The sequence below is a fragment of the Mercenaria mercenaria genome, chromosome 5 (assembly GCF_021730395.1).
Source record: "Mercenaria mercenaria strain notata chromosome 5, MADL_Memer_1, whole genome shotgun sequence".
In the NCBI taxonomy this organism is placed as follows: Eukaryota; Metazoa; Mollusca; class Bivalvia; order Venerida; family Veneridae; genus Mercenaria; species Mercenaria mercenaria.
This window is the reverse complement of record NC_069365.1, coordinates 62,176,984-62,465,341: the sequence shown is the minus strand read 5'-3', so window position 1 is coordinate 62,465,341 and position 288,358 is coordinate 62,176,984. Positions and strand designations below refer to the sequence as shown.

General features: G+C 36.0%; 1 protein-coding gene and 1 long non-coding RNA gene across 4 annotated transcripts; both read right to left on the bottom strand.

Annotated features, from left to right (window-relative positions):
* Positions 1-28,022: 28,022 nt before the first annotated feature.
* On the bottom strand, positions 28,023-31,311 carry LOC123559079 (uncharacterized). Its single transcript, XR_006687877.2, has 3 exons — positions 30,921-31,311; positions 30,355-30,572; positions 28,023-29,933 (listed from the first exon to the last, which is right to left on the bottom strand). It is a non-coding gene; the product is annotated as an uncharacterized LOC123559079 (long non-coding RNA).
* A 21,725-nt stretch (positions 31,312-53,036) lies between these two features.
* On the bottom strand, positions 53,037-177,159 carry LOC123557400 (uncharacterized). 3 transcript variants are annotated; one of them, XM_045348846.2, is made up of 19 exons: positions 177,051-177,159; positions 174,561-174,839; positions 161,984-162,054; positions 153,742-153,928; positions 142,115-142,189; positions 141,450-141,541; positions 140,325-140,398; positions 133,078-133,139; positions 114,047-114,130; positions 104,361-104,425; positions 98,597-98,674; positions 84,452-84,512; positions 82,092-82,236; positions 64,957-65,253; positions 63,487-63,568; positions 62,610-62,697; positions 62,334-62,384; positions 59,800-59,889; positions 53,037-59,506 (listed from the first exon to the last, which is right to left on the bottom strand). In XM_045348846.2, exons 2-19 carry the CDS (start codon positions 174,675-174,677, stop codon positions 59,384-59,386), a joined length of 1,842 nt encoding a protein of 613 aa, XP_045204781.2. In that variant the 5' UTR covers positions 174,678-174,839; positions 177,051-177,159; the 3' UTR covers positions 53,037-59,383. The 3 variants fall into 3 exon arrangements, with proteins under 3 accessions (XP_045204781.2, XP_045204782.2, XP_045204783.2); XM_045348847.2 differs by having other exon boundaries at positions 174,561-174,683; positions 177,051-177,108; XM_045348848.2 differs by lacking the exons at positions 98,597-98,674; positions 177,051-177,159 and having other exon boundaries at positions 174,561-175,584.
* Between the last annotated feature and the right edge of the window lie 111,199 nt (positions 177,160-288,358).

Sequence of the window (288,358 nt, the reverse complement as noted above, 5' to 3'; positions counted from 1 at the left end):
ACAGCGTGATCACAATAGCTCACCATGAGCATTGCTCAGGTGAGCTGAAAAAACAACCTTGGTAGATGATCACACAAGGACCATTTGTGTGAATTTATTTCAAAATCAGACCAGCAGTTTCATACAGGAAGATTTTTAAAGTATTCACTACATACATATAGGGAAAAGTGACATACCCCCTGGCGGCCATGTTTTTTTAAAAAACTGTCACAATTTGAACAACCTAGACAGAGGGTTACATAAGGACCATTTGTGTGAAATCATTTTGAAATTGAACCAGTGGTTAAACAGATGTTGTTAGATTTTTCTATTTTTAGCTCTGGCAGCTCCTATGTGCAACCAAGTGGAAATGTTTGAAAAACATTGAAAGAGGACACCCCAAGGAACATCCAGGCCAAGTTTCAATTTCCATCCAATGGTTTCAGAGAAGATGTTGTTTGAAGAAAAGTGTGGATAGACACTGAAAGGACTGACATACGCCACAGAATAGCTCACCCTGAGCACTTTGTAAAGAAATTAAGCAAATACCAAAATCAAACTGTAGTCAATATATAATCATTCATAATTTTTGTCAAAACATGCCATTATCTGTTTAGTTATAGTACTCAATAACTTTTTTGAAATAAAATATTCTAAATAAAAAAAAATATTTTCCCTACCTACCTACCCAACCCTCACTGGCATTGGTCACGGGAGGGGAAACAAAGATATTTTTAAGGCTGGCCCAGTCTGGACAAACAAAAAATCAAACTAGAAGATGCTTTTGTAGAAAAGCGCATGTCTCCCCCAATGCATAGTCATACAGGCAAGAAGTCAATAGGGGACTGGCGCAAAAGTCAAAGAGACACTGATGGTTGGCTGCAATAGGGATCATTTACTTGGCATGTCCAATCATCCTACTAGGTTTCAAAATTCTAGGCCTAAAGGTTCTCAAGTTATGAATTGGAAACGGTTTTCCATTTTCAGCCCCCTGTGACCTTGACCTTTGATGGTGCGACCCCAAAAACAATAGGGGTCATCTACTCTGTAAGTCCTATCACCCTATGAAATTTGAAGATTCTAGGTCAACTGGTTCTCAAGTTATTGACTGGAAATGGATTTCCATGTTCTGTTCACTGTGACCTTGACCTTTAATGGAGGGACCCAAAAACAATTGGGGTCATCTACTTGGTAAGTCCCATCAACCTATGAAGTTTCAACATTCTGGGTCAAGTGGTTCTCAAGTTACTGACTGGAAATGGATTTCCATGTTCTGTTCACTGCGACTTTGACCTTAAAAAGAGTGACCTCAAAATCAATATGGGTCATCTACCCTGCATGTCCAATCATTCTATGAAGTTTCAACATTCTGGGTCAAGTGGTTCTCAAGTTATTGATTGGAAATTTTTTTCCGTGTTCAGGCCCCTGTGACCTTGACCTTCAATAGTGACCCCAAAATCAATAAGGGTCATTCACTCTGCATGTCCAATCATCCTATGAAGTTTCAACATTCTGGGTCAAGTGGTTCTCAAGTTAGTGATTGGAAATGTTTTCCATGTTCAGGCCCCTGTGACCTTGTCCCTTATTAGAGTGACCCCAAAATCAATAGGGGTTATCTACTCTGCATGACCAATCATCCTATGAAGTTTCAACATTTTGGGTTAAGTGGTTCTCAAGTTATTGATCGGAAATGGTTTTCAATGTTCAGGCCCCTGTGACCATGTCCTTAAATAGGGTGACCCCAAAATCAATAGGGGTCATCTACTCTGCATGATCAATCATCTTATGAAGTTTCAACATTCTGGTTCAAATGGTTCTCAAGTAATTGATCGGAAATGGTTTTCCATGTTCAGGCCCTGTGACCTTGACCATTAACTCCCTGAGGCCGATATCATAATATACATGCTGCGGTGAGATAAGAATTACCACCTGACGTCAAAGAACATTATCTGATCTTATCATAATCACACTCGTGAGCAGTCAATTGAAATCATGCATGGAAATATTATTAACATTGGTGTAAATCAAACTATACTTATAAAATATTCAAAGTTTAAACAAATATTTATATATATCCACTTTTATCCGTAACTTATATCCAAAAAAAATAATAATTTCACTTCGAAACATTCACCATTTTTACAAACCTATTGCGTTTAATAAATATTTGAACATTTCCTATTTCATTACATTTTTCACATGTAAACACGTTTGATTCCAATAAATAGAAATACATTATTAACACAGAGTATTTACATCAGCATTACTCAAAATTAACACCCATTTTTGAGAGAATATCGATGGTTTATTTTGATGTAAATTATTTCTAAACATGTACACAAACATTGTGTGACACGCACTGAGACAGTTAAGTTGTAATATTCACACCCATCTTTGAAGAATTATTAAATTTACAAAAAGCGTTTATGCACATTTTTATGTATGAAACATATTTTGCTGTGTTATTTTTATCCATTTGAATTTAATGCTATGTAAGTGTACGAATATTTCAGCTTTCTAAAACTTAAAATTTTCTGACCATTTATTTCTCTGATATTGAAATTTTATCGTCGGAATCATCATCCAACGGAACTGATACGTCAAAATCAGCATGATAAGGACATTATTTTAATCTTTTGAAATACAGTATGAACGAAACACAGCGGAGTTCGTCTTTTTTTATTTCGTTTACCGCATATTTACAATTATTTTAACAAGGAAACTAATTATTAGCATAATTAATAATTATAACATCTAAGAAATAATAACTGGTATGCAAAATAATTTTGCTTTTATCAGGATTATCAAAAATTAACAAGTATGTGACGCAATCAGCATGATCTCGGTGCCGCGACTATACTCGTCAATCGCCGTCCTGGGGAGTCCTGATAACGCGCATATAGTCGGATATCGATGCTACGGGGGTAGAAAATATAGCGCCTTTAGTCACATTTCGGCCCCAAGGAGTTAACAGAGTGACCCCAAAATCAATAGGAGTCATCTACTCTGCATGTTCAATCATCCTATGAAGTTTCAACATTCTGGGTCAAGTGGTTCTGAGGTTATTGATCGGAAATGGTTTTCCATATTCAGGCCCCTGTGACCTTGACCTTTACCAGGGTGATCCCAAGATCAATACGGATCATCTACTCTGAATGACCAATCATCCTATGAAGTTTCAACATTCTGGGTCAAGTTGTTCTCAAGTTATTGATTGGAAATGGGTTTCCATGTTCAGGCCACTGTGACCTTGACCTTTGATGGACTGACCCCAAAAACAATAGGGGTCGTCTACTCCATAAGGCCTGCCACCCTATGAAGTTTCTATGTCAAATGGTTCTCCAGTTATTGATCAGAAATGAAGTGTGACGGATGAATGGAAGAACGGACAGGACAAAAACAGTCGGGGGGGGGGGGGGGGGGGGGAGACATAATAAGAATCGCTCACCTGAGTAATATGAGCCACATGTTTAAAATGGCAAACTGATGCTAAAATATTAGAAAGTAGGTCAAAAGGTCATATTCATGGTCAATGAAAGTCAGTTTTACGATCAGTGTGCAAAACTGTACATGTCATCCAAATTTCAAGGCTGTATTTTAAACAAGAGGGCCATGATTGCCCTATATCGCTCACCTGTTATCATTGCACTTGAGGACAAGAAGGTCCTCAGAAAAATTATCTAAGTCCAAAGGACCGTAACAACAAAGGAAAGAAATTTAACCAAAAAGAAAAAAAAATTCTTACAAGGTACAGATATGTCAAAATACACCTAAAAATTGGAGGTACCATCCATGTTGTACCACAGAAAAGTGGTCTCGGTTTTTCCCTACGGCCAATAATAAAAAAGTTACTAAATATAAGCTATTTATAGTAACATAAAAGGAAAGTAATTAAAAAAAAAATTATTGTAAGTGAACAAAAGAAGGATCTGCCAAATAAATCTGTTGACATAAATGAAATTTCAGATCAGTATTTTCATTAGTTACGGAGATATACCCATTTTAATTTGAAAAAAAGGGAGGTAATTTGACATAAAATCAGTCCATAGTTATCTACCCTGATTGGCTCAGTCCAACTAATGACAATAATGAAATTTCAAATAAGTCCTATAAGAACTTACTGAAAAAATCCATTTTGATTACAATCAGGGGAGGTAATCAGATATAAAATAACTCTGAACCTACGCTTGGATCTGATTTGTCACAGAATCCAAGAATTATTGTTGTTGAAGTTATTTTGGAAGTTTGTATCAAATAAAACCATAAATGAAGTCTCTATATGGCTGCAAAAGCCAAAATAGCCAATTTTGGACCTTTAAGGGGCCATAACTCTGGAACCCATGATGAAATCTGGCCAGTTCAAGAAAGGAACCAAGATCTTGTGGTGATACAAGTTGTGTGCAAGTTTGGTTAAAATCGAATCATAAATGAAGCTGCTATTGTGCAGACAAGGTCAAAATAGCTAATTTTGGCCCTTTCAGGAGCCATAACTCTGGAACCCATTAAGGGATCTGGCCGGTTCAACTAAGGAATCAAGATCTTATGGTGACACAAGTTTTGTGCAAGTTTGATTAAATTCAAATCATAAATGAAGCTGCTATTGTGCAGACAAGGTCAAAATAGCTAATTCTGGCCCTTTCAGGGGCCATAACTCTGGAACCCATAATGGAATCTCGCCAGTTCAAGAAAGGAACCAAGATCTTATTGTGATACAAGTTGTGTGCAAGTTTGGTTAAAATCAAATCATAAATGAAGCTGCTATTGTGCAGACAAGGTCAAAATAGCTAATTTTGGCTCTTTCAAGGGCCATAACTCTGGAACCCGTAATGGAATCTGGCCAGTTCAAGAAAGGAACCAAGATCTTATGGTGATACAAGTTGTGTGCCAGTTTGGTAAAAATCAAATCATAAACTAGAGATGCTCTTGAGAAAAGCGCATGTCTCCCACAACTGCCCCTTAGATGATGAAAAATGTTAGTTTCTCTTGATGTTTTAGACGAGTGGATCCAATTAGATGGTCTGGATGAGTGGATCCAATCAGTAATTCAAGGGCCATAAATGAAAAGTGCCTGGGCGGATTTGGCTAGTTGTCGAACTTGGGTAAGGTCTTATGGCCAAACACATTTTGTTCAAGTTTGGTGAAGATCGGATGAGAAATGTTCGACTTAGAGAGCGGACAAGAGTAAACAGACGGATTTTTTTCAGTAATTCAAGGGCCGTAACTCTAAAATGCCTAGACCGATTTAACTAGTTATCGAACTTGGCCGAAGTCTCATGGTCAAACACATTTTGTTCAAGTTTGGTGAAGATCGGATGAGAAATGTTCGACTTAGAGTGCAGACAAGAGTAAAACGGCCGATTTTTCGATAATTCAAGGGCCGTAACTCCAAAATGCCTAGACCGATTTGGCTAGTTATCAATCTTGGCCAATGTCTCATGGTCAAACATATTTTGTTCAAGTTTGGTGAAGTTCGGATGAGAAATATTCGATTAAGAGTGCAGACATGAGTAACAAGAGGACCATGATGGTCCTGAATCGCTCACCTATCCCCACATGACCCAGTGTTGAACTGAGTATGACCTAGTTATTTCTATTATTTGACATAGTGACCTACTTTTTGAGCACATGTGACCTAGATATCATCAAGATAAAAAATTCTGACCAATTTTCATGAAGATCCATTGAAAAATATGACCTCTAGAGAGGTCACAAGGTTTTCCTATTATTTGACATAATGACCTAGTTTTTGAAGGCATGTGACCCACCTTTAAACTTTTGAACTTAACCTAGATATCATCAAGGTGAACATTCACACCAATTTTCATGAAGATCTCGTGAAAAATATGGCCTCTAGAGAGGTCACAAGGTTTTTCTATTTTTCGACCTACTGACCTAGTTTTGACCGCACATGACCCAGTTACGAACTTGACCTAGATATCATCAAGCTGAACATTCTCACCAATTTTCATGAAGATCCATTGAGAAATATGGCCTCTAGAGACATCACAAGATTTTTCTATTTTTAGACCTACTGACCTAGTTTTTGACCGCACATAACCCAGTTTCGAACTTAACCTAGATATCATCAAGGTCAACATTCTGACCAATTTTCATGAAGATCTCTTGAAAAATATGGCCTCTAAAGAGGTCACAAGGTTTTTCTATTTTTAGATCTACTGACCTAGTTATTGACCGCACATGACCCAGTTTCGGACTTGACCTAGATATCATCAAGATGAACGTTCTGACCAATTTTCATAAAGATCCCATGAAAAATATGGCCTCTAGAGAGGTCACAAAGTTTTTCTATTTTCAGACCTACTGACCTAGCTTTTGACCGTACGTGACCCAGTTTCAAACTTGACCTAGATATCATCAAGGTGAACATTCTGACCAATATTCATGAAGATCTCATGAAAAATATGGTCTCTAGAGAGGTCACAAGGTTTTTCTATTTTAGACCTACTGACCTAGTTTTTGACCCCACGTGACCCAGTTTCGAACTGACTTAGGTATCATCAAGGTGAACATTCTCACTAATTTTCATGAAGATCTCATGAAAATAGGCCTCTAGAGAGTCACAAGGTTTTTCTATTTTAGACCTACTGACCTATTTTTGACCCCACGTGACCCAGTTTCGAACTTGACCTAGATATCATCAAGGTGAACATTCTGACTAATTTCATGAAGATCTCATGAAAAATTGGCCTCTAGGAGGTCACAAGGTTTTTTCTATTTTTAGATCTATGACCTATTTTTGACCGCACCTGACCGGTTTCGAACTTGACCAGATATCATCAAGATGAACATTCTGACCAACTTCATAAAGATCCCATGAAAAATGTGACCTCTAGAGTGGTCACAAGCAAAAGTTTACGGACGGACGGACGACGGACGCCACGCGATCACAAAAGCTCACCTTGTCACTTCGTGTAAAACTTGGGACCCCCGGGGCGGGGCCTCTTTTCATCCCAGGGGCATAATTTGATCAATCTTCATGGAGGACCATTAGATGATGTCACATGCCAAATATCAAGGCTCTATGCCTTGCGGTTTTGGACAAGAAGATTTTTAAAGTTTTTCCCTTTCGGTTGCCATGGCAACCAGAGTTCTGCATGGAATTCAATTCTTTTAACAATTTTGAAAGGGGACAACCCAAGGATCATTCCTGTGAAGTTTGATGTAATTCTGTCCAGTGGTTTTCAAGAAGAAGATTTTTTTAGAAAATGTTGACGGACGCACGACACAGACAGACATTGAGCAGTGACAAAAGCTCACCATGAACCTTTGGCTCAGGTGAGCTATTAAAAACACTAGTATGTACTCTATATATATATATATATATATTTTTATATATGACTGCAAAGGGCCATAAATCTTGTCTTCCACAACCAATCTGAATGAAACTTGCAGAGCCACAATTCCTATAGCAGTAAATATTTCTACTATGTTTTCTTAAAATCCTTCCAAACATGTCTTGAGGTATGACTCTGTACAGAATGGAAAATGGAATAAAACACCGTATATGTAACATATATACATGTACAAGGGCAATAAATCTAGTCTTAAACTTGCAGGGTGGCATTTCCATACAGCTGTTAACATTTCTACCATGTTTTATTTAAATAACCCACATCAAGTCATAGATATGGCTTTGGTCAGATGGACAGAATGACAAGACAGATGGTTCGATTGATGGATGGAAAGACGCCAAAATTATATCCATCTGCTTTCAGATAATAATTGAAAAGTTAAAAACTATTATACTAACCAATTCTATATCAGCTACTGTAATTGGTTGAGATGCCAGAACTATCTGTGGTGCCGTAACTCCATTTGGTAATGGCACTTTGTATTGTCTACCTCGGCCAGAACTTGACAGAACCATATTTACCCTATTGCTGAAACAGAAAATTGTCTGCATAAACAATTATTTATAGGATGTGTTTACTTCAAACTTAATTAAATGTCTTTTAAATTGCCATGCAAAACAAAGTCCCCTACGAAGACACCTAATTTTCTCTACTGCAGTATAACATAATGAACTGATATCTGTCAATGATGTATAAACAGGCCTTCCAGCATGGCCTTGCCAAAAAGTAGGTGAAAAGTAGGAGGTGACCCTACACCAAAAAGTAGGAAAAGTAGGAGGATATTAATAAAATTTGCAATGCTTACCTTAATAGCTGTCAATACTACACCTACACCAGGCCTAGACCCAGAAATTTTTGACTTGGGGGATGGGGGGGGCAGCGGTCTAGAATGAATGTCACTATCAAGGCGCTGAGAGTGGGTAGGTGTTGGAGGGGTGCCTTTGCCAATGTTAGGGGGGTCAGGGGTCTTCCCCGGAAAATTTTTGAAATACAGGCAAGTAATGGTGGCCTCTGGTGCATTTTTAGGTCTAAATTTTGAGGTAATGGAGGGGTTGCTCCTATCTTGATGGGGGGAGTCAGGGGGCTGTCCCCCTGGAAAATTTTGAAATACAGGTTAAAATGGTGGCCTCTGGTGCGTTTCTCGGTCTAAATTTTGAGAGAAACAAGAGCTCGTCGAACATGAAATGCCCCCCTTGATGCATTCAGTAATTGCACAAGGAACAGAAATTATATGCTCACTGTAAACAGAAGTTCTACTGTTCTGGTTCAATGCGACCTTGACCTTATACCTATTGACCTCAAAATCAGCAGGGGTCATCTGCTGGTCATGATCAACCTCCCTGTTAAGTTTCGTGATCCTAGGCCCAAGCGTTCTCAAGGTATCATCCGGAAAGCGTTTAACTGTTCAGGGTCAAAATCTATAGGGGTCATCTACAAGTCATGACCAACCTCCCTATCAAGTTTCATGATCCTACGCCCAAGCGTTCTCAAGTAACTGTCTGGAAACGGTTTAAATGTTCCGGGTCACTGTAACCTTGAACTTTGACCTAAAGACCTCAAAATCAATAGGGGTCATCTGCTGGTCATGATCAATCTCCTATCAATTTTCCTGAACCTAGGCCCAAGCCTTCTTATTGCCCAGAAACCATTTTACTGTTCCTGGTCACTGTGACCTTGACCTTTGACATACTGATCTCAAAATTAATAGGTGTCATCTACTGGTGATGATCAACCTCCCTATCTTCTTTCATGATCCTAGGCCTAAGCAATCTTGAGTTATCATCCGGAAACCGTTTAACTGTTCCAGGTCACTGTGACCTTGATCTTTGACATACTGATCTCAAAATTAATAGGTGTCATCTGCTGGTGATGATCAACCTCCCTATCTTCTTTCATGATCCTAGGCCTAAGCAATCTTGAGTTATCATCCGGAAACCGTTTAACTGTTCCAGGTCACTGTGACCTTGATCTTTGACATACTGACCTCAAAACCAATAGGGGTCATCTACAGGTTATGACCAACTTCCCTATCAACTCTCATGATCCTAGGCCCAAGCGTTCTTGAGTTATCATCCGGAAACCGTTTAACTATTCAGGGTCACTCTGACCTTGACCTTTGACAAACTGACCTCAAAATCGATAGGGGTCACCTGCTGGTCATGACCAACCTCCCTATCAAGTTTCATGATCCTAGGCCCAAGCGTTCTTGAGTTATCATCCGGAAACCGTTTAACTGTTCACTGTGACCTTGACCTTTGACATACAGATCTCAAAATTAATAGGGGTCATCTGCTGGTGATGACCAACCTTCTATCGACTTTCATGATCCTAGGCCCAAGGATTCTTGAGTTATCATCCAGAAAACGGATTGGTCTACATTCCGACCGACATCTGCAAAACAATATACCCCTTCTTCTTCGAAAGGGGGCATAAAAATACTCCTATGCCAAAATAGTAGGGTGCATCTTTGATAAGTATAGGTCACTTTTCAGCCAACTTGGAGGGCATGATCCCCCTTGGCACAGCCCTGGAACAGGGCCTGAACACTGGCAACTGAATGATGACCCCCAGATGTCTTGACTGGCAGTTTCTGTGCTTGAATCAGTGTGCCCATATGGTTTGGTAAGATTATAGGCCTTGATATGAGGCAATGTATTGCAGGAGGCGCCAAATGGCTCCAGAAACTGCCAGCAACACATCAAGAGTCCATCATCTGCAAATATAACTACTGGTAAAGCTGTTTTTGTTTTTTTTCCTTTTTTTTGCCAAACAAAAAAGTAGAAGCAGGAGGTTTTCATCAAAAAGCAGGAAAAAGTAGGAGGCATTTAAAAAAGTTGGAAAAAGTAGGAAAATGTAGGAAAAAGTAGGAACGCTGGAAGGCCTGTATAAACAATATTGAACTAGATATACATTATGTTATAACAAAACACTTGGATTAAAATTTGCATATATAAAAACCTACAGTTGTTTTCATATGACTTTTTTTTCTGCCGATTATAAAAATGTTATCATATATGTGTGTGTGTGTTCGGGTTTAACATCTTTTTCAACAATTTTCAGTCATATAAACGACGGTGTCTACTTGTAGCAGTGAGCACAATGCTCAATTTTATAGTGCTGCCTCACTGGAATATCACGCCATAGACACGTGGCATGATACCCCACCCAGTCACATTATACTGACACCGGGCTGACCAGTCCTAGCACTATCCCCTTAATGCTGAGCGCCAAGGGAGGAAGCTACTAATACCATTTTTTACGTCTTTGGTATGACGCGGCCGGGGATCGAACCCTTGACCTCCCGCACTCGAAGCGGACGTTCTACCACTAGGCTACCGAGGCGGTCCAGTTATCATATAAGTTATTTATAGTAACAATAAAGGGAAATTAATCCTTAAACAAGAGTGCCAGAATGTCACAATATACGCCCGTCACAGCAAATTTCTTTACTCTAGCACCTGTATTTGCAGATGTAATTTTAATTTTATGGTTGTTTAGTAATCATTGTAATTCTTTTGTTTTTCTAAGTCCACAAAAAAACTCCTTACCAGGTAGAGATACCTTAAAATACACCTAAAATTAGAAAGTAACAACTATGTTGTACCACAGAAAAGTGGTCTTGGTTTTTCCCTACGGTCAATTATAAAAAAGTTACAATATAAGTTATTTATAGTAACAATTAAGGGAAGTTAATCTTTAAAAAAAAAAAAAAAAAAAAAACAAATACAAAAAAATTGCAAGTCCACACAAAAATCCTTACCAGGTAGAGATTGGTCAAAATACACCTCAAAATTGGATGTAACATGCATGTTGTACTACAGAAAAGTGGTCTTGATTTTTCCCTACGTCTAGTAATGAAAAAGTTAAAATATAAGCTATTTATAGTAACAACAAAGGGAAGTAATTCTAAAGAAGGGAACTGCGCATGACACTTCGTCTCATGATGGTGTATAATTGTGCCAAGTTACATTAAAATCACTCTATGCATGAAGAAGAAATGCTTCGGACAGTCATTCTTGTATCTGACCTTTGGCCTCTAAGTGTGACCTTGACCTTAGACCTAGGGACCTGGTTCTTGCGCATGACACTCCGTCTTCTGGTGGTGAACATTTGTGCCAAGTTATATCAAAATCCCTCCATGCATGAAGAAGAAATGCTCCGGACAAAGTTTTCATTCTTGTATCCTTTGACCTCTAAGTGTGACCTTGATCTTAGACCTAGGGACCTGGTTCTTGCGCATGACACTCCGTCTCATGATGATGAACAATTGTGCCAACTTTCATCAAAATCCCTCTATGCATGAAGAAGATATGCTCCGGACAAAGTTTTCATTCTTGTATCCTTTGACCTCTAAGTGTGACCTTGACCTTAGACCTAGGGACCTGGTTCTTGCGCAGGACACTCCGTCTCATGATGATAAACAATTGTGCCAACTTTCATCAAAATCCCTCTATGCATGAAGAAGATATGCTCCGGACAAAGTCATACTTGAATTTGACCTTTGACCTCTAAGTGTGACCTTGACCTTAGACCTAGGGACCTGGTTCTTGCGCATGACACTCCGTCTCATGATGGTGAACAACTGTGCCAAGTTTCATCAAAATCCCTCCATGCATGTAGAAGATATGCTCCGGACAAGGTCTGTGGACGAGTCCAATAGCTATACTATTCTATGAATAGTCGAGCTAAAACAAGAGCTGTCTCCATAGGATGACACATGCCCCCGATGGCACTTTAAATGAATAGTTATGGCCGATGTTAGAGTTTAGGACCTTTGACCTACAGAGCTGGGTCTTGCGCGCGACACGTCATCTTACTGTGTCACACATTTATGCGTAGTTATTTTAAAACCCATGCATGAATGACAAAGATATGGACCGGACACGCCCATCAATGCACTATCATGAAAAAAGACCTTTAACATCTAAGTGTGACCTTGACCTTTGAGCTAAGGACCTGGGTCTTGCGCATGACACGTCATCTTACTGTGGTACACATTCATGCCAAGCTATTTGAAAATCCAACCATCGATGACAAAGATATGGACCGGACACGCCCATTAATGCACTATCCCTTAATGTCTAAGTGTGACCTTGACCTTTGAGATACGGACCTGGGTCTTGCGCGCGACACGTCATCTTACTGTGGTACACATTCATGCCAAGTTATTTGAAAATCCATCTATCGATGACAAAGATATGGACCGGACACGCCCATCAATGCACTATCCCTTAATGTCTAAGTGTGACCTTGACCTTTGAGGTACGGACCTGGGTCTTGCGCGCGACACGTCGTCTTACTGTGGTACACATTCATGCCAGGTTATTTGAAAATCCATCCATCGATGACAAAGATATGGACCGGACACGCCCATCAATGCAATAACCTTTAATGTCTAAGTGTGACCTTGACCTTTGAGCTACGGACCTGGGTCTTGCGCGCGACATGTCGTCTTACTGTGGTACACATTCATGCCAAGTTATTTGAAAATCCATCCATCGATGACAAAGATATGGACCGGACACGCCCATCAATGCAATAACCTTTAATGTCTAAGTGTGACCTTGACCTATGAGCTACGGACCTGGGTCTTGCGCGCGACACATCGTCTTACTGTGGTACACATTCATGCCAAGTTATTTGAAAATCCATCCATCGATGACAAAGATATGGACCGGACACGAAAAATGCGGACAGACTGACAGACCGACAGACTGACAAACCGACAGACCGACAGACCGACGGTTCAAAAACTATATGCCTCCCTTCGGGGGCATAAAAATAAATAAATAAAACAAGAGCTGTCTCCATAGGATGACACATGCCCCTGATGGCACTTTGAATGAATAGTTATGGCCGATGTTAGAGTTTAGGACCTTTGACCTACGGACCTGGGTCTTGCGCGCGACACGTCGTCTCACTGTGGTACACATTCATGCCCAATAATTTTAAAATCCATGCATGAATGACAAAGATATGGACCGGACACGAATGCACTATCATGAACAAGGCAGTCTGAAAGACAGCTAAATCCCCCGCCACTGCTATGGATAGTGAAAGGGTAAACCTTTGATTTTAGCTGTGACCTTGACCTTGAACTGACATGGCTGACTCATGAATTCTGCACAACGTCTTGATGAGGTGATCATTTGACCAAAGTTTCATGAAAATCCTTCAAGGGGTTTAGGAGATACAGAGCTGAAACCTTTGACCTTCAGTTGTGACCTTGACCTTGAGTTGACATGGCTGACTCATGACTTCTTGATGAGGTGATCATTTGACGCAAGTTTGATGAAAATCCTTCAAGGGGTTAAGGAGATACAGAGTGGATACCAAATGGAGGCTCAAACCTTCGACCCTTAGTTGTGACCTTGACCTTGAGCTGGCATGGTTGACTCATAATTTCTGCACATCGTTCTGATGAGGTAATCATTTGACCCAAGTTTTATAAAATTCCTTGAAGGGGTTTAGGAGATATAGAGTGGACACGAAATGGAAGGCTCAAACCTTTGACCTTCAGTTGTGACCTTGACCTTGAGCCGACATGGCTTACTCATAAGTTCTGCACATCGCCTTGATGAGGTGATCGTTTGACCCAAGTTTGATGAAAATCCTTCAAGGGGTTTAGGAGATATAGAGCGGACACAAAATGGAAGGCTCAAACCTTTGACCCTAAGTTGTGACCTTGACCTTGAGCTGGCATGACTGACTCATGGGTTCTGCACATCATCTTGATGAGGTGATCATTTGACCCAAGTTTTATAAAATTCCTTCAAGGGGTTTAAGAGATATAGAGCTCACACAAAATGGAAGGTTCAAACCTTTGACCTTGAGTTGTGACCTTGACCTTGAGCCAGGCATGGCTGACTCATGGGTTCTGCATATCGTCTTGATGAGGTAATCATTTGACCCAAGTTTTATAAAATTCCTTCAAGGGGTTAAGGAGATATAGAGCGGACACAAAATGGCAGGCTCAAACCTTTGACCTTGAGTTGTGACATACATGCCATAATTTTTCCGGACCTTTCCGGGATTCTGAGTTAAAATTTCCGGGATTTTTACCCTTTGTCCGGGACATACACCGTGACATTAGTATTCGTCTGTTTCATGCATAAATATAAAATTATATGCAGTTTCCGGAGATAAACATTGTTCCCTCACTTAGGAATAATTTGTTGCAAATGTCGTCTAGCTTTCTAAGGGAGGTAAATAGGGTAATTTACGTCTATAGTTCAGCACGTGAATTGGTTGCGTTCCCGAGGTGAACTGAACTGGGAGACTTGCTATATACGAAGAATTAACCTGGTCATCGTGATTAAGAATCCAGCTTTTTTTGGTATCATTTTAAAGCTTAAAAGTTTACCTAATCATGAATAAAATGGAATCCTCAAAGGAATGAAATAAATCTTGTAGATAAAATCGATATAAAATCAGGTTGGGTCAATTTTCAAGGATCGGCAGGCAAAGGCATTCAATAGTCAAAAGTTTAATTTAGAATATGTGTGACAATCAATCTACATTTTGAAAGATTACAACCTTTTAAAATAATTATCGTTTAATTGACCGTTACCAGCCATTTCTTCCAATCAAGGCTACATGTAGCTTCACCGCCTACGTGCTAACAACAACGAGATTTTCGGCTATTGTTCCTAATAATAAATTATCATAAAACTGTTACTGATTGCATAATTTTGTCAATTCATAATCAGGGTCATCAAAATAGCTGACTGTAAATTAATCTGGGTCATCAAAAGATCGCAGTGCGCAATATGAGTGGTGATCGGAGCTAGCTTAATATTAATCAACACGTGTCCCGCTCGAGGGCAAGAAACTGATTATCGGATAATTTGGAATAAACAATGTGACACCGGTGACTGTTTATTGTGTTTTATTCATGTAAAATTCAACAATTTATAGGCCAAAAAAACTAGTTTTCTGGGGGGTTATTTTTGTTTTTCTGTATTTTTAATTTTCCGGGAAATTTCAACACTGTCCGGGACACCGGGACGAGTATGTGATTTTCGGGACAATCCCGGACAATCCGGGACGTATGACATGTATGGTTGTGACCTTAACCTTGAACCAACAAGGCTGACTCATGGGTTCTCCACATCATCTTGATGAGGTGATCATTTGACACAAGTTTCATGAAAATCCTTCAAGGGGTTTAGGAGATATGGATCGGACAAGATTTTGTTACGGACGGACGGACGAAAGGATGGACGGACGGACGAAAGGATGGATGGACGGACGGAAGGACGAACGCAGACCATTCCTATAATCCCTCCGCCATGGCGGAGGATTAAAAATGACCTTTAACGTCTAAGTGTGACCTTGACCTTTGAGCTACGGACCTGGGTCTTGCGCCTGACACATTGTCTTACTGTGGTACACATTCATGCCAAGTTATTTGAAAATCCCTCCATGGATGACAAAGATATGGACCGGACACGAATGCACTATCATGAAAAATGACCTTTAACGTCTAAGTGTGACCTTGACCTTTGAGCTACGGACCTGGGTCTTGCACATGACATGTCGTCTTACTGTGGTACACACTCATGCTAAGTTATTTGAAAATCCATCCATGGATGACAAAGATATGGACCGGACACGAAAATTGCGGACAGACCGACAGACTGACAGACGGTTCAAAAACTATATGCCTCCCTTTGGGGGAATAAAAATAAATATAATATAAGTACACATGAAACTCTTTACCAGGTAGAGATAGGTCAAAATACACCTAAAAATTGGATGTAACATGCATGTTGTGCCACAGAAAAGTGGTCTCGATTTTTCCCTATGGCCAGTAATAAAAATGTTGCAATATAATCTATCTATAGTAATAACAAAAAGAGGTATTTCTAAAATCAAGGCTGCCTCATGGTGGTGAACATTTGTGCCAAGTTACATAAAAATTCCTCCATGCAGGAAGAAGAAATGCCCTGGACAAAGTCATTCTTGAATTTGACCTTTGACCTCTGAGTGTGACCTTGACCTTAGACCTTGTTCTTACACATGACACTCCAACTCATGGTGGTGAACATTTGTGCCAACTAATATTAGAATCCCTTTAAGGATTGCTGAGTTATAGACTGGACAGGAAAAAATCCCTTCTGGCCTTAGACTTCCAAGTGTGACCTTGACCTTGCAGCTAAGGGCCCAAGTTTTGCATAAGACATGTTGTCTCATCCAGGGGAATATTTGTGCAAACTGATATTTAAATCCTGTTTTGCATGACAAAGTAATAGACCAAACAGGAAAAAAATTCTACTGACGTTTGATCTCCAAGTGTGACCTTGACCTTTGCGCATGACATGTCGTCTCATCATAGGGAACATTTATGCCAAGTAATATTGTAATCCCTTGATGCATGACAGAGTTCTGGACCGGACAGGAAAAAAACCATATTGACCTTTGACCTCCAATTGTGACCTTGATCTTTGAGCTAGGGGTCAGAGTTTTGCGCATGACACGTCGTCTCATCATGGGGAACATTTGTGCTAAGTAATATTAAAATCTCTTCATGGATAGCAGAGTTATGGACCTGACAGGAAACAAGAGGACCATGATGGTCCTGAATCGCTCACCTCTTCCCACATGATCCAGTTTTGAGTATGACGTCGTTTTTCATTATTTGACCTATGACCTATTTTTGAAGCCATGTGACCATTTAAACTTGACCTAAATATTATCAAGATAAAATCCCGACCAATTTTCTGGAGATCCATTAAAATTGGCCCCTAGAGAGGTCACAAGTTTTTCTATTATTTGACCTATTGACCTAGTTTTTGAGTCATGTGACCAGTTTGAACTTGACCTAGATATCATCAAGATGAAAATTCTGACCAATTTTCATGAAGATCCATTGAAAATATGGTCTCTAGAGAGGTCACAAGGTTTTTCTATTATTTGACCTATTGACCTAGTTTTTGATGGCACGTGACCCACTTTCAAACATGACCTAGATATCATCAAGATGAACTTTTAGACCAACTTTCATACAGATCCCATGGAAAATATGGCCTCTAGAGAGGTCACAAGGTTTTTCTATTATTTGACCTACTGACCTAGTTTTTGATGGCACATGACCCACTTTCGAACTTGACTTAGATATCATCAAGGTGAACATTCTGACCAATTTTCATGAAGATTTCATGAAATATATGGCCTCTAGAGAGGTCACAAGGTTTTTCTATTTTTAGACCTACTGACCTAGTTTTTGACCGCACGTGACCCAGTTTCGAACTTGACCTAGATATCATCAAGATGAACATTCAGACCAACTTTCATACAGATCCCATAAAAAATATGGCCTCTAGAGAGGTCACAAGGTTTTTCTATTATTTGACCTACTGACCTAGTTTTTGATGGCACGTGACCAAGTTTCGAACTTGACCTAGATATCATCAAGATGAACGTTCTGACCAACTTTCATGAAGATCTTGTGAAATATATGGCCTCTAGAGAGGTCACAAGGTTTTTCTATTTTTAGACCTACTGACCTAGTTTTTGAAGGCACGTGACCCAGTTTTGAACTTGACCTAGATATCATCAAGGTTAACATTCTGACTAATTTTCATGAAGATCCCATTGAAAATTATGGCCTTTAGAGAGGTCACAAGGTTTTTCTATTAGAGATAGGTCAAAATACACCTTAAAATTGGATGTAACATGCATGTTTTACTACAGGAAAGTGGTCTCGATTTTTCCCTACGACTAGTAATGAAAAAGTTACAATATAAGCTATATATAGTAACAACAAAGGGATGTAATTCTAAAGAAGGGACCTGCGCATGACACTCCGTCTCATGATGGTGTACAATTGTGCCAAGTTACATTAAAATCCCTCCATGCATTAAGAAGAAATGCTCCAGACAAAGTCATTCTTGTATCTGACTTTTGGCCTCTAAGTGTGACCTTGATCTTAGACCTAGAGACCTGGTTCTTGCGCATGACACTCCGTCTCATGGTGGAGAACATTTGTGCCAAGTTATTTCAAAATCCCTCCATGCATGAAGAAGAAATGCTCCGGACAAAGTTTTCATTCTTGTATCCTTTGACCTCTTAAGTGTGACCTTGACCTTAGGCCTAGGGACCTGGTTCTTGCGCAAGACATTCCGTCTCATGATGGTGAACAATTGTGCCAAGTTACATCAAAACCACTCCATGCATGAAGAAGATATGCTCCAGACAAAGTCATTCTTGAATTTGATCTTTGACCTCTAAGTGTGACCTTGACCTTAGACCTAGGGACCTGGTTCTTGTGCATGACACTCCGTCTCATGATGGTGAACAATTGTGCCAAGTTTCATCAAAATCCCTCCATGCATGAAGAAGATACGCTCCGGACAAAGTCTGTGGACGCTGCCCGCCCAACTGCCCACCAGGGGCGTTCCCATTTTTCAAACGGAACGGGCGTATAAAAAAAAGCATTTCTGTTTTTAACTCTAGCGACCCCTTCAACAAAATTGGGAGAGGACCATATAATAATGCTACAGACCAAGTTTGATAAAGATTCATCCAGTAGTTTATAAGAAGTTGTTTATAAGTTTTTTTAAAATTTTAGTTTTAATGGCAAAATGCCCCAAATTCTACAAAGTTGGCAGAGGCATTAAAATGATGCTAAAAAGAAGTTTGATGAAGATCTATGCAGTGGTTCATGAAAAGAAGTCATTCAAAGGTATTTCAATTTTTAGCTCTAGTGGCCATAAAAGGGGCCAAGTGCTTCCATTTGAACAAATTTGGTAGAGGACCTTATAATGATGCTACAGACCAAGTTTGATGAAGATCCATCCAGGGGAAGAATGTTTAAAGGTATTTCTATTTTTAGCTCTAGCGCCTGTATGAAAGTTGGTCTGAATGTTCATCTTGTTGATATCTAGGTAAAGTTCGAAACAGGGTCATGTGCGGTCAAAAACTAGGTCAGTAGGTCTAAAAATTGAAAAACCTTGTGACATCTCTAAGGCCATACTTGTGAATGGATCTCCATAAAAAGTGGTCAGAATGTTCATCTTGATGATATCTAGGTCAAATTCGAAAGTGGGCCACGTGCCGTCAAAAAGTAGGTCAGTAGGTCAAAGAATGAAAAAACGTTGTGACCTCTCTAGAGGCCATATTTTTCATGGGATCTGTATGAAAGTTGGTCTGAATGTTTATCTTGATGATATATGGGTCAAGTTTGAAACTGGGTCAACTGCGATCAAAAACTAGGTCAGTAGGTCTTGAACTAGAAAAACCTTGTGACCTCTCTAGAGGCCATACCCTTAAATGGATCTTCATGAAAATTGGTCAGAATGTTCACCTTGGTGATATCTAGGGCAAGTTTGAAACTGGGTCATGTGCGGTCAAAAACTAGGTCAGTACGTCTAAAAATAGAAAAAACTTTGTGACATCTCTAGAGGCCATACTTGTGAATGGATCTCCAAAAAAATTGGTCAGAATGTTCATCTTGATAATATCTAGGTCAAATTCGAAAGTGGGTCATGTGCCTTAAAAAACTAGGTCAGTAGGTCAAATAATAAAAAAAACCTTGTGACCTCTCTAGAGGCCATACTTTTCAAGGGATCTGTATGAAAGTTGGTCTGAATGTTCATCTTGATGATATCTAGATCAAGTTTGAAACTGGATCAACTGCGGTCAAAAACTAGGTCAGTAGGTCTAAAATTATTAAAATCTTTTGACCTCTCTAGAGGCCATATTTTTCAATGGATCTTCATGAAAATTGATCTGAATGTTCACCTTGATGATATCTAGGTCAAGTTCGAAACTGGGTCATGTGCGGTCAAAAAATAGGCCAGTAGGTATAAAAATAGAAAAACCTTGTGACCTCTCTAAAGGCCATATTTTTCATGAGATCTTCATGAAAATTAGTGAGAATGTTCACCTTGATGATATCTAAAAGTTCAAAACAGGGTCACATACCTTCGAAAACTAGGTCAATAGGTCAAATAATAGAAAAACCTTGTGACCTCTCTAGAGACTATATTTTTCAATGGATCTTTATGAAAATTGGTCAGAATTTTTATCTTGATAATATCTAGGTCAAGTTCAAAAATGGGTCACATGAGCTCAAAAACTAGGTCACTATGTCAAATAATAGAAAGAACGACGTCATACTCAAAACTGGGTCATGTGAGAAGAGGTGAGCGATTCAGGACCATCATGGTCCTCTTGTTATATTTTTACAATCAGCCCAACATCCATGACGATTATTTTGAGGACAACCACCCATAATAATGATTTTCTGATGGACCCCACTGCCCATAATATTTTCTGATGGACCCCACTGCCCATAATAATGATTTTCCAATGGACCTCCAAAATATTATTGCCGTCCGATCCCCCCCACCCCCCCCCACCCCCCACCCCACCCCATATAGTTAATTCTGGAATCGCACTAATGTACTGTGTTACCAGTTACCAGTGTATAAGGTTATAGCTGGTAAAAGTTCCGATTAGTTGTCATTAAGTTGCCGTTTTGAAGTGTTTTTTTTTGTTAATATTTTAGATTCTATAATAACCTCTCCCTCAGATTTGAGGCATATTGAATATAAAATTTAAAGATTTGAATGATATTTGGACACAATAACCCTTGGGGAAAGACCTTCACATTGATCTACTTAAAGTTGATTCCTTTATTGGCAAACACTGTCAGTATTAACATCTGCCCTCATTAGGCAATGCTCTTATTTAAATGTATATATTAGGGCTATTCTAGAATTAACTATATGGGGTCGGTGTATCAAGATTTGGTTGGCAGAGGGGGCAGAGGCAATTTCTGATATACAGACAGAGTGAAATTTTTAATACACAAATGTAATGAAATTGAATTGAAACTGGCTGACTTATTGCCGGTTAAATGATTGTATGTGAAAAGCCAATAACCTTACATAAGTTCATGGATATTAATTATAGTCCATCCACCCACCTCCCCTGGGTCACTTGATATGTAAAACATCTCCAACTATGGGGATTTTGACAAATTGCCATTGCTCCAGGATGGGGATTTAGACTTCAAAAAAGGAAAAATGTCAAATTCCCCTAGGTCAGCCCGCTGCCCCCTCCCTGGGGCAAAATATTGATAGGTGCATTAGAGATGATCAGAGAGTTTGAATGTTTGTGAAGGGAATACTTTTTGCATATTTCCTTGCATGGAACTGCGTGTTATAAAATTTGATTCTCCTGCTTTTTTTAGCTCACCTGAGCAAAGTGAGTTTTTCTGATCACTCGATGTCTGGCGGCGTCGTCTGTCTGTCGTCTGTCAACATTTAGCTTGTGTATGCGATAGAGGCTGTATTTTTCAACTGATCTTCATGAAATTTAGTCAGAATGATCACCTTGATGAAATCTAGGTCAGATTCGAAAATGGGTCATCTGGGGTCAAAAACTAGGTCACTAGGTCAAATCAAATAAAAACCTTGTGTATGCGATAGAGGCTGTATTTTTCAATTGATCTTCGTGAATTTTGGTCAGAATGATTATCTTGATGAAATCTAGGCTGAGTTCGAAAATGGGTCATCTGGGGTCAAAAACTAGGTCACTAGGTCAAATCAAAGAAAAACCTTGTGTATGCGATAGAGGCTGTATTTTTCAATTAATCTTCATGAATTTGGTCAGAATGATTGCCTTGATCAAATATAGGCCAAGATCGAATGTGGGTCACCTGGGGTCAAAAAGTAGGTCACTAGGTCAAACCAAAGGAAAAGCTTGTATATGGGATAGAGGCTGTATTTTTCACTTGATCTTCCTGAAATTAAGTCAAAATGATAACCTTAATGAAATCTAGGCCAAGTTTGAAAATGGGTCATCTAGGGTCAAAAATTAGGTCACTAGGTCAAATCAAAGAAAAACATTGTGTATGCAATAGAGGCTATATTTTCCAATTGATCTTCCTGAAATTAAGTCAGAATGATTGCCTTGATGAAATCTAGGTCAAATTTGAATATGGGTCATCTAGATTCAAAAAGTAGGTCACTAGGTCAAATCAAAGAAAAACCTTGTGTATGCGATAGAGGCTGTATTTTTCAATTGATCTTCATGAAATTTGGTCAGAATGATTGCCTTGATAAAATCTACGTTAAGTTTGAATATGGGTCATCTTGGATCAAAAAGTAGGTCACTAAGTCAAATCAAAGAATTCTCTTTAACCCTTCTGTATGCAATGGAACTGTATTTTTCAATTGATCTTTATGAAATTTAGTCAGAATGATTGCCTTGATGAAATCTAGGTCAAGTTCGAATATGGGTCATCTGGGTCAAAAAGTAGATAACTAGGTCAAATCAAAGAAAAACCTTGTATATGCGATAGAGGCTAAATTTTTTCAACTGATTTTCATGAAATTTTGTCAGAATGGTTGCCTTGATGAAATCTAGGTCAGGTTCGAATATTGGTAGTCTGGACTCAAAAACTAGGTCACTAGGTCAAATCAAAGAAAAACCTTGTGTATGCAATAGAGGCTGTATTTTTCAATTGATATTCATGAAATTTGGTCAGAATAATAGCCTTGATGAAATCTAGGTCAAGTTTGAATATGGGTCATCTGGGGTCAAAAACTAGGTCACAAGATCAAATCAAAGAAAATACTTATATATACTCAAGATTTTTGCTGCAATTTTAATGATAATTGGTCAGAATATTTTTTTCCATGAAATCACTAGGTCAAACATGTTTACACTGTTATGGTGTGTTTCTCAGGTGAGTGACCTAGGGCCATCTTGGCCCTCTTGTTTTAAATTTGTAGTTGTCAGCATCTTTAATTACATAATACATACCAAATAAGCCTTTCCTCTCTCGTTTCGTTCCGTTTCGCAAAGTACCAATACCTGTTTGGTGAGTATGCGATTATTTCATTGGTAACGAATAGATTTGGAAATGACATATAGTCTAAAGTGCGCATGTGTCTCTAGTTTATCACTGCATTTTTCAAGAAAGTCTTCCGTTTAAGAGAACATTCTAGCACAATGCAATTTATGGAAACACTTCCCCATCCATCACACCATATTTTATCGCATAAAAACAGTTTTCATGCATTTCTAACGACTCAAAGCCTGGATGGGTGTTCTCTTGTGGCAACCAGACGTCAGTGATACCCAGATTAATTATCGGAATCTATACTTTCCAAGAAATCAGTAAACTTTCGCTGGCCATAGTTTCCCTAGAAACGGTGGTTCCAACGCTGCGGCGGTGGAGGATTCGTCGTAGAAGCGGTGGAGAAATATGGCCGGCTGACTACATTTATGCTGTCATCGGTAAGTTTTCTAAGGAGTTTTTCACGTTTGACTGAAAACAACCAGTGAGACAGGAGCCCACATGTGTACTCTTCCAGCCACAAACATTTGCTCAGTGCAGTTCTTTGTCATTAATGTAAACACTTCTGTACAGCTTGGCGAGGGACTGCCGTTTTTGTAGAATTCCCATAAAAAATGGTAAAATGTACAAAGGGACCCCTGAGCATGTTTGCATCAAATGGTAAGTACGGCACTGTCGAGCAACAACTATTTCTTCGTAATTGGTGAATTTTCATTACAGGCATTTGAAATAATCGACCAAAAATGATTCCAACGCAGTGGAATAATAATAGTGGATAATAATCATTATTATATAGAAAATATATTTAAAGCAATTTTCAAAATGGCTGACTTATGATGTCTCAAACGTATCTGCAGACGTCGAATTACGGCACAAAATTTACGCATGGGGGTGGGGAAATAAAATCACATGTACAGAAAAAATAAGTCGGTGACCCCCCTCCCCCCCACTCCCTGCACCAACTACCGCCAGTTTTATTTGTCATTTGGACTCGGTATACATTTTAAACGTTTATTGAAAAACAAACACTTTAATTCAGTGATTTTGTATGCTGATTTAAAGCCGAAAAATGTTGCGAAACTGAATGTCAATTTTTAGTCAAAAACGGTGATTTTCTTTCCTTTATGAAAATATTTGTCGGTGAAAAACAATGATTTTAAATCGCCCATAAAGGAAAAAATAATTCTCGTCGAATAATGTATAATTTAAGAAAATTTGTTGGCTGGTGCCATTGCAGTTCCCGTAACAGTTGCCAAGGATACGCGGCAACGTCAGTTTCAAAAACGGGCTTTTGTGGTCAACTTTGACGTCTCGTGTACAAAAACTGATTGGCTCTATTAGTATAAAATAAACTGCATCTTGTTTAAAATATAGTCAACTTTACACATGCAAAATTTCAAGACGCTACTCGAAAGTTTGCAAAGTGTCGTGTTCTATCTTAAAGAAACAAGATACACCGTAATGCGTTGCAATTGTACCCACCTCACACTGTAGTTGCGTTGGAATAATTTTTGGTATGATTTGATGCAAACGTGCTCAGAGGTCGTCTTGTACAAGATTTTACCATTTTTGATGGAAATTTTACAAAAACGGCAGTCCCTCGTCAAACTGTACAGAAGTGTTTACATTAATGACAAAGAATTGCACTGAACAAGTGTTTGTGGCTGAAAAGTACACATGTGGGCTCCTGTCTCACTGGTTGTTAAATTTCAGTCAAACATGAAAAACTCATTAGAAAAAGTACCGATGACAGCGTAAATGTAGTCAGCCGGCCATATTTCTCCACCGCTTCTGCGACGAATCCTCCACCGTCGCGGCTTTGGAACCACCGCTTCTGCGAAAGCTATGGCCGGTGTGATAATTGTACTTTAGAGTAACCTTTCAATTTATTCAAATGCATGGTACTTCAGTTGCCATACTAGTAATAGCTATGATCGTTTATGTCAGTGTACAGTGCTCGATGAAAACATATCATTTACATTGCAAGGGCTATATCTATAACACATTTACTCTTTCTTTTTCAGATCACAACGGAAACACCTGATGTATTCCGTAATAGCTGTTTATCAGTATAAAATTATGAAGCCAAACACTTTGGGTTCAGTAGTGTGATATCCGTGGACAGATGAACAAAAACTGCATATAATATGCATTCCTCAGGAACGAACTAGAAAATGTCAGAAATGAAGACCAAACACGTAGTCGTTGTTTGAGATTCACCTAAAAGTATGTGGCTATGTTGACACGTTTAAAAAAGCTCACGTTACGTGTGCCCACTACTTTAGATTTTAGCCAGGAACGCTTTTGTAGACAAAATAAATTTGTTTTGCGTGCTATATCCCCTTAAAAACAATTGCGATGTTTTAGGGAAAGCATTTTTGCCTCGTTTCTGTGTTGAAGTAAGAGTTTGTCAGTGCCTCCCCTGTTTCAAAATATATTTGACAGTTTTGGATGAATGTAACGCAGTAAAAACTTTGTTGAAGTGTAGTTAGGACTATTATTCGACAATGAAAAATTGTTGAAAACTGAGATGTCGTAAAACGGAGAAATGCGGGGGTAAAAAAGAAATAATAATTATAAAAAATGTATCCCCGAATAAATTTAAATATCAATGACACTCAAAAACTTGCCCCAACAGTGCACTAGAAAAAAATATAAAATTTTGGGGGTAAGTATTTGGCCCCGTAAGTCTTTATATTACAATATATATTTTTAATCAAGGATATGTCAGTTTAAATGAGCGAGCTTTGTTTTTTAAGAAAACGCGTTAAAACTATGTTACACGAATCACACGTGCACGTTTTTTAAAAAACGTGTCCCCGTTTTTTTCATAACGAAAAAAAGGGATTGTCCCCTTAGTTTTCCCTTTTGTGAGTCTTTGATTTCTAATCTAAAAAAAAACATATTTTTTATAACATCCACTGCCCCGATCTTTCTGATCATTAACGTCATCACAATTACAAAAATAAAACCAACGTGTCATAAAAATTCATTTACAGGGGTTTCTTGGACTCAGGCCTACAAACTTTAAAATTTGAAATCAGCGCCAACCAAAAAATATGAAACATCGGTACTTTTTCAAAGACATGTTTTTTTTCCCTAAAAAAATTTTTATTTTTAAACCCTTCAAAAAACCGATTGTATCACAGAAATAACCGAAACATTTATGCAATATGGGCTTTAGTAAAATTTTTTGATTACTTTTTCCAGCCCAACAAAACAGTATATGTCACAAACCCGGCCTTCCCGAAACAGTGTCAAAGGTTACAAACAAAAATACAATAAATAAACCCCGCTTACTATGTTTTGTAAGTCCTGTAAGAAAACGGCTCGTTTTAAAATTATATTTTTCCCGTACGGGAACATTGACAATCCAAGTCGTCCTTACCACAAACTGAAAACGTTATTTATGCCTTTTTTTTTAATTTCAAAAGAAATTTAAAAAAAAAAAAATAAAGTCTTTTCACAAAACGTTCAAGAAAATAAATTTCTGTTTTGACCCGAGGGTGTGTAAACTTCTGTATTTAAAATTTGGGTGTATTCGGAAAAACCTTTTGTAACTTCCCGACGTGGTAAATGTCTTGTCAGTTTTTTTACAAAATTTAATTGATATTTATGTTTTTATTGCAAAAAAAAAATTGAGGGTCATGGTCGTGGTTTCGTTTCCCGCCCATCACGACGTGGGATAAAAAACCCCACTTGAGGTAAGGACCATCCAATGAGGTTAGGTCTCGATTAGGTACTAGTCTGAGCCTCAAAAAATTCTGGAGGACCCCTGGAGCTTTCACCACACAAAACCTTGGAAAAGTTCCATTGTGTCGTTTCGGTGTTTACTCACAATACAAAATAAACATTGTTCCGTTTTGTTTTTAGTTTTAAATAATGAATATGCAAAAGGGTTTGTTTCAGTGTGTAACGTCATAAATAATAATATACCAATAAATATCAACAGTGAACGCCACATGCATTATTTGGTTCACGAGGGATTATGTTTAAACTTACAGGTTAAAACAATTATATTCCTATTGTATAAAAAGGTAAAGAAAATATATATGTATATGTGTCAGGTGTATGTGGAATTAGATGTTAAGTGTTGAAGAAGAGTTATTTCCAGTTTCAAATATCATGCCATGCTAAATTAATCGTACAACTTTATGTTTGCTTTCTCACTGTCTAATGTTCGAAATGATTTATTCTGAGTTTTTTATCATAGATCTAGTTTATTTTCACCTTTAATTATAAGCAAAACTGTTTCAATAAATTTTAAACACAAACTCTGACAGTTTACTAGGATTGTAGCATTCTCTACGTCAATGGTATTTTATTACATTCTGTAGTCGGTCATTTATCTATTGTGAATTAAAAAAAAACTCTTGTTTAACCAGTGGAAAAAGGTAATTCAGTACTGAAAATGCAGCTTTCTAAAGTTAGCATTCTCGGATGTCATTTGTCAGACATACATTGTAAATAAATATATTATTACAAATTAATACTGCATTTCTTTGTTGCACTTTGCGGACTTATGATAAAGTTATTTATGTGCATCTGTTCATCAACGATAGCACTGACCCTGCAGGACATATGTATGTGTAAATATAATCAGTGAACAATTGACTGAAAATGCGCAATTATTTATTTTGCCGAACAATTACCTTCAAAATATATATTTCACATATCTGGGCGAAAAATACGCTTAACAAATATATATTGTTCACATATCTGGCTAAACATACCGCCATGCAAAACAAACATTAAAAATATTTAATTTTCACATGTTCTGAGGCAGAAAATACCTTAACAAATTTATATGTTTCATCATATCTGGCTGAAACATACCGTTCTTAACATTTGATATGTTCTCAAATCTGAATGGAGTTACAGTCCAATACCATAACAAATATATATATTCACATATTAGGGCGGATATAACCACCGAAAGCATATCAAGAAATGTAGATGAATTTGCATATTAAGAGAAATCTTTCAAAATTAGAAAATTGTCACTTGAAAGAGGAGGCGGAATGGCATGTGGTGGTAAAATAAAACCAGAAATTAGCCAAAATAAAATTAAAGAAAGAAGCCTGCTATTCACTCTTGAATGCTGACGAAGAAGGAAGATGCCATTTCACGATTGGTTCAACGGTATAAAAGGAATTCATTGATTGGCTTTTACCGTAGTATATAAATTAACATATTTCAGAATAGGACCGATTTGCTCCAAATGTACAATGACATAAATAATTTTATCTACCTATAAAATTCATATATATATATGAGCAGTACAATTCCTGTAAATGAGCACTACGTAAGCGCTCAGGCCCCTCTCGCACACCATACTTATAGTTCGGACTTCTTTAATGTGTAAAGGCATGTGCACAAAAATGACAAATTTTGCCAACACCTGGTAAATTGTAATGTGTTTTTTTAGAAAAGTAATAAACGGAAATAGAAAAATAGCTCTCAACTCATTTACACGGATAGTTTAGCTTTATTATGTATGTTATATTTTTTCGCAGTTATGCACGATGACATAGAATACTTACCCCGAAAATTGTGACACGAACATACTGATAACTTTTCCCACTTTACTTTTTAAATTAAAGTAAGAGTTCAGCACTTCATGGTTTTGATGTATTGTCACATTGGAATAACGTTTGTTTTACAGTAACTTCGAAATTAATCAGAAATAATATCATGTACCCCACCCACCTAATTCATAATTTCAAAGTAGCATAGGCCTTAACAGCACATGCTTCTAACGGATAATACAAACTTTAATAGATTATACTAAGACATTGAAACTGTATCAATCTTTTGTCAGATTGTAATGAAATTTCGGAGTTATAAGAAGTGTAGCTGTGCAAAGCCTCAATATTTTCCAGTTCTATGATTTCCAGAGAGTTATTATGTTATGATTTTTGTTAATTTTGAAGCATAGACGGTACATCTCCTCTTCAACCGCTTTATCATTTTCATCATACAAAAAGATGTATATCTTTGACATTTTTTTCCGCACAAAGCTGTCATCCATTCAGAATCTAAATATTGCCAATTGTTGAGAATGCGACGTATAGATGTACACTTCTTCTTGATCAAAGAAAATTAGGGCATACAATATGTAGCGCGTTTTGTCAGTTATGCGATCTTAAATGTAATTTATAAAGACTTACGTCCAGAGTTCATGAAACGTTATTATTATACTCATCCAAGAATGTATATTTTTTAGAATTACTACAATCAATAGATCTGCTTTCATTGATTTGTGTAAATATATAACATTAGCTGATAACAAGAGAAATGAGTAATTGCTATGTCTTTGAAGTGTATGTGCAAATGTTTGTGTCACAATGGCTTCAACTGTGTAAGGGTTTGAATAAAAAAATTAGTAAAATTACCAAATTTACATAATCTTTTACACAGCAACATTATCAACAACTTAACAGTTTTAGAGAACTAAAATAATTTACATTGCAAGTAAAATTGTTCTACTACTGTTCAAGTCCACAAAGAGTTCTAATATGTAAGTGGATGCACTAAGATTTGCCAGCAAAATCTGAACATTAGTCGTTACCAAATCCTGAACCTTTTTCAATTCAGTAGTGTAGATTCAATCGACGTCCCTTTCTACTGGGTGGTAATTAAAATTAAGCTGCATTCACTCTTGTTCTTTCCCAGCGCACATCTAAAGCTCCTTTAATCAGAACATTTCGTTGACGCGATTCAGTCATTTCTCATTTTTCCAGAGTAGTTATGATGAACACGTGTCCCTGAAACAGTTTTTTAATGCTTTCAAAACAAAAATAAACAGTATCGTTTCATTAAACACTATACTGCATTGGTGCGACTTAATACCTTTCAACAATTAAAAGGTTGGGCCTTTAAAAAAACACATGATAATAATTCAACAACAAAATTTGCTTTACTTAGAAAATGCATGTTCTTATTTGTTTCATCATGTCTTGCCTTGAACTCAACTTCATGCAGAAACAACACCATTATTTTCGGTGACACGCCATATATATCTATCATTAAAAATAATTAGAGTAGCAAGTAAACTAAAGGTTACCAAACTACTATCAAAAATTTCTATTTAGTGTGGAAACTAAATGTTATAATGTGTTTAAGTCCCTATTTAACATTTTTCATCTGTAAAACTATTGGAATTAAATCAGTTATTTATATCCATACCTTCAAATAGCAACCGACAATAGTCGTGTTTGGTACGGAAGCCTAGTTTAGCCTGTGGTAATTCCGTTAGAGGATGTTCTTTACTTCTCGTACTACAGCTTTTCGAATATAATAGGGCTACGTCAATTACTAGTATGTCATTCGCCAGTCATTTTAACATATATTTTCAATTCCATTGATGTTGATTTTTTTTACTCTTTTTTTCATCTTTCATACACCTAAAATAACAAATATAAGGACAAGTGGAGAATATATATCATAGATATGCACGTTAGTAGTTTACAATGTACAACAAATGTTGAAGATGTGCCTCGTTCTTTCAATAATGTCTTAAAATGCTTAAATGAAGTTTACGGAACATCTAGTGCAAGCCCTGTTATAATTTGTTTCTCACTCCAATTAATAGAATGTTCAGACAAGCATGATCACATTTATATTTTACTCATACTGGAAATAGGTGAATCAGGAAGTGCATCAATTCAGCTGGTGAACCAGGAAGGCAAAACTTTAGTTTACTGATTTCTTGGAAAGTATAGATTCCGCTAGTTAATCTGGGTATCACCGACCTCTGTTCGTCATAAAAGAACACCCGTCAAGCCTTTGATTTGTCAGAAATTGCATCCCTGAGCCGACTTCAGAGGATAACAAAAATCATCGTCTTTGCGGTTTATGGTACAACCATGGGACGAAAGCTCTGCGCTGGGAAAATCACATCCAGGCGAGTGAAGACAAGTGAACCTCGGGTATTGTACTTCCGGGTTGTGACATCATCACCAGGTAAAAGTCGTCTGGCGGAAGAAGCTAAAATATATAACATATGGTAAGCACCATAGCAAAACAAATAAGTCAGGGCATAAAACTGCTCCTTTTGGTACACCATACCTCCGTAGGCTCCCATAAATAACACGTGCTACTTTTACAAAATATATGTGCTACTAAGTTCATACGTCACATGATAAAAATACGCCACGTATTACTTCCATTATTACAAAAAAATAATTACTTAAAAGTCTAAAGTTGAAGTATGAAAAAGATATGAAAAGTTTATGATGAAAAATTATAGATACGGAAATGATACTGCAGCTATTATTTACAACTACAAATTAAAATTCAATGCAAATCAAACGTTATACTATAGTTGGTATCAATATAACATCAAATGCCATACACCAAAACGGACGCTGTTTAGATGTGCTATAGACTGGCACACAATTAATTTCAAATTACAATAACATATTACATACATGGTACTAGACTTGCCATATAGATTTATACATTACAGTGCAATGCAGTATTGGCGTTCCATAACAACGAAATGTTTGACATGTGTTTTTGAAACAGTACTATACAATTATCATGTTACACAAATTTCAGTACAAATCTTAGAGCTTATAGAAACGTAACATTTTAGACTCCTCTTTCGAAATAATTTACAAAAGTATGAAAAATTAAATAAATCATCCCGATATACCGAAACTAGCCAAAATCACATGCCGAAAAGTAAATATTGCAAAATTATGCAGAATGAACAAAAATTTACTAAATAAAAATCGTAATTCAAAAATTATACAAAAATCTAACAAACTTCTTACCTCGATCGAGCATAAATTTCTAGCAAGAAAAATCAATTTGACATAGATTCGTCTAATGTCGAAAGGTGGTGTGCGCTAGGCATATCTAGTCCAGTCTATCTGTAGGGTAATGTCCCGCCAAATACTAAATTTCATGGGACTCACGGCTAATTCGTGTACTCTAACTATTTGCTTTTCCACGGGAATCATGATATAGCCGGGAAATCTGACTACTTTGGCGCGGATTGAAATTGACAATTTGAGGCCCGTTATAGTGGTTTTGGGGATAAAAACATGAATTACTGAAGTTCATAAAATATCAACTTTCTTATTACTGAACCGAATTTAATAAAATTTACATGGAAATTTAAGTTATGAAATACAGAAAAAACATGAGAGGTATTTTATGCGTAAAATTAGACATTTACCTCAATAACTCAAAAATTTACAAAAAGATGATGCAATACCTGCATTTACACTACAGATACAATGAGGCACGTGTGTCAGTTTGTGACACACGTCCCCCTTAAAAAGAAAATTTATAATTTTCTTAAATGGAAACAAAATGACATACTGAAAATAACAAACACAAAAAAAACACTGTCACTATCTGTACACCATATAATATAGCCACCTGTCTACACTCTGCTCAAATAATCTGCACCTACATTTTCTCTACCAGGAATTGCTCTAATACTGATCCTATATGGCTGCAAAGCCAATGCCCATCTCATCAGCCTGGAATTGCTAAGTTTCGCTTTATTCAGATAAGTGAGCAGCTGATGATCTGTCTCTAATACAAAGTCTTTACCGAACAAATACCGGTGAAACTTAGCTACTGCCCATACTATCGCTAAATACTCCTTCTCTATCACTGAGTAATTTTGCTCCCTATGTAGCAATTTCCTACTAGCATACGCTACAGGTAATTTCTCTCCATCACTTTCCTGAAGCAATACTGAGCCTAAACCTACATCTGAAGCATCTACTCTCAATATAAAAGTCTGATCTAAATCTGGCAACTTCAATATAGGCGGACCCATTAAGCTAGCCTTCAAAGTATGGAAAGCCTTTTCTTGACTTTCACCCAATTTTCAAGTTTTGGCTGACCCGTTTTCGTCAAATCTGTGAGGGGAACTGCAATGGGGGCAAATTTGGGGGAAATAAACTTTTGTAAAATCCATACCCCAAAGAATAAACGTTTTGCCCTTTTTGATTTTGGTTTCGGCATTCTGTAGGGCCTGTACCTTATTTGGAACTGGTTCAAGGGTCGGACATCTATCGGGCCCCTAAATTCAACTTCTGAAACCTTTAAACATTAGTGGGTTTTTGCTGTTAACTTACCTTCTTGGGTCTGGTTAAAAATCAGTAAAAGTATTACTGTTTGGCCTGTATTGTTACCCGGGGATATCTCAATGAAGCATCGAGACCCCAAGGCCCTTTCAAAACCTTTTTGTCAGTCTACAAAACTTTTCAGGTGCTTTAACAATCAAGGGCATCTTACGAATTGAAAAAAACCTTTCGGGGTTTTCAAAAACAGTCATGGTTTTGCCTTTTCAGAAAAAAGGAAAACCCTCCCGAAAACCTTGCTAAAGATTTTTAGAAAATATCATAATTATGAAAACATTCCTCCTTTTTGGCAAGGTTCAGCACGAAAACCGTCGTTTGTTGACCTGGCGAAATCATACAAACCTGTACTTTTTATTTTTTTTCCTTTGAGGAAAATGGGGGAGGAAAATGGGCTTTTGTGGTTCGATTTCTCCCAACTAACTTTTTATCTATTCGCTTTCATACTGGCTGCAATGAAAAGGAATGGATAACCCCTTTACCTTTCGGATCTTAGTTAAATGAATATCATGTTCAACTAAGTTGATTCCCGGAATATCTGTAAAGTACTCTAAAAATTTTTCTAACAAATTACTACTTCCCTGCTTACTTTTAGGGAAACTCTGGATTTATCTCTACATCTTTTTTCTTTTCTGTACCCTGTTTATGGGGAATAAAATTACCCTTTTTACTCTACTCAAAACTATCACTACTTTCATTGGGATCAAATTTGTCATAATCTCCTGTTTCCCTCTAAATATGCCCCAACCTATTAATATGCCTTTCTGGATAGACTTCTGTCTCCTTACTTTATGTATGTTTCGCATGTTTGCGTAAAAAAGTTTTAACTTTCCGTTACATCTATCCGATCTGTCTATTTACTACCCTACTATACGTGGCCCCTTCCCAAATGAACAAAAACTTATTAGTTTTTTGGGAAACAATACAAAAACCTTACTACCCCTTAAACCCCCCTCTCTCTGCCTTCCTATTGTATACTTTTGTACCCAGACTACTTTTCGCTAACTGTTGTGGTACTTGCACGTACCCCATTTTCTTGAAAATCCAAAATTTAGGGGTAGTGGTTTTAACTCATCATTCTCCGTCTTACCAGCCCAAAACTCTCTTAGACGTTATCGGTCAACGGATTGTTTTACCGTAAAGTAATAAAAGGGAAAAAACCCCCCAATTTCTGGGAACTTCACGGTAAGCAAAAAATAGCATTTTAAATACCTACCCAAATTTAGGTCTTTCATACACATACGCTTCAAAATTTTTCTTCAAACTACCGTTAAACTTCCTACTAAAAACCCTTACCAAAGGGTGTACGGTGTTGTGTTAACTGCCTTTGACAAAAAACCTACTAACTTTGCTATAAGGTTAGTAAACTGCGATCCAAGTCTTAAGCATTTCCCCTGGAACTCCCTTTTTAAATGTAAAATCTACTAAAGCCTCGCTACCTCTCAGTTTCAATACTAGGTAGTGCTTGGGTTCCGGGTATCTAGTGAAAATCTACCATAGTCAAAATATCCGTTTTTCCCATCATCATAGGTTCGATGGGCAACAATGTGACAGCAAATCTCTTAAACGGGGTTCAAAAAACATTTTTCCCAAGGAAAATTTCTTACTTACCCTTGCTATTTACGTCAAATACTACGTGACATACCTCCCACCTCTCCTTACTCTGGGGCCCGTAAATTCACCCAATACCCCATCACTGTTTTCCCTTTCAAAATAAATGGCCTACGTAACGAACTGTGCAAATTTTATCATTTTTTTTAGACTTTAGGGCAATCAACTGTTATTTTGTCTAAATTCTGGGCGGTATATCTCTATATAACATTTATTCTAACTCAAACCTAACTGAACCCCCTTTCCTTCCTGTTAAAACGTACCTTCCCCCAGCCTTTTTCTACACAAATCTAAGTCTATCTTTTTTGTTGTTTTCTAAGTTTCCTCTTTGATTACTAAAATCTGGACGGAAATTTAAGCTTTACTAGCTTCTTAACTTTGGTTGCGCCCTAGTTTCTACTGCTGACGCTAAACTACTAAACGAGGTTTACTGCTCCCCCTACATTACCAATATAACATCAGTGGTGGATTACTCACCCAAAGCCTCTAATGTACCCCTTTAAAACGGGCAATCAAATTTATTCTAGCTACATCTAGCCCATGTTCCTCCCATCTTTACTTATATTTCGGTTTTTCTCTACAAACTGACTTGCTTTTTACTAAGTCCCCTTTCACTATCAACTGTACAAACCCGTATCTGCATAGCGATTTACATCCCTACCATTACAAGTACCGGGTTTTGTAGGACTTACTTACCTAAAAGCATCCTAATCCTCAAATCACTGAGTTCTATAATCTATTTCCTCTCTGACCTATTGATTTACTCCCATCTTTTCTTATTTCTTCCTTACCTCTACTCCTAAATCGGTCCGGCCCTACCTCTTTTTATTTTTCCCTTCAATTTTTTTTCTCCCCTTTACACTTTTCCCGTTCCTGCTCCCCTATTCTGTTTTGCATTTGCACTATTTCCCCTACTTTCCACTCTACAGTAATATGGCTATGCCCCATTCGCCAAATTTGTACCCCAAAGGGTTGATAACCTCTACCTCTATTTCAACATTGCTACTACCTTATTTTAGTGCCTACATTTCGATACTAGGAACTGTCTCTGAGGTATTTTATATGGGTTTATGGGTTCGGTCCTTTTTGGTTCGTTACGAATCTTGGAAACCCCCACGAGTCTTTGCAAAAAAAAATCTGCTCTTTTGCTACATCCCCAGCTTTAAATAACTCTTACTCTCAATTTGATAGTTCTTGTTAATACATTAAAAATTGATCCCCAAATATAAAATTTTAACAATCCCTTTTAAGTTTCTTACCCTTCTCAACTAACCAAAATCAAAATATCTACTATTCTGGCAAAAAACATACAAAGGTCTATTATCACGGGGCCCTTTCATTTCTAAAACTTTTTCTTATAGCCATTCAGTGAGTTCAACTGACAAGCAAAGGGGTTTTCGTTTACATAGCCTTAGGGTTTCCAAGAGAATTTATCAAAAACCTTTTCCCGTCCCTTTGAAGGAACGGTTTTTTTAGTGACCATATTTTTTACCCAATCCTGCCAACGCGTACGTTTCTACACATACAAGTACGCATCCGGGAATCAATTTTCCATAAAAGGGAGACATCTTAACTTTACCTTTTTTACTCATTTTTTTAAAATCTCTCAAACTTAGCTCTTTTTCTAATTTCCTACTTTCTGCTTCTTTTTTTTTCCCCAAACCCCTAGAAACTTTTACTTCTGCTTTTCATTTTAACTTACCCTTTTCTAATGTCACCTAACTTAAGTTCAAATTCCATTTTTTCCTTCTGAAACCCTGTTTCAACTCTAATTTTTCCTCTCGGGCTTCTAAGCTCTTTGTCGTTAAAAATTCTATTTTTTCCTTCTGAAACCCCTTTTTTAAATTTAATTTTTCCTTCTCTCCTCTAAACTACTTTGTCGTTCATATTCTTCTTTTTTTCTGAAAAACCTAGCTTTTTAATTCTAACCTATCTTTCTCTGCTTCTACCGTAATTTTTTTCCCTTTAATCTATCTTTTCTCTGCTTAAAATTACTATGTTTTTCCCCTCATTTCCCCTCCTGCTCTTCCTTAACAAAGGTACGTAACTCCTTCCTTATAACCAAAACCTGTCTCCCTTTCGTTAACTCTATACACTAGTCGGTTAAAATTTAATTACATACGTTAACCTATAAAATACAGTAAACAGCTATATAAAAACCTGAGACACTAGTTAAAACAATCGTGAGGGAATCTAGACTAAAAATTTACAAAAGGCTTATAACAGTTACCATGGAGAAAACCCAAAAAAACTATACGTATATACTCCCAAAAAAGTCCTCCCTAAAATAATAAACACCAATTTGGCACATTTACTATGTGTCAATCACGGTTGCATAGGCAAAACAACAATGTACAGTGACAGTAGGCTGTAAAAAACCCCAACCCTTATCAAATAAAAATCAACTGTAACTAGTTTAAACCCTTTAGTGTAACAAAAAACAAAAAATAAACAAAAGTGTTATCCTAAGATAAAGAAGGAAACAAAACTGTTTAGCACTAAAACTTAAAAGTAGGTAAAAAGTTATGAAAGAAAAAACAAGCTTGCAAAAACCACACAATTAAATACTGTATCTGTATGTATACGTGCACTAGTACATAATTAACTTTGTCGTTTAAAGTTGATGGGACAATGAATTTTAAATGTGCTTAAATCCTGGGGTTTTCTCAAGAATATTGTTTTTAATTCATGTTACAGTACCATTTTGTTCATGACAGAACGTCATTAAAGTATTATTTTAAAAAACGAATGAAACTAAAATCTTGGTTATGTTCTATGTTTGAAGGAAGAAATTTTTGGGGGACAATTTAATTGAATGTTAGTAAAGGAATTTTCTCATAAGACATTAGAAGAGTTATTTTAAAAACCAAACAGAAAAAAGTTTTTTTTTATAAAGACTTCCAAAATTACATAATTGAAAAGATTTTTTTTTAAACAAATAGAAATTTCTACAAAAGTTCCATCAACTATGTTTCCCATTTATTTGATATTTGTTTTTTGCCTTCGTCAATGCCCTTTTGTCGCTTCTATAACCTGATTACTTCTCAAATCCCTGCTGGATTAAAACGGAACTTCACAGAAATGATATTATAAGCCTTGTTGTACGTACCTCGTTTTTTTTTTGTGGAGTTAGGGTCACTTAAAATAGTTTTTGAATGAAAATTTTTTCCAAAACTTCTATTAATTATAATTAGCAGGATTTGAAAAAAATTTTATAGGAGACCCGTTAAATTTCTAGCTAAAGTGAAATTACGAGGTTCTTAAATAAAATGTCTTGGTACGGGTAATACCCCTTTTGATTATCCTACAAAAATCTTTGAAAGATTTTTTCGTAATTCACTAAAATTCATTAAAGCCAAGGGGATTTATTGAATAAGATGTGCATATCGTTGGTAAACTGCTCGAAATTTTTTTTTCGGATTTATGTCCATTATTCTTTTTACGGAAAAAAATATTCGGACTTCTTCTCCGTTCGTATTTGGGCTTTGACTAAAACGTTTAGGAATGATTTTGAGGTCTATTTTATTCTAAGGTAGGGTTTGATTTTAAACGATTTGACAAATTTAATTTGTACCTCATTATTGGAAAAAAAAATTATGTAACAGATCCTTTTTCATCTTTTTGGGAACCCCATCAACACCAGTGGAATTAGGAAAATGCTCTAGAAAATTGTTTTTTTTTGAAAAAATTTGCAAAAAAAAAAAAATCTGTGAAAAAGATAGTTTTGTGTAAAATATTAATGTCTGCATTTTGTAACCCCCCCACTGGTTGCATAGTTTGAAAAAGTCACATTTTTTTCAACTCGGTTTTTTTTAAAGGTTTAAAACAGAAAAAAACCCCTATACTAATGTCATCCAGGTATAAATACATCAGTTTTAAAATATATTTTCCCGGTCAAATTTTTAATTTAATTTTTATTTTTAAATCCAAAAGTTCTAAAACAAATAGTCTTTAAAAATTCCACTTTTTTTTTAAACCCCGCTCTTAAACCCGGCCCAAAAATCAACTAACCGAGTGATCTAAACCCCGTCCGAAGCCTTTATCCGATCCCATTTTTTAAAACTTTCTAACTTCCGTTTTTTAAAACTAGTCCTCTTTTTTTTTGCTCACCCCTCCCTCCCCTCTTCCTACTTCTCTTAATTCTTGAGTATTTAACCTTTTTTACGAATAAAAGCAATAAATTTTTTACAAGTATTTAAAAAATATTAAAAGCAATTAAAAACATGTCATCAAACCCATATTTCATATAATAGTAAAAAAACAGATGTAAAATAATCACCAATGTGTATTTTCGTAAAAAAAATGCTGTTACAAAAACCAAAATTTTTGGGGCAAATTTAATAGATAAAACATTCAACAGTGATTCATTTTGTATAAATTGTAAACAAAACATATGCTGAACGGGGAACAAAGTAATTAACATTTCTGGAAAATTTAATGAAAATTCCATCGAAAACAAAAAAAAAGTAATTAAGGTGCCCAAACAATTTCATTTGAAAATTTTCGTAATATTTGATCGGTAAAATAGTAAAAAAATCTTTTTGGCCCAAAAGTAAGGAAAAAAAACACCCCGATGTTACGAAATTTGTTGGTATAAATCCCAAACAAGACCTACGCATGAAAACAGAATTCTTTCATTTGTAAAAATATCAGGTTATTCCAAAAATCAAAAAAGAAAAAATAAATAAAATGTGAATTAACAAAAAAACTGACCTGCGAGCCTATCATTGGTTCTCCCATCCTAATCAATCGGAATTTTCATATAATAAAGATTCCAGTGTTATCAAACTTTTGTTTCCCCTATTTAGAAAAATTTTTGAAAAAATATATTATGGGGCTCAAAGTAAACTATAAAGCTTTTACTCAGACACTGTTTTCAGTTTTATAAAACGCCCATATTTATGAAAACTTTACTTAGCCCCTATATTCAAAGATACTGCCTTTTTAACAATTTTTTTAACCCAAAGGGAAAAAAATTTAAACCCGTTTCTTGTTTACCTCCTTACATTTTGCAAAGCAAATGTTTTAATATTTTTTTTCTCTTATACTTTTTCAAAACATTTAAAAAAACCCGCATGACAAAATATTTTTTACGGGGAATATTTTTTTTTTTGTCCCTTCCATTTTTTATCCGGCTGCATTTTTCAAATTCCCTTTTTTACGTTTCATGTCACTGTTTCTATTGAGTTTTTATTTTGCTAAAGCTATACAACAAAACAAAACATAAAATTTTCCCCCCCGCTTACTCAGTGGGGGACGTTTGGGCTACGGGCACGGGGTCGCGAGTTCGATCCCGGGGGGGGGTATGTTCTCCTGACGATTTGATAAAAGACATTGTGTCTAAATCATTCGTCCTCCCCTCGATAATTCAGTTGGGGGGGTTTGGGAGTTTCTTGCGGAGAAAGGTTTTTATGGTCAGAATCCCCGGGGGAAAAATGGAAAGGGTTTAACTGCCCCCCCGTTACATGAAATAAAAAATGTTAAAAAAGGCGTTAAACCCAAAAAAAAAACAAAAAAAAAACCCCCCAAAAATTGAGGATTCCGTCTGTAAAAGGGAAAGTTTTTGTAAAAAAATACAGTCTATTAAAAGGGCCCCAATGAGAAAAAAACACACGTTATAAGGGAAAAAACCCTTTTATAAAAAAAAAAACAATACACTACAAAAAAAAAACACTCTCTAGAAAATTCCTTTAAAAATGAACAAATCAGTATTTTTTCCCAAGAAAATTTAAAATAGATATTTTATTTGTTTCGGATGACGTTTGTTTTTTCCTGTGATGATTTCTATTTTTGTTTACGCTGGTACAATGTTATCTATCCGTTTTGTAATCATATAAACTTTATATGATTTTCTTCAAATTTTTTTTTTTTTTTTTTTTTTTTGGCTTTAAAAAATGTTTTACCATACATCTTGCTGCTAAAAGTTGCATCGTTTTATTTTTTAGGGCTGTTCAAATCTCGCAAACCACTGGTAACGTTCGGAATATTATCTTTTTTAAATTCAAATTTTTTATAGTCCCGCCTTGAAAAATTTTTCTATGAAATATCTTCAGAATCTAAACATAGTTATCATTTTTTATTTTTTCCCTAAAAAAATAAGGTTTTGTGAAATTAAAAAAGTCCCGTTTAAAAATTGCCCCAATCTTTAAAAGTAAATCAATTTATTGTTCTTGTACATTATCCCCCAAAATTCAGGCAAAGAGCCCCTCAAACCCCCTGACTCAAAGAACAAAATCCCCCTTTCTTTATTTTTTCAACAATCGCATTACTGGGTAATTCCCAATAGTTGGCATTTTCCTTGCTCCGAAAAACGTTAACCCCCGTCATATTTCCCCATAAATTTTATATGCACGTTATCCACGCTTTAAGATTTTACATCTTAATATTTATATATATGCGTTACTCAGCTCTAAGACATATTTTCCGTCTCATATAATCTACAGTATATTTTAATGCCCCATGCCATGTATGAACCCCGTTTTTAAAATCACCCACATTTAACAGAATTATACAACATTCTTTGAGCTAAGAGTATACATCTACATTCCTGCCCTAATTAAAAATAGGCCCGCCAAAGATAATTTCACAAAGATAATTTATCTATAAATTTCTTTATTTTTCGGTTATTCGAATTTTTATAAAAAGATGAGCTGATTTTTCATTTTTAGATTTCCCAAAAAAAAAAAACACAACAAAAAAAAACAAAAAAACTTTGTGATTGGTTTCCATGTAAAAAAAGTTTATTGTCAAAAATCTCGTTCTATAACTTTTAAAAACTAAAAAAAATCTTTTAAAATTCCGAGCCTCCTATTTAATTCAACTTTCCCTGTCAAAAAAAATAGAATATTTTACTAATTTTACTTTCGTGTCTTAACTTTATTTTGAAAAAAAATTTTTTCTACCTTATTTCCAAGAAAAGAGTTTTAAATTTCTTTTTCCGAAACTTAATTACAACGTTCGAGAATTTTTACGATTTTGAACAGCCCCGTTATGGTTAGAGGTAAATTTGACAGCACTAAAATCATTTTATTATGGGGTTTCATCTTCTTTCCTTCCTTAGATATTTTCTTTTAATGAATTCCTGGAAACTATATATCTCCTTCCCCCTTAGAAACATTTTCTTGGTTCCTGCAGTCGCATTTTTGTGACGGCCCGTTGAAATCTTTTTTAAAAGACATGTTTTCTTTCGCGATTCTTTGTCCCGCTCCGACGTAGTACCGATTTTTTATAAAAGTCCTTTCCCTTTTTCATATAGTTTTTTTTTTCTATTTTTAGCATTTGCGCTTCCGAACTTTAAATTCAAGAGATGCAAAAAAATTTTCGCCATGTAATGAATACCAGTTCGTTTTTCTTAGGTTTTTCGTTTTTTTACCGTCATGATTACTAATAAAATTTTCCCAAATAAAACAGTTAAAATTTTTTTTCTAAATTTTTTATGAATTTTTGTTTGAGTTTTTATGTTTCAATACTTTCCCAAAAATTTGTTTTCAAGCGTATTCCCTTTTTAAATATTCCCTTGTGATATTTCGACCAAATTTTTTTGTTCGTTCAAAATGTTCTGTTTAAATCCTGGGACTGGCAAAAAACGACATGTAACACCACCCCTGGTTGCATAGATTTAGGAAAGTCAGCAGTTTTCAACTCGGTTTTTTTACAAGGTTTACGAAAAACAACTTACTAATAGTCGATCCAGTATAAATACTCGCTTTAAAAAGAATTTTTCCCCCGTCAAACTTTTTAAATTTTTTTTTATTCTTAAGTCCAAAAATTTTATAACAAATGTCATTCTAAAAAATCCCATTATTTTTAACCCGCTCTTAAAACCCCAGCCCAAAAAAGAAAAAACCATGATTGAAAAGATCCCAAATGCCAATTTTCCGATCCCCTTTTTGTAAAACATTTCTAAAATTCCTGTTTTAATCAGTCCTCTCTTTTTTTTGACTCAGTCTCCTCTCCCCTTTTCCTTTTTTCTCTTAATTCTCTGAGTATTTAACCTTTTTTACGAATACAAAGCAATAAAATGTTTACAAAATTTCAAAATATTTAAACAAATTTTAGAAAATTAAAAAAAAACGCCCATTATGACTCAATAAAAGTAAAAAACAATGTAAAAACAATCACCAATGTGTATTTGTAAAAAAGACTGTTACAGAAACAAAAAAAATAAATTTGGGTCAAATTTAATAGTAAAACTTTTAAAAGTGATTCATTTTTTATAAATTGTAAACAACAAAAATATGCTGAAAAAGGTAAAAAAAGTAATTAACATTTTGGCCAAATTTAAGAAATTCCACGAAAAAAAAAAATAAAGTAATTAAGCGACCAAATCAATTTCATTTAGAATTTCGTTTTTTTTGATCGGTAATAATAGTAAAAAAAAGCATTTAGGCCCAAAAAGTAATGGATAAAACATCGATGTTACGAAATTTGCTTTAGATAAAAACCAACAATGCCTCGCATGTAAAAAATTCGTATCATTGTAAGAAAACAGGGGTTTTTTACCAAAACAAAAAAAATAAAAAAAAACAATGATGAATTACTGAAAACTGACCTGCGAGCAGCTATCATTGTGTTACATCTCAGAATTGTTCAACATTCTTAAAACGATCGATTCATTTTCCCCATTTAAAAAAAGAAGCAGAAGTAAGAAACTAGGTCACCAGGTCAAATTTAAGGTAAGGCTTGTTAACACTCTAGAGGCCACATTTATGACTATATCTTAATGAAACTTGGTCAGAATGTTAATCTTGATGATCTTTAGGTCAAGTTCAAATCTGGGTCAGATGGGGTCAAAAACTAGGTCACCAGGTCAAATCAAAGGAAAATCTTGTTAACACTCTAGAGGCCACATTTATGACTGTATCTTCATGAAACTTGGTCAGAATGTTAACTTTGATGATCTTTAGGTCAAGTTCGAATCTTGGTCATGTGGAATGTGACCTACTGACCTACTGTTTTGTTTTTTAAGATACATTGAAATTTGGATGACATGTACAGTTTTGTACACCGATCTTAAAACTGACTTCAGTGACCATGAATGTGACCTACTGACCTACTTTCTTCATGTGAGTGATACAGGGCCTTCAGGGCCCTCTTGTTTACTAATAGAATGTAATGCACGTTTGTTCTGTCTCAGTTATTACTATATAACTTCAATTCAAACTGAAATTAATTGTTCCACACTATTAGCTACATGATATGACACATGGTATATTACTTTGCCGATTTTTTCAATGAATTATGGCCCTTTAATTATGCTCCCTGAAGGGCGAACATATAGTTGCCACTTTGTCCATCCTTCCGTCCGTCACACTTTTGTCTGAAGTACAACTTGAAAAGTATTAATGATTGAAACTTCACATAATCATAGAGGCCATCAAAGAATCATAACTCTACCTTACCTAGTTTTTTAATTATCACCCTTCATTGTACAAAATAAGGCTTGTCCGGAGCATTACTTGAAAAGTATTAATGGCATTTCATTGAAACTTCACAAAATGATGGAGGCCATTGACAGGAAGTGCAGTGTCAAAGAACCATAACTCTACTTTACCTAATTTTTTAGCTCGACTATGCGAGCACTTTGGTTAAAGTTTTGATGCACTTTTTCTTTATCTCTGTAATTACTTGATGGATTTATTTCAAACTTAAAATATATAGTTATTCCTCATCATCACCCTCATCAAATGACACAAGGGCCATAACTCTGGAACCAATTTTCCATGAATTATGCCCCTTTTTGACTTAGAATTTAAGGTTAAAGTTTTGGTGCATTTTCGCTCTATCACTGTTATTACATAAATGGATTTTATTTAAACTTAAAATAGTTGTTCCACATCATCACTCACATCATATAACACAAGGACCATAACTCTTGCACCAATATTTCATGAATTATCCCCCTTTTTACTTAGAATTTCAATTTAAAGTTTTGGTGTAGTTTCGCTCTATCTCAGTTATTACTAAATGGATTTGATTCAAACTTAAAACAGTTATTCCATCTTATCACCCACATCATATGATACAAGGTCCATAATTCTGGCACAAATTTTTCATGAATAATGTCCCCTTTTACTTAGAATTTAAGGTTAATTTTGATGCATTTTTACTATATCTTTTATTATAGAGAGGATTTGATCCAAACTTAAAATATTTGTTCGGCATCATCATTCACGTCATATAACACAAGGACCATAACTCTAGCACCAGTATTTCTTGAATTATCCCCCCTTTTGACATAGAATTTCTGGTTAAAGTTTTGGTGCACTTTTAATCTCAGTTATTACGAAATGGATTTGATTCAATTTTAAAGTAGTTGTTACACATCATCACCCATTCATCCACATCATGTCACACAAGGTGCATCACTCTTGCACCAATATTTCATGAATTATGCCCCCTTTTTGCTTAGAATTATACTTATTTAATGTTTCGATAACTTTATCTTTATCTCTCTTATTACTTAATTCTTTTGACACAAACATAAATTATTGTCCAATACCTTCATCCACATTGGAGTCATTAAACATTCCAGTGACTGCTCCAGCTTCCTCAGATGTGCCGGTTTTCACTATCCAGCATCGAAATAGTCGAGCTCGCTGTCTCCTGTGACAGCTCTTGTTTGATTATCTCCCTTTATTATACAAAATAAGGCTTGTCCGGAGCATTACTTGAAAAGTAATAATGGCATTTCATTGAAACTTCACAAAATGATAGAAGCCATTGAAGAGAAGTGCATTATCAAAGAACCATAACTCTACTTTACCGAGTTTTTGAATTATCTCCCTTTATGATACACAATAAGGCTTGTCTGGAGTATAACTTGAAATGTATTAATGGCATTTGAATGGAACTTCACATAGTCATAGAGGCCATTGAGAGAAAGTGCAGTGTCAAATAATCATAACTCTACCTTACCTAGTTTTTTGAATTACATGTATCTCCCTTTATTATACAAAAAAAGGCTTTTGAAAAGTATTAATGGAATTTCATAGAAACTTCACAAAATGATAGAGGCCATTGATGGGAAGTGCTGTGTCAAAGAACCATAACTCTATTTCTTTTCAATGAAATGCCATTAATGCTTTCAAAGTAATGCTCCTGACAAGTCTTATTTTGTATAATAAAGGGAGATATTTCAAAAACTAGGTAAACCATAACTAAACTTTATCCAGTTTTTAGCAACACTCTGTGTCCGTGGTCCGTCGTCCTGATGTTAACAATTTCTCGTGATCGCATCTCCTCAGAAACTACTGGAGGGGATTTTGACCAAACTTTGTCAGAATGATGTATTGGTACCCTTGTTGTGTCCCCCTGAAAATCAGACTGGTTCAACAATTTTTGAGTGAGTTATGGCCCTTTGTTTATTTTTATAATTTACATAGATTTATATAGGGAAAAACTTATATTTGGTATGTAGCATCATCTAGTGGTCCTCTACCAAGATTGTTCAAATTGTTTCCATGGAGTCAAATACGGCCCCGCCCAGGGGGTCACATGGTTTATATAGACTTATATAGGGAAAAACTTTGAAAAACCTCTTGTCCAAAACCAGAGGGCCTAGGGCTTTGATATTTTGTATGTGACATCATCTAGTGGTCCTCTACTAAGATTGTTCATATTATACCCCTCGGGTCAAATATGGCCCTGCCCTTGGGGTCACATGGTTTACATAGACCTGTATAGGGAAAAACTTTGAAAATCTTCTTGTCCAAACCACAAAGCCTAAAGCTTTGATATTTGTAATGTAGCATCATCTAGTGGTTCTCTACCAAGTTTGTTCAATTTACCCCCTAGGGTCAAATATGGCCCCGTCCCAGGGGTCACATGATTCATATAGACTTATATAAGGGAAAAGCTTAATATCTTCTTGTTCATAAGCTACAGCATTCAAATTTGGACCACACGTATAGTTTTGAGTGGCAAGATGAACCTTGACATGAGTTGACCTTGATCTTGACCTAGTGACCTACTTTCACATTTCTGTAGCTGCAGCCTTCAAACTTAGACCACATGCATAGGTTTATGTACTGAAATTATCTTTGACCTTGACATTGACCTAGTGACCTACTTTCACATTTTTGAAGGTACATGCTTCAAATTTGGACCACATGCATAGTTTTGTGTTCCAAAATGAAATTTGACATTGATTTTGACCTAGTGACCTACTTTCACATTTTTCAAGCTACAACCTTCAAATTTGGACCACATGCACAGTTTTGTGTACCAAAATGAACTCTGACCTTGAGATTGACCCTATGAGCTACTTTCACATTTTTGAAGTTACATGCTTCAAATTTGGACCCCATGCATAGTTTTGTGTTCCGAAATGAAATTTGACATTGATTTTGACCTAGTGACCTACTTTCACATTTCTGAAGGTACAGGCTTCAAATTTGGACCACATGCATAGTTTTGTGTTCTTAATTGTAATTTGACATTAATTTTTACCTAGTGACCTACTTTCACATTTCTCAAGCTACAGCCTTCAGATTTGAAGCAGATGCATAGTTTTGTGTACCGAAATGAACTTTGACCTTGAAATTGATCTAGTGACCTACTTCCACATTTCTCAAGCCAAAGCTTTCAAATTTAGACCACATGCATGGACCACATGCACAGTGTTGTGTACCGAAATGAAATTTGACCTTGATTTTGACCTTAAGCTAGTCTTGAAATTTGGAACATTCAAAAATGGCTCATTGGTGGGTGCCAAGATCACTCTGTGATCTCTTGTTGAATTATCTCCCTTTAATATACAAAATAAAGCTTGTCCAGAGCATTACTTGAAAAGTAATTTAATGATTATAGAGATGGTATCTAAAAAATTCAAATTCATCTTTACAGATTTTTTTCAGAGTGAAATGATAGCTAAGTGCACCAATTTACTAAATATATTTATGGTTTTCCTCCTCTCCATGTTAAAATAGAAATATTTGATATTTAAAAAATAACTTTCTTAAAATATCTTAAGCAAAATGGACAACTCTTGTATTGACTGTTTTTCAATGATTTTAGGATTTCCTCAATTATAGTCTATATCAAAAGTCTCCACAGCTAAATAAATTCAACAGAATATAGTGCAAATTTAGTCTACTTTCAACACTTGGAAAGAGCCTATACTGAACTTCCTTTTATCTTTTAATAAAGTCAAAATCCAAGACTAGCAAAGAGTCTAGAACTCATGAAAAAAAATCTGAGTGAAAGAGAATGACATGCTCTTTATTATAACCATACCAAAATTATTAAAGATTTTATGATGTAAAAAAAACTACACCATTTTACCATCAATATTTTCCACTCAAGAATGCACTCAATTCAGGTGATAATTGTTGATATAATTGTAAATGAGAGGCCCCAACAAAAATCTTTTTGTTGTGTAAACAGTTTTAAGTTGTAAATTAATGTTGATATCTGAAGTACACCTTATAGTTCATTTAAAGGCAGTTGACCTGTAACAAAAATCTTCAAATAAAGTAATCCCCATATGCTTTTTCAGCATTTATTCGTTTTTCATGGAAAGCAATGATCATGACGTTTCTTAATGTTGTAAAATTATGTCTCCCCCATACTGTTTTTGCCTTGTCCGTCCGTCCTTCTGTCCGTCACACTTCATTTCCGATCAATAACTGGAGAGCCATTTGACCAAGAACCTTCAGACTTCATAGGTTTGCAGGGCTTATAGAGAAGACGACCCCTATTGTTTTTGGGGTCACTGCATCAAAGGTCAAGGTCACAGGGGCCAGAACATGGAAAAACATTTCCGATCAATAACTTGAGAATCACTTGACCTAGAATATTGAAGCTTCATAGGATGATTGGTCATGCAGAGCAGATGATCCCTATTGATTTTGGGGTCACTCTCTTGAAGGTCAAGGTCACAGGGGCCTGAACTTTGAAACCAATTTCCGATCAATAACCTGAGAACCACTTGACCCAGAATGTTGAAACTTCTTAGGATGATTGGACATGCAGAGTAGATGATCACTATTGATTTTGGGGTCACTCTGTTAAAGGTCAAGGTCACCGGGGCCAGAACATGGAAAACCATTTCCGATCAATAACTTGAGAACCACTTGACCCAGAACTTTCAAACTTCATAGGGTAAAATGACTTACAGAGAGATGACCCCTAACATTTTTGGGGTCACTCCATCAAAGGTCAAGGTCACAGGGGGCTGAACATAGAAAACTCTTTCCAATCTATTACATGGGAACCACTTGACCAGAATGTTGAAACTAATTATTACGATGATTGGACATGCAGAGTAGATGACCCGTTCTGATTTTTGGGTCACTTGATCAAAGGTCAAGGCCAGAGGGGCCTGAACATGGAAAACCGTTTCCAATTCATAACAAGAACCGCTAGGCCCAAAATGTTGAAACTTAGCAGGGTGGATTACCCCTATTGATTTTGGGGTCACTCTGTTTAAGGTCAAGGTCACAGTGGACAGAACATAAAAATTCATTTCCAGTCAATAACTTGAGAACCATTTGACCTAGAACCTTCAGACTTCAAAGGGTAGCAGGGCTTATGAAGTAGATGACCCCTATTGTTTTGGGGGGTCACTCCATCAAAGGTCAAGGTTACAGGGGCCTGAACATTGAAAAAAATTCTGATCAATAACTTGAGAACCACTTGACCCAGAATGTTGAAACTTCATAGGATGATTAGACATGCAGAGTAGATGACCCCTATTGATTTTGGGCTCACTCTATTAAAGGTCAAGGTCACAGTTGACAGAACATTGAAATCCATTTCCAGTCAATAACTTGAGAACCATTTGACCTAGAACCTTCAAACTTCATAGGGTGAAAGGACTTACAGAGCAGATGACCCATAACGCTTTTGGGGTCACTCCATCAAAGGGCAAGGTCATAGGGGGCTGAACATAGAAAACTCTTTCCAATCTATAACTTGGGAACCACTTGACCAGAATGTTGAAACTAATTATTAGGATGATTGGACATGCAGAGTAGATGACCCATTCTGATTTTTTGGTCACTTGATCAAAGGTAAGGCCAGAGGGGCCTGAACATGGAAAACCGTTTCCAATTCATAACGAAAACCGCTAGGCCCCAAATGTTGAAACTTAGTGGGAAGATTGGACATGCCAGCTATTGCAGCCAACTATCAGTGTCTCTTTGACTTTTGCTCCTGTCCCCTATTGACTTCTTGCCTATACGACTATGCAGTGGGGGAGACATGCACATTTTAGCTCACCCGAGTACGATGTGATCAAAGGTGAGCTTTTGTGATCGCCCTGTGTCCGTCGTCAGTCGTCAACAATTTGACTGTTAACACTCTAGAGGTCACAATTTTGGCCCAATCTTAACGAAATATGGTCAGAATGTTACCCTCCGTAAAATCTTGGACGAGCTCGATATTGGGCCATCTGTGGTCAAAAACTAGGTCACCAAGTCAAATCAAAGGAAAAGTTTGTTAACACTCCAGAGGCGACATTTATGACTGTATCTTCATGAAACTTTGTCAGAATGTTGATCTTGATGAGCTATAGGTCAAGTTTGAATCTTGGTTAGGTGGGTTCAAAAAATAGGTCACCAGGTCAAATCAAAGGAAAAGCTTGTTAACATTCTAGAGGCCACATTTATGACTGTATCTTCATGAAACTTGGTCAGAATGTTAATTTTGATGATCTTTAGGTCCAGTTAAAATCTAGGTCAAGTGGAGTCAGAAACTAGGTCACCAGGTTAAATCAAAGGTAAGGCTTGTTAACACTCGAGGCCACATTTATGACCATACCATAATGAAACTTGGTCATACTGTTAATCTTGATGATCTTTAGGTCAATTTCAAATCTGGGTCAGGTGGAGTCAAAAACTAGATCACCAGGTCAGGTCAAAGGAAAAGCTAGTTAACACTCTAGAGGCCACATTCTTGACCATATCTTTGAGAAACTTGGTCAGAATGTTAACCTTGATTATCTTTAGGTCAGGTTCAGATCTTGGTCAAGTGCAGTCAGAAACTAGGTCACCAGGTCAAATCAAAGGGAAAGGCCACATTTATGAATGTTTCTTCATGAAACTTGGTCAGAATGTTAATCTTGATGATCTTTAGATCAGGATCAAATCTGGGTCAGGTGGGTTCAAAAACTAGGTCAACAGGTCAAATCAAATGTAAAGCTTGTTAACACTCTAGATGCAACATTTATGATAATATCTCTATGAAACTTGGTCAGAATGTTTATCTTGATGATCTTTAGGTCAAGTTCAAATCTAGGTCAAGTGGAATCAGAAACTAGGTCACCAGGTCAAATCAAAAGAAAAGCTTGTTAACACTCTAGAGGCCACATTTATGACCATACCTTAGTGAAACTTGGTCAGAATGTTAATCTTGATGATCTTTTAGGTAAAGTTCAAATCTGGATCAGATGGGGTCAAAATGTAGGTCACCAGGTCAAATCAAAGGAAAAACTTGTTAACACTAGAGGCCACATTTATGACTGTATCTTCATGAAACTTGGTCAGAATGTTAACCTTGATTACTTTTAAGTCAGTTTGAATCTGGGTCATGTGGAATGTGACCTACTGACCTCCTTTTTTGTTTTTTTAAGATACAGCCTTGAAATTTGGACGACATGTACAGTTTTGCACATTGATCTTAGAACTGACCTCAGTGACCATGATTGTGACCTACTGACCTACTTTCTTCAGGTGAGGAATACAGAGCCTTCAGAGCCCTCTTGTCTACAAAAGCATCTACTAGTTTCTTTAGGAATTTATGCATTATTTTACTATATGTACTTTCTATCAGGGCCTCACTACAATTTATTAAATAACTGTTAGTGTAAGCAATGAGAAAAGTGTGCATGTTGTATACTGAATACAAAGAGATTTAAACAAATGTAGGTCATATTTTGTCTATCTGATCAGTTGTTGGGAAACGGACCTATTTGATTTTTCTTTCACTTTTGACCAATGTTGTTCGTTGACTTCAGTTTATTGGTCATATTCAGGGTTGTTCCCCTTATATTTTGAGTAGGTTCCATCTCATATTAATGGCATTTCATTGAAACTTCACAAAATGATAGAGGCCATTGATGGGATGTGCAGTGTCAAAGAACTCTGAGTACCTTACCTAGTTTTTTAATTATCTCCCTTTATTATGTCTCCCACCACACAGTTGTGTGGGAGAAATATAGATTTACTCCAGTCTGTGTGTGTGTGTGTGTCCGTCCGTCTGTCACAAAGCTTGTCCACACTCTAAGTCAAACATTTCTCATCCGATCTTCACCAAATTTGAATAAAATGTGTTTGACCATAAGACCTCAGCCAAGTTCGATAACTAGCCAAATCGGTCAAGGCATATTGGAGTTACGGCCCTTGCATTACCAACAATCGGCCTTTTTACTCTTGTCTGCACTCTAAGTCAAAGATTTCTCATCCGATCTTCACCAAACTTGAACAAAATGTGTTTGACCATGAGACCTCGGCCAGGTTCGATAACTAGCCAGATCGGTCCAGGCATTTTGGAGTTACTGCCCTTGAATTACCGAAATATCAGCCTTTTTACTCTTGTCTGCACTCTAAGTGGAACATTTCTCATCTGATCTTCACCAAACTTGAACAAAATGTGTTTGACCATAAGACCTTGGCCAAGTTCGATAACTAGCCAAAGTGGTTCAGGCATTTTGGAGTTACGGCCCTTGAACTACCGAAAAATCGGCATTTTTGCTCTTGTCCGCACTCTAAGTCGAACATTTCTCATCCGATCTTCAAATTTGAACAAAATGTGTTTGACCATAAGACCGGACAAGTTCGATAATGAGTCAAATCAGTCCAGGCATTTTGGAGTTCTGGCCCTTGAATTGTAGTGAGTAAACAGTATATAAAGACTGACTTGCTAGATGATTAGGCAGTTGTGGGAGACATTCGCTTTTCTCAAATGCAGCTCTAGTTCAATTTTCTTTTTATTATCTCCATTTTGGGGGGTGGGGGGGGGGGGTGGAGGGGGAGTTCTAATACGTTATTCACCATATTGGGACAAACACATGCATCAGATGCGCCTAATTTCACTATCCAGCATCGAAATAGTCAAGCGTGCTGTCTCTTGTGACAGCTCTTGTTGAAATATAGCATTCTGTGAGAACAAAGTGTTGTTTATTTAACACATTGTAATTCCAAACATATCAAATTGTGTAAAGATACAATTTTATTCATTTTACTAACACTCGACAAAAAGAAGTCAACAAAAATACACATAAAGGTTATTTTTAGAAAAAGAACACTCATTTATAAAAATACAGAGGTATGAAAAAACAACTATTTTTCACTAGAATATGGTTACATATCACACATGTATCAAATGCTGCTTTGAGATAGGGCTTGCCAGTGACATTATTTGTTTTTGTTAACATTTTCTTCCCACTTAACATTTTTCGCTAGTTTGTAAACTTTAGACATTTTAGTTTATTTTTATGACTTAAAAATGGAATGAAGTTGTATAATGAAAAACATTGATATGACAGCATAGTTTGATTTTGTTAAAAAAAATTGTTTTGTCTTTAACAGCATATAGTTCTGAGGGTATCTTACATGTCAAAAGTACTTTAATGTAATTTCTAAAAATCAACAAATGGAGGGTTAACTGTTTTATTCAGTATATTTCTTCATTATTAATTTCATGTGTTGTAGGGATTATACACGTTTTTCTTTATGTATTAACGTCTGCAGAAGCTCTCAGTAATGTTTGTGACCGAGACAGAAGGTCGAGGTCACAAACATATCCCAGGGGCTTCTGCAGACGTTAATACTCAAAACAAACGTGTATTGTCACTATTCTTGCATAAAAACATAACACAACCACTAAATATATGGTTTCATGTGATGACTTTACGGTTCTGGTACATTTTTAGCACACCATCATCAGATGGTGGGCTATTCAAATCACTCTGCGTCTGTGGTCTGTCCTTCCGTCCGTTTACAATTTCTCGTTATCGCATCTCCTCAGAAACTACTGGGAGGATTTTGACCAAACTTTGTCAGAATGATGTATTGGTACCCTTGTTGTGTCCCCCTGAAAATCAGACTGGTTCAACAATTTTTGAGTGAGTTATGGCCTGTTGTTTATTTTGATTTCTAATATAATTTTACACCCAGTGGCCCTCCAATTAGTTATATATATATAATTGTTTTTTTATGGCCTTACCTGTAGAAGGGTCATAAAGTCTGCAGACACTAATGAGATAATGATTCAAGTTCTTTCTTATTTTCCTATTACACCTCAGCAGTGGATGAACTACCCTAGTAGACTGAGGATTAATTTGTTCAGTACTCAAATTTCTAGGTTTAATTATTAGTTATAATATAAGTAATTATATGTGCATTCTTTGTTTCCATAATAAAAAAAATATTAATTGCATATAACTCATTAATGGTGTCATCTCTCTTGTTTAGGGTATGGGTTTAATTATTAGTTATAATATAAGTAATTATATGTGCATTCTCTGTTTCCATAATAAGAAAAAAATAATTGCATATAACTCATTAATGGTGTCGTCTCTCTTGTTTAGGGACAAGGTCATTTATTTTGATCTAGTGACCTACCTTTTTGTTTTTAACATACAACATTCAAATTTGGACCACATGTATAGTTTTGAGTGGCTAGATGAACCTTGACACGAGTCGACCTTGATCTTGACCTAGTGACCTACTTTCACATTTCTGTAGCTACAATGTACAGCCTTCAAATTTGGACCACATGCATAGGTTTTTGTACCAAATTAAACTTAGACCTTGACATTGACCTACTTTCACATTTTTGAAGGTACAGACTTCAAATTTGGACCACATGCATAGTTTTGTGTTCAGTAATGAAATTTGACCTTGATTTTGACCAAGTGACCTACTTTCACATTTCTCAAGCTACAACTTTCAAATTTGGACCACATATATCATTTTGTGCACCAAAATGAACTATGACCTCGAGATTGACCTGGTGACCTACTTTCACATTTCTCAAGCTACAGGCTTCAAATTTGGACCACATGCATAGGTTTGTGTACCAAAATAAACTTTGGCCTTGACATTGACCTAGTGACCTACTTTCACATTTTTGAAGGTACAGGCTTCAAATTTGGACCACATGCATAGTTTTGTGTTCCGAAATGAAATTTGATCTTGGTTTTGACCTAGTGACCTACTTTCACATTTCTCAAGCTACAACTTTCAAATTTGGACCACATATACAGTTTTGTGTACCAAAATGAACTATGACCTCGAGATTGACCTGGTGACCTAATTTCACATTTCTCAAGCTACAGCTTTCAAATTTGGACCACATGCAGTTTTGTGTACCAAAAGGAACTTTGACCTTGATTTTGAGATAGTCTTGAAATTTGGAACATTCAAAAATGGCTCAATGGTGGGCGCCAAGATCACTCTGTGATCTCTTGTTTAATTACCATTTATTTGTTCTTTGAAATGGTAAAGATGTTTTAAATATCCATAACCAGGGCACAGAAATCAACAACACTATAAAAAAAACTTGTAATGAAGGTCTTTAAACAATTTTTTTATCTCTCTTTATTACAAACATGACATTTACAATATAATTTTCAGATTACTTAAAAATTTGCTAAACAGGACACAATTTCAAGAATAATAACTTTATATTAGAGTCATTTTGAGTATGAACACACTTTGAGTACGGATGAGTATGAACATAGTCACAAGCTTTCAAGCTTTTTATATAAATTCTTCGATAAATTAACCCTTGACCTTTGAGATAGGAACCTGTGGTTTGACATGACACTCCGTCTCACTGAGGTTAACATTCATGCCAAATATAAACAAGATTGCTCCATGCATGTCAAAGTTATGGTCCGGACAAACAAATCCGGACGGACGGACGCACGCACGGGCTCCCATACGATTCATGTATTATGTGGTCGACAAAAATATGCATAATAAGGGCTCAGAGTTTGTGTTGCATGTTTTTCAACAAGTATTTGACCTAGGATTATGAAACATTACATGAATATTATCCAGCATTTGAAGTTGTTCACCTGGGTTTTCTTAGAGATTTCATTCAGCAAGACCAGAGTTATGACTTAGCCAAAAATACACATAAAAGGACATAAAAGTTTGTGTAGCACATAATTATCTAAGAAGTATTTGACCTAAGGTCATGAAACATAACAGAAGCATATATCTTAAAAATATTAAACAAATAGTCATGAAAGATTACACAGAGATTATTCAGCACGTTAGTTTATCAACTGAGTTTCTTTTTGGATTTTCCTCATCAGACCAGAGTTACGGCCCTTGAATAAGCCAAAGATATGCATTAAGGGCACAAGAGTTTGTGTCCCATGTATCACCAAATATACTTGACTTGAGTCATAAAACATTAAAAGATTGTTATAGAGCATGTGAAGTTCTGCACCAGGTGTTCGCTTTGAGAATTCTCTTGGGTAGACCAGAGATATGGTCGTTGACTTAGTGAAAAATACACATAAAGTGCTTAAAATTCTGAGTTGAAGCACGAGTGGTGGGGGCATATAGATTTGGTCTTGTCCGTGCATCCGTCCGTCCGTGCGTGCATCCGTCCGTCCGAAGATCGTGACACGCCTAGCTCGAAAAGTATTTGATATAGATTCATGAAATCTTGTATGAGTCTTAATCATGATATGAACTTGCGCACCTCCTATTTTTCATCTGGCTCTGCCCCCCTAGTTTCAGAGTTATGGCCCCTGAAATAGTCAAAAATGCACATTTTCACCTTGTGACACGCCTAGCTCAAAAAGTATTTGATATAGATTCATGAAACCTTGCATGAGTCTTAATCATGATATGAACTTGTGCACCTCCTATTTTTCATTTGGGTCCGTCCCATATTTTCAGAGTTATGGCCCCTGAAATAGTCAAAAATGCACATTTTCACCTTGTGACATGCATAGCTCAAAAAGTATTTGATATAGATTCATGAAACCTTGCATGAATCTTAATCATGATATGAACTTTCGCACCTCCTATTTTTCATTTGGGTCCGCCCTCTATTTTTAGAGTTATGGCCCCTGAAATAGTCAAAAATGTACATTTTCACCTTGTGACGCACCTAGCTCAAAAAGTATTTAATATAAATGGTTGAAAACTTGCATAAGTCTTTATCATGATATAAACTTGCACACTTCTAATTTTTTGGCTGGTTCCACCCCCTATTTTTAAAGGTATGGCCCATGAAATAGTAAAAAAATGCACTTTTTCACCTAATTATGTGCCTAGCTCTAAAGTATTAGATGTAAATTCAGGAAACCTTGCTGGAGTCTTTATCATGATGTGGCCTTGCACACTTGGCATTCTTCTTGAGAATCTTACTCTTATTACAGAGTTATGGCCTTTGAAATAGCCAAAATAGTATATTTTTTGTTTGTGATGCTCATAGCTCAAAAGTATAGGGCCTAGAATAATGTACCCTTTTCATAAAATGTTTGTTGAGGCTATACCCCATTAAGAATAATTGCCCGTTATTTGTGACAAATGTACCAGTGGGGGGCACACCCCGTGTCCTACAGACACATTCTAGTTTTATTGTCAGATGTTGCAGTTTCAGAAGCAATTTGATAAATACTTTGTTTATGAACACTATTTTTACACAAATATGGGTCATCTGGGGTCAAAAATTAGGTCACATGGTCAAATCAAAGAAAAACCTTGTGTAAGCATTAGGGGCTCCACTTTACACTGGATATTCATAAAATTTACTCAGAATTGTTGCCTTGATGAAATCTAGGTCAAGTTCGAATATGGATAATCAGAGGTCAAAAACTAGGTCGCTAGCTCAAATAAAAAAACCCCTTGTGTATGCAATAGAGACTGCATTTTACAACGGATCTTCAGGAAATTTGACCAGAATGTTTGTCTGGATGAAATCTAGGTCAACTTTGAATATGGGTCATCTGGAGTCAAAATCTAGGTCACCCGGTCAAATCAAAGAAAAACCTTGCATATGTTATAGAGGCTGTATTTTTCATTTGATCTTCATGAAATTTTGTCAGAATGATTGCCTTGATGAAATTCAAGTCAAGTTTGAATATGGGTCATCTGGAATCAAAAACAAGGTCACTAGATCAAATCAAAGAAAAACCTTGTGTATGCAATAGAGACTGCATTTTACACCGGATCTTCGTGAAATTTGATCAGAATGTTTGTCTGGATGAAATTTAGGTCAAATTCAAATATGGGTCATCTTGGTTCAAAAACTAGGTCATGCGGTCAAATCAAAGAAAAACCTTGTGTACACAATAGGGGCTGCATTTTACACTGGATATTCTTAAAATATAGTCAGAATGGTTGTCTTGATGAAATCTAGGTCGAGTACAAATAGGGGTCATCTGGGACCAAAAACTAGGTCACCCAGTAAAATCAAAGAAAAACTTTGTGAATGCAATACGGGCTACATTTCCGGCAGGATGTTCATGAAATTTGATGAAAATGTTTGCTTTGATAAAATTTAGGTCAAGTTCAAATATGGGTCATGTTGGATCAAAAACTAGGTCACCTGGTCAAATCAAAGAATAACCTTGCCTTCGCAAAAGGGGTCGCATTTTAAGCAGGATATTCATTTAAATTTGATCAAGCTGTTCTCAGGTGAGCGACCTAGGACCATCTGGTCCTCTTGTTTTAAATAAGCTATAATGTATTCAGAGTTAACTTACCTAGTTGTGCAATATATATTAAAGTTTTGATGTGCATTGTAGAATGCCATGTTAGGAAGTAATGTGTGACTTCTTCAGAAATATTTTTTTCTCATTTACAAATAGTTTATGAATTATGAATTTACTTTAAATTATTTGAAAATGACTTGTGGCAAATATAGTGTTACTATAAGTTCATACCAAGTGTTTGCTTGTCAGACAATGTAACATGTACATGGAGTTCTTTCTGTAACTCCTAAGTAGCTTTCCGAAATCAATACTTTAATATTTTACTGTTTGAGTTTGTAAGTATATTATTACTGGTATATTATATTAAATACTGTTTATTATTTTAAAATAAAATTATCCACACTGCATTTGGCTTATTGTTTTATCATAAAAACATAACAGAATTATGCTGTTAAAACTGTACAGTGATGCAGTTAGAAGCAATTGTAATACAGTATAGCCTACAACAAACATGTTCATCCTTGAATCATTCACAAAAATATTCACTGTCGACATTGTTAGTGTGCTAATAGGAGATAAACGAATAGTATTCTAAATTACTGATTCTGAGATACCCAGTTCCAAAATGTCCCTAAATTTTGACTTATTTATAGAAATGTTTTGAACACTACCATTTCAATGATAGTATTCGTAAACGAACAGGATCCACTCTGATAATTTAAAGATTCTTGATTAGACAAGAATATGGTCTGGTAGAATTTCTACGGTTTCCGTACATAAGCTGAAGATCTAAATAGAGTGGCCAACAAAAAATCTTGGGCCTTTATGAACTCTGTAGACGTCGTTGCAGTGATCATGTGTTTCATTTTTAACATTATCTAGATACACGTACTCTATGACGGAGGAAGTCCTTCAACGTTTCTTGTTTGAATTCCTCCCACTGCATGTTAGCATCCAATCTGTCAACCAATTCAGTCTGTGATGGGAATGGCTTTGCCTTAAAATATAATAAATACACAGATGGAAGAAACTGCAATTTACATATGCATTTGCTTGCATGTTATCAGTATTGCCCAAACAATTGCCATTCGAATCATTTGCTGCAGTTTTATTTAAATGGCACAAATTGATTAATCTATTTTTTAAATTGTGTTATCTTTCATCAGAATATGGTATATTTTTGTGGGTATATGAGCCCAGTAAAACAACATGTGTTCTGTCTTGGTTACGTTCTGGACTAACATCTGCAGAGGTCTGATATGTGTTTCTGGGTCATAATGGTGGACTTACCTTGAGTTTAATCAAGCTTATAAGAGCATCATCACAATGCTTCATGAAGAATTTCTTGTTGATGGCAAGAACTTCACAGTCACCACTGACCTAAACACAAATGTAAAACATGACAAGAGGGCCATGATGACCCTATATTGCTCACCTGAGTTTAGTTGCTTGCTTGAACAGTTAAAAGGTTCAACTAAATAAATACAGGCAGGTAATGTGTATGTGTGTTTTTATGCCCCCGAAAGGAGGCATATTACTTTTCAACTGTCCATCCGTTCGTTAGTTCATTCGTTCGACACAACGTTAACTTTTTGCATGAAGGCACTTTACTCGCGAACCACTGCATCCAGGACCTTCAAACTTCACATGCTGATAGTACTTACTGAGTACACGACCCCTACTGACTTTGGGGTCACCAGGTCAAAGGTCAGGGTCACAGGGGCCAATGTTAACTTTTTGCATGAAGGCACTTTACTCGCGAACCACTGCACCCAGGACCTTCAAACTTCACTTGCTGATAGTACTTATTGAGTACACGACCCCTACTGACTTTGGGGTCACCAGGTCAAAGGTCAAGGTCACAGGGGCCAATATTAACTTTTTGCTTGAAGGCACTTTCTCGTGAACCACTGCATCCAGGACCTTCAAACTTCACATGCTGTTAGTACTTATTGAGTACACGACCCCTACTGAGTCAAGGCGCTGCGGGGGCATTTGTCACCATTAGTGACAGCTCTTATTTGTTTTATGGGATTTTTATGTTTGTTTTTGTGTGTGTGTGGGTTGGGGGTGTGGGGGGTGGCTGTGGAGGAGGGATAAGACATTTGGGAAATGATGTGATACGACAATATTAAACATGAAGATTTTTTAAGTTTCCACTACATAAATAAGGGGTAAATGGACTGCACCCCCTGGTGGCAGTGCTTTTTGATGGAACAGAATAATTTCTACAATCTTCTTAAAGGGTCACCCTAGAAACATTTGTATATTATTTTAAAATTGGGCCTGCTGTTTCTGACATGAATATTTTTCAAGTTTCCAATAAATACATACAGGGAAAAAGTTGCCACACCTGGAGGCCATGCTTTTGAGAAACAAAATAATTTGAACACTCTTGGTAGAGGCAGGAGGGTCACACAAGGACCATTTGTGTGAAATTATTTCAAAATCAGGCCAGCAGTTTCATACACGATTTTTAAAGTTTCTACTGTATACATATAGGGAAAAGAGACCACGACCCCTGATGGCAATAGTTTTTTTTTTTTTTGAGGAATCGGAATAATTTGGACAGTCTTGGTAGATGATCTCAAAAGGACCATTTTTGTGAATTTATTTCAAAATCGGACCAGCAGTTTCATACAAGAAGATTATTAAAGTTTCCACTATATCCATATACAATGTAGGTAAAAGTGACCACGCCCCCTGGCAGCCATGTCTTTTTAGAAATCGGGGTAATTTGACCAATCTTAGTAATGGATCACACAAGGACCATTTGTGTGAAATTATTTAAAAATCAGCCAGCAGTTTCATACAAGAGGATTTTTGAAGTTTCCACCATATACATATCTGGAAAATAGACCACGCCCTCTGGCGGCCATGTTCTCTGAGAAATCGGAATAATTTGAACAACCTTGGTAGATGATCACACAAGGACCATTTGTGTGAATTTAGTTCAAAATCAGATGAGCAGTTTCATGCAAAAAGATTTTTTAAAGTTTCCACTATGTACATATAGGGAAAAGAGTCCATGCCTCCTGGCGGCCATGTTTTTTGACAAATTGGAATCATTTGAATAATCTTGGCAGATGATTACACAAGGACCATTTGTGTGAATTTATTTTAAAATCAGACCAGCGATACAAGAAGATTTTACATACATATAGGGAAAAGTGACCATGTCCCCTGGCGGCCAAGCTTTTTGACGAATCATTATAAGTTAAACAACCTTGACAAATGGTTACATAAGGACCATTTGTGTGAAATTATTTAGAAATCTGACCTGCTGTTTACTACATACCAGATATCAAAGCGCTAGGCCCTGTGGTTTTGGACAAGAGGATTTTAAAAAGTTTTCCTTTTGGTTACCATGTCAACCAGAGTTCTCTATGAAATTCGATTCTTTGAGCACTTATTAAAGAAGATCATCCAAGGAACATCCCTGTGAAGTTTCCTCAAAATTGGCCTGGTGTTTTAGGAGGAGATGTTGTTTACAGGAAAATGTTGACCGATGTCTGACGACGGACGATCACTGGCCACAATAGCTCAACCTTGAGCACTTCGTGCTCAGGTGAGCTAATGAGTTACATACAATTTCTGAACATGCATTATAAAAATAATGCATTTTAAAAATGAGTACTATTAAACATTAAATGTTTCAAAAATATACGCATGATATTCTTTGTTACAACACGCAAACACCATTTGACCCCAGTATCACGGATACATCAAAATGATTTGTAACATATACTTTTCTGAATGTGTATTTTCTGAATGTGATATTGATCTCAGTTGTAGAAAAAGTAAATATATCACTATTTACTTACCAAACTAACTGAAGGACCTCTTTCATCATGTTCTAAACACGAACGCAGACCCTGCAAACACATATCATAACTTTACAACAAACATTTATTCACTTAACCTTCCATAGTAAAATTATTTGACCAAGTAAATACTGATAACTATAGATAACCAGTGTTATCCAAAAAAGCATGCTCATGTTTCACTAAAAAACCTATTAAAGACACCTACTTCTTTACCGCCAGTTTTATTTAGATGTTAGTTTTACAGTCAACAAAAATCTAGATTTTGGTACATACAAATGTGTGTCCCGGATGTAACGTTTCTACTTGAACAAATGGAGGTAGAGCCATCCCTTCTTCTTCAGTCTTCTTTCCCCTCCATCCTCTGAAAAATATACAGATTAGTTTAACTAGTAAAATACTCAGAGTAACTTACTACTTAAAACTGTGTTTCTTCACAACTTTCTAAAACAATACAGTTTTCGACATGTAAATAATATTAATAGATCTATATATTTTTCAGAACAAAATCTTAACATATTCGTTTTATGAACGTAACAACTCCTCTGGTATCTGTCCAGAGAAAATCTCTAATAAAATTCGAGAAATTCTGGCATGGTGAAAATATCTGATTTTACTATTTTATTTCTATATTATTCCGGTGCAACATTAAATACTGCAATAATGTTACACCGGAAGGGCCACACTTCTGGATAGTTCAGCGCCTTTAAAAACTCACCACTTATAAAAAGCTGTTACATGTCTTCGTTTTGATGCATTCGCAACAATGTACCAGTGTTTAAACTTAACATAACTAGTTTACATTTATTTCTTTATAAATGGCATTCGTCTTTAAAGGGGGACAACTCCTTTAGAATATTTCAAGTATCCAATTCTATGGGATAGAATAGTAAAACATTTCCGCATTGAGTGTACGCACGCATTGAATGTACACTATTAAACCTATGTTAAACCTAACCCTAACCTTTAGTCAGTATATAATTGTATACTCAATACGTGCGTACATCCAATAGGGACGAAAACATGTACTGGACAGATATGTAGTCAAGATGTTGTTCATTAAAGTTAATACTAATAATTTCTGTTGTTTTGTGATATACTGCTAAACCTTAAATGAATAAATGAAACATCCTGTGTATGAAAGGGTAAGTACCTGTTCCTTGAGTAACTTGATCTCCGGTCACTGTCAATCACAACCTCATGGTCAGACTTGTCCGTGGAGAGCAGATCTTCATCTGAAAATATTCCACATGTATATTGTCAGACCATTAGACTAGCATGATATTCCATAGACTGCATTATATTTGTGGTGGTTTTATTTTCTCAGATATGAACGTCATGAAGCTGTAATCATACACAGAATGAAGCTATATCCAGCTTCAGTATGAAGCTGTAATCAGCTGCAGTATGAGGTGTAATCAGCTGCAGTATGAAGCTGTAATCAGCTTCAGTATGAAGGTGTAATCAGCTGGCTGCAGTATGAAGCTGTAATCAGCTGCAGTATAAAGGTGTAATCAGCTGCAGTATGAAGCTGTAATCGGCTGCAGTATGAAACTGTAATCAGCTGCATTACGAAGCTGTAATCAGGTGCAGTATGAAACTGTAATCAGCTGCATTATGAAGCTGTAATCAGCTGCAGTATAAAGGTGTAATCAGCTGCAGTATGAAGCTGTAATCAGCTGCAGTATGAAGCCATAATCAGCTGTGGTATAAAGCTATAACCAGCTGCATTAAGAAGCTATAATCAACTGCAATATGAAGCTGTTACCAGTTGTGGTATGAAGCTGAAATCATCTGCAGTATGAAGCTATAACCAGTTGCATTAAGAAGCTATAATCAACTGCAATATGAAGCTGTAACCAGTTGTGGTATGAAGCTGAAATAATCTGCAGTATGAAGCTATAACCAGTTGCAGTATGAAGCAGTAACCAGCTGCAGTATGAAGCTATAAACAGCTGTGGTATAAAGCTGTAATCAGCTGTGGTATGAATCTGTAATCAGCTGCATTATGAAGCTATATATAAGCAGCTGTAGTATGAAGCTGTAATCAGGTTTAGTATAAAACTATAACCAGCTTCAGTATGAAGCTAAAATCAGCTGCAGTATGAAGCTGTAATCAGTTGCAGTATGAAACTGCATCAAACTGTAGTAGGAAGTTGTATCCAGCTGCAGTATGAAGCTGTAACCAGCTGCAGTATGAAGCTGTATCCAGCTGCAGTACGATTCTGTATCCAGATGCAGCATGAAGCTATAATCAGCTGCAGTTTGAAGCCATAATCAGCTGCAGTATAAAGCTATAACCAGCTACACTATGAAGCTATAATCAGCTAAATTATGAGGCTGTAATCAGCTGCATTATGAAGCTGTAATCAGCTGCAGTATGAAGCTGTAACAAGCTGCAGTATTAAGCTATAATCAGCTGCAATATGAAGCTATAACCAGCTTCAGTATGAAGCTGTAACCAGTTGCAGTGTGAAGCCATAATCAGCCTTGGTACAGTTGCAGTATGAAGCTATAACCGGTTGTGAAGCATGAAATATGTTGGCACAAATTATTAAAACCATGGCAAAACTGCATGTTCTCTTACTACTTGCTCTTATGTATGAAATCAATACAATAATACCTTCATCATTTACAGTAAAAACTATATTGACATCTTTATTCTCCTTATCTTCTCCATCTTTGGCATCACTGTCATCTTCAACATGCCGTGTTGCGTTAACTGTCATTGGTCGATTCTGCCTCCTCCCATGAGGTGTTGAGCTTGTGAAATTACGTGTCGGGACTGCAGACTGGCTGCGTATTCGAAGGTCAGCATTATGGTCAGTATGGCCATTTCTGTGCAGAGATGGGTCGGCAGCAATTGTGCCGCGTCGCAGAGAACTTGGTCTGTAGTTGGATGGTGCATAACACGATTTTCCTGCAAGAATATTGTGTAGGCAATGTTAGAGGATACTAGTGATACATCTCTGAAGAACACCAAACTGCCTTACACGTTGTTCGAAACCAAGAGTGGTACACATCACAGGCCTCTGAGCAGTCCAGGTGCATAGCATACCTGGGCATACCCATACTTCAAACTGTTTAATTGAGAAATAAAAAAGTTTTTAAAAAAATACAATAAAATATAACGCCTATTAAAGAGGGGTTACGCAACTTAAATGCTTCATTCCAACAGTATTATATGAGTTTCGTCAATTAATTTTTGTATGGTTGTGTATTTCTTGTAATTTCTGTGTATACAAATCGTAACTACATAATGTTTGTCTAATGCAGCTTTAGGCAGGTGTATTTTCTCATAGATGAAACATGTCAGTCATTTTCTAGCACCATATTTGTCTGCCAGCATGATTTTCAAACTTAGATAACATAGTGATCCTGAAGCATAAAGGTGAGCCTCAGATTTTTAATACGGTCACATTGATGTTGATCACACCTCGTCTAACTAATAGTCCAGTAAAAATCAAGTGAACATACTTCGGAAAATGGGAAAAGCACAAAACTTGGTACATAACTACTTTAAAGCAAAACAAAAAACAAGAGGGTCAGTGATGACCCTATATCGCTCATCTGTTAAATTTAGCCTTGTAATCATCAAGATAAACATTTTGACCAAGTTTCTTGAAGATCGGATCATAAATGTGGCTTTTACAGTGTAAACGAGCTTTTCCTTTGATTTGAGTGGTGACCTAGCTTTTGACCCCACATGACCCAGTTTCGAACTTGGCCTAGGAATCATCAAGATAAACATTCTTACCAAGTTTCATGAAGACAGGTTCATAAATATGGCCTCTAGAGTGTTAACAAGCTTTTCGATTGATTTTAGCTGGTGACCTAGTTTTTGACCCCACATGATCCAGTTTCAAAATTGGCCTAGAAATTATCAAGATAAACATTCTCACCAAGTTTCGTGAAGATAGGGTCATAAATGTGGCCTCAACAGTGTTAACAAGCTATTCCTTTCATTTGACTGGATGACATAGTTTTTGACCCCATATGACCCAGTTTTGAACTTGGCCTAGAGATCATCAAGATAAACATTCTGTGCAAGTTTGTATGAAATCAAAGCATAAATGAAACCTCTATAATGGCTGAAAGGGTCAACATAGAAAATTTTACCCTTTCAGGGGCAGTATCTCTAGAACTCATGATGAAATCTAGGAACCGATATCTTACTGTGACTTAAGTGTTGTTAAAATCGAATGTAAAGTGTCACTTTTATCGTGTTCACAAGGTAAAAATTAACACATTTTGGCTCTTTCAGGGGTCAATCAGGGTAACTCCGAAATCTATGATTGGATCTGGCGGATTCATCATGAAATCCAAGATCTATTGTTGTTAAAGATATTTTGCAAGTTTGTATCAAACAAGCCATAAATGAAGTTTCTATATGGCTACAAAAGCCAAAATAGCAAATTTTGGCCCTTGAAGGGGCCATATACTCTGGAACCCACGGTGGGAACTGGCCAGTTTTCGAAAGGAACCGAGATATTATGCCAATACAAGTGTGCAAGTTTGATTAAAGTTCATTGCAAACTGTGGTCTCTATTGTGTTCATAAGCCCAAAACAGCTCATTTTGGCCCTTAAGGGGCAATAACTCTGGAACCCATGATGGGATCTACCTCTTGCCAGTTTTCGAAAGAAACCGAGATAATATGCCAATACAGTTGTTTGTAAGTATGATCAAAATTGATTGCAAAATGTGATCGCTATCGTGTTCACAAGAAAACGGACGGACGAAGGGCGATCACAAAAACTCACCTTGTCACTTCTTGACAGGTGAGCTAAAAATTACCTAATATTATCTATAATACTTATATTTATAAAACACTTACAGTCACCACTATAATTAGTTGAAATATGTTAGCAAAACAACATATGTTATATTAGTTATTTTTTTCAAAGATATTGTATCATCAAAAGTACTAGCTATACTTCCAAGAAAAGTGAAAAAGGTGTCTCCCCTCGGATACAAATTTCCTATGAAGCAGAAGAATAATCAGAATGCATTTATGTGAGCCAGAATTAAGAAAACAATGATAACTGACATATCAAAAATGTTTGAAATAGCAACAGTCCTTGGTAGAACTTTACAACAATTATAAAATATGTTAATAGTGTGTATTAGTGAATAAATGTTTGTCATTAGTTTTCGCGACTCAGTATTTTGTTAGTATTGCTGTGTTGATTTAAATAGTTTTGACAATTGATCAAACCTAGGACAGATATATAATTATGTATGTGCGATAGATCATGTGACTGCTACTTCGTACATGTGAACATCCCCATCAGACAATATTTCTTTGGGAAAAAGTCATTTCCGTTTAATCAGCATAATCAAATCTATATTTGCATGTACCTGCAATATTCTGTTTTTGTCAAATTAAAGCACATTGTCATAACAATAGTTTCATAGTTTAATGTCATCAGCATATAATAAACAATCACCAAGATAGAAGCAGAATCCAATCCATCAGTTCTACCAAGAAAAGTGCTCTAATATCTATTTCTGGACATTTTTGCTGAAATTAAAATATATGATAGATGTAGACATGTTGAATGTGAGTACTTAAACTACAGTTTTCAGACCATGGGCATTATTAATTACCATTTGTAAGGCTATGTCTGTACCGATTAAGCGGTCCAATGTAAGAATGATGCCGTCTTGTCAAACAAAACCAGTACAACTCATGATTACCGGTTAATTAAGGTTTTAAATGCATTTTTAGCTCTTCTGATTTTTTGAAAAACAAAGATGAGTTCTTGTCATCATTTGAACGGCGTCGGCGTTGGCGTTGCCTGGTTAAGTTTTATGTTTAGGTCAGCTTTTCTCCTAAACTATCAAAGCTATTGCTTTAAAACTTGCAACACTTGTTCATCATCAATAGCTGACTCTGTACAGCAAGAAACATAACCCCATCATGCTTTTTGTAAGAATTATGGCCCCTTTTCGACTTAGAAAATATCAGATTTCTTGTTTAAGTTTTTCGTTTAGGTCAACTTTTCTCCTCAACGGTCAAAGCTATTGCTTTAAAACTTGAAGCAGTTATTCGCCATTAAAAGCTGACTCTGCACAGCAAGTACCGTAATTCTACATTGCTTTTTGCAAGTTCTTGGTTAAGTTTTGTGTTTAGGTCAGTTTTTCTCCTAAACTATCAAAGCTGCACAGCAAGTACCGTAACTCTACATTGCTTTTTGCAAGAATTATGGCCCATTTTGGACTTAGAAAATCATGGGTAAGACAATATTACAGAGACAAAAAAAAATCTGACGAGTGTCTGCACCCGCAAGGCGGTGCTCTTGTCTACACCTTCCTACAAACAGATTAAAACTGTTCATGTAATATGACTGAGGTATTATCAAGGAGAGCTTTAACTTTCAAAATATGAACGTCATTGTTTTCTGGTGATTGAACTGCAAGCCATCAATGATACTCTACCGGTCGCTTTTTTTGCACGTGGCTACGTTTACAGTATTTACAAGAAAGAGGTTTGCTTGTGCTCATCGAATACAGTATGTAATATCTTGGAATAATTTTTCTAGGAATTGGTTAATCTGTTCGTACACAATATTCCTTTCTCCCAATTTGTTATAAAATGAATTTTAAATAATTTTATACGGATTGAAAATTAAAAAATGATAATAGAACAGCAGATGTCGGTTTGGTTGCAAGTTTAAGTATCATAAACTTATTGCAAAAAACTATTTGTTTGCAGACTATTGTTTTAGTAGTTGGGGCAAATGATATGGGCGATAAGACTTTCGATGTAATAGTTGAGGAGATCCTGTGCGTTTGTGAGCAGATACACTACAATTCACCCAGGTATAGCACATACTACATGTTTCATATAATAGTCAAAATAATTATATGGTCCGATTGTTTTATACTTGTGACAGGAAATATGTGGGGATATTGCCCATATAAAAATTGACTCAGACAGGTTATTCTAAACAAAAATGCATAGCTGAACGACCGAGTCATGAACCATGTTCAAAAGCTACTTTAATCTTTATAGGCCTAGAGCTAGAAGGTGAAACCCTCCCCCCTTCTAGGGATTTTTGTAGACCCCATTATTTTTGAAGCCCCTTGTATGTAAATCATATTTCTGAACTCTGCCATCTGGCAAGCGGGTTCTTTATAAATTACAGCCTGTTATTTACGTTACCTTAACAATTATTTAATAAATGATATAACTGGAATGTGGTGATTGATATGGTAGAAAGAACCAAAATCATTAGCAAGTGGGTTTAGTAATATTCAGAATATGCTGTTGCCGCTTAGTTTTGTTCTCTAAATCGATCAATCCAATTTGTAATTTACGTTACCATTATGTTTTATAAAAATACTCATATCAATTAATTCAATAGGTTTAATTGTCAGAAAATATCAGATAATGTCTAAAGTATTGTATTTTCAGATACACATTACACTAGCATTTAAGAATTTATCGTTCAACAGTTTTAAGAACAAATACGTTACCATTATTATATACGTTACTAAAATTCATTATATAAAATTTTCATTTCTCCATCAATAGATTGTTTATGTAATCCTTATAATGATGTTGAAACTTAGATAATGCAAGTATCTTATCAAGTTCGAACTAGTTTTATATAAAAATGCACAACACTGACATTGTAACCTACGTTACGATACGTTACTGAATGTGTATTTTAGTAACTGAAAAATACACGCTTACAACCGCTTCTCTGTTTAACCAAACAAATTCACAAAAATCAAAATTGATAAAAATTAAGTTGCGGGGTTCAGTCACCTAAGTCGTCATAATCACTGTCATCTCTACTTCTTCATAGTCATCATAAGAGTCATCAAAGTCACATGTGCTGATGTGTCATAAATAATTTCAGCTTGTTCTTGAAGTACTATATCATCCGACCACCAGTCATATTCCGACAAACTTTCTGATCCAGATTTCTATCCACCTTCATATACTTTTGGTAGAATTGGGTAAATTGATAGTTCACATTTGTTATGTGCATTTTAGATGACAATTGGCACAGTGCAAATAGACCCATGTTCATACCATTATATGTTGATACTTTGCAAGAAACATGTCATATATAAGTTTGTTGATGTTATTGTATTCTTTAATCCATAGATTGCACAGACAATATTTTCGATGCAGTTAAAGAGGTCATCAGATCAGTGATTTGTATGAACTACTTCTGCTAAAGTTGCAACATACACCTGGTTTTTCTCTACTAATTTGAGCGGTGTTACTTTCCCTGTGCAAACAAAAGCACTGGTTGTGTCAACCAGTCAGACAGTGTATTGCAGGCAAAATTGAGCAGATTCTTTCTCCTTTGCTTATAAATGTATTGTGAGCATTGAAATGGCATCTCTTATTGCCTGTTCCAGTGTAAAATAAAACAGTATTTCATGTTTTTGAACATATCACCAACAACACAAACGCGTCTGTTTCTGGGGAACTAACTGTGGTTTTCGCCTTTCTTGTAGTGCTAGTAGTACTGATATCTATGCAATGAATATTATTCTTGTGTCTGCTTCTTCCTTTGTATAGAAACATTGGTATATAAGGTCGAGCTTGAACTTTGTTCCCATCTTCATTTGTGAGTAAATAACACTTTTCACCATTGACAAAATACAGTTGTATTCTCTTCATCTTTGGTGCATAGGAATCACATTTTCATTGTTCGAAAATTAGATTGATCAACTGTGTTTTGTTTTCACTATTTGACATGAATGCTTTTCAGTCACGTGGTACTTTGGTTTTCACTCCTGACAAGTAAGAATTTTGGAGAAGATCCACGTCTTCCACGCTGATATGATTTGATTGACTGAGGACTGTAAGTATCAGTTACAAAATCAACACGAGCTGTCTTAGGTAGTTGACTGAACACAGCTTTGGCTACATCTTGAAATGTTGTAGGGATGGTTACTAAGCTTTGCAGCATTGCGTTACGTTAAGTAGTTTTGACTTGTCTGTTTTCATTGGCATTCCAGTCGCAGAAGCTATAACGGTCAGGTGACAGGTCCTAGAGGAAAAGAAAGTGTCAATTCTAGATCTTGTGCTGAACAGCCAAAAGTACCAACTGTTCATACACGTTACATTCTGCTCTCATCTGTAGCATTTTGTTTTGAGAATTTGTTACTTTCCTTTTAACTTCAGCTGTGGCAAATGTTTTAAGTTTTCTTCTCTTAATGTGGTCTTGGAAAGGAACTGATTTTTCAATAAATCTTCTTTTGATAATCAATCCATTGTCTTTTCACCTATTTCAGTTGCCTTTAGGTCACGGGCGACTTCTGCTTTCGCAGGAATACCAGACGACACAGTAAATTTCATCTTTGTTGTTTTGTTCAGCCTGTAATGGGTTTGTTAATGATTCTATACCATCATAACCCATAACTTCTTCTTCACTGATGCCTATCTGAGCAGGTTATACTTCTTTGTGGTCGAACATGTCTTCTCTATTTATGTCTGCCTTCGGAAGTGTTGCTTCAGCATACCTGGCTCTGCAATGACGGGTCATGCACAAGTGGAAATATGCAGCATAGTTTCTATTGAAACAAAGTATGCCAACCTCAGACTTTGCATGTCTGTTAATTGTCTGCTCTGTAGTAATATCTACAGCGTTTCTCAATGCCGGTACAGAAGACGTAGATGCACTAAAATCATTTCTTCGGAGTAGCTCTTCTGCATCTACATACATTTACCAAAATTAAGCAGTTTTGCGACTTTCACCCTTTCTGATTTCTGATTTGAACCGCTCATGTCTGTTGAAATACTCTTCAGCAGAGTTATTATTTCAAACACTTTTTCTTTGCACGGACTTTCAGTTCGTTACTGTAATATTAGTGTCTCTTGAAATGCTTTCCTTGCGGGGTTCTGTCTCTTCATACTTGCATAGAAGCAAAAGCTCAAGAGCTTCTGTTACAGTCCTGTGTACATTTAGGGTATGGTTGTAGCGTTTACCTGGTAATACTTTATCAAGTGAACCACTAGAACAAATTCCTGATTCTATTACAAGTTCTGCAAGACCATTGCCCTTCATTAATTTTCTTACAGGCCCAAATATAGAGCAGATTGTGTGAAGACACCTATTCTAACAATTATTACCAAGTCCATCTCTAGACTGCAGAACCAAAGAATATGCCTTCTTAACAACAGCCGAGTCACATGTCACTATAGTATATTTCTGGCTAACTTCATTTCTTGCATCTACTGACGTTTTTAACATATGCTGGACTGTAGCATTATCATTGATTGAATAATTCAAAGGTGCCATATATATGAAGCAAGTTTGAGCACTCACTCTCTGCAAATCATTTCACACTTTTATTTATTTATTTATTTATTTAATTTATTTATTTACTTATTTATTTATTTATTTCATTTTATTTTATTTCATTTCATTTTCCACTCAATGTAATCAGTTTCATTTCACATGAAAAATGATCCTTTGGTAATCTTGATTGTAAATTGAGTTTGAAGAAAACTATCTATAATTTATTTAATTAGTAATTTTGTTACATAGATTTTTAATTTGTGATATATTTATATGTTTTAAAATATATAATACATATTTATGGAATTTGTACATGTTACATATCTGTTTAAACAAAATATTTTACCATATCCCAAATATTTTTAGACTTTTTAAAAAAATAATCATTATAAATTTGAAACTCATATTGTCAACATTATATTATTTTATCTCTATACATTATCGCTTATTTTTTCGTAATAATTAGAAATATTTTACAACCGATATAATTATGTCAAGCTCTTATCTCTTATAACTAAAACCTCATTTTATAATACTTTTGACATAGACACTTCAAATAAAATATAAAATCACATAGTTATATTTTCTATTTTCGTTACAATTTTTGGTAACGTACATTTGATAACGTAAAGCACATGCCTATAAGTGTCAATTTTACCTGCAAAATATAAATCTGTATATTCTGTCTTTATATATTGACATATTGTGTAGGTAGTAAACCATTTATGGCTTACAGTAATGCCAGTCAGTATTTTCTGGAAATTATTAATGGTAACGTATGAAGTAGGCTGTAACGTAAAAAGAACCCGACTGCCAGATGGCAGAATTTCTGGAATGATAGCTCACATTATATGCTTTAAGAAAATCATAACATAGAAATATCCCTAGAGGGGGGATGGGGGTTATTGTCAGCTCAAGGTCTATTAGGCCCAGCTAATGGTTTACAGGACACTTTATTTGCCCCGCATTTTGATGACAGCAAACAAGAATGGGTTATAAATGAACATTTCAAGAAACAAAATGCTTCAAGTGGCCAGCTTCATTTTAATGGCAACATTCATTTGGTATCTTTGTTTTAAAGGACATCTAATGGACCAGGCTTTATCCTGGAAAGTTTGAAATCAAATAGGTCTTTAAATGCTAACCTGACTATCCAAATTTCTCAAATTTACAATAGTGGTAACAAGTTACTAACAACAATAATAACGGTGTTCAGCGACAAAATAATTCTTCAAATTGAGGTGTATCTGCTATTGCTTTTCTGACAGAACTTGTTCTAAACAATTTTGATGTTGATATATCTAGAATTCGATTTACTGCTACGTCTTTTAAAATGTATTGAAAATAATGAGATGGAATTGTTCCCTAAAATTAGAAAAATGCCTAAAATGCCTTGTATTGAATCAAGAAACGTTAAAAATTAGACTTTACTGTACGCGTAAAATGCCACACATTATCGATGACATGATTCAGTGTGATAATAAATCATGTGGAAAATGGTACCATAAAAAATGTGTTTCGAACATATCGTACAGTTGGCTGTGCAGTGTATGCTGTCACGTGACCTGGTGTACGGCAAGAAAAAAAACAAGATGGCAGGCATGGATCTTTAGGAAAGGTAGGCTCCTAATTTGTTCATTGATTTCTCTGTGAGGGGGAGACTTTTTTGTCGTATAACACGGCTTTCATCGGCTGAATACCATTACCTCAGACGACGGCTCGATTTTCTAGATTTTGCCCTAGAATGCAAAAAAAAAAACAAAAAAACAACGGAAAATAAATTTAAGCGAGGAGAGACACAATTTTTCGATTTTTTCATCCCTGTCCTGCGTTATATTTGCCGTTTAATGGAGCAAGTATAGACTATGTACACGGATGAAGCGTGTGCATCAGGCAGATCCCTGAAAACCGCAAATTTCTCAAAAATATTTGTTTAAAAATTTGCCCAGTGTATGGACAGAAGGCCGAGGTTCTTCTGTCAGTGTAAGGACAGACGTCGGCCAAATGTGTATGGTAAAAAAAAACAGAAATTCAAAGATTATCGTACGAAATGATGTCTGGAAAGAACACAATCACCAATTGCCTTAGAACTTAGAAGGATTAATCTGCCAATTTTCAATTTTTTTTTTCAAATCTTTAGTCTTTCTAAACCGTACAGAATTCTAAAGATTATTGAAAGAATAGAATGAACTGGTTTCTGTTTTTAGCTCATTTGAATCAGAATCGTTCTGGTTGTTATATATTTGCATAAATAGATCTATTCTTTCATACGCTTGCTTTAGACGACCTTAATTTGTTGGGAAGGAAAGTATGTGTACTTGAGAAGGCATTCACCTTTATTTTTGTCCCTTTGTTCTGTTCGCCATGAATTTCACGATTTATATACAGGCTCACCCAAGGCATACTTGCTAGTTAGAGGACCACTAGATGATGCTACATACCAAATATCAAAGCCCTAAGGCCTTGTGGTTTTGGACAGGAAGATTTTTAAAGTTTTTCCTTTCGGTTGCCGTGGCAGAGTACATAATTCAATTCTTTGAACATTTTTTAAAGACCATCCAAGGATCATCCCTGTGATGTTTTATCAAAATTGGCCGGGTGGTTTAGGAGGAGATGTTGTTTAAAGGAAAATGTGGACGGACCATGCCGTGAGTTTCCAGTCCAATACTACCACTTTATATTTCCCGCAGTAGCGTACTGTGACAAGTCTATATCCGCATGTAGTTCTCGTGTGGCTATCAGTGTGTAACATTATCGCATTCGCATTAACCGTTAATAAATAGGCTATAGTATTTATTTTTAACTATCTACTTGAAGTATTAAAGACCCACCACGACCTAGTGACCTACTTTTTCGTCCCAAATGAACTTGGTGCAAATAATTCTGGTAATACTGGCATAATACAGTTTTTCTACAAGATGACAGGCGGACAATTTAGGCCCTGTTTTCACAACTTCATATGCAAAGGTATTTAGTCATTCTCTTCTAAGTATAGTTGTATAAACATAGAATAATAACTATCTTACACTGTAGAAACAAAGTGTGGTCTAAACTCAACATAATACATATAGTACCGTGCATACTAATACATTAATTTAATAATATATTTAGACATTAAACACATTGTCTTAGCCTTATATATGTCACTGTCAATTTGTTACTAGATAATTGTTATTTCTCATTTTCTCCATACAAAAAAGGTATGATTACCATCATGGAAAAACAAAAGAATACAGTTGTTTTGTGGTGCATCTTTAAGATAACTTGACAAACTGCCACTACTGACCTTGACATTTTATAGGGAAAAATACAGGTATATATAACTTTCAAAATATACTAAGTATTTAAAATTGAACCTCAAACAAGAGCTGTCACTGTTAGTGACAAACGCCCCCGAAGTGTGCCAAAGAATGCTTAGTTGTCTGCGCAAAATATGCCAGAATAGTTTAGGTATGAATCATTTTGTGACCAGATAAAAAATGTTCTCCAAAGGTAACCTTGCTCTTGGAGCTAGGGGTCTGGTTCTTGAGCATGACACACCAACTCATTATAGGGAACAATTGTGACAAGTAATTTTAACATCCCTAGATGGATGACAGAGTTATTGACCGGACAAGAAACGTACAATGTTAACTTTTGACTTCTAAGTGTGAAGCTATGGGTCTTGGTCTTGCGTCTGACACATCATCTCAATACTAGGAACATTTATGCCAAGTGATTTTAAAATCTTTCCATCGCTGGAAGAGTTATGGAACGGACATGTTAATCTTTAACCTCTAAATGTGACCTTGACCTTTGAGGTATGGGGCCTGGTTGTTGTGCATGACAGGTTTTTTCTCATTATGGGGAATATTTATGCCTAGTAACTTCGAAATCCCTTGATGAATGGCAGAGTTACGAACCGGACATGAAACAGACCCTGTTAACCTTTGACTTGACTTCTAAGTGTGACCTTGACCTTGGAGCTAGGGGTCTGGGTCTTGCGCGTGACACATTGTCTCGTTATGGTAAACATTTATGCCAAGTTGTTTCAAAATCCCTTCATGCATGACAGAGTTTATATACCAGACACAAAAAAGATCCTATTAACCTTTGATTTCTAAGTATGACCTTGACCTTGGAGCTAGGGTTTGGGTTTAGCTCCCGACACATTTTCTGATTATGATTAACATGTATGCCAAGATATTTCAAAATCCCTTCATGGATGGCAGAGTTAATGACTGGAAATAAAAACAGACCCTGTTAACATTTGACATCTAAGTGTGACCTTAACCTTGGAGCTAGGGGTCTGGGTCTCAAGCATGAAACGTCGTCTCTATAGGTAAATATTTATGCCAAGCTATTTCAAAATCCCTTCATGGATGGCAGAGTTAATGACCGGAAATAAAAACAGACCCTGTTAACATTTGACCTCTAAGTGTGACCTTAACCTTGGAGCTAGGGGTCTGGGTCTTACGCATGAAACGTCGTCTCATTAAGGTAAATATTTATGCCAAGCTTTTTCAAAATCCCTTCATGGATGGCAAAGTTACAGCCCAGACAAGAATTTACGAAGTAACGGTCGGATGGATGGACGAACAGTGCGATTTTAATATGCCCACCTTCGGGGGCATAAAAATCAAAGAACTTACTGTAGTGTAAATAAAACGTTATTTGCTGAAACATCGTTGAAAGATGTAAGGAAGTTATTAATTAATAAATAAAAACCTAAAATTATCAAATGTTTTTGTTAAAATTCACGAAATAGATATCTGCTTAATAACTTAATAATAACATAATTTACACAACTGTTCTATTGTTCTCTGCAGGTTAATAACCAAAATGAATACCTACATACCATACCTGCGCACGTGCACAGGTATCATACCATACCTGCGCTCGTGCACAGGTATTATACCATACCTGAGCACGTGAAAAGAATGTTAGATGAGTTAAAAATGTAATGTTTATTTAATGTCATTTTATTGTCCGTAAGTAATGACCTGACACTCAAGAATATTCCGTATATTTTCCGTAATTAATTTTCCGTGTCTGAAGTTAAATAGCGATATAAATATTGCATATATATTTCTTTACTGTATAATTTTCACAATGTTACGTGTGCAAATAGCTGTGTGGACAAAACGTTTAGCTGCTGAACTGTATTTATGGTTCAACTCCTGCGTACGTACCCCAAATTTTATCGGTAGAAATATTGCCATACTTATCTGATCAAATCGTATGGTCTATTTATAAACGTTATGGAAAATAAAACATATTTAAAAGTATCTTAGATAGAAAGACAGAGTATTTCTCACCAGAGTTTCCTGAAAATGAATACTAGATCTACAAGAGAAAACAATCAGATTTCGTGAAATATGTTACGCAGATATTGTAAGAGTAAAAGTAACATTGATAACAACAGTTCATTGAATTAAAAAAAAATGGTCTGAGGTGATTTTGCGTGGCAGTCAGACAGCTACCACTTTGCCACCGTGCCATTGGTTATTTATATTTATATTGGATATTTTAGGATACAAATATTTCGTAAAATAATGGAACCCCCGATAAAACTGGCGAAGATAAATGAGTGCAAGGTCGGTACTTACAGACAATAGACAATACCTTCGTCAATTAGCATTTACAAATGTATACTTATTATTTTAAATATTGTATATTTTGACCTTTGAAATACGATCGTCATGTTTTCATATTCAAGATACATTCACGACACAGTACTTAATAGGGAGGAGTAGAATAAGATAATCATTAATCATTTTACATTATTAGATGATGATGATGATGATGATGATGATGATGACCACGACGAAACTGTAAATGTAGAGCCCGAAACTAGGTTTATCATGAACTAGAATGTGTCTGTAGGACACAGGGTGTGCTCCCCACTGGTACATTTGTCACAAATAAGGGGCAATAATTCAAATGTTTACAGTCTTAATGGGGTATAGCCTCAACAAACATTTTATAAAAAGGATTCATTATAATTCTAGGCCCTATACTTTTTGAGCTATGAGCATCACAAACAAAAAATCCACTATTTTGGCTATTTCAAGGGCCAAAACTCTGTAATAAGAGCTAAGATTGGAGAAAAAGTGCATTTTTTACTATTTCAGGGGCCATAACTTTAAAACAGGGGTGGAGCCAGCCATAAAATTAGAGGTGTCCAAGTTTATATCATGATAAAGACTTATGCAAGTTTTCAACCATTTATATTAAATACTTTTTGAGCTAAGTGCATCACAAGGTGAAAATGTACATTTTTGACTATTTCAGGGGCCATAACTCTAAAAATAAGGGGCGGACCCAAATGAAAAATAGGAGATGCGCAAGTTCATATCATGATTAAGATTCATGCAAGGTTTCATGAATCTATATCAAATAATGTTTGAGCTAGGCATGTCACAAGGTGAAAATGTGCATTTTCGACTATTTCAGGGGCCTTAACTCTAAAAATAGGGGGCGGAGCCAGATGAAAGGTAAGAGGTGCGCAAGTTTATATTATGATTAAGACTGATGCAAGGTTTCATGAATCTATATCAAATACTTTTTAAGCTAGGCGTGTTACAAGGTAAAAATATGCATTTTTGACTATTTCAGGGGCCATAACTCTAATAATAGGGGGCGGAGCCAGATGAAAAATAGGAGGTGCGCAAGTTCATATCATGATTAAGTCTCAAGCAAGGTTTCATGAATCTATATCAAATACTTTTTGAGCTAGGCGTGTCACAAGGTAAAAATGTGCATTTTTGCTATTTCAGGGGCCATAACTAGGGGGCGATGCCAGACGAAAATTAGGAGGTGCGCAAGTTCATATCATGATAAAGACTCATGCAAGGTTTCATCAATTTATATCAAATACTTTCCGAGCTAGGCGCGTCACGAACTTTTGACGGACGGACGGACTCACTGACGGACTGACGGATGCACGGACAAGACCAAATCTATATGCCCCCACCACTCATGGGGGGGGGGGGGGGGCACAAAAATGTTTTATAAACATGCAACGAAGTGTGAAGTTGTGCATTAAAAGATAAAAAGAAAACATCATCAAAAAAAACAACAATGAAACAAATTGCGGACTTTCCATTCAGTTTAAAAGATAAACAGACGATACCATTTTCGGATACATAATTTTTAAATATCACTTCATGAGAATGTTAACTTCAGAAAGTGAAATATTGATGTTAAAGAGACCATACTGGTGCGTTGTTTGTTTTTCTGTAAAATGAAACGAAGAAAAACTCGAAACAAATAATCTGCCAACAAAAATGCATTTACATTGGCGAATTAGCAGAACTTTCATAAACGCTTTCTAATATAATTTTACGTATCTAAATTTACCTGCTGTTTTTAAAGTAATTCCCACAATAATTTTTTTTCTGACTGGGAGAAGGAAAGACTTATAAATAAATTAATTAAAGGTGCAAAATAAAGACAAATGAATAGACATAAATCTTAAAAAAAGACTACACATTTTGAAATATAGTACTAAACATTACGATAGCCGTGCAATATTCCCTTGAAATCAACACATGTACAGAGAAACAAATGATTGTTTCTGTATTTTCTTAGACTGGCATGGGGGTCATTTTGTCCTACTTTCGTGTTTATCGCTTTTCCGTAATCGGTCGGAAATTCTTCGGGATCACGTGATTTTAAAATTGTTTCAAACGAATATCCATTTAAGACGCGCAACAAAATAACTATATTTTCATGATGGTAATTAAGCACGACTTGCACGAAAAATATGAGATGTACAAAATTTAAATTTAAAATTGACAGTGACATATATTAGGCCAAGACAATGTGTTTAATGTCTAAAATCTTATTAAATTAATGTAGCCATGTGTACATAAATAAGGGTATTTAGGTAAATTTCAATCATACTTTGTTTCTGCATTGTAAGATAGTTACTTAAAATTATACTGAAAAGAGATTAACTGAAAAAGTTTACAGACGAAGTTGTAAAAACACTTTTATTCGGGAAGGGCCTGAATTGTCCTTATGAAAACTTGTAGTATAGCTGTATATTACCTGTATTATAAGAATGATTTTCATGAAGTTTTTTTGAGTTACAAAATTGTTGAATTCTATGTGCTAAGTTTGTAAAAATCACGTTATCGTTTGGGCATATGATGTATTTTGCATCTATTTATAAATTATAGCCTCGTTTCGGAGGGTTCTTCCGAAAAAGTCCGAAGATTCTCGACGGGTTCGTAAGCAGTCGGAAAGGATACTTTCGGTTTGACATAGGCAACAGTTTTTGTTTATTTGTTAGTTATTCTTGAACATATTCATGACTATTTGGTCAGAACCGATGCAGTGGGCCATATTTTCAGTAAATAGGAAGTCTCAGCTTCAAACTCTGGTTTTCATATAATACTCGTTCGGGTTTTAGTAATGGACCTTTAATAAAAACTAACAAATTAATATGACGTTGTGTAAGTCAGTTACTTACCTCTTAGATCGGTGTTCATGAATTGAAAATACCCGCGCTCGAGCGGTAACACCTCGAGCGCTACGCGCTCTCGGTGTCACGATTCGCACGAGCGCGGGTATTTTCAATTCATGAACACCTCCTACTCGGTTAGTAACCTACACATATTAAGCTGCATTAGCTCTAGTGGATTTAATTTTTGCACTAGTCAGTAGTGTACATGTATTTACAATACATGTATTTACAACATGCTTTGCACGGAATGTCACGGATCAGAGGAGTAGGTAGACTGTCTGTTAATAAACTGTAGGGAATCTAAAGTGGTAGTATATTCATGGCATGCGGACGACGGACGGACGGACGCCAGACGGTGAGCGATCACAATAGCTCATCCCGAGAACTTTGTGCTCAGGTGAGCTAATAAAATGAGTATCTATTCGAAATGTTTTTTAGTTTTCGTTTGTATACCTGATTTTTTTCTTATATATGCTAATTGTGTAGGTCCCAAAACCATTTCTTCGGATAATGAAATTGTTGTGACGGCATTTGTTTCATAAACGGTCACATTTTCTGACTCTTTGAATACGTTTATTGTGAGTTAAGTATACATCAAAGCCCCCCATTTAGCTTTAACTACTGCAAATTTTCCCAGGAGAGGTTACTCCCACCAACAGGAGAGGGATAACCTCTTCTGCACCCCGCTTTGCGTAGGCTGAAAATCAATCCAGGAACAACCCTTTAGCCTGATATATATTTCTAACTGATTGTTTTCTTCTTCCTCAAAAAATTACTTTACCATAAAATTTCATATTCGCGCATGAAATGTTACAAAAAAAACACAGACGCAAGTACCGGACCTAGGATGAGAAAAATATGACCAGACAGATAAAAAAGCACTGTTTTCATCCTAAGTCAGTCCAAAATGAAAAATATGTGGTGAAATATGAGCTCCTTTTAAATGATATATACCATCAAAACAAGGTGTGGATAGTACATATCATTTGAAATGGGCTCATATTTCGTGCCTGTGTAAAAAACAAACCCCACTTACTTCCATTTCCATCTGCAATGAAGTCCAGGATTTTCTTTTTCTTATGATAAATAGATTGTTCCTCCATCTGCTGTTGTATTTTCTTCCTCCTAGCTTTCACGTCCACCCTCCCTGGTTCCAGATGCTTCAGAACCCGTGCCTCGCCCTGTAACAATTCATGTGAACAGATATTGATCTCATGCTGTCTCACACTTTTTTATGTTTTTGTGTTTAATATGACGTACAGTTAGGGTCAAAAATGCTGATTTAGCTTTTAAGACAATTCGATTTAGTATGACCCTGGGTCGGATATAATCTATATAGTATGACCCTGGTTGGGAATTAGCTCTAAACTTTTCATTTGGGTCAGACATATTCTATTAGACTAAGTATGATCTTAGGATCATACTAAATCGAATTAGTACGACCCATTTGACAAAGTGCCACATAAACACCGTATACATTGAAATACAATGGAATAACTTTTAACGCTCTCAACTGGATTTCTGATTTTCTAGAGTACAGAACCCAGACAGTAGTCCTGGATGGTGAAATGTCAAAGAAGATGTCTGTAACCTCTGGTGTACCCCATGGCACAGTTCTGAGTCCTGTCCTCTTCTTAATCTACATGAATGATTTTCCGACTATAATATTATAAAACACAGCACTTTAAGACTTTTTGTAGATGATAGCATAGTTTATATGTTAAAACTTTAAATGACTCTAAACTTCTTGCAGTCTGATTTGGAAGCTGTTGGTAAACGGGAATCATTTCCGTCCTGATTTATAAATGTAATATCCTTAGTACATTTATTACACAGAAAAAGATCCCCGTCCAGTTTTAATTATTACTCTAGAAAAAGTTCAGTCATCAAAGTATCTAGGTGTAACACTTAAAATCAACTTGAAATGGCACATGAACTCAATAACAAAGCAAATCAGTATCTTGGTTTTCTGCGTAGAAATTTAAAAATTAACTCTTCTAAAGTGAAAGAACATGCATATATTTAAAAGCTATAGTAAGACCAAAGTTAGAATATTCATTTACCATTTGGGGCCACATAATAGATCAAATTGAAAAAAAAAATCTTGGATGGGCTGCTAGATTTATCACTAATTGATATCATAATGCAAGCATAGTTCAAATTTAAATTGGTCATCATTAGAGATAAGAGGAACTAGAGCTCTTTTAATTAATAATGTTCTTTAAGATTGTCCATCATGTAGTAGCTATATATATACCCGGCAAAGAATTGATTCAAGAACAAGGCATGGACATGGTAACATATACAGCTTCAGACACTCTGGCACATCCAAACATTCCTACAAATATTTATTTTTTCCTAGAACAGTAGGTCAGTGGATCATATTGCCCATTGTAGCACACATAGCAGCCACAGATGACTCCTTCAAAGCTATTGTCAATGTACCTGTTCTAATATCTGCCCTCAGTCTTTAAACAGCTACCAGTGTACAAAGTTTTAATAATGTAAAATTTGGAAAGTTTTATTGATTGGCAAATGTACAAATCTGATATGTAAAAACAATAAAATTTTATTCTTCAAAGTTATGAAGGTGTAGTAACTAGTAGAAGAAGAAGAAGAAGAAGAAGACCCTGTATTAAGATAAATCCATATTCGAATTAGTACGACCCATGATCGGACATATTCCAATTATTATGGCCCAGGGTTGGATATTTCCAATTAGCTTTAAGACAATTCCGAATACAACAGCCATCTTTAGTCCGATCCTGGGTCAAATTAATATGACCGGCTTGGTCGGACATATTCCAATTAGTATGACCCTGGGTCGGACATATTCCAATAGTCTTACTAAATGAAATAGCTTAAAGCTAATTCTCAACCAGGGTCATACTAAATAGAATATTTCCGACCCAGGGTTGTACTAAATGAAATTGTCTAAAGCTAAATCAGCATATTCGGCCTTAGCGGTACGTCATAGTTTAAAAATTAACCAACAATAGTTTGTGTTAATCTATTATTAACGCAAATATTATAAGACTGGGATATTTTATTTTGACCTCTCGATAGTAATCAACATGTCCACTTTGCTTTTTGATCCCACTGAAATTTGCGCAGATATTGAGTTTCAGAGCATAGGCATTTGGCACATTTGTTTGGTCAATAATGATAAAAACATCAGTAGACAGTCCAGAAACCAAAAATAAATCCAGCACCCATTTATATACAGTCCAGGACCCAAAATAAATCCAGCACCCATTAACGGTTTTTGGGTCCTGGACTGTCTGTTGATGTTTTATCATATATAGCATCATTATTGACTAAACAAATGTGCCGAATGCCTAAGTGACTGGAAAATTAACAAAACCATAACTATTTTTCTTGGTTTTTATTACTTACCGATTTTATCACATATATCCATTCTATATCATTGCTGTCTTTCACAATAAGTCTACCATATCTATGGAAAGATAAATGAGGTCCTCGTCAGACATAAGAAACATACGAGAGTCATATCGGAAAACAAGAGGGCCATGACGGCCCTAAATCGCTCACCCGAGTGTCAGAGCTTAAACTGGATAGAAAGAAACATAATATACTCAGTTGCTGACAGTTTTAGAGGCAGTAAATGTGGATTACATAAATTAGTGTGAAAGATGATCGGCTCAAACACTTTCTGCTTATTGGGTGGAATAATAAACAACACAGTATTGCATTACTGTGCTTACTAGGTATTTGAGATTACAAGACATAGACGCGCAAAGGAGCATATTTTACAGCGATATCATTTTGAGGAGAGAAACCCCGCTGCTTATTCGAGTGTTAAGAAGATGTTTCATCCGGGAATATTTACATTCATTTACATAAAGCAAGGACGTAAATATCTATTCACGTATACATTGCATAAAGCAGTGGCTAAATGGTGAAGTTAGTTATTCAGAGTATTTGAATTATTTAGGGCCCAACTGTAGACATTAGAAGAACCGTGAATCAACTTGTAACCAAACTTTTTATGAAAGGTTTTAACAGCTTACAAAACATTAGTCTAGTGATCTACTATGAAAACAGAACCTAAATGCGTCTAATACAGGCTAATATAAATTCAAGATGATCGTAGATTGTTAATTTGAGCTTCATTTTTAGTAGTTTGTATCAATTTACCAGCTAGATATAACTGAATTCTGTAACGATTCAACAGAGAAAAAAAATGGTTACATTAACGCCTAAGGCTCGGACCTGCGTCTGGACAACAGATGTATAGAACGTACTACTCTAAGATACTTTTTGTTTTTAATTCTATTTTTCCACGCTGGTCGAATTTAGTTGGTCTATAATACGTAAAGTGAAAATGTTTGATGCTTTTGCAAGAAAAACTTACATGATAAAAAGCATATTACATTTGTGTCTTTCCACGTTGAAATAATTAATGTCGTTGAATGAAATTGATAAAACGCTCGGTAGAGCCTTGCCTTTTATTATTTTATTCAAAAAGTTAAATAAATTTAATATGAAAAGACACTCCTGAGAAAAACTTATAATGACACATATAATGACCCCTATAGTCTAACATTATATGAAATAAACTATTTAAAAAAATCATACATTTTTTGCCTTGCTAACAGAAATCAAATGAGAGAGAGAGTGAGAGAGAGAGAGAGAGAGAGAGAGAGAGAGAGCAACATAATTATTTTTTCTTTGTAAAACGTATGAATAGGGAATATTACATGAGTTTCTTTTCATATTGAATGAAATAAAAGTGAGGGCTCTGCCGAGCATTTTATCAATTTTTTTCAACGAGTTTAATGAATTCAATGAAGCAAGACACAACTTTAATATTCCTTTTATCACACGTAAGCTTTTCCTGCTAAAACATTTTTTTTTCTTCTTTCTTTACCTTTAATTAATAGACCAACTATTAAAATTAAAACGACGTCAAAGCTTTATTACACTAGTGTAATACCAAAATTAATAAATAGCTCTATTTCATTCCCTCAACATCAAACATGTGATAAATCAAAGTTATTTAAAAATCAGCGTGTGATCATAAATCAATAATTTATGATATTTTTCAATACACCTGAAACAACTATAGGCCGGTTATATTACAAGACAAAATGTCCGAACCTTAAATTAATTCCAACATGAAGTTTTATTGCTGATTTTATAATACAGGAAAAAACGTCCTCAAAAGAAATCCAAGCCAAACATGCCATCAATATACTACCACTTAAGATTCCCTACAGTTTGTTAACTCAGTCGGGTTATAGTGATGAATACAGCCAGTCTATCTACCCCTCTGATCCGTGACATTCCAAAGCATAGTTAGTTTATACATAATTTATTTTAGGTCGATTGTGAAGGAAGTTCTACAACTTATATTAGAGAGTTTTGAGATTTCAACCTTCGCCTTCGCCTTCAACGTCTCTCATATATATTTGGGGTAAAACGTCACCGATATGCGTATATTTTATTTATATCAGACGTTGCTACTAAAGTTTTCCATGTAATATCAAGTAAGCCTAAGACTTCTCTTTATTACTAAGTGAGATAAAAAGCTTACTTTCAAGATTTCTGCTTATTATGTTATTCGATTATCCATATGTGTAATTAGACTAAATTTGATGCGAAACACTATCAATAAGTATAAGAATAATGAAGTTTTGTATGGCTAATAATTTTAACTAAATACATTGAATTGAACCTGGACGTATGAAGTTATCAACTGATTTTGAGAAACTTTGAGATTTTGTTCAAACTTTAACTTCTACGGCATATTTGTGTCCCCAGGCGGTATCGATTATACTAGATGGGCCTTTTTGACGTATGAAATGAAGTTTGAACGTCCGAAGATGTGATATCACGAAAGTCAAAACTTCAGTCTTTTTACATCTACTCTGTCCACATACTTGGCATCAAAGACTGAAATCTGGATGGAGGCACATGGCATGACAGTCATTTTACTTGAAAGATGAATAATAACGCGCGATTATCATTTGGTGGAATATTTTATTTTCACTTCAAAAATAAAATCAATCCATTTCTGTCGGACACTTAATACGACAATTGCGTTTTAATTATAAACATAAAATGGTACTAGAAAGACGGAAATTCTTTGAAGTATCAGACAATTTCAGATCTATGATAATTATCATGATGCGAGAAGTTTCCTGTTAGCCGTATGGGATAACTCCACTCTTTACATGCACGGACCAAGAGCCTGGCAGCGGGGCATTGTGGGTCAATCCCCCTTTTGATTCTTACATTTTACAAAGAAAATCGGGTCTTGAAACTCAGTGTGACCCCCCCCCCCCCCCACCCCACCTCACACACACACACACACCTTTAAATGGGTGACCCCCTCTTTAAGTGTGGTGTCCCTCTAACCAAAATTCCTGGATCTGCACATGCTTTACTTAGGAAATAGTATATTCAAACAAATACTTGTATATGCCCACATGTTATTTTGTGCGGCAATTTTCGTCTCCACCTAACATTTCTTGACTGTTTCGCTAGACAACTGGTGACTTGGCACGATTATATTGTGCTGTCTGAGAGTTTGGTATCATACAGAATCATTGAGTGTCATGATGCCAAAACGTATGATATCACGAGCGTATCTTACATTTGTTTCAAATCGCTTGTTAAATGTATTCATAAATTGTGTATATTGGCTCATGTTATCAACATACTCTTTTAAAAGGTTAGATTTTCATCAGGTACATTGTTTATGAGAGTCTACAAGTAAAACGCGTCTTTTTAGGAATTCGATGTACAAAGTACCAATTCAAAGTGAAAAAAAAAAACCTTTAAGAAAAACTATGAAGAATTAGTCAACAGCATGACGGATAAATATGTCCTTTATATTTTATGGGAATGCCTTTTGTGTTTGCTTTATCGCATATATTTAACTTAACTCCAAAGTATATCGAGAAATGCATTTGTAATAGTTGGTGTCTCATGTTTTTGTTTAAAAAAATATTAACTGTATTATCTTTCAAGAACACCATCAACAATAGAATACGTTGATATGATTATTAGCTCGACTTTTCGAAGAAAAAGTAGAGCTATTGCACTCGCCCCGATGTTGGCGTCGGCGTCGGCATTGGTTAAAGTTTTTGATAAAGTCAAATATCTCTGTTACTATCAAAGCTATTGACTTGAAACTTAAAATGGTCATTTACTATCAAAGTCTACACCAGGAGAAAGAATCCCCATAACTCTGATTTGAATTTTGACAGAATTATGCCCCTTTTTAACTTAAAATATTTTGTTATTTTTTTGATAAAGTCAAATACCTCTGTTTCTATTAAAACTTTTGACTTGAAACTCAAAATAGTTATTAACTATCAAAGCCTACACCAGGAGACACAATTCCCATAACTCTGATTTGAATTTTGACAGAGTTATGTCTCTTTCTAAGTTGGATTTTTTTCATTGGCAAAGCTCTAATTCAGTCAAGCACTGAGAAAAATCGAGCGCGTTGTCTTACGGACAGCTCTTGTCATTTTTATTTCCTCTCATGTATGATTTACAATCGTGCATTGTATACTGACATCATTTTACATAAAACCTAAATGTTCGGAGCAACACCAACGAGTTTTTACATTGTTCACATTGTTTCGTTTTTTATCGTAATCGCACTAATATCCATGCGATGATTATATTAATTGAAATGTTTTTATCTAATTTTTTTTAAAACCTCTTGTAAAAGTCCTGCCCTTTCGGACAATTGATATCAAAATGCACGAAAAAAACGATCATAATTACGGATAAATTGAATGGGCCGATTAAAAGAAGTAAGGTTCATCCTAAAGTTTGAAATCTCAAGGAATTTTAATCGAACTTCAACTTCATACGTGAACTTCGCAAGAGACGTTGAAGGGGAAGGCGAAGGTTGAAATCTCAAACTCTCTATTAATCACTCTCGACACCTCATTCCTGATGGTATCCATCGCCACGAGGGTATGAGAGAAGAGGCCAGTTTCCCTTTTAATGCTGAGCGCCAAGCAAGGGAGCTACTGGTACCATTTTTCACGTCTTTGGTATGACGCGGCCGGGGATCGAACCCACGACCTCCCGCACTCGAAGCGGACGCTCTACCACTAGGCTATCGAGGCGGTTAAAGCATAGTTGTAAATACATGTACACCGCAGGCACGAGTCCAGTGTATATTTTTTGTTTAATATAAAAAATCCCCTTTTTCACACAAATATACTTTTTATATGTTAGTCAAATGGAAAAAAAATCGATGACCAAAAGTCCGGTCACAGTATCATATACATTCAATGTCATGTATACATATGATACTGTGACCTATTGAATGTATATGATACTGTGACCGGATTTTTGGTCATCTATTTTTTTTCCATTTGACTAACATATAAAAAGTATATTTGTGTGAAAAAAGGGATTTTTCTATATTAAACAAAAAAAATACACTGGACACGTGCCTGTGATGTACACTACTGACTAGTGCACAAATTTGACCAACTATCTAGAGCTAATGCGGCTTAAGTTTTTACGCATATATCTATTTCAAGAATTTTACAAAAACATTTGATAATTTTAGGTTTTTATTTATTTATTATTTAAAAAATAATATATCTCATCCAGGGATTTGTCGTTGAATAAATCATTGCTTGGGGTTCAGATGCGAAGGAATTATATCACGAGGGCGTAGCCCGAGTGATATAATAATACGCATCTGAACGACAAGCAACGATTTATTCAAGAGCAAATCACTAAATGAGATATATTATTTCGATTCTAACACATTATAAAGGATTTTAAAGTACGTCCTTGATGACGTGCATTAAATATTTGCCCGTTTTCATTAGGTTTTTTTCCAGCGCGCCGCTATGCCGCTTGACGCCATGACGTAATAATTGTGACGTCAGAACAGTGATTTATTGTGTGATAATTCATTGCTTTCTTCCTTCTTTGTTTAATAGGAAAATGAATCTAATCGTGTTAGAATCTAATATGACTAACAATGCTTTAATCATCACAACGATATTATGTTGACGTCACGTCAACGTGATATTTAGCACCATGTACGCATCAAGAAATAGCGCTTCCAAATTTCATGAAATATTTTACTTAATAACGTGTTTTAAACGGAATGTCACACTGCACAAATGTGTTGATTAATTTACAAATATGTTGAGTTAGTTATTCGCTTTGCTGAATAATTCGCAATAATTTTTGCCCGACATGAACTCTGCCGCACGACGTATTACCATTTCCGGTCCTGGCGTGCATACAGACACTAAACAGAAAAATGGCGCGAAAAAAAAATGGTAGTCGCATAATGGCGGATACAAATAGTCCTCAGCTTTTTTGCTCTGTAGAGCTATTTTCCTTATTTTCTTTGCAATTTTTTGCTAAAATCACATGACAGATCTATGCTTGACATGTAGGTAGCATTTTCACAATGAAATAGCAACATGACAAAATTTTTCATGGAAACTATCATACACCACTAGTATAATTTGGGGTCTCATTTTTAGGTGATTTTGCAGGTTGTGTGTTTGACTGAAATTATTTTTCTTGCATCAAACATGACCCCCCACTTTTCTTTTGATTTTTAGTTAGCACTGACAATATTCTTCAAGAAAATGTAAGTTACAGACATATAAAATGGGTCCTGATGTGTGCTGCGGTCATTGGAAATAGGTCAATTCTATATAGAATAAAGAACAACAACTATTTAGTGTGTTATAACCTAAACAAAGACCTACTATTGGCGCCATGCTTGCGCGAAGAAATAGTTCCATCATATTTGATATAAATTTTACGATAAAGAACATATTAGAATCGAAATAATTTATAGCAAAACAGTGTTTTAACACTATTTATACACTCGGGCGGTTATACGCCGTCCGAAATTATTACGCCCGACGTATAACAGCCCATCGTGTATAAATAATGATAAAACACTGTTTTGCTATACATTATTTCTTAAATAACTTCCTTACATCTTTAAACGATGTTTCAGCAAATAACTTTATTTACAATACAGTATGTTCTTTGAATTTTATGCCCCCGAAGGTGGGCATATTAACTCCTTGAGGCCGAAATGCGACTAAAGGCGCTATATTTTCTACCCCCGTAGCGTCGATATCCGACTATACGCACGTTATCAGGACTCCCCAGGACGGCGATTGACGAGTATAGTCGCGGCACCGAGATCATGCTGATTACGTCACATACTTGTTAGTTTTTGATAATCCTGATAAAAGCAAAATTATTTTGCATACCGGCTATTATTTCTTAGATGTTACAATTATTAATTATGCTAATTAATTTATTAGTTTCCTTGTTAAAATAAATGTTTGTAAATATGCGGTAAAGGAAATAAAAAAAAACAAATTCCGCTGTATTTCGTGTATACAAAAGATTAAAATAATGTCGGCTGCCAGAGATTTTTCTTACATTGAAGAAAATATTCATTATTATGCTGATTTTGACGTATCAGTTCTGCCGGATGATGATTCCGACGATGCAATTTCATTATCAGAGAAATGAATGGTCGGAAAATGTTAAGTTTTAGAAAGCTGAAATATTCGTACACTTACATCGCATTAAATTCAAATGGATAAAAATAACACAGCAAAACATGTTTCATACATAAAAATGAGTGTAAATACACGCTTTTTGTAAATTTAATAATTCTTCAAAGATGGGTGTAAATATTACAACTTAAGTGTCTCAGTGCATGTCACACAACGTTTGTGTACATGTTTAGAAATTAATTTACATCAAAATAAACCATCGATATTCACTCAAAAACGGGTGTTAATTTTGAGTAATGCTGATGTAAATATTCTGTGTTAATAATGTATTTGTATTTATTGGAATTTAATGTGTTTACATGTGAAAAAAGTAATAAAATCGGAAATGTTCAAATATTTATTAAACGCAATAGGTGTGTAAAAATGATGAATGTTTCAAAGTGAAATTATTAATCTATTTGGATATAAGTTACGGACGATAGTGGATATATATAAATATTTGTTCAAACTTGGAAGATTTTATAACTATAGTTTGATTTACACCCATGTTAATAATATTTCAATGCATGATTTCAATTTACTGCATGCAAGTGTGATTATGATAAGATCAGATAATGTTCTTCGACGTCAGGTGGTAATTCTTATCTCGCCGGGGCAGGTATATTATGATATCGGCCTCAGGGAGTTAAAATCGTACTGTCTGTCCCTCCGTCCGTCTGTCCGTCCGAACGTAACTTTGTAAATTCCCGGGCTGTAACTCTGCCATCCATGAAAGGATTTTGAAATAGCTTGGCATAAATATTTACCTTAATGAGACGACGTTTCATGCGTAATACCCAGACCCCTAGCTACAAGGTCAAGGCCACACTTAGAAGTCAAACGTTAATAGGGTCTGTTTCGTGCCCGGTTCGTAACTTTGCCATTCATCAAGAGATTTTGAAAATACTTAGAATAAAATTTTAATGCTTATCATAATGAGACGACGTGTCATGGGCAAGATCCAGACCCTTAGCTCCAAGGTCAAGGTCATATTTAGAAGTCAAAGGTTAATAGGATCTTTTTCGTGTCCGGTATATAGCTCTGTCATCCATGAAGGGATTTTGAAATAACTTGGCATAAATGTTTACCATAATGAGACAATGTGTTAGGCGCAAGACCCAGGCCCCTAGCTCCAAGATCAAGTTCACGCTTAGAAGTCAAGTCAAAGGTTAATAGGGTCTGTTTTATGTCCGGTTCGTAACTCTGCCATTCACCAAGGGATTTCGAAATTACTTGGCCTAAATATTTCCCATAACAAGAAAACGTGTCATGCATAACAACCAGACCCCTAGCTCTAAGGTCAAGGACACATTTACAGGTTAACGGTTAACATGGTCTGTTTCTTGTCTGTTCCATAACTCTTCCTTTGATTAAGAGATTTTAAAATTACTTGGCATCAACGTTCCCTAAATTGAGATGACGTGTCAGACACAAGACCAAGACCCCAAGCTTCAATGTCAAGGTCACACTTAGAAGTCAAAGATTAACATTGTATGTTTCTTGTCCGGTAATATCTCTGTCATTAATCAAAGGATGTTAAAATTACTTGTCACAATTCTTCCCTATAATGAGTTGGTGTGTCATGCTGAAGACCCAGACCCCTAGCTCCAATGTCAATGTTACCTTCGGAGAACTTTTTTATCCGATCGCAAAATGATTCATACCTAAACTTTTCTGGCATATTTTGCGCAGACAACATTTACTTTAGCATTCTTGGGCACACTTCGGGGGCGTTTGTCACTAATCAGCTCTTGTTTGAGGTTAAATTCTAAATATTTACATTCGCCATATTTTTTCCATTGAAACTTTTAACGTTCATTTCGTATGAACAGCAAAACGAAAGCCACGAAAGTTACGTCATCGCTGCTTAGTGATAACCGACCGCTGTTTTGACGACGTCCGCGTATAGTTAGGGAGAACGTTCCTTAGATGACGTTGCAGTTGTTCCGTCTAGTGAACAGAATGGCCGGGAAGCTGATTTTAATATTAAATTCTACAAATTATATGCAATCCATGATATTATATAGTTTACAAATGGAAAGGAAATATAATGTAAATGTAAGAAATGAAACTATTTTTTTTTCGGTGTTCATGCGAAATGAACGACAGAATAGGATCGGCAAATTAAACATGAATCGCTAGCGCGATTCATGGATTTGCCGATCCTATTCTGTCGTTTATTTCGCGCGATTCATGTTTAATTTGCCGATCCTATTCTGTCGTTCATTTCGTATGAACACCGAAAAAAATCATTTCGTTTCTTAAATATTTAGTATATTTTGAGAGGAATATATACATGTACTTGTAAATTTTCCCTATAAAATGTCAAGGTCAGTAGTGGCTGCAGCTGTTTTTCAAGTTACCTTAAAGACGCAGTACAAAATAACTGTAATCTTTTGTATTTCTATGATGGTAATTATACATTTTTTGGTATGGAGAAATGAGAAATAAAAAGTGTCTAGTTACAATTTTACGATACCTACATACAAGGCTAAGACAATATTTACTGTCTAAATATATTATTAAATTAATGTAGTAGTATGCACGGTACTTCATGTATTAAGTTGAGTTTAGACCACACTTTGTTTTTACAGTGTAAGATAGTTATTATTCTATGTTCATAAAACTATACTGAGAAGAGAATGACTGAATAAATTTGCAGATGAAGTTGTGAAAACAGGATCTAAAATGTCCACCTGCCATCTTGTAGAATAACTGTATTATACCAGTATTACCAGAATTATTTGCACCAAGTTCATGTGGGAGGAAAAAGTAGACCACTAGGTCGTGGTGGGTCTTTAACACTTCTAGTAATTTCTTAAATACCGATGGTAAAAAATAAATACTATAGCCTATAATAACGGTTAATGCGAAAACGATAATGTTACACACCGATAGCCACACGAGAAGTACATGCAGATATAGACTTGCCATAGTTCGCTACTGCGGAAATACAAAGTGGAAGTATTGGACTGGGAATTCATGGCATGACTCTGAAAATTAGGTGATATTTAATTTCACAAAGTATTGCAAATTTATCTACAACAAAATCAGTTAAACAAAAGAGTATCATTTCTTATTCACTTGCATCCATTGCATAATAAAGCAACTGTTCAAGAAGCATAAATAATTGTCGGGACTGTTAATGAATTTCGAGCAAATATTGATCAGCCATCTGCAGTAACATTGTGAATACATTTTTGTTTCACGAATCCCCTACGCATGTTGTTTTTCTTGTTTCTGACTTTGAGATATACATGTTTGATGTTTAAGCCTTTTATCTCCAATGCCGCCGAGTCTGTTTTAGAAATGTGTTTGCTTAAATTTGGTTAGAAATTCTGTTCTGAATTTTGACACCCCAACGCTTTATGACAAAGATGCTAAAATACTAAAGGCAGGCTACCAGTAAGTGCTAGAGATCTTAAAATATCTATTCGAACACATTTATGCTGTAGTTTACCAGTAGAAGAACAATACAGCTTATGGTCCACAGTAAGGGCCACAATAAGTATTAGAATTCCAGATGCAATATCTCAAAAACTTGCTTTGATATTTTTGAGGACAAAAAGTTTATAATCCCAAAAGTTAAAATGACCAGCCTACTATACTTATAAGACATGCCTGACTTAACAGAGTGGAAAGCAACACTTTCGGTGTGCTCCTAAGGATATAAGAGGTTTAGTCCATAGCAAGTTATATTCTGTTATTAGTCCCCTACTGACTGAAAACCAGTTTCGGGGACCATAGGATTGAGCTTTTCCGTCTGTCCGTCCGTCATTCTGTCCATCTGTCCGCAATTTCGCGTCCGGTCGATAACTCTGTCATTCCTGAAGGGATTGTAATATTGCTTAGCACAAATGTTTCCCATGATGAGACGACGTGTCATGCACAAAACCAGGACCCCTAGCTGAAAGGTCAAGGTCATACTTGGGGGTCAAAGGTCAACAGGGCTTCTTTCCTGTCCAGTCTGTACCTCAACAATCCAAGAAGGGATTTTAATATTACTTGGCACAAATGTACCCCATAATAAGATGATGTGTCGTGTACAACTTCCAGATCTCTAGCTTAAAGGTCAAGGTCACACTTAGCAGTCGGCATGAACAGGGTCTGTTTCGTGTCCGGTCCAGAACTCTGTCATCCATCAAAGGATTATAATATTACTTGGCATAAATGTTCTTCATAATCAGGCAATGTGCCATGCACAAACCCAGAACCCTAGCTCAAAGGTCAAGGTCACACTTAGAGATAAAAGGTCAATAGGTTTTTTTCCTTTCCGGTCCATAACTTTGTCATGCAAAACAGGATTTATATATTACTTGGCACAAATATTCCCCTGGAAGAAACAACCTATTACGGGCAAAACGCGGACCCTAGCTCAAAGGTCATGGTCACACTTGGAGGTCAAATGTAGCTGCGTTTTTTTTCCAGTCCCGTCTGTAATTCAACAATCCTTAAAAGGATTTTAATATTATTTGGCACCAATGTATCTTATAATAAAAAGATATGTTATGCGCAACACCCAGACCTCTAGCTCAAAGGTCAAAGTCACACTTGGAGGTCAAAGGTTAACAGGTTTTTTTCCTGTATGATCAATAACTTGGCATAAATGTACCCAACAATGAGACAACATGTCTTACGCAACACTCTTATTCCTAACACAAAGGTCAAAGTCACAGTCAGTCGGAGGTCAAAGGTCAGTAAGTTTTTTTTCCTTTCAGGTCCATAACTCTGTCATCCATTGAAGGATTTTGATATTACTTGAAACAAATGTTCCCCATAATGAGACAATGTGTCATTTGCAATACCCAGATCCCTAGCTCAAAGGCCAGGGTCACACTTGAAAGTCGAAGTCAACACTGATCTTTTCCTGTCCAGTCTTTAAAATATTTTAACATAAGCTCATGTGTCAAATGGACCCAATTAATAAAAATTGTTGGTGTATTTTCTTCAACCTTACTTCATTTTCTGGGGCGTACCTGAAGGACTTTCAAGTATACGCACGGGGTGGGGGAGGGAGGGGAACGCCGATGGGGGTTTGAGGAAAATTTTGAAAAGATAAAAGCTAAATGGAATGATTTGACGTATATTTAGCTCATATTACAGGCCCGGCTACAGCAATATTTGATTGTGGACACCAGTTTAGAACGAAGGCATCACCGGCGAGACGCATTGCGCTGACTGGAAGTAGGTATGTGAGGGGGCCCACTGCTCGTGTGAAGGGGGTCAGGGGTCTCCCCCTGGATTTTTTTTTAAATACAGGTATAAAATGGTGGACTCTGGTGCATCTTAAGGGTCTAACTTTTAAGGAGCGGGAGAGGGTACACCCCTCTTTTTGTGGGTCAGAGGTGTCTCCCCCTGGAAAATTTTGAAAAATAAGTATAAAATGGTGGCCTCTAGTGCAGTTTTAGGTACGGGAGGGGGACTCCCCTCCTTTTAGGGGGTCAGGTGGTCTTACCCCTGGAAAGTTTTGAAATATAGGTGTATGAAATGATGGCCTTTGGTGCATTTTTGGGTCTAAATCTTAAAGAACGGGAGGGGATACTCTCCTCTTTTTAGGGCGAGAAAATATCGAAATGTAGGTTTGAAATGGTGGCGTCTGGATATTAGTTTTGAGAAAATATTATTTCTTTGCCAAAATTAATGGGTGCAATTTTGATGAGTATAGGCCACTTCTCAGACTCTGACGACCTTGAAAGGGACCAAGCTGAAACATTTGAACAATTTTGATAGAGGGTCATTCCATAATGCTGCTGAAAAGGTTTGGCGAAATTCCGATCAATAGTTCAGAGAAGTGATCTGAAGAAAAGTATGGACGGAAGGACGGGCGGCGGACATTGAGTGATCACAATAATAGCTAACCCTAAGCACTTGGTGAGCTTAAACTGAATTATATAATTATGATTATATATTGCATTCATCCATGTCGTTGAACTTAAGTTTACATTTGGTAAATGCATGCACGAATTATTTAGAACTTCAATTATTGTACGGCTTAATTCGTTTTATATTACACTAGCACGAATTTAGTTTTTATTCTAACACGACCAGCGAATAACCTACATACATGTAGAGCAAAATCTATCTCGGGTTATTCTGCAATAAACCACTCGCGTGCAATGACGTCATCCGATCCAAGTGCGTAGCACGGTCGTAAAAAGTAGTTACTATTTTTTCTAACACTGTTGATACTAGTATGTCGTGTTAGAATCAAAATAACAAGTTCCCATTTGTGATTTATCGTAGAATAACCCTAGTTTTTCGTTCTTGTGCGAAATGATATATCACTCAGGCCTACGGCCTTCGTGATATATTCTTACGTTTAAGAACTCAAAACACGAGTTATTCTACGATAAACCACTCTTGGGTACTTATTATTTCTTAATTTGAATATTCACAAAATGATTCAGCTATCTATTAAATTATGTCCTTCTTATTCTCGAACAAATAGGTAATCAGAGCTAGAAAGAAATTTTGCAAACAGCATTAAACCGGTAACCAACTATACATATAAACCAGCTACAACCCACAGGCAATAATTCTTTAAGAAATAATAAGTTCCCAAGTGTGGTAATCGTAGAATAACCCGTGTGTCGAGTTCTTTTGCGTAAGAAGATATATTGTTTCGCATAAGAACGAAAACCTAGGCTTATTCTACGATAAATCACACTTGGGAACTTGTTATTTCGATTCTAACACGACATACTAGCATCAACAGTGTTAGAAAAAATGGTAACTACCTTTTACGACAATGCTACGCACCTGGATCGGATGAGGTCATTGCACGCGAGTGGTTTATTGCAGAATAACCCGAGATAGATTTTGCTCTACATGTATGAAGATTATTCGCTGGTCGTGTTAGAATATAAGTTTGACTCGGAAATCGAATGGTATATTATTCAACCGAGAGACAGTGAGACAGGTAGATAAGCGGAGAGGGTGAAACAATTGCATAATAATCGAGTATATATGTATGTATATTGAAGAGTCCTACTTATATTTTAGAGCACTCCAAGTACCCGGATTATCCAGCAATTTTTGCATAGGAAAGTGTTGGAACACGGCATCATTTCTGAAAAAAAGTATTTCATAGTAGTCATCAGCACTTGCATAAAAAGAATGATATATATATATATATATATATTGAACTTAATTCCTGTTTAACTACATTTTTGTGTTTTTAATATACATAGTACGAGAACCATTCTAAAAATAATGACAATCGCGCGCAAGAAACTAATGTTTTACATGGACGATACATGTATGACTTCTTTATAATCCTGCAAAGTTTTATGAAAACGGAGATATTTAGTTCTGTATCAGGTATAGTCATTTACACTAAGCAAAATACATTTGTCTGAAAAGCGAACAATAATCTGAAAGTAGAGCGTACGTTGTTCTTTAGAATTACCTGCAAGGCAGATAATCAGTGGACTGCATACGTCATATGGGAAGTCTGCAGTATCAGAGAAAACTGTTTACACTGAGGTGGGTACGTAAATTTAAAAAAAGCACTGAGAGGACTGATGTGGGCAGCGGTTGACAGTTTCTGGTAATGGGCATGAACAGTTAGCTTAAGTTTGGTGATTCTAGTTAAATTTTTGATGAATAAGCATTTTCAACTTCTTTTTATCAAATCAAGGAGGAAAATCTGCTGTTACTCAGTCAAGGGGGATAAAAACAATATATAAGCAAAGCTCATGTCCTTACTGGTAAGTTTGTGAGATTTGGTTATTCTTGCTCAAAATCTTTTCTGAATTATAAGCATTTTCATTTTTCATCAAATCAATGGGAAACAATCTGTTTTTACTGGAACAAGGGGGATAACAGTAAATGTGAGCGGAGGTCAGGCACTAATTGATAATTATGTGATGTTTGGAGATCCTAGTTATAACAAGAGCTCGTAGTACACGAAATGCCCCATTAATGCATTCAGTAACTGCACAAGGAACAGCAATCATTTGGTTACTGTGCACTGGACATTTGACGTACTGACCTCAAATGATCAATAATTATGAGTCATTTACCAGTCATAAGTGACCTCCGTATCAAATGTGTTCTTAGACCAAGCATTCTCTAGTTATCTGGCAAAAAAGTTATATTGTTCCGGGTTACTGTGACCTTGACCTTTGACCTATTGATCGCAAAATCAGTAGGGGTCATCTGCTTATCATGACAAACCACCCGATCAACATTCATGATCCTAGGCCAAAGCGTTCTTGAGTTATCATCCGGAAACAGACCGACCGACAGCCATCATCAAACAATAATATTTACAATACACTTTTCCTCCTTCGAAGGGTGAGGGGTGGGGGGTGGGAGGGGGGGGGGGGGGCAATTACCGGTAATTTTCAAACTAGAAGATGCTTTTATAGAAAAGCCCTTGTCTCCCCTAATTCATAGTGGTAATAGGCTAGAAGTCAATAGGGGATAGGAGCGAAAGCCGAAGAGGCACTAATGGCTGGCTTCAATAGGGATCATCTACTCTGCATGTCCAATCATTCTATGAAGTTTCAACATTCTGGGCCAAGTGGTTCTCAAGTTATTGATCAGAAACGGTTTCCCATGGTCAGGCCCGTGTGACCTTGACGAGTGATTTTTTTTTTTATTATTTTTCAAATGAGATCTCATCTTGGTAAAAGCAGGCTATGAATATATTACACATGAATTACATAGATTAAAGACATTTCTGAATAGTTCTTAAACTAAAAGCAACGATAAAAGAATATTTACAATAAAATTAAGGTGTTTAAAATCAATTTTCAAAACAATTAAAACAACTACTAGCGTCTCCATTATCAGCATACATTAATTATGACCTTCAGGTTGCATTCAGTCATGTTTTCAGCTGTAATCATTAATTGCGCGTTTTTTTTAAAAAATGCAAATATTGAAACTGAAAATTGTCCAAATAAATTTGAATTATCTCAAATGATTTCATTGCAGTCTTCCGAAGCCCGCTATAGTATAATTATCCGGGAAGAAATCGTACACCAGTACGTGAATATTTGGGGACGAAACACCGCGAATCTACCGGTGATTAAAAGGCGAACTTGTTTAAAATAATGTTTCTTTCGTATTATTTATACCCTTTAATGATGTCAGTAATAATAAACCCCAGCTAGAATGTAAAAATTAATCAAATTGAATTGCATATGTTCGTATTTTCGGGAAACGTGCGAATTTTTCGCCCCCTCCGCTACGGCCGCAAGAATTTTCCTAAGTCGTGCAATTAAAACTTATTTACGTGAATATTATGAAAAGATCGTATCTTTCTCTATGAAAAATAAATAAAATTATACATCTACTATTGATTTAATGCAATATATGTTTCCATAAACCCATTCCTAATTCCGGATTACACGGGGTTATCACTCAGTATCGTATCGAAACAGAACGCATTTTTACTATACTCCCGTGATAGTTTCATTCGGCGACCTCTCAAGTCGTCGAATAATGATTCCCACCGAGCACTATTTCCTAAATCCCGAAACAAATTGATTTTATAGCTCTTTGCTCAAAGTTAAACAGACTTGAATTACGTAAAATTTATGGAGGATATGGAACTACTTGTTGTTCGGTTTCAGATAAGACATATCGTCTGTAATTTTGTGGTATGGTAAATCTGTGGGCATGCTTCGCTGCCCACAAAAAATAGAGAGTCCTTAAAGGGTGAGCTCGTCCTGGCACGCCAAATACAAAGGGAGACGTCAAAGACCCTTGCTGCTGTAAGATTTCTAATTGATGAAAACGCCAGGAACACGGTGTCTGAGCGTCTTTTCCTGGCATGTCAACGGGGTAAAACTCATGAGATTCTCACCAAGCACTTGGGTTTAATAAAGATTTGTGCCTCGTGGGTTCATCACGTGCTAACCGAGGAGCAAAAGACCATTAGGGTCAAATGTGCTAAAGAAACGCTAAAAGAGTTCTCAAATTTATATCATCGCACAATGTCACAGCTCTTAACAGGAAATGAGACCTGGATATACTTTTATGAGCGGCGCGTTGACAACAGACAGTGGCTGCGAAAAAAGTGACCATAGACCAGTAATTGCAGAAAGAACTAACAGTGTCAAAAAGGTTTTATATTCCATCTTCTTTAACTCAAGGGGTACTGCCGTACAAATTCCTACACCATCATAAAAGTCAGTCACGGGAAAGTTTTATAGAAACAAAGTACTGAAAGTTGTTAAACGAAAAAAAATGCGTTCAAGGACAGGTCTTTGGAGTCTCCAATTAATCCATGACAACGCCTAGCTCACAAAAGTGCCACCGTTCAAAAGTTTCTGAGATATGAAAATATGGTCAAATCAGTAATCCCGCTTATTCAACAGATCTAAGCCATTGTGACTTTTTCCTCTGAAAAGGATGCTAACTGGTCGCAAATATTTAAAGTAAAGCACTTGGGAGTGGTATTTTTAGTTACTCAAGGCAACAACACTAAGGGGAGACTACTGTTTCTTTGACATATCCGCCATTTTGCAGTGTCATGTGACTTTCTCATCGTCACGTGGTATCTAGCGAATGTAGCGGTTATTATGGGGGTAGTAGAATTGAAAAATCCACAAATCTGCGCTGATACCAGTGCGAAAAAAAATCATAAAAATCCAATTTTGAGAAATTCCAGGGAAGTGTTTTGCATATACTTAGCACTTCATTATGTGACATTTTCAGCCTGCCGATTCTGTTGTTTCTATGACAAAAATGAGTAAACCTCCGGTTTCAGGACTAAATTTTGAGGCAAAAATGGCCCAAAATGCACACCTTGCGCGACCTGTACCGTATCATCTGAAAATGACTGAACTAAAACACATGTATATTTTTAAAGCATGTGACCAGACGAAAATAATGGTGGGAAGAAAAGTGTCTCATAACCGTTTTACTTTTCCCGCAAATTTGAGCTGAATCTGGATGGATGGATGGATGACTGTTTCCATTTCGTTTGACTTCCATTACCTCAGGTAAGGTTTTAAACCCGGCCGTCTACACGGAGCTAGGAAAATCGATTCAAGCACATATTCATTTTACACAATAATTACTCGTACGCAGGAATCCTTAGTTCTATAAACATCACAAATAACCAGTTGAATATAAATGCCTTTAAAGTACATCTATCTATTTCATTTAAATAAAAAACGTACCCGGTCCAAATACGTAACTGGCCCCTGTCACTTAATGAACACAAGGGAAGGTAACAGCTAACAGCTGTGAGGAGCTTGATTTTGTTCCAGTCCTCGTGTGGATGTAAGCACCAAGCGACAACACGGAGACACAAGAATATAGCATTTTGCCGAGTTTCCGTTCTGTCGTACTGGATTAGTGGGGTATTAACCAACACTGACTTGCTTTCATTTACATTTTTATTGGAATCTGCATGTGTGTAATTAAACTGCGCATGTCATTCAGAAGGCGAAACAACGACAAACTACGGGGTGGAACAGGACCACTACAGGATAGAATGTTATTTGGTCGTATTTTTGCGTTCAACTGCAAGGTACCCCTACCAGCATTATGACACGACAAAATAGGGCACCAACACGACAGATAAAATGCGCCGTGTCGTCGCCCTGCTTTTTTCATGGGTGGTGCCATCACGATTAAATACATGTGTCGTGTTGTCGTTCCAGCGGGGGCACCAATACGACAACTAACATGGAAGAAACGAGATACCGTAGGTCTTTCGTACAAAGAATGTATGGACTGTGTCTCAATGCAGACCTGGAGCGCCGGTATAAATTACAGACTCTGGTATATACCGGATTCAAGCAATTTAAACTAAAAGTAGTTTAAATGTGTATATTTTGTAACCATGGTGATACTAACCCTAACCTTTAGTCAGTATATTATACATATTATACACTAAATGCAATAATTTGAGTATTTTTGCCGTGCGCTCCAATTGATAATCACTTCCGGACATGCGCAGCAGATCGCTCCAGCTCTGCAATGAGCAACATCGGAATGTTTTCAGTAATGTTCGTTTGCTTCTTCCAGACAATGAACGTTCGAATGCGATATCAGACACAGTAAACTTTTTTTCAGAAAATACTATAGATGAGTCCATTACGGCAAAGAACTTTATTTTTAAATCACTTAATTTACTAATTCCAGTCTAAGGTTCAATATAGGGATAATACATGTTCTGATGTTTGTGGTCACCAGCATTTCCCGTTATTCTTGCATAAAAACGTGTCACGTGACAGGAAGACTATTTAAGTCTAGTATAGTTTATGACTTGACGATTCCCGTACAATTTTTAATTATCATTCTGTTGTTCTTGGAAACGGTCAACATGTTTTGAATATCCATAACCGGGGCGCACAAATCAGCAACACTACCAAAAGCATGTTTTCAAAGTTTTAAAACGATTACGTTTGTTACTCGTTATCACAAACATGCCATTTTGCATATCACTTAATAATTCGTTGAAAGGGCATCTTGGTCTCGGTCACCAACAATCCCACCAGCTTCTGCAGCCTTTAATACACAACAAAACGTGTATTACTCCTATATTATTTCCTGCGTCCGGCCTTAATTCAAAACTGCACTCATTCATGAAAATTATTTGCTCTGCGTGCGTGCGTGCGTGCGTGCGTGCGTGCGTGTGTGTGACAAATCACTAATTCATGAAAAAAATTTCAAGTATCAATATCATGAGGTTTTATATGCTTCGGACATTTTATTTATACAGACTTATAATTGAGAATGTGGCATGTGAGCGGCGTCTGTAATAACAATCTTATCTAAATGTAACTTACCTGCATATTTCCAGGTTTTTAGGGTCATAAGAGTCGGCAGACATGTTGAATATCACACGGTAATCCTAAATTGTATTAAAAGATAAAATAAATGCACTTAGATAAAATTTAAAGTACATAATTTAAACATGAAAAGTATCAAAAACACTTGTCTCTGCATTACAATTGTTTGATTTCCTTAAATTTGTAATCAGTTGCAATCCCATGCGTAGTAGTATCACTCTGTCCTGTACTCTTTATATTACGTTATACCTTAATTAAAAGTTATTTTGACAGATATGGTTTTGTTCCCTTTTAGCTCAGCCAACAGAATATGAAATGAAATGTTTAGGTCGCTTTATTTAACGCTTCACGATTCGTTTAATATCAGGTAAAATAAAAAATTAACAAGTTAATATACCTGATGCTTAAAGCATACTTTGATCGATCTCGCCAGTCACTTCCAAATGGAAATAAAACTATTCGGTACGCTGTAATCGAGCTATATGAAATGCGAAAGCTGATTTAGACGGCTGTTAAAAGAAATCCGACTAACATAATTAAAATTCGCGTCTCGAATCAAATTAAAATCCCCTTTCAAAATGTTTTATTGTGATCATACAAATGTAAGCATTCACGAAATTTTCATTTTATTTATGCGGATTGATTACACTAGCATATGAATAAACGTATTTAGAAGAGCAGTTCAGATTTAACGTCACTCTAAGGTTTCAATAACTTTCTTTTCATAAAAGAAATGCAATTTCAAATGCAACCCCAACCCTGTGTAATAAATAGGTATTTTATTTACAAATTAGATACAATGTATATTAATATGAGAATAAATGAAATTTCAGTATTTATTCTTTTGTCACATGGGATTTGTTTTTCAACAAACGACAGAAGCTGGTCCATCTTGAATAACATGGGGTTTGATTATAAAAGGACGGCTATGTCATTGAATTCGATTTTCAAAACGATATCATCTGAGTAGCTGAACACAGGCTGAAGCAAGTACATCTGAGTAACTCAACCTAATCACAGACTGAAGCATGTGCATCTGAGTAACTTAACCTAATTACAGACTGAATCAAATACATCTGAGTAGCTTAACCTAATCACAGACTGAAGCAAGTACATCTGAGTAACTTAACCTAATCACAGACTGAAGCAAATACATCTGAGTAGCTTAAACTAATCACAGACTGATGCAAGTACATCTGAGTAACTTAACCTAATCGCAGGCTGAAGTAAGTACATCTGAGAAGCTAATATAAAAGGCTTAGTCAAACACATTCGTGTAGGCAATAAACCTTATCAAATAACAAATACATCTGAGTAGCTTAACCTAATCACAGACTAATTACAGACTAAAGCAAGTACATCTGAGTAACTTAACCTAATCACAGAGAAAAGCAAGTACATCTGAGAAGCTAATACAACAGGCTTAGTCAAACACATTCGTGTAGGCACTAAACCTTTTCACAGACTGAAGCAAATACATCTCAGTAGCTTAACCTAATCACAGACTAATCAAAGACTGAAGCAAGTACATCTGGGTAACTTAACCTAATCACAGGCTGAAGTAAGTACATCTGAGTAGCTAATATAACTGACTTAGTCAAACGCATTCGTGTAGGCACTAAACCTTATCACAGACTGAAGCAAATACATCTGAGTAGCTTAACCTAATCACAGACTAATCAAAGACTGAAGCCAGTACATCTGAGTAACTTAACCTAATCACAGGCTGAAGCAAGTACATCTGAGTAGCTAATATAACAGGCTTAGTCAAACACATTCGTGTAGACACTAACCCTTATCACAGACTGAAGCAAATACGTCTGAGTAGCTAATATCACAAACTAAAGCATACAAACATAGAGGTCACAAACATATCCCAAGGGCTTCTGCAGACGTTGATACACAAAACAAACGTGTACTGTCGCTATTCTTGCATAAAAACATTACAGGACGACTAAATGTATTGTTCATATGTGATGAATTTACGATTCCGGTATATTTTTTACTTTTTTTTATCATTCTGTTATCATGGAAACGGTAAACATGTCTTAAATATCCATAACCAAGGCCCAGAAATCAACAGCACCGCCAAATGCATATACTGGAGGTTTTTAAACGATTTTTATCTCTCGTTATTAAAAACATGATATTACAACTAATTTTTCATATTACTTAAAAATTTGGTAAACAGGAACACAATTTCAAGAATTATAACTTTATATTCGAGTTATTTTGAGGACGAACACATAGAGTACGGATGAGTACGAACGTAGTGACAAGCTTTCAATTTTTTTTTTATCAAAAGTCTTTAAGAAATTTGATACTTATCAAAATCATAAATATGATTCCTAAAAACAAACAATCGGCTTATCGACAAAAAAAAATGAATCGATGCCGACTCCGAAAAGGGGAGTAAACAAGGGGAGAAGCGAGTAGGTACATTGTTCGGGGCAGTGCATTTTCATGAAATTTTAATGAACTTTCGAGGAAAAACAATACTTTTCGCGAAAAATTAAATAAACTTTGGAGAATTTAGGAGACCGTTTCCGTGACAAGATTATCTGGTTATCGGGGCTATATGTCCAGTACTGCATAAAGATAACTCTATAAAGACAACTTCTGTTTTCATGAGAAAAAAATGAAAATTTCGCGAAAACCTTTTATTTTCTTGAAAACAAACGGTCTGTTGCCATATTTCTTCATACACTTAAGCAGATAATTTTCGCGTAAAGTTTAATTTTTTTCGCGATATTCTTTTATTTCTTGAAAGTTTATAAGATTTTCATGATATTTTCAAGAGTATCGTATCCAGAAAATATGGTGGCATATTTCTGCATACGATAGCCAGATAAGTTTCGCGAAAATATATCGAGTTTTCACGAAAAACATAATTTTTTTCGTGAAAACATAAAAGCTTTTCACGAAAAGAACTGCAAATATTTAATGGAAAAAGATTGCGTTAGTGCCCACTACTGCATAGGAAAACCAGATAAGTTTCGCAAAAATGGACTAAACTTTCACAAAAAACGGTAAAGTTTTCGTGAAAATAAAATGTTTTCGCGAAAATAATATTTTATTTTCGAGAACACTTTACCGTTTTTCATGAAAATTTGGTCCATTTTCGCGAAACTTATCTGGTTTTCTTATGCAGAAGTGGACACTTATGGTGGCATATTTCTGCATACGATAACCAGATAAGTTTCGCGAAAATGTATCGAGTTTTCAAGAAAAACGTGAAAAAATTCGCGAAAACATATAAGCTTTCCGCGAAAACATAAAAGTTTTTCTCGAAAGGAACTGCAAATATTAAGTGGATAAATTTGTGTTAGTGCCCACTTCTGCATAAGAAAACCAGATAAGTTTCGCGAAAATGGACCAAATTTTCATGAAAAACGGTAAAGTTTTCGTGAAAATAAAATATTATTTTCGCGAAAACATTTTATTTTCACGAAAACTTTACTTTGTTCATGAAAGTTTAGTCCATTTTCGCGAAACTTATCTGGTTTTCCTATGCAGTAGTGGACACTTACGCAATCTTTTTCCATTTAATATTTGCAGTTCTTTTCGTGAAAAGCTTTTATGTTTTTGCGAAAATTTTTCTGTTTTTTCGTGAAATCTCGATACATTTTCGCGAAACTTATCTGGTTATCGTATGCAGAAATATGCCACCATAGACACTAACACAAATTTATCCACTTAATATTTGCAGTTCCTTTCGAGAAAAGCTTTTATGTTTTCGCGAAAAGCTTATATGTTTTCGCGATTTTTTTTATGTTTTTCTTGAAAACTCGATACATTTTCGCGAAACTTATCTGGTTATCGTATGCAGAAATATGCCACCATAAGAAAAAACAACATTTTTTTTCTAGATAAATTAATTTTTTTTTCACGAAAACAAGCATGGTTTCGCAAAAATATCTTAATAATTTATCTATTATCACATGCAGTAGTTGGCACAATCGTGATTTTTTCACTCAGAACAAGAGTTTCTTTTCATGAAAGGTTTTTAAATTTTCACGAAAGCTATACGAATGTTCGCGAAAACTATCTGCTTAATTAAGTGGATGCCGAAATATGTCACCATATACTATGGATTAGATTGCATCTTTTATGCTAAAAGAAGAGGTTGATATGGATGAAACAAGACGCAGATACCAGATGTCAGTCTGCGCAGAAATACATATACGTCCCTGTCAAAGCATTTCAAAAATAACAAGAGGGTCATGATAACCCTGGATTGCTCACCTGAGTAATATGAGCTACATGTTTCAAATGTCAAACTGATGCTAAAATATTAAGAAAGTAAGTTAGTAGGTCACTGAAAGTCAGTTTTAAAATCAGCGTGCAATACTGTATATGTCATCCGAATTTCAAGGCTGTATCTTAAAAAACAAAAGAAGTAGGTCAGTAGGTCACAATTATGGTCACTGAAAGTCAGTTTTAAGATTGGTGTTCTAAACTGTACATGGCATAAACATTTTAAAGCTGTATCTTAAACAAGAGGGTCATGATGACCCTGGATAGCTCACCTGAGCTACATGTTCCAAATGTCAAACTGATGCTAAGATTTTAAGAAAGTAGGTCAGTAGGTCACATTCATGGTCACTGAAAGTGAGTTTTAAGTTCGGTGTGCTAAACTGTACATGTCACCCAGATTTCAAGGCTGTATCTTAAAAACCAATAAAGTAGGTGTGCAAAACTGTACATGTCATCCAAATTTCAAGGCTGTATCTTAAAAAACAAGAAAGTAGGTCAGTAGGTCATATTCATGGTCACTGAAAGTCAGTTTTAAGATTGGAGTGCAAAACTGTACATGTCATCCAAATTTCAAGGCTGTATCTAAAAAACAAGAAAGTAAGTCAGTAGGTCACATTCATGGTCACTAAAGGTCAGTTTTAAGATCGGTGTGCAAAACTGTACATGCCATCCAAATTTCAAGGCTGTGTCTTAACAAACAAGAAAGTAGGTCAGATTCATGGTCACTGAAAGTCAGTTCTAAGATCGGTGTGCAAAACTGTACATGTCATCCAAATTTCAAGGCTGTATCTTAAAAAGCAAGAAAGTAGGTCAGTAGGTCACATTCATGGTCACTGAAAGTCTGTTTTAAGATCGGTGTGCAAAACTGTACATGTCATCCAAATTTCAAGGCTGTGTCTTAAATAATTAGAAAGTAGGTCAGTAGGTCATATTCATGGTCACTGAAAGTCTGTTTTAAGATCGGAGTGCAAAACTGAACATGTCATCCAAATTTCAAGGCTGTATCTTAAAAAAAACAAGAAAGTAGGTCAGTAGGTCATATTCATGGTCACTGAAAGTCAGTTTTAAGATCGGAATGCAAAACTGTACATGTCATCCAAATTTCAAGGCTGTATCTTAAAAAACAAGAACGTAGGTCAGTAGGTCAAGGTCACAGTCGGGTGACACCTTATCACTTGGGGTCATCAGGTAATTAAAATTAAACAGTGTAGGAAATATGATCTGTAAGTATTTTTCCTATATTACTCATATAAAAAGTGACCCCCGGGGCGGGGCCTCTTTTAACCCCAAGGGCACAATTCGAACAATCTTTTTAGAGATCAAGCAGGCACTGATACATACAAAATATCAAAGGCCTAGGCCTTGAACCTTCAGACGAAGATTGTTAAAGTGTTTTCCAATATATAAGTCTATATTAAACTTGGGACCCCCAGGGCAGGGCCTCTTTTTCACCCCAAGAGCATAATTTGAACAATTCTGGTAGCAGACCACTAGGCAATGCAACATACCAAATATCAAAAGCCTAGGCCTTGCAGTTCCAGGCAAGAAGATTTTTAAAGTTTTTTCCTATATAAGTCTATGTAAAACTTGGGACCCCCTTGGGGGCTTCTTTTCAACTCAGGGGCATCATTTGAATAATCTTGGTAGAGGACCTCTAGGTAATGCAACATAGCAAATATTAAAAGCCTAGGCCTTGCAGTTTCAGACAAGAAGATTTTTAAAGTTTTTTCCTATATAAGACTATGTAAAACTAGGGACCTCCAGGGCAGGGCCTCTTTTCATCCCAGGGTAATAATTTGAACAATCTTGGTAGAGGACCACTAGATGATGCTACACACAAAATATCAAAGCCCTAGGCCCTGTGGTTTAAGACAAGAAGATTTTCAAAGTTTTTCCCTATATAAGTCTATATAAACCATGTGACCCCCAGGGCGGGGCCATATTTGACCCTTGAGGGATTATTTGAACAATCTTGGTAGAGGACCTCTAGATGATGCTACAGACTAAATATCAAAGCCCTAGGCTCTGTGGTTTTGGACAAGAAGATTTTCAAAGTTTTCCCTATATAAGTCTATGTAAACCATGTGACCCCCAGGGCGGGGCCATATTTGACCCTAAGGGAGTAATTTGAACAATCTTGGTAGAGGACCACTAGATGATGCTACATACAAACTACAAAAGCCCTAGGACCTTTGGTTTTGGACAAGAAGATTCTGCATGGATTTCAATTCTTTGGGCAATTTTAAAAAGGGCCTACCCAAGGATCATTCCTGTGAAGTCTGGTGTAAATCTGCCAAGTGGTTTTGAAGAAGAAGATTTTTTTAGAAATTGTTGACCAACGGCTCACGACGGACATCGAGCGGTCACAAAAGCTCACCTTGAGCCTTTGGCTCAGGTGAGCTAAAAACAAGAAAGTAGGTCACATTCATGGTCACTGAAAGCTAATTTTAAGATCGGTGTACTAAACTGTACATGTCATCCAAATTTTAAGGCTGCATCTTAAAAAACAAGAAAGTAGGTCAGTAGGTCAAGGTCACAGTCAAGTGATCCCTAATCGCTTGGGATCATCAGGTAATTATAATTAAACAGTCTAGGAAATATGATCTAATAATTTTTGAAGTATTATTTCCTATATTACTCATGTAACAAGTGACTCCCAGGGCAGGGCCTCTTTTCACCCCAGGGGCATAATTTGAACAAGCTTGTTAGAGATCCACTAGGCAATACTACATACCAAATATCAAAGGCCTAGGCTTTTAACTTTCAGACAAGAACATCTTTATTTTTTTCCTATACGTCTATGTAAAACTTGGGACCCCCAGGGCTGGGCCGCTTTTCACTCCAGGAGAATAATTTGAAAAATTTTGGTAGAGGACCACAAGGCAATGCTACATACCAAATATCAAAGGCCTAAGTCTTGTGGTTTTAGACAAGAAGATTTTTAAAGTGTTTTCCTATATAAGTCTATGTTAAACTTGGGACCCCGGGGCGGTGCCTCTTTTCATCCCAGGGGCACAATTTGAACAATCTTCATAGAGGACCATTAGATGATGTCACATGCCAAATATCAAGGCTCTATGCCTTGCGGTTTTGGACAAGAAGATTTTTTAAGTCTTTCCTTTCGGTTTCCATGGCAACCAGAGTTCTACATGGAATTAAATTATTTGAAAAATTTTGAAAGGGGACCATCCATGGATCATTCCTGTGAAGTTTGGTGTAATTCTGCCTAGTGGTTTTCAAGGAGAAGATTTATTTAGAAAATGTTGACGGACGGACGACGCACAACGGACGAATTGAGCGATAACAAAAGCTCACCATGAGCCTTTGGCTCACGTGAGCTAAAAATCATGTATCAACAGCACGTGAACTGCCTTGTTTGCACACGATTTATTTTCATCCTGTTAATACATGGGCGGATCCAGTGATTAAGTAGTTTTTATGCAAGAAGATACTTTCGCATTGCAAAGATCAAAGATGAAGAGGATCTTATGTTTATACTATAGGATTAAATTACTTTTTCTAGTGTTATGCATGTGTAAACCATGCTGATTTTTCATTCTCCAGTCAAAATATTCGAAAACGACTTTTTATCAATTTTTGAATCGAAACTATGATCATAGGATAGGAATTGAACTAAGAAAATGAGTGCTCTTCCTTAAATGTTTTGTTTAGAAATAAGAAAGTTATTGCTGTTTTTCGAATGTTACAGTCTGCTGTCGGTTTCGCCAATAACGCAACGCTGAAATACGCATATAAATACAACAAGAACTGTCCGTAAGACTGCCCGTTTGCTGGAGTTTTCGAATTGTTTTCCCAGAAGCAGGAATATTACCCTAAATGTTAAAACATCTATAGAGTTTCAATCCAGTATCTGCTTTAGTTTTGGAGATAGTAATTTGCATGTAAAACTTAAACCAGAAATTTTAAGTTCAAAAGGGAACATAATTTTGCTAAAAACATGTCAGATTTATGGGTCATGATGCTTTATAACCCCGAAGACATGTGAAGTTTCATATCAATATCAGCATAAGTTTTGGAGATAGTTAACTAGCATGCAAAACTTTAATCAGGATTTCCAAAAAGGGGCGTAATATGCCAAAAATACATGTCAGAGTTATGGGACTTGATCCTGTGAGGTTGGTTATTGACCTAGAAAACGAAAAAATAAATTTCAATATTATATGTTTTTAGCTGTATGTACTTGCACGCAAAACATTGACCAGGATTTTCTATATCCTAATAGCAGCATAATTTGACCAAAATGCACGTCAGAGTCATGGGACTTGATGCTATCCCCCGAAGACACATGGGAAGTTAAAATTCAATATCTGCATTAGTTTTGAACATAGTAACTTGCATGTGAAACTTTAACTCTAAGTCCAAAAGGGGACATAATTTGGCCAAAATAGATGTCAAAGTTATGAGACTTGATCCAGTAAGGTTGGTAGTTGACCTAGAAAAAAGAAAAACAAGTTTCTAAGCTATATGCCTTCAAATGACAAGATATATGTATACTTGCATGCAAAACTTTAACCAAGGTGTGACGCAGACGCCAGGGTGAGTAGAATAGCTCTACTATTCTTCGAAAAGTCGAGCTAAAACGATGAACAAGGGGTTTATCGACATGTGAACGTCTCGGCTAAACAAATCAAATTGCTTGAAAGAAAATGTCCTACAGCAAATTTTCCACAATTTCGGAGAGATCTCTAGTCAAGACTCCTACTGTCATTATTTCATTGGGTATTAATAATTTCCTTTTTAATGATTACTTCAATAAAGCATTTAACTCATTACATTGATTTTCTAGTAAATGTTTTGACCTTTATATATTTTCGGTATAATAAAAACATGTTGTATTCCTTAGAGAAATGAAAAATGTTCACCCCTCGAAACATGAATATAGACCTCAGCTAACGTCTCGGTCGATATTCATATAATTTTGATGTGAACATTTTTCATAGCACCCTCTCAAGAATGCAAAATTTATAATATAAATGGTTATTATAACAGTAGTTCGATCTGGGATGCTGTATTCGGCTAGAGTGGATTTTGCCACTGAGATCGGATCTCACGAGGCGCGCATGCGCCGGGTGTGATCCGTCCTTGCAAAATCCACGAGAGCCGAATACAAAATCCCAGATCTAGCTACTGTTGTAATGACCATTTTATTTTTTTATTTGTTTATTTGTAATCGAACGAAATCTTAAATGTTTGTTGATGTTAAAATGAAATGAGTGATGGTTTTTTTGTGCGCTATTTATATAACTGTGTCATATCATAACTGTGTCACATCATGCATATTCAATGAAAGTAGTTCGGCAACATACAATACAAAATGTACAATACGGATTTTTTTCTGCCTGGTCATAGTTACTTGTGAAATACAATCCAAAATTTTGACAGAATAATATATATGGTAAACTTACAAATCTGTGAAGGTACAGTATCTCTACCTCGTCTTTCGATAGAACGGTAGCTCTTCTTGACGAGCCGCATATAAGGTCTTCTTCCTGCAATATTGTACATATATGATACGCAGAAATGTTACTAAATATAACATTAGCATGCAGATAACGTTACGAAGTATACCATTTACATGCAGAAAAACGTTACAAAGTACAACAGGCAGAAAAACGTAACCAAGTTTAGCAGTAACATGCAGAAAATGCTAACAAGTACGAGGGCTATTTAATAAGTTCGTTTACTTAAGTCGGGCTGACTTAAGGACCAAAAATCGTAGTGATACATGGAATAGTTGTTCTTGCATACCAGACAGGGATTTCTGGTGTTTTCACCGGTGCTGGAAAACTCCGTATTACGAACTACAAATAGTAGCAGATTTATATAGTAATTTATAGTTTATTTCATACAACAGAATAAAAATCCAATACCTTGAAAGTCTCTGATTGTTCCTTATAGTATATTTCTCGATTTTTTTTAAAAAAAACGTAAGTTTAGTTAAAAAAAGATAACGTTACGTTGCAAGCGATAAAACAAAACCGGAAGTTAACATTGTTATTTGTCTTTGAAACGTCATGACGTCTTTCCTGTTTACGGACGTTGATTTTCCGCGCTTTGTTTAAATATGCTGCTGAAGGAAAATAGTTCTGAGAAGAAAGTCGTTCGTTTGATTTTATCTTTACTATTATTTCTTGAATTTGGTATGCAAGAAAAAGATTCTATCACTGGCTGTAAGTGCAGGTGGGAATATCCGGCTCTCGGGTAACTGTTTACATGGTAACTCGGCTGAGCTTCGTTACCGCCGTAAACAGTTACCCTCGAGGCCGGATATTCCCATCTGCACCTACAACCAGTCAAAGAATCTTATAATTTTACATGGAACATAGAACAATAGTACCGCACGCCGACGTCAACGTTACCGTCACCTAAACGTCAAATTGCAGAGTGCGGTTGACATTCTCGACATAGTCACCGTCTGTCGCACCCAACGAGCTGACACCTTTGACATTTTCAGCTCTTCAGTAAGAATGCAATATACTGTAGAAGGAGACAGAGACAGCTCCTCTGCCACATTTCGCACCGTAAGCCTCCTATCAGTGTTTATCAATTGTTTCACTAGTTCCGCGTTACCCGCAGTTATAGAAGATGTCGGACGACCTGGTCTTTTATCATCAAACTGAAGTTCTTCCTCTCTAAATCTCTCGTGCTACTTGTATACAAATGTCTTTCCATACGATGGTAATGTATCAGAGTTATTAATTTGTTTAAGTGTTTCCGCTGGACATAGTTTGAGTCCCACACAAAATTTCACTACGGAACGTAACTCAATTTCATTCGTTGACGTCAAGTGATTTTGTGAAGTCATGGCGATAAAACGCTGCTTGGAAGTCACCGTTCAACGCAACGTCTTTAATTCTTGCATACCAGACAGGGATTTCCGGTATTTTTACCGGTGTTGGAAAAATCCATCTTACACCCCAGGGTGTAAGATGACTCTCGTGCTTTAAATGACGTATTAAGAACTACATATACGTAGAAGATTTATACAGTTATCTATATTTTATTTCAAAAAAGGAATAAAAATCCAATACCTTGACAGTTCCACTTTTTCCTGATACTATATTTCTCGATTCAAAACACGTTATTTTATAAAAAATTCATAACGTTACGCTGCAACTGATAAAACAAAACCGGAACTAAACATTGTTATTTGCCTTTGAAACGTCATGACGTCTTTCCTGTTTACTGACGTTGCTTTCCCGCGCTTTGTTTTAATACGCTGCTATAAGAAATAGTTCTAAAAAGAAAGCCGTACGATTGGTTTTATTTTTATTATTATTTTGATATCGGTATGCAAGAAAAAGATTCTGTCACTGGTTATAGGTGCAGATGGGAATATCCGGCTCTCGGGTAACTGTTTAGGCGGTAACTCGGCTGGAGCCTCGTTGCCGCCTAAACAGTTACCCTCGAGACCGGAAATTCCCATCTGCACCTAAAACCAGTGAAAGAATCTTATAATTTGCAGGAATAGACGTCGAGACGTAACGCTAACGTCAGTTGCTTTAGCGCCAAAACTGCATAAAGTTTGACTACTCTACGGCACTTTGGGTAAGTTTAAAATGCATGAAATAATGACGTTTTTCAAGTCGCTGAATATTGGTTGCTATAGATACCTCTAATTCTTCGATGATTAAAAAAAATAGAGCTGTCACAGACAGGAGTGGCGAATTAACGATTTATATCCCCACAATACGGCCTTGTCACAGAAGTAAGCCAATGTCAAAGTCGAACCTCAAAATCAATTGTGGTCATCTGCTGGTCATGATCAACCTCACTATTAAGTTTCGTGATCCTAGGCCCAAGCGTTCTCAAGTTATCGTCCGAAAACGGTTTAACTGTTCCGGGTCAATGTGACCTTGACCTTTGATCTACTGTCCTCAAAATCAATAGAGATCATCTGCTAGTCATGACCAACCTCCACATCAATTTTCGTGATCCTAGGCCTAAGGGTTCTCAAGTTATCATCCGGACACCGTTTAACTGTTCCGGGTCATTGTGACCTTTGACCTACAGACCTCAAAATCAATAAGGGTCATCTGCTGGTCATGAAAAACCTTTCTATTAATTTTCATGATCCCAGACCCAAGCGTCCTCAAGTTATCGTCCGGAAACGGTTTAACTGTTCCGGGTCACTGTGACCTTGACCTTTGATCTACTGACCTCAAAATCAATAGAGGTCATTTGCTAGTCATGACCAACCTCCATATCAATGTTCGTAATCCTAGGCCTAAGGGTTCTCAAGTTATTATCCGGAAACCGTTTAACTGTTCCGGGTCATTGTGACCTTGACCCTTGACCTACTGACCTAAAAGTCGAACTTGACCTGTATCTTATGATGTTACACATGTGTACCAAATCTATGATCCTGTGTCCAAGCATTCTCAAGTTATCATCCAGAAACCGTTTCACTGTTCCGGGTCATTGTGTGTGAACTTGACCTTTGACCTCAAAGTCGAGCCTGACCTGTATTTTATGATGTTACACCAAAATTATCTAAATCTGTCGCGGCAAGCCTTTCATGAGTTATTGTCCGAAAACCATGAAAACCAACGCACCGACCGTCCGACAAGCCCACTCCTATATACCCCTCCCCCGCCCTCAAACTTCGTTTTGTGGGGGTATAATTAAATCCGATTTTAAAATAAAATAGGATATATGTCAAGTTACTTGTACACGTATTTTCATGTAATCTGATTGAAAATATAAAATTTTGAGAAAGAGAATTCCTCGAATTTATGAAACCGTCCTCGTATAATACTGACATGCAGAAAAACGTTACCAAGTACAGAAATTACATGCAGACGAACGTTACTAAGTACAACACAAACATGCAGAAAAACATTACCACATATACACCTATATACCTATGTAGACATTAACATATAGAAAAATGTTACCAGGTACAACATGAACAAGCACAAATCGTTATCAAGTCTAACATTAACAAGCAGAAAAACGTTTCCAAGTATCATATTAACATGCAGATAAACATTACCAAGTGTTGAAATGTATAATAACATATGCTGGAACTGCAGGACGTGCAAGGTATAACATTCCTTTAAAAACGTTATAATTGTATTGCATGCAACAATATAGAAACACCGATATGTTACAAAGAGTGGGTTTTCAACCCAAATTTGTTTTACTGAAAGAAATTTTGGTTAAGTGTCCAAATTTCATTATTAGTATTTTAGTTGAAACATGTGCTTGTCGTTCGTATCTGTGGCTCAGTGGTTACCACATGATTCAAATGCTGGAAATCGCTGGTTCGAGCCCATTAGGAAGAACATTTTTATTTTTCATTTTTGATTGTTTATATGATTTATATGATTCCGATGACAGCAGTTTCCGACACCGCGAGTGAAACTGAATGATGAATTTAGCTAGTTGTAATTTAAATGTATGAAATTTGTAATGTAGTGAAATGAACTGTCAATAAAAATAACATAAACATGTATTAAAATATGAGAAATTAAAGAAAAACGAGATAAAAATATAAAAAGTACTTGTGAAAATACAATGAAGGACACATTGCATAAAAATGTACATGTACAAAGTGTTTCTTGAAATTTGTCAAAAAAAAGAAGAAGAAAAAACACATACTCTGAACTGTTTCGATCTTCTTAAGACCTCCAGGTTTCAAGCTGTTGACGATGACCATTGAGCTATCGTAACTTGCGTACACCCATATGCACGCATTAATGCGTACATTATGCACGCATTAAATATAAACCATTTTACTGGAATACGTACTATACGGAATGTACCGAAAATCAACCGAAGATTAAAATATTCTGTGCACCGCCCATGTAATTAATATGCATTTGACAGTTCAATAAAAAAGTACAATAGCTCAATGAGACTTTTACTTGTAACGACAAACGTTTATTTGTGATGTACGTAATTATTTAGTATATTGTACTTCAATTAAAATGAAATATTCTAATTTTCAGATATTTTTACCATACTTATAATGCCTGACGAGAAAGTATCCAGGTTTTTAAAACTTATTTCCTCAACGTGTATGTTCCTACCAACACAATTTGATTACTATTTCATGTTATATATATATGGTGACTGATTTGTGCCATTTCGTTATTTCGTTTTGTCGCAGCGACAGAATGACAAACGTCGTTATGGTGCCCCGCCGAAGGTCGCACCGCCAAACGTCGCCAAGCCGAACGTCGTTATGGTGCCCCGCCGTACGTCGCCCCGCTGAATGTCGCCCCGATAAATTTCACCCCGCCGAATGTCGCTCCAAAAAAAATCGTCCCGCCGAAAGTCGCCACGACAAACATCGCCTCGCCAGACGTCGTCTTTTCGCCTTCCGGAATGACATGATACTAGTAATATGAATCAAGTAGTTTAAGACAAAAGACAATTAAAGTTTAATAGTTTGTTTGTCCCAGATGAAGCTAACCAGAATAAATTGCTCATTCATACCCGAATCCTCCATCCCCTCTCCCCCCCCCCCACCCCCACCCCCATAATTCCACTTTCAGTCCAGCAGTGCAATCATCAGTAACTAGATGTGTAACTTTAAAATTGCAAGAGTGTTTTCAGTAAAGAAAGAAAGAAAGAAAGAGAGAGAGGCAATATGTGTGCGTCCGTGCGTCCGATCGCCCACCAGACCGTACGTCTAATTCTTGTCCAAACTATAACTTTGTCATGCATTGGGTCAGTGAGATAGATTGCCGCAAGCAAACACCAGATCCCTATTTGAAAGGTCAATGTCATTCTTTGGTGAGGGGGTTGGGCGAGGCTCATGACAGATCTTTTTGAGCAGTTACTTTTGAAGAATACACTAGAAGAGAAATCTTGTTTATTTCCTACTGTGGCTGATCTTTGCCATTATCAGATAAGAAGATTGCGGTGTGTGTGTTTGGGGGGGGGGGGGGGGGGGGGGGGGGGGTGAAGAAGCTAAAGTGAGCAATTTCCTCTGATCACTTCAATAGGGACTAACAATTAAATATCAAAACTATTAAAATCTTACTACGTTTTATCACAAAGATGAATACTGTCATGTCATTTCGGAATGCGAAAAGACGACGTTTGGCGGGGCGACGTTCGGCGGGCGCCATAAGGACGTTCGGCGGGCGACGTTCGACGGGATGACGTTCGGCGGGGCGACGTTCCGCGGGGCGCCATAACGACGTTTGCCGTTCTGTCGCTACGACGGAACAAAATAACGAAATGGCACAAATCAGCCACCATATATTTATCAATAGAATAGGGACTAATTTTGACTAACATTTTGTATTTATATTTCACACAGGTTTTATAGCTATTTGAAATGTTTATGCAATATTATTCGCATGCATTTGTTAAACGTCTCTATACTAATATGTGCTGTACACAAGTGCACGACTTAAGTTGTTGACAAAGAATTTTAGCACTTACCCTAATACACTTTTGATCAGATTTCAATAAATCCGAGAAAAACTTGTTCGTATAAATAAAATGATATTCCGGTCATAACACAAACGCAAGTAGATCTAGCAGAACATTTAATTTGAAGAAATTCAGTTTAAGTACATGAAAATGTCCCCCAAACCGCGATTAATTCCAGATAAACTTTCAATATATATTCAGCGATTCATAAAATATTTCTTTACCAGAATGTTAGAATATAACGCATTTTATCTAACAAATTTAACGGAAAATTTCCTACAGATGAAACATATGTTGATCATGCTGGAAAGATCAACAAATAACAACCGGCCCCGAACCCCACCTAAAATTTCACGTTAAGATATACAGCGATATTAAACATAAGGTAGAGAAAAGGAGGGAAACAACAAAAGATCTGTCACCAAAAAATGCGAATCAAACTTTATAAAGTGGGCTGATTTAACGCCACGATAATTTTTATGACATTTTCAAATCATATTTGAATATTCAATTCAAAATTATTTTACATAAAACCAATTCCTAGACTTTAAGAAAATCATAAATACAGCTGATTTGAAATGATGAATTATTTTATGCACTTTTTATTGGACTTATAATAAAACTTGCCACATTTTGTTTCTACAGTGTAAGAAAGTTATTCATCTATATTCTTAAAACTATGCTGAAAAGAAATCGACTGAATAAGTTTGCAGATGAAGTTGTGAAAACACATTTATTCAGGAAGGGCCTAAATAGTCAACCTGAAAACTTGTAGTATAGTTGTATATTACCTGTATTATAAAAAATGATTTTCATAAAGTTTTTGTGGGTGAAAAAAGTAGGTCACTAGGTCGTGAGGGGGTCTTTAAATATTTCTTCGACAAACATAAATTATAGAAGTGTTAAAAGCATTGTGCAAATTTTAGGTTACATTGTCTCAAGGTCTTTTTCAACAAAATGCCGCAAATGTACTTTATTCTGTGAAAATATTGTTGAGCACACAATATGTAACTGCCTAAGAAATCACGATTTGTACAAGCAATTATTGTTGATTTGGTTTGAACTTTAAGACAGACAATGTACAAAACATTTGTGAATTTAAGCCATATGAACAGTGTGTTGATTTGATAACTTGATTCACATTTGCAATTTACAAATTTCACGATGCTGAAGGTACTTTGTTAAATGTTTACTGAGGCCTCATCAATTAATTTGTTGTTCATCGGATTTGCCGCACGTATTTTTTTGAAATGTAAAACAACCAAAAAATGTTTGAGGTAGCAGGGTACATTTAAGATTCGAAAATTTTGGGCACGGCCAGGCTTACATGTAGCGAGTCGCAATATTGCACTTCCCGAATGAGCACAATCAGGGTGGCCATTTTATAAACTGCGTGCATGTTTTGTGCTTTTAATTAATGGCAAGATCAGGACTCTCATACAAGAATACAGAAAGTTACCAAAACGAAAGTTTTACACATTCCATTAAAAATAGCATACCAAAATTATCAATTTTGCACTTTTTGAACAGCCTGCAATGATCCCGCTGCAGGAACAATGCCCAATTTTATTGCATTTATCAATTTAATAGTCCCTACTGAACTACAGGATATAAACGGAATGGGGGCCCATCCAGCTCGTTTTTTTTTCACAAAATAGCGGAAAAGTTCCTGAGTATCAATCAACAAGCACGGAACCCTTCCGTGATTTGAATTTCCCGCGCCAAGGTGACTCACCGATTCATACAAAGCTAGCAGCAGTTAGTTTTACAACTTACATCAGAATTTTACATGTATCGGCTGTTTAGAGTTTCTAAAGAATTAACAATCATTATCTCTCACCTTAATTTACAGACATCCAAAATCACGAAGTTCTAATTATAACAAATATTGACGGGGGCCAAAATTCGACGTGTACCCTGCTACCTTGATAGCTGTCTGTTTTGGTACTCGAAATTATCTCACTAATGAGCAACGTATTTTCGAGGGTGTGTGTGCGCTTATGTAAGATGTTAATCGCGCGATCGAGCACTTTTGAATGTATCGTTTTTGACACAAGTTACAACTGAGTCCGGTAATGATTTCCAGTCTCGGATGGTTTGGGGCACAAACGAGTTTTTGTATATGTCTGTATTACTTGTCACTTGTTTAACTGATTTAGAGTTGGATCTTACGGTTGTTGCCGTGGGTTGTATTCCAGAAGGTCATTAAGTTAAGAAATCGAGAAATTGCCATTCAAGCAAGCCCAAAAATACTTTTTCTAAGTCAAGGGTCTTGGTAATATCATTTGTGGAGAAAATTACTAATTTAAAATTATCAAGATTTATGAAAATCCTAATAAAGCTGGACCTGACCATTGAATATTAGTGGACAAAAACACGAGTTGCCAAATGTTGAACGATATAAATTACCGGTTCGTTGAGTTGGATTTTGTTTGATGTATTATTATTATTATCATTTATTATCCTCCAATAATGAAGATTACATACACAAAACATAGCACATACATATATACAGAAACATATATAAATAGAAATACACAAATATTTACACATTTCTAAAAGCTATTACAGACATTATATATCTCAATGATCTTTTGTTTCTTTCGTTCATACATATATCACTGAATGCCTAGAAAAAGTACGGTTTTACAATATTTTACCTTGATATTACTTGGTGTATACATACATTGAGAGCAACATTATCTATAATTAGTCATATATAAACCATTCAACAATATACATTAATACCCATTATGTTGTATGTATGGACTCTAGGCAATATCATCTACACCCCTTACCGAAACGAAATATGAGAGGTTTAGACTTCTTGCCATTATTTAAAGACTGGTTCTCACCTTATATCATTCACATGAGGGCATTATTTTATCAGCAGGACATGAATATAAGAAGCGACAGACTCGCCCACACTCTGAGAGACATGTTGCTTTAACCATGACGAGAATTGGCCTAGATTTAAATGATATATTAGTAAGAGCAGCCTGTCGCTTCTGACTATTGACAATAAATAACAAATACTGATTGAATGGGATAAGGCCGTGACTTTTATTTTTATAATATTATTACAGAAATTAATGAAATATCATGGCATATTGTACGAGATGGAAGTATCATAAAAATTGAAAAAGCATGAAATGATAGATTTCTAGCCAAAATGCATAGAAACAAAATAGGCAACGCTATGATGCTGAAGCTCTATTTATGATAAGCACACATATACTAGACAATGGAGGGGAAAGAATGCGGATTGTGCTAGCAAATGCAGCTACCGAAAATCCGAGGCCAAGATGTTCAACGAATTCTCAACATCATGATAATGTATTAAAACAATAACAATATGAATCCATCGCAAGTGCAAGAGAATACATTATTATAAAACTATTTTACATTGTACGCAACAGACACGGATGCAAAGGTGAGGATCGGGCAACTTGTGCCGCGCAATAGTTAACCCTCCAAGCAATCAACTGCACTAAGCGGCACTCAAGAACATAAACAGGGGGGTGATGTCTGTTTCAACATACCCAAGCGTTAGAGGTCTGTAGCAAAGTGATCCACAAATATATAAATATACAATATGTACTGACTTACAAGTACACATTTATAAACAACTTTCGACGGATCTAAGATCAATTGGCCGAAGAGTTGTAATCCCTGTTTAATATAAGATACAGTCAATTCGAGGAATTTGGTTGAACGGCCGACCATGTAGGTCAAGGCCCCCTCTAACGGTTAAGAAGCGCACGCCCTTAACACCAGTAATAAGAGAAGGCCAGTCGAACGCCAAACTTAAGCAGTTACTGTATAAATTTGAATAAAATTGCCAAAAAGATATTACTACTCCTGCACCTGTTTGTCGGACCATATTTTTGCTATGTTTATGCAGCAATATATCGGCCATGATAAGAACAAACGTCACGACTAACAATTAAAACTTAAGTCTTTAAAATGATATTTTATGGCTCTTAAGAAGATGATACTTTGCAGCAAAATAAACAAGACCGCTGCTGCCCGCGTGTTTACTTGATACTACAAAATTATCATACTTTACAAAATATAATATTTTCTTAACTGAATAAAATTGAACAGTTTCTTTTGTTACACAACCTTAAAAATTTCACAGTCTATTCCATTTAAATGACAGGGCTTTTTAAACGGGAAGTCGGGAAACTGCGAGCCGGCTGCCTAACCCCTAACTCCTATTTGTATATCTTTTTATTTTTTTTTCACCCTCATCTTTTAGTGTTTTTCTTTTTTGGACGGGGAGGGGGGAGGTAGTGATATCCAATGCTGCAAACAGAAAGGTGTCTCCACCCCCCGACTTCCTTGACCAATTACATTCGTTTTTCTGGTATTAAATGAAAAAATTGAACATTATACAGGTCGTAACATTTAGACAAATCAAATATTCAAATAAATACTAAATTAAAATGAAAATAAAAATACACAATGAGCTGCGTTCAATAAACGCTTGATGCCCCCGGTGACATCTCTGCCGATACAAAGCAACCCAAGCCCAAAACAAGGTCAAGCTCAAGGTCAAGGTCAAACCGAGGTCAGGCGACGTCTGAAGACGAGGAACGGCCACAGGCCACATCTACATTAGTATCAAGTCATTCTAGTTTGAGGTATCGATGCTAAACGAAACGGTCCCACCTGGTTAACCTCATACGGACGGACAGACGGACGAACGAACGGACGGACGGACAGGACAATCACTATATGCCTTCCGCATCAGTAGATGCTGGGGGCATAAAAACGATGAATTACGTAAATGAAACACTTTCATATCCATAAGCAAATTCTAAAACAATCCGTAATGAAGCCTTCATATACTTGGCGGCGGACTATTTACTTCTTGGAAGAATGATTGTCTCTATCCATAAAAGGCACTATACACTGGCGTGGTAGTATGTAGCATGACCTGGTGTATTGGCGCTGAAAATACATAAAACAGCAGCAGAATTTTTCTTCAAAATTGTTAGTGAGGGGTGGTATTTGTACGACTTTGACTGTTGCTATATTGGGGAATAACCGTTGAATATAATGATAAATTACACACGTGACTGCTGTGCGTGAAATTGATAACGCTGTTTATGTTGACTAGTAGAGTAATAGCAGAAATTAGCTCTGTGTACCTACTGAAATACATAGATTTATTCTCAAATTAATTCTTTATTTATCCAGAAAGATATTAAGCGACAGACTAGCCACTGAGAGAATGTTTACTGCAAATTGCCTAGTTAACATATAGTAGGCACTTCGCTCGACTATTGCATAATAACAATACGATGAATGGATAAGCGGACTTTTATATATTTATTACAGAATATGAAATCTGGCATATTGTACGAATGAAGTTCATAAATGATAAGCATGAAATGATAGATTTCTAGCCAAAATGCATAGAAAAAAATAGGCAACGCTATGATGCTGAAGCTCTATTTATGATAAGCACACATATACTAGACAATGGAGGGGAAAGAATGCGAATTGTGCTAGCAAATGCAGCTACCGAAAATCCGAGGCCAATCTGTTCAACGAATTCTCAACATCATGACAATGGATTTTGCTCTGATTGCCTAAAGTATGCTGATAGACGTGTATACAATATGCCATACCGAAAAGTACAAAGTGTGTTGAGGGCCACCAAATATTTTATGAAATAAAATTTGCCCATTAAGAGGAACATTGAATAATGTATTTAATTACTGAACAGCCACGTGCAAACATGCATTTCTTTAATAATATCAAATCTTCTGGATTATTTACTTTCAAAGATGGCATTATAAGCTATAATCAACTCTATTTGATAATATTTCTCTTGATTTTACCTAATCAACACTATATAGCAGTTACTTTTTCCTCGCAAATTTGTCGGATCTAATCCGAAATATATCAGGCGGTAATCTTTATAAGACACGTACTTTTTAATTCAGCCATTATCCAAGTATGTAATTACGTATATTTGAATAGATCAATACTTTTACTTAATAGTTGTTTTTGCTTACCCTACTAGCAAAGTTTCCATTTGTTTTCACCAGTCCAAGGTGAAAGAACTCTACCGAGGTCATGCCACCCTGCCACTCCCAGTGTATGTTTAGATTTAGCAAAGTCTCTAATTCAATCCGCCAAATGGTTCGACAAGTGCTCTCATGCTGCCCTTCTATTCTTAGTGTACTGTTTGAATCGACAGTTCTTCTTTCTTGGCTCTGGTATGATAACATATATCGACAGCACAACGCCAATGACAAGAGGATGTAGAAGCTGCATGCACAAGGAACTAAATAAAAGTAAACATAATATCAAAATTATTTTTTCTATTTTAATGGGTTTAATGTCGCCAATTAAAATCTTTAAATAACAGAAATACTATACAGGTTTTTTTGGGTTTTTTTTTAATTATTGATGAATGATTCATTATAACGATAATGACACAAAGCGTACAACCCTAGATTTGGCACTGTGAAAGAAAATAATTAGTTAGATAGCGGCAGTAAGATATCATACTGTCGCAATATTCAAGAATCATTGTTATTGCAATTTCTTACGACTAAGTCATTGGCAGTATAATACGAAATATTTTCATACGTAATACATACATGCACAAAAAGCATCTAGCACCGAATAAGCAAAGTCGCATTTCAAAAGCAAAATTTGTATGACATTTGCCGTTCAAATCAATTTGATCAACATAGACAACCTGTTTTACAAAAGCCGCAGGAAAACAGTTTAATAACAAGCATTAACATAGATATTACGGACACAAACCTATGTATAGTCTGTATCCCATACGGTAGAACAAAACGGACTAATAACAACGTTTCAATAACATCGAAATTTATCCTCTGCTTCTACAACACCCACATCAAAACAGTTTTTGATAACACGCGTTTAAATAGATAATTTGGTCACTAACCGATTTAGATGGCAGAGCAAAACAGACCAAAGACGACGGTTTAATAACATATAGCTTTTACCTGACTACTTACCTTCAGGTATTGCTACCAAGAACATATTTTAACAACTTTACCAAATAACAACATAAATCTCTATTGTCCACCTGTATGTTTTCTTTACCAATCACCCAAAATAAATTTCCTTTCAATACCTGCTTAGAAATAAAACAAAGCAAAAGATTGTACTGATGTATATACTTAATGCATGATTAATTTTTTAAACTATTTCTAGTTTCGGAAGGTCAATATAGTACTGCTGTAATTATCGCCTAATGTAAAGTAAAATGCATAGACTAATAATCATCATCATAAACACCACCACCATCATCATCATCATCACCATCATCATATTTTACTTTTGTGTTTAAAGGTATGATTAATAGCACAACGTCGCCATCAACATCCTCATCAAGAGGATACCATCAAAATTATATAAATAGAACGAAAAATAAATAACCACGATATTATATTTCTTAAACTAGAGATGCTTTTGAGAAAATCGCATGTCTCCCACAACTGTCTTATCAGATTTTCAGTGCTTTGATTATAACTGACTGCCTTATCAGACTTTCAGTGCTTTGATTATAAAAAACAAGTTTCAAGGGCCAAAATTCCAAAGTGCATGGGCCGATTTGGCAGATTATCGAACTTTGCCGAGGTCTTATGGTCGAACACATTTTGTTTAAGTTTGGTGAAGATTGTTACGCTTTCAAAGAATTCAACTGCTATTGGCAACAACCAACTGACCAAAGAAAGATGCGTTCATTCATTCCCAATATAAATATATAGATATTTAGAATAATATTGTATTCAAGAGCTTTAGTGGCCAATTATTGTAACTTTTCATTCATCTTTAATTTAATGAAATACGTTATAAATAAAAGAATACAATTTGTTCAAAGACTTATCTGCATTTTTCTTGCATCCTCCTCTTTGTGGCAACTTTACTGGAAAACGCCAGCTCTTCAAACATGTGATGAAGGTATTTTTGTACACGAACTATCGACTTGTCTGCTTAATTATTTGTGAAGGAATAAACCGGTTTGAAATATAAAATGATAAAATCGACCACACCCGTGACCTGCTCGTACGTGAAATTGATTAATCGAGGCATGTTATATTGTATGGACTAGACTAGAGTAATAGAAGCAGAAATTATAGCTCTTGTGTACCTACTGAAAAATAACATAGATTTATTTCTCAAGAGAATATAAATTCCTTTATTAACCTGTGTCATTTATAAGCTACAATCACACAATTGTAAAATTGCAAGCAGCATCATGAAAACCCTTACCGAAATGAAACATAAGAGTTTTAGAAACTAGTGCAATTTTACCACATCCTACCTATTACATAACACAGTTTATCATGTATATTAAAATACCTTTAAAATATTGTGCAACAACATTAAAATATTCCTCAAATAATTTATATTTTGAACATGCTCATTTGTTGCCAATACAGAGGTTATAGGTCGAACAACAAGATTTTGACTTGCTCTTTGGGGCTTGATACAATCAAATGAGTTTAAAAGTCTTGTCCATTCGTAAGAAAAATATACCGCCACAGCTTAAGCCTATCGCCATTATTTCCTGTACAAAAACATATCTTGTGTGTTAGCAAATCAGTGACTAGTATGTTACACTTCTGACACACTTGTAGATATTCGCGAGAATAAAACAGTTCCATAGCATTTACAACAGAAGTACAATATGGTGCTAACACCGGATTGACCTTACTTAATTTCCATTACTCACAGCTTCCTTCAATGTTCACTGTTAACTCCATCCGAACGTCAGGGTATTTTGCAGTCAAGTATAAAACCATATTCCATTTTTTTGACCAGTTACTGCCGCACGAAGATATATTTCTTCACTGATAATTACTTGGGAACATACCCGATAAACTATACTCTGTCAAAATAATCCAAAAGATTATACTTCTGCAATATCTTATATATATCTGGTACAAATCCATGCATTTGCATATCACAATTTAAACAAGAGCTGTCTCCATAGGATGACATATGCCCCCGATGGCACTTTGAATGAGTAGTTATGGCCGATGTTAGAGTTTAGGACCTTTGACCTACGGAGCTAGGTCTTGCGCGCGACACGTCGTCTTACTGAGTCACATATTCATGCGTAGTTATTTTAAAATCCATGCATGAATGACAAAGATATGGACCGGACACGCCCATCAATGCACTATCATGAAAAATGACCTTTAACGTCTAAGTGTGACCTTGACCTTTGAGCTACGGACCTGGGTCTTGCGCGCGACACGTCGTCTTACTGTGGTACACATTCATGCCAAGTTATTTGAAAATCCATCCATCGATGACAAAGATATGGACCGGACACGCCCATCAATGCACTATCCTTTAATGTCTAAGTGTGACCTTGACCTTTGAACTACGGACCTGGGTCTTGCGCGCGACACGTCGTCTTACTGTGGTACACATTCATGCCAAGTTATTTGAAAATCCATCCATCGATGACAAAGATATGGACCGGACACGCCCATCAATGCACTATCCTTTAATGTCTAAGTGTGACCTTGACCTTTGAGCTACGGACCTGGGTCTTGCGCGCGACACGTCGTCTTACTGTGGTACACATTCATGCCAAGTTATTTGAAAATCCATCCATCGATGACAAAGATATGGACCGGACACGAATATTGCGGACAGACTGACAGACCGACAGACGGACAGACGGTTCAAAAACTATATGCCTCCCTTCGGGGGCATAAAAACTGAATAGTCTCTTGTTAAATAAGTCTTTGCATTGTATTGTGTAGGAAGCCGATATAACTGTCCTAAAAATTGCAGCTTTCTGTAATCAATTCCGCAATCAATAGGATGGGAACCTATGGCCCTTAAAGCAAAATCAGTGTTTATGTTTGCGGAAAGATGTTGAACATATTTGATACAAAATCTGTGTGATAGTTCAAGCTGCAGCAGATCAGACGGAGCATAATTGTTCCAAAGTTCACATCCATACATCCCTTTCGGTATGACAATTGATCTATAGATGGAATACAACGTTGATGGATTTAACTCATCAGCATTTAAACCACAGTTAGATATACTGAGTAGGGTACCATGTAGTTTAACACCCGCATTATATATGTTACTTTTACTGGATAGTAAACTGTCTGTGTTAATACCAAGATGAACATAGGACTCAGTTTCCAGTATATGTTTGTTACCCAAAAAACCAACGCCTTGGTATATCGCTTTTACATTTGCTTTCATTAAAAACAATTATACCACATTTATCTGGATTATACTCGTACCGCCACCTACGTGAATAATTGTGGCAGATTTGCAGCATTCCATTGAGTCCAGCTTGTGAATACGACATGAGTAACATATCATCCGCAACTGTCGGTGAAGAAATATTCATATTGTATATGGAGAATCCTAAATTACTGTTCTCTAATTCTTGTATAAGCCCATTTATAAATAAAAGATATAGCAAAGGCGAACTCTTCCCGCCTTGACGCGTACCCTGTCCAACACAGAACCACTAGGACCTTAATTCGTGACTTCTGACACAGCTGGTCATGTTCGTGTACAAGCTGACAAATGAAAGAAAGGCCGTCGGGTCAATGTTTGCTTCAACCAGTTTAAAAAGAATCGCATCATGCCAGACTCTATCGAAGGCCTGCTTGGCGTCCAAGAGCCAGACTCTATCGAAGGCCTGCTTGGCGTCCAAGAAGCAAACGTACAATTTAATGTGATTCTCTTTGCTGTATAAGATACTTTCCCTTAATATAAATGAAGTCATTAAACATCCTAATTTTTCTTGAAAACCGCCTTGATTTTTACTTAATTTGTTAATAATGTCATCTTTAAAACAAGTTCGTATAATTTTAACACCATATGGTCAAAGTTACAGACTGCACAACTACAATAACGTCTGTTCAATTATTGGAGTGCCTAATAGTTTGGAACAGTATACTTGATAGGTCAAAACTGGAAATATGAAGAAAACATAAAGAAATGTATTATTTATTACCTTTTAATTTGACTTCAGTTTGGTTTCAGAAAACCAAAGAACCAGAAATAAAATATCTTGAGAATGGCAATAGTCACATGAAGACCCCTCCTATGTTTAAGGGTCCACCATTGTATTCTACATTAATTTTAGTCACACCAAACCTGATGTATTATGTAACGTTACAGCATAAGGCAATATATTACATTTTCTAGCTACCAACTTTCTATTTTTTGCGGCCTTACTATGGTACTTTGCATTTTAATACATTTTAGTGATAATTTAAGGTATATGTACTTTACATATATTCTGGTCATATCAACCCCCATCTTGTATTTTTCTTTTATTCTAACTGCCTAATTCAGTGGTCTGAACTGTTTGTCTCAGGTTTTGCTGTATATATATATAAATTTCTTCGCTCTTCGCTTGGTCGTGTTTTGTTTAAAAAAATATTTTTTTCGCTCGCCTCTTCAATTAAAAAAAAAATCAGATGAACAACTTTTCAATTTGGTGTGGCCTGAGTAATAATGTATTACAAAAAATTAGTGATGAGGCGGCATATCTTCTTTTCGGGACAGGAGCACTGGCTGGCAGGTTTTGAGGGGGAGTGGGGGCACAGGGTTACCATGTGGTCAGTTTTTGTTACGACATATGATGATTGATAAGAAAAGAAACCCATTCTTTTATTTGTACTGTTGGCAATATTCTGTTTTGTCAATTTTCTTATTTGAATTTTTGGTTTAAAATATTGTCCAGCTTAGCTTACATTTTAAGAAATATTTCTTTTTTAGAATTTAATTGCAGTCAAAAAGAATACATTTTGACTTTTTGTAGGTACAGTTTTGGTTGTTTAAATGCTATTCTTGTACTAGTTATCTTTCGTTTTGGAATTAGTCAAATATAGCTATAGACGCCATCCATAAAAAAGTTTTGCCCATTTGCACTTTCCTTCATTCAAAAAAAGTTAGTGTTGTAGTGATATTTAGTTTAATTGATGACAAAGGCTAAATTGTTCTAGTTTTTTTTTTAGGTTTCGCTACAAGACGATTTTGGATTCATGTTAATTAATTAAGCTGAATTTCTGATGATCAATAAGTCAGTGTTTCGTGTTTCAGTTGAATATGCTGATCATTCTTAAAGAATATTTAAACTGAAAGTACTTTAATTGACGTAATTGTAGTTTTATTACTTTCTCTGAACATCAGAATTTCTTCAATAACTGAGGAGTTATAATTTGCTCTTAGATTGTTATAAACTTTATAGTTTCCACAAAAAGTAAACAACTGATGGGTCTTCATGAAATTATAGATCATTATAAAGGTAAAGGTATATTTTATTTACCGCCACTTTGTGAAACAATGAACATAAGCTCTGTAGAGCTTTTGAGCGACCATTGCTGGTACCTATTTAAAGCTTGGTCAAAGAAGTATAAAATACAGTTTTTTGCTTGGTCAACTGAGGCAATCTATAGAACAGAGTTTTTCCACTAGAATTTGTAGAAAACAAGAACCAACAAACGGTTTTACGATACTTTTGTACATAACTTGTGTATATCTTGAAATGAAATATCTTCAAACTATACTCCTGTCATTCACAAAACAACTTATTTGGCAGGGGGTGTAAATTCACTGAATTTGCTTGTTCTTTCTACTTAAGAAAAATAAGAACAGATGAAAGCTGAAGTTATTTTAACATTGTTCAGTACAATATGTAAATATATATCAGCTTGTCCAATATAACTTTTCAGAATAGTACTCGTCTAAATATATCAGAGTAAAGTTTAATAGCCTAACATACTTCAACATTCTGAGCTATCATTGCCCCCATACACCTTAACGTGATTCTTTCCACTACATCAGTCAGTAGCTGATTCTCAGGTCCTTTAGACCCCTGATTTTGTCCTATCGGTCACGAGATCAATTCTTCCCCATGACTGCTGTTTTGACGTTACCAGTCATAAAACAGAACATTGAGTAGTTTCTAACACTGAAATTGTAAATGTTGCGAGTTTGACTTGACATAATAAAATTTTAAGCACCCAGAACAGTTTAGTAATTTACTTACCCCAAATTTCTGTCCAGCTTCTATTTCCTCTGGCTGTTTGCGTCCTTCTGGCTTTTCCACCACTGCAAGAAAAAGAACAATAAATCCTATCAGAGTTATTCCTAACTAGTTTAGAACGCAGCATTAAAATATCTTTATAAAAACACTGACTATAAATGTCCTTTTGTACATAATGGCTATCAATAGATATAGACAGATTTTATTGATAAGAGATAATCCAAACCTTAATATTTATATAGACGAGCCCGTTTAATTAAAAGGAGGTATTGATCCGTTTACAGGTAATTTATTTCACCGTTAATCTGTTATAAATAACTGATGACTTCTATTTATGCAGGCAAAAATAAAAGTGCGCGTTCGATAAACGGCGGTTATATTACCACAAAACAATGCGGGAAGAGACAGAATTTACCACTACAGTTTCATTTTGTTTTGTCTCATTCGTAACTTTATCTGATCTAGTTTAAAAACTGAAGAATCCATCTCCATCATATTACACCAAGAAACAGAATCTCACTCAACTCACACAGCAATACTTTGCCTGATATTTTTAAATTAACATTTGTATAAGGTATTGGGTACAAGCTTACAGACAACCCTCCAACTACTTCATCTAATGGACACACAAACACATTTTTTTGATATTTACCAGTAAAATATAACGTCGACCTAATACTTTAATACTGTCTTTTTTGGCGTTCTGAGAAAATACGTATTAAGTTCCATATTTTCCGCCTCACTTTACGTGGATTAAAACAATTGCGTAATATTTGCTAAACGCAGAAAATTTTTCGAATATAGCCACTGATACAACAGATAAGGTTTTTATATTTCTGAAGGCCAGTTACAGTAAGAAACGTTGTCATTCAAAAGTTATCTTGGTATCGATGTCAAAACATTTCTGTTGGTACTTTTGTACGATATTAAGGGGTTCATTCAATGTGATTTGTAGGTACCCTTAAGGTTATAGGTAACTGGGTATCGAGCTATTTTTAAAACAAAGAAAAAAAGACATAGGTATAAAGAACACAAACAAGAAGAAGAAACAGATGCTGGACATAAATTCGGGTAAATTGAATACCAGGTGATAAATGTATTAGAGTACTTTTAATTCTATTTTACCAATTCCGAAAGCATTCAAACTAGTGACATTTAACACTCGGTCAGTATGATGATGATAACGTGAGACACTTACATTCTCCGGACAAAAGAAAGTAAACATGCACTTACATTCACCGGAAAACAAGAAGTTAACATGGGACATTTACATTCTTCAGACAACAGGAAGTTAACATAGGACACTTACATACTCCGGACAACAGGAAGTTAACATGGGACACTTACATTCTCCGGACAACAGGAAGTAAACATGGAACATTTACATTCTTCAGACAACAGGAAGTTAACATAGGACACTTACATACTCCGGACAACAGGAAGTTAACATGGGACATTTACATTCTTCAGACAACAGGAAGTTAACATAGGACATTTACATTCTTCAGATAACAGAAAGTTAACATGGGGCATTTACATTTTTCAGATAACATAAGTTAACATGGGACATTTACATCCTTCAGACAACAGGCAGTTAACATGGGACACTTACATAATCCGGACAACAGGAAGTTAACATGGGACATTTACATTCTCCGGACAACAGGAAGTTAACATAGGACATTTACATTCTTCAGACAACAGGAAGTTAACATAAGACAGTTACATACTCCGGACAACAGGAAGTTAACATGGGACATTTATATTCTTCAGACAACAGGAAGTTAACATAGGACATTTACATTCTTCAGATAACAGAAAGTTAACATGGGACATTTACCTTCTTCAGACAACAGGAAGTTAACATAGGACACTTACATACTACGGACAACAGGAGGTTAACATGGGACATTTACATTCTCAGGACAACAGAAAGTTAACTTGGGACATTTACATTCTTCAGACAACAGGAAGTTAACATAGGACACTTACATACTCCGGACAACAGGAAGTTAAAATGGGACATTTACAATCTTCAGACAACAGGAAGTTAACAAAGGACATTTACATTTTTCAGATAACAGAAAGTTAACATGGGACATTTACATTCTTCAGATAACAGAAAGTTAACATGGGACATTTACATTCTTCAGACAACAGGAAGTTAACATAGGACACTTACATACTCCGGACAACAGGAAGTTAACACGGGACATTTACATTCTCCGGACAACAGGAAGTTAACATGGGACATTTACATTCTTCAGACAACAGTAAATTAACATAGGACACTTAAATACTCCGGACAACACTAAGTTAAAATGGGACATTTACATTCTTCAGACAACAGGAAGTTAACATGTGACATTTACATTCTTCAGGTAACAGAAAGTTAACATGGGACATTTACATTCTTCAGACAACAGGAAGTTAACATAGGACACTTTCATATTCCGGACAGCAGGAAGTTAACATGGGACATTTACATTCTCCGGACAACAGAAAGTTAACATGGGACATTTACATTCTTCAGACACCAGGAAGATAACATAGGACACTTACATACTCCGGACGACAGTAAGTAAACATGGGACATTTACATTCTCCGGACAACAGAAAGTTAACATGGGACATTTACATTCTTCAAACAACAGGAAGTTAACATAGGACTCTTACATACTCCGGACAACAGGAAGTAAACATGAGACATTTACATTCTTCAGACAACAGGAAGTTAACATAGGACACTTACATACTCCGCATGACAGGAAGTAAACATGGGACATTTACATTCTCTGGACAACAGAAAGTTAACATGGGACATTTACATTCTTCAAACAACAGGAAATTAACATGGGACATTTACATTCTCCGGACAACAGGAAGTAAACATGGGACATTTACATTCTCCGGACAACAGGAAGTTAACATGGGACATTTACATTCTTCTGACAACAGTTAATTAACATAGGACACTTAAATACTCCGGACAACACTAAGTTAAAATGGGACATTTACATTCTTCAGACAACAGGAAGTTAACATGTGACATTTACATTCTTCAGGTAACAGAAAGTTAACATGGGACATTTACATTCTTCAGACAACAGGAAGTTAACATAGGACACTTTCATATCCCGGACAGCAGGAAGTTAACATGGGACATTTACATTCTCCGGACAACAGAAAGTTAACATGGGACATTTACATTCTTCAGACACCAGGAAGATAACATAGGACACTTACATACTCCGGACGACAGGAAGTAAACATGGGACATTTACATACTCCGGACAACAGAAAGTTAACATGGGACATTTACATTCTTCAAACAACAGGAAGTTATCATAGGACTCTTACATACTCCGGACAACAGGAAGTAAACATGAGACATTTACATTCTTCAGACAACAGGAAGTTAACATAGGACACTTACATACTCCGGATGACAGGAAGTAAACATGGGACATTTACATTCTCCGGACAACAGAAAGTTAACATGGGACATTTACATTCTTCAAACAACAGGAAATTAACATGGGACATTTACATTCTCCGGACGACAGGAAGTAAACATGGGACATTTACATTCTTCAGACAACAGGAAGTTAACATGGGACAATAACATTCTCCGGACAACAGGAAGTAAACATGGGACATTTACATCCTCCGGACAACAGGAAGTAAACATGGGACATTTACATTCTCCGGACAACAGAAAGTTGACATGGGACATTTACATTCTTCAAACAACAGGAAGTTAACATAGGACACTTACATACTCCGGACAACAGGAAGTAAACATGGGACATTTACATTCTTCAGACAAATGGAAGTTAACATAGGACACTTACATACTCCGGACAACAGGAAGTAAACATGGGACATTTACATTCTTCAGACAACATGGCAGTTAACATAGGACACTTACATACTCCGGACAACAGGAAGTTAACATGGGACATTTACATTCTCCGGACAACAGGAAGTAAACATGGGATATTTACATTCTTCAGACAACAGGAAGTTAACATGGGACAATAACATTCTCCGGACAACAGGAAGTAAACATGGGACATTTACATTCTCCGGACAACAGGAAGTAAACATTGGACGTTTACATTCTCCGGACTACAGGAAGTAAACATTGGACATTTAAATTCACCTGAAAACAGGAAGATAACATAGAACATTTCCATTCTTCAGACAACAGGATGTTAACATAGGACACTTACATACACCAGAAAACAGGAAGTTAACATGGTATATTTACATTATCCGGACAACAGGAAGTAAACATGGGACATTCACATTCTCCAGACAACAGAAAGTTAACATGGGACACTAACATTCTCCGGGCAACAGGAAGTAAACATGGACACTTATATTCTCCGGACAACAGGAAGTAAACATGGGACATTTACATTCTCCGGACAATAGGAAGTTGACATGGGACATTTACATTCTCCGGACTACAGGAAGTAAAAATGGGACACTTACATTCTTCGGACAACAGGAAGTAAACATTGGACATTTAAATTCACCTGAAAACAGGAAGATCACATGGGACATTTCCATTCTTCAGACAACAGGATGTTAACATAGGACACTTACATACTCCAGACAACAGGAAGTTAACATGGTACATTTACATTATCCGGACAACAGGATATATGGGACATTCACATTCTCCAGACAACAGAAAGTTAACATGGGACACTAACATTCTCCGGGCAACAGGAAGTAAACATGGACACTTATATTCTCCGGACAACAGGAAGTAAACATGGGACATTTACATTATCCGGACAGTAGGAAGTTAACATGGGACATTTACATTCTCCGGACTACGGGAAGTAAAAATGGGACACTTACATTCTTCGGACAACAGGAAGTTAACATGGGACATTTACATTCTCCGGATTTGAGCTACAATTTACATATGAATATCATATTTTCAAAAATGTGTACGTTTACATAAAAACGTGATATTTCAAAATATATATAAAACTATAACTAAATGTGATGTTACAGCTATTAGCTAACTTGTGTCAAGATGTAAGAAATTCATGAAAAAACGTCCTAACAGGAATTTAACTAGGACATTTACATTCTCCAGACAACAGAAATAAAAAATAGGACATTTACATACACCGGACAACAAGTAGTTAACATGGGACATTTACATTTTCTGGACAACAAGAAGTAAACATGGGACATTTTCATATTCCGGACAACAGGAAGTAAACATGGGACACTTACATTTTCCGGACAACAGTAAATTAACATGGGACACTTACATTCTTCAGACAACAGTAAGTTAGCATGCACTTACATTCTCCGGACAACAGATGGGACACTTATATTCTTCAGACAACAGTATGTTAACATGCGCTTACATTCTCCGGACAACAGGACGTTAACATGGGACACTTACAATCTCAGCATAACAGAAAGTAAACATGCACTTACATTCACCCGACTACAGGAAGTAAACAAGGGACAATAACATTCTTCAGACAACAGTAAGGTAACATGCTGTTACATTTTCCGGACAACAGGAAGTTAACATGGGACACTTACATTCTTCAGACAACAGTAAGTTAAGGGGCACTTACATTCCACGGACAACAGGAAGTTAACATGGGACACTTACATTCTCCGGATAGCAGGATGTAAACACGGGACACTTACATTCTTCAGACAACAGTAAGTTAACATGTACTTACATTCTCATGACAACAGGAAGTTAACAGTGGACACTTACATTATCCGGACAACATGAAGTTAACATGCGACACTTACATTCTCCGCACAAAAGAAAGTAAACATGCACTTACTTTCACCAGACTACAGGAAGTAAACATGAGACACTTATATTTTTCAGACAACGGTAAGTTAACATGCACTTACATTCTCCGGACAACTTAAAGTAAACATGGGACATTAACATTCTTTGGACAACAGTAAGTTAACATGGAACATTTACATTTTCCGGACAACAGGAAGTAAACATGGAACATTAAGATTCTTCGGACAACAGGAAGTTAACATGGGACATTTACATTCTCTGGACTACAGGAAGTAAACATGGGACATTTATATTCTCTGGACAACAGGATGTTAACATGGGACATTTACATTCTCTGGACAACAGGAAGTTAACATGTGATATTTATATTCTCCGGGAAACAGAAAGTTAACATGGGACATTTACATTAAGTTATCATGGGACACTTACATTCACAGGACAACAGGAAGTAAACACGGACAATCTCTGGTGGACAATTGGAAGTTAACATTAGCCACTTACATTCTTCTGACGATAGGAAGTAAATGGGCGACACTTACATTCTCCGGACAACAGTTAGTAAACATGGGACACTTACATTCTCCGGATGACAGGAATTTAACATGGGACACATACATTCTTCGGACAACATTAAGTAAACATGGGACACTTGCTTTCTCCGGACAACAGTAAGTCAACATGGGACACATACATTCTTCGGACAACAGTAAGTAAATATGGGACACTTACATTCACAGGACAACAGGAAGTAAACATGGGACACTCACATTCACCGGATGACAGAAAGTAAACATGCACTTACATTCTACTGACTACAGGAAGTAAACATCTACTTGCCTTCTCCGGAAAATAGAAAGTAAACATTGGACACTTACATTCTTCGGACAACAGGAAGTAAACATGGGACACTTACATTCTCCGGATGACAGGAAGTAAACATGGGACACTTACGTTCTCTGGACAACAAGAAGTTAACACGGACACTTACATTGTTCGGACAACAGGCAGTTAACATGTGAAACTTACATTCTCCGGATGAAAGGAAGTAAACATGGGACACTTACACTCTCTGGACAACAAGAAGTTAACATGGACACTTACATTGTTCTGACAACTGGCAGTTAACATGTGACACATTCTCCGGACAACAGGCAGTTCACATGGGACACTTACATTCTCCGGACAACAGGCAGTTAACATGTGACACTTACATTCTCCGGACAACAGGCAGTTAACATGTGACACTTACATTCTCCGGACAACAGGCAGTTAACATGGGACACTTACATTCTCCGAACAACAGGCAGTTAACATGGTACACTTACATTCTCCGGACAACAGGCAGTTAACAAATGACACTTACATTTTCCGGACAAGAAGAAGTTAACATGGGCACTTACATTTTCCGGACAACAGGCAGTTAACATGGGACACTTACATTCTCCGGATAGCAGGAAGTAAATGCCGTCTGGGGCCAAACCTCTGCGGAGAATTACACGATTCCGCCGATACCTGGAATGACAATGATTACGAACTAAGCGGAGATCAAACTTATTTCGGTTTACAAGTTTTGTATAAAAACAATGATTTCCTCTGCTGTACATACTGTGCGTTTTCTTGCATGCCGGAAAGGGTTTCCCCGTGTTTTTGCCAGAGCTGGAAAAAGCCGTCGTGTAAGATTACCCACGTGCTGTAATTTATGAATGAATATAGAATAGTGCTGCATTCATTTACTTTATGTCTTCTATTAATTGATGTATAAGGCATGCAAGAAAAAAATATATCACTAGTTGAAGGCGCAGATGGAAATAACTGGCTCTCGGAAGCGCTCGGGTAACTGTTTTGTGGAAAACCCGGCAGAGCCTCGTTACCACCTAAACAGTTTCCATCCAGCCAGATATTTCCATCCACACTTTCAACCTGTGAACGATTCCTGCAATATTGTTTATTTGTAGGAAACAACTTGAGTTTTACGATCGTAGTAAATGCCTCTACAGGATGTCCATTTTTGCCGGGTGTCGAGCTGAATGTCGGCTGGCGATAAATATTATATAGAGAGATACAGGCTGGCAAACCCACGTGAATTTTGGATACCGTACACACGCAGAAAATACCAATTCAAGTAACATTTTACCTATATTTTCCTTATTACTTGTTTTCCGAACAGCGAAAAGCGTGTACGTTATCTACACAATTAGTCCACGAAAAGCAGATGGGCGAAATGTATGAGAAAAGTACTGCATGAGAATTGATGGCAGATGCTTTGTGCGGAGAAAAGTACATGTACTCATTTTGTTGTCTTCGACACACTTTATTTTATGAAAATCCATCAAATAATAAGGAAAATATAGGCAAAATGTTACCGGAATCGAAACGTTTCTCCGTGTGGACGGTATCCAAATGTCACGTGGGTTGGCCACCTTGAGATAGAGGTGGGCATATTTTTCTTAGAAAAAAAGCTAACTCATTTTAAAAAGCAGGTCAAACTTTTGGAAAAGTCCCATCAAAGACAGGAAGTAACAATTAACAATATGAATTAGTACTAAGTTCTTGTTATACGTACTGATCATAAAACGCTCTCTGACAGATCTGTTTCTGTATTGACAGTGGGTATTCATTGAACGCTTTACTTATACTTTTCATGCACCGGACGACCTAAAACATATGGCAAAAAAGTATAAATCAGTGTTTACAAAATGCTCTTCTAAGTATAACCCAAGTCTACAAATCGAGCAAAAGTATTATTCCAGAAGTGACTTTCCCCAATCGTCATAGGAAAGAACACATATGCGGGCATACAGATATACATCTCATGGGCTGAGCGCGAAACTATTGTATCTTGTTCTTCGTTTATATGCAGTTATAACAGTTTCCCGCTCAGCCCTCTCTCCGTAAACATACAATGTGTGTTGGGTTAACGTCACACCGACATAGTTATAGGTCATATGGCGACATTCCAGCTTTGATGTTGGAGGAAGACCCCAGGTGCCCCTCCGTGCATTATTTCATCACAAGCGGGCACCTGGGTAGAACCACCGTAATCCTTAAGCCAGCTGGATGGCCTCCTCATATGGATAATCAATGAACAATGACAGAACTTATATCCGTGCAATTAATTAACGGAAACAAGTAAAATCATGCTTTCCCTATTAAGACAACAAATCATGCAGATTGCTTAACCTTCGTATACTTTATACTGCATTTCTATTTAAAACAAAAATGTTATACTTCAACAATTTGGTCCTCTGATCTAGTTCCCGGCCTTTGCTTCATGATACTCCTGATTTCATCTGTCAGGTAATCCTGTCGGTAAATGAGAATAAGATTGTAATCTTACCATCTGTCAAGTATTCCCATCAGCGAATTAGACTAACATCTGTCAGTTTGTTGGAGTATAGTGTTATCATCTGTCCGGTTATCGCATCAGCAAATACGAGTAATATCATAGTGATCATCTGTCTGGTAAGGTTATCAGCAAATTTATGTAATATTATGGTATTTAATACCGTCAGCCAACTGGAATACTATTTTATAATTATCAACTGACAGCTAATCCCGACAGCAAATTACAGTAATATCACAGTGGCGTCTCCTGACAGGTATTTCTATAGTAAACTAGAGCAATATTACACTGGTGTCACATGCCAGGTAATCCTAGTAGCAAAACTGAAGTAATATAACAGTGGTGTCACCTGTCAGGTTATTCTATCAGTCTACTGGAGTAATATTACACTGGTGTCACATATCAGGTAATTAACAGCAAACTGGAATAATATTACACTGGTGTCACATGTCAGGTAATTCTATCAGCAAACTGGAGTAATATTACACTCGTGTCAGATGTCAGTTAATTTTAACAGCAAACTGGAATAATATTACATTGGTGTCACATGTCAGGTAATTCTAACAACAAACTGGAGTAATATTACACTAGTGTCCCATGTCAGGTAGTTCTATCAGCAAATTGGATATTGCAGTGGTGTCATCTATTAGATATCTCTAACAGCAAGCTGGAGTAATATAACACTGGTGTCGCATGCCAGGTAATTCTAACAGCAATCTGGAGTAATAGTACACTGGTGTCACATTTCAGGTAATTCTATCAGCAAACTGGAGTAACATTACAGTAGTGTCACCTGTCAGGTAATTCTGACAGCAAACTGGAGTGACATTACACTGTTATCTCATGTCAGGTAATTCTATCAACAAACTGGATATTACAGTGGTGTCACCTGTCAGATAATTCTATTAGCAAACTGGAGTAATATAACAGTGGTGTCACCTGCCGGGTAATTCTAACAGCAAACTGAAGTAATAGTACACTGGTGTCACATTTCAGGTAATTCTATCAGCAAACTGAAGCAATATAACAGTGGTGTCATCTGTCGGATAATTCTATCAGCAAACTGGAGTAATATAGGGGTGGTGTCACCTGTCGGGTAAATCTATCGGCAAACTTGAGTATTATCGCAGTGGTGTCAGCTGTCGGATAATGCTCTTGTAACAAATTTCGGTGGGCGCTATTATTTATCCGAGCGGTCTAGGTAAAAATACACTAATATCATAAAAAGACAAGAAAAAGTATCAGAATGCAATAACACTAAAATGAAAGTACCTTAAAACGTACTCAGAAAATAATTAAAGAAGATACTTGAAATGCCAATAACTAAAATGTATAAAATAACCAACAGAATGCCACGACCCAGGCTTCTATGACCAATAAAGACACAGAATGCCCTTATCTGTTCTTTGTAGAAATATCAGCCTAAAGTCCCGGTGCAGCTAGTATAATAAGCCACAAAAGACTCTTAAAATGCCAATAGAGTACTGCGACCCGGGCCTCCATTGCCTTTCAATATATCTAGCTAAAGAATGCCTTTCTTTTGCTTTAAAATTGTCTACTTGGCACTGTCGTCCCAAAGTATCAGCTTGACTAGTGCAACAAATAATTAATCAAATAATTAATTATTATCGATGTATCTCCTTCGAACACCAAATGCGAACTGAGAGTCATCTACAGTGAAGCAAAGTCCTTTAACTTGCTTCTTGATCTGCGCATGCGCCAACTTACTTATCCAATGGAAGTTCCTCTAGGAAATGCGTAGGACTACTAAACATAACTATGTAAAATGTCCACTGATTGGATAAAATACTTACATTCATTTCAAAGAACGCCGTCCTGACATTGACTGATTATACGTGTACATATATATATGCAAACAATAAGCGTTTATTAATACCTATTAAAACAAAGCTTTAAACAACGAAAGTGCATCATGAACAGAAGAATTATAAATGATATGAATGCAATCAATGCTTTAATTTACTTCAAATACGTACGGTAAGTGACTGAACAGCATAACAAAAGGGGAAAGAACTATGTAGCACCTATCGAAAGCAGTTTCGTTAAAATGCAGCAATTTTAAGAAACGATTTTATTAGGGGCATTTTGTCACACTACCCACTCCTCCGGGTACATGCGTCTCGCATGCCCTTATAACATTACGTTCGACTAAACAAATTAAAAGGACAAGACAAAATATCAAAGGCTTTTACTTAAAACCTGTCTCACTAAACTTCACCATACAAAAACTTTTTATAGTTATTTAACGATTGCTTTTTACAAAACGAAACATAATGTTTTAATCTGACATGACTATACATATATCATTAGGGTTTTTTTCAACAAAAAGTGCGTAACATTTAGTTATTAACGAAACATCATAAACTGTCAAAATCTCAATTTCTTGGCATCACCAAATCAAAGTTTTAACTTTAACTTCATATAAATATGTAATCCCTATGCCAGAATGGCTTATTTCTTCTCCTTTCACTACTTATATCTTTATTTTGCATTTCTTCATCATTTACCTGTATGCTAGACTCATTATTGATTATTTCTGCATCAATTGTATCTTCTTGTATTTCCTCAGATTCAATTTCATTCTCACCTCGTAAATTCTGTGTCCTTGCTTTCTGCATTCTGTCACAATGTATGACCTGCGTAACGCCTGCTCTGCCACAATTAACTTTGTAAAGAACATCAGAAATTTTTTCACTCACCTTGAATGGATCTCTCCAGAATGAGGTAAATTTTAAAGAGCAGCCTACCTTTTTTACAAGGGAAAAAAACATAAACTAAATCTTCTATCTCAAACTTCTCATATGAAACTCTAGTGTCTCTATACGATTTTTGTCTACTCATTGACCTACCAGTATTTTCCCTAACTACTTTGTGGCTATTTTCAATTGTCTCTTGTAATTCCTACACCCACTGATTTACAGGAATGGATTTCATAGTCAGGGACATTTCAAACATTAGGTCAAGTGGAGTTGTCGTTTCACGACCTAACATTAACATATTAGAGGAATAGTTGGTAGTCTCATGAACAGATGCCCAATAGGCCATCATGACATACGGGAGATGTTCATCCCAATTGGTGTGATTTTCGTCCAACAAACATGCTAAGCACCCTTGGAAGTGTTTTGTTAAATCTCTCGACCATTCCGTTGCTTTGAGGATGATACGCCGTAGTTCTGGTCTTTTGTTCAAAACTAAGCACATTTCTTTGAAAAGACCGCTCTCAAATTATTTTCCTTGGTAGAAATGAATTTTGCTGGGCACACCAAACCTGGCAATGACTTCTTCGACTAATAGTTTTGCAATTGCCGAAGCCTCCATGTTTGGCATTGGGAAACTCTCTGTCCATTTCCTATAATAGCATGAAATAACTACTATATACTTATTGCCTCTCTCAGTTACTGGTAATTCCCCATCCCTGGCAAAAATACTTGTCACGTATTCGTTCGAATGTCTTCATAATACCTAGGTGTGCTGCGGTATTAAGATCATGTGAAAACCTCAGAATTGTTCTGCGTAATTTCAACGGAATTACGACTTGACTGTACTGTGTGTTTGTTTCGTAATCTTTCCATTCACGGCTCAACAAGTTATTTTCTACTCTGAAGAAAGGGTACTGACCATAGAGGGTTTTAAGGAAGTAACTTTCGCTTGAAATGTCTGCAGCAGTTGGTTTTTGGCCATCATAACCCATTCTTTCATAACACTTATGTCCCTATTCGAGTCCTGGGATTCAACAAGCTATTCGATGTCAGGAGGGGTATGTGACTCTACAGTGACTGATCGAATATGGCCTTCTTCTAGTTCTGTTCGGCCACACTGCCCACAATGTATTCTACTAAGTCCGTCGGCATTACCATATCTTGTACCTGGACGAAGTTTTATGTCGAACTGGAATGAGGATAGGATTTCCAGCCACCGGGCAATTTGGCCTTCTGGATTTTTTTAATTCATCAGCCACCTTAGACTACCATGATCTGTTCTGGTCAAGAACTTTTTACCATGTAAATAGTGTTTAAAGAACTTTACAAAATGGACCAAAGCAAGAAGTTTTTTTTTTTCTTGTAACGCAGTATCTTCGTTCTTGTTTGGTGAGAGTTCTGCTTGCATATGCTACAACACGTTCGATTCCATCAATGTTTTGAGAAAGGACATCAGCTATGGCTTGATCACTAGCATCAGTATATAAAATAAATGGCTTAGTGAAGTCTGGATGATTGAGCACTTGAGCATCAATCAACTTTTGTTTTAAAGATAGGAATGCTTGTTTACACCTCTTTGACCATAAAAACTTTTGACCTTTTTCGGAAAGCTTGTGAAGAGGTTTTGCAAGTTCAGAAAATTTCTCAATGAACCGACGATAATAGGAACAGAAACTTAGAAATGACCGCACCTCTTTAAGAGTAGTGGGTTGAGGCCAATTTTTTACGGCTTCAATCTTTTTGGGGTCCGTCTTGATTCCTTCTTTCGAGATAATATAACCTAGATACTCAACTTCACTAGCAAAGATTTGGCATTTTCTTGGTTTTAATTTTAAACCAGGTTTTCCCAGTCGTGTGAAGACCTTATCCAAATTTTGAACCATGTCTGAAAATGTTTTTCCTGTCACTATTATGTCGTCTAAATGATGGATATCAAAGCCGTTTTCTCTCTATCTTTAGGATCTCCCTCTAGCTGCCAGTACCGCTATTCAAGTCTAAACACGAAAACCAGGTGGCCTCGGACAACTGATCTAATGAATCGTCTATGCGAAGTATCGGATACGCGTATTTTAGAGTGACATCATTTAGTTTTCCATAGTCTATGCAAAGCCTCTTGGCGCCGTCTTTCTTTTCTACCATAACAATTCCACTTATCCCAAGGACTCGAAGAAGATGGTTGAATGACATCTTGTTCTAGCATGTTTTTGAATTTGTTTACTTGCTTTCTCCTGCATGTGAACTGGCATTCTTCGTAAAGGCTTTTTGATGAGATGGGAATTTACTATATCAATATTATGTCTTATAATGCCCGTCCTACCAAGGTCAGTATCAGTCATGGAAAATGTATTAGAATGTTTTTTCAAAAGATCAGCTACTTGACGGCATTGTGTCTTTGTAAGCCCTACAGTAGCTCTTTGAAACACATCTGACAAATGTTCTGGTACTTGATTTGCGTGTGTATGACGTTGTGTCTTTGCAGTAACCGTTGATAGTTGAGACACGAGGCTTAAATTGACAATGTGTGTACATGGGTAGTATTTGTCAGTTTTCTGACTTGTATTGAGTAACCTAACAGGAACGGTATCTCCGGCATGCACAAGTGCTTTAGCTACTAAGCCCATATTGCATTAATTATAGTCATGTAATGGTTTTATAATACCAAGGTCATTTTTTGTTGAAGGTGGTACAGAAAGCATCCCAGTCACTATCATTTGTGAATTTGGGGGTATGTGACACATTTCTGAAAGCAACCTAGGTGACCAGCCTGTACCATTTCACAAGGCGTACCTTTTACAGTAATGGCGTTTGTGTGAAAGTCCAATTGGCAGTTATTAGGTTTCATGAAGTCCAGACCTATAATGCCATCAATATCTATCGCGGCAATGAGGACCTCTGTAACTACATGGATTCCATTGATATCAAAAAGAACTGATGTTTTGCCTAGAACGTTCAAAGGATCACCAGAAGCTGCAGAGATTTGTGTATTGGATTTTCCCAAAGAAGCTGTATTTCTGTCTTTTAGCAGACCCCATGTTTTTTTTGAGAAAGTACGGTCAGTGTAGCACCGGTATCGACCAGGCACTCAAGTGTAATATTATTAATGCTGCTACATTTAAGAAAGAGCCCTGCTCCAAATGATGCGACATTTTGAATATGGCCTTTTTGTTTTTGTGAGCTAAATGTTTTAGATTTCGCCTTTTGTGGACACGTATTAGCTAGGAGTTGTTCAGACCCACATGTATAGCATTTCCTGTTGTTTTGTTGGTCTTTTCTTGTACCCATGTCTGTACGAGTTGAGGGAGGTTTAGGTGACCTATCTTTCCATTCATAGAATGCCTTACTCAGGTCATTTACAGTCTTTTGAAGTTTTTCAAAATCTGGGTTATTTTCAGTGTATTGAGGTGTAGGTGATTTTGCCTGGAATATTATGAATGTGTGTTCTCTGAAATGTTTCTCATAAAGCCCTTACTATCCATTTGCTTTCTTTCGGCGCTATTAAAGGCATCTAGTTCAACTGCATGGCGCACAACGTCATTCAAATCAATAGGTCGTGTTTGATTGACACGTAGTCTCATATCTGAAGAAATCAATGCATCTTTAAACTGTTCTTTAGACATAGTCTCTCTTACGTCGGCGGGGGCTGTAGGATAGGCTAAATTAGTTAGCCTTCGAATGTCTTGTCCTAAAGCTGCTAATGTCTCGGAAGACCTTTGTCGAAGTTCTCTTAATTGCACTCTATATAGTTCAGTCTGGTTTGGAGGAGCGAAACACTCCTACAATGCATTTACCAATTGGTCATTGTCATTAGATTTCTCTAAATTACCAAACACACCCTGTGCTTGCCCCTTAAAGATACTGCCAGATACATTCCTTTTTCTGTGTAGAACCAATCATATATTGACGCACAAACCTCAAAATGTGCTTTGTAATCCAACCGTAGTACCGTCGTATGTTGCTGACTTCAAATCACTTGCCCCTCATCGATGTGGGTTCGAGCCTCACTCGGGGCGTTGAAATCTTCATGTGAGGAAGCCATCCAGCTGGCTTACGGAAGGTCGGTGGTTCTACCCAGGTGCCCGCTCGTGATGAAATAACGCACGGAGGGGCACCTGGGGTCTTCCTTCACCATTAAAGCTGGAAGGTCGTCATATGACCTATCATGTGTCGGTTCGACGTTAAATCCAACCAAAATAAAATAAATAAAACAATTTGCTGGTTTAACTTTTGTTCCTTGGTTTTTATACTGCTTTCCCGTATTACTGACGGAAAGGCATTCTGCGGAAGGAAGTGTTGTCTGTTTTTTGTGATATATCATAAAATGCTCGTCCGTATGCAGACTAGAGTCGATAAACCTTAGCTTTTTGCTATCAAGTTGATCAGGTATAGGGAATTCGTCAACTGGCAGTGTCGGTGCTTCCGCACACCTAGTTCTGGATCCCATAGCTTTTAATCCCATTGTTGGTGTCTGGGTACTTTGTGTGATGGATGGCCTAGTATTTGGTTTACGCATATCATTTTTTGGCAGTCTTTTCTGGAAACATAGTCCAGTCATGTATGTCGTGTCCTGTTTCGTCTGGGGTAATATTGGGCCATCAGGCAAGACTTTGTCTAATTTATGGAAAAATTCTGCAGTGTTCAAAGGCGAATTATGGGTCTTTTGAGGACCAAATGCCAACAGCTGCCTATCTAAAGCCTGTACTTCTAATTGAAGGCTTTCGTTATCCATCTCTAAATACTTTAACTTTTGCATTAACTCTTCCATGTCTACAACACCCGAATGACCACTCATTTTGTTTTGTTTGTATATCAATGATTAATTCGGAGGGTGCGAGCTGGCACTGGTAATTGTGCCTTTGTGAGGACTTGCCTTATAAAATTATTCACAAAATATCCCATCGCTGCCATCACTTTTGTAACAAATTTCGGTGGGTGCTATTATTTATCCGAGCGGTCTAGATAAGAAATACACTGATATCATAAAAAGACAAGAAAAAGTATCAGAATGCAATAACATTAAAATGAAAGTACCTAAAATGCTTTATAGATCTATATAATTTTCCTTATAACTACTTATCAAATTGATTTTTGTAGCGAAATGCCTATAAATTCTCAATAACTATTATATACATTTTCCTCAAGCTATCTGCTTAGTGATTTAAAAGAAATGATTCGAAAAAGATCAGCTTATATAGGTCTGTAAAAGAATCAGAAAATAATTAAAGAAGATACTTGAAATGCCAATAACTAAAATGTATAAAATAACCAACAGAATGCCACGACCCAGGCTTCTATGACCAATAAAGACACAGAATGCCCTTATCTGTTCTTTGTAGAAATATCAGCCTAAAGTCCTGGTGCAGCTAGTAAAATAAGCCACAAAAGACTCTTAAAATGCCACTAGAGTACTGCGACCCGGGCCTCCATTGCCTTTCAATATATCTAGCTAAAGAATGCCTTTCTTTTGCTTTAAAATTGTCTACTTGGCACTGTCGTCCTAAAGTCCCAGCTTGACTAGTGCAACAAATAATTAATCAAATAATTAATTATTATCGATGTGTTTCTTTTGACTCCAACTGCGAACTGAGAGTCAACTAAAGTGAAGCAAAGTCCTTTGACTTGCTTCTTGATCTGCGCATGCGCCAACTTACTTATCCAATGGAAGTTCCTCCAGGAAATGCGTAGGGCTACTGAACATAACTCTGTAAATTGTCCACTGATTGGATAAAATACTTACATTCATTTCAAAGAACGCCGTCCTGACATTGACTGATTATACGTGTACATATTATATGCAAACAATAAGCGTTTATTGATACCTATTAAAACAAAGCTTTTAACAACGAAAGTGCATCATAAACAGAAGAATTATAAATGATATGAATGCAATCAATGCTTTAATTTACTTCAAATACGTACGGTAAGAGATTGAATAGCATAATAAAGGGGAATGAACTATGTAGCAGCTATCGAAAGCATTTTTGTTAAAATGCAGCAGTTTTAAGGAACGATTTTATTAGACATCATGGGCATTTTGTCACACTCTGAGCAAACTGGAGTAACATCGCAGTGGTGTCACCTGTCGGGAAATGCTGTCAGCAAACTGGAGTAATACCGTAGTGGTGTCACCTGTCCGGTAATGCTGTCAAGAAACTGGAATAATACCACAGTGGTGTCACCTGCCGGGTAATGCTGTCAGCAAACTGGAGTAATATCGCAGTGGTGTCACCTTCCGGGTAATTCTATCAACGAACTGTAGTAATATCGCAGTGGTGTCACCTGTCTGGCAATTTTGTCAGCGGACTGGAGTAATACCGCAGTGGTGTCACCTCTCGGGTAATTCTATCAACGAACTGGAGTAATACTGCAGTGGTGTCACCTGTCGGGAATTCTGTCAACGAACTGGAGTAATACCACAGTGGTGTTACCTGTCGGGAGTTCTATCAACGAACTGGAGTAATACCGCGGTGGTGTCACCTCTCGGACAATTCTATCAACGAACTGGAGTAATATCGCAGTGGTGTCACTTGTCGGGAATTCTATCAACGAAGTGGTGTAATACCACAGTGGTGTCACCTGTCGGGTTATTCTTGCAACAAACTGGAGTAATACCACAGTGGTGTCACCTGTCGGGTAATTATATCAACGAACTGGAGTAATACCACAGTGGTGTCACCTGTCGGGTAATAATATCAACGAACAAGAGTAATACCATAGTGGTGTCACCTGTCGGGAGTTCTATCAACGAACTGGAGTAATACTGCAGTGGTGTCACCTGTCGGGAGTTCTGTCAACGAACTGGAGTAATATCACAGTGGTGTCACCTGTCATGTAATCCCGTCAGCAAATCGGGGAGATATTATGCTATTACATTATATCAGGTAATCCCGTCAACAAGTCTAATAATATTAGAATGTTATCGTCTGTTAGGTTTATTGACGTAATGTTCTGCAAAGTACTCCCATTATCTAGCAACTCAGTCAAATTTTAATTTCATCGTCTGTCAGGTAATCCAGTCAGCTTTATTGGAGTAATACTACAATCAATGATATCATAATGTGATCGCGCAGTATTAAGGCGTTTTGAAACGTAAACAAACAAAACAATAACATAGAATTAAGTCAATGCACTACGTTTCCGATGCAAATGGTGATTCCTCGTTGGCCGATAAAGGTATTCGTGTTATACTTTTTCGATTCCCAGACTCGTAAAACGATTATTTTTAAAACTGTATTTAATTTCTCCTTTTTTCAATACGATTCAACGAAGACAACAGGAGTTAGTCAATCTAGTTCTAACTTCTTCACTAACTTATATAAATTATGTTACTATTAACACGTAATTATGTATAACTAACTACACTTCGCCTTTAATATGATCTAATGTTTTCTGAAGCTTTCCTGTGATATTTTTAAAGCTCAACGGGTTAGTTTTATGAATTTTATAACAATCTTACACTTCACTTTAAATTGCATTGCCCGGTCAAAACAAAACAAAGAATTGGAAACCAGAAAAAAAACTTACACAAGGTATGTAAATTAAATGCAAACTATGATAAAAAAATATTGGACGGATGCAAGGTTCGGACCGTCAAAACTATTACTACAAAATGATTACATGTCAATCCACTCACCCTACTGCACCAACTATTGATCTTACTTCTTATATCTTTTGGTTTAAACTAGAGTGCTACTGACTGTTTATACTAAAATTAACTAGAGCTATCACTAAAGGTGATGAATGTACCCCCCGCATGCACTGACACAGTAAATTGCAATTTGACGCACACAAGATTGCATAATTATGTGGACTGTATGTATATAGACTGTATGTATACAGTATAGTAACAAAAAACAAAGTCCCATAACTATGCAGAATATTTATCTAAAAGAACGTAACATGCACCATGCACAACTAGGGTTGGTACTGATCACTTGTGTGAAGTTTCATTAAATTGTGTGCAAGGGTTCGGAAGATTAGGCGCGCACAAGATTGCATGTGCAGACTGTATTTACATAGTATGTTAACAAAAAACAAAGTCCCATAACTCTGCAATGTTTGTTGTTGAAAGAACCTAACATGCCCCATGCACATCTAATTTTGTTAATGATCACTTGTGTGAAGTTTCATTAAATTGTGTCAAGGGGATGAGGAGAGATAGTGCGCACAAGATTGTGTCTATGTATATAGTAAAGTAACAAAAACAAAGTCCCGTAACTCTGCAAAAAAAATTTCTGAAAGAACCTAACATGCCCCATGCACAACTACTATTGTTACTGATGACTTATGTGAAGTTTCATTAAATCATTAAATTATGTCAAGGGGATGAGGAGAGATGGTACGCACAAGATTGTGTCTACGGACAGACAGACGGACGGACAGACGGACGGAAGTTCTAACGAAACGGTATTTATGTGACACCCCCATTGTTCTCTCTATTGTTCTAACAGTCACATAAAAAGAAAAAGGTCACATAAACAGAACGGAATGAATGACATCAAAGAGAAAGTACCGTTATGCAGTCACTTTACCATCATTTCGCGTGCACGACAGTCAGACAGACAGACAACCTGAAACCAGTATACTCACCCCCCCCCCCCCTTACAACTTTGTTGTCGGGGGTACAAAAACGCCATAATACTGTGCGGTTCTTATAATCCCGTAATTTATTTGGAGTTATATAATATAATGTGATCATCTATGAAATACTCCCGTTATTTGTTTAGCGTATTATTAAAATGTTATCTAATGTTAAGTGGAGGGGATTTCAGAAAAAAATGATTTAAATGATTTACCTCTGCTTTCTTGTGTCTCATGTATTCGGTCACGTCGAAACTTAGCTGTTCTAGCTCTCTGTTCTCGTTCGGTACAAATGTTACAAATGCTCTCCCCTTTTTCTTATCCGAGGTAAGCGCAGCCGCCGCAGCGAGGTTGTCTACGAGGGCAAACCACGCCTCTTGAGAAACCGAATCTTCCAGCAAACTAAAATGGCATGCAAAGTTTTATATTAATCCTAGAACAAATCGGAAATACCTATTAACTTTAATCAGACATCAACACTCTTTAAAATTTCATCCAAATATATCTGATTACGCCAATTATTTTTGAAAAGATGGCGTTTTAGAAGCCTATAAAGATAGAATGGTACCACATGCATTGTTAAAAGGTAAGACTTGCGGGGTCAGTAAAGATGGAAATGTGTCATCTGACGTGTCTGAAAAAATGTAATTTCTGTAGTACGAGAAAGATGAAAGATAGAAGTGAAGGAAAGACAGGCGGGGAACCAGTAAAGGTAGAAATGTGTCACTTGTTGTGTCTGAAGGAAAGACCATTTGGGTACCATTAAAGGTGGAAAGGTGTCACTTGTCGCAGGCTGTCAAGCGTCCCTAAAATTCCTACTTTTTAGCTCACATGTCACAAAGTGACAAGGTGAGCTTTTGTGATTGCGCAGCGTCCGTCGTCCGTCCGTGCGTCCGTCCGTAAACTTTTGCTTGTGACCACTCTAGAGGTCACATTTTTCATGGGATCTTTATGAAAATTGGTCAGAATGTTCAGCTTGATGATATCTAGGCCAAATTTGAAACTGGGTCACGTGCAATCCAAAACTAGGTCAGTAGGTCTAAAAATAGAAAAACATTGTGACCTCTCTAGAGGCCATACTTTTAAATGGATCTTCATGAATGTAAGTCAGAATGTTTATCTTGATAATATCTAGGTCAAGTTCGAAACTGGGTCATGTGCCGTCCAAAACTAGGTCAGTAGGTCAAATAATACAAAAACCTTGTGACCTCTCTAGAGGCCACATTTTTCATGGGATCTGTATGAAAGTTGGTCTGAATGTTCATCCTGATTTTATCTAAGTCAAGTTTGAAACTGGATCAACTGCAATTAAAAACTAGGTCAGTAGGTCTAAAAATAGAAAAACCCTGTGACCTCTCTAGAGGCCATACCTATAAATGGATATTCATGAAAATTGGTCAGAATGTTCATCTTGATGATATCTAGGTCAAGTTTGAAACTGGGTCACATGCCTTTAAAACTAGGTCAGTAGGTTAAATAATAAGAAAACCTTGTGACCTCTCTAGAGGCCACATTTTTCATGGGATCTGTATGAAAATTGGTCTGAATGTTCATCTTGATGATGTCTAGGTCAACTTGAAACTGGGTCAACTGCGGTCAAAAACTAGGTCAAAAGGTCTAAAAATAGAAAAACATTTTTACCTCTCTAGAGACTATATTTTTCAATGGATCTTCATGAAAATTGGACTGAATGTTTATCTTGATGATATCTAGGTAAAGTTCGAACCTTGGCCAAGTGCGGTCAAAAACTAGGTCAGTAGGTATAAAAATAGATCATTAGGTCAAATAATAGAAAAACATTGTGACCTCTCTAGAGGTCATATTTTTCAATGGATCTTCATGAAAATTGGTCAGAATTTTTATCTTGATGATATCTAGGTCAAGTTCAAAACTTGGTCACATGAGCTCAAAAACTAGGTCACTATGTCAAATAATAGAAAAAACGACGTCATACTCAGTTCAAAACTGGGTCATGTGGGGACAGGTGAGCGATTCAGGACCATCATGGTCCTCTTGTTTATTTTATTTTTTCAATTTGGCTAAAATTCCTAGAAAAAAAAGAAAAATTCAAATGTTCTACTCCACCCCTAAATTCCTTCTTTTTTTAACGTAAAATTGGAGTTGTGCTAAATATGTTTGAATGTATTTTTATGGGTCTTCTTATTCAGCGCAAGCAGTTTTACCCAGTTTATAGACAACTGACCAGTGGTTCCAACGGTTTAGTGGTTATTAGCTGTGGCTGGATGGCTGAGGTGTGAATTCTGAAGGTCTACAGCCCAAAAATATCTAAGAAATTGTGAAATACTCATGTAAGCGCGGTATACCATTTAGCCAGGCTAAAAGATATAGACGTATCATTTCTGATAATACAAAGTTTGATAACATTCCACCTGAATCACGACAACATTTTATTGAGACGAACTATCTCGCTTTTATTGTTGATATTGCGTTCAGCTAAAGCCAGAATGGAAAAAAAAAACAAACAAAAAAAACAAACGAAAGTGATGTGATACCGTTCACTGTGTGTTACAACACATTACTGCCGAACACAGGCGGTATATTTGCATAAGTAGGCATACACTGTCGAACACCAGATGTGTCAAAAATTTGCATTCGTACAAACCAATTGTTGTGTTCAAACGTCCGCAGAACATAAAAGACATATTAGTGAAATCTAAATTTTCGGAACACAACGATAAAAATTTCAATTGTATTAAATGTAACAGGCGTAGATGCTCACATTGATATAATATTGTAGAAGATTCATTTATTACCAGTTCTGTTACCGGTGAGAAATTTGACTTTCGGTGTGATACTGACTGTACATATAAAAATGTTATATAACTCACTACATGCAAAAAGTGTCAGAAACAACATGTTGGTCAGATAAATCAAAAATATCGAAATATATGAATAGCCATCGCTTTGATATTAGAATCTTCTCAGATCCAAGTTCGTCTTCTTACGTTGAAGCGCATTTCAATGGTCCATCACATTCAGTTGACGATTTTTCGTTACCATTTGACATTGTTAATGACGAATTTGGTCATTTGTGTAAAGAAGCTTTTTTTATACATAAATTACAAACCGTATATCCAAAGGGACTCAGTGCAAAATTTTTATATGAAATTTAGTTCTCTAATCATTCCTTTTATTAGTATCGTTTGTTCCTATTCCTCTTTTTTTCCTAATTTTCTTAGGACTTTTTGTATCATTTTGATCCGATGCTTCTTTACTACGTTATTGCTGATTTATGTTTTGATATTTAAATTCTTTCTTACTCAAATATACTTATGCATATATGACGTTGCGTCCATTCCTTTTTTCACTGGATCCGCCCATGTATTAACGGGAGTAAAATTGTGTGCAAACAATGCAATTCACGTGCTGTTAAAGGCACTGACCTCCAGATTTGGCTAAAAATAATCTTTCTTTCAAACTGAAGTTTGGTCATATTATGAACATTAGAATATGAGTTTTTAGATATGTATTTCTCCGCAGATTGACATCTGGTATCTGCGTCTTGTTTCTTCCATAATAACCTCCTCTTTTTGTAGCATAAAAGATGCAATCTAAACCATAGAATGTTTTGCTGCTACCAACGCCAAATGCACTTCCCCCAATAATGTTCGTACTCGCTTCTTCCCTTGAATGCCCTTTTAGAACTCAGCGTCGTTTCAGTTTTTGTAGATAACCGTGAATGTTTAAGAATCGCAGAATCATATTAAAGTTTTTTGGTAGGTATCAGTCGGTTTGTTTTTATCTAATTTCTCGAAGAATTTATATAAAAAGCTTGAAAGCTTGTCACTACTTTCGTACTCATCCGTACTCGAAATGTGTCCGTACTCAAGATAACTCGAATGTAAAGTTATTATTATTGAAAATTGGCTCCTGTTTACCAAATTTTTAATTAAATATGGAAAGGTGTCACTTGTCGTGTCTGAGGAAAAGACCGTTAGGGTACCATTTAAGGTGGAAAGGTATAATTAAAGGTGGAAAGGTATCTCTTGTCGTGTAAGGAGGGAAGACGATAGAGATACAATAAAAGGTGGAAACGTCTCACTTGTCATGTCAGAAGAAAATACCGTTAGGGTACAATTAAAGGTCGAAAGGTGTCATGAAAGGTCGAAATGCGTCTCTTGTCGTGTCAGGAGGAAAAACGAGTTAGTTACCATTAAAGGTGAAAAGGTTTTACTTGTCGTGTCTGAAGGAAAGACCGTTAGGGTATGATTCAGGGTGGAAAGATGTCACTTATTCCGACTGGGTGAAGACGAGTGAGGTACCAGTAAAGGCGGAAAAGCGTCACTAGTCGTGTCTGAAGGAAATACGGTTAGAGTACCATTAAAGGTGGAAAGGTGTCACTTGTCGCGTCAGGAGGAAAGACGAGTGAAAGACGAGTGAGGCACCAGTAAAGGCGGAAAGTTATCCTAAAATTAGGACAACTTTCCGCCTTACTGGTGCTCTTAATTTTTGAAGGTGCTGGAAAGCCTGCTTGTCATCTCTTAAGAAAAAACCGTAAGTGTACCGTAAACGATGGAAATGTGTCATTAAAGGTGGAAAGGTGTCACTTGTCGTGTCAGAAGGAAAGACGAGTGAGGTACCTGTAAAGGCGGAAAGATGTCACTTGTTGTTACTAAATGAAAGACCGTTAGGGTACCATTTAAGTTCGAAATGTGTCACTTGCCGTGTCTGGAGGAAAGACCGTTAGGGTACCATTAAAGGTGGAAAGGTGTCACTTGTGGTGTCTGAAGAAAAGACCGTTAGGGTACCATTAAAGGTAGAAATGTGTCATTAAAGGTGGAATGGTGTCACTTGCGTGTCTGTAGGAAAGACCTTTAGACTACAGTAAAACCTCTCAAGAGCGGCCCTCTCTTAAGCAAAAACCTCTCTTTAACAACATCATCAAAATTTCCTAAAGCTGAAATGTACCAGAAAATTTACCTATCCAGAACAACAACCTCTACATAACAGTAAATATAAAGGGTGTTGTTCTACACAGGTTGCACTGTACCATTAAAGGTGGAAGGGTGTCACTTGTCGTGTGTGAAGGAAAGACCGTTAGGGTACCATTAAAGGTAGATAGTGTCATTTGTCTTTTCTGGAGGAAATACCGTTAGAGTACCATTAAGGGTCGAAAGGTGTCACCTGTCGTGTCTGACGGAAATACCGTTAGGGTACCATTAAATTCGAAAGGTGTCACTTGCTGTGTCAGGAGGAAAGACCGTTTGGGTAAAATTAAAGGTGGAAAGATGTCATTTGTCGTGTCAGGAAGAAAGACCGTTAGGTTAGCATTAAAGGTGAAAAGGTGTTATTTAAGGTTGAAATGTGTCACTTGTTGTGTCAGGAGGAAAAACGAGCGAGGTACCATTTAAGGTGGAAAGACGTCACTTGTCGTGTCTGAAGAAAAGATCGTTAGGGTACCATTAAAGATGGAAAATAGCCACTTGTCGTGTAAGGTGTAAAGACGAGTGAGATACAATTTAAGGTGGGAAGGTATCACTTGTCGTGACTGAAGGAAAGACCGTTAGGGTACCATTAGAGGTGGAAATATGTCGCTTGTCGTGTCTGAGGGCACCATTAAACGTCGAAACGTGTCACTTGTCGTTTCAGGAGGAAAGACAAGTGAGGTACCATTAAAGGTGAAAAGGTGTCACTTTTCGTGACTGAAGGAAAAACCGTTAGGGTACCATTAAAGGTCGAAACGTGTCATTTAAGTTCAGAAGGTGTCCCTTGTCGCGTCTGGAACGTGTCTCTGGTCGTGTCAGGAGGAAAGACAAGTGAGTGACCATTAAAGGTCGAAAGGTGTCACCTGTTGGGACTGAAGGAAAGACCGTTAGGGCACCATTAGAGGTGGAAATGTGTCGCTTGTCGTGTCTGAAGAAAAGACCGTTAGCTTACCATTGAAAGTCGAAACGTGTGACTTATCGTGTCAGGAGGAAAGACAAGTGAGGTTCCATTAAAGGTGGAAAGGTGTTTTTAAAGGTCGAAATGTGTCATTTGTCGTGTCTGGAGGAAAGACCTTTAGGGTACCATTAAAGGTCGATACGTGTCTCTTGTTGTGTCAGGAGGGAAGACAAGATAGGTACCATTAAAGATGGAAAGGTGTCACTTGTCGTGTCTGAGGAAAAACCGTTAGGATACCATTACAGGTGGAAAGGTGTCACCTGTCAAGTTTGAAGGAAAGACCGTTAGGCAACCATTAAAGATGGAAAAGTGTCATTAAAGGTCGAAAGGTGTCAATTGTCGTGTCTGAAGGAAGGACGAGTGAGATACCATTAAATGTGTCACTTGTTGTGTGTGAAGAAAAGACCGTTAGGGTACCATTAAAGGTGGAAAGGTGTCACTTGTCGTGTCTGAAGAAAAAACCGTTATGGTACCATTAAAGGTGGAAAGATATAACTAAAGGTGGAAAGGTGTCACTTGTCTTGTCAGGAGGAAAGACGAGTAAGGTACCAGTAAAGGCGGAAAGGTGTCACCAGTCGTTCTGAAAGGAAGACCGTAAGAGTACCATTAAAGGTGGAAACGTGTCACTTGTCGTGCCAGAAGGAAAGACCGTTAGAGTACCATTAAAGGTGGAAAGTAGTCACTTGTCGTGTTTGAAGAAAAGACCTTTAGAGTACCATTAAAGGCGGAAAAGTATCACTTGTCGTGTCTGGAGGAGAGACCGTTATGGTACCATTAAAGGTGGAAAGATGTCACTAAAGGTGGAAAGGTGTCACTTGTCTTGTCAGGAGGAAAGACGAGTAAGGTACCAGTAAAGGCGGAAAGGTGTGTCACTAGTCGTTCTGAAAGGAAGACCGTTAGAGTACCATTAAAGGTGGAAACGTGTCACTTGTCGTACCAGAAGGAAAGACCGTTAGAGTACCATTAAAGGTGGAAAGTAGTCACTTGTCGTGTTTGAAGAAAAGACCTTTAGAGTACCATTAAAGGCGGATAGGTATCACTTGTCGTGTCTGGAGGAGAGACCGTTAAGGTACCAGTTAAAAGGTATCAGACTATTACTTGTCTAGTCTGGAGGGTAGACCTTTAAGTTGCTGTTAAAGGTGAAAAGGTGTTATTTGTCGTAGCTGGAGGAAAGACCGTTAGAGTACCATTAAAGGTGGAAGGGTGTCACTTGTCTTGTGTGAAGGACAGATCGTTACGGTACCATTAAAGGTAGAAATGTGTCACTTCTCTTGTCTGAAGGAAAGGCCCTTAGAGTACCAGTAAAGTTGGAAAGGTGTCACTTGTTGTGTCTGATGGAAAGACCATTACGGTACCATTAAAGGTCGAAAGGTGTCATTTGACTTGTCTGGAGGAAAGACTGTTAGAGTGCCATTAAAAATCGAAAGGCGTCACCTGTCATGTCTGATGAATGACCGTAAGGGTACCAGTAAAGGTGGAAGAGTGTCACTTGTCGTGTCTGAAGGAAGGACCGTTAAATTACAATTAAAGGTCGAAAGGTGTCACTTGTCGTGTCTGGAGGAAAGACCGTTAAGGTACCAATAAATCTGGAAGGGTGTCACTTGTCGTATCTTGAGGAAACATCGTTAGCTACGGTACCATTAAAGGTCGAAAAGTGTCACTTATCGTGTCTGGAGGAAAGACCATTAGGTTACCATTAAAGGTGCAGGGGTGTCACTTGTCGTGTCTGGAGGAAAGACCCTGAAGGTTCCAGTAATGTTGGAAATGTGTCACTTGTCGTGCCTGAAGGAAAGACCGTAAGGGCACAATTAAAGGTAGAAAGATGTCACTTGTCGTGTCTGAAAGAGAGAGTGGCGGAAAGCAGTAAAGGGTGAAAGGTGTCATTAGTCGTGTCTGAAGTAAAGAGCGGTGTAGTCTTTCATGTCTGAAAGAATGACTGATGGCTTACTGATAAAATGTAGAAAGTTGCTGGTTGTCTTATCTCAAGTAAAGAGCGGCGGGGTACCAGTAAAGGTGGAAAGGTGACAATTGTTGTTAATGCAGTAAAGAGCGGCGGGACACGAATAAAGATCAAAATGTGTAGTCTTCAATGTCTGACGGAATGACCGATGGGGTACCAATAAATGTAGAAAGGTGTCGATTCTCATTTGTGAAGTAAAGAGCGACGGGGTACCAGTAAAGGTGGAAAGGTGTCACTTGTTGTGTTTGAAGTAAAGAGCGGCAGGACACGAGTAAAGACTAAAACGTGTGGTCTTCATTGTCTGAAGGCATGACCGATGGGGTACCAACAAATGTGGAAGGTGTCGCTTGCCATATCTGAAGTAAAGAGCGGCGGGGTACCAGTGTCGTCATTATTGTCTGAAGTAAAGGCCTGTTTTGTACCATTAAAGGTGCCGCTTGTTGTATCTGAAATAAAGAGCGGCGGGGTTCCAGTAAAGATTGAAATGCATCGTCTTCGTTGTCTGTAGATGCTACCTAAGATTGAAAACTATTCACTACTATATAAAACTATTTATTTAATGTTATTAAATAGAAGATGTTGTAGTGTTTTACCTTTTACAGACATGGCAGACTTGTATGAGAAGTTTGACTGCTCTTGCTACCCGCCGGAAACGTGTGAAAGGCTGCAAAAGACATAGATGCTACAGGTCAATATAGTTACAACCATACCAATACATGTACAACAATACCTGTTCTTAGATGCATAAAAATGTCATATCTTCACTATTAAAAAATGAATGGTAGATATACTTCACTTTATTATTTAGAGGTTAATACACGACAGAGCCGGGCCGGGAGGTGATAATCGGCCCCGAGGGCCATTATGAATTTCGGGCCGATTATCACCTCCCGGCCCGGCTCTGTCGTGTGTTAATGTCTTTAATACATATGTTTTGTTGCACCACTCAAGGAAGGTAGAATTACAACTCCTGTGGCTAGATTTCAACGGCTAAATAGTTTGGGGTACTCTTGTCTCAAAATTTGTGTTTGTTCGTAGCCTGAAGCAATTTGGGGTCATAAGTTAGTGTACTACAGAAAACTTATTCTTGCACATTTAGACAAATTAGATCTACAGAATGTCTTGTCGGTCAGGAGCTAAAAGTAAATTCGTAATGTATCTATCAAACTCACCAAATCGTCATTCTAAAAATGTGGAACAACACATACTTTGAGCCAGTTCATGAAAAAAAAATGCAATCTTATTAACAATAGCTAGATATCTAGATCTATGTTTATGAAAAGCAGTCATAGCATTTTCACTGAGAAGAAAACTGTTACTTCGTCGAAGTTGGTGCGAATCATGCTGTTCTACAACGCATACTCGAACACTGTTGAAACTCGGAACTCTGGCTCCAAAGTAAATATGCGCATGTCCTGTTTTATTTAACAAATAATCAAAGCCTTCGAGTTGTTTATCGTCTGATTTACCACGGTTCAGAGTTCAGATGCGTAGGAATTGAACCACGAGGGCGTTAGCCCGAGTGGTTAAATACTGAAGCATCTGAACGATGAACCGTGGTAAATTAGACGATAAATAACAAGAAGGCCTTGATTGTTTTCATTCTGACATGCTCATTGATATATTTTAATAGATATTATACTGGACTTCGTTTACGCGAAGAGTAATGTATCGAACGTCATGCGGCAATATGACGTCATAATTGACGTCATAATGCTCTCTTACCAGTCCGCGCATCAACCGTTGTTTATCGCAGAATATATAGAGCTTGATTTTCTTCCTTGCTTAACTGGAAATCAAACCGAGTCATGTTAGAATACTAATTTTAAGCCAAGCATTGTAATTCTGCGATAAACAACGGTTTAACGTGTAGACCAGTGACAGGCCATTATGACGTCTATGATGACGTTTTATGTAGCTATTTGTTTCACGCGCACGTGTTTACCGGGCGGGTTATGATTATGAGTTTTCTGCCCGGGCTGATAAGTGATAATCAGTGCGTGAAAGCAATAACCTGCTAAAAACACATTATTTTTTGTTACTTTATATAGTAACATATGTATTAATGAATCGTTAAAAGTTAATCGTTAAAAGTTTTTTTCAGTAAATAAGGCACACCAGATAAAGTGATTCAAGGTAAATCATACACAGGCGAATGCCTTTTCCACTCAATTGTGATAATTATAAACCAACAGGTATCTGTATGCTTGAACATGACCGCTGAGGCAAGAGTTGTCTTTCTTTCAGAAGTATAAAAATATTAAAACTTCAGCTATGAGGTTACATTCTACCAATTCAGTTCCTTCTTTAGTTCATATAAATAATAAAATTTTGAGACTTCATTGATACTGATTGATATTGATAATATTGATACTTTAGAGTATTTCAATAATATGAAAACCATAAATAGCCATTTAGTATGACATGTGTTCTTATCAATTGACATGTTATGTTACATATAAGAAAAATAATCTGTTCTGAAAAATATCACCCTCTGAAAATGCTCCCAAGGAATTAGCCGTTTAGCAATTACGCTTATGTAGACATTTTCTCAAAGAATAAAACTAATACCTGGAAATTCACAATGAAAATGGTCTAGATCTTTTCACAATACAATAAGCAAATAAGCAATAAAACTAAGCCAAACGTATAACTGCCACATTCTCATGTGACTCATTATATTGAGAAGGGCTGACTTCTAATGTTGTATCACTTACATTGGTTGCCGGTGAAAGCAAGAATTAAGTTCAATATACTTTCTTTCATGTATAGCTGTCACACTGGCAGAGCACCTCTGTATTTAACAGAATTGCTTACAGAATATATTCCTAGTAGACAAGGTTTGAGATCGTCTGAAAATTCTGAAAGTCGTTATGTTGTTCCATACAACAAGTGCAAAACATTCAATGACAGAAGTTTCTGTACTATTGGTCGAAACTTTGGAATGAACTGCCGTTAGAACTACGCAAAAGGTTTTACATTTCAACATTTATATTTCCAAGGTTTCTTTTATAAACGCACTTGTTGGTAAGGCTCTATGGGTAGAGTAGTACAACGCCATTGAATATATCATTGTATAAAAAATAGGCGTTTAATCAAATTATTCAGTTTCAGTTTCCAGTTTTCAGTTTCTTTGAAAATGTGAGGTTCTATCTCGGAAAGATAAGTATAAATTATACATCAGGAAACGATTCTACAGTATGTACGAGTAGTATGAACAGGTAGAATTGTGTTTTGTTGTTACTTCAGATCAAACTGCCTGATAACGTAGTTTTAACTTCAGGTTTTATAAATAGTTTTAACTGTCAAGCAATTATAAACTGCCAAACGTGCTGAAGACCACCACGTACAAAAGGTCACTATCAAGGCCACTGTTTTCCCTTCCCGTATCATTAATAGTAAAATTTACATGTGTTTAGGTACCATCTGTCAGCAAAGACCATTTTTCATTTCCCAAGATTGTTCTTAACAGACAAGTTTTACTGTATATAAAACTCACATATTGGTGGCAACATATTCTCTGAAATTTCATAATACATTCCCCCAGCGAATGTGTTACATCCGAATGTCATGATCTTTTTGTGGAAATAGAATCAATGGAAAACAAGCAAATTTAATAAATTGGTATCCCCCGCCTAAAGGGTTTGTGGTGAGGAATGGCAAAAAAATATATCCGACAACTTCACATGTATAGATAAACATTCATGGAAGGTTTGAAATGTTTTTTAAAGGAATGGAAAAAAATAAAACAAATTTGGAAGTGGGGAGGGGCGGGGGATGGGGAGGGAGTGACCGGGAGAGAGTACAAAACTTCACATCTTGATAATAAATTGATGGAAAATAAAAAATGAAAAAAATTGTTGTTGGGGGGAGGGATGCATGATCGGGGTGGTGGGGATGACTGGCCGGAAGGAGGGTACAACTTTGCATGTTGATAAATATTCATGGAAGGTTTGAAAAAAAAAATTAAAAGGATGAAAAAAAAATTACGGTGGGAATGGGGATGGGATGGGGAGGGGGAGAGGTTAGACCAGGGCGGTGGGGGTGACCGAGTATGGGTACACAACTTCACATGTTTATAAGAAATGTTCGTGGAAAAAAATGAAAGAAGTTTAATGAAATTCTACCAATTTGTTAGTTTTATGTACAAATATGTAGATTTTTAAACAATTAAAGGGCAATAACTCTGAAGTTACAAAAGAGATCCTGACGAAATTGTGCGTGCACTACCACATTATGGTGATCTAAATTCAATTTAAGTTTCATAGTTCTAGGTCAAATATGTAACAAGTTATGAAGCAGAAATTGTCATATTTATAGTATCCTATATAGTTAACACTAGAAAATTCTAAAGGCCATAACTCTGCTGTTACTTGGGCAATCTGACTGAAACTTGACGGGCCGCATTTCCCTACTGTGGTGAACATGTATATGACGTTTTATTTAAATATTCCCAACCACTTCCTAGATATGGCTCCGGAAGGACGGACGTTCCTACATATGGGTATTTATGTGGCTACTCTTTTGTTCTCTATATTGTTCTTTTAGCCACGTAAAAGAAAAATAGTCACATAAAAGCCTTACGGAATGAATGACATCAAAGAAAAAGTACAGTTACCTATTGTTCCTATAGCCACTTAAGTATGCAAATGTGGGCTACGGACGGAAGGACAGACAACGCCAAAACTATATCCCTCCGCATTCGGTGGGGGATAATAAAACAGGAGAAAGTTCTAGTTAATGATGACAATAACTGTTACCTCTATAAGACCTTTATCACGGACACGGACATGGGAATGTAAATGTAAACGTACTCTGTACTTCGTTCAAATTTGAGGTTTTTTCTCAAACATGTTTTAGGAACTTGTGAGAATATGTTTGGTTATAAATTAAAGCGCATTTTAAAAAAAAAAATGTAGAGATTAAGGTTTAACCCAGTAAAGTTGCATGTTGTGTAAGCTTACAGAAAGCTGTCAATGAAAAGTAACACAAGGAACTGAGGGTCGGTGCAGAATTGTATCGTGTATGTGTGTGTGGTGGTGGTGGTGGTGGTGGTGCGGGGAGGGGGGGGGGGGGGGCGTTAAAGGTCTGGAAGTTCTGGAGAATAAAATTCTATTTATTTTGTTGTCATGTTTTGGTGGTCTAGGTGTAAGTGTCACTGGGTTGGAGGAAAATGGATACTTAAAAACAAAATGAGCTATAACACGGCCTGTAAACACTGGCTCCATCTGCGTTTGTTAGCAAATGAGGTGAGTGGAAGAAAGAGCTAATGATACATCCGAGGTGGCACTACGTTGTAAAGACAGGCTACTTTTGTAACAATTTGTAAACGTATTTCAATTAAACGGGCAATACAAAGTTATAGTCATAAATGACTGTAACTTACATATATGTAGAGCGATTTGCATAGATTTACTGTCTTAAGTTAGCACTTTTGACTTGACAAGTTTTGAGAGTAGCGAAATAGAGCCGGTTCAAAAATGAAAGTTGAAAAAGTTTGGGAAGCATAATTCACTACAAAATAAATTAGGTAGTTTACTAATTGTTTTGACTTGTCTATATACATTTTTGAGATACGCTTGTGTAGGCGTTAAAGAGTTGGAGCCTAGGACCGTAGTTAAGCAGGTATTGAGAAGCTTGACATAAATATTTAACCAAAATTATTACAAAATATGAGGTTTGATAATTATAGGCGCAGTTGATAGTGAAGTTTAGGATGTGGCCAACTTTAACAACATCGACACCAACGTTGGTGATAACTATACAACCCTCTTTATTCGCTTAAATTGTTTGAACCACAGTACTGTAAATAAGAATGAGATATTACGATAACACTTTGTTTATAGGTAGTATATAAGATGGGAAGTCCTGGATATTTCAACTTGTTTGTTAATGATAATAGAGACAAAGGTTTTCGTCTTTTTTTTTTTTTTTTTTTTTTTTTTTTTTTTGTTTTTGATTTGGAATGACATATTTTCAAAAAACAAGCTTACAAAAACTCTAGCTTAAGATTGCATTTCAGGTTGCTTGAATTAGGGGCAATATTATTGTACCTAAACAAAGAAACAGCTACCGGCAAATGAATTTAGTTCTGATTGAGAAACATTGTAACCAAACTTGGTTATTGCTAACATATATCAGGACTAACCTTAAGAATGTATTTTCTGTCGCTAGGATGAAAAAAATCAACTGTTTAAAATTTGTTTATACTGAACATGGTATTTTTTTCGTAAGATGTAGATATATGTGTTCGTCTGTGTTCTCTTTGTAGACAAAATTTATTTCTAGCAGAGAATAACGCTTCCAAGAATTATAAAGATATGCTGTGTCTTGATAACAAGATGAAAAATTTGAATTTGATGTCTTAAAAAATAAAACGAATCCATGCGGTTATGTGTTTCAATTTTTATGTTTTGAGAAATCCCCCAGATTTTCACTATAGTACATAGTACGTCTACATTGTCCGTGTCTGTTGTAAAGGTCTATAAGGATATACAATGTAAATTATCTCTGTTAGGATACATTATCAATTACCTCTGTTAATATATACAATATCTCTATCAGTCACCCCTGTTAGGATATGCAATATGAATTACCTCTGTTAGGATATTTCTCTAGCTATTTCCTATTGCCAAGCACATGTACTAAGTCTGCTGACATTACTGCTATTGCGTTTTCCACATTATACATGAATATTGATTAGTATTTTCAGCATTTTTAAACCGTGTCCACCTAGATTCCATATTAACTGCGAAGGATCTTGCCTACATGTTTAACGTGACATACACTAAGCAAAGCCATAAATTTTCATTCACATTTCACATTTCAGTGACAGATTATTTTCATGTAAACACACAAAGTACAGGAAAAATGTTGGCATTCTCAGTTACCTCAGTTAGGATATTTCCGCTATATTCCAGCATGGTTTTGGAAGCAATTACCGATTTTAAACCTGATTTGCTAAAGCTAACTTTAATCAATGCTATAGCTGCCGTAAATTCTATTAGGATTACCATTAAAGGTAGATTGTAAGTTTTCAGTGATCAGAATAAAATGCCTAGCAGCGGACAGAATGGTATAAGTGATACAAAACACGATATTAACGTGGCACTCTCGCTTCGAGTTTTTGCGTTTCGCATTGTATTTTATCGCACTACCATCCTTTTGGATTACGGACGAAAAAAAAACGATATTACGATGCGAGGAAGCGAAAACACGATAATGCGGTAAAACACTGTGCAAAGATGCGATTATGCGATAAGACGATGCAAAGACGCGAAAACACGATAATGCGGTAAAACACTGTGCAAAGATGCGATTATGCGATAAGACGATGCAAAGACGCGAAAACACGATAATGCGGTAAAACACTGTGCAAAGGTGCGATTATGCGATAAGACGATGCAAAGACGCGAAAACACGATAATGCGGTAAAACACTGTGCAAAGGTGCGATTATGCGATAAGACGATGCAAAGACGCGAAAACACGATAATGCGGTAAAACACTGTGCAAAGATGCGATTATGCGATAAGACGATGCAAAGACGCGAAAACACGATAATGCGGTAAAACACTGTGCAAAGGTGCGATTATGCGATAAGACGATGCAAAGACGCGAAAACACGATAATGCGGTAAAACACTGTGCAAAGGTGCGATTATGCGATAAGACGATGCAAAGACGCGAAAACACGATAATGCGGTAAAACACTGTGCAAAGATGCGATTATGCGATAAGACGATGCAAAGACGCGAAAACACGATAATGCGGTAAAACACTGTGCAAAGGTGCGATTATGCGATAAGACGATGCAAAGACGCGAAAACACGATAACGCTATGCGAAGGTGCGATGCGAAAAAAGAACACGATTACGTACGGTGTTCCGTTTGGACAATCGTGACTTTTTATTTAATACTAAACCGCGATGCACGATGGTACGATGACGAAAACGCGTTGGCGCGATGGCACGATGATGAAACAACGATGGTACGATGGTGAAAACGCGATGGCACGATGATGAAATCGCGATGGTGCAATGGTACGATGGTGAAATGTCGATGTAATATCGCGTTTTCATCATCGTACCATCGCGTTTTCAACATCGTGTCAACGCGTTTTCATCATCGTACCATCGCGTTATCACCATCGTACCATCGCGTTATCACCATCGTACCATCGTGGTTTCACCATCGTACCATCGCCTTCCGGTGGTCATGCGCAGTGGTACAGTATATGTGTCAGTAAAATACAGGCTTGATATAATCTCATTTTCACATTGCACTATGTACCTTCTACATCCTAACAAGAATAAGCTGAGTTTGAATAATACCATGTGACTATTACATCCTGCTTTTTATTTACTTTCATGCATACATAAAAACAAAAGACGTAAGATTTTACAGTTTTAATGAACTGAGCACTGAACATTTTGTAAAACATTTTGCAAAACAGCATAATCTAAATGGTAAATTTATTCTCATAGTATACATTGAGATACATTCATCTATTGTTGACAAAAATACAAGTGTACAGGACTACGCATTTCTAACCGGAAGGCGATGGTACGATGGTGAAAACGCGATGGCACGATGGTGAAACCACGATGGTACGATGATGATAACGCGATGGCACGATGGCGAAAACGCGATGGTACAATGGTGAAAACGCGATGGTACGATGGTGAAACCACGATGGTACGATGATGATAACGCGATGGTACGATGGTGAAAACACGATGGTACGATAGTGAAAACGCGATGGCACGATGATGAAAACGCAATGGCACGATGGTGCGATGGTGAAAACGCGACGGTACGATGATGAAAACGCGATATTACATCGACATTTCACCATCGTACCATCGCACCATCGCGATTTCATCATCGTGCCATCGCATTTTCACCATCGTACTATCGTTGTTTCATCATCGTGCCATCGTGCCATCGCGCCATCGCGTTTTCGTCATCGTATCATCGTGCATCGCGTTTTAGTATTAACTAAAAAGTCACGATTGTCCAAACGGAACACCGTAATTACGCGATAATACGACGCAAAAACGCAAAACATGATCCGCGATAAGACCATGCGAATGTTTACAACATTGCGATAATACAATATAAATGCGTTGACACGATTCTGCGATATATTGATATCGCGTCATCACATCGTGTTTTCTCATAGTATAATTGTGTCACTGCACCGTATCTTATCGTAGTCTCCCTAACTGTTCTACTGGGCGAAGACATGAAACAACGGCGACCATAAGAGAACTACATACATTCATTTATGCTGGGAAAGACGAGTTATATCGATAAAGGCCCTTTAAAGGAGGTTCTATTGATATCATATAATGTTGACATTTTAAATTCAAAACATAAAGCTGCAACAAAGTAATAATTTATATAAGATTTTTTACTGAAATGTAAACATTAACTTACAAAGATGCTCAACAAATATCAATACTGTCAATACTGTTCATTCATGAAGTTACAAAAAGATCATGCGAGAAAAAGGGGCATTATTATGGAACTAAAAAGAATTATTGTTAAAGGAAGTCGGCGACATTGAAAATGACAAACTAAATATATAAAATATATAATCACACAAAATTTGTATAGCTGACTTTGTCTCTTTACTTTGTATTCTGTTCAGTCCTGATGTCATTTACGTATACGCTATAATTATGTTACTGTGAAAGAACATTTTCTTTTTAACAGGATTTTTTTGAAAATGCTTAGTATAATTATATGAAAAGTTGTATTAAAATTTTAGACAGCTTATTTTGACCTGAATTTGGATTGCCTTAAAACGATTATGTCGATTATTAGAAAAACTGAACTTTGCTTTGTTTATTTGGAAAATGCTAGCTTTTTGGATATGTTATATAACGAGTCTCGAGACTTGTGAAGTTAGCAAAACCGCAATCAAACTACAACCACTATTTGATTTTTATTGTAATTAAAATAGATTTGGTTTCCTTTCATTTTACCAGGGTACATGTAACTGACCGTTCACTTTACTGGCGGGATACATGTTCTTTTTTTTTTCAGGAATATATTACATTGTTACATTGCTCTTTCATTTTACCGGGATACATGTGTAACGATGTAACGGGCGGAGGAGTGTTCGAATCCCAACTATGCCGGACGTCCCTAGTGTTGACTAGGGATGTAACTCACGCACACCCACACGCACAACTACTGAACATTTACAACATTATTTAATGTATACGGAATATTTACAAAAAAGAAAACAATCAAGTAAATTAATCCATAGCTCACTAAACAAGAAAAAAGACAACAAGTGGGTGAAGCACCCCCTAAAGCACCGCCCAAGCTCCTCCCCCGGAATAACAAGAAAACCGACCATATCCTTTCCACGCCTGTAATAAAACGTATTAGCGTCTGATGGCCCTTTCACGCGTCCGTAGAATCAACATTTATTACAAGAAATTCATTTTGAAACTATTTCTGAAATGTCTAGGTCTGCAGCTCTCAAATACGGAAATAACTAACATCCAAGGCATATACTGACACTTTCAGACAACATCAAAAAGGACCTTTTGAACGATTTAACGAAGTTCCAAAATTCTCCATATACCATTGCTCCGTTACGGACCCCTGTGGGATTTGTGTTTATTCCGAGTTCAAATATGTTTTCGTAGATGAAAAGCTGACATGTCGTGCTAAAGCCCAGGTATTTTCAAATCCTTAGAAAATGCTGAAAATTGACTCCCCATTAGCCAAAAAAAAAAAGTCTACGCGCATACCTTTAGACGGGGTGACCCCTGCGCGTGATCCCTGACTATCGACCAATGCAAATGCGACTTTCGTTTTCAACCCTGTTTACTTTCACTTTCTTTACGTATGTATGGTGGCATAATTATTTCTGCATCAACTTCTGCATGCGATAATAAATGAATGATTAAGATATTTTTTGCGAAACCATGCTTGTTTTTGTGAAAAAATGAATTATCTAGAAAAAAATGTTGTTGTTTTTTTCTGCATACGATAATCTTGAAAATATCATAAAAATATTATAAACTTTCAAAAAAAAAATGAATAGCTTTATCACGAAAAAATTAAAAAGCTTTCATGATTTCATGAAAGATTGATTATTTTCACGAAAACTGTAAGACTTTACGTGAAAATGATCTGCTTACGTTTATGCAGAAATATGGCAACAAAACGTTTGTTTTCACGAAAATAAAAGGTTTTCGCGAATTTTTCTTTTTTCATGAAAGCAGAAGTCGTCTTTATAGAGTTATCTTTATGCAGTACTGGACACTATTTTGACATATAGTCTCGATAACCAGATGATATTTTCACGAAAACGTTCACCTAAATTCACGAAAGTGTATTCATTTTTTCGAAAAGTATTTTTTTTTCTCGAAAGGTCATAAAATTTTCATGAAAATTTTATGATTATCGTATGCAGAAATATGTCACCATACGTATGCCTGGCGAGATTGTATATAAATGTGCCCGTCGTCCTAAGGATGTCTAGTAACTTTTCCCGCCTAATTATCGTAGAAGAAGCACAGATGTAAAATCGTTGGTCGTTTGACGGCCTATTACAAAGTGTTACTGTCCTTTCGTTTTATTTTCAGTAATATATTTAATTGCTCTTTCAATTTGCCGGGATACATTTAACTGTCCTTTCATTTCACCGGTCCTTTCATTTTACCGAGATACGTTTATCTGTCCTTTCATTTTACCGTAGATATATGTAATTAAAATGTCTTTTCATTTTCCAGGGATAGACATATATACATACATACATGTAACTGTCCTTTCATTTAACAGAAATTCATTTAACTGTCCTTTCGTTTTACCGGCATACATGTAACTGACCTTTTATTTTGCAGGAATATATTTAATTGTCCTTTCATTGTACAGGAATATATGTCCTTTCATTTTACAGGAATATATGTAACTCTTCTTTCATTTTACAGAAATATATGTAACTGTCCTTTCATTTTACAGAAATATATGTAACTGTCCTTTTATTTTACATGAATATGGTTATGTAACTCTTCTTTCATTTTACTGGGATATATTTAATTTTCCTTTCAATTTACAGGGATACAAGTAACTGACCTTTCATTTTACCGGGATGCGTTTTACTGTCCTTTCATTTTAACGCGATACATGTAACTGTCCTTTCATTTTACCGGGATACATAAACTGTCCTTTCATTTTACCGCGATACATGTAACTGTCCTTTCATTTTACTTGGACGCATGTAACTGTTCTTTCCATTTACCAGGATATATTTAACTGTCCTTTCATTTCACTTGGATACAAGTAACTGTCTTTTCATTTTACCCGGATACATTTAACTTTCATTTCATCAGGATACATGTAACTGTCCATTCATTTCACTGGGAAACAAGTAACTGTCCTTTGATTTTACCTGGATACAAGTAACTGTATTTTTATTTTACAGGAATACATTAAGTTTGCTTTCTTTTTACCGAGATGCACGTAGTTGTACTTTCATTTTACCGGAAAAAAATCAACTGTCCTTTAATTTTACCATGATGCATTTAACTGTCCTTTCATTTTACCTGAATATATGTAACTGTCTTTCCATTTTACTTTTACCAGGATACATTTAACTGTCCTTTCATTTTACCGAGATACATGTAACTGACCTTTCATTTTACCGAGATACATGTAACTGACCTTTCATTTTACCGAGATACATGTAACTGACCTTTCATTTTACCGAGATACATGTAACTGACCTTTCATTTTACCGAGATACATGTAACTGACCTTTCATTTTACCGAGATACATGTAACTGACCTTTCATTTTACCGAGATACATGTAACTGTCCTTTCATTTTACCGAGATACATGTAACTGACCTTTCATTTTACCGAGATACATTTAACTGTCCTTTCATTTTACCGAGATACATGTAACTGACCTTTCATTTTACCGAGATACATTTAACTGACCTTTCATTTTACCGAGATACATGTAACTGTCCTTTCATTTTACCGAGATACATGTAACTGACCTTTCATTTTACCGAGATACATGTAACTGAATATTTTTTGCGAAATCAGAAACGATCTTTACCTATATTTACTTTAATATATAAAATTTCATGTAAAAACTGTGTATCAAACATTCTAAAGAAACTGTCTATCCTGCTTACCTTTTCTTCCACCGGTTCTTTAAATACTACTTCCGGTACTGATTGTACCTCAGCTTCGGCTTGGATCTCCTCTTCATCATCGAAAAATTCAATATTGCTTGTTATCCTGATAGACATGCTTTCCTTTAAGATTTAAACATTTTAGTCACTTTCTTTTCACTTTCGTTCTTCTACCAACACAGCTTCGCTCAAGCGAACTGTTTTCAAGAACGTTTATTAAAACTAAAAGCACAATTTGAAGCACATGGCTTCAGTTATATTCTCCGATATTATATTGTCCTGTTATGAAAGTGTGATAAACATTAACACGCATACGTATTCAATTTATTAAATTATTATTTATTTAAAAGTATGTGTTGAAATGTAGTAAAACCTTGACATTTGAAAGCACGAACATTTATATAAAGATGCGGCTTCGTGATTAGAATCTATATTGTTTCCGAATATCCTTTAAATTTATTAAAGCATCACGTTGGAGTTATACAGTGATAAAATTCCTAATTCGCACTTCTTGAAATACTTAAAGTACACACCCCTATAGAGTTATGTACTCAATATTACTGTACATACATCTTGATATTTCATTTTCTCCTTCATTTTATTAATGGCGGTTTTAATACAGTGTTTTCTACTATGTCTTCTGTACACATCTTTCTCCTTACATAAATATAGAAGTAAAATGGTCTAAACTCAAGAAAACAGAGACCTCTAGCTGAATTTACGCGCGTGCATTTACAAAAATTTGAACAGTTTTATGTTTTACAAGCAAATAAAAGTTACAAGCATCATGCTAGACATGATGGAATCAATCCGGCAAATCATGTAACATTTGAATGATGTTTATTCAATATTCGATAAGATCTAGTTGTATCATTCAGAATATTCAAACAAGATGTAAATAAATGTTCAGGTAGTACAGTAGTAAATAAGTATTACGTAATCCATCCCCGTCCTGTTTACAAGCAACAGAAAGGGATTAAGGTTCAGAATTGGTATCAAAAACAGTTTGCATAATGACAGCGTACTAGAAAATTCTTACTAGTTTACACACGGACTGACACATACTAATGAATTTATGAATACACACGTATGACATAGCACGTGCTTAACATACAGTTTTCTGCTTTGAAGGGCGTATTAATATCTCCAATCTGAAACCATTTATTTATCAATGCAGTTGATTAATGACTGTAATTAAAGTGACCTACACAAAATAATTTTGTTAAAAGCCACAATTATCGCACAGACCGCGGATTATTTAATGAGCTCAACCCAAATATTATGCTCCTCAAGTAAGATTTTGCCTTAAAATTTCACTTTTCTTTTGTTACACTATAGTATACCATAGTGTAACAATTGTTATACTGGAATTAATCTTGTACTTGAACGGCATTATAAAGGAGTTTTATCCAAGTTTATTAGATTGAAAAACATTTGTCCTTTTCGGATTAGCACACTGCAAAAGCTTAATCTTTCTTCAAAGAGTTGTCTCAATTCAGGCCAAATGTGTAATTGTAGATTTGTATTTATATTTATTTATTTCTTATAGTCTCATCAATGTACATTGCAGATCTATATGTCTCTTAATTTGAAACAGAATATTGCAAACGTTCTTTTTTGTCACACAATAATTCAAAACGTTGATGTATGCAACCCTATAAATGATTTGGTCTATGTTTTTGTAAGTTTGCATTTGAGTATGAATAGAATATAAATGTTTAGATTTGTCAGTATAAGTGAATTTTTTTTGTATTTTTCTGATACGGGCTTGTTTTATATTATGTATGAATATATCTATATTTGTTTACGAGCTGAACGTTTAATAATGCATTTGATTTATATGTGTTGAAATGACTGGAAGTTTGCATTTTTGTACTATTTCTTTCTCTTGTTTTTATATTTATTACTGTATGCAATCTTCACATTGTGCATGATAATAAGTAAAATGAATAATAATAATAACTTATTTACAGAGAAATGTATACTGTCTTACTTCTCTTGAATTATAGCTGAGGAACCTTTTTATAAACAAGCAAAATGAATGTGTGTTGTTTTTTTCATTTTCCTTTTACATTTTTAAAATAACAAATTATTACACGAAATGCGTCTGATATTTTTATCAGTCATAAATTGTAAAATTGATCGTTTGGTACATTTGCAGCGAATTTTTAGAATCGAGCAAAAATTATTTGGTTATATTTATTTAACATTCAACTGTGCATAAAAATGAAAGATGTTTCCTTGAATCTCACTCATGTAATGTAAATAAATGATCTCTTTTTCAATATATTTAAAATAATTCTAAAAATAATCCTTTATACGAAGTGAACATTGGCATATGTTTTACGATAATATCCTTTGAAGACATTATTAGAACTCTTATTATACACTTTGACGCCAAAATGAACAACTGTTTTGAATCCATGAATTTAATAAAAAAAAGTAATCCTACATTATGTGTTTATTGTTTAAACTGAAATGTAAGCATACCAAACTATTGCAAGATTTTAATGTTTATCCATTGTTTACTGCGTTGGAATTCATTGCAAACTATAGTATGTTTTAAATAGTATTTGATTTAACATTAATTGAAACAAATCTCATATTTCATTAAGTTCAGTATATAAATGTGGATCAGGAGTACAGTTTTATCAATAGGCAATACCCAATCGTTTGTAATCGATATCTGATCTAAAACAATATTTCTAGATAAGGTTACTTCAATTTATTGTGTTTCATCTTTGATATAAAACAATGACGTCTTTTAGAGCAGAAAACCTGAATTGTAATAGGCTAACATTACAGACAATGATGTGATTAGTTGTGCTGCCGTACGAAATAGGTCAACACGAACCGTCTTTTTTGTTCCCTGTAATTTCTTAAACGTTGATCCTCACTTTAACGGCATTTAAATATACTTTATAAATGCACACGCATCCAGATTTGTGCCTTTTTTCGAAAGTTATGAAGTACTCTCCTTTTTGTATAGAGTGAAAAAGTAAATTGTTTATTGATTTTTAGCCAACAGTTTTAATTAAATATGCAGAGATCTCTCAACTGCGTGAGATACGCAATGAAAAATAATGTAAGATCAAAGGAACATGTAGCTCTAATTCATATTTACCTTTTAAAAATTAACTTAAATATCACAATAATGTATTGTTCTTGATGCATCTTTCTATTCAAATTCTTATATTATTATGATGTACATTTAATGGCATACCTCTTTCTTCACGCAATATACCGGTACTGTCTTGACAAAAAATACACTTTCCTAAAATATGTAAGGGTAATTAATATCAAATTAACAAATACGAATATAGAATACATAAAAAATATGTATCCATATCAAATTAAAGCACTCGTTATACGACCTGAACATAGTTAGCTATATGGAAATACCGATAACACTTAGAAAGGCGTGAATTATACAATAAGAGAATAATATATGAGCATTGTTCCCTGTATCGATCTGGTACTGCCTACCAACTGCCGCCAACATTTGTGAAGACAAGACTATCGAAGGTGCCAAAACCCTGGTTTCTACATACTGCTATTTTATTATCTAACAATGGTTTAAAACGCACACGCACACGCATACGCACATACACACACACACGAACGCACGCACGCACGCACGCACGCACACACACACACACATTTGTGATTACATAACTGTTTGTTCCTTTAGGAGGTATGGCATGTATGGGTTAAATTGTAACATTAGAATGCAGACTATAAGCATGCATTATTAATTAGAAGATATCAATTTACAGATCTACCGACCTATTGTTTCGGTAATGATCTTAATAATCTATACAGTTGATGGGTAATCGGGTGATAGCTACCTTGCCAGTAATTTATAAATGAAACTTTTTTATGATAAAAATGGTACTGATACCTCTGTGATGATTTAGATTAGCTATAATGGGAGGTCCTCAGTCTGTCTCGCCAAAAGCTGTGCAAAAAGCGTACACTTCTCAAAAATGGTGACCTTAGACAAGGCGGAATTTTCGCGAACGAGCACCTAACATTTCAAAGATCACACCTACTTTTCGAAGCGCGAAAGCTTGTCAAGGAGAATAAACTCATCGGATCATGGCCATGGACGGAAAAATCTTTATCAAGATCCGCGTTACCGACGCCAGTGACATATCCGAACAGGAAAAGACCGAAGTCGAACGAATCTCGTCACTTGAGGAACTTTCACCCTACCATGCCTAGTGGTAAACATATTTTTTTCAGTTTAGTATACTGTCCTGATAACTATTGGATTCGAATAATAATTGTAAACATTAGAAAGTATAAAAATTAAAGACCCACCACAACCTTCTGCAGTCCTATGCACAACGTAAACTGTTCCTGAAAATATCACTTTTCCAGCATTAAATCGGGTTTTCACGGTACTGAGAAGATCATGATTAATTAATAAGGGTCATCCGTTAATTGGTACCACATGATCCATACAGTAGAGACATCAGTTTGTTATTGTTGACATCTCATTTCAAATTAGCCTGGGAATCCAGTCTGACAATATTTCTAACATTTTTTCTACCTGCAAACTGACAACCTGGTGAAACCTGTTTTCCGACCGCAGCGTCACCTATATTACACCCGAAACATGCGGGTGTTTGATAAAGAACGATAACTTCTGAAAGCAATAATCCATGGCTAAAAATAGAAACGGAATTCTCACAGAAAAGACGGATCTGAATCGTGTACTTACGAAGATTTCCGAACATTTCCGGGCCATAGACAAATACCAGTTTGTACCTCCCATGGCTTTTCCAGCAAGCTGTAACAACTTTTAAATATGTCAGAATAAACTTAAATGAGCTATCATAGCTATCAAGATGTCATATTAATGCAGACCTAGTGATCTATGAAAATTGCCGAATTTTCGGCAGCATTGCCTCGTTTTTGTTTCAAACAAGCACAAATATGATCACATGTTAATTAGACTATTTACAGAAAATCGATAATCGGTAGTGACATGGAAACCCCTTTAGCTTTCCCCAGGCGTTGATAATATCAAAAACTCGATGAATGCCAATTAACACTAATTAGCGCAAATTAAGTGGGATCTTCAATGCATAGTTATTAGGTATGATTTCTTCTGACAAAGCACGAATATTATCAACGACTTCCCAGGCTAATTTCATATCTATATAGCATATTGCCATGCAGTTTTGATACTGGAGAAATAGTACATCTGTTGGACATGTTAGAAATTATTTACATTATATGATAAGTACAAAGAGTTTAAATAATATATAATGAAGAAAAAATATAATAATGATTAATATTTTTACAACCTATATTAATAAACAGAATTTTTAAAATGTGAAAAGATGTTCAAAGCCTTATAACCAGTTCTAATTTATGTAACAGAAATAACCCTAAACAGGGTCTTACAAAAATGAATCATTTTGATTCATTTTGAGTGCCCCTGCCCTAATTGCCGGTAATTGTTTTCGAAAGTTTTTGGAGTGGCTGGTACAAGTTCTCAGAAAAATTATCAGCATTCTATATTGTATAAAGAGACGAAAGGGGAACCAGCATTCAAATATCACTGGATGTGCTATCGCTTCGCAAGTAATTTTGGATATATTCCTGATTTTAATGAATGTAAGTATATAAATTTATAGCTCTTCATGTTTTATGTTAAGCTATCAGTGTTAGGGAAAACATACGTTGTTTTAGGTAGATTTTGGCCAAGTGCAGATGTCCTAGTTTTCGATGCATGAGAGCGTTGAAGGTGTATAGCCCTACTGTTTGTAATTACTTGATGTTATGGCATTTTTTCGTAATAATAGAAGCTTTAAGAGAAATCCGAGACGTTTGCAGAAGTCATGCATGTGTAATTATCAATTATTATATATATGAAATGTTGACCTACTTGTGGTTGTTTATTTTATGTACCACGTGATATGTATCAGCCAATGAGAAACAGTCAGTACTATGGCGAAACGAGTTCATTTGTCATATTGAAAGAGAATTGTTTGAGAATCAGGACGAATCCGTCAATGTAAGTGCGTTTACATATGTCTGTTTGTGTTTCTGTATCGTTATGGTTATGAATGTCAACCAGAAGAAAAAAATTTTACGTTCTTGATTGACTTATGATGAAGTTGGAGGTTTTGGCGCGTTAGTACCAGTTGTGGTACAAATTTGAGATTCTTGTTTGGTCATCATGTAATGGTTTATGGTAATTATTAGCTTATGGCTTTATATACCATTTAGTTTATATGATACTAAACATTTGTAAGGTTCTTTTAGTTGTTGTGTGACATTGGATAAAAATTACGCGGGTAAATTGTCACGTGGCCTGGATTGAGCGCGTCTGTCAGATATCTTGAGAATTCTTTGCATTTGTGGTTTATATGTTTGCTAGAAGAAGTAGTTGTAGTTCAAAGCATATGAAAAATTGTCTATCATTGTTTTTGACTCGGCAATTTGTGTTTAAACGGCAGGATTGTGTTTGACCTACTTATGCTGGTACCCGGCTGATGACGATGTTATGTTCATATATATATATATGAACGATGTCAATTAATGATATATTCTATTCATATGTTCAATTGTTTTCGAAAGCTTTTTTTTGTGTTGCTGGTACTTAATAAAATTAGTTATACAATATTGCGTCAAGACAAAAAGAGGGAACCAGCGTTCATATGCCACTGCACTGTTTATCGTTTCGGAATTGAATTTGACTATCTTTCTGTTGTTATTGAAGGTAAAAATATGTGAATTGATCGTATCTAGTATGAACAAATTTATGCGTATTATAAACTTTCAACAATAGTATATAGGATCTCTATCATAATTTAAAAATTCTTACAGTTTCATGGACTTTTCACAAACTTTAAACGTTTAGCATTTTCGCTATGTGTTCTACTGTGCCAATCTGTATGGAAATTTATATTTTCGGACGTAAATAGTGCGTTTAGAACTCGTTTTTTCTTGGCGCCATAGTGAACAAAGGATCCGAGTTGTAACAAAATGGCGGACCTTTTGTCAAGGCCGATGTCTTTAAGTTTCAACACAAAGTATTTGAATAGACTTACACATGACGAAGTAATGGAAGCTGTACAAGAAAAGGTACCAATTACTACAATTAAAGCGATTCAAATAACTGAGAAAAAATGCATTATAACTGTGACTGATTCAGATGTAAAACAAAGTCTCATACTGAGCGGACTCACGTTACATAACCGTTATATACCGTTGTCTGATGTTGACAATATAATGACAAATTTGACGATCAAAGATGCTCCATTTGAAATGGCAGATACTACAATATTATGTCAGCTTTGCCAGTTTGGAGAGGTTTTAAATGGCAGTGTTATTAGAGGCAAGATACGAAACACAAACATAGAAAATGGAACACGTTATGTCAAAATACTGAACTGTGTCCCACTTCTCCCCCACACAATGGAAATAGGTCGGTTTACCCTCCGCCTTTTTGCGGACAATAACCGTACGGCATGCAAAATATGTGGCGAAACCAATCATGCCTACTTCAGATGTCCAAATAAACACTCAGACAGGCAAGCAGAGGGGGACAAAAGATCACCAACATACAGCTCCGTTGTAAAAACAAAGCAATGCTTTAACTGTAAAAGTTACGACCATGAGAGAAAAAACTGTACGCGTGATATCGTTTGTCATTCTTGTTTACAAGAAGGACACACTCAGATGGAATGCCCGACGTCTTTATATGGCGAATATAAGGATGAGATTCTGGAAGGTCAGCGCTGCAACGAGGATGAGACCATCAAAAGTATACAGATAAACAAAACAAAGCAGTCAGCCGAACTTTCTGCTCAAAATAAGAACGATCTTAACAGAATCAACCTAGTGAGAAGTGATGATACTAAAAGCAATAGTGATGATGACGACGGGGCTGATGATAACGATGATGATGAGACTCTCCCAGATGATGTGAAAACGCAAACTGAGGAACTTGAAAATTGTGTAAATAATATGAACAAAAATATTTGCTCAACTTCACTATACACAAACAAAGTTCATTTGATCATAGGAGATTCAAACATGAAGCGTGTTCATGTTAAAAATGCAAATATCAAAAATGTATCGTATTCGGGGAAGTCTCTGACATCCGTAGATACTCTTATCTCAAAAGTGACTTTTGAAGAAAATGAGCAAATTGGCTCGGTTGTTATACATTTAGGGACTGTAGACATGGCTTCGTGTAAAGAAGAGACAATCATCAAAAATGTAAAAAGTGCTATGGAAAATGTAGCTACAAAATGGCCAAATACACCTATTGCTTTCTCGAGCATCATCCCACGGCGCGGAAATTATCAGCTTATAAAAGCTATAAACGCGAGTGCGAAAACCGTCAACGCGGCGGTGCGTGCCTTTTGCAAAACTACTAAGAACTTTCATTATCTTGACAATGACCAGATCTTTTTCTCAGAGGGCAGGTTTAGAAAAAACTTGTTTGATGCTCAAGATCCCAGTGGTGTACATGTCTCTGACGAGGGCGCTGAAGAGTTATATGAATCCTTTCTCGCTTTCTTCTTCGAGGGTGAGTCAGACGAGCTTGAGTCGGTAACCCCTCTTGCCACTGACTCTAGAAAGCGTGCTAGGGGCAGTAGCTCGACAACGCCGTCGTCGGCAGATCGAAAATCCAAACAAGGTAGAAATGAAGTGTAATTTTGTTATGCTTTAGATTTTTACTGTACTTCTGTTTATATTCTTTGTATGTTTCACATATGTTCTCTAAATGTAAATGGCATTCGAGATAATAGGAAAAGAAATAAGGTTTTTTTATGGTTAAAGGAAAAGAAATTTGACATAGCACTGTTACAAGAAACACACTGCAAAAATAATACGGAAGAAATTCAATGGGGCAATCAATGGGGCGGGACAAGTTTTTGGGAAAGTAGCAACAGCGCGACGAAAGGGGTCGCTATTCTAATTAAACCAAATCTAGACATAACAGCGAATAAACCATCACGTAAATTTAATACGGAGGGCAGGTTAATAACGGTAGATCTTGTTTTGAATCATGAAAAGTTGTATAGAATATCTAGTTTGTATGCACCTAATAATAGCTCTGATAGGAAGTCTTTCTTTCAAAAAGTAAGCGAATATTTATGCGAGTCACAGTCTACATACCAAGTTGTGGGAGGCGATTTTAACTGTACACAACATAATAAATATGACCGCGCGGCAAAAAATCACGTGATACATGAAGATTACACCACACGTGAGCTCCTTGACTTTCAATCACTGTTGGATTTAGAAGATGTCTGGCGTAGACGAAATCCGACCAAAAAAGAATTCACATTTTCACGCAACAATTCCAAGTCGAGAATTGATTATTTTTTAACTTCAAAAAGCATAGATAATGAAATAGAATACACCGGTATTACATATTTCCCGTTCTCAGACCATGACTCTATCTCGATGAAAATAAATACAGAGAATGTTCAAAGGGGCCCGGGGATATGGAAATTAAATGTCAGTATACTTAATGATAATGATTATATAGAACTAATAGAACAGTTTTGGGATATTTGGCTAATAAGGAAGGAAACATTTAATTCAATACAGGACTGGTGGGATATGTTCAAACATAATGTAAAAAACATAACAATTGATTATTGTAAAACAAAAAGAAATTCGCAAATAAATATAGGTGTTTTAGAAAATAAACTTCAAAAACTTCAAGACAATTCGACTTCAGATGAAGCTGAAATAGATTCTTTGAAAACGGAAATAAGTGAATATTACGAAAAGCAAGCAGAAGCCGCAAAAATTCGTTCAAAAGAGAAGTATATACAAGAAAATGAAAAATCAACATCCTACTTTTTCAATTTAGAAAAGAAACGGGGAAAACAAAAATTATGGTCGAAAATTCGATCAGATTCCGGTCAAATAAAATATGGAATAGATAATATATTAAAAGAACAATGTCAATTCTATAAAAAGTTATTTACGTCGGAAGGGGTGAATGAACAAGCTGCAAACTATTTACTGTCGAAGGTCTCAACAAAAATTTCACAGGTAGATGCAGATAAACTCGATGAGTATATTTCACTCTCAGAACTAGAAAACTCTGTTTTCAAATTTAAACAATCAAAATCTCCCGGAGAAGATGGTCTACCTGCGGAATGGTATAAACAATTTTGGTACTTAGTCAAACATGAATTTCACGCGCTTTCAAAACTGATCCAAGATAATAACACTCTGACGAATTCGCAATATAAAGGTATTTTGTCACTCATGTATAAAAACGGAGAACGCGAAACATTAAAAAACTGGAGGCCAATCACCCTTTTAAACGTCGACTATAAAATAATTGCTAAATGCCTATCGGATAGAATAAAACCATTGCTTCCGACTATAATAAATTCTGATCAAAAAGGTTACGTTGAAGGAAGAAACATTAATGAAGCAAACAGATTTATACAAGATTTGATAGAATATACAGATCGTGAAAATCAGGAGGGGCTTATCGTATTTCTAGATCAAACTAAAGCTTTTGATAGATGTGAATGGCAGTGGATCGACATGTGCCTTAAACAATTTGGTTTTGGTTTAAAATTTCGGAACTGGATAACAACACTACTTAAATTCTCAAAAACAGCAATTATTACAAACGGTTTTTTGTCTGGGTTCTTCCCTATTTCAAGGTCTATAAAGCAGGGCTGTCCGTGCGCCCCAATTTTATATATTATTCAAGCAGAGCCAATGGCATGCTGCATAAGACAAAATGAAAATATTCAAGGCATAGCGCTACCGTCAACAGATCTTATATTAACGGCGAAAATAAATCAGTTTGTTGATGATACACAATTTTTTGCTAAAAATGAAACGTCGCTGAAATACATATTCAAAGATTTGACATATTACGAAAAAGCATCCGGTGCTAAACTCAATAAAGATAAAACATTTGGACTTTTTATTGGCAAACTAAAAGGGAAAACGCCGTCTTTCAAGGAAATCAAATGGACAAAATCGTATGTAAAAACACTTGGCGTTCACCACGGTTACAATATCGACAATGATGCAATATGGCGGGCGAAAATAAATAAAATAAAGAGCTCTTTACAAGTCTGGAAATCAAGAAATCTGACCATACAGGGTAAATCTTTATTGATAAAAACGTATGTTTTTTCTGTATTGAATTTTGAAATTGAAAGTAGAGGTATTCCGGAAAAATATGAAAAAGAACTTGAAGATTTGATTTCGAATTTTTTATGGAACGGAAAAAAGTCGCTTGTTGCTAAACTGACGTTGAAAAAAGAGAAATGGCAAGGGGGAATAAATTTATATAATATTTCAGATATACGAGAATCACTTAACATTAAAATGATTTATAAAATCATACACTCAAAGTTAGATAACTGGAACTCAATTGGCAAATATTATTTACAGTCGTTAGATAACATCTATTCACAGACATTCTTTCTTTGCAGATGTTCATATTTAAGTAATATCGATTATGAAAGAAGAATGTCTTCGTATTATGCACTGGCAATAAAGCACTGGAGTAAACTACTTCAAAAAATAACACCAGTGACAGTAGAAGATATTTTAGATACTTCCTTGTTTAATAATAGAGATATACTTTTTCATATGAATCCTATTCTCATTAAATCCTTTTTAGAAAGCGGTATTACAAGCATTAGACATATATGGGATCTGGAAAAAAAGCAATTTATATCAAGTAATCAGATTTTTCAAAAGCTAAAAAGAAGGGTAAATTGGATATCTGAATGGTCAGTTGTAAGAAGTAGTATTCCAGCAAAGTATTTATCTATTTTAAAGTCAAATGAAGACTCAAAAACAGCAAATAAGCCCTTTTTTAAGTTTAAAAATCTTGAACTTTTGACAAATGGGTGTAAATTGGTACATTACTCGAACTTGCATGTACGTGATATAATGAAACAGTTAGTATACTGTGATAATAAATCACCATCAAAAGTTGAATTGAAATGGGAACAAAATTTAAGTCTTTCCTCTCACAGTTGGGACAAAATTTGGATGAACATTTACAAATCATATTGCCCTTCGAGCACGAAATATTTTCAATGGAGATTTGTTCACAATGTTATTTTCACGGAACACAGATTATTCTTAATGAACACATCTAACGGGTTATGCAACATATGTAAAACGAAGATGGAAACATTAAAACATCTTTTTTGGGAATGCTGTGATATTAAACGATTATGGATTTTTGTAAACGAAATATTCCATTTAATTCTGCCCGAGGAGCACATTACTCTCGATTATTCCAAGATAGCACTAGGTATAAGTACAATTTATTCGAAAAACTCTAATGTTTTAAATACTTTCATTTTTGAAACGAAATTTACTATCTGGAAACACAGAAACGAATTAAAATTTTCAAATGTTAAGCATGGAAGTGCTGTGATGGAAAAAAAAATCATATCAAATGTAAAAGATTTATTTAAATTTCAGACTTTAAACAAAGAAGATATAAAAGTTCTCAGTAGAATCAAGTTGATATGATTAAAGGGGAACAACCCAAACAGCTTGACGAGTGCGTGCTATGTTGATCTTGCATTCTTTCGGGTATATATACACATGTATCTAACTTGTAAGATCCGTATTTTATGTTGATCTTGCATTCTTTCGAGTATATGTATTTGTAAGATCGGTACTTTAAAACGCACCAGGTCAATATACTTTTTTAAAACTATCCTAAACACAGAGATCTGTTTCGAACTTGTTTGAACTCTATGTTAGGGAAAGGATTTTTTGTTGTTGATTTTTTTGTGTGTTTTTCAAAAACAATACACAATATAATGTTATCCATATGTACGGGTAGTAAGACATTTCATTGTAATCTATATATGATATATGATGCATTGCTGAACGTAAAACCCTTCATAATTTGCATGTCATGTTATGTTACCTGTTGTTGTAAATAAAATAAAATAAAAGTCAAAAAAAAAAAAAAATAAATAAAAAAATAAAAAAAACAAGAAGGATATTGATATTTAAGACCATATATTTTTATTATTTCTATATTCTAGTAGAAACTAAGTATCTACATCTCTCTTTTCATATAAATGGTGTAAAAACAAACCATTTAACCCCTAGCCTCTAAAAAAGAAAAAAAGAAAACAAGAAAAAAAAAAAAAAAAACAATAGTATATAGGAAACTAAGAACGATGCAACTGTAGATTCTGTTAGTCATAAAATAGTTACCTCCCTTTGTTTCTTTTACGTCTACAGAGCGCATTTTATCATTTTGTCAAACTGCATCTTGTTATTGTATGTATTAGCAACTCAGTGCGAGTTTACGCTTTTACTTCCATTTGCATCGTAATAAGGGTAATTATGAATATGCATAGAAATGAAGTTTTCATTATGGAACCGACCGACAGGAAATGTGTGAAGAAGTCCAATAAAAATAAATCGATTTTGTCAGTTATCTTATAAGAATGAATGATTATCAATATATATCAATGTGTCCACCCAGCAGTCTGCGCCTCGTTTTGGATAACACTGTGCAGATAACTCTGTATGAAACCATGGAATGGGAAAAGGGTCTGTTGTGTCTTGGACATTCTGAGGAAGGTGAAAAGCAAATGCGCAATAGATATACCTTATTATTTTACTTTGTGGCTCAAATAACTTGAACAATATGAATTATATACAGGATATTTCTTTGTTTCATTGTAAGATTGAAATAAATAAAGTGTATGTTCTGTTCTGTTCAACCAGATGCACTATTTTAAAACTATTACCAGTGAATGCTATTGATCATACATGTAAACAAATGTTTTTTTTTTGATTTTCATGTTTTATAGACGCTCGCTACAGTTTCGTAATTTTTTTCTCAGTAATAGATTTTGATGAAATGTTTTGTATTAAAAGATCATGTTATGATATATTGAAAAATGAAATAAAAATACTAGGTCACCAGCTTTGTTTCAATTCAATTTGCCCCTAGACAGTGTGCTATTTTTAACATTTTTCAAAATTTCTATACTCCTAAAATACATTTCAGTAAAGTACAATAATCAGCATAAATTTGATATCTAAACATTTTTATAACGGAAAACAATATATCTATTTGAAACATGCTCAGAGAAATCAAAAGAAAATGAATTTGTAAAGATAGGAATACTTGTTCAGCAGACCCAAGGGCTATTTTTGCATATTTTTGTCAATTTTAAGTTGGTACTTCTGCTATTTTATCGAGTTTTGAACACATAATAGAATTTAATCAAACTCTGCACATACCTTTGGTTATGTCTACCTAATCTAAAACAAAAAGAAAATTGATAGGTCACCATATAAGATTTCGCTTAAATCAAATTACAACGAGGTGGGGTGTGGCGGGCATTTATACAACGCAGGTTGGTACGAAATACTCTTTCAGTGTTTGAGCAAATGACTTAGAGATATATCAAATGATCAAACGGCAGATTTCTTAATAACCGGATTTTAAGGTGTTTCTGAAGTATTTTGATGTCATAGAACGATGAAAGTTTCCGCCTTTCTCCGAACAAAACCTATAGATTACGAATACGGATGTACGGTATGGGTACGGTACGGAATTAGAAACAGCTGTGACTCAATGCAGAGTTGGAGCGCCGGTATAAATTACAGACTCCAGTATATGTCAGATTGAAGCAATTTGAACTAAAAGTACTTTAAATGTATATATTTTGTAACCATGGTGATACTTACCCTAACCTCTAGTCAGTATATTATACACATTATACATTAAATGCATGCGAACATGCAATAATTTGCGCATTTTTGCCGTACGCGACATTAGATAATCACTTCCGGGCATGCGCAGAAGACCGCTCCAACTCTGCAATGAGGTTAAAGGTCAGTAATTCAAATCCTTGTTTGTTTCATTTAAAAAACGACAACTTCATGTCGTCTTTACGTATCTTTGGAGAACATCACTTTTTCCTACACCAATTTTTCATGAAAGTTCTATCACAAATTAACGAAAAAATGAAAAGAAAATAGGGGGTTGAATAGTTCCTAGTGAAATGCCTGTCAGTTGTGGTCTGCTACCCTAAAATGGCGCATATTTGCTCTCCTCCGCGCAATAAACACCTACTTCCGGTTTCGATCTGCAAAACTTGCCATGTGGGTTGTATGACCATGAAAACCGTCTCATTTCATGCAGAATGTATTCTAATATTGAAAAAGTGTGATTAAAGCACTCGTTCTACACGAATTTGCGCAAAAAATGGGAAAATTAGGATCTATTTATTATGGACTTCTTTCGACTACACCACGGAAGCACATTTTCGACCGAATTACTGACCTTATTCCTATAAGACATGTTTCTTATCAAATTTCACACCATTTTCATCTCTATTTCCATGAAAGATGTAATACCAAACATATTGCCAAGTTTCATTGTGAAATATCGAGATTTTAGAGAAATATAGACATTTAATAGAAGCCACCCCTACCCATTTATAGGGCTAAATTTTGGCCCTATGGTCCTTTATTGTATATTTTGGTAGAAGTTTCACTTTTTTGCATTATTTTTTCACTGGAATTCTGAAATATCATTCATTCCGTCATGAATAAGACCCAGAAGGCATAGTACAGTAAAATGGTGTAAAAATACTTCAGAAAATGGGAAAAGCATGAAACTTGGTACATAACTACTTTAGGGCAAAATACTAAAAATGAGCATGAGACCCACTCCGAAAAATCCAATATGGCCGAAAAATCCAAGATGGCCGCCATATATGTATATATTTTCAAAAATACATAATATTATATATAAATTTCTACTGACACTTACAGTCATCAGTATTATAAGCTAGAATCATCTGCCTGAATAAATCCAAACATATTATATTAACAAAAATACCGCTCTTCCAACAAAAATGAAAAAAGTTGTCTCCCTTGGATAAAATGTGCTATTAAGCAGAAGAAAAGTCATAATGCATTTATATGAATCAAAATATAGTATATAATGGTAATTGGCATATCAAGAATGTTTAAAATGGCAACAGTCCTGTGCAGAACTTTACAACAATTGTAAATTAATTAATTATAAATACATTCGAACTTCGGTAACTGGAACCCATCAGGACCGACTAAATTTTTTTCGAATTATCGGTAGTATGAGTGATCGAAAAATATATTATAAAGGAATTTGTTTGGGACCTGGCGATAGATTAATTGAAGAATGGTGTTCGAATTATCAGAGTTTGAGCAAACGAAGTTTTAGTCTGTAATGTGTATTAGTGAATAAATGACATGTGTTTCACTTTGTCATTAGTTTTCGTGACTCAGAATTTGTAAGTGTTGCTGTATTCATTTCAATTTATTTACACTAAGAGAACTAATGACACTTAATAAAACTATATAATTCATAAATTATGTTAGTGTGATAGACCATGTGAACATCCCTGGCCTGTCAGATCATCAAGATTTCTTTGGGAAAAAGTCATTGCCGGTTGATCAGCGTAATCAAATTTACATTTGCATGTCCCTGTAATATTCTGTTTTTGTCAAATTGTAGCACATTGTGCCATAACAATGGTTTTATAGTTTAATGTCATAAGCATATAATGTACAGTCACTAATGCCCTGATCACTCTCAAAGACCATGAAGATCATACTGCTTCCTGAAAATTTGACGCGGTGGGGACGGGGATCAAACTCGAAAAATGTGCACTACTAAAGTTCATACTGCGCGCTTTAACATCCTTGCCAGGTTCTCACGGGTCTAACACATTCACACTAATTTTCTTACCACGCGCTTCTTCACGTCCAGTGTGTTCTTACTACATTCTTAGAAACGACCAGTCAGATTGCACCTCTCGCTTACCATGCTTTAACCATGTGCTATCACCTTTCACTGCATTTGTCGGCTACTTGTAAATACTACGCCATGCGCCTCTTTTTTTCCATTCCTTCTGCAATTTATATTGACATAATTGTGTCCGCATCTACACTCAACAACTATAAATTACAATAAACGACGACCCCCACCCCACCCCAACGCCCCAATGAAGAAAAAAGAGCAGTCTTATAGAGAGACTGCGGTGGAATAAGCAAAAGCAGTGTGAAGGATATACGGAGATCCAAAAGTCCACTACAAGCTGCCAGTGCTGCTGAGTCCATGATTATGTGGCAATTCCTGATGATGTTCGATACCCATTGCTGATTGAAAACGAAGTGGTTGGGAATTGGATCCAGTATTCATACTTAATTTTCAGAATCTTAACCAATCATTGCGAGAACCTGCTGCAAACGTGACATAGATGTGCTAAGAACCGAATGAACGTATTAAAAACTTTATGCGGTATACTACAATGTGGCATGCACGTAGCATGGTCATAGCACACAAGCGTAGATAAGTTGTAGTAAGAACTCCATTGACGTAGCAAAAACGCAATGATAACCCAATGCCAGCGCAGTGAGCACGCTGTGCAGCCTTTTCCGTCCGCACCACGCTTGTACTATGTCCTACTAGGTTTTAGTTAATCATTACTACGTCCTTCCTGCTTCCTGATTAGACCGCGTTCTCACTACATTTGTTTTGAACATGTCCAAAATTCGACCGCGTTCTCTACACTCATATAGACCATAATTATTAATTATCATGTTCTTATCGGAGTCTACTGTATTTCTTCTACATTGTACAAGTTCTTACTGCGTCCTGCTAGTTTTTAACGACGTAGGGGAACGTGGCTGAGGTAACGGGGTATAGATTAAGAGCAGAATCTATCATTTCTACAAGAAAAATGTGCTCTTATATCTATTTCTGGACATTTTACTGAATAAAAATTAAATTAAATGTGAGTACTTGAGGATTTTTCTAATGAGCACAGTACATTCGAACACAATTTTAATACCAATTAAGTTACTAGTTTTAAGATGACAATATATTTATTTACCAATTTGTACTTCCAGTTAAATAGTCCAGTGTAAGAATAACACTGTCTTGTCAAACAAAACTAACCAGTACAGCTCGCGTTTACCGGTGAATCAAGCTTTTAAATGCATTTTCTACATCTTCCTACAAGCAAACTGTTCGTATTATATTTCTGGGGTATAAATGGAGGCTTTTGATACTCTTCTTTACAGCAAAACATGTCAAGTAGCTTGATCAACCATCTGTTCACATATAGATTAGGGCTATAATGTGCATTCCTGCATCGTCTGCTACACCTCTTGAACATACTAAAAAAGGTTGCCCATTAGGTCGGGCACATATGGGTGTTGGGTGTTCTAACACTTTCCTAAAATTCCTAGTCAAGATAAATAAGGCTGACCAGAGAGATCTTTGATATATTGGAACCTTTCCAATAGTTTTTGTCTCAAGTACCCGAGTCTCGTACCAATAGCTCCTCGAGTGCATTTCGAGGGCTCAGCGCAAGACTATTCTAACTTGATTTTCAGAAATTAGTCAGGAAGTGAAAAAAATTGCGTTGTAGTTTTGGATATGGCCTTTTAAATTGTTTCTCATCATCAGTACATCTTAAAAGGCTAAACTGATACTAAACACTTTCAGTTTTTCAATAAAATCATTTTTTTGATTTTATACACATCTTTAAACTTAGCATAGTTTTGCACCAGAAACACACACTACTTAAAACTATTTTTTATGCAAGACTATTTCTATCTCAAGTTGGAATAGTTTTGCATAAAAAGATGTTGAATCCAAATTATTTTTTAGTGCAGAATAATTCTAACTCCAGCTTGAATACTCTGCAATATATCTTAAGTCATGCAGACTCATGTTGTATAAAGAAAAATGGTATATATGAGTAGTCCCATAGGAAAAATGGAACCTGAAGCCCCTACCCTAATATTTTCAATAAAAAATAAAAAATCTTTATAAATAAATGACATTAGTAACAAATTCTACTTATTTTTCTTACTTCTAATCAAGTTTTTTTCTCTTAGAAGCATTCTAGCAATAAAATTACAACAGAATGTTAATCACAAGTGTTAAGATTTCATAAATAACTGAAATCATTAAAATGAAATTCTTGCAAATATATCCCCACGTACAATAGAAATGAAGTACCAAGCTATTACAGTAAAAGTTGTTACATAATTACTAGCAAAATGTGGATTCTCTTACATTTTTAGCATAATTTAGACTTACATTGCATTTTATCAACAACTGGTTAAATCAAGTATGATAAAGAGATTCCACAAAAATATCTAAGACACAGAAAACTGGGTTGTCCTTTAATACACATACATCATGTATTGACCTTTTCAAATGAAACTTTAAAACTGTAACAATAACTGTTAAGCGTGTTAAGAGGAAAAAGACCCTCTGAAATGTTTAAGTGCACTGAAAAGTAACATTCATTGCAGAGATCTATCAAAAACACTTTCTAGAAACAGTTTGAACAGTTTATGTCATGCGGAAGAAGCAGATAAAACAAATGATGGACTTTTGATATAATACCGCTCCAACAAAGGAGTAGCGGATCTGAAATTTCTGCTAAGAAATATTTGGCTGATCTGCATTCAACCTGTCTGAAGCTAATGTTTATGTTTTTTTTAGCAGGGAAATTAAGCTAGGCTAAGATTTTAGGGAGAAGTCACTTCTCCCTCGGCTAGGATTAGGGAGAGTGAGATTTAGGGAAATGTGGAAACATTTTAGCGCCATAACCATGGGGGACTTCAGGAAAGTTGGAAAAAATGGCCGGACATTTGGTCCAGCAATGCCTAAAAATCTGCCAGACCAAAAAAAAATGCCGGACCGAAGAATGTCCAGTGTTACCAGTATATTTTGCTTTTCATTTATTATAATCATATTCAAGCCAGGTGTGATCATTTTTTAGTCGTTAAATTTGGTCAAACCTTTTTTTTTTTCATACATTTGTTTCCTTTCACTTATGCTGGGCGTAATTTAAGTCTTCTTTCCCGATCCTTGGCCCCGGCATAATATGTAAGTGATGCCATTTTGATAATGTTGCCAAGATATTGCAGTTCTTGGGGTACGATAAATGCCAGTCAGTCAGACCGAATCCGGATTGAGAAACCACAGACCTGTTCAAAAATTGTCCGGTCATGTCCGTCGGACCGACGAATTTTCAGAAGTCTGCATGACATGCAAGTTGAAAAAGGAATAAATAATACTTATATCTGTTTTTATATGATTTCCTGTCTTTGTAAAGTAAATAACAACTCTTCACTGAAAATAACAGTGATCTGTTTTCTTATCCATGTAAATCCAACCTCTTATCTTTGTGAATCTAATATGATAAAATTGCAAATTAAGGTATTTTGTTTCACTCTTGTCTAATAATTGCCCAAACCAAGAAAACCCTTTAAATATGAAAACAATTTAAAAAAGTCAATTCCATATTGATCAGCAAAACAGAAATCAAGCTCCCAGTGCTAATTGCACTCAAAGTCAAAAACATGAAAACCCCAATAAAAGCATTTCACATGCTCTGGTCTTACCCTAGTCCCTCCATCTGTCCGCCCCAATGTGTAATCAATCATAAATTATCTAAAAAAGTATTTTCAGCCAAAATCATCAACCTCACAAGATTGTTATTCAGCAGGGAAGCAGAGCACCAGGGGTTTTAATTTGGATCTCACACAGACAAGATTTATTGGCCCTTGACTTCTAGTCTAAAATAGGAAATAAAAAGGGCCCAAGTTGCATGTATCTCAGAAAGTATCTGACCCAGTATTATGAAATATAACAGGAATAATATTTAGCAATAAAAGTTGCTCATTTGGGTTTGTTAGTGACATCACTCAGTCAGACTAAAGTTATGGCCCTTGACGTAGTAAAAAGATAATTTATCATGCAAAGTTGTGTTGCATATATCTAAAAAAGTATATATATCATAGGTCATGAAACATCATCGGAATATTATATGAAGTTATGCACATGGATTTTGTTCTGGATTTTGTCAGTCAGACTAGTGTTATGGCCCTGATTGTCAAAAATATGCATAAGTGGGATACAAGCTGTGTCACTTGAATCTCAAAAAGTATTTGACTTAAGAGTAAAAAAATATTGGGATTGTTAAATAGCATCTGAAGTTGCACACCTGGAGTTCTGTTTGGGATTTAACTCACCAAAACTGGATTTATGGTCCTTGACTTAGTGAACAAATAAAGTGCTAAAATGTGTTGCATATATATTTATCTTAAAAAATTCTCCAGATCCATGAAATCATTCAGGAATATTATCTGGTATGTGAATTTGTGCACCTAAAATTATTTTTGTTTTTTTTCCGCTTTGTTTGGCCAGAGTTATGGTCCTTGACTAAGTAAAAAAATAAAAGTTTTTTTCTACATTTGTCAAAATGTACTTTACCTAGATCATAAAAACATTAGGATTGTTTTATAGCCTATGAAACTTTGCATCAGGTGTTCATTTGGGATTTTACTCGGCTAGGGCCAAGTTTTGGCCTTCACTAAAGTGAAAAATTCAAATAAAGGTCTTAAATTTGTGTTGCAAACATCTTAAAAAATATTACGCATATATAATATATAATGTATTGACTACTTTGATAGAGTATACAACCTTTCTATCAATACATTTGATGAGTCAGATGTTAGTAGATATTGTCTAGCACTATTTTACTGTATATATCGCCAGCTTCAAGAATGTGGTCTATGTCATCTGATTTCCATAACATAGGAGACTGTGCAATTTGCAAGAAGCATAATTGCTGTTACACTATTGGCTATGCCTTGCATCCAGCCCCATGTACCTTGTATGCCCTTGATGATATGAACCTTGTACAGACAACATAATAACCTGAAAATGTTATTTATTTAAGCTATTTGAAGTAAAGTAAGTGAAACAGTGTCATACCATTTTTCAATTCTAACAGTATTGACACAGTTTTATGTTCATTAACTTTTAAAAAGACGAAACGAGATAAAAGTAAAGGTAAAGTTTCTTGATTAACGTGGGTAGTCGACTAAAGTCCTTGCCTGGAATGGATGGAACACCTTGTTTCCAGCCGAGCCCACGGCAGGTGTCTTTATTTACCTCCCCAGCATCCAGTCTAGGCCGATACTGCTGGAAACAGTACCAATTTAAGTAAATCACCTAGCCCTGAACACTAGTTGGGATATCAGCCGTGACCAGGAATCGAACCCGGTCCGCTGGTGTTGTAGTCCAACCTGCTAATATATTAAAGATACTCTGTATATAATATGTAATTAGCTTTGTATCTGGACAATGCACAAGTTCTGCAATGGAAATACTGCGCGACGATAGAGCGTAATATTCTCTGCTGAAGAACAAGTGCATATTTTCCCAATGCAAAGATAATGACCCTTGTATTACATACCTATCTACACGTATAAAGGAATATGTTAATATTATGAATTTGTTCAGTACCCTGAATAAGATTGAAAATACCGATATAAATAAAAGTATTAATGCAATGACACATTAAATTATGTTATGCACCCGATATGAATTACAGGCGTCAGTTTATTGAAAAAGAAATGGACGTTTCCAGTACCATTGTAACTTAATGGTAACCACTTATATAGTGTCAAGTCTAAGTACAAACCCAGATCAGACATCACTATCAATGCTGTATCATGGTTTGCTGTTCAAACCATTGGGTTTTGATTAAAATGTCCATGTAGCAAACACTACAGACTCTGATCAACTGCACAGTTGATAAAATGATTTTGAGCTACAATCAGGTCGTCAAGTCCAATAAAGTTATTTAGCACTCATCGGGATTTCAAATAATATGCACAATTAAGTGACAAGGGGAATGCAAAATCAAACACTGATGTCTATCTGGAACTTATAAGCATAAACACAATTGTCATTGAAACAGGTCACAAAAAAAGAATGTGATGAGTGAGTTCAGATTCAAATTATGGTCAGTTCCTACGAGAACTGTGCGAAAATGTTGAGACGACACAATACAAAGTAAGCTATAAAAAGCTGTCCATCACTAGTGTCACTCTAGGAGTGACATTTTTCTAAAATAATTACGCCTCTTATAAAGTGCCAATGAATAATATAAAATTTCATGATTCATATACACTAGGACCTTTTTAAAAAGAAAACTGTGATACTTACAAAACTTAAAGTCTTAGAAAATAGTCTTCCATTCTGCTTTTTATAAAAGATTGGTAACCCAAAAAAAATCATAATCTGGCAGACATTTTCAGACAATACAATGGAATCACAAGTGCCAAAAGAGCTATGACATCATAAACTCATGTAATGACATCATCAAATTTAGTTAGAATAGTCTTACATGAAACATATCACAGTTAAGTTACATTATCTTTGTTTGCAAAACTATTCTAACTCGAGTTAGAATAGTTTGCATTAATGTGTAGTCAGTAATAATATAAAACTGTATTGCAAAACTAATCTAACTTGAGTTAGAATAGTTTTGCACAAAGTAATTTATAACTGGAGATGGAATATATTTTTGAAATTTGAAAAAAAAATGAAACAATCTTGGAATATAACTGCAATAATTCACAGAATTATGTAATTCCAGATTTTACAAGAGAAAATGTGAAATAACCATTTTCTGTAAAATATCAAGTTAGAATAGTCTTGCGCCAAGCCCTCGATTTGCAACCTCGATAAAGTCTGTCGAGGAAGACGTAATTTGTCAAACGTGCTGAAATGCTCTGCACTGCCTTATGCAAGTTAACTAAAGTTGTCGACAATCTCGTGCTTGTGTGTACTGACAAGAGTATCTGACATGTACCTTATTTCAGATTTCAGCTCACTGTTCAGAGTAATATATTTCACAGAATAGTTACTAAGTGTTGTCCCCTGAAAGCAACTTTTATATTTCAGCCTTACTCTTCTTTGTTACACAGTTAGCAATTTATTACGCAGACATTGTGACTGCGGGTGCATAATAAGGAACATTGTTTCATTTGATCCTACTGGCCTGTCGCTATAATCTATTCTTGCATTTCGAAGTCCCCAAACTGAAAGGGGTATTGTCGTACTTGGTGTCAAAGAAACTACAATTTTATATAGCAACTAAGTTAATTGACCTTCACATTCTCCATATTACTTACCATCTTTAAACAAGGTTTCATAAAGAAGTCTTAGAATTTGCAATTTTGAAGTTATTGAAGAATCCGCCATTTGCAAATGATGGACCGACATACAGACGGACAAAATTATGTACAATGGGAGAAAATAAGATAACAAGCATGTTCTCAATTTGTCCCTCTGTCTATGTAAAATTTCTCAAGAAACAATCTCTCCTGGGTTTTTAAGAAATGCAGGATGACACTTTGTGTCATATTCGTGCACTAATTTGTTGCCATAGCAACAACATTTGTTGCCACAGGAACAAATTTAAATGACATTGGCATTCTCTGCATTGCCATCTATCCATGTACCAAGTATCATGAAAAATTCTGCTGTAGTTTCAAAGTTATTGCAGTATCCCACTCTGCATGGCTGACGTATTGACATGCATACAGGGGCAACCAATAAGCCCTATCTGGCTAAATACAGGTAATGGAACAACAACAATGTTTCAATATGCTGCTGTGGAGGGAATTCAAGTGAAATAATATAAATTACATATATTAAAACAAAATATTCTTTAAAATATGAAAACTACACAATGATAATATTAAACTAAGTTTTAAAGGTTAGATTTCTGCCGTTACCATGGAAACAGAAAGAAACTAATATCATTTGAATTGTTATTTTTGCATTTGATGCAAATTTAGGATTTATTTTATTATATACATTTATATTTAGTGCATTTTGGGGGTGAATGTAAATATAATGACCTTTCATTAGAATCTTCTAAGGTAAATATTGAGTTTTGGCGGCCATTTTTGGAAAATGGCCGCCATATCGGACATCTTAACAGATCTATATCAAATGGGTCCCATGAAAAAAATGTTTTTAATGCTTTAATAAATAGCTGTGCCAATTTTGGTGCTTTTCCCATTTTCTGAAGTATTTTGACATTTTCTGTTACGAATTGATCGCACTAATGCATTTTCGACCGAATTACTGACCTTATTCCATGAGCTACATCGATTAGAAACACAACCAAATTGGCACGGTGTTGGGGTAAATATCGACCCGTCCGAAAAAAACTATCGCGAGCGCCTAAATTTTACACACACCATATTTATAGTTTCTTATCGGTAAAGGCTATAATGATATTTCTATTGTAAAAGTACCTGATATATTCACTGCAAGAACTGAAAACAGAGATTAACATAAATGCGGCAGTAAATTAAGAAAAATAGGGTAAACAGTATCAGAACATTTCACGGTCCATTGATCTGCATGTGTTTTATTGCCGGTTACTTATTAATCCCTTATCAGTTATTCTACATCTACATCTACGGGGATACTCCCAACAATCAATTTCTGGTCATAACTGGGAGGTCGGGGCAGTTGTTAAAAACATGTTGTTATGTTACAAGATACATGATATTCATGTGTTAAGAGAGTAAGAGCAGTAATATGTACAGCTTTGTTAAAAATAAAAACAGGATGATGACATTTGTACATATGCGAGTCTATGTCAGATGTGAAGCACTGAAGGTTCACACTGTCCTTGATGTTATAAGGCAAGGCGTTCCAGTATCTGATCGTGCGGGGGGGGGGGAGGAGTTCATATGATATTGTGTTCTTGAAGATGGAATGATAAAGTTTAAATTTCTAGAGGCTGTCAGGTGGTTATGATCTACAGAGACGAGGTTGTGTGATATTTTATACAACATGATTAAAGATGCATGTATTCTTCTCTGTTCTAATGTCTGCCATTTAAGAATTTCAAGCATTGATGTTACGCTGCTTTGGTATGAGTAATCATTCATTACATATCTGGCTGGAGCTCTTTGTACCTTTTCTATCTCATATGCAGTTTTTCTGCCATGGATGCCATATGGTGTTACAGTATTCTAATTGTGGGCGGACGTATGTTTTGTAGGCAGTGTCTTTAATATTACGGTTAATACATTGTTCATTTCTTTTTATGAAGATTTTTTGAAGATGTAGTTTCAATATGTTTTTTTCCCAACTAAAATCATCACTAATAGTAATCCCAAGATATTTAGCATTTTCTGTGGTTTTTAGTTCTTGATTATGTAGTTTATACGGAAAAATGATATTTTTTCTCAGCTTTTGAAGATGTAGTTTCAATATGTTTTTTTCCAACTAAAATCATCACTAATAGTAATCCCAAGATATTTAGCATTTTCTGTGGTTTTTAGTTCTTGATTATGTAGTTTATATGGAAAGATGATATTTTTTCTTTTTTTGGAGATTCTTATGATTTCGCATTTATCAGGATTGAATTCCATAGACCATTTACGTTCCCATTATTCTAATTTTGTCAAATCATCTTGAAGTTTGTTAGAGTCTACTAATGAGTCAATGCTGAGCTATATGATGGTGTCATCAGCAAATAAGCGTATTCTATTTTTAACAGAGTCGGGAAGGTCATTGATGAAACAAAGGAAGAGACAAGGACCCAACACTGAACCTTGGGGAACCCCTGATAGAACTGGTAGAGAATCAGAGTGTGAGCCTTCAATTACTACAGATTGAGAGCGATTACTAAGAAAAGATTGAATCCAAGATAGAGATGTTTTGTTGACTCCAAGTTTCATGAGTTTATAGAGAAGAAGTTGATGATCGACCTTGTCGAAAGCTTTCGAGAAATCCATTACAATGAGATCTGTTTGTTTTCCAGATTGGAGATTGTCAAAAATTTCTTGTGTAAAGGATAATAGTTGAGTCTCACAGCTATGTCTGGAAAACTTTAGTGAGAAAAGGAGCTGTTTCGAGAGAAAGTTCTTTAAGTAATCTTGGCGACAGCTGATCCGGACCAGACGTCTTGTTAGGATTCAGATCCTTGAGCATTTTCAAAACACCTTCTACAGTTATATCTATATCGGTCATTTTATTTACTTGCTGAATTTTGTCACTTTCAAAAAGATTAAATTCACAAAGTTGTTTAAGACGGACAGGTTTAGGTTTTGAGAAAACAGATTCAAATTGTTTGTTTAGAATTGTTGCTTTATCATATGGTTTGGTATAAGCTTTACCTTCAGATTTTAAGGGTGCTACACCATGATTGTCTGTTTTTTATATTTCACAAAAGAATAGAACTTTTTGTTTTTACCAGTCTCTGAGTTATTAGAAAAGATTACCGATTCTAAATATTCCCTGTATGATTTGCGTATTTCTCTTTGAATGGTGGCTTTAAGAATAGTAAGTCGCTGTCTCATTTTGCTATAATGTTCTTTACCTTTAGCGTTTTTACATTTAGTGTTTAATTTATCTCTTTTATGTATCATTTTGATGATCTTTTTTGTTACCCAGGTATTTACTTGATAGCTCATTGACTTTATTTTTAAATTTTTCCCACAGTATGTTTGGGTCATTAGATGAGAGTTTAATAAAAACATTTTTAACGTATTCATTGAGATCAGACTTGAATGAATCCAAGTTGGTTTTTTTAAATTGTTTGATTTCACGTTTTACTTGACGAGGTCTACCAATTTTAATGTTCATTTCATGAAAGACAGTATTATGATCTGACGATTCACGACTTGGTAATATTTTGGTAGAATGAACTTAAGAAGGATGATTTGTCAAGAATAAATCAAGAACATTGTTTTCTCTTGTGGGTTCTTTTACTACCTGATCCAGGTTGAAATTTGTAAGATTTTCCAAAATTGTTCATATAATGAAATTTTAAAAATACAAGAATCCCTAACTGTACCAGACGACCAATCTATATCAGGCATGTTTAACTCGCCTAGTATCCAAACTATACTATTTCTAGGTACATTCTGTAGAGAGTTCCACAAGGACAACAGGATATTTTGATCATTTTCATGCGGTTTGTAAAATGCTGATAAGTAGATAGTTTTGACCCCTGGAATGTTTAATTTTGTCCATACTATGTTACAATCTGGATCAGTCTTTAAGTCAGGTTGTTCCTCATAAACAAATCTATTGGAAACAGCTAACATTACACCAACCCCTTTACCACTGGTTCTATCATCTCTAAAAACTTGAAATTGGTTATCTTCGGGAAAAATTTCAGAAGAACAAATATCTTGGTTTCAACCATGTTTCAGTGAACGCGATGATATCAGGTTTTATCTAGTCCAATAGAAGGTGAAATTCTGGAATTTTATTTCTTATTGATCTGCAATATATATTCAAAATGGTTACGCGTTCATCATTAACTTTTCCTGTGTTTACTTTATATGGGATACTGTTATCATTTTTTTAGCTTTTTCAGGAGGTTGTGGTATGGCTTTAGTATTTTTAGGCGTTGATGTAAATTTAGGTTTCCTATGCTGGTATGATCTGTTTGGTGAGTTAGTATGTTCCAAGATGGTTTTGGGATCTGATATGTGATGGTCAGGTGTGATATCAGAAGAATGTTGTTCTGTAACAGAAAAGCTGTTGGTATCTGCTAGAGTATTCAGTGAATCCATCAGACGTCCAGAATAGTTAGGGAGGCCACAGCGCAAACACAACCAGACAAGTCGAGAATCGGAGAGTTTTTCGTATGCGCTGTCACCTATCCCCTGACATGACGCATGGTACCATTGGTCACAATCCTCGCAGTAGATCCCACTCTGGCTCCAGGTGACTTCTTCTGTGCAATAGCCACACAGGAAATCCTGGGTTTCAGACATAGATGACTGGGGGCCTGGGTTGGACTCAACATTTGAGGATTGATTTATCAGGAGAACGAATATGTATATCAGTGTAGTTTTGCTCTTGTGATGTTTATCCAGTATGTGTCTGTTTTCCATAACTTTACTGAGGGAGGCGATGCAGGATGATGTTTCGGTCCTGTTGTCATCGGACGTGAAACTTGTTCCTACTTGTGTTTTATTTTGGTCATATTTTGAGTTTATGTATGTTGACTTTATACAAGTCAAACATAAGATAATGGAGAATAAGTAGAGATGCATACTTTGGAAATACACAGAAGAAAAATCACATGAACAAGGTGTTAGACACAGATGATATGCTATCTTCACTCAGTGCCGCGGCCCACTGAGACTAAATGGTACACAAACAAATGAGCGGTATTAGTAATATGAAAGAGAAAGGGTGCAAAAAGGCATGCATTTGATAATATACCAAAAAATTGTTAGAACTTAAACCAAAAATTGGTAAAAAAATCAGCAAAAAATCACGCTGTTTACATTTTGGAAACAACGGAGGTAATTGAAGAGTTCTCAGTGTACTAATACTCGGATGGACTAGTATCCGGACACACGGAAAACTCAGTTTTCCCTCAAGAAACTGAACAGGACTACCTGTTACATACAGGAATACTAATTTTACCTGTTACCCAACAAATTGTAGGTGGTACAATAGTCTAAAGATGTGAATATAGACTATGATTGAGTAAAAAGAGCTTGAAAAATTTCGTGACTGCCCCGACGCTATGACGTCACTATTACCTAACTGTTTACCTATTTAACTGTTATTACCTTATTGTGCACATTAGTTACTCTTGCTATTTTTTAGCAAGGCAGTGTACGTTGTCAGAAAAAAAAACCTCTGACGTAAAAATTATTCTTTCCCACTCGAGGCGACTCTCTGGCTGAACGCGCTCCACGGATTACATAAAACTAAACCCGAGGATGGAAAATGGCGTTGTTGAAACGTTAATATATGTCGTTACCTTCGAATGCATGGTCAAAATGTAAAAACAAACCTCATTGCGACCCCTCATTATGCGCAACAAATTCACGCATCAAATGCCCGGATGTCACACTCTCGAGATTTGGGACAGATACTAATAAATTACAGCAATTAATTACTTGATAAATGACCACAAAGTTTGTTGTGTTCGAGGACGTAGCCTGTTAGCGCATCAAATCACTACATTAGAATGTTAAACAGTAAAAATAAAGTGAATATATGTCAATAAGGTAGTGGCAAGGGTTCCGGTCATCGGCTATCTAGACAACCGCCTCAATAACTCAGTGGTAGAGTGTCCGTTTTGAGTGCGAAATTTTAACTTTTCAAACGAATACCGGTCTATTGTACAACTAGGTCACAGGAGCTAAAATATATATTTTTTAACTGAAAACTTTAAAAAATCTGCTTGCCTGAAATCACAAGGCCTAGGCCTTTGATATTTGGTATGTTACATTGCCCAGTGGTCCTCTACCATGATTTTTCAAATTATGCCTCTGGTGTGAAAAATAGCCCCGCCCGGGGGTCACAAGTTTTACATAGACTTATATAGGAAAAAAACCTTTAAAAATCTTCTTATCTGAAACTGCAGGGCCTAGGCATTTGGTATTTATCATTGCCTAGTGGTCCTCTAACAAGATTATTCAAATTATGCCCCTGGGATGAAAAGAGGCCCCGCCCGAGGGCCACTTGTTTTATATAGAGCAAAAAGCCCTGCTTGGGCCTAGGACTCTCCAACTAATAGGGAGGTTGGACCTGAAGAGTAGATGACTTTGAAGTCTAAGGTCAAAGTCACTGTAACCTTTAGTATCAAAATGCTTGATAACTCGGCAATGCTTAGGGCCAAGACCTTCAAACTTAGTACAGAGATTGGTTCTGACCAGTAGATGACCCTGTGGGCAAAGGTCAAGGTCACCGTGACCTTTAGTTCCAAAAACCTTATAACTCTGCATAGCTTGGGTCTAGGACTCTCAAACTTAGTAGGAAGGTTCTTCAGTGAGTATATGTCATTTACTGACCTTTAAACACAACCTACTGGCATACTTTCTGTATTTGAAGCTACAGCAATGGAATTTGGACCACTTGTACTCCTTTTGCCTGATAAGAAACAGTTTCCAAAAATCTTCTTTGCCCAACGTGGATTTGAACCTGGGACCTTGAGTTCTCTAAGCGACACTCTACCACGTCGCCATAAAAGCTAGCTGATAGGCAAGGGAGTAGAAGTGTCGTATTATACCTCTATTTCACATGGCCCTCTTATCTTGAAATCAGAGGAAAACTTATTTTGCCTTACAGACATATCTATTGCAGTAATTTAAATGTCTTCATACTTTGTGTCTTGCTTATCCTGGACTTTTCTTTTTGTGCCCCAACCACTCAGTATTAAATTTGATCTTGTCCTTGCGTCCATAATGACCGATATTTAAAACAGACATTGCAACCGAAATTTACAAGATGATCATTATACATTTTAGACTGGCATCAGTCGTTAGAGTCATTACCTGTAAAGCACTTGGCCATAAAATCCTCTCTGATACCACTTTCTCATAAAATTTACAATATCTCTAGCCTCTGTCTCTAACAGATAAGCCACAGTAAAAGGGAGCTACAGAAAATTTGAAATATATTTAAAAAAAAAAATAAAAAAAAATGGGAAATGTTAAATCTCTACAGACTGTGTAAGTCTATATACATTTGTATAATTGTGCCCTAGAAGGAATGCTTGCTATGCTATACTCTTGTTTTATGTCACATGAAATTTATGCTTTGTTTTTTCGACCTCTGACCCACCTTGGATAACAGCAAACATAAAAAAGATATATAAGATGACGCAGAAGAGCCTACAGAAAAGCAAAACAATCAAATAATGCGGACGATTGGTCCAGTTTAGATATCTACGTAACCATACTGTTGCTCAGATTAGAGCTGCCAAGGATAATCACATTCTAGAATTAGTTGATAATCTCAAAACAACATCTACGATTCGAAGTCATGGTGGTCATGCCTTAAGTCATTTATAAAACCTTCTTCCAATTCTCCAACTATTCCTTGGGCCAACATTTCCGAAGATGAAACTACAAAACTCCAATTTCCCTCCGAAGTACAATATCTAATGTATTTGAATGGCAAGTTTTCAAACACAGATTCAACTATCTCAACAGAAATAACATTATAACTTCTCTTCAGTCTGGTTTTGTCCAAGGTGATTCAACGGTTAATCGTTAATCCGCTCACTTACTCATACAACTTTTTCACAGAGGCAGTAGACTCCGGCAAAGATGTTCGGGCTGTATCCTGCGATATAAGACACACAGGTCTAGTCCACAAATTGATTCGCATAAGTGGTAGCTTTCTGCGCTGGTTTTCATCGTACCGCCGCTTTCTGCTACATGTCCGTACTACTAGTATTCCTTTATCTACTGAACATTATTACTTCTCCAGGATTTTTTAGTCTTCCTTTCCATTACTTTAAAAAGTTATATGCAAGCAAAAACAACTGCATCACACAGTCTTATTTTGTTCAGTTATCTTGTTAGATCACCAATATCTGTTAAACTAACATTTGCTATGAGATAACATATAGATGAATAAAAAAAATTTCTTTTAATTTGTGAACATTTTAGCAGTTATGACAGTATACAACAATTGCTCCTCTTCAACTTGATGTAAAATATTTATTCTAACTGAATGTCTTCTTGCTTCCAATTTTGTTTTAAAAGTATCACCATCACTTACATGCATAATTTCTTTCACTTTAAGGGCAAATAGATCCTGTTTTCCCAAATATGACAATTTATTAGCATTCTTATCTTTATAAACTATATAATGATATATCTAGGTAAAAGCTTCTTGCTTCCATAAAACGTAAAAGTTAAACTAGAAACTAAAAAAACTGGTGGATTTCTTAAGCTTTGTTGTAACTTACACGGTGTTAGTTTACAGGACTACATAAACCAACAACTGGATATTCAATCCAGAGATATGAAATGATAACGATCATAATTGTCTCATTTAACTGAAGAAGCTTTCATGTGTACGGGCCTTCCGTAAGGATTTTAATTTTCCCAACATACAAAACTTGTTCACCTATTTTAAAATACAGAACGACAATAAATTGAGGTTTTAAAAGAGGTCGTAGAAGTTTAACGATGTGCCGTAACTATGGAAACGGCTACTGAAGCTGGTAATTGCGGAAACTAAATAACTTTCCATTCTCATATTTCAAATGGTAGTAGTGTTACTTGAAATTTTCCTATTTTCATTAAGTTATTACTATCTATTGTTTGCAGTGATTATATTCTAAATATTTTGCGAAGTTTCTGAATTATCGTCAGCTCGTGCATTTTTAGTAATTAACACGTGCATTCAATTGTGATCCAAAAAGATGCCTATTTTTAATTAGACTTAATTAGAATTATGGTTGATTTTCGGCTGGAAAAAGTTTTATAATACGCATGCAATTTAAATTCTAAAATTTTGGATACATCAATTTAGCAACACTTGATACACTAATGCTGTTGAATACATGTGATATAGGATCTTAATTCGCTTCCTTTTTCAATACATACGGACAATGAAGTTAAGAAATAAGTCGTTAACTCTCGGTTTGGAATATTTAACGTAAATTATATGAAAAAACAAAACCAATAATGTTAGTGAAATAATGTGGATAGATTATGTTTTTCGGTGGCACTGCATTTTGTTAGCTGTCAGTATTGTATAGATAGGCTCAACATATAATGCATGCATTAGATTTTTCTCTTGTTGTTGACTTGTTTATTGTTACTGTTTCTCGTGTACGAAATCAAGTATTTTAGAATTGATAGTTCTTTCACTTAATTAAATGATTAATTACGTTGTATATATAACTGGACTTTTCTCCATAATTCATTGGTACCATAATGGGAGTAAAGACTTCCAGTGTGTGTAGGGTGGTTATAATAGAAGTGGTGCTAATGTTCATATACATGTATCTCTGGAAGCCCTTTGCGCCATGCTAATTGCCAATTGATACATACCAAATATTAATGGCAAATGCCAAATACCTTATGCAAAATGTTTTGGAAATGACAAATATTACAGTGAACGGCCGGTGCACCATACTAATTGCCAAATGCTAAATAGCAAATATTTAATGCTAAATTCAAATTACTTAATGCTAAATGCCAATTACTTCATGCGAAAATGCCAAATACTTAATACTTAGTGCAACATACCAAATGCTATATGCATATGGAAGGCCGACGCGCCGTGCTAATTGCCAAATGCTAAATGGCAAAACATTAAATTAAATGTAAAATGCTATTTACCAAATGCTTAATGTCAAATATTGACTGTCAAACGGTAATTGTCAATGATAAATGCTAATTGTTAAAACAATAAATGCCAAATGCTTAATGCTATGTGTCTATTGAAATAAAGAGCTGACTATATCAGTGGATGAATGCATCCTTTATATAATCATTGGCTTTTGCTCTGTTAAATAGTTTTTGTAAACTTTTAGCAGTTCCATGTCCAGGTGCAACATAATATTGCTTCAAACCAAACAGGTAGAACATTATATTTTCTGTCAAATGAGTAAAAGTTACATTCATTAGTTGAAAAAGTAAAGATCATTAATTAATAAAGTTTAATAATAATAGAATTACCCTTTATCATTTGGCAATAAGAATTAACTTTTATGACATTTTGCATTTAACATTTACTATTTAGTATATATTAGCCTATATAGTATAAAGTATTTTGTATGTAGCATTTAGCATTAAATATATGACATTTAGCATTAAGCTATTGGCATTTAGCATTTATTTAACTATTAGCATGGGGCATCGGTCGTGATATGAAAACAGAAGATCGTCAAGCATTTAAGATGATGTTAGATGATCGAAATAATATCATATTGGCTGCCATCTGTTTGTGCACCTCAACCATCAGACATAGTCACAGTACGAAGGAAGCTAAGAGTTTAATAAATCTCTCGTCATCCAAATCTTTTACCATTTTAGGTATTTTGTTCTCAAAGCAATTTGATTGCAAAGAGTGCGTATTGATAAGTACCATATGGGCGTACTAAACTGCAATGAAGAATTAATTCTAGCATTGAGACGTCTAGGATTTGTTCAAGCTGCTCAAATTGGGGGTTGTCCAGTGTTGGGGCATCCGGAGTTATTCATTAACACTGGGAATTTGGCATTACACGTAGTCCTAAATTACCTTTCTCTTTGCTTCTTAAAACGAGATTATGGTATATATGTGTTTCAATGATCCGAATGTAAGTCATCGTGGTAAAAAGATCATTTGGATTTCATTGTTGTTGTTTTTTTTGGTATATAAAATACCTAAAATTGCGAATTATTGAAATAACGGAGCTGGAATGAAAATTTATAAAGAAAAAATTTACTGACCATCCTTGTGCACACTGGCCCTGTCGTTGTAACTAGGCATAAATACGTACATTAACATACAGATATTTTCCTCGTAACCTTTTGCAGAGGATAATGTTGCTACTATATGAAAAAAAATATCAAAAAGGCTGTAAATACAGACATACTGTTTACTTTTATTTCATCAAAACAATTTATATCCGTTTGATATCCCCATTCGGGCTATATAGAAACTATGAAGTGTAACATATCAATGGTTATGAGATCTCCTGAAAGTTGCATAATACGAGATGTCAACAGAGTAATACAACGTGACCCCGCCACACCCCCACCCCCTTCCCCCTCCCCACAAAAAATAATAACGCAAAGCATTATTATTGTTCAGCTTAATTAATTGTACATTCCGGGCAATCGTTTGCAACATTTACATGTGCATGTATCCCACCAAATTGAATGAAAATAAACATGTCCAAACCACGCTGATTCAAATTACACTTTGGTTGGTGCCGAAAGAGCAGTTGCTGAAAGTGCCCTTTTCAGAAGTTTTCAATGTGCAAACGCATGTACAAACCCACTGACATTTTACTGTATACTAATTTATTTTAGGTGGAGTGTGATGAAAGCTTTAAAGCTTATTTGAACCACTCTCGAGTCCGCTTCCTGGACAAAAGGTGCTGGTGTTTTGTGAGAAGGCTCGATCGTGAGTGACGCCAGTAGGGGTCGAACCCTCGAAGCCCGGATTGAGCGGCAATTGGCATTTTCAAAAGCTATAGCAATTTAAATTAAATATGATAATTAATTAAGAAGGTACTTTCCGCACAGATTTAGTGTTGAAAGTAAATTATTGAAATTATTGAAATTATTTTTACAGGCCGTTTTAGCTGAACAAGAACTGGAATTTGAAACTTGTGATATGCAGTTTATGTTGCACCTGTTGGATATTCATCATTATTTTATATAAAAGAGAATTTATTTGAAATTTGTGCAATTCAAAACGCTCCAGTAAAATGCCTCAGTAATGTTGTAATACAATGGCTATGTTTTTAACTAATTATCAATTTATTTTATAGAAACTACTATGATATGATAGGCATTCGATTTACGTTCTATTTTAAACTGTTTAATACAGTAAGTTACAACATTATTACAAGTAAAATGATTTTAGTCTGCAAGTTATCATTTTGCAGCATCCATCAAAATACAAAAAAAAATAAGATACAACTGATCTATACAAATGAAGCATGCATCCCCTGAAATAAATATTTTCGAATTTAAAGTGGTCGGTTTATATCTTTTTAAGTGTGCTCTGATCAAAGTGAAAGAAAAGACAAATTGACCGGGAAACAATTTTAATGTGCCATTCTTATCGAGATTTGAGCATGGAAAATTAGCAGTAACATCAAATGACGTTATTAACACTAATTTTTAAGAACAAATCATTCAAAAACAAAACAATAGTTATGCACGTGCCGATTCTGTAATTTTGCATGCCAAATTATGGTCATTTAGATAGTAATCTCCATTGTGTTAAATCTATATGATAGGTACGCATGTAATGATAACGTATGTCAAGTTTCACTGAAAAATATTCACTCGTTTAAGTTTAAGGTTTAGCAGTACATCACAAAACAACAGAAATTATTAGTAAACGAACAACATCTTGACAAACAACTTATCTGTCCCCATAGAATTGGATACTTAAAATATTCTAAAAAGGTTGTCCCCCTTTACAAAAGAATGACATTTGTAAAGAAATAAATATAAACAATTGTCAGAAACAATGTTTCATCCAGTTATGTTAAGTTTAAACTGCAAATGCATCAAAACGAAGACATGTAACAGCTTTTTAAAAATGGTGAGTTTTTAAAGGCGCTGAACTGTCCAGAAGTGTGGCCCCTTCATGCAGTCCCTATCCGGAATTCAATACATATATGAGTAAATTGACGATGATTTAGTATACATGTTTTATATAGAGGATATTACACGAGTGTCTTTTCTTGCCTACCTATCGGGGAAAGTATACATTTATCCAAGCACGCGCCGGGGATAGATATTCCTGTCTTTACCTAGGGAAAAACCTTGTCTAAAATAGCGTGCACTAAGGTAACGTCACATAGTAGTGGTACCATTGTGACGTCATAAACTTTATAAATAATGTCAGGAAATACCAAAAACCTATTTGTCCATGCCGTGAATTCCCGGTCAAAATTACCACTATAGATTTTCGCAGTAGAGAACTGTGGCAAGTCTATATCTGCATGTAGTTTTCGTGTGGCTATCGGTGTGTAACATTAACGTATTCGCATTGACCGTTAATTATAGGCTATAGCATTTATTTTTATCCATCGGTATTTAACAAGTTAGAAGAGTTAAAGACCCACCAATACCTAGTGGTCTATCTTTTCCTCCCACATGAACTTTGTGCAAATAATTCTGGTCATTCTCTTCTCAGTATAGTTTTATAAGAATAGAATAATAACTATCTTACACTGTATATAGAAACAAAGTGTGATCTAAACTCACCTTAATACATGAAGTACCGCGCATACTACTACATTAATTGAATAATATATTTAGTAATACATTGTCTTAGCCTTATATCTGTTACTGTCAAACTGTAATTAGCCACTTGTTATTTCTCATTTCTCCATACAAAAATGTATAATTACAATTATGGAACAATCTGACTGAAGTACTTGATCTTCTAAACGAAGATCCGAGAATGACCCATTCTTAATCGTCTTCTGTACATTTTTATTTCCAGAATTGCTGTTTTTATTTTACGCAATTCTATTTTTGTTTATTTTAACCAATGAGACGATTTGTTCGAATGTCAAAGATTAAGAAAAATGTGTAGGCTGTCAGGGACTCGAATCCGAGACCAGTCGCTTACAGAGCAAGTGCTCTACCGACAGAGCTGACACTTTACGTCATAAAAAAATGTAACTATCAAAAACCCGTCTAAATATAGATTTTTTATTCTTACAAAATGTTGTAAGTAAGCCTTCTGTCTGGCTAACGGAATGGTCGTCAGAACGAGGCTATCAATAGCACGTTTTCAGATCCTAAGTATAGCGTAATAGGAGATGTACTTTAGTCAGACAGCATTATGGAAATACAAAAGGTTACAGTTAGTTAGTAGTGTGTCTTTAAGGTAACTTGACAATAGCCAGTACTGACCTTGACATTTTAAAGGGATAAGTACACATATATATTTAACTCTCAAAGTTAGAATTGAAGCTCAATCAAGAGATGGCACTATTAGTGACAAACGCCCCCGAGGTTTGTCCAAGAATGCTACAGTTTGATGCGCAAAATATGCCAGAATAGTTAAGGTATGACTAATTTTTCGACAAGAGAAAAAATTTCTCCGAAGGTAACCTTGACCTTAGAGCTAGGGCCTGGGTCTTGAACATGACACACTAACTCATCATAGGGAAAATTGTGACAAATAATGTTTAATGATGGCAGAGTTATTGACTGGACAAGAAACATAAATGTCAGCTTTTTAATCTAAGTTTGACTTTGACTTGAAACTAGAGATTATGGACTTGCGTAGACACGTCAACGTTTATGCCATGTAATTTTAAAATGTCTTCATCGACGGGATAGGTATGGAACTGACAAGAAACACACCATGTAAACCGTTAACCTCTAAATGTGACATCGATCGTGGAGCTAGTGGTCTGGTTGTTATGCACGAGACGTTTTCTCGTTATCGGGGAATATTTCTGCTAATTAATTTAGAAATTTCTTGATTAATGACAGAGTTACGAACCGGATATGAAACAGACCCTTTTAACCTTTCACTTGACTTCTAGTGTAACTTGGTCTTGGAACTAGGGGTCTGGGTCTTGCGCGTAATCATTTTGTGGGGTCGAATCTACGTGAGTTTGTTTCATGTTTTGTCTTTGTGTGTGTGTGTGTGTGTGTGTGTGTGTGTGTGTTTTTTTTCTTTTCGTTTTCATTTTCATTCCATATTTTTTGTTTCATTCTTTGATGGTTTGTATTTGTATGTATGCCTTTATATAAAACACAGTATGTTTATTATTTGCATGGCTTAAAAGCATGCATTTAGTCAATATCATCTTGATATAATGGTAAACTTTCTGACCTGCCATATCGGCTTATGATAGTGTTGTCACATAGTTCATGAAGGAATCTAAATGTTTACGAGAAAAAAATAATGTCGATGGTGAGTTTCGAACCCACACGGTAAAAGATTTGTTTAACATGGACTGTATGTTTTTACCACTGAGTAATTTGCAATTGGTACAAAATCTTAAAATATTTAGATTGTAACATGATTAATGACAGAGTTACGAATCGGATCTTAACCTTTCACTTGACTTCTAAGTGTAACTTGATCTTGGAGCTAGGGGTTGGGTCTTGCGCGTAACACATTGCCTCCTTATGGTAAACATTATGCCAAGTTGTTTCAAAACCCCCTCATAGATAACAGAGTTATATATCGGACACGTAAAGATCTATTATGATATGACTTCTAAATATGACACTAACTTTGGAGCAAGGGATCTGGGTCTTGCGCGTAACACATCGTCTGATTATAGTTACCATTTATGCCAAGATATTTCAAAATCCCTCCATGGATAGCAGAAATATGGACCGGACACAAAAATAACCCTGTTAACACCTTGACCTTGGAGCTAGGGTTCTCATTTTGATAAACATTTATGCTAAGTACTTTTAAAACCTCTTGATGAATGGCAAAGTTACGATCCGGACACAAAAGAGACTGTTTGACTTCTAAGTGTGACCTTGACCTTGTAGAAAGGGGTCTGAGTGTTACACATGAAAAGTCGTCTCATTAAATTTAATATATTTATGCCAAACTATTCTCATGGATGACAGAATTACAGCACGGACAAGAATTTACAAAGTTACGGTCGGCATTAAAATCAAAAAACATACTGTAGTGTAAATAAAAAGTTATTTGCTGAAACATATTTAAATGATGTAAGGATGTTATCATTAAATAAAATCCTAAAATTATCTAATTTTTTTTTTTTTTTTTTTTTTTATTGATATTGATATATACTTAATCACTTAATAACAACATAATATATTAGGCCCTAACAAAATCTGAAAAATAGATTCCTCAGAAGCAACGAGGACAAAACAAATAGTAAATATTGCAGACTCGATTTGACTGATAGTTGGTTTAATTAATTTGTACGCTAGTCAGCAGTGTACATGTATTTAGATAATTTACAACCATGCTTTGCACGGAATGAATTTGCAACCATGCTTTGCACGGAATGTCATGGATCAGAGGGATAGACTGGCTATATTCATCACTAAAACCCGGCAAACTGTATGAAATCTAAAGTGGTAGGATATTCATGGCATGTCAACGATCTATTTTGAACATGATAGGCAAGAAAAATGATCTAACATGTCTGCCTGTGTAAGACAGCTGTTTTCCCTACCCTCGGGACAGCATGGATAAAAAACCTCGCTAACGCTCGGTTTTCCATTCCTCGGGTAGGGAAAACCCCGTCTTACACAGGCAGGCATGTAAGATCCTTATATTCATATTGAATTTATTAAACTCGATGAATAAAATAAGAAAATGCGAGGCTCTGCCAAGCATTTTATCATTTTTTTTTTCAACGAGTTTAATAAATTCAATGTGGAAAGTCACAAATGTAATATTCTTTTTATCACAAGCTAGCCTTTCCTGACGAAACATAAAAAATTCTACTTTCTTTTACTATATAAACAAGTCAATTTGACCAACGTCTTATTGTACTATAAATGACGTCGACGTCAAAGCTTTATTACACTAGTGTATTATCATTTTTATTCAATGGCTTTATTACACTCCCGCGACGTCAAACATGTGATAAATGCTGTTTAATTTTCATGTAAAACAATGGTTTCTTTCTATGATTTGGTGATGTTCAAACTGTTTTCTCCGAAACATGGACCTAACTCTTAAAATCAGTTTTTAAAATCTGAATTTTCGAACTTGACCTGTTTCATCAGCCGTTGCCGATTTTAAAAGTCAGTTCTTATTTTACTCAATTGTTTTAACATAAGTAAAAAAGTTTTGTATGATGGGCAAATATTTTGAAAGATTCCTCGTATAATTAGAATAATTAGAAAAAGAAAACAGGACAGAACAGAACAAAGCTTGTATCCTACCTTCATGCAAAATAAAGGCAAAAATCAAGGGGTCAGATAAATTTTGCTTTATCTGGTCAGTGACTAAATAAAGCTTGGCGGACTACTTTTTGGATTTTTTTTAAAACGACGCCATCTTGTTTTTGAGCATAACTGCTAAAAGACATAGATTCTCTATTTATGCAATTATTTTCATAAACGCGCTTTTATTAGGTATGTGAGACCATCACAAATGTATAGTGTATGCATACCGTACTTGCAATTACTACATAAAGTTTTTATAACGGAAACGCTCGGAGAAACAGAAAGTGACTCATGTATAGCGTTTGTTCAGAATTTTAGCTTTTCTACTCGTCAATCTAGGAATATATTGCATCTGTATTGGAGTGTTATTGAATAAAATCATCGAGGAAACGGTTTGCCTATTCGTTTTGTCAAGCGGCGATATGGCGTGTATATAAGTTCGTCATCGTTTGCTTGGTGAGGATGGGCAATCCGACATTCAACAGAACTTCGGACAAAACTTCACTTGGCAGCAAATTAAAATTATTCTTTAATGTTCAGCAGAACAGAGAAGTCAGACACAAAGCAGAACAAGGTTAGCCTTTGTTTTTCGGCTCTAATTTTATAATATTTTTATTTTAAAGACCTGTTTGTGTAATGGTGGGGCGTATTAATTTCTGTGCAAGACGACTCGGATCTAGTTGGTGGTAAATTTTGAATTTTAATTAAAGAATGATTTTAGATCAGAAGGTAGGATAAATAGAACATAGGTTACTGTCTTATAAATTTAAATTTATTAAGTTCGTCTACCAAAAAATAAAAGTCTCGGCAGAGCCTCGACTTTTATATTTTCTCCGACTCACTTAAATAAATTTAAATTTATAAGACAGTAACCTAATATTCTCTATTTATCCTACCTTCATGCAAAATAAAGGCAAAAATCAAGGGGTCAGATAAATTTTGCTTTATCTGGTCAGTGACTAAATAAAGCTTGGCGGACTACTTTTTGGAATTTTTTTAAAACGACGCCATCTTGTTTTGAGAATAACTGCTAAAAGACATATTTATGCAATTATTTTCATAAACTCGCTTTTATTAGGTATGTGAGACCATCACAAATGTATAGTGTATGCATACCGTACTTGCAATTAAACTACATAAAGTTTTTATAAGGGAAACGCTCGGAGAAACAGAAAGTGGACTCATGTATAGCGTTTGTTCAGAATTTTAGCTTTCTACTCGTCAATCTAGGAATATATTGCATCTGTAATGGAGTGTTATGAATAAAATCATCGAGGAACGGTTTGCCTATTCGTTTTGTCAAGCGGCGATATGGCGTGTATATAAGTCTCGTCAATCGTTTGCTTGGTGAGGATGGGCAATCCGACATTCAACTGAACTTCGGACAAAACTTCACTTGGCAGCAAATTAAAATTATTCTTTAATGTTCAGCAGAACAGAGAAGTCAGACACAAAGCAGAACAAGGTTAGTCTTTGTTTTTTCGGCATTAATTTTATAATATTTTTATTTTAAAGACCTGTTTGTGTAATGGTGGGGAGTATTAATTTCTGTGCAAGACAGACTCAGATCTAGTTGGTGGTAAATTTTGAATTTTAATTAAAGAATGATTTTAGATCAGAAGGTAGGATAAATAGAACATTAGGTTACTGTCTTATAAATTTAAATTTATTAAGTTCGTCTATATCCACAAAATTTTGCGTTCAACGGAATATTTTTATGACGAGGAGGTTTAGATCACGATGAAGAGCCATGGTACGTGTGAGAAGAAAAAAAGTGGCTTTACACCAGAACCAGGAAGAGATAAATACTTTGATGCTTACATAGAAGAGGCTTAAAGATTGCCTGCTTAAATGTACAGTATTTAATGCCAATGAAATTAACTGTTTTCTGCAAGGTAATAATGTAATTTATCACATGTTTGACGTCGCGGGAGTGTAATAAAGCCATTAAATAAAAATGATAATACACTAGTGTAATAAAGCTTTGATGTCGACGTCATTTATAGTATAGGAGACGTTGGTCAAATTGACTTGATTATATAGAAAAAGAATGTAGAAATTTTAATGTTTCGACAGGAAAGGCTAACATGTGATAAAAAGAATATTACATTTGTATGGAAGCGTCCTTATGGAAGCGTCCTGGCGCCAGCAGAGAGATTTAAATTTGTCTTCGTACGACTTACAATCTCCTACGTAGGAGATAGTACCTCACGAAGTACTTAGTATTCTCCTAGTAGGGACTTAGTATCTCCTACGTTAGGACTTAGTATTCCTTACGTAGGACCTGTATTCCTACGAAGGAGTCTAGTTCTCCTACGTAGGACATCGTATCTCCTAGTAGGAGATAGTCTTTACGGAGGGACTTAAGTACTCCTACGTTAGGACATCGTATCTCCTACGTAGTACTTAATAATCTCTACGTAGTAAATATTACGATACTACGTAGGCGAGTTAGAATCTCCTACGTAGGATTAGTAACTCGTACGTATGTCACTGACTAAAAGACTCACAGCATGCGCAGTGGGAACCAAATATACTCGTGTGTTACTATTATTTAGTAAGGAAACGTGTTTAACAATATAAAACTACACGGCAGGATGACTTTATAAAAACAATATTTAGCATCTGGTAAGAAATGCCGTGCAAAATTACTTTGTCTTGAAAAAATAAATGAGGTTTAAAGTTTCTTTACGAAGCCATACAAACGGATATTGTCACGTATGAAGTTTATTTAGACGCATAAATAAAAGTGATGAACTTCGTGGTTGCTCTTATTTCATGGAAAATTGTAATGACATTCCAGAAACAACTTGGATACAAGAGATGCATCAAAACTTCTTTAAGAGGGTATGTTGTTACCACAGGAAACAGTTCGCCTGATGATGCATAATTGTGACAAAGAGGTATTGCACCGAGAAGGAGAACTCGTCTTCAAACGTGGATGTACCTGATCATGGCCTAATTATTATGGCATTATCGGACGGGTATGATTAAAATGAAAACCGTACGAGCTGTGTATCAACGGGCTATCGCTGGAATTTCTCGTTTTACTCACCCCCCCCCCTGCTTGAGGAGCCACCCACAACAGCGATACTAAGATAATTGCTGGTTATTTTATGGAAAGCTGTGAAACATTTGCAAGGATTGTCCAAACGCGTGCTCGGTCAGATTCTGGCCCGAGGACTGTTTACATTTCGCCAGATGGTCATTTTTCTTAGGGGTCAGGAGAGACGAACAGTTAACTAACGCTGTTTATACAAGATCAATTAAACCATAATCAAAGAATTGAGCGTTTAAGTGGGGAATACTTCGAAATGAAAAGGATCAGTACTGGATAGATTTTTTCTACAATGCAGAAAAGATAAATGGTGATTTCAACGGAAGCTTCCTTTGATAAGGCTGTTCTGCAGTTTAGTTTATGGACTTAATTCAGATACGTCTATATTTTTTTTATAAAACTATGACAGAATCAGACCCTTTTCTACCCGATTTTCGATTATATCGTTCATCGTTAATGATGTTACTTTTATATAGAAACAGATTTTGCTCTACATGTATGTAGGGTTAATTATTTGCTGGTCGTGTTAAAATATTAATTTAGTGACCCGGACAGGCCCCAGTATCGGACCTGAGACAAAAAATATGGCCATATTTTCATCCTAAATGACTTCAAAATGAAAAATATGTAGATGAAATTGAGCCCCCTTCAAAACTACATATGTTATGAAGGCCGAATCTCGAGAATCGAGCCTGCCGCGCCATGGGTCACTTCCGGGCCGTTGTGAAATAAATTTCGAACAAACTACCATACACTGGTTTCCCGGATACATTTAGCTACCACAAAATGACCGACCCAAGTCTCTAGCCTTAAATTTCCCGTTTATGAAATATCTATCAGGAAAACGAATTCCTTCCTTCGGAAAGTTCCAGGTAGATAAAGGATGCGGCACAAGAATCGGTACGTAAACATAAGACTTAAAGTATGCTGTCGACTCGATTACGGTCAGATTCAATTAAAAAAAAAAATTACTAAATGTATAAACTCATACATAAACTAGGGCCACTCAAAATCGGCAGTAGCATCTCCACACTGCGATATTTGGCGTTTCAACTTTTTTTCCCGGTTTGCAATTTGAATGCAGCCATTGAACACATTCATTGAGTATTTTTAAACTCAATTTCTGATTGGCCAATAGCGGACACACCTCGACAGACCGCATGGTTTTGTACAAAATTACTCTGATATTATCATATCTGGATTTTTTTTTTTTTTTCAATGGTGGTGAATACATTTGAAAGACGACGGAAAAATAAAAAAGTAAATATCGCGTGTGTAGCAGATGCTACTGACGGTGGTGAGTGGCCATAATTTACATATTTAGTAATACTGTTATTCATGGCAAATGAATTTGACCCGTGCTAGGCTGCCACACATTTTTATTCGTAATTTCGTCGTTTCGTTGTGCCACTATCTATCTACCATGAGCTTGCAGCATTTCTGCTAGAATAAATTCATGAAACGGTGAGGGCTAGGAAACTTGGGGTGGTCTCAATTTCTAGCTAATTGTACATGCGAATTGTGAAAGGTTGTTTGTTCAATTGTCTAGAGATTTTTATTTTCACAACGGCTCGGGAAGTGAACCATCGCTCGCCGGCTCTGATTCTCGAAATCTGGCCTTCAGTAGATAAATGTATCTTTTGAAGGGGCAATATTTTCACTACTAGTTATCATTTGGACTCATTCAGGATGAAATAAGGCCATATTTATTGTCTAGGTCCGATACTCGTTGCCTGTGGTAGTTACAATGGTACCAGACACGTCACATATTTCAATACACGGACGCCAGAATTACATATCGGTGCGTAACGCCCCATAATTTACTGTTTGACGTTGCCTTAATTATTTTATATATTCAGTATGAAAGTCTTAATCAGACTATTAAACAAATTTATAAATATTCAAGATTCGTTTATACATGTAGATATGCATGTGATAAAAAGGTGATTATCTTTGCATATATACATTATACGTGCAGATTCCGGTCTGTATGAATAAAAAGTTCTCAATGCACGAGTTTGCCATGGAAATATTTGGTCGACTTTTCGAGCGCAAAAGAAAACGAATTCCTATTTTCCAATGAAATCCAATACAGTAGTCTTTTTATTACTCTTCGATACCTCAATTTTAATTATTGTTACTTAGTCCACATCTTTTTATGAAGCGTGAGTGAAGTTGATATTATCGTCGCTGAAGACTTTTAACGTGACGATTTATACTGAAACTGACGTCACACACCGGTAATGAAATTTGAACGTAAAAAATTACCTTTTCAATTCCACTGAAACTTATAGAGATTTAAACGGGGTGTTAACCAAATCATATAAAAGGTGGTGTGCGAAGTCTTAAAAAGTGTAATACAGGCCTATATATAGCGTGAATCTTAAATACTTTCTTACCCTTATACTTTTATATATACATTTTTTTTTCAGGAAGAACTTAACTCTATAGTTAAAAACTGTGGAATATCATCGTATAAGACCATCAAAGCAATCCAAACCAGCCATACGGAAGACATTTTTGATGATATCATTGTCCTGGTATGTGCGGCTGTAGGATTAACTTTGTCGTACATCTGAAGCAAGGTGAACTTGTGTCTTGAGGAAAGAATACAAAAGATACATGTTCATGTGACGAAACGGTGTTTGAAACTGCTCGTACCCTCAACAAGACGGACCATAATCTGAGCCTGCCAACACAGCAGGACGAAGCTGCACTGTTTACACTGCTCGCCGGGAAATATTAAACGAACTTCACAGGACTAAGCCTAAATGCAAGGACCAACCAATATGGCGAAGTCTGTCGACGCACAGGCTACTCCGTAGCTTACAAGTTTTTTAAACAAGTTTGACATGTTCATTTGTAAAAACATGACAATGACGTATAAACTTTTAACTGAGTTGATGTAAACATATTAAATAGTGACTTAAATCAATTCCATGTTGATTCAGTATTAGCAAAGCAGGAACCAATTTCAATGTTTAACAATTTAAAAGAACCAGTTAACCGCATCTATTGTAACCTTTGTCATGTGCGAGAATTGATCCAAAAAGTTTCATAGGTATTAGTTATTTATTACATACTCGTTTTTCTTCCCCGTTAAGTTGCACTGGTACCGGAAAACGTCAATATTTTCCATTACACTGACGCTGAATTTCATATCGGGTGCGTGAAGTAATTCAGAGTTGTTGCACTACTTTTTCTTTTTAGTTTTCAGCTATTGTGCATCCTATACAGGCTACAGAACCAAATTTATGATTTTTACATTATATTTATACGTGAAAGATGCGATGTAATAAAAAAGGGTTATTATCTTTGCATCGGGAAATATCACTCGTTCTTCAGCGGAAGAATATTGCGCTCCTAACCGTGAAGAACTCGTGCTGTTTCAGATACAAAGCTCATAACTATAATATTTAATATTAAGGACGCAATATAAACATTTTAACTAGCCTATTCGAAGAAGGGGGCTAATAGTACTCAATCCAGGCGACGAGGTCGCCGTCGGCGTTATAGTTAGAAATGATTTATAGCAAACACGTGTTTCAACACTTTTATATACGCCGAGCGTAAATAATTTTACGAGGGCGTATACCGAGAAAATATTTCAAACGACGTATATTCTGCGGAGGTATGTGTTCACACACAGCTTTGCTATGCACTATTTGATTCTAATATGTCATAGTAATATTTCATTCACATATGATAAAACTGTTTCTTCGCATATAACTGTTTCCCTTTAGAAGGCTATTCAATCATCTCTGAAAATGCCCCGATCCAGGGCGGGCAGATGGTGCCCCGGGTCCAGGTTGGCTGAGACGTGCCTATACTCATCAAAGATGCACTTGACGCAAACTATAACAGGCTTTTCCACAACGACAAGGGGGCATAATTAGGCTAAAATGCAGGTCAGAGTTATGGGATTGCTGCTATCAACTAGTTTTAAAACCCCAAGACACTGTGAAGTTTCAATCAAAATTGGTATTCTGATGAGGATAGAAGTTTAATTGAGAGAAAAGTATATTTAAACCGTCTTGGTCTGTGCCTGAGATCTCTTCTCCAAAGCGAGGATATCTTCTTTTGAAAATATCTTTTAAGGTAAGGGTAAAATAATTTACAGCTAGCTCTTTAATTAAGATACAATATCACAAAAGTACAAAGTCTACGCACTCTCCTCCCCTCTCTGCATCTTACTCCGCGTCATCGCGTCTCTGCCTCTCTTCTGATGACGTCCCTCGTACATCACTGTCTATCCGAGCCGACAGCCACAGCTATCGTCATCTCCTTGTTGTAGAGACACACTGACTTGCTAGAACACGCACTCTGCACCAATAACGCGCACTGCCATCTTAGCACTCTGCTCTCCAACACCACCCCCCGAGCTCATAGGTCCACGCACATTTGGACAGCACTACTTCCACTTGTCTAAGCAGGCCTACGCGCCCACTCCAACAAAAGAGCGCGTTTTACTAAAAATTTTCTATATCTTGCTCATTCTCCACTGGACAAATGCTGCCACACTATACATGCCTTACGACGTTTCCGACGACATCAAATATGCCAACCGTCGCTTACGAAACGTTGATGTTTCAATATAGCCAACGAATAACGTTTCCAAAACTTTTAGCCAACCCTTTGTATATATGGACATATATGATTGTATGTTTTGTTTGTTAGTTTGTTTTGGGTTTAAGCCGTATTTCAACAGTCTTACCGTCATGTAACGGCGGGCAGTTACTAACTAGAGTTCCTGGATTCAGTACCAGTACAACCTGTTCTCCGCAAGTAACTGCCAACTTCCCCACATGAATCAGTGGTGAGGACTAATGATATCCGGACACAATGTCGTTTATCCAATAGTCACGGGAAACATCCGCCCCGCCCGAGGATCGAACGCGCGACCCGTGATCGTTAGATCAACGCTCTTACTACTGAGCTAAGCGGGGGGATATGATGTATGTGATTGAAGTTTTGATTCCGTATATATGTACAATAACAATATGATTAACCTAAATGATTGAGTAGTAATTGGGAGTCAGTATATATTTAAGGCGTCCCCCCCCCCCCCCCCCCCCCCCCCACCGCCTCCACAATTCCACACCACAAAACGTACACAACCAACAAAACAATACCAACACCCTTCCCCCCCCCCCCCCCCCCCCCCCCACCACCACACACCACCCACCAAACCGTATGCTCCTCCGATAAGACTCAAAGCCTAAAAACTATTATCATGTCATATCTCGATCACCCTATTCTCTACTTTTTCTGTGCACTTATGACCAAATGTGCCACGTGCTCTAATCTGATTCATGAAAAAAAAATAGTCAGAATTAGTTTATACATTTAAAATGTATGGCGGGAAATATCCGTAGACGAAGTCATGGTGGAACTGAGTCTGTCATGTGCACCAAATAAAACTATTTAATTTCATCAAAACTCTTTTGAGCAATTAAATAATGAATAAAAACATTAGACATCGGTCTTTAAAATGAGCAGGTTTCGAACAGTGGACCTCTGTCAATTTTAGTACACTAAGTAGTCGGGCACAAAGGTGGTCACCAGGCGTGCAGTTCTTAGGGTTAAGGTTTACAAGCTAAATTTTCAAATAAGGTGCCTTATAATTTTGCCTTACAGAGGTAGCTTTTTTAAAACAATGCTAGATCTTTTAGGATAATGTGATATTTTTAGCTAATGTTAAAACTGATTCCTTAAACCTTCGACCTACAACGTGCACGCGGTTCCAGAGGGGAGTGGGGGACCGGGGGGTCCGGACCCCCTCTGGAAAAATCCTTGAAAAACGGAAAAAAGAAGAGAAGAAGGAAAGAAATGTTTTGTTTTTATCGAAAAGGCATATTAGGACCGCATTCAACGAGTATGCGTACTGCTGCTTCATACGATCCCGACCATACTTCATATTTATATCAAATTATTCTACAAGAAACTAAGAGTTCTACCTTGAGACACTTGATATTTTATCATTTTCCCAATTTTAACCAGTTAGCACATAAACTGTGAAATAGGGGTATATTTATATAAACTTGCAGAGGGAAACGTGTTCCTAAAATGCCCAGAAAGCATGTACAACTCCAAATTTTCCTGACTGTTCCTACTTTTGCCCAAAGTCCAAATTTTCCCTGACTAATTACAAAATTCACCGACTTTCCTGACCGTGGGAACCCTGACAGAGTCAGATGGTATGAATAGAACGCCGACTGGTTAATACAGATCTAGAACAGACAAAAATAGTTCCGTCTCGGCCCGAAAAAGTGACTTGACCTTTCAGCTAGGGATGTGGAATCTTTGCCACATGTCTCATATTTCATATAAAAGTCAAAATATTCGTCTCTCTCTCTTCCTCTTCTCTCCCCCCCCCCCCCCCCCCCCCCCCCCCCCCCCAGCCCCCCCCCCCCCCCCCCCCCCCCCCCCCCCCCCCCCCCCCCCCCCCCCCCCCCCCCCCCCCCCCCCCCCCCCCCCCCCCCCCCCCCCCCCCCCCCCCCCCTCTCTCTCTATCTCTCTCTTCTCTTCCTCTCTCTCTCTCTCTCTCTCTCTAAGAGTCTTAATTACTGTATATTTACTCTTAAATAACAGTACTATATTTAGCCCCCTTTATATATTTTTCCCTACTGAATTTTGTGATCTATCCCGAGAGAGAATACACTCAATAATAGTGTTTCGAAAACTAATGTCATATCAACTTGTGGTCCGACGGTTTATGCTTTCTTTAACATGGTGTGTGAATCTTCTAATATATTGTATATGTATTGTGGAAAAAATGAGGAAGAATAGATAGTATTTAAATAAAGTGAAGCATTTTTTTGCCAGTAAAATCTTTTAATTAACCGAATATCACGGCCGAATTTGTAGGTTCCAGTCATAATATAAGGTTATCCTTTGTTTGTTAAGTTTATGCCTAGAGAGAAGAAATTAATGCCGAGTAACTTGTTACAACAGGATTAATCCCCTTTATCGCTCTTCACGGTTAGGGGGCTATTTTTTGTATAAGAGCTTAATTTCATGAGAAATAACTTTACAATTTGTTTGATCAGATGTGGACTAATAAAAGAATACTTGGCTAGTTTGGAAACTTACTAAATATTATAGAACATTTTGAAAAATCGTATCATGCAATCAGGTCTATTATAAATACGTTCTTTGTTATTGGTTTCGAGACAGAGGATAGAGATTATTTCACGATTCAATGAAAAAGTTATTCATTTAAGCCCCTTCTCACCAACACATAAATACAATAATAAACTAGTATAGAAAATAAATGAAATATTGCAATAAAATGGCCATTTATTAGCACGCAATAAAAAGTCAACCTGCAATGTTCAATTAGCACATGTACGGAAACGGCAAGTAGGACCACAAACGTTGCAGCGGCCGCAAATGGGAACCCTAAACGTATGAGTTATAAGTCCTACGTAGCTGATACTAGTCCTATGTAGGAGATACTAACTCTACGTGGGAGATTACTAAGTCTCGTAGGAGATCCTATGTACTAGTAGGAGATAACTAACTCCTACGTAGGAGATCCTAACTCCTACGTAGGAGATAAAAGTCCTACGATGCGAAGAATACTAAAACTCCTACGTAGTGAGATACTAAGTCATACGTAGGAGATACTAGTCCTACGTTGGAGATAATAAGTCTACGTCGGATGATTACAAAACTCCTACGTAGTACTTAATATCTCCTAGTAGGAGTACTATGACTCGTAGGAGATAGTAAGTCTAAGTAGGAGATACTACGTCCTACGTAGGGATATAGTCCTACGTGGAGATATTAAGTACTACGTAGGAGGAGACTATGTCCTAGTATGGAGAAATAGGGGGGGGGATACTAAGTTACGAATGGAATACTAAATCTACGTAGGCGATAGTAGTGTTACCGTAAACAACATTTAAACTCTACTGCTGGCACAGGACGCTCTTCATACATTTGTGACTTTCCACATTGAATTATTAAACGAGTTGATAAAATTGATAAAATCCTCGGCCGAGCCTCGTATTTTATTTATTTTATTCAACTCGTTTAATAAATTCAATATTGAAAGACACCATGTAATATCCTCTATAGATAATTTATGGATTATGTGAAACTTTCTTATTGAATTATCTGAAAGGTTGACGAACATGAATTATTTATTACAGGCTATAATATTGTTCGCCGGGAATAGGATTAGATATCTGGGTGGTGGCTTGTTGGCTATGTTAATAATAAACATACCTTCCATACGAAGAAATGATATTGAATCTCATTGACGTAGAATGTATTTGGTTAGAAATATTTTTTTCAAAACACTAAGCCGTTTCTTAATTGTCTTTACTTTTACAGGCCACTTAATTCAAGCAGTAATACCCCCTTTGATCAGTTATGAAAAGCATACTGTAAAGCAACTAGACTATTGTGATGAAAATATAATGTTGGGTGTATAAATATTAATTATTCAAATACTTGTGGATTTGAAAATAAGAAGAGGGAATTTTTTGTTTTTAAAGTATGGACTTTAACGATTGATTACTATACCAACAAGAGTTACTAAGACTAGTACAAGAACACTGATCATATTTATCATCAACGTTTAAATAACGACTTAACCCACCCCAAAGCTGGATATTTATACTATGTAGTCTCAAAAAAGAAAAAAAAGCAAGTTTATCTTTCGACGGAAGGATTCGAACCCCACCTACACTAATACATTATATGTGGACCTTCATTCTAACTACTGCGCCAAGTGGACAAAGTTTAGAATGTCGATTGGGTGGAGTCTTTTTATATATAAATATGTATGCAGTTAACACTAAGCACCCTTTTTACTTGGATTAGTTCACTATTAAAAAGAACATTTTTACGCCACGAATGCACCGTATATCTATACAAACAGATTCAAAAGGATTCCTTACTTGCAGCTTACAGTTATTGAGAAAGGCGATTTAAGTTGGTAGACTGTCAAATGTGTTTTACTACATACCTGTATACTTTAAGGGGACGCATATTGCTTACATTTCCAGTTCCTACAGCAATGCGGAGGAAGGGAGCATATTCAAGAAATCGATAGTGGGAAAAATAAAAAAAACCCATCTTCCTGAAACTGATTTTAATACTGATGGACACCTGTAATATTCAGTATTTGTGGATAAGGATGTGGTGGTACTATGAAAGTAATAGGGAAAACAAGAAGGTCTTTGTGAAAGAAATTCAAACAAATATAGCTTTTGTCATAAGGATAAAAAACAGGTTTTTTACATAACAGTGTTCCAAATATGTTGAAGGGATGAGATTTACTTTCTAAACCCAGGTTTGCTTAAAACATGTAAAAATTGAACGCCACGTCAGTTCATCTCGGATGGACGCCAAATTCTCAATGAATAAAAAATGTAAACAATATAGAAGTAAATCAGATGTGGGAATAAATTGTGTAAGAGATAACATGACTTTACACAAAGAATACCTTTTAGAACCGATAGCAAAGATGCTACACATGTCAGGCGGGATAAAATGCATTAATGTCGATCACTTGGAAAAATCATCATGAAAAGGTGGTTAATTTTAGTATGTTTACATGGTTTTTTTTTTAATTTTCCCAGACGTCTCGGCGATTCACTGACAAAGGTATTACTGCGCGGACGAAGGTAACTCTAATAAACAACGGGAGACAACTTAGGTGTCCGCACGTGTACGATTTTTAAAAAAAACTGTCGATGATTCTAATTTCTTATCAAAAAATGAGTCCTATCAGATATTCGTCTTGAATATAGAAAAATTATTAATTTCTGTGGCATTGTCAAAAAATATTACTTACAGTGGAACTACTTTGCGCATCAAACTGAAATTATCCGTTTCAGTAGTGAGCACTTCCGTTTTTTACTTTTTTGAAACAATAACAAAAACCAAAAAAGAATCAATAAAGTCAATTATAAACCGATGCTACTTAAATCGTGTAAGTAAAGTTGTTGTTAAACATTATAATGTTCGTTACGTTATGAGGATAAAGTTTATCCTTGAACTGCGTAATCATTAATTACGTTTAGATGATATTGCATTTAAACTTATTAGACCCTGTTTTATTTACGTGAGAAAAGCATTCTCGTGCTGCTACTCGTGCAAACAAGAGTTTATGGAAAAGTATAGTGGAGAATTCAGGAACAAATTATAAATGACATTAAGTGAGGATAACTGTATATTCGTCACAGTTTTGATCATTGACATTCTGCTGTGTATTAGTAACTTTTGTGAACAAGATCGAATGTTGCTTATGCTCTATACACATTGATTGGACTCCTCAACAAATTTATAACTTATTTTTAGGGGCTTTTCAGACATTACATTTTTCACAAGTTTGTGAATGTGTTTTGATATTTAAGTGCATTGTTAGGTTCATGGAATACCAAGTTAAAAATTACTAATGGCAACATTTCTAGGCCTTTATTGTAGCACTAGACTTAGTAATGATAAATGTTTAAGATATTAAGGGGAATATACTCTTTTAGTTTTGGAATGTGGCATTCCTTGACACCGTAACTTTTCTTATGCATACTTTGTAAACAAACTAAATAATGTGTTTTTAGATCACATATGCGGAAATGAAAAGCAGACAGTGAATTATTTCACATTCTTTTTTAAATAGAATCTGTATGGACATTGATACATGTTTGGACAAAGTGAAGCACTATTATTTTCGCACCAAAAGTCTTTATTGTTGACTTTGAATGTACCAGGAAGTCTTATGTAATTCAACATAAACTTTCTTGTTTCAGTTTTTCTATTATTATTTTAGTGAGCATCTTAGTGTACTTATAACAGTTGAAACAGTATTCATTTCATTTACAAAACCTTGTACATTTTTCCAGGTCAACTTTTATAAATACCCCACCCCACTTTTTAATTTCAAAGATTGCGTCCCCTTAAAGACGCCCACAACAACATAAATGTATCTTTTGTATTTCCTTGCTGGTAATTATACATGCATTGCAGAGAAAATGAGAAATAAACACGTATTAGTGACATATAGAAGGCTAAACAATGTGTTGATGTAAATATATTATTAAATTTATTATAGTAGTATGCACAGTACGTTGATGTATTACGCGAACTGCGGACGGCAGTCCAGATTGAGAACGCGAAAACTCGAACGGAAACTGCAGTCAACCTTCATCAAAATACATAAAAAATAAGGGGACAAAAGCATTTTGAAATGGAGACTGATCTAGATCATTGGTGGCGGTGTCGCGGTTTTATTGTAACCACATATCTTTGTTAAATCAACAATCGTGTTTTCTATATTCCCTGTCATCACGTTATAATACTGGGTGAAAGTTCGGCGTGTTATATTTTTCATTTTTGTTTTTTTTGCACAGCATGTAAAAATAACTTTCATTGAAATTTTACAAAGAATACAGTAATTCTGTGGCGCGTCTTTAACAAGGTTCTGCATTAATGTCAATTGCATGTGACTTAAGGCAAACATTTATCTAAGCGCGTATCATTTAAAGATTCACATGTTGTACATTCGTCCTGCGGGGAGTTGACTTTTTTGTGTTGTCCTAGCCAAACGGAACTATCATCACTGTGCGTTTGCGCGCGAGACTCAACAAAAGTCGTTTTCGCGCTAGGCGCGCGTGCCAAGCGTAAGTAAATGTTTCATTTGCTGCGCGTTGGCGCACAACGCCAGGATGACACATCGAATTGTGCTGCTACATAAGCAAGGTCAGTATGGAGTATTTTCTTCCTTGATTACTGATTGTATTCAAAGCAATCCCCCCCCCCCCCCCCACCCTTGGATATCGCCCTTATATTAGCGAGAGCCTTTATACTGGTATCATAATTCAATTTCATAGAATATGCCAGTGATCTTGATTGAAATTAAGCTCAGTATAATCCGTAGAACAGCCACATACCTTCTGCATTTTAGTTAGTTGCTAAAGTTACTAGGCAATTTCGTTATAAAATCCTGTTACTTAATAGATTCATATAGAAGATTATTTCTGTAAAAACCATAAAACAATTCTGTGAAAAAAAAACATGAAAAAAAAAAAAAGTTGCATATGATGATACGGAAATTCTTGTTTACTGTAACAGAAATGACAAACCATTTGAGAAATTTCTTTTTCCTTTTGTTTTTTAAACTTTAAATTCCGCATAAAAAGACGGCTTAAAAGAGCGATGATTATTTTATATACGAGGATTTTTCCAAAAAAAAATCATGGTAAACTAATCTTTTTCCTAGATGGAAACGTGACTAAACTGAATTTTACATGTATTCCTAATTTGTTTGAATGCTTGTCTATATAAAAGTATTTTTGATGTCACTTCTTAGACCATGCCCAGAGTTTTGCCTTTTAAATACATGATAAAAAAGCAATAAACTAAGCCAACCGGTATCTTACATTACGAGCCAGTATTTCAACACTGGCACTAACAAAGTTTTTTTAAACCTCCAAAAATCCTGTTAGGACATGTCGTTATGTCGTCCCGTCGCCACTTTGTGGTCGGCCGCATGACAATACAAACGCAATACACGACAGCACGGACATGACCCAAGACAATGCGACGCGGACATCGCGACAATGCGAACACAACGACAATAATAACGTACGTTCCTGTCATATTGTCGCCTTTCAACATGCTGCGTATTTCGCATTGTGTGTGTCGTGTCGTTTGTCGCGATTTTGTGTTCATTATCGGATGCAATGTCGCATTGTAGTGTGTCGCAATGTGCCTTTTATTAGCTACTCGCAACGCGCCCACGACGCGACACGACACGCGACGCAATGCTCGAAATGCGAAGATAGTTCGAATTGTCATCTTGAAATGTCCTGCGTCGTGACTGTGCGGAATCGCGACACACGACATTTCAAATGACCACGATCCGCGGAACACGCGACAACACGAAAGCGACGCTCGACAATAGAGGCAAGCGAACATTTTAATAATATTGTCAAATTGTTGCGCTAATTTTTGGTTAACAGGTTATATTCATTTGCACTGTGTCTGCCAACATTTTGAGGAACATTCGCAGAGCTTTTGGAGTCAGTGCAAAAACGAGTTCATCCTCTCATAGACATCCTTACAGTTTCATTTTCATTTTCAGTTGTCTGGGCAACCTTTTTTAGGAACACTCGCAGACTTTCGGGAGCTGTGCCCAAACAAGATTCCAGTATTTATCACTAACAAGTCGTATGTCGTCAGACATGTTTTGAGGTCGAGCACGACAATGCGACACAATTTCCGCGACAATGGGGGGGACACAACATTATCACAAAATGTCGTTTTGCGTTGCGAGCGTCGCTTCGCATTTTTGCATTGCACGTCGCTTTGGTCTTGTGTCGTTTCGCATTTCAAGGTTGTCGCGATTCCGGCCAGTCACGACGAGGACATTTCAAGACGAGCAATTCGAAATATCGCTTCGCCATTGTCGAGTGTCCCGTCACGTTGTTGCGTGCACGTGCATTGTCGTGTGTCGTTTGCATTGTCGTTTGCGCAATTCCGGCACAGTTACGACGCGGAACATTTCAAGACGAAAATGGCGAAGTATCGTTTAGCAATGTCGAGCGTAAGTTGCGCAGTCTGAGTCGTGTTGCGCGTCGCGACAACAAAAAAGGCAGGCCGCGACGCACGACATGCGACAGGACATCGCGACAACGCGACACGACAATGCGACGCGACAATGCAAAATATTGCGCTTTTGAAAGGCGACAATTTGACACGCATGTTGTCGTGTGTTGTGTCGCATTGTCATGATGTCCGTCGCATTGTCGTTTGTCGTGGTCGTGTTGTTTCGATGTCGCATGTCGCATTGTCCGATTGTCGTGTATTGGCCTCAAAGCCGCGTCGGCGGACATACAAATGATCCTAATAGGATTCCGCATTAAACCAGTAAGTAGTTTGCTAAATCTTGCATTATAGCATCGGCGCGTATATTTGCAAAGTATTAGCTTAGCCTCCTTCTCACTCACTATAAATCAGTTATACATCAGCGAAGCGTCTTACCGCTAGTTTACTGTACATACCCTTTGATATGTGCCTTACGTTATATTATATATATATATATTATCATATATATACGTGAACTTTTTAATGCCCCACTCCCGCGGATTAAGGCTGCATATGTGACAGGATGTTCGTCTCTCCGAACGTCGCTTGGATTCAAACTGTATAACTTGAGAAAGCTTTGACGTCGAACCTCAAATTGGTCGTCAGAGTTGGTAGAGACGGCAGACGGCCATTATTGCATTTTTGAAGGTCGGTTTGCTCAAAAGTCAAGGTCGCGTTTAGGGTTGATTGTCTGTGGTCGAAACGGTGGAATCCCATTGTTTTTTTTTTTTTTGTTTTTTGTTGTTTTTTTTTTGGGTGGGGGGTGGGGGGGCAGTAGTTCAAAAATATAGGTCACAGAAAAAGAGGAGACAATTCCTTTCTTTGAGAGTCTGTTCGTAAACAATATTTTTAAAACAGTTATTGTATTCCCAATTATATTCTTGTGCCGATGCTACTTCACCTATGCATTTTTCTACAAACATTTCAAAGATACGTTCAATAAAGAAATAGGAAGACACCTTTGGTCTAGGTAATATTCCAAACTCTGGCAAGACACTTCTTGATGTCCCTCCGAATATTTTCCAGCTAATCAAGCTCACGAAAAACTATTTTTACATAGGATTTTTTGTTACATGCGACAGCGGCTGACACACTCTCTCTATTTCTAAACAATTTTTCCAAAGACCTCTTGTTAAAAAGTTCATCTTTATTTAAATATTCCGCCCTCATTGTTTTCTGAAATCACCCTTTAACCAAGGTTTAAAATAAAAGTAGAGAAAGATTCATGCCGACACCGCTTTTAAAGTAGGAAAATCCAAACGAAGGTTTAACTTTTCTCGTGCCCGATATTCACGTGCTTACTAAGTGTTCTAAATATATGCAACACGGACACGGCTTAACTCAGGGATTACGTCACAACTGTTGAAAACTGGCTATTAGGCATTGCAATATCAGTTTTATAAAAACGAGCAGTACGAAGTTCACAGTTCGCGCGATTCGAATTGCGAATGCAAACATGGTCTGCTGTTCAGATTCAGAATGAATGATGTTATAATCACGTACTGAGTAAAAGTGGTTTGCTTAAAAGGGTATGGGTCTGCACTCCCTGCCTTAATTAGAACTACAAATTGTCGTCTGCTCGATTCTCAGTTATCCGATTTGAATTGCGAACTGCAAAACTGGGTATCCGTTTCGCAGGTCGAATTGCAGGACTGCAAATTTGTTCTACATTTATGATTTCAAAAATTTAAAAGAGCAGTCTAACAAGTACTGTCCTGCAAACTGGGGACTAGAATGCATTTCACAATTCGAAGGTCATGACTTTGGAATCGAATGGCAAACTGCAGACCGGTCAACAGTTCGCGGTTCGAACTACGAACTGCAAACTGATCTGCAGTTCTTGGTTCAAATTTGAAGTACAAGGAATTGTACTATTATAATTTTAAATACTTAGTAAGTAGTTGCTAAATAGAGGTCATGGGTCTGCACTCCTCCCGGTCCATAGAGTTGGAATATGCCGGCTAGTCTTCGGTTCTCAGTTTACGATTCGAATGCGAACTGCAAACAGGTCTGCAGTTCGCGATTCGCAGTTCACGATTCGAATTACGAACTACAAACTGGTCTGCAGTACACAATGCAAATGAAAGTATATTGGAGCGTTACATAAGTGGTTGCTAAATAGAGATAATGAACCTGCAATTTCCCGTAAGAAATGCACACTGTCGGCCAGTTTGCAGTTCTCAGTTTACAATTCAAATTGCGAACTGCAAACTTGTCTGCAGTTTACGATTCAAAATGTAAGTATTAGGAGCGTTACTCTTATTAGTACTTAGACAGTGGTTGCTAAATAAAGGTTATGGGTTTGCACTCCCCCCTCCATTGAATTAGAAACTGCCGGCTAGTTTGCGATTCGCATTTTCCGTTTCGAATTGCAAACTGCAAACTGGTCTGCAGTTCGCAATTCGCATTTCACGATTTTAATTGGGAACAGCAAACTGGTCTGCAGTACACAGTGCAAATAAAAGTATAACTGGAACGTTACTTTTATATTCAGTACTTTATAAATGGTTGCTAAATAGAGGTTATGAACATGCAATTTCCCGTAAGAAATGCACACTGTGGCCAGTCTGCAGTTCACCGTTTACAATTCAAACTGCAAACTGGTCTGCAGTTCACGATTTAAAAATGTAAGTATTAGGAGCATTACTCTTATATAAGTAATAAAAGTAGTCAAAACTACAAAAACTTTTAAAACAAGTCACTTATTTTTAACCTTAGCGTTACTCTTATAATTTTAGTACTTAATTAGCGGTTATTAAATAAAGGTTATGGGTTTGCAGCTACCCCACCCCGACCCCCATCCCCACCCATCCCCCCCCATCAGAACTGGAAAACTGCCGGCTAGTCTGCGATTCGCACTTTCCTTTCAAATTTCAAATGGAAACGGGTCGCGTTCGATTGTAGTTCGCAGTTAACGATTCAAATTTGCGAACTGCAATCGGGTCTGAAAATTGCGTTCAAAAAAAAATATATAAGAACGTTATTCTTCGATTTTTTTCAAAACTGGTGGTAAAAGATTTTTAAAAGTTCTAACCGGTAGCTCGTGATTCAATTTCAAATACAGTTGATCGCACTAAATAGGGTTAGACTGTAAAACTCGCAATCAAATCGTGAACTGCGAACTGCAAATTTTTCAATGGGAACTAAGAACTGCAGACTACCCGGCACTTTGAAAATTCTAATGGACGGGGGAGGGAGTGAGACCCTTAAAAATTTATTAAGCAAGCCTAATTTAGTATTAAAATTATTAGAGAAAACTTTCCCAAATAACTTTCATTTAAATCTTGAATGCACCCCGTTTGCAGTTCGCATTTCGAATCAAAAACTAAGAACTGCGAATGCAGACCATTTGCAGTTCAAAATTTCGAATAAAAATAAGAACCGCGCTACCGGCGCTGTGCAATTCAGCAAAGGGGGAGGGATGCAGCCCCCTAAACATTAAGAAAAACCTTTCCCAATAAACTTCATATGAACCGTGAACGCAGACCATTTGCATTTTCCAATTCAAATCGAACTTCAAACTAAAACCGTTTGCAGTTCGAAAAAAATTCGAACCGGGAAACTAAGAATGCAGACTACCGGCAGTTTGCAATTTAATAAGGGGGTGGGGGAGGGGGTGCAGACACTTAACCCTTTTTAAAAACAACCACTTTCTAATACTGAAAAAAAAAGTAACTAGAAACTCCCTGTACTTTCATTTTTTAATCGTCAACTGCAGCCTTTTTTTGTTCGCAATTCGAATCGGAAACAGAAACTGCATACGGGGGCAGTGGCAATTTTTTTTTAAAAGAGGGGCAGGGAGTCAGAACTTTTCCTCTTCTAAAAACCATTTCTACTAAAAGTGAAAGTAACGTTCCAATAAACTTTCATTCGAATCGTGAACTGCAGACCTTTGCAGTTCGCAAATTTGAATCGAAAAATGATAACAGCAGATACCCGGGAGTTTTCACTTTTTTAAAGGGGGAGGGAGTGCAGAGCCATTCCTCTTTTAACAACCACTTACTATATAAGAAATTTTATAGGACTTTTCCTTTTACTTTTATTTTTAATCGGAAATGCGCCCGTTTTTTCAGTTCGCGATTCGAATCTTTAACTGCAAACCTTTCTGCCTTTTCCATTGTTTCCAAAACCCAAACCCTCGAATTGGAAATGCATTTTATTCTGCAGTTCGCAGGGCATGTTTGTCAGATGCCTTTTAGATTTTAAAGGGAATTGCAGACAAGAGCAGCCTGCAATTCGAACTGCCAACGGAGACCCTTTTCCCGTTTTGCCATTTGAATCGTAAACTGTGAACTACAGACTAGTTCCTCAATTTAACCAAATTCAAATCAATTTAAACCAAAAAAATTCCCAGTTTTTCATACATCCCTAACTTCACTTTAAAATTTTAACCCAATGAAACCTTTCCCCCCTTCCCAATTCAATCCAACTCAACCCCCCCTTTCAATTCACCAAAAAACTTCAATTTAAATGCTTCTAGTCCCAGTTCGCAAGCAGTGCTGTTCAGACTGCACTTTAATATTTTAATCTGAACTGCGGAAGTTTGCAGTTCGCAACCTTAAATTGTTGAGAAGAAATCAATTAAAAGTTTTTTCTTTGTCTTTTTTTAAAAGCGAATGTGCAATATCCGGAATAAACTGACATGTAAATGTGTCAAACCGTGAAAGATGATAGTGGATAGCCCATCTCTGTGACCTATTTGCCCTCAAGGAATTTACATTATTGTTTGAAAAGAATATTTAACAAAGTGTTTTGTCAAAAAATACATGTACAAAGAATCATTTAAAACTTATTAAAATCCGCAACAACGTAATTCTGCTTTATTTTAAAACCACATTTCTATTTACGTTCACGAGGTCACGTAACCTATTCTGCCGTGCTTAACAGAAATCTGTTTGCCAAAAATCGTTTTACTCCATGTATTTAAATTGCTGCCGCTTTTCCATTATTAAAGATTTTTGAATTGTGTTTTTTGTACATTCTGGTCAAAAGTCTGAATTTTATTACCATAGTAAGTACCGTTTACTTACTTTAAGAAAGAAGTAAATAATCAGGATCGCGCTGTCTGAAATTTTACAAAACATTATATGAAAATTCGATCGTTTTTAAAGAATTTTGCCCACATTCCTGTCGATATCTTATTAAAATTGTTATAGAACTCAAACTGTATTAGTTCTCAAGCAGTGTTGAAAATTTAAAGCGATTATATTAAAAAATGAATGCACTACGCGCGTTTTTTTGTGTCAAAAGTAACCGCGATGTAAATTAGATATTACGACAGGGCGCACGTGCTTGTGGAATGGAAAATTACCAGCATGACGTTTTGATATTTGTACGATTCGCGGGTAAATTCCAGTCAATCCAGGTAATTTTGCCTGATTAATTTCCTAATTTGGTAAAGTTACCACGTAAAAACCACTCGCCCGATCGGTGCAAAGAGCTATAAAAATATACTTATTTGAAAAAATATGCGGCCAGATTTTACCCCTAAAAAAGTTTAGGGTCGGCGGTAAAAAAATAGGGTAGGTCGGGCCACCGGAAACAAACAACTTTTTTTTTACGCCTTAGCTGTGGAGACTTTTAATATAGACTATAACTGGGGAAATCCTAATAGCATTGAAAAACGGTCAATACAAGAGTTGTCCATTTTTCTTCAGATATTTTGAGAAATTCATTTTTTTAAATATCAAATTTTTCTATTTTTACATGGAGAGGAGGAAAACCATAAATAAATTAATACATTGGTGCACTTAGCTGTCATTTCACTCTGAAAAAAAATCTGTAAAGATGAATTTGAATTTTTAGGTACCATCTCTATAAAATTAGCGTTAAATGTCCAGTTCACTTTAATCATGGTCAAATATCTCAAAAATAAGCACACGGAGCTACAAATTTTATTTCACCAAATTATAGGTCATGTGTCATGAGAGATGTTTCATCAAAATCTACATTGTAGAAACATTTGTTTGCGAAAATGTTATGAAAGTTATGATTATGAAATATTGCGTGAGGTCCAAATTTTTCAAATCAGTCTAGCAAAAAATCAAGCACACGACCATTCTCTTTTTTATTTGCTGAATTTTCTAGGTATATTCTGAAGTTTTGAAAAATCAGAGTTTAATAAAATTTCTACATTGTAGAAAAATTTTCGATCCAAATGTGCAGAACTACCTTAAATATCTACATGTATTTAAAGGATCTCAATTTATTAAATGTAACAAAGAACAACTCTAAAATTGTACACATATGTGTTGATCAAGATAATAAAACCAACCAATCACAATATTGTACATCCCCATGCCTCGTTTTATTCTTGTCCGAAATCGTTTGCAGTTTAAAACTGACAGTGACATTCGAGTTCGCAATATTACGTAATCTATATTCATTTAACTATTGTTTCATATTAATTTCAGTTTTCTAAGTGAAGAAGAAAATGGTCTTTTTAAGCATTTTGCAGATGAGTATAGGTTTTTTCTTTATCGGAAAGACCCGAACATTCTCGTATATTTCCGTCAATTCTTACGGAATTTAAAAGTTCCTTATCGGTAAAGACTGATTTCTTCTCACCCGTTAAACTGCACACATGTACGGATTTAGAATTGGTGGACACTCCATTATTTACAGCCAATAGTCAATTTTAAACAGCTTGAGGATCGCAATTCAAAATTTCAAAAAGAAGAATTTCTAGTTCACTTGCTCGAAACTTAAATGTTCAGTGTTTTATTCCAGCCACTATTGAACTTCGAGTCTATCGAAAATGGAAATCTTAAGGAACTAATTTCGAGCTTTAATTAAATTTCAAGCGTGTAAGAATAAAAAAACTTAAAAAGTTCAAAACGTTGAAACTTGAGGCGGCATATTTTGGGCAACTTAGAAGTAAGTTCAAATTTTCGAAAGGATGACGTTGAATTTCGCTGACAGTGAATTTCGAACAATCGGAAATCGAAATTAAAATCAAAAGAAAGCACCGAATTTTTCGAGGTAGAGTTGAAATTAGAACAGCCTGGAAGATCGAACTTCAAATACTTTGAGCTAGCATGAATTTCTAGTCAATCGGCATTTTGAAAATCTAAATTGCAATCTTTAAACTGACTCTTAATTCAATACCTGCTTGATATTCAGATTGAAAATTTGACCTTGTGAACATGCAGTGCTAGATTTTCGAAACGTCGAGCGAGTTCGCAAACAAAATCAATGCAAGATCGAAATTCAGCTGTTTCAAAAGTTAGTTTTACATTCAATCCTAGCTTTTGAAAATTCGAGCAGGCTTGAAATATAATACCGGGAATAATCTATTAAGGTTTTTAAAAACTTGAATTTCAATATATTCGATCTGGCACGATTTATCTTTGGTTTAAATAACATTTTATATTTCCAAATATGCATTTCATACAAACATATATTAATGTATGGAAGCGTCCTGGTGCCTGCGCAGATATTTAAATTTGTATAACGTAAGTCTAACGAGTTAGTATCTCCTACGCAGGATTTAGTATCTCCTATGTAAGACATAGTGTCTTCTACGTAGGAGTTAGTATCTCCTACGTAAGACATAGTATCTCCTACGTAGGAGTTAGTATACTATGTGGCACGTAAGAGATACTAATACTAAGTCCTACGTAGGAGATACTGTGTCCTACGTAGCAGATACTAACTCCTACGTAGTACTTAATATATCCTACATAGGAGATGCTAAGACCTACGTAGGAGATACTAGCTCCGACGTAGAAGGTAATAAGTCCTACGTAGGAGATATTATGTCCTACGTAAGAGACAGTAAGTCCTAAGTAGGAGATACTAAGTCCTACGTAAGACAAATTTAAATCTCTCTGCTGGCACCAGGGTGCTGCCATATTAATGTGATAGGATTGAGGAGTAAGCTAAAAGCTTGTATCAAAACCTCTTTTAATCTTTGAATAAGCAGATCGCAGCTTCAGTATTACATTGAAATTCAGCTTTTCAAATTTTGAAGTACGATTTTCGAGCTGGCTCGACACTAATTGACTGCTCGATATTTGACTTTTAAAAAATTCAGTATCAATCTGGGAAAAGGCTGTTTATTTAATACAAGGTCAAAATTTGGCTTTTGAAATAGTATGAATTTCGTTCATTGTGCTGGCTATTTTGAAATCAGACGTTTTTCGACCTTCAGGGGTAGTTTGGGATAAACATTCGACAAGTTATGAAGTTGAATTGGGATAAGATTTTAAGCTAGTTGGACACTGCTCACGGCATCTAAATAAATTTGCAGTTATTTGGTTACACACAAAATTATTTAAAACCTTTATTTTATAATCATGATTATCAAACAAAGTATTATAAAAGTGTGTAATAGTTGTTGTTTTTTACACATTTTTACAATGATTTAACTTTTAAAGATATGACAATACCAATATAGCATATATCAGTCTAAAGAACTCCGTTTTTTTTCTCACTTTATTTTCGTAATATTTTAATGAGATCTAAACTTTTGATCAAGAAGGATTTTGATGGGTTTTAAGTTCCACACTTTTTGTGCTTTCGACTTTGGGTTTACCTGCTGATGTCGAGTTACGAATATTTCAAGATCTTAGTTAAAATAAAAGCAAAATGTACATTGGTATTGGTGACCTTTACATGGGCAAGTATTGTTTATAAAGTGAACACGTCATGGATAATACGTGTACGCTTACTTACTTATATATTTACACGTGTGGCGAGATGCCCCTATCAGACCTTTATAACGGACACGGACAATGTAATCGTACTAAGTACTATGGTCAATATCTGGGGATTTTCTCCAAACACAAAAATTGTAACCACAGGATTTCGTTTTTCGTTAAGATATTAATATAATAAAGGTTTTCGCGTAATTATAATTGTCAAGGCACAACATATCTTTATAATTCTTGGCAGTGATAGCTATCCTCTGCTGCGAATAAATCTTATCCTCAAGGAGAACACAGACGAACACTATATCACATATACATCAGATGAAAAAATACCATGTTCAGTTTAATCAAATGTCACATACCTGTAATTTTATTTATTGTCTGCCTTTTGATAAAATACCATTTTTTACTTTTGAAATTTTTGAGAATTATTTTGACAGTTTATCGGCAAGCAATGCGATTACAGCAAATTTCATCGTTGTGGCAGTAAATACATTTTGAACTTAATTCATTCTGACCTCAACTGAAATAGACCATTGCTAGGTCTTTTCACTCAAATAAGTATAGTTTGTGGCAGAACATTATCTATTACTTTAGATACAGCGACTTTGATCCAAACAGCTGTAATGCACTTGCAAGCTGGTGTTTTTTAACTAAGTTATTTCTCATGTTTGGTGATAATATGTCATTCTAAACTCTTGACCAAAAACCATTTTTCTATTTTCAGTAACAAACAAGCAGCTACCCCATATATATCCAAGCCTTTCTATATTAGAAAGCTACCTATAAACAAAGTTTTGTCATCTCGTTGTTACTGTAATTAAGCTCAATCAATTTAAGCGAATAAGGATTTCTATAATATGTACTTCTACCGACGTCTGTGTCGGTTTTGCTCTTTGCTCTCGGGGCAAAGGTTGCCACCTTCTAAATTTTTCTAGAAACTGCCCCTATAATCATTAAAGCTTATAATAAAAAGCAACATTTCTTAAGGACTGATCTTGTTAAAGGATAAATTTCTCATATTTTCCAACTCTTTACGCCTGTACAACTGGCAATGGCTTCATCTCGTATCACAAAAGTGTAAATAGGCAAGTAAGAACAAACAATAAACCACATTATTTTTTTTATAATAAAGTAAGCTTCTCAAATAAATAGGTACTATTTTTGTGAAATACTAATGTTTTACCAACCGGAGAGGAATATATTGCAAAACTTTACTTTCGTTTTGAACAGGCTCTATATCACAACTCTCGAAAGTGCTGACATAAAACAAGGTAATCTCTGATAATCGATCTTCATAAATGTCAGTTACAGTAATTTGTGATTAGAACTATATTGCGCGTTTAACTGAAATAATGTTCCAAATTGTTAAAGAAAGTAGACTTTTTGTTTTGCTACTTAGAGCCGCCTCGGACGGGAAGTATCATTAGGCTTTTCCTCCACTTACTTTACTAGCCAACAAAAGTATGTGAATCCAGTGTTTACAGGCCGTGTTAGAGCTGATATTGTTTCTAACTTAAAGTATCTACTTTCCTCCATCCTTCTAACTCTTACACCCTGACTACAAAAACATGAGACAACAAACAAATAAGTTTTATGTTGTTCTAATTTTTAAATATTGTCCTAAACACCCAGATCCTTAAACCACCCAATTACACTCCTACACCGACCGTCAGTTATCTTTGTAATTTCTATTCATATTCCTTTCTTTTTTAATTCCTTGTGTATCTTTTGGTTGTTTTAGAGCACCCCATCCTTTCCCAAACAGTTACAAATACGTCAAAGATCATTGTTTTTGTAAGTATGTACAGCAAGCAACTTTACAGGATTAAACTTTACCTCTACACAATTTAAAAGACAATGCGCTGTAATTATAATTATACATATACTCGATACAGACTAAGTACAATAAGTTACCATGATTCCAATAATATGTTTGAGAAAACCCCTCAAATTTGACCGCTGTACAGAGTAAGTTTACATTTACATTTCCATGTCCATGTCCGTGATAAAGGTCTATCAGGAGTAGGTGTTGAGGAATAATGTCAGTAATTCGGTCGAAAATAAGCTTCCGTGGTGTAGTCGAAAGAAGTCTATAATAAACAGATCCTAATTTTCCCATTTTTTGCGCAAATTCGTGTAGAACGAGTGCTTTAATCACCATTTTTCACTACTAGAATACATTCTGCATGAAATGAGACGGTTTTCATGTTCATACACCCCACATGGCAAGTTTTGCAGATCGAAACCGGAAGTAGGTGTTTATTGCGCGGACGAGAGCAAATATGCGCCATTTTTAGGGTAGCAGACCACAAGTGACTGGCATTTCACTAGGAAATACATAACCCCCAATTTTCTTTTCATTTTTTCGTTAATTTGTGATGGAACTTTCATGAAAAATAGGTGTAGGAAAAAGTGATGTTCTCTAAAGATACGTAAAGACGGCCTGAAGTTGTCGTTTTTGATATGAAACAAAGAAGGATTTGAATTACCGACCTTAAACCTTGATATGATTTAGTTGTCGCATACCTCATAATTCGTACTTAAAATAGTTAAACCCAATCACATTCGCACCACTATTTCGACCCATCGATGAGATGTCATAATTCGATATTTTAGATGATAGACTTAATGAAATAAGCACTTATCTGTCATGTTAAATCTTTACAATAATATAAAACCAGTATTTAAATGTGAAACGTATCTAGATATTTTACCATGCAACTTAAGACATTTCCTTAGTAGAATCCGAGTGTCTTCACACTCACTACGAATACATACTGGCAGATATGGTATAAACAGAATAGAAAGAAATGAGCGTTATTGTACTTATTGCAACACACGTGATATTGAAGATGAATTTCATTTTATAATTAAGTGTCCATGTTATTCTGATATAAGAAAAAAATACATTAAAAGTTATTATTATACAAGACCGAGTATGCAAAAATTTATTGATATGTTAATGTCTGATAATAGATCAATATTACTTAACTTGGCGAAATATATTAAACTAGCTCTTACTCATAGAATATCATTGTTACACAATTAATTACATTTCATCCTCTGTATTGCTTTCTTTTCATCTTTTGTTATTTAGATGCAGCAACTTTTAATATTTGATACTGTATTACTTTCATAGTCATAGTGACATAGGAATTGGCTGTAAATTTAAATTTGTATGTATTTATGATGATGTACATTGTACAAGTCGAAATAAAAGATTCTTCTTCTTCTTCTGTCATGAGTTCCTAGAAAAGAAAGTTCTAATGTATATCCAAATAACTTGGCATAGATATTCACCATTGCAAGGCATAGGTTCAGGCCAAAAGGCACCCGAGTTAATTTTTCCCCTTTTTGTCCATGAGATTACCTACCTTTTACTATGATAAAATACAATACATGAGTTTTTATATCAGTTTTCCCACTATTTTATTGGTATTGATAGATAAAAAAGCTATTAACAATCGTAGACTTGTAGAATGATAACCCAAGCACAAGTTACAAGTTGATGGTACATATATATATAGGTAAATGCAGCATTACTATGGTTGCAACACATTAGGTTGATATGTAGTGCAGCACTGCATCAACAGTAGAATTAACTTTTTCTAGTGTATACTTTAAAATAAGTTATTTTAGTATCATATAAATGTCATGCATTTCATTTGTTTATTAATTACCTCCCTCTAATATGATAAAATATTTCATTATATTTTATTTATTTTTCCAAACCAATTTAAAAATTAAATCACATTAAATCTTTAAAATACAGATATTAATATTTGAAAGCATTCACCAATTACAGATATCCAGATATTTTCAAACTTCATAATGTCTTTTACATTGGTAGTATACTGCCCTGTTACGTAGAATGTGTTGTATTGGTATGCACTATGTTTTGTGAAAATGTCCCTAGGCGGGGGACGTTGGTAACTCTGTTTACAAATTCTTGTTATGAACGTAAATCAATTATTTTCTATTCCCACATGGCAAATGTAAGAAACAACTAGCAGCTGACTTCAAATAATGACACTCAGTACAAAATGTTACAGATAAATGAAAAATTACTAAAACAAATTCTTGAATATATATTTACCGTCTTAGTTAGAATATTAGATATATCTTCATCAGTTTGATCGTGATCATCAGCAGCAGTAACACAACCATCGTTTCTGAATCGGATCGCAGTTGTTTTATCATAATTCTCTTAAAGAAATCCTCTTACTTGAGTGCAACAGTTACTGTAGTAAAACAGTTAGGTCTGAGAGATCAAACATCAGTTAAGGATATTTTTTGTTTGGATTTAACGTCGCACCGACACATGATAGGTCATATGGCGACTTTCCAGCTTAATGGTGGAGGAAGACCCCAGATGCCCCTCCGTACATTATTTCATCATGAGCGGGCACCTGGGTAGAACCACCGACCTTCCGTAAGCCAGCTGGATGGCTTCCTCACATGAAGAATTCAACGCCCTGAGTGAGGCTCGAACCCACATCGATGAGGGGCAAGTGATTTTGAGTTAAGTCGGTCTGCAGTTCGCAGTTCGCGTTTCCAATTGCGAACTGCAAACTGATCTGCAGTTCGCAGTTCGCAGTCAACGTTTCCATTTGCGAACTGCAAACTGGTCCGCAGTTCACGATTCAAATTTCGAACTGCAGTCTAATCAGCACTGCCCCTGAGTAGACTAGAATGCATTTCACAATTCGAAGCCCATAGTTGTGGAATCAAATTTCAAACTGCAGATTCGTCTGCTGTTCGCGATTCGAATTGCGAACTGCAAACTGATCCGCAGTTCACGATTCAAATATTAAAGTGCAGTCTGAACAGCACTGCCTTGCGAACTGCGGACTAGAATGCATTTCATAATTCGAAGTCCATACCTTTGGAATCGAATTGCAAACTGCAGACTAGTCTGCAGTTCGCGATTCGAATGGCGAACTGCAAACTGGTCTGCAGTTCGCGGTTCAAATTTCAAAGTGAAGTCTGATCAGGACTGTCATGCAAACTGCGGACTAGAATGGATTTCACAATTCGAGTGCCATAGCTTTGGAATCGAATTGCAGGCACACTAGTCTGTAGTTCACAGTTTACGATTCGAATGGCGAACTGCAAACTGGTCTGCCGTTGGCAGTTCGAATTGCAGGCTGCATCTTGTCTGCAATTCACCATTCAAATCTCAAAGTGCAGTCTGACTAACACTGCCCTGCGAACTGCAGAATAGAATGCATTTCACAATTCGATGGTCATGGCTTTGGAAACGAATGGCAAAGTGCAGAAAGGTTTGCAGTTCAAGATTCGAATCGCGAACTGCAAACTGGTCTGCACTTCACGATTCAAAATGAAAGTACAAGGAAAGTCACTATAATAATTTCAGTATATAGTAAGTGGTTGTTGAATAGAGGATATGGCTCTGCACTCCCTCCCCTCCATTAAAGTTGAAAACTGCCGGCTAGTCTGCTGTTATCAGTTTTCGATTCGAATTGCGAACTGCAAACTGGTCTGCAGTTCACGATTCAGAATGAAAGTTTATTGGAACGTTACTTTCACATTTACGTAGAAATGGTTATTAGAAAGAGGTTAAGTGTCTGCACTGCTTGTCCCTCTATTAAAAAAAAATGCACACTGCCGCCGTATGCAGTTCTGTTTCCGATTCGAATTGCGAACAGCAAACTGGTCTGCAGTTGACGATTCAAAATGAAAGTACAGGGATGTTACTAGTTACTATTTTATTTTCAGTACTTAGAAAGTGGTTGTTAAACAGAGGTTAAGTGTCTGCACCCCCCTCCCCCCACCCCCTCTATTAGAATTGCAAACTGCCGGCTAGTCTGCAGTTCTTAGTTTCCGGTTCGAATTACGAACTGCAATCTGGTCTGCAGTTCGAAGCTTACGATTTGAATTGAGAACTGCAAACTGGTCTGCAGTTCACGGTTCATAATGAAAGTTTATTGGAAGGTTACTCTTAAATGTTAAGGGTCTGCACTCCCTCCCCTTCCGCTAGAATTGCACAGCGCCGGCTAGTCTGCGGTTCTTAGTTTTTGATTCGAATTTCGAACTGCAAACTGGTCTGCAGTTCGCAGTTCTTAGTTTTTGATTCGAACTGCGAACTGCAAACTGGTCTGCAGTTCAAGATTCATAATGAAAGTTTATTGGAATGTTACTCTAATAATTTAAGTACTAAGTTAGTGCTTGCTAAATAAATGTTAAGGGTCTGCACTCCCTCCCCGTCCATTAAGAATTGCAAAGTGCCGGCTAGTCTGCAGTTCTTAGTTTCCGATTGAAATGGTCTGCAGTTCGCAGTTCACGATTCGAATTGCGAGTTCACAGTCTAACCTCTATTTAGTGCTGATCAGACTGTAGTTTGAAATTTGAATCACGAGCTACCAGGTTAGAACTTTAAATATCTATTTAACCACCATGTTTTAGTACTAAAATCAGAAGAATAACGTTCTTATATACTTTTATTTTGAACTGCAATCTGCAGACCAGATTGCAGTTCGCAATTCGAATCGTTAACTGCGAACTACGAACTGCGAACTGCAGACCAGTTTCCAGTTCGCAATTAGAAACGGAAAGTGCGAATCGCAGACTAGCCGGCAGTTTCCAGTTCTGATGGGGGGAGGGTGGGGATGGGGGTCGGGGGTGGGGTAGCTGCAAACCCATAACCTTTATTTAATAACCGCTAATTAAGTACTAAAATTATAAGAGTAACGCTAAGGTTAAAAATAAAGTGACTTGTTTTAAAAAGTTTTTGTAGTTTTGACTACTTTTATTACTTATATAAGAGTAATGCTCCTAATACTTACATTTTTAATCGTGAACTGCAGACCAGTTTGCAGTTTGAATTGTAAACGGTGAACTGCAGACTGGCCAACAGTGTGCATTTCTTACGGGAAATTGCATGTTCATAACCTCTATTTAGCAACCATTTATAAAGTACTGAATTATAAAAGTAACGTTCCAGTATACTTTTATTTTGCACTGTGTACTGCAGACCAGTTTGCTGTTCCCAATTAAAATCGTGAAATGCGAATTGCGAACTGCAGACCAGTTTGCAGTTTGCAATTCGAAACGGAAAATGCGAATCGCAAACTAGCCGGCAGTTTCTAATTCAGATGGAGGGGAGGGAGTGCAAACCCATAACCTTTATTTAGCAACCACTGTCTAAGTACTAATAAGAGTAACGCTCCTAATACTTACATTTTGAATCGTAAACTGCAGACAAGTTTGCAATACGCAATTTGAATTGTAAACTGAGAACTGCAAACTGGCCGACAGTGTGCATTTCTTACGGGAAATTGCAGGTTCATTACCTCTATTTAGCAACCACTTATGTAACGCTCCAATATACTTTCATTTGCATTGTGTACTGCAGACCAGTTTGTAGTTCGTAATTCGAATCGTGAACTGCGAATCGCGAACTGCAGACCTGTTTGCAGTTCGCAATTCGAATCGTAAACTGAGAACCGAAGACTAGCCGGCATATTCCAACTCTTATGGACCGGGAGGGAGTGCAGACCCATGACCTCTATTTAGCAACTACTTACTAAGTATTTAAATTATAATAGTACAATTCCTTGTACTTCAAATTTGAACCAAGAACTGCAGATCAGTTTGCAGTTCGTAGTTCGAACCGCGAACTGTTGACCGGTCTGCAGTTTGCCATTCGATTCCAAAGTCATGACCTTCGAATTGTGAAATGCATTCTAGTCCGCAGTTTGCAGGACAGTACTTGTTAGACTGCTCTTTTAAATTTGAATCATAAATTGTAGACAAATTTGCAGTCTGCAATTCGAACTGCGAACGGCATACCAGTTTGCAGTTCGCAATTCAAATCGGAAACTGAGAATCGCAGGCTAGACGACAATTTGTAGTTCTAATTAAGGGCAGGGAGTGCAGACCCATAACCTCTTTTTAGCAACCACTTTTACTAAGTACTTGAATTATAACATACTTTCATTCTGAATCGTGAACTGCAGACCAGTTTGCAGTTCGCAATTCGAATCGCGAACTGTGAACTTCGTACTGCTCGTTTTTATAAAACTGATATTGCAAATGTCTATTAGCCAGTTTTCAACAGTTGTGACTTAATCCCTGAGTTAAGCCGTGTCCGTGTTGCATATATTTAGAACGACTTAGTAAGCACGTGAATATCGGGGCACGAGAAAAGTTAAACCTTCGTTTGGATTTTTCTACTTTAAGCGGTGTCGGCAATGAATCTTTCTACTTTTATTTTAAACCTTGGGTTAAGGTGATTTAAGAAAACACTGAGGCGGAATATTTAAATAAAGATGAACATTTTTAACAAGAGGTCATTGGAAAAATGTTTAGAATAGAGAGAGTGTGTCAGCCGCTGTCGCATGTAACAAAAAAATCCTATTTAAATAGTTTTCGTGAGCTTGGATTAGCTGGAAAATATACGGATGGACATCAAGGAAGTGTCATGACCAGAGTTTGGAATATTACCTAGACCAAAGTTGTCTTCATATTTCTTTATTGACGTATCTTTGAAATGTTTGTAGAAAAATGCATATGGTGAAGTAGCATCGGCACAATAATATAATTGTGATATACAATACTGTTTTAAAGAATATTGTTACAGAACAGACTCTCAAAGAAAGGAATTGTCTCCACTTTTCTGTGACCTATATTTTTGAACTACTGCCCCCACCCCCCACCCAAAAAAAAAACAACAAAAAACAAAAAAAAAAAAACAATGGGATTCACCTTCTGACCACAGACAATCAACCTAACGCGACCTTGACTTTTGAGCAACCGACCTTCAAAATCAATAATGGCCGTCTGCCGGTCACTACCAACCTGCCTACCAAGTTTGAGGTTCGTACGTCAAAGCATTCTCAAGTTATCAGTTTGAATCCAAGGCGACGGACGGAGAGACGAACAGTCCAGTCACTATATGCAGCCTTATTCCGCGGGAGTGGGGGCATAAAATGTTTCACGGGTATATATATATATATATATATATATATATAATAAAACGTAAGGCACATATCAAATTGTATGTACATGTAAACTAGCGGTAAGACGTTTCGCTGATGTATAACTGATTTATAGTGAGTGAAGGAGGCTAAGCTAATACTTTGCAAATATACGCGCCGAGTGCTATAATGCAAGATTTAGCAACGACTTAACTGGTTTATGCGGAATCCTATTAGGATCATGTTGTATGTCGTCCGTCGCGCTTTGAGGCCAATACACGACAATCGTGACAATGCGACACGACATCGCAACAACACGACACGACAAACGACAATGCGACGGAACATCATGACAATGCGACACAACACACGACAACAGTGTCGTGTCAAATTGTCGCCTTTCAAAAGCGCAATATTTTGCATTGTCGCGTCGCATTGTCGTGTCGCGTTGTCGCGATGTCCTTGTCGCATTGTCGTGCGTCGCGGTCTGCCTTTTTTGTTGCTCGCGACGCGCAACACGACTCATGACTGCGCAACGTGACGCTCGACAATGCTAAACGATACTTCGCATTGTCGTCTTGAAATGTCCTGCGTCGTAACTGTGCCGGAATTGCGACAAACGACAATGCGAAACGACACACGACAATGCGACGTGCACGCAACAACGTGACGGGACACTCGACAATGCGAAGCGATATTTCGAATTGTCGTCTTGAAATGTCCTGCGTCGTGACTGTGCCGGAATCGCGACACATGACAATGCGAAACGACACACGACAAAGCGACGTGCATGCAAAAATGCGAAGCGACGCTCGACAACGCAAAACGACATTTTGATAATGTTGTGTCCCATTGTCGCGAAATTGTGTCGCATTGTCGTGCGTCGACCTCAAAACATGTTAGTGATAAATACAGGAACTTGTTTGGCACCGCCTCCTGAAAGTCTGCGAGTGTTCCTAAAATGTTGCCAGACAACTGCAAATGAAAATGAACTTGTAAGGGATGTCTATGAGAGGATGAACTCGTTTTGCACTGACTCCTAAATGTCTGCGAATGTTCCTCAAAATGTTGCAGACCAGTGCAAATGAATATGAACCTGTTAACCAAAAATAAGCGCAACAATTTGAACAATATTATTAAAATGTCGCTTTGCATTGTCGAGCGTCGCTTCGTGTTGTCGCGTGTCGCGTGATCGTGTGTCATTTGGAATTGTCGTGTGTCGCGATTCCGGCACAGTCACGACGCAGGACATTTCAAGATGACAATTCGAACTATTGCTTCGCATTGTCGAGCATTGCGTCGCGTGTCGTGTCGCGTTGTGGCGCGTTGCGAGTAGCTAAAAAAAGGCACATTGCGACACACGACAATGCGACATGGCATCGCGATAATGAGACACAACATCGCGACAAAGCGACACGACACACGACAATGCGAAATATCGCGCTTTTGAAAGGCGACAATATGACAGGACAGTACGTTATTATTGTCGTGTGTTGTGTCGCATTGTCGCGATGTCGCGTCGCACTGTCTCGGGTCATGTCGTGCTGTCGTGATGTCGTTTTGTACTGTCATGCGTCGACCTCAAAGTGCGACGGACGACATACGACATGGTCCTAACAGGATTTTGTAGGTTTTAAACTTTGTTAGTGCCAGTGTTGAAAAACTGGCCGTATGTAAGATACCGGTGTGGCTTAGTTTATTGCTTTTTTATCATGTTTTTAAAAGAGCAAAACTCTGGGCATGTTCTAAGAAGTGACACAAAAATACTTTTATATAGACAAGAGCATTCAAACAAAATAGGAATACATGTAAATTCATATTAGTCACGTTTTCATCGAGGAAGAAAATTATTTTACATGATTTTTTTTGGAAAAATCTCGTATATAAAATAATCATCGGCTCTGTTTAGCCGTCTTTTTATGGCGGAATTTAAAGTTTAAAAACAAAAGGAAAGAAATTTATCTAAATGGTTTCATTTTCTGTTACATGAAAACACGAATTCCGTAACATCATAAGCCAACATATTTTTTTTTCATGTTTTTTTTTCACAGAATTGTTTTATGTTTTTACAGAAATAATATTTCTATATGATTATAGAACGATTTAAACGAATGCTATAGCTATGCACTTAACAATGCAGAGTATGTGGCTTTCTCGGATTATAGTGGTTTATAAAAGCAATTTTCAATCAAGATCACTGCATAATCTATGAAATTGAATTATTGATACCAGTATAAGGCTTTCGCTAATATAAGGGCGATAATCCAATGGGGGGGGGGGGGGGGGGGGGGGGGGAATTGCTTTGATACAATCATTAATCAAGGAAGAGAATACTCAATACTGACCTTGCTTATGAAGCACAATTCGATGTGTCATCCTGGCGTGTGCGCCAACGCGCAGCAATGAAACATTTAATTACGTCTTGGCACGCGCGCCAACGCGCGAAAACGACTTTTGTTGATGTCTCGCGCGCAAACGCGCAGTGATGATAGTTCCGTTTTGGCTAGGACAACACAAGAAAGTCAACCTCCCCGCAGGACGATGGTACAACAATGTGATCTTTAAATGTAGACGCGCTTGATAAATGTTTGCCTTAGTCTACAGGCAATTGACAATTATGCCAGAACCTAGTTAAAGACGCGCCACAGAATAACTGTATTCTTTTGTATTTCAATGAAAGTTATTTTACATGCTTTGCAAAAAAACAAAAATGAAAAATATAACACGGCCGACTTTCAACCCAGTTTATACGTGATGACAGGGAAGTATAAAAACACGATGTTGAAGTTTAACAAAGAAATGTGTTACATAATAACCGCGAGCACGCCACCAATGATCTAAATCAGTCTCCATTCAAAATGCTTTTTCCCCTTATTTTTATTATTTGAGTTAAGTTGATCTGCAGTTCGCAGTTCGCAGTTCGCGTTTCCAATCTGGTCTGCAGTCCGCAGTTCGCGTAATACATCAAGTACTGTGCATACTACTATATTAATTTAATAATATATTTAGACATCAAACACATTGTTTTAGCCTTCTATATGTCACTAGAAACTTGTTATTTCTCATTTTCTTCATGCAAAGCATGTATAATTACCATCATGGAAATACAAAAGAATACAGTTATTTTGTGGTGCGTCTTTAAGGGGACGCATACTTTGAAATTAGAAAAAGTGGGTGGGGTATTATAAAATTTACCTGGAAAAATGTACAAGGTTTTGGTAAATGAAATGAATACTGTTTCAACTGTTATAAGTACACTAAGGATTGCTCACTAAAAAAAAAATGAGAAAAACTGAAACAAGAAAGTTATTGTTAAATTACATAAGACTCCTGTGTACATTCAAAGCAACAATTAAACTTTTTGGTGCGAAAATAAAGTGCTTCACTTTGTCCAAAACATTTATCAATGTCCTACAGATTCTAATTTAAAGAAAGAATGTGAAATAAGTTCACTGTTTTGGCTTTTCATTTCGCATATGTGAGCTAAAACACTTATTTAGTTTGTTTTACAAAAGTAGTGCATAAAAAAAGATACGGTGGTCCAGGAATGCCACATTCCAAAACTAAAAGAGTATATTCCCCTTAAAAACATTAAACATTTATCATTACAGAAGTCTAGTGGCTTACAAAAAAGGGCCCTAGAAATGTTGCCATTATTAATTTTTAACTTGGTATTCATTAACTACAATGCACTTAAATACAAAACACATTCAACAACTTTTGAAAATGTATTGTCTTAAAAATCCCTAAAAAAAGGGTATGAAATTTGGTTGAAAAGGCCCAAATCAATGTGTAAGTGCAAAAGCAACATTCTAATCTTGTTCACAAAAGTTACTAATACACAGCAGGAATGTCAATGATCAAAACTGGACGAATATACAGTTATCCTCACTTTAATGTCATTATAATTTGTCCTTGAATTCTCCACCATACTTTTCATAACTCTTGTTTGCACGAGTTGCACGAGAATGCTTTCTTAAACGTAATAAAACGGTCAAATAAGTTGTAAATGCAATATCATCTAAACGTAATTAATGGATTACGCAGTTCAAGATAAACTTTATCTAAATAACGTAACGAACATGTATAATGTTGTAACAACAACTTACTTACACTGATTTAAGTAGCAGTCGGTTTATAATGATTTTAAATTGATTCATTTTGTTTTGTTATTTTTTGTCAAAAAGTATAACGGAAGTCCCTCACAACTGAAGCGGAAATCATTTGATGCGCAAAGTAGTCCACTGTAAGTAATATTTTTTGACAAATGTCCACAAAAATTAATAATTTTCTAATATTAAAGACGAATATCTGAATAGGACTCATTATTTGATAAGAAATTATAATCATCGACATTTTTTTTTTAAAAATCGAAACACTTTGCTGACACCTAAGTTGTCTCCCGTTGTTTATTAGAGTTACCTTTCGACCGGCGCAGTAATCCCTTTGCAGTGAATCGCCGAGAAGTCGTGGGAAAATTAAAAACCATGTAAACAAACTAAAATTAACCACCTTTTCAAGATGAATTCCAAGTGATCGACTTTATGCATTTAACCCGCCTGACATGTGTAGCATCTTAGATATCTGTTCTAAGGTATTCATTGTGTGAGAATGTCATGTTATGCCTTTACAATGTTTAATCCCCTCTGTTTTTTTTTTGTTTACATTTTTTTATCAATGAGAAATATGGCGCCCATCCCGAGATGAACTGACGTGCGTTCAATTTTTACATGTTTAAGCAAACCTGGGTGTTAGAAAGAAAATCTCATCCCTTCAACATTATTTGGAACACTGTTATTGAAAAAAAAACCTGTTTTTCCTTTACAAAAGCTTAATATTTTTTGTTGAATGTACTTTCACAAAGACCTCTGTTTTCCTATTACATTCATAGTACCACATCCTTATCCAAAAAATACTGATATTACAGGTGGTCCATCAGATTATATCAGTTCGGGAATATTTTTTTATTTTCCCACTATCGATTTCTTGAATATGCACCCCTTCCGCATTGCTGTATGAACTGTGAATGTAGCAATATGCGTCCCCTTAAATATACAGGTATGTTAGTAAAACACATTTGACTGATTACCAACTTTAATCGCCTTTCTATCGTCAAATAACTGTAAACTGCAAGTAAGGAAACTTTTGAATCTGTTTGTATAGATATACGTTGTGCATTCGGGCGTAAATGTACTTTTAATAGTGAACTAATCCAAGTAAAGGGGTGCTTTAGTTTACTGCATACATATTTTATATATAAAAGACACCAACCAATCGGACATACTAAACTTGTCACGTTGGCGCAGTAGGTTAGAATGAAGGTCACATATAATGTATTAGGTGTAGGTGTGGGTTCGAATCCCGGAAAGATAAGACTTCTTTTTTTTTCTTTTTTGAGAACTACATAGTATAATATCCAGCTTTTTTTAGAAAGTCGTTATTAACGTTGATGATAAATATGATCAGTAGTTCTTGTACTAGTCTTAGTAACTCTTGTTGGTAAAGTAATCAATTGAGTAAGTCCATACTTTAAAACAAAAAATTCCCACTTCTTATTTTCAAATCCACAAGTATTTGAATAATTAATATTTATATCATCCAACATGTATATTTCATCACAATAGTCTATTGCTTTACAGTATTGCTTTTCAAACTGATCAATCCAAAACTGCGTTGAATTAAGTGGCCTGTAAAAGTAAAGACAATTAGAAACGGCTTAGTGTTTTGAAAACATATTTCTAACCAAATACATTCTATGTCATGAGATTCAATATCATTTCTTCGTAAGGAAGGTATGTTATTATTAACATAGACCAACAAGCCACCACCAGATTTATCTATCCTATCCCGGCGAACAATATTATAGCCATTAATAAATAATTCATGTTCAGCAACCTTTTCAGATAATTCAGATAAGAAAGTTTCACATAATCCAAAAATATCTATAGAGGATATTACATGAGTGTCTTTCAATATTGAATTTATTAAACGAGTTGAATAAAATAATAAAATACGAGGCTCTGCCGAGGATTTTATCAATTTTATTCAACTCGTTTAATAAATTCAATGTGGAAAGTCACAAATGTATGGAAGCGTCCTGGTGCCAGCAGAGAGATTTAAATTTGTTTTACGTACGACTTACTATCTCCTACGTAGGAGTTAGTATCTCCTACGTAGGACTTAGTATCTCCTACGTAGGACATAGTATCTCCTACGTAGTACTTAATATCTCCCACGTAGGACATAGTATCTCCTACGTAGGACTTAGTATCTCCTACTTAGGACTTACTATCTCCTACGTAGGACATAGTATCTCCTACGTAGGAGATATTAAGTACTACGTAGGAGTTAGTATCTCCAACGTAGGACTTAGTATCTCCTACGTAGGACATAGTATCTCCTACGTAGGACTTAGTATCTCCTACGTAGGAGTTAGTTTCTCCTACGTAGGACATAGTATCTCCTACGTAGGAGTTAGTATCTCCTACGTAGGAGTTAGTATCTCCTACGTACGACATAGTATCTCTTACGTAGGACTTAGTATCTCCCACGTAGGAGTTAGTATCTCCCTACATGGGAAACATAGTATCTCCTACGTAGGACTTAGTAACTCATACTTAGGGTTCCCATTTTGCGGCGCGGGCAACGTTCTGTGGTCCTACTTGCGTTTCCGGTACATGTGCTAATTGAACATTGCAGGTTGACTTTTAATTGCGTGCTAAAAAAAGGGCATTTATTGCAATATTTCATTTATTTTCAAAAATATTTATATTCTTGAAATTTTATGTGTTGTGAGAAGGGCTTAAATGAATAACTTTTCATTGAATTCCGTGAAATAATCTCTTAACCCTGTTTCTAACCAATAACAAAGAACGAATTTATATAGACCTGATTGCATGATACGATTAAACAATGTTCTATAAGATTTAGTAAGTTTCAACTAGTCAATTATTCTTTTATCTAGTCACTCTGATCAACAAAATTTTAAAGGTATTTTCTCATGAAATTAGCTCTTATAAAAAAAAAATAGCCCCCACCGTGAAGAGCGATAAAAGGGAATAAATCATGTTTTACCAAGTTACTCGTCATTAATTTCTTCTCTCTAGCATAAACTTAACAAAACAAAGGATAACAGATTTAATGTCTGGAACCTCAAATTCGCCGTGATATCGGGAAAAAAAAGATTTTACTGTCAAAAAAATGCTTCACTTTATTTAAATACTATTCTATTCTTCCCCTTTTTTCACAACATATACAATATATAAAGATACACACACCATGTTAAAGAAAGCAAAACCGTCGGACCACAAGTTGATATGACATTAGTTTTTCGGAACACTATTATTGAGTGTATTCTCGGAATAGATCAAAAAAATTCAGTAGGAAAAAATATATAAAGTGGGCTAAATAAAAGTACGTAATTAAGAGAAAATAACAGTAATTAAGACTCTTAAGAGAGAGATGAGAGGGGAGAGAGAGAGAGAGAGAGAGAGGGGAGGGGAGAGAGAGAGAGAGAGGGGGGAGAAGGGGGAGAGGGAGAGAGAGAGACGAATATTTGACTTTTATATGAATAATGAGACTGTGCAAGATCCACATCCCTACTGAAAGGTCAAGGTCACTTTCGGCCGAACGGAACTATTTTTGTCTGTTCAGATCTGTAAATTTAACCAGTCGGCGTTCAATTCAACGCATCTGAACTCTGTCAGGGTTCCCACGGGCAGGAAAGTCGTGAATTTTGTAATTAGTCAGGGAAATTTGGACTTTGGGCAAAAGTCAGGGAAAAGTCAGGAAAATTTGGAGTTGTACATGCATTCTGGGCATTTTAGGAACACTTTCCCACTGCAAGTTTATATATAATATACCCCCTTTTTTTCACAGTTTTTTTTGTGCTAACTTGTTAAATTTGGGGGAAAATGATAAAATCAAGTTTCTTCAAGGTAGAATTCTTAGTTTCCTTTTTGATAATTGATATAAATATGAATTATGTCGGGATCGTATGAAACAGCAGTCGCATACACTTTGAATGCGGGCCTAATATTGCCTTTGTCGAAAAACAAACATTTTCTTTCCTTCTTCTCTTCTTTCCTTTTTCAAGGATTTTCCAGAGGGGGTCCGGACCCCCGGTCCCCCACCCCCTCTGGAACCGCGCATGTTGTAGGTCGAAGGTTTAAGGAATCAGTTTTAACATTAGCTAAAAATATAACATTAGCCTAAAAGATCTAGCAGTGTTTTAAAGCTACCTCTGTAGGCAAAATTATTAAGGCACCTTATTTGAAAGATTTAGCGAGTTCGATCCTCGGGCGGGGCGTATGTTCTCCGTGACTATTTGATAAACGACATTGTGTCTGAAATCATTAGTCCTCCACCTCTGATTCATGTGGGGAAGTTGGCAGTTACTTGCGGAGAACAGGTTAGTACTGGTACAGAATCCAGGAACACTAGTTAGGTTAACTGCCCGCCGTTACATGACTGAAATACTGTTGAAAAACGGCGTTAAACCCAAAACAAACAAACAAACATACAATCATATATGTCATATATACAAATGGGTTGAGCTAAAAGTTATTGAAACGTTATGTCGTGCTAATATTAGAAACATCAACGTTCGTAAAGCGACGGTTGTATTTGGATGTCGTCGTGAACGTCGTTAGCAATTTATAGTGTGGCAGCATTTTTCGCAAGAGAGACAAGAAATAAAGATATGTTTAAGAAAAACCAACTTTTGACCAACCTAAACACGCTCAAAGTAATTGTTACAACGGTAAGCCAAGAGCTCTTTTGGTTTAAAGGCAAGCACAAGCCATTTTCGTGAAACAAGATATATCATAAACTTTTTTAGATTTCTCTTAGAGAGAGAGAGAGAGAGAGAGAGAGAGAGAGAGTAACTTTTGTTGATAATTGTATCTTATTAAAGAGCTATCTGTATAATTAATTTCCTTACCTTAAAAATAAATTTTAAAAAGAAGATATCTCTCTTGGAGAAGAGCTTTCGTCACAGACAAGAGACAGGGTTTAAAAAATAGCTTTCTCTCAATTAAACTTCTATCCCATCAAATGCAGATATTGAATTGAAACTTCACATGTGTCTTTTGGGGTTATAAAACTAGTTGATAGCATCAAGTCCCATAACTCTGACCTGCATTTTAGCCAAATTATGCCCCCTTTGGACTTAGAAAATCCTGGTTATAGTTTTGCGTGCAAGTGCATCTTTGATGAGTATAGGTCACTTCTCAGCCAACCTGGACGGGGCACCATCTGCCGTCCCTGGAAACGGGCATGTCAGAGATGATTTTAATAAGCCTTTCAAAAGGAAAACAGTTATATGCGAAGAAACAGTTTTATCTATTTGAATGAAAATTTTACAATGGACTATTAGAATCGAAAAAGTTCATAGCAAAGCTGTGTTTGAACACTATACCCTCCGCAGACTATACGTCGTTTGAAATATTTTCTCGGTATACGCCCTCGTAAAATTATTACGCTCGGCGTATATAAATAGTGTTGAAACACGGTTTTGCTATAAATCATTTCTTAAATATAACTCGCGACGGCTACATCGACGCCTGGATTGAGTACAATAGCCCCCTTCTTCGAATAGTCTAGTTAAAATGTTTATATTGGCGTCCGTTAATATTAAATATTTATAGGTTATTAGATTTTAGTTAAGTTGGTCTGCAGTTCGCAGTTCGCAGTTTTGCGTTTCGAATTGCGAACTGCAAACTGGTCTGCAGTTCGCAGTTCGCAGTTCGCTTCGAATTGCGAACTGCAAACGGTCTGGGAGTTCGCATTCGAATTGCGAACTGTAAACTGGTCTGCACTTTACGATTCAAATGTCAACGTGCAGTCTGATCAACAATGTCCTGCACATTGCAGACAAAATGCATTTCACAGTTGGCTGCAGTTCGCGTTTCGAATTTGCGAACTGCAAACTGGTCTCCCCTTTTGCGTTTCGTGGGGGCGAACTGCAAATTTTCTGCGTTTAGATTAAAATTTCCAAAGGTGCAGTCTGACACATGTCCGGCAAATTGTAGACAAGAATGCATTTCAATTGGTCTAAGTTAGCAGTTCGCGTTTCGAATTGGCAAAACTGCAAACGGGGTCTGCATTCGCGATTTAAATTTGCAAACTTTAAACTGGTCTGCGCTTTTGATTCAAGTGTCAACGGCATTGATAAAACACTTCCCGCCATTGCACAAAGAAAAAAGATGTTTTTAATTTTTTAAAAAGGTAAAAAATTTTAATATTTTTTGTTTTCGGAACACTTTTTACGAAAAAGGGAAATTGCATTATCCGTGCCAGGGGGGATCGATTGCTTTTTTCGTAATTTTTAATAGCCAGCCCGGGGTGTGCCATCTTATCAATAATAATTTTGATTTAATTTTAAAAAATTTAAAAAAACGCCAAAGACAATTTTTTATTTTAAATTTGCCAAATAGAGCGAACATCTAGAAACTGTTTTTAGACCAAAAAAAGATGCCCCGTTTTTTTACTCATTTATTAAAGAAAAAATTTCTCTGTAGATACCAGTTGTTGTGGTTGGGTTTTAAAAATTTAAATTTTTAGACCAAATTAGTTGTTTTAATTATGTTAATATAAATAATCCAAAACCCCCGGGGATTTTTACTTAAAATTTATAGAAAACATTTTTAAAAATTTTGGAAGAGTTAAAATATGGAAAAAAAGAAAAATTAATGGTTCAAGCGAAACCCTTTTAAAAAAAGGCCCGACTGATTTTTTTTTGTTTTAGCAACCTTTTTACTAGTAACAAAGTCTTAATTAAACCGGGCTTAGAACAGATCATAAATGCTTTTGGGGAAATTAATTTTGGTAGTTTGTAAAGGGGAATTTTTTCGGGAAAATTTTAAATTAATTCTTTACTCAAAAGTACCGTAGTTAATCAAATTAAAAAATTAAACGGGAAGTTAATTTTGGTATGCCCAAAATATCAAGCCTTTAAGCCTTTGGAGAGTATAACAATGAAAATTTTTCACAAAAATATTGATGCTGTTTTTTTTTGAACTTTTTTAATGGAGATGGGGGCAAGAAAATTTTCCTATTTCTACAAAAAAAAAGAAGAAAAAAAAAAAAAAATTATTTTTAAATGAAATAAAGAAATTTTAGAAAAAAAACCCAATATGATTATAATTTTTTGGGAAATTTTAAAAAAAAACAGTTAGCGGATTTAAGGTCAAAGAAAATGCAAGGTTTTCTTTAAAAGATCAAAAGCAAAATGGGTTTCGGGGGCAAAAAAAAACCAAACAAACTTTTTTTGTCATTTGAAAATAGAAATTAAATCAAAAATAATAAATTCTTCTTTTCATCATCTGGTACTTTTAAACTAAGAAAAAACGTATTTTAAAATGAATTTGTAAAACATTATAAGCATTTATATTCTGTCGACAACAATAACTGACCTTATAACATATTTATAAACAATGAAAACCAAGTTAAGTGAAAAAAAAAATAGCTTAAAAAGGCTATTTAAGTTTGTGAAATGTTTTTAAATTTTGAAAAAAGGTAATCCCTTTTTCCCGGTACAATTTTTCTGCCATTTTTTAAATTTTTCGGGTTTAAAAATTTTGGTCACTTTTTAGTAAGGTTAAAATCAGTCTTTTTGACAATGGAGAATTTATAAATTACTATAAAAAGGGGGGTCTAACCTTTATACCAAGGGAAAAATAAAAATTTTAAAAAAAAACGGGCCCCCTTTTTTCCCCCTTAATGTATCTAAAAAATTGCTCACCACTAGCTCAACGCCAAAAAAACTGTTTTGGGAAAACTTAACAAATGAAGATAACGGGTTTTTTTATCAGGGCGATACATGGGGGAAATATTAGATTTGTATTTGATAAAAGCAATTTATGGGGAAAGATCAGAACCGGTTTGTTGTTATTATTGATTTTTCAAAGCTTTTGACTCAACCCCGGGTCCTTCATGTACGAGTGCTTAAATTTTTTTTTTCGGTAAAAATTTTTAAAATTGGATTAGCTTTTTTTATATATAAAGCCCCAAGTGAAATTATAAATGGACATGTCGTTGGTTCAATATAGAACGCGGTTGTCGTAAAGGCGATCCCTTCCCTTACATCTTTATTCTTTGCAAAATTTCTTGAAATTTTTAATAAAAAAAAAAAAATTTTAAAAGGGTTTTAAACAAAAAATAACACGAATTTTTCTGCCCAAAATATGTGTGATACCTAAATAATGCTAGAGGGAAAAACGAAAAATTTTTTAACAAATACTATCAGATTTTAGAATTTTTGCTGGGTATCTGGGTTAAAAATTAAAAAAAAAAAAAAAAAAGCTTTGGGAAAGGGGCCCTAAAAAAATAAAACTTAAGAATTTTGTCCAGATCCGATTTACGGGGAATCAAATGTTTTAAATTACTTGGTGTAACTTCACACGGGATATAAAAATTAAAATTGGGGGAATTACTTAAAAAAAATTGAGGAAATTTAAAAAATATTTAATCAAGGTAAAGAGACAAAAAAGTCCAATAGGTAAGGTTGTAGTAAAATTAAAAACTACTCTTTCTAAGATAAATACCTTATTATACTTCCCAAATAAAAAGGGTCTTGGCATATCAAAAAAATTAAAACTATTTTCTTTAAATTCCTTTGGTTTTTGGTCCGGAAAAAAAAACGTAACATTGTTAGAATTTCCCAATGGGGTGGAAAGATAAATCTTGAAACTTTTTTGTCTTATTAAAATCACATGGGGTGGAAGTACATGAACTTAACATAAATATTTTTAAATGGGCAAAGAAATATACCCGTTTATTAACAATTTTACTAAATTTGGTTTCAACTTTTGTCAATTAAATGAATATAGTAAAAAATAAATTTGGAAAGATGTTTTCCGGGTTCTTAAAAGAATGCAAAATTCCAAAGGGGGGGGAATTTTGCCGTTTGCCATATGGGACAAAACATGTTTAAGGGGGGGGCCTGTTTGTTTTCCCTTTTTGAAAAAAAGTATTGTTTTTGTAAAGATTTTTGGACAGAAATGGGAATTTTTTGCTTTGAAATTTCGTTATTATTCAAAAAATACAAATTTTTTTGAATATAGAATATAATAAACAAAAAAAAAGCTTTATTGGGACTTTTTAAAAAATTACTCATCTAGCAACAAAAAACCTACTCAATGAAACCCTTTGACCGTTAAAAAAATAAATTCTCAAAACAAGGGTTAAAAATATTTATGATTTTTATGCAACCCCAGTTTTTCCAACCCCAAAAAGGGGAAAGGTGTGTTTAGCGAACCCCGCTGCAAATCTTGACTGGAAATCTTTATTTAAAAATGCCCTTTTCGTTACAAAAGACCCCTTTTACGTGGTACAGTTTTGAATTAACCATAAATACAGGTACTAATTGTATATTACAGAAAATGGGAAAAAAGAAATATTTTTGTAGTTTTTTTTAAAAAATTTGAGAAACTTTAAAACATTTTTTTATTGATTGTCATGAAAAATTCAAACTTCTGGATAATGCAAAAAAGGGGGGTTAACAGCCCAATGTCCGCAATAGTACCAGATTGGTCAAATGTGAATTATATTAGGGAAAACAACATTTGTACAGCTAAACAACATAATTTTTAGTGCAAAATGGCCATCTAAGATGTAAAAAGAAAAAAATTTGTTCCTAGCACTTTTCATTTAAACGCCCGTCAACCTTTTAAATTTAAAAAAGAACTGTATAATGCCAAAAAAAACAAAAAAATGTTGAAATTTAAATTTCAATTTGGGAAATAACCACCTACTTGTCAAAAGACTTACCTTTTTTCCCCCTTAAGGAGGGCTCCACTGCACTGACTGACAATAACTCTTAAAGTATCATTATTTTTTAAATAATACTTAAACTGAAAATTTCTGTTTTTTTAATGCACAATACTTCCTGTCTTAATCTTTTTTCTTTTGAACTTTATTTTAAGTCAGGGATTTTTGGGTAAATAATACATTTGTCTCCCCTTTGTTTAAACAAAAACTTAAGGTCTCAAGGGTTTTCTCTCTTACAAGCACATCCCCCGTTTTGGTTTGTTCCTTTGGATTTTGATTTTTTTGGCATTGGAATAAAAACTAAAAAAAAAATCTTCTGTAATCAAAAAATTTGGTATAGTAGTTTTTTTGGGAAAAACGGGTCTAGATTATCAAAAAACGCCTCGTTAAAAATTCGTTTGGGTTTGAATAGTTTGAATTTTTGTACTTTAAAATGTTTTTTTACCAATTTCTTTTAATGGGGGAATATGATACGAAATATTTATGTCATTAATTACCTCTGTCCCCGTTTTTTTGGGATTATTTTAAAAAAAAAAAAAATAAAAACGGGTTTCCCAAGGGGCCCCAAAAAAAAAAAAAAAAAAAAAAAAAAAAAAATTTAGACAAGAAAGCATTTACATTTGGTCTGAAGTTAGCTTTTTCTTTCCAATTCGAACGCAAGGTTCATTCGCATTCGCGATTTGAATTGGAACTGCAAACGGTCTGCATTCGCGATTTGGGGTTGAACTGCAAACTGGTCGCAGTTGGGGTTCGATTGCAAATGTAAAAATGGTACAATTTCGATTCAAATTTAAAGAGCATTTGGTAGCTAACTAAAAGGGGTAAATCTATTTCCCAAAAGGTGTTATTTTTTGCTAAATCTTTTGATAACGTAGGTAGAATCACCTGGGCTACCCGGTCAAACACTTGTTATTTTTGTATGGTTTGGGTTAATGTTTGGGTTTCACATGATGTTGGAAATATTGACTACTTCGTTAGTATTTTTCGTCAAAGACTCATAGATTGTCATAAACAAAACTGGAAAGGGGTCTATCGAAGAATCAGTAGATGTCACCATTATAAACATTTTAAAAACTTTATTAAATACAGAACGTTACCTTACAAAAAATTTGCCTTTTAAAAATACCAGAATTTCGTTGTTCACCCATAAGCTGCATGTTGAAACTGGTAGACACAAAAATACACCTTTTGAATCTCGTACTTCGTATTTCCCAAATTTTGTTATAAAGAAGTAACATAGTATTGTTGAATGTAAATATCATGCTTTTTTTTTTTAAATGTGGAAATTTAGTGGGGATCCGTAATCAGAAATTTTCTTAATTGGTATTCATCTGACAGAAGTATACAAAGTTTTTATAACATACTTAGCTCTGATAATGAAAAGGTGTTATATTAACACATTGTATCTTGAGAAACTCTTAAATAATGTTTGACCTGTTTAAATATGATATTCAGCAGCCTATGTTACTAGTCGACTGTGTGCTGAACCTATGAATATGTTTTTTAAACTTATCCGATTGTATATGTATACATTTTGTGGCATCACAACTGTTTATATATTTACTTACTATATATTATGTAGTGTATTTTGTTACATTTCATAAACTTTTGACTTGACTTGACTTGACTGTCCAGCGCATTGCGGACAAGAATGCATTTCATAATTAGTCTGCAGTTCGCATTTCGCGGTTTAAAACTGCGAACTGCAAACTGGTCCGCAGTTCGCGTTCCGAATTGCAAACTGCAATCTTGTCGGCTGATTAAAATTAAAAATTTCAAAGTGCAGTCTGATCAGCACTTTTTGCGCATGCAGACAAGAATGCATTTCACAGTTGGTCTATAGTTCTCAGTTTGTGTTTCAAATTGCGAACTGCAAACTGGTCTGCAGTTCGCGTTTTCGAACTGCGAACTGCAAACTGGTCTGCAGTTCGCAGTTCGCATTTTCGTGATTCGAATTGCGAACTGCAAACTGGTCTGCGGTTCAGATTAAAAATAAAAATTTTTTAAACGTTACTCTTATACTTTAAGTAATAGGTAAAGTATTTGTAAATATAAAATTTTGGCCGTGCCATGAAAAAATTTCAACATAGTGGGTTGCGACCAGCATGGATCCAGCCCAGCTTGCGCATCCGCTCAGTCTGGTCAGGATCCATGCTGTTCGTAATGGTTTCTCAATTGCAGTAGGCTTTAACAGTGAACAGCATGGACCCTGACCAGACTGCGGGGATGCACAAGCTGGTCTGGATCCATGCTGGTCGCAAACCATATTTTGGGTTTTTTCTCATGGCAGGGCTCTTTAAATGTTAATGGTCTGCACTTCCCCTCTTCAGTAGAACTGCAAAGTGCCGGGCAAGTTGCGGCTCCTAGTTTTCGATTCGAACTACGAACTGCAAACTGGTCTGCAGTTCTCAGTTGCAGTTCGCAATTTCGTAGCTTATAATTCGAATTGCGAACTGCAAACTGGTCTGGCAGTTCGCATTTCACGTTCGAATTGCGAACTGCAAAATTTGGTCTGCAGTTAAAGATTCAAAATGAAAATGAATTTAAAGGTTACTTTTATACTTTAAAGTAATAGGCAAGTGTTTGTTAAAGATAATGTGAAAAGTCTGCACTTCCCTCCTCTCCATTAGAACTGCAGACAAAAATGCATTTCACATTTGGGTCTACAGTTCGCAGTTTGCGTTTCGAATTGTGAACTGCCAAACTGGTCCGCAGTTCGCAGTTCGCCTTTCGAATTGCGAACTGCAAAATGGCCTGCAGTCGCAGTTCGCGTTTCGAATTGCGAACTGCAAACTGGTCTGCTGTTCCAGTTCGCCTTTCGAATTGCGAACTGCAAATGGCCTGCAGTTCGCAGTTCGCAGTTCGCGATTCGAATTGCGAACTGCAAAATGGTCTGCAGTCGCGATTCAATTCGAACTGAAAACTGGTCTGCAGTTCGAGATTCGTATTGAAAACTGTACATGTGCTGTAGTTTACGATTCAAATTTCAAAGTGCAGTCTGATCAGCCTATCCAGCAAATGTAGACAAGAATGCATTTCCCCAGTTGGTCTGCAGTTTGCAGTTCTCAGTTAAACTTTTCCCAAATGCTAGAAAGGGTGAATTTTTTTGTACAATGTAGAATTTGATTAAACTCTGATTTTTCCAATCTTCAGAATATACATAGAAAATTCAGCAAATAAAAAAGATAGGGTCGTGTGCTTGAATTTTTGCTAGACTGATTTGAAAAATTTGGACCTCATGTAATATTCAACAATGGGAGTCTATGGGAAAATCATCTTTCATGAATTTTCGCAAATAGAATTTTTTCTACAATGTAGATTTTGATGAAACTTCTCGCAGTTGTAAATAAACACATGGCCTATAATTTGGTGAAATAAAATGTATAGGTCCGTGTGCTTATTTTTGAGATATTTGACCAGGATTAAAGTGAACCGGACATTTCACGCTAATTTTAAGACATAATTTTGAACTTTTTAACGAGCCATATGTTTTAATATCACATTTTGACTTTAGAAATATAGAAACAGTGCCATTGTAATAAATTTACTCACAGGTTTCAAATAATTCATAAAATGATTTTCATTTCCGTACGCCTAATCCAGGCTTTATTCTACGTTTTTCGGATAAATGACGTAACGCCATCACTTCCGGTTTATCAAACGTGCAGAACTACCTTAAGTCTGGCAATTTTCAGTGAAAAATGTGGTCATTTTAAAAGCCACCTTGGATTTTACATGTCAGTTTACACATTCTTCTTGCCCAAATATAACATGTTTTAACATTATATATACAAACAGTGCGTGGAGCTGATAGGGAATGTCAGCTTCTTGTCATATTAACCATTTACATTTATGTCAAATTACCCCACCCACTTATAAAAGCTTATGAATTAAAACAATCCTTTTTTTCTAACTATATGCATATATTTTCATTATCTGAATGTAACATTTCATATCTGAGCATAAAAAATATACATTTTGTCATATCCTTTTACCTGCTGTAAAAAAAATAACACCCAATACCTTAAATTTAACCAATTCCGAGGGAACAATTTTCTACTTTTGCAAAATTTACAGAAATATATACAAAAAACAACTAACAAAGGGCAAAATCTAGAGTTATAATAAATGTTTTTGCTTACGATAAAAATTTAGGCGATCTTTTTTTTCAAAACGACGCAATCTTGTTTTTGAAAAAAAACTTCAAAAGTCATTGAGCTATTTTTAACTTGTAATGATACCCCCATGGATATATCAACATTAGCCTGCACACCACGACCATTGTCGTAAGAACGATAACATCACGAGGCAGTCAATGATTTAAATTAACTATTTCTACAAATTGACACATAACAGAGGTGTTGATTATTGCGTTGTATAAATTCTTTTCATTTGGCATCGTACACTTCAAAGAAAGGATTTCAAAATTTTGAAATTGGGTTGGAACAAAACTATAGCCAATGTTAAGGTTCACAGACACTTATAAAATGACACAATGGCTATAACAATAACTACTTTTTCATCCAAAGGTTTAGCTTAAAAACTATATCTTCGATTACTTACAGTAGGCGTGCCAGCACTCTGGAAAACTGGTGATATCTGAGTAGCGGTAGGACCCATATTGGCCAACTGGCTTTGAGATGGTGTGGCAGTTTCCTGAAGTACCAAAAAGGGAATCTTTGAAAAACCTATGTAGCTAATAGCTATCCTAGAAAACCAAACAAACCTTAGGAAAAACTAGAACTGTCACTGAAGGTTATGAATATATCTTTGTGACGCCCCACACAGGGCATGGGCATAGGTCATGTATCTTTGATGCGCATCTGGATCTGGATAGGCACACCGTTGGACCTTTCACAGCTGGAGAGAGATGGGAATGTTGATACTTGATGAGGTTTGATACCAGTCACACATGAATAATTTGAAATTTCAACATCCTAGGTCAAGCCAGTACCGAGCTATGGGCTATGTAAAATATTAGTTCTGTAGTAAGTTATTACTATTCGTCTAAAAGCCTACTAGTAACAGTGGCACATTATTTGGTGTGGGTAGTTCTCCATATGAGGTAACCACATACTAAATATCAAATTCCTAGGTCATGTCATCGCCAAGTTATAGGCAAAGTTATTTTTTTCATTTATAATAAGTGACCACTAACTCTCAAATCAATGTAGGATTAAGTTTCCATAAGAGGTGCCCACTAACTAAATTTCAAGTTCCTAAGTCAAGCCAGTACAGAGTTATGGGTTATGTTAAATTTATAGGAACAATGATCCCAAAATGGACGAGGGGTTGGTCTTCATCAGAGGTACCCTCATACCAAATTTAAAGTTCCTAGGTCTTCATGATCGAAATATGAGCAATGTTATTTTTTCTATTTAAAGTTTTAGTGACCTTACACCCATTAATCTAAAAATGGATGAAGGGGTTGGTCTTTATAGCAGGTCCCCGCGTATGTCATCGTCATCGTCATCATCTTCATCCTCATCAGCAGCATCATCATCATCGTCATCTTCATCAATATTATTATAATTTTCATTTTAGTATTATCATCAACATCATCATCATCATAATTATCATCATCTTCAACACCACCACCATCAACAACAACAGCAACATCATTATCATCATCAACAACAACAACATCATCATCGTAATTATCATCATCATTTATGTTTAATTTTTGTCGACAGCATCATCATCATCATTAATAGTTTTTAATATCATTATCTTTAAATTCGGTCATTTCGGTAATTAATATCGGAATTAAGTCGATGCCATCCAGTACCTTATACCGTAAAATATACGCCTATCTCTAGCTTACCACAGGAAAGAAATAAAATTATTCACGATTTATCACACCCACCCGCCCATTATTGTAAAATGGTATTCACAACTTTATCATGACATCAGGAGTTCTAACTGACCAATCAGAGAGCTAAATTTTCAATTATCTGCCAGTTTTCACTTGGGTTTAAACGAAGTATTTTGTTTATGAACATATAGTAACTTTAGAAATAAATACCACATTATTTCAAAAAATTTTGGTTGGACATGCCACAGATGATGCTACAAACTACAAAATTATAAAGTTTTATTGAAATATTTTATGGTAAATCCATTTGGTAAATCCTTTGATTTTAGTTTAAAGTTTGAAATTTTACACAGGGTGTCTACGATCAAATCCAAGTAAAATGTAATCTTTACCCAAGTGACATGAGCATCATTCCACAATGCTTTCGGACATGTTAAAATTATTAATACAAAAATTTTATTCCCTTCACTGTTAACATAGGCACCTTTTGGTGTCTTTTTCTTGCTGTTGCTTTACAGTGTTTTAGTATTTTTCAGGTAAATCAAAGATTCCCTGGCTCCTGGCAAAGATACAGAATACATTGAAATACAATATTCAATTGTTTTGTTAATCGAAATGGTGTCAAATAAAATTGCCTGTATCCTATTCGGTTTTTTGTTGTATTTGTAGTTATAGTAACAAAGGATAAGTAAATAATTGATTTACTCACGAGTTAAAGTGAGTAAATATAGATATGCTCTATTTGTAGTCCGAATATGCTCTACACAGGAATATCTTATCAATAATAGTTATCGAATGGTTGGCCCACAATGTTCCAGGTGTGTATAAAGTTTTTGTATGTTTCAATGTTGTACTGCTATATAAACTCAACTTTGAAGTAAAACTGGACACCTTTGCACACTCTATAAATGAAATCTGATTACTTCTACTAGCCAGAGTCAAAACAAGAAATATCTTTAAAAAAGATGATCGGCGTGATGTAACTGAAGCACAAGTTATATATGGGCAGAAACCTGTATTTTAAATCTTTTGGCAATATTGAAAGGGGCCTCTGTGAAGTTCTGTATAAATGAGGACAGTAGTTCTGAAGAAGACTATGTTTTGAAATTGTGGAGGGACACATGACGGACACCAAACAATCACAAAAGCTCACTTGTAACAGTAAGCAAACAATATTGAAATACGTTCTATACGTTATTTCTGGAATTGTTGGAAGCAACATGAACCCTTACGCTACTTCAGCTTATTATCAAATTTGTCTATCATTCAGAATATGTACAGTGATGTTTTCACCGGAAAGATTAATTTAAAATTTAGAGTCTAAAATTTAACAGTATCGGACATGTTGTTGCAGGTTAGTAATGATTTGCACTGGTTAGAAATTGTTGCTGTAATGCAGGGTAAGAGTTAATGACTGTATAAAACAAATAACCTTTTTGTAAAAACAAAACTTAAGGAAAGGAAACTTAACAAAACAGAAATAACTTAACAAGAAATCTTTACAAAACAGAAATATGTCCGGATGAGCAGAGGAATATTTGGTTACGCACACATGTTCAAGTGGTACGCATACAACCCGATGGTGCTGTACTTATAGAGGTTATAGATGACGAACGCGTTGTCATTTCACTCAATGTCACACATGACTCAGAATGAAGCATTTTCAGCCTTTCCTCCAATCAGCGCCACTCCTACAAAATCTCCCATTATGGCTGAAAATACCGAGAATACCTTACCAAGCAATCCGACATAATATTGCACAAACCTAAGGTATTATTTTATATAAAAAATATGCATTTTTCTATTATATAAAGCCCGGTATTATGAGATTTTGCATTGACACATGACACAATATCCAAATAAAATGAAACCCATGTTTTGGAAGGCCATGACAATAAATAATATTATCATATTAGTAAAGTATGGAATAATATTGAATAGAATTTCTCATCTCTTACGTCTCTATATAATTCTCTTCACATGTGTGACTTCTTAGCGGGTAAATGACACAGAATCACAGGACATAAAGATTCACTAAAAATGAAAACAAACAATTTCTTTGGCCTTTAGAGGCAATTCTGCGATGATGTTTCTATTCAATGATAAACTTTGCCCAATGCGATGATGTTTCTATTCAATGACAAACTTTGCCCAATGCGATGATGTTTCTATTCAATGATAAACTTTGCCCAATGCGATGATGTTTCTATTCAATGACAAACTTTGCCCAATGCGATGATGTTTCTATTCAATGGTAAACTTTGCCCAATGCGATGATGTTTCTATTCAATGACAAACTTTGCCCAATGCGATGATGCTTCTATTCAATGGTAAACTTTGCCCAATGCGATGATGTTTCTAGTCAATGGTAAACTGTGCCAAATGCGATGATGTTTCTAGTCAATGCTAAACTTTGCCCAATGCGATGATGTTTCTACTCAATGACAAACTTTGCCCAATGCGATGATGTTTCTAGTCAATGGTAAACTTTGCCCAATGCGATGATGTTTCTAGTCAATGACAAACTTTGCCCAATGCGATGATGTTTCTAGTCAATGGCAAACTTTGCCCAATGCGATGATGTTTCTAGTCAATGGCAAACTTTGCCCAATGCGATGATGTTTCTAGTCAATGACAAACTTTGCCCAATGCGATGATTGTTTCTAGTCATGACAAACTTTGCCCAATGCGATGATGTTTCTACTCAATGGTAAACTTTGCCCAATGCGATGATGTTCTAGTCAAAGGTAAACTTTGCCCAATGCGATGATGTTTCTAGTCAATGGCAAACTTTGCCAAATGCGATGATGTTTCTAGTCAATGGTAAACTTTGCCCAATGCGATGATGTTTCTAGTCAATGGTAAACTTTGCCCAATGCGATGATGTTTCTATTCAATGGTAAAACTTTGCCCAATGCGATGATGTTTCTATTCAATGGTAAACTTTGCCCAATGAGATGAGGTTTCTACTCAATGGTAAACTTTGCCCAATGCGATGAGGTTTCTACTCAATGGTAAACTTTGCCCAATGCGATGATGTTTCTACTCAATGGTAAACTTTGCCCAATGCGATGATGTTTCTACTCAATGGTAAACTTTGCCCAATGCGATGATGTTTCTATTCAATGGTAAACATTGCCCAATGCGATGATGTTTCTATTCAATGGTAAACATTGCCCAATGCGATGATGTTTCTAGTCAATGACAAACTTTGCCCAATGCGATGATGTTTCTAGTCAATGACAAACTTTGCCCACTGCGATGATGTTTCTAGTCAATGGAAACTTTGCCCAATGCGATGATGTTTCTAGTCAATGACAAACTTTGCCCAAATGCGATGATGTTTCTAGTCAATGTAAACTTTGCCCAATGCGATGATGTTTCTAGTCAATGACAACTTTGCCCAATGCGATGATGTTTCTAGTCAATGGTAAACTTTGCCCAATGCGATGATGTTTCTAGTCAATGACAAACTTTGCCCAATGCGATGATGTTTCTACTCAATGAAAACTTTGCCCAATGCGATGATGTTTCTATTCAATGACAAACTTTGCCCAATGCGATGATGTTTCTATTCAATGGAAACTTTGCCCACTGCGATGATGTTCTATTCAATGACAAACTTTGCCCACTGCGATGATGTTTTCTAGTCAATGGTAAACTTTGCCCATGCGATGATGTTTCTAGTCAATGACAAACTTTGCCCAATGCGATGATGTTTCTAGTCAATGGTAAACTTTGCCCAATGCGATGATGTTTCTACTCAATGGTAAACTTTGCCCAATGCGATGATGTTCTATCAATGACAAACTTTGCCCAATGCGATGATGTTTCTACTCAATGACAAATTTGCCCAACTGCGATGATGTTTCTAGTCAATGACAACTTTGCCCACTGCGATGATGTTTCTATCAATGACAAACTTTGCCCAATGCGATGATGATTGTTCTAGTCAATGACAAACTTTGCCCAATGCGATGATGTTTCTAGTCAATGGTAAACTTTGCCCAATGCGATGATGTTTCTAGTCAATGACAAACTTTGCCCAATGCGATGATGTTTCTACTCAAGGTAAACTTTGCCAAATGCGATGATGTTTCTACTCAATGACAAACTTTGCCCACTGCGATGATGTTTCTACTCAATGACAAACTTTGCCCATGCGATGATGTTTCTATTCAATGACAACTTTGCCCACTGCGATGATGTTTCTATTCAATGACAAACTTTGCCCACTGCGATGATGTTTCTATTCAATGACAAACTTTGCCCACTGCGATGATGTTTCTATCAATGACAAACTTGCCCAATGCGATGATGTTTCTAGTTCAATGACAAACTTTCCCACTGCGATGATGTTTCTATTCAATGATAAACTTTGCCCACTGCGATGATGTTTCTATCAATGAAAACTTTGCCCAATGCGATGATGTTTCTACTCAATGATAAACTTTGCCCAATGCGATGATGTTTCTACTCAATGAAAACTTTGCCCAATGCGATGATGTTTCTATTCAATGAAAACTTTGCCCAATGCGATGATGTTTCTATCAATGATAAACTTTGCCCAATGCGATGATGTTTCTATCAATGATAAACTTTGCCAAATGCGATGATGTTTCTACTCAATGATAAACTTTGCCCAATGCGATGATGTTTATATTCAATGATAAACTTTGCCAAATGCGATGATGTTTTCTATTCAATGATAAACTTTGCCCACTGCGATGATGTTTCTATTCAATGATAAACTTTGCCCAATGCGATGATGTTGCTACTCAATGATAAACTTTGCCCAATGCGATGATGTTTCTATTCAATGATAAACTTTGCCAAATGCAATGATGTTTCTATTCAATGATAAACTTTGCCCAATGCGATGATGTTTCTACTCAATGATAAACTTTGCAAAATGCGATGATGTTTCTAGTCAATGACAAACTTTGCCCAATGCGATGATGTTTCTAGTCAATGACAAACTTTGCCCAATGCGATGATGTTTATATTCAATGATAAACTTTGCCAAATGCGATTATGTTTCTATTCAATGATAAACTTTGCCCACTGCGATGATGTTTCTAGTCAATGACAAACTTTGCCCAATGCGATGATGTTTGTACTCAATGGTAAACTTTGCCCAATGCGATGATGTTTCTAGTCAATGGTAAACTTTGCCCAATGCGATGATGTTTCTAGTCAATGACAAACTTTGCCCAATGCGATGATGTTTCTAGTCAATGGTAAACTTTGCCCAATGCGATGATGTTTCTAGTCAATGGTAAACTTTGCCCAATGCGATGATGTTTCTAGTCAATGGTAAACTTTGCCCAATGCGATGATGTTTCTAGTCAATGGTAAACTTTGCCCACTGCGATGATGTTTCTAGTCAATGGTAAACTTTGCCCAATGCGATGATGTTTCTAGTCAATGGTAAACTTTGCCCAATGCGATGATGTTTCTATTCAATGGTAAACTTTGCCCAATGAGATGATGTTTCTACTCAATGGTAAACTTTGCCCAATGCGATGATGTTTCTACTCAATGGTAAACTTTGCCCAATGCGATGATGTTTCTACTCAATGATAAACTTTGCCCAATGCGATGATGTTTCTATTCAATGGTAAACTTTGCCCAATGCGATGATGTTTCTACTCAATGGTAAACTTTGCCCAATGCGATGATGTTTCTACTCAATGATAAACTTTGCCCAATGCGATGATGTTTCTATTCAATGATAAACATTGCCCAATGCGATGATGTTTCTAGTCAATGACAAACTTTGCCCACTGCGATGATGTTTCTAGTCAATGGTAAACTTTGCCCACTGCGATGATGTTTCTAGTCAATGACAAACTTTGCCCAATGCGATGATGTTTCTAGTCAATGACAAACTTTGCCCAATGCGATGATGTTTCTAGTCAATGGTAAACTTTGCCCAATTCGATGATGTTTCTAGTCAATGACAAACTTTGCCCAATGCGATGATGTTTCTAGTCAATGGTAAACTTTGCCCAATGCGATGATGTTTCTAGTCAATGGTAAACTTTGCCCAATGCGATGATGTTTCTAGTCAATGGTAAACTTTGCACAATGCGATGATGTTTCTACTCAATGACAAACTTTGCCCAATGCGATGATGTTTCTAGTCAATGGTAAACTTTGCACAATGCGATGATGTTTCTACTCAATGACAAACTTTGCCCAATGCGATGATGTTTCTAGTCAATGATAAAATTTGCCCAATGCGATGATGTTTCTAGTCAATGATAAACTTTGCCAAATGCGATGATGTTTCTAGTCAATGGTAAACTTTGCCAACTGCGATGAGGTTTCTACTCAATGATAAACTTTGCCCAATGCGATGATGTTTCTACTCAATGATAAACTTTGCCCAATGCGATGATGTTTCTAGTCAATGACAAACTTTGCCCAATGCGATGATGTTTCTAGTCAATGACAAACTTTGCCCAATGCGATGATGTTTCTACTCAATGGTAAACTTTGCCCAATGCGATGATGTTTCTAGTCAATGACAAACTTTGCCCAATGCGATGATGTTTCTACTCAAAAATAAACTTTGCCCAATGCGATGATGTTTCTACTCAATGACAAACTTTGCCCACTGCGATGATGTTTCTACTCAATGACAAACTTTGCCCACTGCGATGATGTTTCTATTCAATGACAAACTTTGCCCACTGCGATGATGTTTCTATTCAATGACAAACTTTGCCCACTGCGATGATGTTTCTATTCAATGACAAACTTTGCCCACTGCGATGATGTTTCTACTCAATGACAAACTTTGCCCACTGCGATGATGTTTCTATTCAATGACAAACTTTTCCCACTGCGATGATGTTTCTATTCAATGATAAACTTTGCCCACTGCGATGATGTTTCTATTCAATGATAAACTTTGCCCAATGCGATGATGTCACAACTCAATGACAAACTTTGCCCAATGCGATGATGTTTCTACTCAATGGTAAACTTTGCCCACTGCGATGATGTTTCTAGTCAATGACAAACTTTGCCCAAAGCGATGATGTTTCTACTCAATGACAAACTTTGCCCACTGCGATGATGTTTCTATTCAATGATAAACTTTGCCCACTGCGATGATGTTTCTATTCAATGACAAACTTTGCCCAATGCGATGATGTTTCTATTCAATGATAAACTTTTCCCAGTGCGATGATGTTTCTAGTCAATGGTAAACATTGCCCAATGCGATGATGTTTCTACTCAATGGTAAACTTTGCCCACAGCGATGATGTTTCTAGTCAATGACAAACTTTGCCCAATGCGATGATGTTTCTACTCAATGACAAACTTTGCCCACTGCGATGATGTTTCTAGTCAATGATAAACTTTGCCCAATGCGATGATGTTTCTACTCAATGACAAACTTTGCCCACTGCGATGATGTTTCTATTCAATGATAAACTTTGCCCACTGCGATGATGTTTCTATTCAATGACAAACTTTGCCCAATGCGATGATGTTTCTATTCAATGATAAACTTTTCCCAGTGCGATGATGTTTCTACTCAATGGTAAACTTTGCCAAATGCGATGATGTTTCTACTCAATGACAAACTTTGCCCACTGCGTTGATGTTTCTACTCAATGACAAACTTTGCCCACTGCGATGATGTTTCTATTCAATGACAAACTTTGCCCACTGCGATGATGTTTCTATTCAATGACAAACTTTGCCCACTGCGATGATGTTTCTAGTCAATGACAAACTTTGCCCACTGCGATGATGTTTCTAGTCAATGACAAACTTTGCCCACTGCGATGATGTTTCTAGTCAATGATAAACTTTGCCCAATGTGATGATGTTTCTAGTCAATGGTAAACTTTGCCGAATGCGATGATATTTCTACTCAATGACAAACTTTGCCCAATGCGATGATGTTTCTACTCAATGACAAACTTTGCCCAATGCGATGATGTTTCTACCCAATGACAAACTTTGCCCAATGTGATGATGTTTCTAGTCAATGGTAAACTTTGCCGAATGCGATGATATTTCTACTCAATGACAAACTTTGCCCAATGCGATGATGTTTCTACTCAATGACAAACTTTGCCCAATGCGATGATGTTTCTACTCAATGACAAACTTTGCCCAATGCGATGATGTTTCTATTCAATGATAAACTTTGCCCACTGCGATGATGTTTCTAGTCAATGACAAACTTTGCCCACTGCGATGATGTTTCTACTCAATGGTAAACTTTGCCCAATGCGATGATGTTTCTAGTCAATGACAAACTTTGCCCAATGCGATGATGTTTCTAGTCAATGACAAACTTTGCCCAATGCGATGATGTTTCTAGTCAATGACAAACTTTGCCCAATGCGATGATGTTTCTACTCAATGGTAAACTTTGCCCAATGCGATGATGTTTCTAGTCAATGACAAACTTTGCCCAATGCGATGATGTTTCTACTCAAAAATAAACTTTGCCAAATGCGATGATGTTTCTACTCAATGACAAACTTTGCCAAATGCGATGATGTTTCTACTCAATGACAAACTTTGCCCACTGCGATGATGTTTCTACTCAATGACAAACTTTGCCCACTGCGATGATTTTTCTATTCAATGACAAACTTTGCCCACTGCGATGATGTTTCTATTCAATGACAAACTTTGCCCACTGCGATGATGTTTCTATTCAATGATAAACTTTGCCCAATGCGATGATGTTTCTACTCAATGACAAACTTTGCCCACTGCGATGATGTTTCTATTCAATGACAAACTTTGCCCAATGCGATGATGTTTCTATTCAATGATAAACTTTTCCCAGTGCGATGATGTTTCTACTCAATGACAAACTTTGCCCAATGCGATGATGTTTCTATTCAATGGTAAACTTTGCCCAATGCGATGATGTTTCTACTCAATGACAAACTTTGCCCAATGCGATGATGTTTCTACTCAATGACAAACTTTGCCCACTGCGATGATGTTTCTATTCAATGATAAACTTTGCCCACTGCGATGATGTTTCTATTCAATGACAAACTTTGCCCAATGCGATGATGTTTCTAGTCAATGGTAAACTTTGCCCAATGCGATGATGTTTCTACTCAATGATAAACTTTGCCAAATGCGATGATGTTTCTACTCAATGACAAACTTTGCCCACTGCGATGATGTTTCTACTCAATGACAAACTTTGCCCACTGCGATGATGTTTCTACTCAATGACAAACTTTGCCCACTGCGATGATGTTTCTATTCAATGACAAACTTTGCCCAATGCGATGATGTTTCTATTCAATGACAAACTTTGCCCAATGCGATGATGTTTGTACTCAATGACAAACTTTGCCCAATGCGATGATGTTTCTATTCAATGGTAAACTTTGCCCAATGCGATGATGTTTCTACTCAATGACAAACTTTGCCCAATGCGATGATGTTTCTACTCAATGACAAACTTTGCCCAATGCGATGATGTTTCTAGTCAATGACAAACTTTGCCCAATGCGATGATGTTTCTAGTCAATGATAAACTTTGCCCAATGCGATGATGTTTCTACTCAATGACAAACTTTGCCCAATGCGATGATGTTTCTACTCAATGATAAACTTTGCCAAATGCGATGATGTTTCTATTCAATGATAAACTTTGCCCAATGCGATGATGTTTCTATTCAATGATAAACTTTGCCCAATGCGATGATGTTTCTACTCAATGATAAACTTTGCCCAATGCGATGATGTTTCTACTCAATGATAAGCTTTGCCCAATGCGATGATGTTTCTATTCAATGATAAACTTTGCCCAATGCGACGATGTTTCTATTCAATGATAAACTTTGCCCAATGCGATGATGTTTCTACTCAATGATAAACTTTGCCCAATGCGATGATGTTTCTATTCAATGATAAACTTTGTCAAATGCGATGATGTTTCTATTCAATGATAAACTTTGCCCACTGCGATGATGTTTCTATTCAATGATAAACTTTGCCCACTGCGATGATGTTGCTACTCAATGATAAACTTTGCCCAATGCGATGATGTTTCTATTCAATGATAAACTTTGCCCAATGCGATGATGTTTCTACTCAATGATAAACTTTGCCCCATGCGATGATGTTTCTACTCAATGATAAAGTTTGCCCAATGCGATGATGTTTCTAGTCAATGGCAAACTTTGCCCAATGCGACGATGTTTCTACTCAATGATAAACTTTGCCCAATGCGACGATGTTTCTACTCAATGATAAACTTTGCCCAATGCGATGATGTTTCTACTCAATGATAAACTTTGCCCAATGCGATGATGTTTCTACTCAATGATAAACTTTGCCCAATGCGATGATGTTTCTAGTCAATGACAAACTTTGCCCAATGCGATGATGTTTCTACTCAATGATAAACTTTTCCCAATGCGATGACGTTTCTATTCAATGATAAACTTTGCCAAATGCGATGATGTTTCTACTCAATGATAAACTTTGCCCAATGCGATGATGTTTCTATTCAATGGTAAACTTTGCCAAATGCGATGATGTTTCTACTCAATGACAAACTGCCAAATGCGATAAAAATGTACAAAATCTCTTGGCTATTTGCAGAGCGATTTGCTCTGTATCGAACACCAATAAATTATTTGATAAATATTCAAACAGGTCGTTTTTATCGCATAATCATATGGTAGCAATATCATGGCATATCAATAATACTTAAGAACGGCGCACTTTTTAACAATTAGCAGTACCTACTAGACTAATGTGATGTTTTGCGAAGGCTGTATTATAGTCTTTAAATATATAATTATGTTTAACTGGTATAGACAACGAATTTGCTCATTACTCAATAATTCCAATTTTAGTTTTACATACATTTATAAACGATCGTAAAAATACCTTTCCTTTTGAAATGCGACTGAATTTTACATGTAAATTGAACTTGTTTTATTAGATATCTTGCCTACCTAGCGGGCAAAACAGGGTTATGGAACCTGTACAGTGCATATCAACTCATAACAGAGGACAAGTGTGTGAAGTTTCAGTCCATTCCCATGAGTGGATACTGAGATATCAGCTTACATACAAAAACTTAACCAAAAACTGCTATTATTAAAGTTCAAAAAGGGACACAATTTTGTAAAATGCAAAGTGGAGTTATGGAACCTAAGCATAGCATGTCAAATTAGGAAAGTGAACAAATGTGTGAAGTTTCAATCCATTTCCATAAGTGGGTACTGAGATAGCAGCTTACAAACACAACTTTTACCCAAAATTTCTATGTCGGGCATAATTTTGTAAAGAAGCAAAATAGGGTTATAGAACAGTGGACAAGTGTATGTAGTTTCAATCCATTCACAGTAGTGGGTACTGAGATACCAGCATACATACAAAAACTTGACCGAAAACGGCTAAGTCCAAAAAGGGGCATACTTTTGTAAAAATGCAAAATAGAGTTATGGAATCTGCTAACTGCATGTCAACTCATGAAAGTGAGCAAGTGTGTGAAGTTTCAATCCATTCTCATAACTGGGTACTGAGATATCAGCTTACATACAAAAACTTGACTAAAAACTACTAAGTAGAAAAAAGGTGCATAATTTTGTAAAATTCAAATTAGAATTATGGAATCTGTGCATTGCATGTCAGACCATGAAGGCGAACAAGTGTGTGAAGTTTCAATCCATTCCCGCAAGTGGTTACTAAGATACCAGTTTACATACAAAACTTAATCGAATCGGGACGCTGACGACGACGCGGACACGGACGCCAACGCGGACGCCGACGCACGGGTGAGTCCAGTAGCTCTACCTATTCTTTGAATAGTCGAACTAAAACCTGTGCATTACACGTGAATATTTCTGATCAAATAAGATCATGCTTAACACGAACGTTTCTTTGAAACCATTCTTCAATAATGTAATTTATATGAATTTATATGAATTTACCGTTTGTATGTTACAGGAAGTTTGCCTTCAACAAAAATAACACCGCCTACAACCGTGCTGAAGATAGATTGCATGAAAGATGGCAATTCTCTTGTTCTTCAACATCTAAGTAAATACAATCTATATGGTGGCATATTTCTGCCACGAGATAGCTAGGTAGCTATCGCGATAATAATGTAAACTTTCCAGGAAATGTGTGGGGTTTTTTTTCTGAAAAAAAAAAAATCCGCAATAAATAATATTTTGTGAAAATATTTAGCACAAATGTTCGTATTAATGCTCGAAACTGCCAAGAGATGCTTGGGAGCTACCACGATGATATTCTAACTTTCTAGGAAAGTTGTTCAATTTTCTGAAAATATTATCGCAATAATTTGTTTTTCCAGATATTTTTATTGTTTTCTGAACACTTTCTTTAAAAGCGCAAAATTCCGTTACTGCAACGTCACAGCTGCTAGATATCTATAAATAGAACGATGATATCAATCAGTTATTGGCGCCAGACTGGTAAGTTCGCAGTCTACTGTATCTACTGCATAATGGTGGAAAGTTCAGTGTAAAATTACAGGGGTTCATGAGTGTTCCATCGATTCAGTAGGGTGCTATTTATAGATATCAAAATTGCAGCTCTGGGCACTAAATGAAAAAAATATCGAGATAATATGGTCAAAAATATTTCCAGAAAAGTTCGAATATCAAGATTTCTTTTTCTAGCTAATTAATGGCAGTTGTGGGCACTTACGCAAGAAGTGTCGAGATAATAATGTAAATTTAATATCGCAATAATATTTGCAGAAAACTTTCGACTATTGAGATAATCTTTTCAGAAAACTTCGCTTTATCACGATAATTCTTTTAATTATCGCGATAGCTACCTATAGCTATCTCGTGGCAGAAATATGCCACCATAAATCTACAATGTAAAGATAAAACTATTGTTTTCTGTTTGCTTCAAACATTTAATTTTCCCAGTAGGACTCTAATTGCTTTCTATACTTCCTCTTTATACCCGCTTCTGTTCACAGGTATTGTGCGTTTCTTGACGGAAAAGCGCCATAACACAGATTTTGGTAATTCTGATTTCATACACATCGAAAACTAAAGCTTAGATGTCGTTCAACCCTTTTCTTGCTGACGGCAAACTGTAATGGCTTTGCGACTGATGCAGGCCAGGATATTTACAAGACAAGACAAGAAAAGACAAATATTTATTAAGACCTGTACATCGTCTAAACAAATGAAAATTTTACAAATATTTGGTCACAAAATAATGAATATATAATAATAACAGGTATCATATTACCACAGTCGTGTGCCTAGAATTTAATGAAATAATAAGATAAACAATTTTTACACATCAATAATTTGGAGGATAACTACTTATAATTATGTAACAATATTAAGACAATTGGTTCTTAAAACTTATGCTTCTTTAACAAAGTTTGCTAATTTAACAAGTTCGGATTTATGAGTTGTATTTAACAATTGGTGGAATTTGTAAACAGGTCGGTTGTAATAGCATTGCTTCAAATACTTTCGTCTAATATTAGCGTAGGTAGAACATTTACAAACAAAGTGATATTCATCTTCATTATCTAATTCATTGCAACAAAGACAATAACGTTCATTTCTTGGGATATTTTGACCAGCATATCTTCCAGTTTGGATTCGTAGCGGTAAAGCTGAAGTTCTAAACTTGGTGACATACTGTTTCAGTTTTTTTGGTACTAAATCTATATAATGCTCGTAAATAAAAACATGCTTAAATACACGATACATATCTAATACAAAACTATTAGCAACACATCGAGACCACTCTTGTTTATATGTATCAATTACAACATTTTTAAAGTAAGCTATAAATGTATTAACATCGACTGAGCTTGGATTATCAAACACATACGAAAAACCATGTGTGTCTAACAGTCTTTTTACATTCGAAACCCAGTTTGTACGTCCATTATTGCAATCCTGTAGGGCTTGCATGTATACAGATTTTAAGATAATATTTTCAGTTTGGATGACTTTAAACCAATATTTAATTATTCTTGTATATCGATTAATAAAAAGCTCGCCATAAACTACAGCATTACAAACATTTTGTTTAACATTCAACAAACGTTAACAAAACTTTAAATGTGCCCTTTCCAATTCTTTTGACTTAGTATTACCCCATACCTCACATGCGTAATTCAAGATAGAACCAACAAAGGCATCGAACAGTTGACATTGTATTTTGGGCTTAAGATCAGACTCTTTACATTTATTGAATAAAATATTCATTGCTTTTAATGCTTTGCCATATAAATGTTCTTGATTTAAATTGAAAGTGGGGGTCCCAGTTAGGTGTCTGCGCAAAATGTTTTTTTTATATTATTTATACTTTCTGGTAATATACCTACATGTATTAAATTTCATTAACAAGTGTTACTGTTACCAGTTTTGACTTACTTTTATAGATATTCACATTTAAAGTGGGTGGGGTAATCTGACATGTGACCAGCCAGGAACACAATTTCTATTATTTTTTTAAAATGGTTCTAACTTTTTAACTGAAACTTTCATGATAAAATAACTTAGCAATGGACACAACATGTTGCATTTTAAATTGTACTGAATACTTTTTTCATCACAGAGCCACAAAGTTCTCTAATCAAATTTACTGATTTTCAATGGACGAACTTTACCCAAAAGCTAAAACATTTTTTATTAGTTGAGATATTAAGGTGTTATTTTCAGCAGATATTGTAAACTAAATAAACATAAAAATGAGAGTATATCAGTATACTCTGATTAATATTGGAAGAGTGGTACACATTCAAACTGGGTAAAAGAGGGTGGAGTAAATAAATATTCGAAGCAACACTACAAAAATTGTGCGGTTGTTAAGAAATGGCCTCAGATTGTCTATTACTATCTTAATTTTATTAAATACAGACTTGGTTGATAAATTTTAACAAAAAAATTTTCCTCTTTATACATGTGTGTCATGGAAAAAGCGTAGACCTTAAACATGACATGTAGACAAACAAATTAACCCTAAAAGCTCAAAGTATTTTACAAGAGGTTTTGCCTGAGGCAGTATATTTTGAGGAAAACTATTGTTTAAATTAAGATTAAATTTTCTGCATTTCCAATTTCAATGTAGTTTAGAATATACATGAATATAGGTCTTCTTAACTGGTAACTTTGACAATCTTTTTCAGGTGGCCTCAGTGCATGTAGTTTTAGTATTCTATCTGCTTTGTCAATACCTGCATAAAATATGCAGTACAGGCACTGTTAGTTCCAAATAGGAACATATTCATATTTCAACGGAACAGTTTTTATCTGTTTTTACCGGGAACTAACAATAAAATATACAGTACAAGCACTGCAGTCAGTGGTCATTTACCTGCACGTACATGACAGGCAGGAACATACAGCAATCTAGGTATTGTTAATTCCAGGTAGGAACATATACCAGTTGCACTCGATAAGCCACTATAAGTTCCAGGAAGGAACAGGCACTGTAAGTTTCCAAAGAGAACGGACAAAACAAGCACAAAAGTTACATCACACATATAACTAGTCTTGTTAGTTTCAAATAGGAACATACTCATATTTCAACAGAACAGTCTTTATCTGTTCCTACCGGGTACTAACAGTATTTACTATATACAGGATATAAGTATGTGTTCCTGTATAAGATTTTAAATTCCTAGGGGGAACAACTGATTACCACAAGTGACCTTCTTTTATGAGCTGATAGTTTACAGCAGAAACAAATACTTAGATCTTGTATATAGTTAGTACTGTTAGTTCCCGGTAGGAACAGATAAAAACTGTTCCGTTGAAATATGAATATGTTCCTATTTAGAACTAACAAGGATAGCTGTATGTTTGATGTAACTTTTGTACTTGTTTGGAACAATCTGTTTGTTCTCTCTTGAAACTTAAAGTGTCTGTTCCTTCCTTGAACTAAAAGTGGCTTACTGATTGCAACTGGTATATGTTCCTACCTGGAACTAACAATACCTAGATTGCTGTATGTTCCTTCCTTGGAACAAGTGTAGATAATGTGTTTGTTCCTTCCTGGAACCTATATGATGGGTTCTTTCCTGGAACTAACAGTGTCAAAGTACAAAATTTAATTGCAATTACATGTATAAGTATTTGTTCCTTCGTAGAACAAAAGTACTTGAGGTTTGTTGCAGATTTATGTTTCTGCCTATGAATTGATAATTTATGTGTTATGTACACAACTGACAGCAGCTACTGACACACTAGATAGAATATCAAAACTACCTGCACTACGGATACCTGAAAGAGACTGTCAAAGCTACCAGGTAGAAGACCTATACTCCTGTATATTCTAAACTACATTGAAATTGCGAATGCAGAAAATTTAATCTTAATTTGAACAATAGCCTAAAAATATACTGCCTCAGGCAAAACCTTTTGTTAAATACTTTGAGCTTTCAGGTTTAATTTGTTTTGTCTACATGTCATGTTCAAGGTCCATGCTTTTTCCATGACACACATGTATAAAGTGGGAAATGTTTTGTTAAAATTTATCAATTAATGCTGTATTTAATAAAATTAAGATAGTAATAAACAATCTGAGGCCATTTCTTAACAACCGCACAATTTTTGTAGTGTTGCTTCGAATATTTATTTACTCCACCCACTTTTTCCCAGTTTGAATGTGTACCACTCTTCCAATATTAATCAGAGTATACTGATATACTCTCATTTTTATGTTTATTTAGTTTAGTTTATCTGCGGAAAATAACACCTAAATACCTCAATTAATAAAAAATGCTTTAGCTTTTTGGTAAAGTTCGTCCATTGAAAATCAGTAAATTTGATTAGAGAACTTTGTGGCTCTGTGATGAAAAAAGTATTCAGTACAATTTAAAATGCAACATGTTTTGTGAATGTCCATTGCTAAGTTATTTTATCATGAAAGTTTCAGGTAAAAAGTTAGAACCATTTTTAAAAAAAATAATAGAAATTGTGTTCCTGGCTGGTCACATGTCAGATTACCCCACCCACTTTAAATGTGAATATCTATAAAAGTAAGTCAAAACTGGTAACAGTAATACTTGTTAATGAAACTTAATACATGTAGGTATATTGCCATAAAATATAAATAAAATTAAAAAAACATTTTGCGCAGACACCTAACTGGGACCCCCCCCCCCCTTTCCTGTATAATTAAAGACAGATCCCAAATAATTAAAGTAGTTGACTACTTCTATTTGCTGACCATCATATGTCCATTTTTCAGATGGTAATAATCTACCACGTTTGCGAAATACCATTATTTTAGTTTTATTTATATTTTTTACTTTTAGTTCTAAACTGTTGCAATAATTAAATAAAAGATCTAAATGTTTTTGCACTTCTTCAGGAGATTTACCTATAATAGCCATATCGTCAGCAAATAGTAACAATATCAATATAATATCGTCAATATTTAAACCAGAAGTAGCTTCATCCTTCAAAAACAATTCTAAATCCTCTACAAATAAGGAAAATAACAAAGGGGACATAACCTCACCTTGACGTAAGCCTACAGCGTAGCTAAAATAATCTGAGTATGATGAACACTGCTTAACACATGACTTAACATTTTGGTACATATTTTTATCCCCCGCCGATGAAATCGGGAGCGGGTATTGAAATGGCGTTGTCCGTCCGTCAGTCCGTGCGTGCGTGCGTGCGTGCGTGCGTCCGTCCGTAGCCATTTCTCAGTAACTAGCAGGTATAATTTCATGAAACTTGAAATAAACATGAACCAACATACTGCGATGATGCACATCAACTTTTTTTTTGATTGGTCTATTTCCCTTAGAGTTATTGCCCTTGATTTAATGAAAAATGCCCAAAAATGTCCGTCTGCAGCCATTTCTCAGTAATTAGCAGGTAGAATTTCATAAAACATGAAATAAGCATGCACCAACATACTGTGATGATGCTCGTCAAGTTTTTTTTTGGATTGGTCAATTTCCCTTAGGGTTATTGCCCTTGATTTAATGAAAAAATCCACGTCTGCAGCCATTTCCCAGTAACAAGCTGGTAGAATTTCATGAAACTTAATATGAACCAACATACTTCGATGATGCCTGTCATGTTTTTTTAATTGGTCAATTTTCCTTATAGTTATTGCCCTTTAATCGTTTAAAAATCTACAAATTTGTACATAACAAACCAGCCAATCGGTAGAATTTCACTAACTTCTTTCATTCTTTTCCAAAAACATTTATTATAAACATGTGAAGTTTTGTACCCACACCTGGTCATCACTTTGCCTTGGTTCGCCCCCCCCCCCCCCCCCCCACAAAAAAAAATCATTCCTTTCCTTTTTTTTTTTAAACCTTCCATGAAAATTTATTAGCATGCAAAGTTGTACCGTTCCCCCCACCTCACTCTCCACTCAGTTTTGCCCACCACCCCGATCATGCATCCCCATTCCCCACAAAGCATTCATTTTCTGTCAAAATGACCGATTTAAAAAATTGACTTTTGACTAATGAAATTATTTGCTTCTTGGTAACATCCTTAATTTTTTGCCAGATATATTTTTTTGCCATTTTTTTCGGCGGGGGATACCAATTCATCGAATTTGCTTGTTATAATTCTTAATAATTTACCTTCTATACCACATTTGAACATTTTTAGCCATATTGCATTTCTCTATATAGTATCGAAACATTTCATCATATCAACATAAATAACATACAATCTTTTATTCTCGTTGATATATTTTTGGGCTAAGGACATAAGGATGTATATTGCATCAACTGT

Bases quoted from the DNA above. Each gene is read 5' to 3' on its own strand.
- LOC123557400 (XM_045348846.2), bottom strand. From the start codon at position 174,677: ATGTCTATCAGGATAACAAGCAATATTGAATTTTTCGATGATGAAGAG. The intron at 162,055-174,560 runs GTAAGCAGGATA...TGTCTTTTGCAG, and splicing joins AAGAACCGGTGGAAGAAAAG to CCTTTCACACGTTTCCGGCG. The intron at 59,890-62,333 runs GTAAGTAAATAG...ATTTGTGTTTAG, and splicing joins GAGGTCCTTCAGTTAGTTTG to GTCAGTGGTGACTGTGAAGT.